Here is a 225,028-nt window from a genome sequence, read left to right on the forward strand (position 1 = left end):
TTTAACTACAGTCTCAGGAGAGATTCTGAGCCAGAATCACTCAGATAAGCCACTCCTGAATTCTTGACCAGCAGAAACTATGTTAAGATAATATTTATTGTCGTTTTAAGTCACAGTGCTTGGAGTAATTTGTTACCCAACAAGAGATAACTAATACATTCACTGTAGTCAGTTATCTATGTAGCTCTGTCTCTATCTGTCATCTGTCTGTCTGTCTGTATATCTTTCTGTGTGTACAGTCTTTCCCAATAAAATTCTCATATCTAAGATCAATTGAAAGGAATTAAAAAGCAGAGAATAAAACTCTCTCATTTGAGAAAGCATTCCAATAGTTCCAGACAAGCATGAAGCATGCAGATCTAAGATAAGAAATGTTAGCTGGGGGAACATTTCCTCCCCTTCTGCCCTTGGGTTTCCATAGAAGGAATGGATGAACCACCCTATTTCCCAGGAGAAGAGAAAAAAAAAAAAAAAAGTTTGTGAGTTTCTCTTCCAGGAGCTTTTTTTTGTCCCTCACTCTCTCCTCCTTCGGCTTAACAGACTTACCAGAAACAGTACATTTAGGAGAAGGAATTGAACATACTCAGCCCAGTGCTCCCGGCTACTGCGGGAGGCTCACCCAGCAACCGCACCCGTGAACTTAGAGAAGCGGGTCCCTGTGGGGATGGCCTGCGGTGGCGGTGCAGCCCGTCCGGGGAAACCGTGCAGAGTCTTAAATAAGGTGGGGTGTCAGGATCCATGAGCGACACACTTAAGCTATGTCCTCCAAGCCAACTTTCTAAGTAGCAAAATATCACTTTGATCTCCAACGTGTGTGACTTCGCATCTACCTCTCAGTTGGTTTGGAAGAGGAAGGAAGGGGTGTTATAAGCCCCCTAAACCTCAGTAAGAAGCATACATTCAACATAGGGATGTTATTCTACATGACTTTTTTTTTTTTGGTGCCAATTTTAAATACAGTTTTACTTAAGACATTGCAATTTCCACTTACAATACAGTGCTCATAAAGTGCAATGTTACTTCCTTTCCCTGTGCACATATTCCATGTTTAAGTATCAAGAATGCCCAGTTATTTACTACAGCAGCTCAACTTTAAAACTGCCATGGGATTTGCTACAAGAATCAACATAGTTGCTTATCGTCAACAAGCAATCAACATAATTGCTTATCTTCGAAATGCAAGTAGTGTGTAGTAGAGTGAGAATGCTGGTGTTTGAGGAAGTCGGACCCTCTCACTAATCAGGATAACCATCATGACATCTACTATGCACCACTGTGCTATTTAAGTAGTCTCTCCTTTAATCCTCACAATAGCTCGACACTGTAACTATCACTTATTCCCATTTTACAGAGGAGAAACCTGAGGCTCAAAGGGATGGTTCCCATGGGAAGTGGCAGAACATCCTAGGATCTATATGTATGTTTGGCTGGCTCTTAAGGCTCTGCTGTTTCTAATACACAATATTTATGCCCTACTTCGGAGCTCAGTCCTTAATTTAAGAAACATGATTTTAGATGGCTTGGAAATTTTTCTTTAAGTTTTATACCTCATTAATGGTAATGTCAGGTATATTTTTAGGATTGTTATCAAATTTGGGAAATTCTCTCCTGAGTTTCTTTCATATATTAGCTATAAAATTTCAGAGCATTTCAAGTTTTCTTGGGTAGTGACTAATCTTAAATACTCCTTAATGACCCCCATTAATAGTTGGTTGCTGACACTCAAGTTGTAGTGGCATATTATTAGTTTTTGTTATTCTTCAACATGGATGGACCTAGAGATTATGATATTAAGTGAAGTATATTAGAGAGAGAAAGACAAGTATCATATGATGTTGCTTATATGTGGAATCTAAAAAAAAAAAAAAAAAAAATACAAACCAGAAATAGACTCATGGACATAGAAAGCAAACTGTGGTTATGAGGGGTGAAAGGGCAGGGAGGATAGATTAGGAGTTTGGGATTAACAGATACACATTACTGTGTATAAAATGGATAAACAACATGGACATACTGTATAGCACAGGGAAATGTAACTTCTTATAATGAGCTGTAATGGAAAAGAATCTGAATATATACATAAATATATATATATATCTGAACTCCTTTGCTGCACACCTGAAACACATTGTAAATTGACTACACTTCAATGCAAAATAAGAATTAAAAAAAAATCATTTACCTCTCTTAGTATCATCTAAACTTTTTTTTTTTGCTGCTATTTGCTTCTTTTTTAAAAAATAAATTTCTATCACCCATGCTAGAGTAGAGACTAAATTATCTTTATGAGCCCTACATAGACAGATACATTATAAAATCATTGTCATATAAAGAGGCTATCAAAGTAGTCCCAAAAACAGGGGAAATAATTCTATTAAACCAGGCTTTTAATAAATAAAAATAACTTATTTTTCTGAAAAAACAACAACATTATTTTAAATTCTGACCTAAAGAGTCAATTCAATCAATAGTTTCAGAGAAGCATGGAATTCTGTGCTGCATATCATCAAGTCCCACCCCCACCCCCTTTCATTTATAGATGAGGAAACTCTCAGAGAGATTAGAGCACTTCCCAATAATTTAATGGTAATTTTAAAAAAACATGGGTAGTCCATACTGCTCATACGATTATTAAGTTAACTGTGCAGAGATTTTATTTCCCGAGGTCTAGATATTTGACTGTCCAATTGTTGAAATATGCCTTGGCCGACCAATTCAGTGTGTGGCTTGGGCCCAGGAGAACCAAACAAACCGAATTTGTAGCCCAAAAAAGTGCTATTTCCCCACCCACTGCCCCCAATCACTTTTGAATGTTGTTTTAAGGGGGAAAAATATGATTCTCTTATAGATGAACAAAAACATTGGGTTTGTTGCCATCCAAGCTTTGGGTTTCAAGTTTTATAGTTAGTTATGGGATAGCAGTGTTCATAGTGAAAATTCAGTCTCTAGACCCACAGAGAATTGAGTCCATGTCACAATAACAGATGTGTAAGAGGGCTGGTTTGTCTTGGATGCAAACTCTGACATTTTGTGAGCATTCTGGATTTGGTTCACTTAGGGAGCTGTCATTTACTGCCACAAGACCAATCTTTCTTAGCTAGAAATACAGTTAGATACTCCATTTCTGACACTTTCAGAAATTTCCTTGGCATTTTACCAAGAAATATCATTTATTTTGAAAGGAAAACAGCTCCCACATTTTTGGCTATAAATGACCCATTGACACTCTCCAACCTTGCTGGGCTCTGCCCTTAAGCAGAGGCCAGCGAGCCCTCCGCAAGCCCAGCCTCAGCCCAACGCGGGACCAGTGAGAAACGATGTGGGCCACTCAGGACCTCAGCTCCCCATTCTGGCAACACTGCTATGCCTTATCCCCATGACCAGACTTCAGCTGGTCCCTGGGCCTTCCCATGTCTCCTTCCCCGTGGCCTAATGCCCTCTTCTGATACCCTTCTTAAAGGTTCCATCCAGAGGTAGTGCAAAGCAGCGAAAAGAGTGCTAGCTTCAAAGTCAGATGGCCCTGGGTAAGGTTTCCATGCTAGGACCCTCACGCTGGTTTGTGACGTTGGAGATTTTCTTTAGTCTCTGATCCTTTATTTCCTCACCTGTAAAATGGGGATAAAATATCTAATACGTAGTGTTGTTGTGAAGACTAAAGGAGATGGTATTTGTCTGACATCTAACACAAAACTTGGCTTGCAGTAGGTGCCCATAAGTCAGAGTTCTCCCTCTCAGTTACACATTAGAATCACAGGAAGCAGTTAAAAAAAATACATGTGCTCAAGACCCCTGACCCAATTTCTAGAAGCTCCCCATGTGAATCTAATATACAGCCAGGCTCATGCACCCACCATCATGTTTTTCTCTCCCTTGGTTTTGCAGTTTCTTATAGAAATGAAAATTCAATCTCGAATAATCTAGAACAGTTCTTTTTCTGGAGTCTGACTCAGGACATGCTACTCCAGGTTCAAAACCTTTGTAATGTCTTCAAATTATTTCCTGGTATATGGTTGTTACTACTACATATAATGAATTCCTTCTTTTGTGCCAGACCTTTTAAAATATTCGTTAAAATATTTAACTCTCAATTCATCTTAATTTATCCCTATGAGGTAAATTATATTATTGTCCCCATTATACAGAGCAAGTAAGTCATAAATGTACATTCATTCTTTTAACAAATACTACATACCATAAATATTATGTGTCAGCCACTGCTCTTGGTGATGCATCAAAGAGATAACTCTAGTTGAAAGAAGTTGCCTGAGTCACAAAATTTTCAGTAAGAAAGGGACCCCAGACTCAACCCCAGACTGCCTGACTCAAAGTGCACTTTCCACCCTGTAGCAGGCACCGGGAAAGGGGGTTCTTGTTTAATCATTCATTCAACCCTCACCCTCCAGGGGGCACTACTCACACCATACTCTGCCTGAATGGTGCTCCCTGGAGTTGTGCAAACCAGGGGCCCCGCCTTTTCTATCACTACCATACTACAGATGGGGAACCAAGGCACATGGAGAGTCTTAGGGTCACAATGCTAGTAAGTGCCTCCCAAGACTCAGGCTGGTTTGCAGGTTTCCAACGGACAAGTTGTCCATCTTCCATGTGGGCCATTGCCTAATAGGCTGTAAGTGTTTGAGCCACATTGAACAATGGCTGAGCGGTGCCTGGCAGGGCCCTTCTGAGGGAGTCAGTGCCCTAAGGGACTAGGGCAGGTAGCGAGTCTCATGGCTGTGGATTCCAAGCAGATGCCAACCCTAAGCATGTGGTGATTGTGCGTCTCCATGATTATATTTAGCTTGTATTGCATCACATACTCAACCAAACATTGAAACACAGTGCCTGCGTCCAAAGAACTAAATATACAAAAAGAGAGAGCAGGGGATGTGCCAGGAGGAAGAGAGTGAGCCTCCTCTTTCCATGCTGTCTGGGGGTTCTGGTTTGTACTGAGAACTGTTATCAGATACTGAATCAATACTTAATGCCTTTTGTTTTCTTACCGGTGGGTCCGGTGGAAAGCCATGGCCTTGAGAGCCTGATAATGTGGCTCTCTGTCCACTGATTCCTCAGGTACATTGACCTGTAAGCAGCCAGAAGTCTTGATCAGTTGAAGCCAGCCTCATTCAGAAAGCCTAGAACTCTGGTTCTCGAAATGTAGTGGGCATCAGAATGATCCACAGAGCGTGTTAAGACACACATTGCTGGGCCTTATTCCCAGAGTTTCTAATTTATTTGCATTTCTAACAAGTTCCCTGGTGATGTCATTGCTGCCTGTCTGGAGACCACGCTTTTAGAACTTCTGGTCTCCAAAAACAAGGTAGTTCCATGGTTACTAGAGGGGCCCAAATCTAAGACTAAAAAGCTAGGGGAAGAGTTCAGTACTACTTATGCAGAAATGAGTTGGCATGTACATTTGCAGCTTGTACATGCATAGGCTATTTCTGGATGGTTATTTAAAAAAAGCACGAACAATTGTTGTCAGGGAGGTGGGGTTGGGGATCGGGTGCTTTGTTGATTGTTCTCTGGGTCTATACCCAACCCCAACACCTCCTTAGATCATTTTCCTTCTCTGCTCTGTTCCTTTCAGAGAGTCTGTCCTCCACAGCCTCCATCATCCAGTTTCCCTTGATGGTTGATTTCCTCTTAGATTTGGCCAATGCGGAGGCACCAGCAGCTGACCTGGGGGTGGGAAGAGAGGCAGATTGAGAGATTTCCTGCATACTCTCTCCCCGGTTTGGTACAGCATCTGGAACACGGATAACCCCAGTTCTCACTGGGCCCACTAACACCATTCCCCCACGTCCCTTTTTTATCCCCTTAACCTACCCACACCTCTGTGACTGGTCCTTTTATTAACATCTCTGAACGTGAACCTTCTGGAGGTGAATTTTGTTTTCTGCCAGGATCCTGACTGAGAAAGATGGGAAACTTACTAATCACTGTATATCCTTTTGTATCCTTCAAATATTTTGCCATGTGCCTGTAATACCTGTTCAGAAAATGCAAAGATTAAAAAAATAAATCATAGAAATGAATATTCGATCTTGAATAATCTAGATCAAAGTTTCAAAAAGAATTGCTGGTGAATTGGTCTACTTCAGCACTTAATGTCCTGTCATCTTGTTTGGCTTTAATCAGATGCCAACAAGGAATCATTATTTATACTCATATATTCCAGCCCTGTCAGTACAGCTATGGTGAAAGCTTCTGGAGGGCCAGGTTTACAGCTGATGTCTCTGCAGTGCACCCGGTGTCTGGGTAGCCAGGGTATAATATGGTGGAAAGGACATTTTAGCTTGGGAATCACACTAAATTCAAATCACATCTGCCACTTGGTTGCTTTGATTGCATGAATCTCCTGACCCTCCTGAGTTCTTAAAGGGGACTCATCACATCACACAAAGGATCTATACTGTTTGGACATGGCCTCTTGGACACCATGAACATTAATTAGCACTTTTACATTTTTTCATGAGCCTAAGAAGCAAACCATGAAACCCTTAGCTGTTTCATTCCAACGTATGTACACAACATACCCTCACCCCATGCCCGAGCCACACTGGCTGGAGGAGGGTGGCCCAGGGGTCAAGCATGGGAAAAGGCTTGGATCTAAGACACTGAGATTTAGAGGACACAAAAATTGTAAATAATGACTTTGAAAGCTTAACATCTATTTAGCAAGAGTAACGGTGTAAAGCGGGAAGCCGCCAGATGGTGTGCGCTGTTAATAATGCCCATCTGTGAGCCTTATCATGATTATAAAGTCGATTTGGAGGAGAACATCTCCTGCTGTTTGCCCCAGGTGCCAACATGTCTCCTTACAGCTCTGGGGGCCAGGTAGGGGGTGAGACAGGCTGAAGTGCGTGTTGCTTCAAAATAATATTATATACTATTTTTGCATAACAATATAAAAACCCTGAATGCTTTTTTTTTAAGTTGCAAAGTATCTGTGGCATCCAGAGGGCCATGTCAGAACACCCTGCTTCATGCCTAAGCCTGCCTCCAGGAGCACAGAAATGGCTGGCTGTAGGAAGGGCTGCCTGTCTCTGGTGCTATCTTAGGTCAGTTCCTGACCTTTTGCCCTCGTTCTTGTGGCCCTGGCTTCTGAGCCTCTTCACCTTGACCTGGGTTCCTGACAAGGGCCCCAGATTCTCTGGCATTAAAGGCCAGTTTGATCCTGCTTCTCCACCTTGACCCTGCAGACTCTCCCTGCCTGGTGTCACAGCTGCAGGTAACAGGTGTTTCCCCGCTTCCTCCTTGGTCTCTCAGGACCAGGTCACCTGGATGCGTAGCCTGAAGGCTCTGGCAGGAGAGGAGACTAGATACGGAGCAGGTTCCTTAAATCTCAGAGGCCCAGTTTCTTCATCTGAATCAATACTTCTCTGAGGAGGGACAGTAAAGGCTGATATAAAGCACATGGTGGAGGGTGGTGATGGGGGCAGAGCAGGGCACTCCTCATTGCAGCCCTGGGACAGTCTGCGGGCTATTTACACACCACAAGCATACTCCTTCCCTTGCTTTCTGTCTCACCTGCAGCGAAGCAATAACTCAGTACTTCCCCTGCAAAACCCCTTCACTATCCGCACACATAGGGGTCTTCCTTTCCAGAATCCTTGTGGGTATAGCACCCGCCTGACTCTGCTTTGCCTTATGCTGCTCTATTATCTTCACTTGTGTTTCTCAGAGGTTAGAAAAGCTCTGGAGAGCCATGCCTTCTATGTCTTGCATCTTCTCCCGTGCTGTGTCTGACCCAGAGTTGGGAAGGCAGAGAGAACTTAGTGATTCCTGTTCACCGTGCATCTTGTCCTAGTATGCAGTGGTTCTCCACCCTCACAATGACCAGAATCACCTGGGAAACTTTAAAATATGCAGAATTCTCAGGCCGTTCTGGAATGGAGCCTGCCTGTGGGTGTTTGTTTAAAATCTCCCCCAGTGAGTCTAAGGCACAGCTAAGAGCACTCTGAACCAGGATGACTTTTGTCCTCAGCTGTGCTTAGCTCCCCTGCCACTTCAATTTGTCTGCTGGCTGTGCTTTCTCCATTTTAATATTTCACATTGTATCTTACAAGGGAAATTGCAACCCTCAGCTCCTTGCTGCTAGAATATGCAAGGAATCGTCTCTTAGGCAAGCGAAAACTTTCTACCATTACCTCATTGGACGGAGAGTCAAGCTGTAAAAAGCCAGCTGAGTAATTCCCTTCAAAATGAGACTCTCATTAATCAATGAGCCGCCCTCCAGGCACCTGTGTGAAGCCTTGCACTCACCATGTGTGACATTCTGCTTCCTTCCCTCATATAAATCAGACAGAAGAGCTAGCAAACAACAAAGACCAAAGGTACTTTTGCATATTGGGGTCGCCAATAAGTAATGATAAAAGAATAGGGAAAGGGGGAAAAATAAGAATGATGAATTAATGAGGTCATTATGACAAAATTACTTAATGGCAAATATGTGAAAGTGAATTAATGAGGCTTTGATGGCATTTATCTCAGTGAATTCCATATCTCCTGGAAAACTTTTAAGAATATTCCATTTGGAAGACTTTCTGCTAACAAGACAGGGAAAACAGCCTTGAGGAATATTTTTCTCATTCTCTTCTTGGTTTACTGCAGTTTTAATTACTGGTAAAATGAAACCATGAGGTTGAAAAAAAAAAACTCAATAACCCACAGAACTCTTAAGGAGCCAAAGTGCTTTTAAATGAACACTTTTGTAAGATAGCTAAAACAAAGGAAAAAAAGGAAACTGTGAGGAAGTGTACACTATATTCATAGAACTCTCTCTAAATTATGTTTTTCAAAATTTTCCATCAGGCACCAATAAGTTTTAAAATGTTCTGTCAAATTCATTTTGTTAACAATTGCTTTAAAAGGAGTTCTGTTTATCTGTTCAGAGCCAAGAGAGCTCATTTACTTTGTTATAAACTGTGGAGCTGTTTCACTCAGGATTTATTATGTCAACTTTTTCTCTGCAGTGTACAGTTCTCTAGAATTAAATAATTTCCTTCTGTGCCTACCCACTTATTTTTTTCATGAGCAAAATGTTCGTTGTTGATGAATCTTTGATATTGAATGAGTTGCATTTTTCCTTGGAAATCATTTCAGGACATTGTTTTTATTAGTTTGCCAATTTTCTTCTACAGAGAAGCCCACTAGGTGCCACACACTGCTCACACACCCAGAGCTTTCACACATCTTAATTCCTCCCTCTGAAATATGAACAGAGGCCAAGGATCAACGACATTGAGAAAATTCTCCAATATGAAAGAAAGTGACCCCAAAACAAATATACAGGCTAAAGGAATGTAGACCAGTGAGAGATAATAAAGAAAGCAGAAGAAAATATTGAAACAATTACAATTCATTTCCCCCAGGAGAAAAGAAGCTATTGTATTCATTAAAAAAAAAATCAAACCCGGGAAAAAGGATATAATGAAATAACAAGGAGGAGCTCACCGAGATTAAAACTGTAATAGCCAAACAGGAAGTTTTCAGTAAAGAGTGAGATGGTAAAGGCAAGGCAGTCAACTCCAAGTAGAACGAAAAGAAGCAAACAAATAAGCAATAAAAGAGAAAAAATAAGAGATGACTTAGGAGGTCTAATAGCCACATCTAATTCAGAAACAGAAAACAAAATATGTATATATATAGAGAAGAGGGAAATTATACAAAAATATTTCAGAATTGAAGGATGTGAGTTTTAGATGGAAAGAGCTGGTCCTCAGGAAGTTCATCATGGTGGGGTTGGTAAGGGATGGGAGGAACTAAGACAAATCATCTGAAAATTCTAGAACACCCAGGGATAAGAAAAGATCTTAAAGCTTCTGCTGGTTATTTCTTTCAAGTTTACATTTAATGGACCAAGAATCAAAATGACTTCAGCTTTATCAAGAGCAATGCTAGATACTAGAAGGCAATGGAGAGATGCCATCAAAATTCTAAGAGGATTCAAAAATTTAACTCTTATCAACCCTTTCTTGGGAAAGTATTGAAGGACATATATACCAGCAAAAATAGGAGATGAGCTAAGAAATAAGAAGCCATTGAATCAAAGAAACAAGGAATCCATCGTGAGGGAATGGTGATGGGAAGTCCCAGAAAGAGGGGGAGGGGAAGTCCAAGGCCAACATCTGTGGCCAGATTGGAGCAGGTCACAGATCTCTGAAAGTTCTCCAGACAAATAAATAAGTAAATAAAAAGGAATTTACGATGGAATGGAATGATGGTTCCAATATAGTACTGGTTAGCAGTTTCAGTTGCTCCATATCTTTGCAAATACTTGATATTATCAGTTCTTCTCCTTTTTTTTTTTTTATTTTTTTTTTATTTTAGCCATCTAGTGTGTGTGTACTGGTATCTCATTGCGGTAATTTTTATTTGCATTTCACTGACGACTAATGATGTTAGGTACCTTTTCATTTTTTTTTAATGGGTATTTGGATATCTTCTTCTTGCCTGTTCAAGCCTTTTGCCCATCTTTTAAATGGTGTTGTCTTGCTTTTTGTAGGAATTCTTTATATATTCTGGATTGAGTGTTCTGTCAGGCTTGCCTATATACTCTGTTAAAGGTGTCTTTTCATAAATAGAAGGTCTTTGTAAAGTCCCATTTATCAGTCTTCTCCTTTATGGTTCATGCTTTTTAATATCCTGTTGATGGTGGGGTTTTCATTCTCAAATTAGGATTATTCCATGCATTTTTTAACAACATTTTTTAACTTACCAACACACTGCAAAACAACTTAACATCATATTTCTTCAAGAAGTATTTTAGATGGCTGCATAATATTCCATTGTATGTATGTATCATTCCTTACATAACTCAACACTTACTTTTGTACATTCAGATTGCTTTAAACATTACTTAAACGAGATTATAAAGTTAATAAATGTATTACAAATTAGAAACCCAAGATTTTTCGATCTAAGTTGACTAATTCCAATCTTCATTACTTGAGTATATATGGAGCACCCAATGTTTCCTCAGCATTGTGCTGAATACTCTAGAGAATACAAGAGAAAGCATAAGGTAAGAACTGTCCCCCAAGGAGCTGACAATATATTTGGTGGCCCCAAACTTCACCTGTTAGCAATTAAGGGATCACTGATTGCTCAACTGTTAATAACTATATGTGGAATAGGAATAAGATAGGGGGAAGCAATGTGGGCTGGAGGAGTTGGCATCAAGGAAGAAATGGGTCTTAAAGCTTCTTCCCATGTTGGGGGTGAGCACTCCACAGTGTGGGGGCCGCATAATCAAAGGTGCGGAGTCAGGAAGAAGCACTGTGTGTCTCAAAGACAGAGGAGTTGCTCTGAGTTGAGTGTAAGGATAAATGTTGATGAGTTGTGGGAAATAAGACTGAATAAGTAAGACAAAGCCACACTGATGAGGGCTTTGGCATGAGGATTTTTGGATTTGGTTCCACAGGAAATAGGTAGACTGTAGCTGGAGGTGAGGAGATGGGGTGGGTGTGAGGTTGGGAGCTGGGCCATTAAATGGCAATTTCTGTAAGCTTCTTAAGGTTACCAGTGGGGTGAAGAGAGAGGAGTCAGAAAGACATTACAGTTTATAGAAATAATCCAAAGGCTAGGTCATATTATCTTGAAATAAAAATTTGCATCTAATACAATTTTTCAAAGAAACAGAAAACTGGATATTTGCCTCCATACTCTCTTGTTTGATTCTGATACCTGGAGATATTTTTAATGGCATTTCAAAAAAATAATAAAGCATCATGACAATAATTACTGAGAGATCAGTGATGAGCGTTGTCTCTAAAAAACTTCTCTATACATGGGAAAGGTTATGATTCTTGGGAAAAAAATCAAACAGAGCTTTTATACTTTACTTATATAGAGAAGTACTAGAACATAGTGGTCTGGGTTCAAATTCTAGCTATGTCATGTAGAGAAGTCATTTAACCTTCCTAAACCTCAGTTTCCTCATCTGTAAAATGGGGATAGAGATAATGCGAAAAATACCTGTCACATAATAAATGTTTATTTTTATCCCGTGAGGTAAATGTTAGTATGTTCATAGATTCATTAATTAAAATATTGGCTGCATAGAGCTAATTTATATTAGAAAGAATACCATCATTTATTGTAGTGGTAAATGAGGAGTTAAAGGATGTTAAGAGTAATAATAAGGAATGAATGATGGGAAATTTAATCAAGGCACCATCTAAGGACAAAGCACCATTCTTTGGTTTTGCTTCTATTATAACTGTAGCATTATTAATAGTAATAAAGTGCTTGGTTTCTATAGAGCTCAGGACTTGGAAACAAAGCCAAGTGACATATGTATATATTTATTTAATGGTGGGAGACCTGGCACATTTGGTGACAGGCACGGTGTTCCACTCAGTGGGATGAGATGCGTGCCTCACGCCAGCTTCTTTAGAGGGACTGTTATTCATCACAGCTGTAATGTTCCCTTGAGAGAGCTCCCACCAGAATGGAAAAGGTGCACTGGCAATTTATATACAAAAGCCAACCCACGTTTGGCTTTGAAAATTCACTGGGAAAACTGTATGCAGTCTGTTAGTTATTCACGGACATGCTCTGGTTTCTGATGGAAGTGCTGCGGTTTCGTCTGTTATCATCACAGTAAAATTAGAAAGCAGCAAAGAAAAATTAAAGGACTGGCATGTAGACATCTTCTAGCCAACAAATCGTTATGTGTAAGTTTTCATGATTCAGTGGCTATGTAAAAATAGTCATAATTCACGCAGCCATGTGTTTGGAGTGTGCAAACTGGCCTTTGCCCGGATTGTCCAGCCTTGCCCCCACCTGACTTTAGTAAAATTATATAGTCATCTCTGCCCTAGGAACACTCAACATGCCCTGCAGAGCCACTAAGGGTATGGGATGGGCTAACACCCTGCCTCCACAGCAGCGCCATTTATGTCAACTTTATTGGAACATCACTTAACATCTAATGTAGTGGCGTAACTGAAAATATAAATGTGCAAATTGCTTCACAGTTGAACTTTGATTCAAAAGGAATATTATCTCCAACTAACCTTTCAGCCAGAATAGTCTCCCACCGCTTAGTTAGACAGGTGCCTAAATATGGACACCAAGGTTTCTCCCCAAATAACATATTATCTCACATCTGCAGAGGGACGATATGCTATTCTAAAAGCACATTCACGTCTACCGGCACGACTGATGGTCACAAGATATGTGAGAGGGAGACAAGGCGAGCATCACAATGCCCGTTTTACAGATGCAAACACCAAAGTCCAGGAAGGTGAATTACTTTGCCTCAAATTTCACAACTTGGAGGGGCAGAAGTGGGGTTTGAATCTAGGGCCCACTGAAGGGTACTGTCCGACACTTACGCCACTTTCCCGAAATGCATTTTGTAAGGAAAATAGGACTTTGTCTCCTATTATGATGAGTTAAATCTTTATTTAAATGATAAGGAATAAGAACACATAGTTTCTTTTAGTCCCAGCCAGAAAAGCAAGCCTGATACTGGGATGCTTAGTATGATGCAGTCATTTTGTTGGTTGATTTTTGCCTGTCGGATAAGTTCTGTACTCATTTTGGTTCAAATGAGCTTGAACTGGGCAGCCACTAGATAGCAAGCAATATGCTAGACACTGAAGACACAAAGGGTCAAGTTCCAGCCTTTGTCTCAACAGTCCTTTGTGGAGACGGACAAGCAAACAGATAATATCTCGCAGTGTTCTAAATGCTGTGATAGAGAGGTGCACACAGGCTGCTGGAGGAGCCCAGGGGAGGGGCTGGGTGTGGCCATTAAGAAAGATTTTCTGCAGAAGGAAACATCTAAGATTAGTTTTGAAGGATGAATAGGAGTTCTCCAAGCAATGAAGAGGGGAAGGGAATTCTAGTAATGTTCAGAGACTCAGAGATATAAGACAACAGGAATAAAGGAGTTTCTGCTGAGAAATACAGGGAAGGGAGAGGGGCACTTTAAAGGGGAATAGCATCTAGTTCTAACCATAAAGTTCACATAGTGCTTGCTATGTGCCAGGCTCTTGTTCGAAGCACTTTACGTACATAAACACATTTAATCCTCACACCTACCCTGGGAGGTAGATGAATGTATCATTCCCAATTTTTTGCAAATGGGCAGCTGAGGCACAAAAATACTAAACAACTTGGCCAATAGTCCATGGCCTGTGCTTTTAACACTATGTTGCATTGCTCTTCAGAAATGTGTGTGTCGCCAAGTGAATTACTGTTTATTCATTAACTTAGATGATTGATTTCTTGAAGATATGTAAGCACATTTGACTGTCCTTTATAATTGGATTACCGCATTCTGTTGATTCTTATTTTGTGGTTGGTTTTATTCCTTTGGTAACTATAAATTTAAAAAGCTAAAGCTCTAATCTGTTCTTAGAAACAATGATCAGTACATACACATAAACTAAAATTGTACAGTGTATTGTACACGTGTAATTACATGCAATATAATGTATATGTGCAGTCAAACTGTAATAATTCTACCTAATAAAACTGAAAAAGAAAAAAGTGCCAATTGAAAAAGCAAAAAACAAAAAACAAACAAACAAACAAAAACTGTGTGTAGCAGAAGAGAGGGAGAAAGGGAGAGGGGAACATAGAAAGCTACCAGAGAGAGAAACAGAGATGAGCATAATTTTAGAAAATCTGTAAATTTTAGAATAAAGAAACCAACAGAGGGGCTTTATCCTGGAAAAGTGGGCCAAGAAGGCAGGAAGAAAATGAACCTCAGTATTATTAAGGAGCCTATAAATTAAACTCAGGTAAGAATTTTCTACTGGTTAGAAGTAAGCCATGTCAGAGCTACGTCACCTAGGGGGCTTGTCCAGCAAATCTTCCTTCCTTCAGGCGCTGCTGCCATAAATGTTTTGAGAAGTCAGAATCCTGCCAGGTCATTAGGGAAGCATATGAGGAAGGCACGTGAGTTCATTGGAATGTATGACCCCTGTGAGTGCAGGTGTTCAATAAATATTGATTAACAACAAATCATTTTACGCTCTAACTAAAGTTAGTAAAATTAATTGGAAACACATTTAACGTTAGCCGAGTTGTTATGACTCGTGGCTAACAAGTAAAAAAATTCAATAAGTAAAGTTTTACAATTTTTCTCTTCTCTTCTTTAAGGACTCTAGTGTAGGTAAGCTGTCTCTAGCCAATAAAAGCTCAAAGTCAACTTTCAGTCCACTTCTGGCAAGGAAGAAAGAACTTTGTGATGTGTATTCTAATCGCTAATCTTGCCATCATTTTATCTTATTTTTTCAATGCTTGTTTCCTCTCCATATTTACTATTTTTAAAAACTTTTTACTGCACTCCATGTATCTTTGAAAATGCCCACACATTCTTTTGCAATGAAGTAAGGTATAATTAAAAATATACATAAACCAGATGTTAGTTGAAGACCCCTTGGAGGGTTAGTTGAAATTAGTTTACCCCCAATCCAAGAATCTCAAAGAATTCACGTGGTTTCCACATTCCTGTGAGCCATGTCAGTTCAGGCCCATTTATTCATTTTTTTACTCATTCTTTCCACTGGCATTTCCTGACAACCTACTGCATCCCAGCCATCATTATAGACCAGAGCAACACAGCCACAATGGGCAAGTCCCGTCCTGGAGAGACTTTCATCCTGGTAAATAGGAGGCAGGCAAACAAGCAAACAAAGTAAAAGAATAATGTGCATGAAAAGTAGTTTCAGGGAGTGAAAAGTTTGATGAAGAAGATGAAACAGGGTGGTGTGAGGCCATGTGATGCAGAGGCTGGGGTCAGGGAAGTCCTCCCTCAATGGGCACCTCTGGCCAGGACCTGAATGGCCAGTTTGGGGGCCTGCAGACTTGGGCAGAGACTGTGGCCAAAGGTAACCACTAGGGCCAAGGCTTTGAGGTCAGGCTGAGTTGGACATGGAGGCTGTGTGGCTGGAGTCAGTTGCGCTGGGAGAGGAGGCTGGTGATGAAGATGAGCGGCTGTGGGAGCCAGATCACAAAGGGCTTCATGAAAAGCAAGGGGAAATCAGAGTTTATTCTTAGTGGGGGGTCTGAAGGGATCTGCTTTATGGTTTTTAAAGACCACTGTTTCTGTTTTGTGGAGAGAAAATTGAACGGAATCAGGAGACTTGGTGGGACGCTCTTGGGACAGATAGTGGCCCTGGAACTACGAGGTGTCAGACACGCTGGTGTAGGTACAGGGCACCCTTGAACAACGTGGATTTGAACTTTGCATGTCCTCTTATACATGGATTATTTTCAGTAGCAAATACACTACTACACAATCCATGGTTGACTGAATCCATGGATGCAGAACCCTGGATACAGAAGAACCTTGCATACAAAGGGTTAGCTGTCAATTATATGCAAATTTTCTGCCACTGGAGGGTGGGTGCCCCCAACCTGGGTGCTGTCAACTGTACAAGGAGTTTTCGTAGATTCAGTTTTAGAGATGCTGAGAAAGAGGCAAACCTCCCTCCTCAGTCCCCCACCTAATCGCCTTGCTGACTTCTGCAAAAAATTCAGTTGCACCCAAACTGCAATTTTCAGAATTTTACTTAAGATTGGTAAGGAAATCTCTGCTTGGTGGAAAATTCGCAAATAATTTATAGTCAGCCCTTTGCATGCAAGGTTCCTCCGCATCAGCGGATTCAACTAAGTGCGGCTTGTGCAGTACTGTATTTACAGTTCAAAGCCATGTCACTTTGGGGAACGTGTGGGCATCTTTGATAGGACCGCCTTTGCCTCACTCTGTCCCCTTTTAGGTTCTGTCTGTGGTGCCCACCCGTGACCGTTCCTCTCTGTGCAAATCCTCTAGCACTTGTAATCCTGCCCTCACTGCCAGCTGCCTCAGACGGAGCAAGCTCCTTTGCCTCCGTGTTGGTTTAAGAACATTGCAAACACATTAAATCAGATGGAAATCCACCCACATTCCATATTACATACTACTTACATGTTAGTCGATTTGTGGCCAATGTAACGATGGGCTGTTACGGTTTGTAGGCATTTAATTAGGCATGTATTTTTATTTTATGACTCGTTTTTCAGTTGCTGTAATCAATTTTCTTTTTTCCAGGCCGCAAACATTTTGCAGGCCATTACAAAGCTTGCGTCCCCTGTGCCCGTGGAGCTCCGTGATTCAGACGGCCGTGAGCAAGCCTGTCTGGGTGGCCAGGCTCGCTGGCACTGCGGTGAGGGACACGGGCTCCACGTGACTGCGCATGCGCACATAAGTGCGTGGCAGTGTCAGCAGATTCCCACGTGGTGTAAATACCCCTCTCCCCGCACTCTCCTGTGACAGCGGGCCTTCCCAGGCCGTCTGCCCTGTTCTTACTTACAGGTTCCCCTCCTCTCCACATGCCTCCACTCCCTGGACCTTGGGCCTAGAAGGGTCAACCCAGAGCTTACGGTAGTAGAAATTCTGGGCCCCGGGTCTTCCACGGCTGTCCAGGTACCGTGGCAGGGCCTCCACACGGGAGCCTGAGGCCCGAGATGGGAGCTGAGGGTGGGGCGCAGGCTGGGCAGAGAAAGAACCTCCGGGAGAAAGGAATCGGGACCACGTGCGGCAGTCTTGAGGCAAAGAGATGGACAAAGCCAGGAGGAGAGGGAGAAGGAGGGAGCAGGAACAGAGTGAAGGGCTGAGGCCTGGAAGCCGCCGGGTTGACAGGCCTGTGCCTGGTGCATTCGGCAAAGGCAGCCTCAGCCCCTCGGCTCCAGCCAGCGCGGCAATTCGTGCTTCAGCACCTGCACAGCCCACCCCGACCCACCACCCTTCCTGGCCTGGTTCCCCTGCCTGTCCTCCCCACCTTCTCCTCCCAGTACCTCGTGGAGATACATGGGGTCCTCCCCACAGGGGGAGACTTGCGAAACTGACAATAGATCTGGGGCTTGAACCCTTTAGCTCTGGAGCCACACTGCTTGGCCTCAAATCCAGCCCTGTGCTCCGTCACCCGTGAACACTGGGCAGACTTCTTAGCAAGCCTGTGCCTCAGTTTCCTCAGCTGTAAAATGGGATGGTGATAGTTCCTCCTTCACCAGGTGGTTGTGACATCTGTGAAGTGCCTAGCATATGATAAGGACTCCACAAGTCTTCACTATTGCTGTTGTCAAGAATTGTCAAAACAGGATCACAAAATTGTGGTATATTTTAAAGTTTACATTAATAAGTTATAGTTTTAACTCAAAAACCATAATAGTGCATAACTGTGCTATTCTCAAGTAATTACAAGAGTTTGTTTTCCTTTAATTACTTCGCAGCATCCAGAAGATAGTATGGTCCAGTCATGGGACAAGCTTAGAGATGAATGAGAAGCATCTGTGTCTATGACTATGAGTATATATATATAAAACCTCCTTTAGAAATAATGTCAAAAATCTAAATTTGAGGTCCTTTGTGAATGTTTGTCTCCAGGCAAAATGTTTTCCCTGGTCCTGCTCCGAACCCCCACGCCCAACCCCAGTCATGTCTGAAAATGACTACCGCAGATAAACCTGGGAGTCGGAATAGACTCCATTTCCTATCTCTCTTGATTTCAAAATTATATTATATTTCTCTGACTTCAAAACTAGGTTAACTAGGTAGGCCTTTGATTCTATAGTTGGGAGAGATAGATAGATTGATTGATCGATCTTAAGATGCAAATGTAAGGCTAGAATCATATATCCTGTAAACACCTAAAGTCAGACCAGTCTTTGAGGAGATGAAGGCCTGCAGGCCTGGTCTAACTGTGGGAGGAAAGGCAAGCTCTCTCTACCGCACAGTTTTAACTCATCTTGTTTGTATGCCCAGTAGAAGCTAAGTGTAAGACCAGCAAGGAGTGGATGCTTTTCAACCACATGCCACTTCAGGGCTACAAACATGACCCTAAATTATAGCAGCCCACAATATAGGAGCTTGAGGGGGACACAAAGGTAACGCCGCCCCATGGTTTCCCATAGAGACACCAATGCTGTGCGGAAGAGGCTTTGTGCAGCTACCCAGGGATTGCTGTTTGCAGATCTTTAAAACAGGAGCCTTGGCAGCAACCTGGGAAGCTGAGATGAAAGCCTGCCTAGACTGGAGCCGACTGGCTGACCTTTCAAAGGCCTTTTATCCTTGAGCATCTTCAGTTCTGATGTAGTGTTGAGTATTTTTCAACTTCCTGTCAAGAGGAGGCAGGGAGCATTTGAAAAATAAGGTTGGGTTCTGCACTCATTCCCTCATGCATTTTTAAAAGGTTTAAAAAAATGGATAAACATTATAGTTACTCAATAAATAATAATTCCAACAAGATGAGAAATTTAAATTTGTCTACTTTGCAAGTCTAAGAGTTAAAAATTCCTGTGAAGGAACACTTGAAGGGGGAAATACCATTTCTTTTTTTTAATGGGAGTCAAGTCATTGTTGATCTGCCCATAGGAGGAACACAGCACGTTTTTATTGAGTGACTGATGTATTGAGGAACACAGTTTTCCCTCTCTTAATGTTTATGATTTTGGAGGAAATAAAGTCAAAGCATAATGATGGCAACTTAAAAATTGCTGACATTTACTGAATGCACTTTACCTCAGTTACCTATTGCTGTGTGACAAACCACTACAAAATGAATGTTTTATCATTTCTTAGGAGCCTATGGGTTGATTGGGTTCAGCTGGGTGGCCCTTCTGCTCCACATGAGGTCTTCTGAGGCTGGAATGTCCAAGATGGCTGTCTGGAGCCTGGGCTGGAATGGCTGGAACAGAACAGGTAGGGTTTGAGTGGGCATTTATCTCTCTCTCCAGGGGGGCCTCTCCAAAAGGATAGCCTAACTTTTTTCTTGGCTCAGGGTTCCAAGAGCAAGTGTCCAAAGAGGACAAACCTCTATGTGCAAGCCCTTATCAAGACTCTGCTTCCATACCACTTTGTAAGTTATCCAGCCAAGTCCAGAGTCAGTGTGGGAGGACATTACACAAGGGCCTAGTACTGAGAGGCATGGTTCATTTGGGGCCACCAGTGTAAGTCAGCCACACAACCCACTTGCCACTCCTGTATCGGACATTTTACATTAATTTATCCTCTTTAAAAATTAAAACACCTGGGAGGAGGGTAGCTCAGTGGTAGAGTACATGCTTAGCATGTGCAAGGTCCTGGGTTCAATCCCCAGAACCTCCATTAAAAATTAAATAAATAAACCTAACTACCTCCTCCCTTCCCCCCAAAATTTAAAAAAAAACCCCACCCTATAAAGTATATACTACTTAGAGTCTTCATTCTAAGATGAGAAAACTGAGGCAAAGAGAGGTTATTGACTTTATTACCCAAAGTCACACTGGTAAGAAGTGACAGCTGGGACTGACTTCAAGCCATTCAACCCTAGGACCTGAACTCACAAGCCTAAAGGCATAAGCCTAAGAATAGGAAAGTATTAACTTCTAAAAGTAAATGACATCTCAGAAATATTTAGGTACTATTTGATTTAGAGGTTCATACATTCAGTAGCATCTATGAGAATTTTGTCCTCCTTTTTCTAATGGAGGACATAGACATCTTAGCTTCTAAAAGAACTGTGAACCAGGTGTGGAAAGAGCATTGGCTTGATGAGTTCCATTGACCTCGGTTAGAAGTTTTCTTCTGCTTAATCTCTGAGTCACTTGATGACTTAATTTCCTCAGCTACAAAGTGGGAATGATAATCTCTAACTTAGGGTCATGGTGAGGATTGAATGAGATAATATAGTGAGCACAAAGTATCTAGAATGTTCCAGATGCATAAGCTGTGCTCGTACCCACGTATAAGTATGCATATTGGACAGAGCTGCTGTGGTAGGACATGTGGGGAGCAGACGTTAGGGGATTCATGCTCTCCTACATGAGCTCACTAGAGAATGATTAGGGCAGTGAGTTTTTGTTTTTTATTGACAAATAGTTGATTTACAATGTTGTGTTGCTTTCTGGAATGCAGCATAGTGATTCAGGCATACATATATATATTGTTTTTCATTATAGGTAATTGTAAGATATTAAACATGGTTCCCTGTGCTATACAGTAGGGCCTTGTTGTTTATCTATTAGAGTAGTGAGTTTTAACCATAGCATAGGCTGTTATGCTTAACCACTGCTGGAAAGCATGGATCACAACAGGGTAGGAGAAATTACTGGTCTGGAACATCCCACCCTAGAAACAAAAGAAAAATAGACACCATGGTCCCCAGAAGACTCATGGCCGGTATCCTCACATAACTAGTCTAACTACCCCAACTCAGCTTGACCAGGCTTCGTTACCTGCACATTTAATCCAGTTCTAAGAATCTTTTAGGGCATCCCCCAAACTTGGAGAGTCATGTACTAGCCCAGTATGGATCTAGTCCTGGTCACCTTCCAATAACAGAAAACTATTTTAATTCTAGTGAAGATGTGGAAAAAGTGAGGGGAAAAAAAAAAAAAAAACAATTCGTCATGGATAACTGTCCAAACCTTAGTTTCCATTGTCTGGTTATACCCGCAGCTGTCTGTGGGTTTTGAGGCAATTTACAGCTGAAAGAAACAGGACTCTACATTTCTTCCTTTGGGGTTTGAATGATGGCTTTTTCCATGGTATTATGGTCACAGTTCTATACATGAGTTATGGCAGCTTTAAATTATAGCCACAATATTATGGGGAAAAGGATAAATCTCTCACTGCCTTCTTTTATCTCCGAAGCAGTTGGGAAATGGGGAGGAGGCCACTTACCCAAAAGGGATAAAATGATGTTGGGGGATGTGTCTGTGTCAGAAAAGGCAGCTGGCAGCAGGCTTTGCTGAAATGCTCTCAAATGCTCTCATGTTATTATACAAATCTGTCTTTCCCAGATGCAAGAGGAAGGACAAAGCAAAAGAGGATGAGTGAGGAGAATGAGAACTGGGCAAACCCACTAAAAATCTGCTCATTCCACTGAGGTCTCTGGTGGTAAGTGCTCAAACACTGCTCTTCAAAGACTCAAGGATACTCTTCCCAAAGCAAGTTTCTTATTTTTTTAAAGGCTGTTTCCCATAATCCCTTAAATGCGTTTCTCACTATCTCACATGCCTGAGTGCAGTAATGGGATGATTTCCATCCTGTTAGCTGTGTAAACTCATATAAGTTAATTTAACCTCATTAAGCTCAGTTTTGTCATCTGCAAAATGGACATAATGACACCTATAGTCTCAGTGTTACTAGAGTAGCTAAAAGATGTTCACACCTTCCTTTCTCTCACCCTTCTTCCAGACTCTTGTCAATTCTGCATCCCACATGTCTCTGAGATGGATTCTTTCTTCTCCATCGTCTTGCTGACACCTGATCTCTCTCCTGACCCCTGGCAGAACCCTCTGACAGGTTTCCCTAGCTTGGATAGTAGAGGAATCTCCAGAATGCACACTGAACCTCCTCTACCTGAAGCCCTTTGCTTGTTCCCATTGACTAGAATGTAAGGTCTAAACTCCAGAGCAGAACACCCAAGTCTTTGAGATGGTAGGCAAGAGGTGTGGTCTTTGAGAGAGGACCAAAAGCTATTTGTTAATTGGAATGATACAAAGAAGATTAGCATGCCCCTGTGTGAGGATGACACCCAAACTCGTGAGGAGTTCCATATTTTGGGGGGAGGGATAAAATGGGAATTCGGGATTTGCAGATACTAACTACTGTGTATAAAATAAACAACAAGTGCAGGGAACTATAGTCAATATCTTATAATAGCCTATAATGAAAAATAATAGGAAAAGGAATATACATGCATACATACGTACATACATACATACATACATACATACATACATATGTATAACTGAATCACTGTGCTCTACACCAGAAACTAACACAACTTTGGTAATTGACTACACTTCAATTAAAAAAAAATTTCTTTTTTAAAAAAGCTATTTATTAGATGGCAGGATTGAAAATCCAAAAGATTCTTGCAACTGTGTGGTCAAATGATCAGTGGCCAAAGTCGAAGTTTTTGGGTTGCAGTTTTTGTGTGGATTTGTCTTTGGGCCACATAGCTTTGTCCTGAAGACCTTTAGCAGCCAATGTTGCTTTCTGAACAAATATATTCCCTTGTATTCTTTCCCTGGCTTAAGAATTTGTCTGCTAATTATAATTTAAGTGGAAAAAAAAAGGAAAAAACGAGGCAAGCAGTATTCCCTGGCTTTGATTTAAAAATTCCAAGGAATTCTTGTCCTGGGGAGAGTCAGAGGTACTCTGGAAACTAAGAGAGCCAGCTTGGTGAGTGACAGGTCTCACGTAGCAGTGTGGCACACTGATGACACTTCTGGGTTCAAACAGCCCCACTCTGCACGTGTTCCCTCCATGCTGTTACCAGGGTTTCAATCTCAGTATTTTAAGGAAGAAAGAAAATTATTTGAATGGAAGACTTTACATGCTATGCAGAAAAGAGTCAGAAGGACAGCCCTGAAAACCAGGCAAGAACAATAGACTTCTCCTTGGCGATAAAGGAGAGCAAATTACTGATACGATGACCCTCAAAAGCATTAGGCTGAGTGGGAGAAGCCCGACACCAAAGGGCACATACTGCAGGACTCCATCTGTATGACATTCTGGAAAAGCAAAGCTTCAGGGACAGAAATCAGATCAGTGGTTGCAGGGAATGGGGGAGAGGCGAAGGGATGGACTACAAAGGGGCAAGAGGGAGCTGGGGGCGTGATGGAGCTGTCCTGTGTCTGGATTGTGGTGCTATTACAAGACTGTATCAAAACTCAACTGTACCCCTTAAAAGGATGAAGTTTACTGTATGCAGATTATACCTCAATAATCCTCACTTCCACACACATGCCTAGTTGGGAAGATCGCGCTCAGCTGGCTGGAAATCAGGGCTGTGGGCGTGTCTCGGCAATGGCCACTAGGATGTTGTCTGTGTTTTACATTAAGATTCTGTGGCAGATTTTGTTTGCAAAAGAATTGTGCTGCTAAAAACATTTGGAAACCACTGGATAAGATTAATATCAGTGGGAGGCAGCCGAGACTTCTTAAGAGGGCAATGCCCTCTTTGTTGTTTTTTTCCAGCTGTACCTTACCATGAAACAGAAACCAGAAGAGGGGATATTTACTTTCTCCGAGTAACCCCCAAAGTGTTTTTTTTTTCCCTAGAATTGAGTCTCACTTAGAACTCCATGTTTCTCTACACTTCGGAGCAGAGGGTGGGAAGCCATCTCTTTTTGCCGGCCTGGACCAGCCAGCTAATGCATGCCCCTCAGCGTGAGCAGGTGCAAGGCAGTGAGGCCTTTGTTCAGCCCAAATAGGCACCTGATGGGCTTTCCTGGCCCCCATGCCACCGTGGGAGTGCAACAATAAAAGGACTTGGGAAAGTTTTGCATGCCTGGGAAGCTGACCGAATAAATCATCCTGGAAACTGCGGGCTGGCTCCAGGTCCCAGACAGCTCTCCTGCGTTCAGGCTGTCCATCGGCAGCCCTTCTGTGGGCTGGCAGCCCCCTTTACCTCAGTCCCCACATCTTGCTCTTGCCTTCCCCCAAACCTCCCAGTTGCCTGGTGGAGCCCTGGAGGTGTTCATGTTGATGAAAACCGTTAGGATTTGCTGACACACGTTGGGACTGGGGTCATCAGTGGAAGAGGAAATTCCTTCTTCCCAGCTTCTCTACTTCACATCAGATGTGCAGGTGGCTGAGTGCTCAGTCGTCCTGCTAAGTCAGAACTCCTGTGTCATCCACCCTCCTCTGACGTGCCTCCTTCTCCACCCTCCAAACCTTCCTAACGGCCTCTGGAAGTCACCGACTGATACAGCTCCTGGCCGTGGCCCCTCTTTCCTGGCTCCTTCACTTCCCAGACGCCAGTGACAGCTCCTTGTCCCCTTCAGGCGTGGGGCTGCTAACAGCTTCTCTCTGTTGCTAGTTCCCACAAGCTTCCCTTTAATCGTTCCCTAACCCCACCCATACCTATGTGAATGTCCTTTCATCGTGTTCTCTTAAGCTAAACCTGTGCACGGTTTAATCTGATTTCTGTAAGGACAGTGGCCATTACAACTCCCCTGCCCCAAATTCTATCATGACTTCTCATTGCCCTGAGGATAAAACCCAGACTCCCTTATGCCCTCCCTCCCTGACCTCATCTCCTACTACTCTCCTCTGGTCTGCCAGGTTCTATTCTATTCAAACTCTTTTCCATTTCGGGCCCTTTGCATCTGCTCTTCTGGAATGTTCTTTCTCCATGTAGGCGCAGTTGCCTCATTCTCATCTTTATGGTGTTTGTCAGAGGTCACCTCTTCAGAAAGGCCTTTCCAGGCCACTCTAGGAAGTACATTCCTCCCCAGGCCCTCTTCATCCCATTACCCAATTTTCCTCTTTTTTTTTTTTTTTTTTTTTAGCCCTTATCACTACCTGAAATTATATGCATTATATTTACAAACATGCTGGTCGCCTGTCTCTTCTTCACTGTTAAGCTCTGTCTTCCTTACCACTCTATGGGTCAGGATTACAGCAATAAATCAGTAATGGCACGCTTGAACTGAGTCAAATTAAAAGAGTTTAATAGAGGGACCATTCAGAAAGATGAGGGCAGCAAGGGAGAGCATGGTACCCTGGGGCCAGAGACGTGGGGCAATCAGAGTGCTCGCTGGAACTCAGAAGGGAGCTGAGTAGAGAGGGCTGGGCTGCCTGATGGGGGGCTGCAGCCTTTGTGCAAACTCACAGCAACCTGGCAGGGAGGCAGGTTTGCTGTCACTCCCCTCCTCCTAATCCCCTGCCAGTGGGAAGTTGGAGGGCAAGAGAGTTGATGCCAGGCATACTGGCCTGCTTCCTGGGACACAGAGCAGGGGAGAGGGGCGGTGGATGGAGGATGCATCTGAAGGAACAAAGGCGAGCAGCACAGCCAGTGGCCTTGCTATGTTCAAGACAGTGCTTGGCACTGGGTCCCCACATTTGACAACCCCAGGGAGCGCCGTATGTAGAGTTGTGTAAGATGGCCGCCCTGCCCGGCAGTTGGCTCTCAGAGAAGGAGACATGGAGTGAATCCATGAATCCCTATGGGTCTGGCTCCAGGTTCTGGGGACTGATTAGGGAACGTTTCCTCCCTCCTTCACCCGGGCAATCAGGACAGGCAGAGTCACTCCACTGTGGGCTTCCCGAACACGGTCACCAAGATCTCGGCCGTGGCCCTGTAAGATGGAGAGAGAGGACTCCCATGACTGGTCGGCTCGTATGTTCTGTGCCAAGGACATTTCTGAAGTTGAAGAGCAATCTCTATTAATATGCAGCCTAGAAACAGGAGCTTGTTTTGCATTGTGTTTGGAGGCAGAGAGGAATCAGGTAGCAAGCTGGCAACACTTCTGATTTTCCACGGCGTGCAGAGCTCTCCAGGCTTAGTGGGGGCAAGAACAAAATTATCCATCTACAGGATTAGTGGCTGAACGGAGAAGAAGCCATGTCATTACACAGTGCTGCCATCAACTTTTAGCAAGGGGGTGGGGGGGAGCTACATTTGTGACCTGTGTGGAGTAGGTACATTTTTAATCAGAAATCCCCTACCAGTGCCTACTAGGTATGGGAAGTGGCGGGAATTCACAACAAAGTGAAGACAGATGGTTTGCATTTAACAGCATTCAGTGAGAGGAGCTGTAGGTGCGCGATGGAGAACCAATTACAGGAGGATGTGTTCCATTACTAAGGGTGGAGTGGGAGATGCTTATCAAAAGAGTTTGAACGTTAAGCTAGAGAATAATATGATGGGATGAAAATTGCTGCCAGAATAGTTTCCCCTAGTTCCTCAGTACAGGACAGCTTGTAAGAGGAGGCGACCTGGGATGGCTGTGACAATGGAGAAGCCTGGACCCACAGGAGAGCTGCCGGGGTCTGCAACTCTGTCATCCTGCTCCTGCCCTTATGGCTGCACTGTCATTCCGTAAACACAACCGAGTTGCAGACAGCTGTGAGCTCTGTGTTGCTGCCTTTACCTGGTGCATTTCCCAGCACACCTTTCTGTTTGATCCGTCCTATACCATTTGCATGAAATAATGTTGTCACCGCTTTCAGCTGCTTTGCGTTAGCTTTGTTACAAAAAGAAAATGAATCACCGACGCGTGTTCATTTCAGGTAGGAATTCTGCCTCCCGCCAGGGGAGGCTGCTGTGTGCTTGTTGACTGGCGACACACTGATCCACCAAGGCAAGAATAAAACGAGGAAGCACATGTCCTCTGGGGACATTAACTTCAAACTTCTAATGCTGAAACGTGTCCCTTCTTGTCATAAACCACCCTGAGGCGTCTGAGCTGATAATAGATTAAGAAATTTACTTTCTATATGAAACTGGCATTTGATAAGGTGGATCCTTATTTATTCAATATTTATGGAGCCCTTACTCTGTGCCAGGCTCCGTGCGAGGCCTGAAAGATACCAAGATGGATAAGATGTGGCAGGTGTCCCCCAAGAAGCTCACTGTCTAGTGTGTGTGGGGATGGGGGGCCTGAGTAGTGCTGTGATGGCGAGGATCGCAGGGTGTCGCAGGAGATAACGGGAGAGGCTGCTGACCGAGACTGGGGCTGGGGGTGGTCAGGGGCAGCGCTGTGGGTGTCTTCACACACTGGTCCACTCTCCACCCTCTCTGTGCCCTGCGGCTGGCTCACAGAGACCACATCAATGGGACCCCATGCCTGCTGCTTCCAGGTGGATTTGGCCAATGGGGAGCCTTGGTGAAAGATGAGCAGAAGGGAAAGAAGAAGGCTCGGGTGTTAAGTCTCTCTGGGAGTTGTCCTCTCGGGATCACTGCAGACTGGCTATATCCACCCCTCTGAAGGATGCAGCTCTTGCCAGGTAGCCCTGGCCACACAACTCTTTCCTTGGGGTTCTAGAAACCTTCTCTTCCCTGGCCCTGTCTAACCTCTGGGATGGTAACAGTACTACTAGCCATGGGTGCTGCTCCATCACCTGCTGGTTTTCTTAAACTCTGCTCACACCTTTGTAACTGGTCCCTTCTCTTATTCCCCTAATTGCTTAATGATGACATGCCATCTCCTTCCTGCTGGATCCTGACAGTTATGGAAGGCTTCCAGGGAGAGGTGACACCTGAGCTGAGTGGCAGTGGTGAGCAGACTTATTTGGGGGGAACAGTCCAATCAGAAGCAATAAGCAGCCGATGCAAAGACATGGGGGAAGAGAGGTCACAGGGAATGATGTCTGCACTCTCCTTCTCCTTCGCCCCAACATCCATTTGGACACTGAGCCCTGTTCTTTCTACTCCCTTATCATCTCTCCAACCTGCCCACTTCTCTCCATCTCCGCCACCTTCATAATTTCTCGCCTCCATTACTATACCAGCTTTGCTATCATTCTCATATCTGTGCTAACAACCCTCCCCATAACCTTCAGGGTAAGTGCAGACTCCTGGACCTCACAGGTCCCGAGGATCTGGCCCTGCCTACTTGTCATCTGCTCCAGCCAGACTGAACCTGGTGCTCCCAGTCGGGGCTCCCCCCCGACTGTCCCTCACGGAGCTCCCTCTGCCTTCATCACTCCACCTCCCCCACTTTGTTCTCTAGGCTCGCCCTCATCCTCCCAAGGGAAGCTTTTGACTTTACCCACCTGCTCGCAGGGACCAGCTCTCCTCTCTCTGGGGTGAGGTGTCATCGCTGTGTCCAGGACTCCCATAGTACCCCGTCCTCTTCTGCAGTTTCATCCCACTCACAGAAGGCACAGCGGTTCAGGCTCCAGGCTTCTAAAGATCAAGGGCTGGGTCTTATTCTTTATCCTCAGGCATGCTGCACAAAGCAGGGCACATAGTAGGTGCTCAATTAGAGTTTGTTGACTAATGAGAGAATGGCAGTTAATTAATTCACTAGGGATGGAAGGTGGTGAGCAGGGGAGGAAAAAAGAAGGGAAATGAGGTGAGGCTGGAGGCAGCAGGAGCCACATGAGAATAGGTCTGACGGGCCAGGTTGGAGAATAGAGTCTTTATCCTGAGGGCAGCTGGGAGCTATGGAGGGTCTTAAACAGGGATAAGGACCTGACCCAGATGTGCGTCTCATGGAGCTCTCTCTGGCAGCACCGGTGAGACAGACAACTGTGGAAGACTAAGCTGGCACTGACGGGGACAGGAGTCAGGCTAGTCTTAGCCAAGGCAGGGTAGGGTCCATGGAGAAAAGGGAGGGATTCCCAGTGGAAGAGCCTTTGAGTCCATGGGAATGAGTAGCTGCCACATAATGTCAGATGCAGAGGCAGAGAGGCAGGTGAAATTCTGGCCAGGGTTTTGACTGTCCATCCACAAGACACAGAGCTTCTCACCACTTATAAAACCTCAGCCACCAGAATGGAAGAAGCTTCCACACACGCCTTGTGGCCCAGGAGTTAAGTGCAAAGGCCTTGGAATCACACTGAGAATGAAGCTTTACAAAAGCAGGGACTTCGCTTTGCTCACTGCAATTCCCCAGTGTCCGGGATGGTGCCTGGCACACAGCAGATGCTCAAGAAATGTTTGTGCAATCCCAGTCCCACCACTTATTAACCATATGACTTTACCTTTAATTTCGTCCCGGTATACCCTGGTTACTTTTTCTGTAAAATGAGAAATAACTGCAGAAATTAACACAGAGGGCTGGTGGATGATTATATAAGCATAAAATACATAAGCAGACTCCTCTGACCATAGCAGACTCTCAGTAACCAGCACGAAAGTGGAAAACCCGGCCAATCCCAGAAGGAGAATTTCCCCTCTAGAATCACATCATTTTGCCCTTAACTTCCAAAACACAGATGGGCACCTTATCCATCAAGCGCAATGCCGATGAAAATGTTTTCTTTATTTTAAAGTCAGAAGAAAAAAGAATAAAATAATAATAAATAGGTAATAATAAAACCAGCCTGGATTAAATTAATTTTTATACCAAGGCAATTGGAAAATATAATTTTAAATCCTTTTTTTAAGTGGAGGAAAGACCCCAGGAAGGCAAAAGTGCCTAAGGCCCAGGAAAGTCATCCTTTCCAATTTCTCTCATTGTCCTACTCTTAATATTCTGGTGGATAATTTGATTCAAAATTTGATTATTTAAGCAGCTGCTATAAGGCAGACACTGTGCTATGCAGAGTGAAATCTAAAGAAGAGGGAGAGAGGCTGCTTGAACTCGAGGTGCTCCCTAATACAGTCCTGGGTGATGGGGAGGCATTGAATGAGAACAGGAAAGAGATGGAATAACCCAGAGAGAAGTCATTTGCTCAAAAAGCTGATGATGTGGGCAGATGGGAAGTTCCTAACACAAGATCGCAGTGTGCTGAACTCTGTGTGTCTGGAGGAAGGTGACACAGCCCTGTGGCACCATACCCAGTTTCCAAGGCAGGAGCCTGAAGCTGAAAAAAAAAAAGAAAAGAAAAAAAAAAGTTTTAAATATATAGATCACAAGACTAGAGCAGCAGAGGTATGGCTTTCCCTCTCAGTCCTTTCTTACATATCATGTCAGATTAACCTTGATTTTGCTGGGACACCTAATATATAAGCTGGAAAGAAAAACAGTAATAATGAATAAAGTGTAAAGGCATCTAGTGAGGATAAAATTTCAACCACTTGGGCAAACAGGAAAATAGAAAGAAATGATCGGAATGCTACAATGAGTGTTCTGTCAACTCCAGGAGGGAATGCCATGGAAACCTACCTGTAGTTTATCTCTGGGGGGTGGAATTGTGAGTTAGTTTACCTTCGTTTTGCTTATCACTCTATTTTCTTCTGTTTTCACAATGAACACCTGCAGATTTTGTCTCTAAAAATCAATACAATTTTCCAGACCCAACTATACAAACTATAATGTCACACATTGAGGAATTTCTTTTAAGAAAATAATTAGAGGTACACGATGGGGTTGTGTACAAAACTGAAAAATGGAAAGAAGTTAAATATTTGTCAACAGGACTGATTAGATACATTTTAGTCTACCCTTAAATGGTCATTAAAAGTTATTATTTAGATCTATATATGTTGATGTGGAAGATAGTCTCATTATATTGCTGAATATAATGTATAAAATATATATAAAAGAGTACATGTGACATAATTTCCTTTTTAAAAAAATTTTAAATGCCCCTTTAAAGACCAGGAGGATTAAAGACCTATTTATAAGACTAGATACTCTAAAACTCCTAAAGGAAAACACAAGCAGAACACTCTTTGGCTTAAATCACAACAGTATTTTTTTCGAACCAGCTCCTAGAGTAATGGAAATAAAAGCAAAAATAAACAAATGCAGTCTAATTAAACTTAAAAGCTTTGCACAGCTAAGGTACCATCAACAAAACAAAAAGACAACCTACAGAATGGGAGGAAATATTTGCAAATATTGCAACCAACAAGAGACTAATTTCCAAAATATACAAACAGCTAATATATCTTAATATCAAAAAAACAAGCAACCAATCAGAAAGTGGGCAGAAGACCTAAAAAGACATCTCTTCAAGGAAGACATCCAGATGGCCAACAGGCACATGAAAGGATGCTTGACATTGCTAGTTACAAGAGAACTGCAAATCAAAACTACAATGAGACATCACCTCACACCAGTCAGAATGGCCATTATTAAAAAGTCTACAAATAATAAATTCTGGAGAGGGTGTGGAGAAAAAGGAACCCTCCTACAGTGATGGTGGGAATGTAAATTGATGCAGCCACTATGGAGGACAGTATGGAGGTTCCTTAAAAAACTAAAAATAGACTTAGCATATGATCCAGCAATCCCACTTCTAGGCATATATCCAGAAAAAACTATAATTCAAAGATGCATGCACCCCAATGTTCACAGCAGCACAATTTACAATAGCCAAGACATGGAAACAACCTAAATGCCCAATAGATGACTGGATAAAGAAGATGTGGTATACATATATACAACGGAATACTACTCAGCCACAACAAGAATAAAATAATGTCATTTGCTTCAATATGGATGGACATGGAGGTCGTCATTTTAAGTGAAGTAAGCCAGAAAGAGAAAGAAAAACTATATTGAAATTCAAAGAGTTTCTTGTAGTTACATAAAAAAATTGTTAACATTATTAAGCAATTTGAAAACTTCCACTTTTAAAAAGAACCAAGCACACACACACAAAAAAGACCAGAAGGGATATACATGAAAATATCAGCTTTAATTTTAGAGTATTAGAAATACAGGTAATTGTTATTTCTTCTCTATATATTTTTTCTAGTCTTCTTAAACTTTATGCTTTTATTCTTTATTCTTTTCTAACTAGAAAAACCAATCAAACTATTTCAACTTTTAAAATTAGAATTCAATCACTTATATGTGGAAAGTAAAAACATGACACAAACGAACTTATTTACAAAACAGAAACAGACTCACAGACATAGAAAACAAACTTAAGGTTATCAGGGTCGGGAAAGGGGTTGGAGGGATAAAGTGGGAGTTTGGAATTTGCAGATGCTAACTACTATATGTAAAACAAATAAACAACAAGGTCCTACTGTATAGCACAGGGAACTATATTCAATACCTCGTAATAGAATACAATGAAAAAGAATATATATGTGTGTAACTGAATCACTATGCTGTACACCCAAAATTAACACTACATTGCAAGCTGACTATACTTCAATAAAAAATAAATAAATAAATAAATAAAAATGCTTAGGATGGTAAAAAAAAAAAAAGAAAGAAAAAGGAAAAAAGAATTCAAGAAGATTGTCAGGTGCCCGTGGGACAAAAAGTTTCAAGAAACATTTCCCCTAAACAACATTTCTCTCATTGAAGTCCAACATGATTTTGAAAGGAGAAACTCCCCACCCCCACCAAAAATTCCATTGCCATAAGTCTCCAAGTGTTTAAAAAATCATTTCCCCAACAAACCTGCTTCCCCTCCCTGCTTCACTTGTGACCATTCCTGAGCTGAGAAACTCAGGCACTTGTTTCCTAAGCCAAGTTGCAATGGGCTGCAATGACTATAACAGCTCATGGCAAAAATGAGGTTATGTTTAGGATGGGCTGAAAGGAAAGGCATTCTGGGTAGGAGGAAGGGCATGGACCACGGCTAGGAGTTTAGAATATACACATCTTTTTTGGAAAATAGTGATGAGAGTTTCGTGAATGAGTGGAGAGTGTGTGAGCAAAAAGGTGGGAACTAAGATAAAGTGAACCAGATAGGTGGGTCTTGCAGATCAGACTGAGGGGTCCTCAGTTTATCTAGGTGATGGGGCCGTTGAATTTTTGAGTAGGAAAAAGACGGGAGGTAATTGGAATTTTAGGAAGACTCATCTGAGGGCTGAAAGCAAAAAAATCAGTTTTGCTGCTCATATTCTGGGATGAGAAACCTCTGGATTAAGACAGACACTGTGCGAGAGCAAAGAGTGACAAATGACTTTCCGTATTAAGATTCTCCAGAGGAATAGGACCAGTAAGAGAGTTAGATGATTGAATGGATAGATAGACAGATTTATTATAAAAAATTGGCATACATGGTTATGGAGGCTGAGAAGTTCCAAGATCAGCAGGCTGGAGACCCAGGAGAGCAGGTGGGGTGAGTTCCAGTCTGAAGACCAGTAGGAATCAAGACCCACAGAGAGATGTTTCAGCTAATGTCCAAAGGCAAGAAAAGACCAGTGTCCCAGCTCAGAGGCAGTAAGGCAAGAGGAATCCCCTCTTACCCTCATGAGGGTTGGTCTTTTGGTTCAGTTTAGATCATTCACTGATTAGGTGTGGCCCACCACATTTGGGCAGGGCAATCTCCTTTACTCAGTCTACCCATTCAGATGTTAATCTCATCCAGAAACACTCTCATAGACAGCTTAGAATAGTGTTTGACCATATGTCTGTGCCTCCTGTGGCCCAGTCAAGTTGACACATAAAAATTAACCATCATACTTTGTGAAGGAAAAACAATTTCTTATTTACATTTAGGATATCCACTTGCAAGAAGCATGCCTGCAGGCTTGTCCCACTTCTGGGAGACACACCCCTTGACCTCTCAGACATAAGCCACACACTCTTCTATTCCACAAGGGCAGTGCCAGTGAAGTTGACCACTGAGCCATCAGGCAGGTCTCATAGTGGTGGCATCACCCACAGACACAGGCACGTGTGTCCAGACACCTCAGAACATCCCAGTGAGCAGGAGTTGTGTCTCCAATTTAAAGATAAGGAAAACTGAGGCCAGAAATATTTAAATGACTTGCTAAAAGTCTCCCAGCTATTATGTGGCAAAGCTGAGATCAGAAAGGGAAATAATCTCTTGAGCACCTGCAATGGATTAGGCAGTGGGCCAGCTACTCAGTATAATTTATTGTGGTTAATCCTCATGGTCACCCTGTATGTGATGATTATCCCCATTTTACAGATGAAGAAACTGAGGCTTAGAAAGATTAGGATCTCACCCAAAGTAGGCAAGGAGACTCAGGATTGCAGTGCCTGTTTGATTCTAAAGCCCTGTGCTGTAGTTCACTGGTACATGACAAGTCACATGAGAATAGAGGAAAGTTAAAGATGTCCAAGGGCAATGAGCCAACCCAGCCCCAAATGACTGGAGTAAATGAGCCAAGAGATTATGATTCACTCTTCAGTGTCTATAAGGGTAAAGCCCTTTCTCCCACTACTCAGCCCTGCAGTTTAGCCCAGACCTGTTGCCTAGCGAGTCTCCTCTTCCATCCCACACACAGGCCTGTGATCAAACACTCAGTGCTGTTCAAAACCACAGACGGCTGGACTTTTTTGATCACACCAGAGAAGAACTCAGTGTCAGCAAATTGAAAGCAGAAATCCCAACTGTCAGAGATGCTTACACTTTGTACAATGCCTATTCCCTTAAAAGCCAAGCAGCTCTAACTCACCGGCTGTCTGACTAATTAGCAGAATGTTCTTTGGACAGACAGAGCTCAGAAGCCTCCAACAGAAAAGTGAGATCAGCATTTTGGAATTACTTTTTTCTCCCTTACAGGACAAAAGGTCTGAATGGAATGCTTTGTGGCCAAGTTCCACCAGAGTCTTAAATACAGTTTCTTCAAGGTGGAGAGATGAGTGGATGAAGAAAAACAATAGAGCTCAAAGCTCCTCCCCTGAGAATTCTGTTCATCTTTTCTGCTAGTTTCTCTCCTGTGTCACTTTGCAGGGGAGAGACGAGAAACTAAACATCAGTAGGGTTTGTTGGAACCATATTCTGATTTACATTGAAGTCAGGCATCTGTCCCATCCTCACCTGCATGTACCTAGTTTTCTGGAGGTCCCACTTATGATCCTAGGGTCTTAAAAACAAAACAAAATAAAACAAACAAACAAACAAAAAACACAGCTAACGTTTGTTTGATGTAAAAATGAATCTAATGGACCATAATGAAAGGTATCCTAGCCCAGTATATGAAGCTTTCCTATTCGCTCTAGGCCCAGCCATTATCCACACCACAAAAATGTGAACAGAAGGTTCTCTATGACCCCCAAGAAGAAATTTTTTATTTTCTCGCTTGGTACCTCTGAATCGGCACTTACATCCACTCAGGCACCAGGAGAAGGCCTCTCTGTGAGGCCAGAGGACATGGAATTGTGTGCCTGAAGTGGGGGTTGCTATTTGTGCACATTCCTTTCTTTCCAGCTGACTTGCCAGTCCCTGAGGGGAGGCACCAGGCCCTGGGCATCTCAGAGCCCCCACATAGAATCCAGTTTATAGCAGGAATCCGATGGACAGGCTAGGAGTTAGAGCCTGAGAGGACAGGTCAGGGAGAAGGCGAGGACGGCAGCAGGGAAGGAGCAGCCAAATGCGGAGGAACACCGAAAACCCGAGAACGGGCTGCTTCTGCAGTTCCCGTGATAACGCTGACTTGGATCTGATTTTTGCCACCGAGTTCCAGTGGTGCGGGAACAAAGCCCAAAGCGGTGTCAGGTGGCAGCAGCGGGCAGCCGGGGCCGCAGCCTGTTGGCAGCTAATGAACTGGCCAGCGCGAAAGGAGAGAGGCTTCAAAGGAAGCAGAGACTGGCGCCCGCCGCGACCTGCCAAGGCCTGATACGCCCGGGAAACAGTGAGTGAAGTTTCAACAATTACCAGAAGTCCTCGGCCCCTGGGTGGCGGGTGACACTGATCTATGACACAGCCTCTGCGCCCTGGCAGGCTTCGAGAGGGCAGAAGAGACACTTGCGTTTCCACAGGGATTTCCACGTTTAAGATGGTTTCTCAGCTGCTATTTTGGAAACAGTCTGTCATAACCAAGCTCTGAGCGCTTCTCCACCATGCTGTTCCTTTGTAGTTGACACTCCACATTGTCAAAGACACTTTTTTGTTCTCTGCTTCAAGAAGTGACCCATCTGGATATTGCTCCATGTTTGTGGTAATGATGATAAAGCAGAAAGATTATTCAGTAGGTATGGAAGCAAGAAGCCAGGGTACTGACCTTCATTTTGAAGAGGACCATGTTTGTTGCAAAAACCAGGCAGCAGTTTATAGAATGCTTCATGCTAAGAGCAGCTCCAGAATGTTCCTATGGGAAGGGCCCGGGGTGCCAGTATGTTTGGAGGCAGAGGAGGAGGCTGGAAACCACATCTGTATGGCACCTGTCACCAGACTGAGCAAACCTCAGTTGTCCATATCAGAGTGACCTTTAGTCCTAATGACGATCCCCATCTCCCATGCTCTCTTCTCCATCCCCTGCCATCCCAGCCGAAAATCCGGTGCCCATCGTGTCTCTCCTAGACTACCATCAAATCCTCCCACCTCCCTCCTGTCCATCCTGATGCCTGAAGGGACTTTCTTAATGTATGTTTGAGCGAGTCACTCCCCTTCTGACACAGTTCTCTGCAGTTTCCAATCGGACCCCCTTAGCATGACATCTCCAGGCTTTTATGATGGGACCCCTGTCTAGCATTCTCAGAAAAATGAAAATAGTTCTTTCCATTGTTGTGGAGGTTAACCATGTACTGAAGGCCTTTGTGAAGGGCTCTGTGATGACGGCCTGCTGAATCCTCTTCTGCATTTTGCAGCTGCCCCAGATGAGTTCTGTTTCCAGGGTGCGATCTCCACCCAAGAAATAATGACCATCATTTGATTCTGTTCAAGAATGAACTCTGTCAGGCTCTTCTCACGGCCAGTCCTACAAGGATGTATGGCTTCACATCAGGGCAGGTCACGTAGGCATTCCTTTCCCGTGTAAATACCTTTACCTTGGCAGCAGGCAAAGATTTATGAATACCTTTTAGCTTTCTGAAAGCTTTGAAGAACTAAAATAAAAATAGCTAATCTCATTACCAGCACTATTCAGAAGCTCTTGACTCAAGGACAAACCTATTAAACAACACGAGAAAAAACTTGTCCACGAGGGCCCACTGAGGTCGGGACTGTCAGGCTGTTGATTTGTCCTAAAAGATGATTTGTGTTCTTTGTACTTGGCAGCTAGGGCCTGGGGGGGATACTTTCTCTTTGGACTTTGAGACCCATATTGATTTGCTTATTGAAGATGCGTGCAGGTGATGGCAGGCGAACTCTAACACTGAGGGAGAGACCACACTGGCCTCAGAACATGCTAAGCTGGAAGGGGCCAGTCCTTGGCAAAATGTTCCAGGAGGTGAGGTTCGTCTCCTGTGCCCCAGCCTCCCATTTGGGGCCCTCCATGACACCTGACCAGGTGACGCGTGGGGACAGGATTGACATCGTAAAGTCAGCAGACTTGACTTCAAATCCCTTTAGGTATAGAGCTTAGAGCAGAGGTTGTCAAACTGCACGTGGCCTGTGGACCAAATCCGGCCCACCACTTGATTTTGTAAATAAAGGTTTATTGGAACTTACAGCTCATTTGTTGATGAATTGTCTGTGGCTGCTTTTGTGCTGCAACAATGGAGTTTTGCAGCCACAACAGAGACCAAAGGGCTCTCAAAGTTAAAACATTTACTATCTGACCCTTCAGAGAAAGAGGTTGTAGACCCCTGGCCTAGAGCAAGTGACTTAACTTCAGTTTCTTTATCTGTAGAATGCCAATAATGACACTATTCCAAAAGTTTTTATGGTAATGCTAACAGGTGTTAAATAAAAATAAACACGTATATTTGGAAAACAAGGATGTGTTTCTTTATTGCAGGCCTTCTCAGAGCCTTTAAGAAGTGGGTAAGAGAATCTGGCATGCATTTCCCAAATCAGCTTAACCTTGGAGCCCTGTTGTCATGGAGCAATCTACAAGAGTTGCCTTGATGATGGGGTTCATGTACCTCAGGGGCACATGAATTTTTCCAAGAGACACAGGTAGTTTAAAAGGACTCAGTTTCCAGATTTCATTCATATGTGCTCTTTCATAAAACTAATCCACCTGAGAATAACTGCCGTCCCAATACCGTGGCCTTGTCCCCCCTTTTTAAGAGATGCTGGCTTCTCATTCACCCCAAATCTTATCATGGGGCCTTGCCCTGGGGTCCAAGTACCCTGAATTGCCTGCTCCTTTAATATTAAATCATGAAACTAGTAGGGTCCTCTGTCTCATCCAGACTTTTTTGTTTAATCCTGAAGCTTTGAATTAAACGTGATGTTCAGTTCATGCCGAGACGCCCTGAATTCAGAATAGCTGAAGTCATACAGCTTCATGATACATATTCTTTAGCCTGTAACTGGAATGTTTTCTGAGACCACCAAATGTTTTGAGATACATCAAAGAAAGCTCTTAGGTAAAAATTTCACATCATTGCTTTCAGATTTGATACTCTCCATGCAATAAGCCAGTCAGAATTTATTTTATCAAGTCTTATTATGAAAAATGTATGCCAATTGTGATTAAGCCTCACCTGATTTCATGCTATCAAATGTGTAATATTTTCTACTCTTATTAATTTAAAAAAATCTTTAAAGTTACAGTGAATAGTTTTCTTAATGTTAAACAGGTACAAAAGTGTACGTAATTATTCAAAATTTTCTTAGTAAGTAGGTGAGCAAAAAAGTTTAGAGACCTATCTCCTGCAGGACTAGCTTTCTCAGCACTCTCTTTGGGAAACACTACATGTATATGAAGGGTCCATCAAGAGACCCAACTTGCAGCAACTCCTCAATAGTTATCAGTTCTCTCCTCCTGGTCTCCTTCCACATTCATGCTCTCTCCCCTCTCCAGAAGTCCAAACTTGCCCTCCGGAAAGGGTCTGAGGAGTTAGTTCATATTAAGAGATGATCAATATCATTTAGGGCACATGCTCACAAGTCACTCAGCACTTGCATTTTAATATTGGAGACAATGCGAGAAACAGAAGAGAAGTAGCGGTACTGGGGAGCTTCCCTTGCTCTGTGACGTCAGGCCACTGAAAGGGACTGCCTATCTGTGCAGCTTTCCTCTGCAGGTGACTTTTTCCTGGGATGAGTGAGTGAACCCCAACTAAAGAGTGCTTTGGAAGAGCAGCCTCAGCACATGGTGCTGGCCCCTGGGGAGTGGGAGGGTGAGGCTGTAGGGTGGATCCCGGACCCAGGAGCACAGTTCTTCCAGGAAGATCACACTGGGGGGCCTTCTACCAGGAACACTTCTGCGCCTTCTCCTGCCACCACCCACGCTCAGCCAGCTTGTGGTATTTGGGGCTGTCTTACTTTCTCAGAACTTAGAGAGCAATCTGGAAGGGCCAATTTTGTGAGTTTTTTCCTACCTCATAGACGAATTCAACAAAACATTTAGCAGAGTGCAAGAAATCCTGACCCACCTCCCACCCTTTTAGGAAAGCCCAAAAAGCAAATCAAATACAAAGTGATGGCATTCTCACCATTCACCTTCTGAACATCGTTACTGGCCTTGTACAGTCTGTGTTCCGTTTTTGGTAGAGGATCCCACCCTGGGGGACTGCTCTCAAGTAATATTCAAAATCACCATCCCTTGAGATTCCAGGAGGATTTGTTTCCTTTCAGACCTGATTCCTGAAATTAGAGGCATTTACAGAGCATTATAACTCCTCCTGTAGGCTTTGTTCCCTTCACCCATCCATAATGCATCAATTAAGACTATATTGAAAAATAAAAACAGAATATCTCATTCAAAGTGGTAATAATAATAATAATAATAATAATAATAATAATAGGTGTATTTGTTCATATATCTGAAGTTCAGAGGTAACTGGTGTTTCAGGTCAGGTTTGATCCAGCAGCTCAGACAATGCCATTAAAGTCAGCACTCCTGCCCTGCCACACATAGGCTCCACATGACATGGGCCTGCAGCCCACCTGGCCCCACATCCTCTACCCCATGGCTACAGTAGCTGTAGGTCTCACATATTCACACTCCACGCCCAGGAATAAAATATCTTACCAAATTGGAAAGGAAAAATTTTCTTTCCCTGAAACCCTAGCAAGTATCTTATTTCTTACAGTCTCAGGTTGGGTTTTGTGTCCACGAACCAATCACAGGATTAAGTCAACCAAGACTCACCCCGACTCAAACCATAGATATACCCAGTTCTTTCCCCACAGTGAGACCATCTTCTTGCTAAATATGACCAGCCTGGTCATGAGTGCTATTCTGGCTGGCCTTCTGAACTCTTGTCCTTAGCCTTGCCATGACCTTTAAAGTGGATCCCCTCCTTTGTGCCCCCTGACACATACCCAGGCTTCTAAATTTCTATCTCTTCTGGACCTAATCTAGGTCACTGACCCCAGACTAGCGCCTCAATTGCCTGCCCCACTGGACCGGAACTTAGTTTTGAGGTGAACGTCTTTCTAGTTTTTTCTTCTTACTTCTTCTAAAGAGCTTTTCTCTGTAACACAGCGTCAGAGCCAGCCATCTGTAGTGCAGTGAGGGAGAGTGGTAAGGTGAGGAATGGGTTCACAGCCTCAGTTACGTTGATAACTCAGCATAAACATAAACCATCCCAGTCTGTTCCAGACCATCCCCCACTTTAGCCATCTCGCTTCCAGCTCCAGCCCTTGATGAAGGGAAACACTGGTGAGGAACATTATCTCTGCTCTTCCACTAAGGGTATCTCCATCAAGTCAGCTTTTGCATTCCTCTCTAGGAAGCCCCTGCAGAGATGAGCTGTAACCAGGACAGGATGGCAATAAGCCCTTGAAAGTATGGCAAAGACCTGTTTTCCTGTTCAAGTTTACCGGAGGTGCATGCAGACTCCCTTCCTTCTTTGTAGGCATCTGGGTTCATGAGCCTCTGCATGCCCCTTTTGGGGCCCACTGCCCATCCCTGTGTGGTGCACCCTAGCCTGGGCACCATCTCACCCAGACTTCACTCCTTGGCCACATCAGAGATCAGCCTGACATGCCCACAGCTAAGGCCTCCTCTGACCCTTAGTAACGGCTCAGGAAACCCTGGCAACAGCTCCCTGTGTTTGTGCTACCTCTGTGAGCCGCATGACTGATCCTTCACCCAAGGTGCAGGTGCTCTCTGTACCCACCTGAAAATCTGCACATGCTCCCTAGCTCCGTTGCTGGAAAATCTTGGTTAGCATACCTGAGTCCTTTCCTATCAGAGTCCCATGTCTACCCCTTGACTTTGAAGCATGGGCAGCCTCCCCCGGCACAGTGGTACCCCAGGATTCTGGAAGATGAAATCCCTAAACCAGCCTCCTTTCTATTTTAATCCTAAAATCTCTCCTCTTAGATGAACCTCCAGTCCCTTTCAGTATATCCTGCTTTCTTTCCATGCCTCTTCATTTGTTTTTCCTCCTAAAAGCCACAACAGGTCATTAAAATTTCACACTCTACTCTCTTCTCCCATATTCCCATCCTGAAGTTGCTGAAGAAAAATGTACCACTTCTCTTATCTCATGTTTAATGTGCAAGTAGTATTCTTTCCTCTCATCATTAACATATTTAAAAATCCAGCTTTATGTTTTCACTGCACCTCATTGCTCTGTGGTGCCCCCGCAGTCTACAGAGTATAAGGCCAGCTTGTGATCTGCCACCTTCTGCTTTGCACAAAAGATGATCGAGACTTTAGAAAGGCCTAAAAATTAATTTTCCTTCCTTTGCATTGAGTCCTCAGGTACCCTTGTTACATATCTGTGTTGCTATAGGTAAGCATCAAGCAGGGATTTGCCAAAGGAGATATTTGGATACAAATAAATATAGCGGACACGACCCATTCTGAAGCTCCTCCAGTCATGGACGTGGGCTCTTGCAAAATAGACCTCTAGGTTGGGGAAGAGACTCTTAGTACAGGGCACTTACGGAGACAGGCTAGCAGGAAGGGATGGTGTAAAGGACCATGGAGTCGAGGTGGGAGAGGAAAGAGAATGGGTGTAAGGCAGGGAGCCCGTGGGGGATGCTGGCTGCCCACCAGGGCAGGGGTGGGGCAGTCATGAATGTGCCTGGCAGTCTGCGCTGGATGCCTGTGACCACAGCCAGGTCACGGAGGCAGCTGATTCGATCCGAGTCACCACTCCTGAACCTTCTCCCCTTGGTGCTCTCAGGGTGGACTGGACACATCCTTGAATCGAACAACTGTTTTGATCCTCCTCAGAGTCCGACCTCCCTTCACTATTAAGGGCCAGGATATGAGAATCAAGGCTGAAAAGAGTCAGAAAAGCCTGCCAGCCCAAAGTGATGTCCTGTTATCTCTCAACCTGTCATTGGACATTTACACAACTCTCCACATTCACAGCTTGGGGGGCTGAGGGCACTCAGCGATTAGCAGTCAGAGCAGGGAACAAGACTAGGGCTGTAGGTCCTGTTTGCAGTTTTTCTGAAGATCCTGATTCATAGTCTGAGTGAAGCAGCCCCACCCCCATTTCCTGGAGGCGGAGGCTCCTGCACAGTTGCAGGGCTGGACCCTGGGTATCAGCTCCTCCGCGCCAGTCAGCCCTGAGTCAGCCGCTCTCCTCTCAACGGAAACGATTTCTCCTTTTCTCTCAGGAGCCCAGCAGACACAACAAACAAATCAAGACCTAAACAAACGAGAATGCCAAAGCTTACTTGAACATGCAAAGATCAATGCGATTATAAACATCGCTGTACTTTCAATGGACTGCTTCATTATTAATGTGAAATTCAAACCCGTTCTGAGCTCTCACAATCTGTAATCGCATTGACTGATATGGCCCTGATATTGAACCCTTGGGAACAGATATAATAAATAAGGCATGTCACAAGTATGCTTACCTTAGATTTGATGACTTTCAAGTCAGACAAGCATGGGTTTGAATGATGATTTGCCACTTGTTTGAGCCACTTAAATTCTGAGTCTCAGCTTTTGCATCCGTTAAACAAGGATAATTACTCCTCCCACCTACGGTCTTTGTGAAGAGTAAATGTAATAAGATTTGAAAAAGGCCTAACGTAACATTTGAAAATATACCACATCCTCAATAAATCGTAGCTATTATTTATGCTACATTAAGTAAAAGTTGCAGCATAATGTAGTCAGGAGATCCTGATAAATAGAGTGGCTCTTAGAAAGCTCTTATTTCGTTTTTGCAGTCAGCAGTGTCCATCGAGCACCTACGCTGTGCCGGACAACACTCTAGAAGCAGGAACAACAAGGGTAAGACCCCAGCTCTCCTGGGGGTTACCTGAGAATGGCAGAGAGACAACAACAACAAAAAGAAATAATTAATAAAGAAGATAATTTCAGATATTCATGTGCCGGAGACACAATTCAACAGTGTGATACAATAAACAGATTGTGATGGGTTATCAGGGAATAATTAGGGAATAAAGATCACAGCTGAGGTGACATTCAAGCAAAGGAGGAGACACAGGAATGAGTATATGAGGGGAAAGACAGAGGAAGTGATACAGGAAAGATGTGGGGCGAGAGAGGATGGCCATGTCCCAGGTCCCAGGCAAGTCCCTGGCATGTGCCCTACCAAGTGAGGGTCCTTGGCTTCGTGCAGGAAAGAACTCAAGGGTGAGCCATAGCTGAGTGAAAGTAGATTTATTCAGAGAGATGCACAGCCATAGACCCAGTGAGAGCCACTTCAGAAGGCGAGAGAACGGCCAAGGCCCAGGAGATGCACCCTCCTAGGCAGAATGCGGGCCATCTGACACAGAAGGGAGAGCGGTGGCCTCAGGGCATGGGGTCAGCTGGGAAAAGTGAGATCGGCCACGAGGTGTGGGGGTTGTTAGTTTTTATGCGCTCAGTAACGTCATATGCTAACAAGTGGGAGGATTATTCCAACTACTTTTGGGAAGGGGCTGGGATTCCCAGGAACTGGGCTGTCACCTACTTTTTGACCTTTTATGGTCAGCCTTGAAACTGTCATGGCACCAGTGGGAGGGCCATTTAGGATGCTTTTGTATTTCAGTGAGCATATATTGAAGCTCAAGGTCTACTGGGAGTTGGATTTTCCACCTTTTTGGTGCTAACTGCTGTGACATTCTTTCCATGCTTGTGCCCTGCCCCCCTCCCTCCTGTCTCGGAAGTAGCAAGTGCATCTGAAATGGGATCAAGCCCAGCCTGGTAGAAGAGAACGGAGACGGTTTTTCCTAAAGTGTAATGAGGGAGGAGAGCAGTGAAAGATGAAGTTGGAGGGCCAGGCAGGGTTCCTATCTCAGCTCTGCCACCAGCAAGCTGTTATGCCTTGGATAAAGCTCTTGAGCTCTCAGAGCCTCAGTTTTGCCACCTGTAAAATGGGGGTGGAGCTCATGGGTGGACCATGACATTGTTAAGGTCCTTTCAACTCTATGATTTACATAGACTATAGATTGAATGCTATGTTTCTCTTTCTGTGATGGCAACACTGGGGTCAAATATAACTCTTGCAGACTGCCTGGTTTTGATTGTTTGTCGGTGTGTTGATCTTTAGGAAAGAGTTACCCATAAAGCCAACTGGGCCCCAAGATGTGGGATGCTTTACTCCCCTTATCTCAAGGCAGCCTTTGAATTCATCGTGACCAAAAGATGAACTGATCACAGATTGTTTTGGGTTCCTGGCTGTGTTTTTGGCAAACCACTAGCAGCTCACAGACAGTCCCAGGAACCTAGTTTTAAATTATTTTTAATTTTAATTGCTCTGTTCTGTGTCTTCTTGACAGTTTTTCAAACAATGGAGAGCCTGTAACAAGACACACAGCTGGGTTTAGGAAAACTTTAAGACACTTTCTATTCCGTTCAATAGCATTAACTCACATGGAAAATCACCCTGCATGGTCACAGTGAGTGTTGAAATGCTCTTTGTCAATCTTCATCATCTGAAACATGAAGACAACTTTCACCATATTCTAGTAGCAGTCTCTTCTCTAGGGTTTTAGCAGGCAGTTTGTCCGCCGCCAGGGCAAATGTACCTTTCGGAAATGACAAACCACTCACCATCATCACCAGTGCCATCACTAATTTAAAGTCAGGAGAGATCTTGACGACTACATGAAATTCCAAGCCATCCAGATCAAGATGGTTGGCGCTCATCGTGAGATGCCTCTAGGATAACAGATTTACACCCAAACTATCCTGATCAAATAAGTAACTAACTGCCCTACTTTTAAAGGCATCTATTTTCCAAGCCCTTATAACTTCTTTGGTGTACTATTCCAGGACTTAAAAAAACAACAAAAACTCTCCAAGTTCTTCATGCCTAACCTAAATCCCTTATGTTGATTTCCAGGTTGCTCCCTCAAACTCTGCTTATGTCGTGAAGAGTAAGCGGTCACTCTCAGTTTTTGTTAGCCTTTTAAAATAAATACCAGTAACAAGGAAAACACTTCGTGCTTACTACTCTAGGTTCTCTACAGATTACTCATTTAATCCTCACAACAATCCCATAAGGTAAATTCTGTTATAAACCTCACTTTACAAGGAGGAACACTGAGGCGGAGGGCCAAACTGAGGCAGAGATGGGATTTGAACCCACACCCTCTGACTCCGGGGTCCATGCTTTCAGCCACTCTGCCATTTCGCCTGGGTTGCTATTCACAAGTCTACCTCTTTTTTGGTTTAAGTGATTTATGAAACCAGAAACGTTTTTCTTTTTCCTCACATTACTCACTGAATAATTGTAATCATTTCCTTCTTCCTGAAAATGGAAGGCCACGATGTGCTTTGTCTCAAAACTTTCAGAGAGGGAGTTTGATTTACTGATGCTTTGTCGTTAATAGAGAAGCCGAAGCCTTGCTGGGCCAAACTAAGCCCATGGGTCTCCCACCACTTAATTGTTTCAAAAAGCCCGATCAAGTGCTCGCTGGAGCTACAGCAGGATCTCTGCCCGTCCGCTGGGAAAGCACAGAAGGCCACAAGATTAAATGCATAGTTGAGGCTGGCAAAGTGGATTGGAGAACCCAGGAGACGTGTTGTTCAGGTTTATACAAAAGCTTTAGAGGCAATCTGGCTTTTTCTCTTCGTTAAAATAACTGTTCTAGGCAGAGAGGTGGTGACTTAATAGCTCTGTCTGTCTGTCTGTCTATCCGTCCATCCATCCATCCACATGTATACACCTCACACACACAATTCTTTTTTTGTTTTCCTTATCACAACCACTGTGATAATTTTGTTATTCTCTCGAGTCTCCATCATAGATAAGAAGAAAAAAAAGAGTCCACTCTCCTAATTGTCTACTTTTCCAGAAAACTTCCAAACCAGAAACATAGAGAATGCATATAATTTAAATATATTAAAATTATTATACCCAATATCTACCTATCATCTGTCTATTTTTCTGTCTATCATCTATATATAATGGATATGTGTTTCAGACCAAAAACTTAGTGGCATAAAAATAGATAACTTCGTTTAGTTTCCAAATAACCAAACTTAGTGTGTCTTATGTGGAAACAATCTCGGTCAAAAGTGATTTCTTCCTCCCTTCTAAGTTGCTGAGGGAGAGCTGTGGGCCAGGCATTGGGTGGGATGGGGCATCTGGTCTGAGTCATTACCCATCCAACAGTGGATATCCACCCAGTGAATGAAATGTCCCCTTTTCCTGCCTGGTGTCCCACTGTCCCCGCAGGGAGGCTGCAAGGCTCCCGGAATTGGGCTCTGTCAGAGACCATTCTGGGGCTCCCAAGCTGCCCAGTGAGCATACAGATATTTCAGGGCACCCCACTTCTGGCCACTTCCCCAGCCTTCGAGTGGGTTGGAAGGGCAAGGGAGTACAGATGCTCTCTGAGCCTGTGACCTCAAGTATATGTATTTAATAGATAAGAAATATACTTATACACATGGAGATGACTCATCCATGTGGTTTTAGTCTATGGATGACTGCTTTAGGGAAAAATTCACGCATAGATGAATATTTCTTTTCAGTTCTTAAATATTGAAGTCATAAGCATTTTTGATTTATGTTTTGAATTTAGGGTTTGTAGAATGTTGGAAGAAATGGACAACCAGAAGAGAATTGATAGATAGGTAGATAGATAGATAGATAGGTAGATAATGAATAGATGAATTTCTCATCACCAATTGCAGAAGCAAAAATTTCTGACTGAAGCATGCTATAATAATCAATGTATATAACCCCAATCATGTCATTTAGCTTAACAATCTCATTTTTATCATTAAGAGTTTAAAAAGTGCTCAAATACATGGCAAATATAAGGTCACAAATTTCAAATGAGGAAGTTGATTGTGCTTGAAGTTGAAAACATTGGCTTATTCACGAATAAGACATTTTAGAACACTACTCAGACATAAAGAATTCCTAGTCCTTGCACCAGATGCCACAATTCAGTATGTTTTTCTTGGTATGAAATTGCCTTCAAGCTCGACTCAGACACACTGAGCAAAAAGTCAGATTAGATAAGATCTTTCTACACAAACTGTATGTGAAAGGAGTTGTTGAAAAAGAAGCAGATGAGTCTTTGATTGGATTGGTCACATCTTTAACTTGTTGCCACTAGTCTACGACAAGAATTTAATTTTTATTTCTCCCTAAACATGCAAAGAGAAATATATTCCTCCCGTAGGTAAGGAGAGTCAACGTGGCAGTTTTTGGTTACCTGTGTGGAGGAGACAGCACTTTAGAGAAAAGAGATCCCCATTTTTCTGACTAGCCTGAACCCTGAAGGGACACTATTCCTCTTCCAGACTGTTGGACAGGAGCGGGTTTTTGTCCCTGGATGTGTAAATATATTGTCACTGTGACCTAAGTGATAAGATTCAGGGAAAACATTCTCAAGGATTACCTGGGACGGACAGTAGGCGGAATCCTAGGGGAAGTGGCCTGAGGTAAGGGTTGCCAAATTTAGCAAGTAAAAATACAGGATGCCCAGGTAAATTTAAAGTTCAGATAAATAGTGTAAGTCTCAAATATTGTACGGGACATCCCTTCCCATACAAAATGGGAAAAGGCCCCTGGGTGAGTGCTCAGTGGGAATACAGGATCAGCAACCAAGAGTAAACAAGTGATCACTGGGGCCATCCCAGTCTCAGAAAGTAGCTTAGAACCAAATACCACCGAATTCCCCCTCAGGGGGCCCTAAAAATGCAACTGCTAAACTAAAGCAGTAATGCTAACATGATCCTACCTTAGAATCAGCCTGAGCAGCTTGGCACAGCATCCAAGCAAGACCAAAGAGGGACAGAAAAGGAACAAGGGGCCTGTGTACCCAGGTTGCTGTGTCTGTCGTGACAATCTGTGGCTTGTCTTTGAGTTCTCTTAGGACACAAAATCTGTGCTCAAGCAGCTCATCTGCTTCTGTGCTTTTGTGTTTTCCTGTTCTGGTCTTCTTGTTCTTTGGCCTTATTTCTCAGTCAAGTTTCTTTTTGAAAATCCTAGCTTTTGTCTCTGAATCGTTAACATCTAGGTCTTCAGTCTTAATCACACTCACCAGTCCATCCTCTTTGGGGCAACTGGAGGGCTCTCTCTCTCTCTTTAAATTTACTTTATTGAGGTATATTCTACATGTAACTTCACCAATCTTATGTGTACAGTTCTGTGTGTTTTGATAAATATAAACAGTTATATTACCACCACCACAGTCAAGATTATTGGACATTTCCATCACACCAGAAAGTTCCCTCGGAACACCTGGACCCTGGCAACCACTAATCTGCTTTCTGTCTCTACGGTTCTGCTTTGTCTTTTAAATTGTTTATTTCATATAATTGGAATCACATTGTATGTACTCTCTGTGTCCAGCTTTTTTCACTTAGCATAATGCTTTTGAGGTCCATCTATGCTGTAGTATCAGTTGTTAATTACTTTATGCAGATCTTCCTTATATTTTGTTAGATTTATGACTGTTTCATGATTTTAGATGCTAATGCAAATGTTAATTTTTATTTCAATTTCTATTTATTGATAGCATATAGAAACTTGTTTTTCATATTGACATATTTGCAAAGTTACTAACTTACTAGTTTGAGCAGCTTTTTTATAGATTCTTTGATATTTTTAATGTAGACAATCATAATATCTATGAATAAACACAGTTTTATTTTCTCTGTCCAATCTGTTTGCATGTTATTTCTTTTCCTTGCCTTATTCTAGCTGGGATCTCTAGTACAACATAAAATAGAAGTAGCGTGGACTCCTTTGCTTTGTTACTGATCTTAGGAGGAAAATATCCAATCTTTCACCATTAAGTATGATGGTAGCTGTAGATATGTGCTAGTTGTAGTGAATGCCACATGTGCACTTGGCAAAAATATGTATTCTGCTATTAGGTCAAATGTTCTAGAAATGTCAGTTAAGTCAAAAGGGCAAAGATGCCTTTTATCAAATTGAGGACTTTCCCTTCTAATTCTAGTTTGCTAAGAGTTTGTATTATAAATCTAAATTGATTTTTGTCAAATGCTTTTGCTATGCCTGTTGAAATGATCTTGTGCTTTTTCTTTCCTAGTCTTTTGATGTGGTGAGTTATATTGATTAATTTCCAAATGTTGAACCGCCTTGCATTTCTATGATAAACCCTACTTGGTTATGATATATTATCTTTCTATTATCACTGGATTCCATTTGCTAGCTTTTGTTGAAAATGTCTGTATCTAGGAAAATTGTTCTGTAGTTTTTCCTTTCTTATAATTTCTTTCTCTGATTTTGGTGTCAGGGTAATACTGGCTTTACAAAATGAGTTGTGAAGTGTCCCTTACTCTTCTATTTTATGGAACACATTGTGTAGAATTGGTCATATTTCTTCCTTTAAGGTCTGGTAGAATTAAGGGTAGCCATCTGGGACTGGAGCATTCTTTGTTGAATGGTTGTAACCATGAATTCAATTTCTTTAATAGTTAATAGGGCTATCTAAATTATCTGTTTCATATTGGATGACTTGTAGCAGTTTGTGCTTTTCAAGAAATTGGTTTATTTCATCTAAGGTGTCAAATTTATGTGTGTAGAATTGTTCATAGCATTCCCTCATGGATCCTTGTGATGTCTGCAGGATCTGTAGTGGTATCTCCTGTTTCATTCTTGATGTTGATGATTTTTTTTTCTCTTTTTTTCTTTGTCAATTTTGCTGGAGGTTTGTCAATATTATTGCTTTTTTCCAAAAAAACTGATTTTTTGTTTCAATGATTTTCTGTATTGTTTTTTCATTTTAAATTTCATTGATTTTTGCTCTTCTCATATTTTTTACTTTCTGCTTGCTTTGAGTTTAATTTATTCTTATTTTCCTAGTTTCTTAAGCTGAAAGCTTAAAGCCATTTCTTCTTTGCTAATATATATCTAATTCTATAAATTTCCCTCTAAGCACTATTTTAGCCAATATGCTGTGTTTTCATTTTCAATCCATTAAAACTATTTTGTAATTTACCTTGTAACTTCCTCTTTGACTGGTGGGTTGTTTAGCACTGTGCTGTTGAATTTCCAAATATTTAAGAATTTTCCAGATAGCTTTTTGTTATTGAGTTTTAGTTGAATTCAGTTATGGACAGAGAATATACTTTGAATGATTTTAATACTTTTTAATTTGTTAAGGTTTGCTTTATGGCCCAGGATTTTGTCTATATTAGTGAATGTTTCGTGTATACCTGACAAGAATGTGTATTCTGCTGTTATATCAAATGTTCTATAAATATCAATTAGGTAAATTTTGTTGATAGTGTTCTGAGGCCTTTTATATTCTATTTTAGAATTTTATTTATTTTATTTTTAATTGAAATATAATTTAATGCCATAAAATTCACCCTTTTAATGTCTTTAATTCAGCAGTTATTAATATATTCACAAAGTTGTACCACAATCATCACTATCTAATTCTAGAACATTTTAATCACCCCAAAAGAAATCTCATACCTTTAATAGTGTTATTTCCCATTTGCCCTACCCCCAACCCCTGACAACCACTAATCTACCTTCTGCCTGTATCACTTTGCCTATTCTGGACATTTTGTGTAAGTGGAATCATTCAATATGTGGCCTTTTGTGTTTAGCTCCTTTCACTTAGCATGATGTTTTCAAGGTTTATTCATATTATAGCAAGTATCAGAACTGCTTTCTCATTTATTACCAAATAATATTCCATTGTATGAGATACAGTCAATCCTCATTATTCACAGATTCCACACCTACTAATTCACTTACTCACTAAAATGTATTTGTAACCCCAAAATCAATACTCACCGTGCTTTTGTGGTTATTTGCAGACACGTACAGAGTAACAAAAAATTGTAAGCACCCTATGCACATGTTCCCAGCTGAGGTGGAGCAAGGCGATGTTCAGGGTTCTTGTTTCAGCTCTCACATTAAAAACAAGTGTGTTTTTCACAGTCTATTTACTGCCGTGTTTTTTTTGCTTTTTTGCTTTTTGTTGATGATTTTGCTGTTTAAAATGGTGCCACCCCCACTCCTAGCAACAGTGCTACGGTCCTCTCTATTGTGCCTAAGCACAAGAAGGCCATGATGTGCCTTACAGAGAAAGGACCCAACCAGTTGTGTCCCCTCAACATTCATATATTGAAACCCTAAACCCCAATGTGACTGTATTTGAAGATAGAGTTTTAGAGGGTAATTAAGGTTAAATGAGGTCATAAGGGTGGGTCCTAATCTAATAGGTGGTTTTCTAAGAAGTTCCCCACATGCACAAACCAAGGAAAAGCTGTGTGTACAAACAGTGAGAAGATGGCCACCTGAAAGCCAGGAAGAGAGCCCGCATCAGATTCTGACCATTCTGGCACGCTGATCTCAGACTTTCAGCCTCCAGAACAATGAGAAAATTACTCTCTGCTATTTAAGCCACCCAGTCTATGGTATTTTTTTATGGCTGCCCAAGCTGACTAAGACACTCTCTGAGAACCAAGTAGGTTCAGGAGGGGGTCCCATAGGAAAGAAGTCATCTTCTGCTTCTGGGTGAGTCTTGGGGCTGACAGAGTCATTTAAGTCACAATCAGAGAAGGAGAGGGACTCTTTGGGCTGGTTGCTTTTTGCTAAGACTGTTGACTTGCCAGGGAGGCACACTTATGGGTCTAATCTTTTTGACTTCTACCTTGGGTTCTGGGAGAGATCTAGGGCGTCCTTGGGTAACTGGGAGGATAGTGTCTAAGGCAAGATACCAACCTTTGTTGAGGGTTACTATGTGAGGTGTTCATCTCATGTAATCTTAACAGCAATCCTCACTTTGCAGATAATGAAACTGATGAAGCTGGGTACGGTGACATGCCTGCCTTCAAGCTGGGGCTCTGTCAGAAAATTAGATTCTCAGCTTTTACAGTGAACGCTCAAGTCCGGTTGGAAGCTTGACCCCTGTGTAAGGCAGCCACGTGTGTGACGTACCCTGTACGTGTCATAGTAAATTATAAACAGAATGATTTCCTTTGGAGATTTTAATGTACTGTCACAGTATAATTTTCCAAAAGTGAAAAACATAACTCTTGTACAAATATAAGATGAACACATGTCCAAGCTTTTATTCAAATCCTTAATGAGGAAACCAGTAAGACAGTAAACCTGGTGAAAGAGCATTGGAGGAACTGAGTAGTCACAAGCAATGAAAAAATAAGAGATTGCTAGATTAGATATAAAACTGGTCATAAAACCTTATCTTTTCTACCAGGCATCTCCACTAGGCCTAAAAAAAAAAAACTGCATGTTAACACGCAATTTCACAAAACCTAGGACCTTTAAACATTAGCAAAAACGGAGTCAGATGAAGACAGGTTCCCCTAGATAATTAAGTATTCATTGGTTGTGTTTGTAAAGTAACACCTCAGTGTGACATTGAACGGCCGTTTGTTCTCTCAGTCTTATTTCCAAGTTGAGGTGATTATTTTTCTTAATAATACCCTACGAAACCTGTTGCAATTGGCCTCTGATAGAGGGTGGGTCCAGGTTTTATGAGACCTTTAGGTCATGTAATATTGAGGTTCCTCTTTTTCAAAAAAAAGAATGCAAAAATAGTTTCCTTTTGTAAATCTTACAAAAATATATGAACATGTGGTTTATACCGTTCCAGGGCCTTGGAAGGGGCCATGCACCAAAGGGTCCTGAGGTTTAAGCTGCATTAGCTTCGTGGCTGATTGCCTCTACCTTTGACCACAGCATTATCTTAGTATAAAAACGAAAAAGAAGCTAGTGGAAAAGAATTTCTTTTTCTATTTTTTTTTTTTTTTTAACATTTTTAAAAATTGAAGGAGAGTTGATTTACAATGTGTTAGTTTCTGGTGTATAGCATAGTGACTCAGTTATATATTCTTTTTCATATTCTTTTTCATTAAGGTTACTTACTACAAGCCATTGAATATAGTTCCCTGTACTTTACCTTCATACACTAAATATTAAATATTCTGTAATTACACACCTTTAACTCTGAATTAAATTGTGTATCACTAACCTAAATACCTATGATTTTTTTCAAGTGACCTAATACTGTGTATCATGTTAGGATCATTTAGTTCATGGTTCCACGTTAATAACATAGGCAGTTGAGCTCTGCAAACTATCTTTAAACTCTTATGCCAGGAAACATGTGCAGGCATTGAATGTTCACTGGCCTCAAAGACAGGAAGGGCTACTGTGAATAAAAGGACTCATTTGTGTTTAGTCCACATGTGACAGATAACTTTTTCAATGAATGCATGTTCTTACCAGACTCTTTCTTATCCCCATTGACTAAAGAGGCTTCTGCCTTCACTAGCTCAGCTACTTCCCAGCTCCAAGGTCTGCCTTTACCAAACTGGTTCCACCACCTTTTGATGGAGACTCAGGGTGGGAGAGGGAGGGTAAGAAAGAGAAAAGGGAGATGAGAGGAGAGTATAACAGTGCAAGTACAAATGTACCGAGCTCTTCCTACGTGCCACGCACCAGTCTAAGAGTTCTGTGCAGAGTAACCTACCTGAGGCAGGCATTACTAGTATTCTTATACCACAAAAGAGGAAACAAAATGATTAAATAGATTTCCCAGGGAAAACCAAACCGACATGCTTTCATCCCAGAGAAAAGTCACATTCAAAGAAACACAAAAGACTTTATGTCTGTTCTGTAGGTCCTTTGAAAAACTTAGACTCTAAACACAGAGTTTGTATCTACTTTTATTAAAATCCATCGGTCCTTCCTACTCTCTAATTCCCTGTGCCTTTGGTTTTAAATGACAAAAATCCAAACTTTACAAAATTCAGCCTTTCTCAAGCCAGAAAGGTTCTATTGAGGCTCTTGTAATCAGGAGTGTTTCCTTCAGGCGTGGCTGGATCCAGCACTTTTTAGCAATGCCATCAGGACTGTGAGTGTTTCTCTCTTCACTTCTTCGTGCTGTTTCCTCTGTGTGATAGCTTTGTTCTATAGGCAGTTTTTCCCACACTGCTGGGGAAATTACCTCTAACAGCTCCAGGCTTACATAATCCCTACAAAGCAATCCTAGAATAAAATAAACACCTTCTCTCTCCCAGCCCCACTACATCATGTCACAGGGAAGGCCAGTGCCTTGAAGGATTAAGACCTCTGATTGGTCAGATAGGATCATAGGGTGATGGGAAAGGTCGTGGGAGAACTTAGTCCTTCCAGGACCACGTGGAGTGTGAGAGGCATAGTGCCCCAAAGGGAAGGGAGAAAGAATACCAGTCAGGTGAAATCAACCAACATCCATAACATCCTGAAATGCTCTCTTCTCCCTCCTCTGCTGACCCAGAAACCCCTCCCATTCATGCCATTCAGAAACTACTGTCTCACACCCCAACAGCCCTTCCTCAGTCCACCCAGAGTTCTGCACATATTGCATATCTGCTTTGCTATTTCCCTCTTCCATGGCCTCCTTCTGATTTTAGAAGACCACGTCAACCATTTACATTTTAATGTGATTTTTTCACTAATGCACTGTCTCCCAATAATATTTGGATTTAAAGCCTGAGCAAGCTATTCAAGCCTTTATTCCCAGCTTAAATTAATTTTAGCACAGGCAGACTGGGGAAGGCCTTCCTTGTAACACACAAAAGTCCAGCCGATGTTCATTTCCCGTTATGCAAGCCATTGTCACACAGAGCCACCAATGTCAAAGCCCTTCCACTGACCATGCACCAGGTCATCGAGGTAGGAGAACAGAATCTGACTGCACCCTATGCGCAGAGAATTCCTTCCATAAACAGTCAGAGGGTTTCTTTTAGGCCTGAGACACGTGGGCAGCCACTTTCCCTCAAAGGGATTTACCAGGACTCAGAATTATCTTACCTTCTCTGGTTACCCAAACCCAAACCCAAACCCAAATAGTTGGCCCGACCACATTTCATCCCATGTCACCATATCTGAGCAGCTCTCTTAAATATCCTTGCACAATTCTTTTGTTTTTTAATCCTTCTTCTCTCAGTCTTAGCAAAAACAGTTTACAGTCCCTCCCTTCTGTCATTTTTGACCACTGAATGCCTCTTCTTTTATCTGCAAAGTAAATTTTTTGGGCGAGGGCTGCCTACAGCAAGGAAGGAGGGGGGAGTCGTACTGGCAGGTTGAGGAGCAGCATCCCAGATGCTACAAACAGCGGGAGAAAATGGAACACGACATTCCTTTCCCAGCACTGGGTGGAGGAGGCTATTATTAAATCAACTAAGAATTCACGCCTAGAGCAGCAGCGGTGAGATCTCCACTGCGGGGCCAACCTTTGGTTTTTAAATACATTCTGCCCACCGGTGGCCCAATGTTTCCTCCAAATTGTTTCTTGTCAACAAATGAGCTCACCCCTCACACCACCCCCTACCCCACTTTCCACCCCAAAGTGTTGCAAGCTCTACCTCCACCCTGCAAGCAAAACAAAAGTGTGGTTTTTCTAGCAGAGGGAGATGCATTATATAGTCCTTTGTTTCTTCCACATTCTGCTGGTTGGATTTGCATGGATTCGTGTAGCAAACTTACTCCCCAGGGAAAAGGCTTCGCTAATATAGGAATGCTAAACAATACATGACTCCCCAGAGTTTCTTTTCTTCATTCTGTTGGTGACGTTGGTCCCTTCAGGCCCATAACCAGTAAGAGCTTGCTGTTTCCGTGCTGCAAAACACTTTATTACAGCATATCGCCCCCTCTCCTGTCTTCCTGAGGGCAGTTTCTCTGTCAGCCAATACAAGTGTAGCTGGGGTCCCAAGGACAGCTTAAGCTGTGTTTCCAGGAAAATTCAGGCCGTTCTGGAGACCTCTGGAACACTGTGCACCAGTAAGAGAAACCCATCTGTAGGTCTGTTTGCCTGAGGGTCCAAGAAGCAAACAGGAGGGGACTCCTAAAAGGAGGAGTGTTGGTGTGTGCACGCTTGTGGGTGATGGGGAGGGTGTGATTTTGAGTAGAGTGGAGGGCGCAGGGCTCATATAGCCCTCCGAGTTGGGCTTCCTGCTGCCCCCCCACTCCTAGCTCTCCCCTGGACCTCCTCTCCCCAGGTCTCTGGCTAGAGCTGGGGAGGCTGAAGTACAAAAATAAAGGAGAGTTTGTGTGGTCGGGTCACTCAGGATGGCTGTTCTGCTCTCTGTACGGCCCCTGCTCGACCAGGCCCCACTTCACTCACACGACTATCCAGTCCTCTTAATTACAAGGCTTAACTATCCCTGCTAACTAATGTGCCCACCTGACATCAATTCCCTTATAAATGGTAGCCGCCTCCCCTGAGTAGGAAGACTGCCACCGTGGTCTGCCTGCTGTCTGCTGCACAAGGTAGGGTTTCGCTCCAGGGCCCTTTGTGTAAGATCCCCACCTCCTCGTCCAATAGACCATTGACATCTCTGTCCCTGTCTCTGGGCTTTTCCTTCTGTCTCAAGGCTGAGCAACTACAAGACTTGCAGGCCCGCAGGGTGCAGGGCAAGAGAGGTGTTTCACTAAAGCCTCTGGAAGGCTTTGGGAGCAGAAAAGTGTATTCCCTTGTGGTCCACAGTACAAAGTGTAATACAAATTGACGACAGTGTATCTTCCCCACTTCACAGGGGGCAACCGGGGAGCCCCACATTGCCATCCAGAGCAGCAGAGAGCCAAGGCCACCGGCATAGCCCAGTGCTACCTGGAGGGAGAAGGCTAGGAGGGTGTCACAGGGAACACGTGTGAAGCCATGGAGACAAGTCATGATCACACCTCACTGAGGATGCCATGATCCTGTACTATTTGGGAGTAATTCAGTGGGGAGTAGGGGAAGGGAAGGATGTGTCTCTACAGTTCCTGTAATTCTGTGATTAGAAGGCTGAGTAGATAGAAAATAACTATTACTAATTCTGTGACCCTGTTTTCCCCCACTTTGGTATGAGGAGATATGAGATTCACAGTTACAGCAGAAATGCATGTGTTCGATCGTTTGTACTTTTTCCCCACCCAAAGATAATTTTGACTCCAAGTTACTTCATTTTCTGGTTCCTAAATGAACTGACATTTGGAATTGGTCTGGTTTTTCATTGGTCCTGTAACGTACATCATTTCCAAGAGGCACCTAGAGGTGTGGAAAGTCAAGGTAGGTTTGGAGATTACGATATTGATTTTCAAATATTAACAGACACTTCCAGTGGGAAAAAGAGAGCAGCCAAATCTTTAGCCAAGCTTCTCCTGGGTGCCCCTTTTTTAAGACAGCAATTTGGATGCCTGCAATTATTTGCATTTTTGTTACTAATTGCTCCTACCATTGGTGCAACCAGCCACTTTTGGGTGCAATTACACCCTTGTGGGAGCAATTACAGATGAAAACAGTTTCGCACGTGCAGCTAATTGTGACAGAACAAAAGGTGTCTGGGGAGGACAATTTGGCTCATCAAGTCATAACTCCAAACACTTTCCAGCTACAAAAAGGCAGAACAGTGGGACAGGGTACGAACACTTACTCTGGGTGTTAGGAGCTGGAGCGTCCCTTCCACTGTTTACTAATGTATTGGGGACGGTTGGATTGTGGACCTATTTAATTAGAAATGAATAACTCAGCTTGGCTACTCATTGGCCTTTCGCAAAAGCAGGTTCTGGCTACCAAATCAAGCCAGAGAGCCCTCTAATTAAGCACCCAGATTCTCAGATAATGCCAGATTATAGTGAAATTCTTTTTTTTTTAAACAAAGAACACTGACATAACCATCCCATTGAACTATAATATACACCCAGGTCTCCCTCCTCTTGTATCTATGAGACACACGAACATAACTGCTTCAGCCTTAAGATTGGGAGTGATGGTTTAATGAGCTGACACTGGAGGCCTGATTACCAGGAGCAGAGGCTCTGATTGGCAAAATTATCGAGTATTCTACACAAACCATCTTAGGGTTTCCAGGCAGCCTACATAGCAATTGTCACATCTCATCGCCTGATTCAAATTTTAGATTAGAAATGAAGAATGGGACTGTATCTCGGTTCACCATCACCCTGTCTCCCTATTTCTGCCAGATATACAAACGTGCACACACACAGGTATCCTACTGTACCCTCAGCTGTATTTCATGGGAGGCAGTTAAGCTTACAGACCCTGGAGCCAAACTGCCTCAATTTCCTCCTCTGTGAAATGAGGACAGTAATAGCTCCGGCCTCACAGGGTAAGACAGTGACTAAAAGAGCTAATACAAGAAAATGCAGAGACCAGTGGCGAGCACCCCGTACATGTCAGCTGTTTTTATCATTCCCTGTGCTGTTTTATTGCACTTATTGATTTCTCGATCTGCCTCCTCTCTGAATTTTTAAGAAAAAAATCTCCAAAACTTAAAAAAAACATCTAGCTTTTCAAGCAATACTCAAGAATTATCTAACACGCAGGCCTAAGGGGTAAGCAACTCTTTTTGACTTATTACTTACTATTGACTAGAGGCCAGATTCAGGAAAGTTAGATGTTAATTGTAGACGGCTGATAAATTGCAAATGATTTGTATCCAGTAAAGAGTCAAACTATTTGTTTCCAATCAAAAAATAAATCCACAGGGGTATGGGATTAAGAGACACAAACTATTGTGTATAAAATAGAAAAACAAGGATATATTGTACAAAAAAGGGGGAAATATAGCCATTATTTTATAATAATTTTAAATGGAATATAATCTATAAAAATAGTGAATCACTACCTGAAATGAATGTAATATTGTAAATCAACTATATTTCAGTATAAATAAATAATAAAAAATAAACCAAAAGGTTAAGGCTTTTAGGTTCCTGTAGGACATTAACAAGTTTTGTACTGAACTTTGCGATCTTATTCTAGCATTTTCTTTTTTTTTTTTTTTTTTCAGTTGACTAAATTTAGCAGTTTTTTCTATCCTCTTTTGAACCAGTTTTGCCATTTGGTCAACCCTCTCCTCTTAAATCTTTGACACAGTCTCACTATATATTTTTCTGAGATCATGTTTTTACCTTTTTTTATTCAGATGAAAGATTCTTCAAATTCCATACTGCTTTACAATTTTCAAAAGTTTCACACACATGATTTCGTATAACCCCATAGTAACCCTTTTTTCCTACTCTTGTACTGCCACTCACCCCCACCCAGCCTCGCTGGTAACCACGTGTTTGTTCTCTGTATCTGTCAGTCAGCTTCTTTGTTAAATATTCAGTAGTTTTTTGTATTTTTTAGATTCCACATACAAGTGATATCATACAGTATTTGTTCTCTGACTTATTTCACTTAGCACAATGCCAAGTCCATCCATGTTGCTGCAAATGGCAAAAGATAAATATATATACACCACATCTTTATCCATTCATCTGGTGATGGACACCTAGGTTGCTTCCATACCTTGGCAATTGTAAATAGTGCTATGAACATTGGGGTGCATGAATCTTTTCAAATTAGATCATGTTTTTACCTTTAAAGAAAAAAAGTATTCTTTGCTGGAAGCTAGGAGCTCTTTACAGCCATCTTTGTGTCCTCATTCTGTGTTTCTCAAACTTTAATGTGCATCTAAATTAACTGAGGATTCTATGGGTCTGAGGATGGGGGGAGCTGATTATTTAGATTTTCTGGCAGATGCTGCTGCCCTTAGTCCTGAGCACAATGCCTGGGCTTGGAAAACGCAGGCTGCTTATAGAATGTTAGTGTAAACATCCACCTGTGTGAGCAAAGGACGCGTCTTACTACTTACACCTCCCTCCAATACCCGTCCTTTCTCCAGTACCCATTTTTTATTTTCACAACTTATATGTGGTAATACAGAGGATCTAATTTGGGTGGGGACACAATTAGTAAACCTAGATTATCACAATGACCCTGTTAAATGAGAGGTTAATATGAGGGTGAGAAAAGATGGAAGAGGACTCACCAGTAATAGGAAAACGCAATCGGTTCAGTTGTCAAAACTAAGGCACCTAGGATGATTATGGTGCTCCGTCCCAACAGAGGGCCCTGCCGCGGGACTGTCAGGGAGAGGGTGACACCAGCGGCACTGCCCAGCCTCGTTCCCCACAGACAGCTGGGGAGCGAAGTGAATCACGGTGGCCTCACCGAGCCCGCGGGGACTTCTGACCTAGGGAGTGGACCGGCTCCTGCAGTCTCGGGGCCTCCCACTTTCACGTGCCTTCATGTGTAAACAGTTAGCAGGCCGTAAAATCTCCACTATGAGAAAAGTAAAATTATCAAGTGCCTCAGATGGATTTAGGAAGGATTATGAATGTCTACCTCAGTGGTTCTCAACCCTGGAGGCACAGTAGAATTGGGAACTTGCATAAAAACATGCCTGTGCCTGGGTCTCAGCTCCAGAGAGTCTGCATCAATCATTCTGGGTGGGACCTGAGCAGGAGTGTTTGCAATATCAAGCTGTGTCTTTAGGGGAAGTGACAGCCACATCGGCTGTCCTGTCATTGCAGTAACTGGGGAGTTGTTGGCCCTGGACTCCTTTAGTCATTCCAGGACGCTAAGTCCAAGTATCTCCAGTCATCTAAAGAGCATTGCAAGATTTCAAAGAAAGTAGTTTTACTTCTCTGTGCTTTATAACATGAGTGTGTTCAAACTGCTTTTGAGAAGAAAGTAGTAGACGCTACCAGAGGTCTGATGTAGGTGGCATGAGAATCCTGACCATAAGCTGTGACTTCCCCCGGCACCTGGAAATAGGCTGAACCTAATAAAATCCACACATCATGAATATAATTAAGCAACCAAGAAACTGTAAGATAGGTGATTATGAAGTTTCCTTTGGTATTCTTTTTTTGTAAAATAGTGTTATTATTGAAATAAAATATTTCTAAAAATAAAAGAAATTCCTTTGGAGAAAGTTATGTGATGTAAGAACCTAAGTCTCCCACTTCTGCACCTTTGTTCACTCCCCATCACTGCTTCTGATCCATTACCTGGAATCCTACTGCTGGCTTAGAAAGGAACGAAGAGGAATTCAGCCTGCAAACTGACCCGCATCAGTACCTCTGTTCATGAAGAGGATGCCTTTGGACTATGCCCATCCTTATCCAAAAGGTTTCTTCCAGAGGACAAAACAACTGAGAAGGCGCAGATGAGGTGAGGAACATTAGGAAAAATAAGATCCAACACAATGGAAGATGTCATTAAATACTAACAAAAATTCTAGTTAAATGCAGGTGCCTATTTATAAAGACTAGCAGGAGAACAGCTAAAATACAGAAGACAAACGTAAACACACCATGACAGATGAACAGTGGCTGCTGTGTGGTGGTACTGTGTGCTGGGTACTGTGTATGTGCTGTTTTATGTAATTCTCAGAAGAGCCCGAGGAGGTGGGGTCATTATCTACATCTCTCAGATAACGTCTCTTTTGTGTAGGGGTGGCTGAATCAAGATCTTTCCCCAGCTGACCAATTTTAAATCATTTCCAATTTGGATGTCGGGATGGGGAGGGCACACCAGGGGCCTGAGGTTGGTTGCTACTAAGGGGAGGGGGAGGACCCTAAGCATCTCAAGGAGAGTGGAGCCTCAAGAAGAAAGGAGACTGGGAGTCTGAATGATGCCAAGGAAAACCAATAGACCAGGAACCCTGACACTGGACTATGAGTGAGCAGGAGTCACATTTTTATTCATTCATTCATTCATTCATTCATTCACTAACAACCACTTACATAGGTTACTATGTGTCAGGCACTGTTCTAACGGCTTTATAAATATTAGCTCATTTAATACACAGAACATTATGAGGCATGTGCTTTGACTCTCAATTTAAAGGTGAGGAAGTTGAGACACAAGCTAAATAGCTTCCCAACAGCACAAGTATTGTGTCACAGCACTGAGGTTACCTTGACTAATACAATATCACTATGTAGATATTTGCTGTTCAGAGTTAAAGGACTAATTTTGCCAAGAAGTTTACAAAGCCCAGAATAGTGACTTCAAAGACACTGGAAATGAGGTTCAAAACACATCTCTCATTTTAATGTAGCTTGGTTCAAAACACTGATGACAAGGAAGACTTTATTTGGATGGTGTGGCGGGGGATAATACATTGACTACTAATGATCTTTTTGGAAGTATACAATTTTATCTACAAAATCTCTTGTGAGAAGCACTGTCTTTTAAATAAAATGAGTAAGTTCATCTCAGATCCTGGTGCCTGTGTGTTCTCATCTGTTAAATGAAGGGTAGGGATGGATAAGCTTAGAAGTACCTTCCAGCAACAACACTCAGCATCAACGTTAAATTTCCCGTGTTGAGGCCGTCTCAACAAGGGAAATTTAACTTGAGGGAGGAATAATTGCTTTTCATAAAAAGTTTACAGACTCAAGGCTGAATCCAAGCTTCTGATCCCAGTCTTAACTCTGAGCCAGGAGCAGAAGGCACAACAAGTCTGTGTAAGGATGTGAGCATTTACAGACACGGCTGTTACAAAAGGATTGTAACCACACGCTAATTTGGCTATCAGTTTTTTTTTTTAAATCACACAGTATATGTTTCTACTATAAATAAAGTAAGTGGAGCATTTTCCTTGCAAGGAAACAGTACTACATCCTGGAAAGGTTTTCAAGAGAAAACATCAGATCAACGGAGATGATTTGACCTCCCCTCCCTTCCATCATTTTCTGCTCCCTTTTGTTCTCAGTCCTTTGAGTTCCTCCTCATTAGAGCCTCTGGTTCCCTCATTTTGCAGTTCCGTCATTTGACACTGAGTTCACCTTTCCTTTTGACAGGATCTGCTGCTTTGTATTTCCTTTTTCCGAATCTGCAAAGATAAAATCTCATTTCTCCACGAAAACTCAGATTCAGATACAAAGTATACCTGGGAATTGGCTCAATTGGCAAAGAAAAAAAGAAAATTCTTGAATAAGCCAGATAACTGACCCCAGCCCAAACTCAACTTTAAATTTGGCATAACTAGTATCTTTTTTCAAACTCGGAACTGAACCAAAATCACTCCATTTTGAAGGTTTTGTGAAACTTATTCAAGCACTGCCGTGGGGTAGGTGAATGGTGACTTTTATACAGAGAATCAGCAGGAACAGCCTGCATTGTCACTGGGCTGAGCCTGAACCAAACTGGAATGCCCTGGTGTGTACCTAGAATCTAAAACCCAAGCAGGACGTTCTGCTCCATGTAGGGCTAAAGCAGCTATCACTATTAATTTTAACAAGCTGACTTAGTCTCTAAAAATAAACAGATTTGAGAATTTGATTTTACCCTTCAGGTAGATGGGTTCCTGTTTATGCCACAAGCTACAGTTAGGTATCAAATCCCCATTCTCCCTCCCTCCATCCCTCCATCCCTCTCTCTCTCTCTCTCTCTCCCCCGACCCCGCTCCTTCCCTCGGATCCTTCCCCCTTCCTCTTTACCTCTCTTGCTCCCAGGACTTCTCCCCCATCCCTCTCTCTTCTTTACCTTTGACTGAATTGCAGGGGTAGGGGATGGACAGGGGTGTCCTCAAAGCCTCAGCCTTCTTACAATTTCTCCCTTTAGGGGTCCAGTCCATCTTATGAATTTAACTCCTTATCTCTATGATTTTGACTTTCTGTCTCTATACTTTCACTCAAATTCCAGGTCTCCAGGACACATTCACATGGGTGTTGTTATAGCTTGTCTCCAAAGAAGCTGCATCAATTCCTTCCCCCGAGAGGTGGAACCTATTCCTTCACCTCCTTGAGTCTGGGGGACCTGTGATTACTTTGACTAACAGAATATAACAGATATGATGCTGCAAGATTTCAAAGGCTAGGTTTTAAGTAGCCTTACAGCTTCCACCTGGGTCTGTTGGAATACTAGTTCTAGGTGAAGCCAGCCCTGGGGGAAGCCAGACACTATGAAGGAATCCAACTACCCTGAGACCACCATACTGTGAGGAAGCCCATGCTAGCAACAAGAAGAAGCCACATGGAGAGACTGATGCCCAACCAGTCCCCAAATCACCCAGATATCACAGCCCAAGCACCAGACATGTGGATAAATAAACCTTAAGATAATTCCAACCTTAGCTGCCATCTGAGTGCAACCCTATAAGGAATCAATCCCATGTGAAAACTACTTAGTTGTTACAATATCACCTCACACCAGTCAGAACAGCCATCATTAAAAATTCCACAAACAATAAGTGCTGGAGAGAGCATGGAGAAAGGGGAATTCTTCTATACTGTTGGTGGGAATGTAGTTTTGGTGCAGCCATTCATGGGAAACACTACGGAGATTCCTTAAAAAACTAAAAATAGACTTATCATATGATCCAGCAATCCCACTTCTGGACATATATCCAGAGAAAACTCTAATTTGAAAAGATTCATGCACCCCAGCGTTCATAACAGCACTATTTACAATAGCCAAGGCATGGAAACAACCTAAACATCCGACAGATGACTGGATAAAGATGATGTGGTATATATACACAATGGAATATTACTCAGCCATAAAAAATGAATGAAATAAGGCCATTTGCAGCAACTTCAATGGACCTGGAGATTGTCATACTAAGTGAAGTAAACAGAAAGAGAAAGAAAAATACCATATGATATTTACATGTGGAATCTAAAAAAAAAAATGACACAAATGAACTTATTTGCAAAACAGAAACAGACTCATAGAAAACAAACTTATGATTACCAGGGGGCAAAGTGGCTGAAGATGGATAAATTGAGAGTTCAAGATTTGCAGATACAAACTACTATATATAAAATAGACAACAAGATCCTACTGTATAGCACAGGGAACTATATTCAATATCTTGTAATAGCCTATAATTTAAAAATATGAGGAATATATATATATATGCATAAATGAATCACTATGCTGTACATCAGAAATTAACATAAAATTGTAAATCGAATTTCTATTAAAAAAAAAAAAACTACCCAGTTGAGCTTATCAGGACCGCAGAATGGTGAGCGATAATAATAAATGGCTGCTTTAAGCCACAAAGTTTCAAGGTGGTTTGTTCTGCAGTAGTAAGTATCTGTAAGAGACATCTAACTTTCATTCAATTACTGATTTTTTTCATTCATCAGCAGCTGTTTGTTGAACCCTTACTACACGTGCAGCAACTTGCCAGGTACTAGGAATAAGCAGTGAATAAGACAGACCCAATTCTTGCTTCCGTGGAACTGACGGTCTTTCCGAAGGAAAGATATTGAATAAAACAACTGATCAACCATTTCAAACTTCTAATACCCCCTCCTCTGCTCTAATGCTTAGCTGGTTAACTCTTCTCATTTTTCCTTGAGATAATAGAAATAATCAGGGAGAGACTCCTTCACCTAGGGACCTTCACCCAGGATGTAGACTCCTAACCTACCAGCATCTCTGTGGAATTCTCCAGCCACCTTCTCTCTTGTTTGTCTGAAAGACATGTCCCCGAATGTCACCCTGTCCACTTGAGCCCTGGTCCCATCTCCTTCGCAATGTCTTCTCCATCACTTTTGTCAGAAAGCAAACAAGCTCCAGGATGATCTTGACCAGGCCCTTCGCTTGAAATACCATCTTAGGCTGATGGCCCAGGAATCCTTAACTCCAGCCTTGATCCCTGCCCAGAACCACAGCCTGGTGTATATCCAATAGATACCCCACCTGCTCAGCCCCTCTACTTAGATATCACCTGAGATACCTTAATAACCTTCTCATACTTAACAAGACCCAGACAGAACTCTAGATGCTCCACCTGCTTCCCCGCCCCTCCCATTCTTCCCTGTTCCAATAAATGGCTTCCTCACAATTCCATGCCTAGAAGAGATGACTGATCTGTTCTCCTCCTCTCTCTCCCACATCCAATCCAGCAGGCAGCCCTACTGACTCTACCTCCAAAATACATGCTAATCTATTCACTCCTCTTCAACTTCGTCCTCTCCATCCTGGTCCAGGCCACCATCCTCTCAGCAGATTGCTGAAATTTCAAGCCTCCTTATTTCCACTTTTGTCCCTCTACAACCCATTTTCCTTACAGCATCCAGAGCATCTTTTAGGAACACAAATTATATCCTGTGACTCTTCTGTTTAACAGCTTCCCAATGGCTTCCACTGCACTTAGAAAGCTTTGTGTCTTTGTTTTCAAACTCTGGGTCCTTGTTTCCATGATCTGGCCTCTCAGACTTCATTTCACATGACCCTTGCCTTCATCCACCGCATTCTAGCCATAAAGTCTTCTTTCACCCCTGGGACAGGCCAAGCTTACTCCCTCTCAGGGCCTTTGCACCAGCTGTTGCCCCTGGTCTTGGCTTGGCTGACTCTCATTCTTCTACCTTCAGCTTCAACCTCTCATTTTCAGACCCAGCCTAGTGTGATGGCACCAGGTTCCACACCTCCCATCCAATCTGATTTCCTAGCACCCCTTCTGAAGACTCCTTCTTCACAGGGCAGTGAACACACCAAAGTCTTCCCCTCTTGCATTTTCGCACATGCCCCAGAATGACCTCCTTTCTCCTCAGCAATTCGAGTCCTCCTCCTTCATAAAACATCTGCCCATCACTCAGTATGCAGCTGTGGTAAAAAGCTCAGAGTCTGGAAACAGATTGCTCAGCTCTACCCAACACCTGCAGTGGAACCGTGAACAAGCAAACCACCTCATCTCTCTGTGACTTGTTTTCCTCATCTGCAAAATGGGAACAATAATAGTATTCAATTCACTGGGCTCTTATAAAGATTATGAGTAAATATTTGTAAAGTACTTAGAACAGTGCCCAGTACGTTGAAAGCACTAATAAGCATTACTATTATTGCTGTCATTGTTGTTATCATCACTCCATCTTTTCTGTTCTGAACTCATAAACACGTAGGATGGTCCATATTGCAAATTAATGTTTAATTTTATTCCCAATTATATTTTCCCCTATTGTTTCCAGAGACCCCCCAGTTGGATCCTCATTTCCTTGAAGTCAGAGAAACAAGAAAGGCGGAGTTATGTGCTCGCAGCCCCCGGGAAGGCTGAGATGAATCATAGTCCTGGCTATCAAGCTGCTCCCGGGGTTGGAAGATGGAGGCCAGCCTACAACCATCATTCAATCCCACGGGGTATGGAAAGTGTGGTAACAAGGCAGGCACGGGGCTCTGGAACCATCTAGAAGGGGCTTTCTGGAAGCAAGGCTGCCCGAGTTGTAAACTGAACAAGCAAGAATCAGAGCTGTAAAGTAGGGGGTGGAGGAGACAGTAAATGTCTCACGGGGACCCACACCACCTGAGCCTCCTTCCCTAGAGGGGCGCTCAGGTGGAAGCACTCGCTCAACACCCAGAAAGCACTGAAAAGGAGTCCAAACTCTACTGAAGTTTTAAAAACAGGGTCTAAAGCAAGTGACACTGCATGACTCACAGCACAGTTGTCCTAAAATCCCTCCTCAGCCCTCCACACCCATCCCCACGGCAGCCACTCAGAAAGCTCCCCTGCCTCCTTTCCCCACTCTCTTCGCAAACTCTCCCCCTGAGCTCCTCCAGGGCTGGCCGTTTCCCTCTCCCCTCCCCACTTCTGCTCAGCTCTTCACTAAGGAGATACATTTAGCTTTTCTAGGCCTCCTTCAATTCATCTTTTATCCTTGGCAACAACAGAAAGCCAGGCTCAAAGGCCTCCTCAGAAAGGAAGGGGAAGGCTGAAAACGTGTATTTCACTATGTACTTTCTCTTCTGCCCCATCACATGTCCTCCCCAGTGAGAGGTGTGCTGTTCTCTCAAAAGAGGACATGACGCCCTCCAGGTCACCCCCAAACTCATAACCCACCCAGCAACTTCCCCTAGCCCTTACCTCCTTTTGCCCTTAGCCAGGTTCTCCCCTGACATTGACAAGGGGGTGAGGGGGCAGGGGGATGCTCAGGCTGCCTGTGAGGGCTGCATTCTTCAGAGTTTCTTCTAGACTTCTGACAGTGACTTTTGAACTTTTTTGAGACCCACTGTAAGAAATACATTTTACATCGTAGCCGAGTGCACACACACGCACACACACGCACAAACGAAATAAAAGTTTAATATGACTGATGTTACTTACCTTCATGTTCTATTTTCTATTCTATGGTATGTCATTTAAAAATGGGAATAAGCATCATCTTTTAGGGATACAAAGTATTTACAGCCAAATGATACAAGATCTGTAACTTCAAAATAATTGAGACAGAAGGCTGGGGTGCAGATGAAGCGGGATTGGCCATGAGCTGCTCACTGTTAGAACTTGGTGAGAGGCACATCCTGGTTCATTACATTGTGCTCTCTAATATTTTATATATTTGCTATCTTCCATAGTAAAAAATTTTAAAACAAAACAAAGATATTGGTCATGCCCCACTAAATTAATTCAACAATCCATGAACAGGCCAAGAACTAGTTTGTAAAATCCCTTCTAGAAAATCCGGGAGATGGGAAATTTGGAACTTGATAGAAGAGAAGCATGGTAGCACCTACATTTCTCTTAATGTGCATGCACACCCCACCCCCCGAACAGGGTCTGTTTCTTCTTCCAGGAGTGGGAGGTGGGGCGTTTGCTAAGTTCTGTTTCACCTCAGGGCACAGTTGCTTTCAGATGTTTCTCTTTTCCAAACCTGAAGCCTACACAGCAGTTATTTCCACCCACCAAGATGCAAGTCAGTTTCTCATTAACTGAGATCTCCTAGACATGGGAGAATTTGTGCCCGGGGCCCACAGCAATCCTGCCTACGACCAACCCAGCCATATTGGAAGCAAATTAGTTAAGGGACACTGTCTGTGAGCAAAGCCCTGCAGAGTCTCAGAGAGAGTCCTGGACAGAGCATGGAAACCTGCCCAACCCGCCTCCACAACCGACTGGTCACCACGTCTGGCTCCTTGGGTGCACCTTGGTGCCTCCCTGATATTCTCTGAGGAATTGTGTGGTCGCTCTATTCTCTTCTTCCTTTCTAACTAGTTTATTAAGGTGAGATTTCAGATGGCCCTTTGGTTTGTGGCCAAGTGGAAAGTGGTTTAGCATCTCTTGGTCACGAGCTGCTCTGAACAAGCTTTAGCTCTGCTTCCCCGGAACTCTCCATCGCACTGTGCCAAGCGGATGCTGCAGCCACCCCTTGTGTCCTAAAGCACACCGTGTCCCTGTTCCCTTTGGTGTGCAGCTGTGAACTCTCTATGTTACTGAACCAAACTTGGCTCTGCTCACACATGCACAATAAAGCCATCCTACTGCATCGGGTTGTAGTGAAGGAAAGTGCACTTATTTATTGTAAGGTACTAGACAAGGAGGCCAGGACAGCTCATGCTCAAAAAATCCAAACTCCCTGGTGGTTTTGGGGGAGCTGCTTTTTTAGGCAAAATATGGAGGGAGAGCTGAAGGTGTGTGACTTTCCCCTCATTGGCTGGTGATGAAGTAACAGGGTGGTGGTCTAGGAATCTCAATGATCAGCCTTCTGGTTCCAACTAGTCTGGGGTCCACGTGCTTGTGCTCAGCCTGAAGTTACCATCCTCCACCTGGCTGGGGGCCATAGTTCCTGCAGAAGAACTCAGAGGTGTGTATCAGACTGTTAGGTATACTCCTGCAGGATCCAGGACCTGGCCCCATCGCTGCACTATTGTTTTTGACTGCCTTTCCTTTGTTTCTGCATTCCCTCACTCCTCTAACTAGTAACTCTTTGAATCTGCCCATTGGAACTGAAGGAAGGTCTAGGAGGCTGAAACTTTTTCCTACAGGCCTTTTCACTTGGGAGGGCCCCACAAGGTCCTGCTTGGTTTCATATACAGAAACCCCGCTTTGGTGAAAAATCTTTCCATAGCTGAAGCAATTCTGCCACAAAAATAGAAGCTTTTGGGGTTTAAATCCACTATGCTGACCCTGTAAACCCAGATTTCTCTCCACTGGAGGCCTCTCATCTTTATAACTGAAGGTTCTCTACTCCCATCCTGCCCACAATTTCTCAGGTTTTTGACAGCAAATAATCCTTACTAGTGGTTTCCAAACACTTACCACTCAAATCACCACAGGTGCCCAACGCTATTACCATCTGAATAGATAAAAATTTAATATGGTGGGGTGGACACCTGTTCAAGGGCTAAGGCACAGGTCAGCATGCATGAGGTCCTGGGTTCAATCCCCACTACCTCCTCTAAAACAAAATAAATAAACCTAATTACCTCCCCACCCCAGAAAAAAGTAAATAAAATAAAAAGAGAGAAGTCCTTAAAAAAAAAAAAAAAACCCCACTAATATGGCAGGGAAGGGAAGTCACGTCCAAAAGTGGTAGAAACAACCAAAGCAGTCCTGTATGGAGTCTGTTTCAAGGAAACAGAAAGGGAGGTGATCATTACATCCAGCCCAGACATGACTGTGAGCTTTACCAGAAATACTTAGCTGTGCGCATCGGTTGGTCCTCCCAGAAGGCTGTATAATGCTGTATTTGATGTTGAGTTGCCAGCCTCTTGTGTTGTGATCTCCATTGTGGAGGTTACTGCCTTTATGAGAGCTCCCGGTTGAGGAAGGGTGGAGGGTGCCTATTGCCTATAAGGTGGAGAGAGTGCTCCCACGTCCTGTCTGGACCAGATGGCTATTGTGCTTGTCCTGAGGCTGACACTATCCCTGCCCCCCTACTCTCCGTTAGGAGCAATGGCAATCTCCCTGTGACAGATTGTAGAAGTACCTTCCTGAGTGTGTGTGATTTTTTTTTTTTTTGACTGGAGTGTGGAGTGTTAATCCTCAGAGTCATCATGAATGGGTCAGTTCTCCATTAGTCCAGCCTTGTTGGGTCGGTTGCTAGGGCTCAGGGGCCTCTGTACCCCACAGGCGGGGGAAGAGGTCTGATCAGGACCAGGTCACAGTACAGTCCCTTGGCTTCAGGAAACCCCGCTGTCCAAGTGTCTCAGCACCACGGTGCACACCTGCCAAGGGGCATTGCTGGGTGACTGCATGGAATGGGGAGAGCAGCTTTCTGAGCAGCTGGGTGCAGGGCCCTCTGCACGATGCACACCACTCGCACCACCATCCCATCCCTGATAACTACCTCTGACGGCCTTCCTTTTCTGGAATGCATTGGCATTTCAGAAACTGTGTTCATGGAGGCTCAGCTAAAAACCAAACAAAGCAAAACAAAAAACTGCAGGCAGCTTATCAGCCAATGAGACAGTGGACCCTCTCAGTCTCGGGTGGCACCCAGAGGCCCTGGGCAAGTCGGACTCTTTATCTATGCACTCTGCATTGGGTCAGACAGTCCCCCGAAGGTGGGCTCCACAGTCCATGTGGTTTGGAGTGGGTTCCACCATTTGCCTAGGATTCTGAGGAGTTGCTGCACGGAGAAAGGCTGCTGTGTGAGTCCCCGCCATCTACTTTGCACAGTAAGTCCGTCATCAGGCACTCCTGGTGAAGGTGCTCTTGATGTTAAGTCTGGGGGATATTTAACTCAGTGGGTTGCTGGGACCTCAGTTGCCTCCTTCTTTTGCTGGGGTGGCCACACGGAGTGGCTAAAACCAAAGGAGTAAGGCTGGGAAGGGCTAAGAGATTGCAATTTACATTTTCTCCTTTTCCTTGGCAGCTCATGACACAGAGTTGAGGACCCAAGAAGCAGGACCACAACTTTATCTTCATGGGCCTCTTCCTCCATAAAAAATATTTAAAATTCTATTTTGCTGTTAGATTGCTATAAAGGACAAACAGTTAATATTACATACGAAAACATTTTCTTCAGCCTAAAAGTTAATGTTTACTTCTGATTTTAAAAGAAATTAAAACATTTTAACGGACCCTTAAAAATACTGTGGATGCTGGCTACTGTGCCCATCGGGCCTAACAGATGTCAGAGTGTTAAGAGGCGCCATTCAGTGCTGGTAGATGGAGAGGTAGGTTAAGGTCAAGAAAGTGATATTCAGGATGGAGATTTGCAGAAGATCCTTCACTGTTTCCTTCCCTCTGTCCACCCTGCCCCGAGCTTCGTGCTCTCAGCTGTGATGATTTCAAATTCTCCAATTCACTCTGAAGGGTGGGAGAGGCGTGCATGCGGAAGGAAGAAGCATCATTTCCCACACACAAGGCCCCACAACACTGTAGTAACAGACGATTACAGTTTCCAATTTTAAAGGAAAATTTATTCAAGCATACTAACAGAAATATCAAGAATAAATTTTGTCCTTCCCGGCAATCCTCCCTGCAGATGTCCTAGCATTAGTCATGAGTCACCATTTTAAAAGATGTTTACAAAGCTACCTTCAGAATCTTGGGCTTTATTATCACAATATTTTTCAGCTGTTGATTAACTGAGTCCCAGTCTTACGATCCACTGAGTCACAAATATAAAGACATAAGATTGGCAATGGTTCCTAGAGCATTTTACGTTTGTCATTTTTAGAACTTACCACCAAGAGACAATTACAATTTTCTTAGCCAGTGTGGTTCTAATTCCCTTTTTCCTACCTTATCCTACGGGTCTACAGATGGCCAGAATCTCAGATGGAATCCTGAGAATTTCCTATTCTCTTCAAAAGATATTTTTAGTTCACTTTCCCCAACACAGAGATGCCAGGCAGCACATTTAGCAAAAGACAGTGTGCATCCTTGAATAGAATGGAGCATTACAAAACTAGAGATTGGGAAGTGCTCTTAATATTGTCAGAACCAAGTGAATTGAATTATTATTGTTGGGGAGGAAAAGCAATTTTCCTTCTACCCTTCTAAGTTATTGGCCGAGACCTCACCACCCTCACCCTCCCATAATGAAAAGGCAGATTAACAGGAGAAAAACAAATTTAATTATGTACCTACAGGAGCACCACAAGGATATAAGACCCAAAGCCACCCATGCCATTGAGGCTTATATACCATCCTGAGCTAAGGAATGGAATTGGAGCCTTGGGCTTCAAAGGGGAGGAGGGCAGTTCACAGGAGGAGGATGAGAAGAGCAGATGTTTGGTAAATAAAATTTGCCCAGCCCTGCAGACGTGTTTCTTAGATGATAAGGTTCTCTCTCAGAATAGCTGTCTTCCTGGTCCAGGCTCCCTTTTGAATTTCCTTTAGGCAGTTAAGGGGAGGTCAGAAGCTCTTCCTGAGTCTGCTGGGTCTTGATTGTCTTCAGCTTAAAATAATCCACATGCCAAAGGAGCACCTTCTGGGGTGACTTATTCTGCACTCTCTGCTTATCTTAGCGCAGCAGTAGACAAACCACAACCTGTGGACCAAATCAGCCCACAACCTGTTTTCGTAAAGCCCAGGAGATAAGCATGGTTTTCACATGTTTAAATGGTTGAACAAAAGACAGAAGAATAATAATATTTAATGACATGTGAAAATTATGTGAAATTCACATTCCAGTGTCCATCAATAAAGTTGAATTGGAATGCAAGAATGTCAGTTCATTTACAGATTGTCTATGGCTGCTTTCATGCTAAAGGACAGAATTGAATATTTCAGACAGAGACCACATGTGCCACAAAGCCTAAAATGTTTACTATCTGGATCTTTGCAGAAAATGCTTGTATATCTCTGTACTGGAACATAAGGATTCCTACATAGGCTCAGAGCAACCACATTACCTCCAGTGATCACATTGCAAGTCTTAGCTGGGACTCATATTACTAGTTAACCTCTATTGACCTATTACTATGTGCTGGGCCCCATGCTAGGTGTTTTTAATCCATTATCTCATTTAATCCTCACAACAACCCAGTGACGTAGACAATGTCATGACCTCTGTTTAGTAGATAAGAAATATGAAACTCAGGGAGACTAACATCTAAAGTCACTCTTAGCAAATCCCCTAACTGGGATCCAAACCCGAGACCATCTAGCACCAAAGTTCATACCCTTTCATCTGGTGTCATTGTCACACCCAAACCTTTCCTGGTTTATGGATGTTTGCTACTCGTACTCCATCTTGGTGGGGGACACAGGGTCCAGTGTCAAGGGCAGTAAAAGAATTTACCAAAGACAAAGGAAAGTTTATGAAACAAAGGAAAAGTTTAATAGATTCGCTTCTGCAGGCAACAGTGGGCCACACAGATGAGAGGTGCCTGTGTGTGCGCTGGGGCGAACGTGTAGGGTTTTTTCTTAGGAAGGGGTTGTGCACACAGGGGATAGGGGAACATATTTTCGCTTGGCTATCAGTGAGGTAAGGGGCTTTGGTATATGGGAGGGTGGTGGGATTTATGACTCTGATAAGGAGGAAGCGTGGGCTGAGACAAGTCAGCCTGAGCTTTTGTGAGGTTAACCATTTCCCAGGGCTGTTAATTCTGCTAAGGCAAACACACGTCAGGAAAAGGGTGTACTTTTTTTTTTTTCGAGGGGTCACAGGCAGACATCCGAGAGCCCAGGAATGGGGGTCACCAGGCCTCAGCAGGCACTGGCTGGCACCGCACATCTCTGAGTGAAGCCTTGCATAAAACTTCCTCACTGCTCAGTGCACAGAAAGGCCTTCTTTCATTTGTCCTAATTTGCACCCTTTGTAACTTCACAAGGGGGCTCTGGGTCTGGTAAACGTGCTCTTGGTGAGTCTGTGTTGATCCAGCCACAGCCTCTCCCGTTGTATGTTTTTGAGTCCCATCTTCCTCTAAACCTTTTTTGTCGGGTTTGGGGAGTATTTAATTTCTGCATATGGAATTCTCCTCTATCCGTCTACAAGCCTGCTCCAGTTTTGTTTTGTTTTGTTTCTCCAAATGCAACAACCAGAACAACATGTGACATTCCCAGTTTTGATACCCCTGGCAGGATAGTGCTAGTTTTCATTTCCCATGACTTTCTCAATGATTCTTAGCATCCTATTGTTGTTTTGTTTCATCTTCTTGGGGCCACCGAAGCAAAACAGGGCAAGTTTTCAGCTTACAGTGACCTCTCACCCACATTCCTGGACCATAACTTTGTTAGCCCTGCACTAAGGATCCTATTAGATTGTTCACATTAGTTTTCTCTGAATTGTTTGAATATCATTTTCCTGCATAGTTCACATTCTTTTAGTTCTCATTCTAAAGGGAAAGAAGGGCATAGCACAAGCTCTGTGTGTGTGTCTGCACCAGGGAGGGCTGCTCAGTGAGGCGGAAGGCCTACATTCCTTTACAAGAACTAGAGCTTCCAAACATCTTTCCAAGAATACCAGATATGATCTAATCTCTAAATTGGAAGTCAGCAGACTGTTCCCATGACTCATGACTCTAGACACATCTTTCAACAATCAGGCCTTCACTTCATGGGGTGGGGGGAGCATCTATACCTGAGCAATGAGGATAAAGGAGATCTTTTTTAAAGGCTCCCATTTATTCCAAAGAAGAAAAACAATATTTTGATGTAGATATATTTTAATCCTGTCTTACTCAATATGTTTTCCAAAACATGTATTTTTGCCAGGTTTACAGGTAAATTATAAGCATATAATGCTTATAAATGTAAGCATTATTTCAAATGCCTCTGCAAAATTGCCAATTGGCAATGGGGGGCTTGCCCCCGACATAGCTCCTGGTAGTAGATTTCCAGGTCCTCTGTGGTGATCAGTTTCACAGACTGTGTGACTTGAGATCACTCATTCATCAAGCTGGATGAGACAGTGTATCATTCCTGCCTGGCGATTTATCTCAAGCAGGAAAGTTTCTTTCTCGACACTCCTGCAACTTTTTCAAAGTTTGCTTAAATATTTTCTTTATTACTTCTCTATGAAACTCATGCTTATTCTGTCTAATCAGCTAGTGCCTTATGTACTAACTCCTCTCAGTTCCTTTTTGGAAGACCTAACAAAAATTCCATCCCCCTTCACTGTTCAACACATTTATCCTACAGTTGTTTCTGTTTTCTCAGTTCTTTCTTTCCTTTTTTTTTTCTTTTGAGAAAACTAAGGTCAGAAATACATAGAATTGAAGGCAAGAAAATGCTTTTGTGATAAGCTTCCCTGAGTATCTGGTATCTCTTACCTGTGCTGGGCACACATCCCAGGTGAACATCACCACTGTCCTAAGTTCTCCAGGTTCCCAACACCTCAAGGCAACTAATAAAGAAGGGTGGCCCCCTTTAGCCCCCATGAAATAAATATAAATTGAAAAAATTAATAGCACATCACCTCAGGGTTTATTTTTATAACTATTAAAATAAATATATATAATACACGCATGTCTGAAGATAAACAAAATACAAACAGAACACATTTTAATTGCTTATCAAGAACCCTAAAGAGTAGACTCTTGTCTTACCCAGAACAAAGATTCTAAAATCAATATGTAATTAAAAAAAAAACCACATAAAATCTAATATAGTCTTGAAAACAAAGTTTGTATCTTATAAAATACACAGTATACATAGCTTTGCATCTACACTCTTTGCAATGTGTGAAGGGCTGTAGAGAATATCATACAGAATACATATGCCAAAAACAGTATTTTAACTCCATGAGAAGGAGATAGTTGAATTGGACTCAAAAATGCACATATATTATCACTCCACTCTCTCTCCTCTGAGTAAAATTAATAATGATAATGATAATCATAATGCTAAAAATCTGCATATGGCCACTGGTAGACATCAAAGTCACTGAGATCATCACAGCCCTGCTCAGATCTTCTGCTGCATAGACTCAACCTTAACCAAGGAAAAAATGCTGCCAGCTAAGTTCACTGGTATAGTTTAAGCATATTTCAAATGTCTCAAGATAATAGCCAACTCAAACACTTGGTACCTTAGTCCATTTATTTTCTTGTTTTCCATATATTTTTCTGAGATTGGCCAGCCCTTTTAGTCATGTCCATGTCTCATCAATGATGGGACTTGAGCACAGATCCTGAGAAGTCGCTTCCTTGGGCATTTCTTCCTGTAGCCTCCCCTTCCCAGCGCGCACTCCTGTTGGCAGGGATAGAATCCTGACCTGCTTCTCTCTCACTGCCTTCAGGTTTAACTCTGCCAGCTCAGCTGGCCCTGTGCTTTGTGAGTGGGGATTCCTCATCCCACCACACCTACAAGAGATTAGTTAATGTGGGGATTATTAACTCATTTTCTTTACTCTTTATTAGATCAGCCAGAAAGAGCAAAACTAGCATTAGGTCTATCTATCTATCTATCTATCTATCTATCTATCCATCTATCTATATTTATCCGTATCTATATCTATATACCTATATATAGGAATATATATATATATTCCTAATTCACACATAAAAGTTACTGGATTCGATTATCTGGGAGACATAATTAAAATCTGGATTGCTGAGGACCATCTTGCCATCTCTCAGGTGGTCAGGATTCCACAAACAGGGGCTTGCCTTATCTGCCTATTTAGAACTGATACAATTTCATCAATAAAATGGCACACATTTACAATCAGTTTACAAACTCGGTGCAGATATTGTGTCGCAGAACCAGCCAATAACCTCAGAGGAGACTCCAAAGCATTTCTTGACAGTCAAAGTCCAGGGACAGTGGATCAAGGTGATGGCAAGATCAGATTCAACCTAAAGCCCACAAGCTGACTGGGAGCCCGAAGTGAAAAGCGGGCTGCCATTCCCAGGCTCAAAACGGGTCCTACAGGAGGTAGCCTGAAACCCGATTAAAGGCTGGTGAAATAAGAACAACCAGCCACATTTGAAACTTGAGTCAGGGCAGAGAGGCCATCAGCCTGGCCAAACTGGAAAAGACAAATTAATACTTTTAGCCATGTCAAAATAACTGAGTAAGGTGAGTCTCTAATCTTGGAATTACCTAGATTGAATAAAACGGTCTAGAAGTGGATAAATAGTAGTATACGGTTTTGAGCTTTCTGTGCAAGCAGAATGTGTAGTGAAATGACTGTGAGAGGTAAGAAAGGATGAAAGGTTATGAATCTAAAGGTTATGTCTTTTAGAGACCTTTCTGTCCCTTTTAAGAATCACAGACTATTAGCTGTCACCTAGAGACACCACCCTGGTTGGGGAGCTCCTAGCATATTGAGAACCCAAGGAACCAGAGACAGTCTTACATTAGGAGAGCCGTTGCTTTGCAGAGAGCTCTTGAAACACAGGAGTTCTGCAATCAATGTTGGTAGCTCCCTGTTTTATTAAAACACAGTATACATTTGAACATTTATCAGTTTAAAAAATTCTCAACTACAAAATATCACAATAAAAAAGATAGAAGAGGGAAAACATGCAACTCTGTGTTTTGTCATGTAGTCATTCTTGTTTCTACAATCAACTGGATAAGAAATAAACTGAAATTTATCAAAGCTTCTTACACATTTCCAAAATTTCTATTTCTTATAAAAATGTCTTTATATCCTCATTAACTGATTTCCTAGATCAACTTCATTGTTGACAGTACTATGGTATACACACTGGGAAATGCAATCATAAATATGTAATATTTGTACCTTAAAACCTTGTCTGAACCATAACATTTTCATATACTATGCTCATCAAAATACAGTATCACATGCCAAATTCTTCCCATTTTGGATAAAAAGACTGTCAAATTGCAACAAGCTTTTTTTCCTAGCTGAAATCTTATTTTTAAAATATTTAATACTTAACATATTTCACGCAATCTGTTGATTGTTCAGTAAGGCACTTCAAGGGCAAACTTAATATGCAGAATTCAGTGTTGTATAATATAATCAAAATTAGTTGTTTTCTTTAAAAATACCTTAATCCAAGATTAACTTGCTACTTTAATATCAAAAATTGACTCAGAGATATAATTTCTCTGATTTTTGTTTAGTAAAATCCTTTTCAATATTAATATTGCTAATACCTCTATCAGTGATTTATTTGAATGATGTCTTAATACAATGCAGTTTAGAGTCCTGGTCCTGATAATAGCAGAAAACTTCTATCAGACTAATCTTTCAGCATACAGCAATGGTAAACTTTAGACAAAATACAAAAAAAATTACTATTATAAGGCACCAGAGAGCAGCCAAACTCTGGCAGACACTGAAGAGAAGAAGGAAAGATGAGATGTGCATTTTTATACAGTTTTCCCTGAAAGCAAACCCCAGCCAAAACTATAGGGAATGGCTAGAGTTCAAATAGAAAACTGCAATTTTGTTGGATTGGAATGTCAAAGAATGGAGTTCAAAGCTGCTAAAATATCTGGAAATTAAGGGAGGAAATCTCAGAAAAGAGGGGAACAGAGAGGAGGAATCTTAAAGTCTGTATATAAACTTTCCTCAAATCCTTGGCTGAATTTTGAACTGTGCATGTATGGGAGAGACTTCAAGAAGCCCAGTGAAAAGCGACAGCTAGAAAGCCATGGAGCTACACAGTATAGGAAGGTTGAATTTAAAGTTTGAGTCCTGCAAAATTAGAAGGGCTTGGTAAATATCTCAATATTCCTATTGAAATTCCAGAATAGCCACACTTTATGAAAAATGACTGTCTCAATACTGGGGGATTTACCCTAGGAATAAAGGCAAAACTAAAACAGAATTTTCCCCTCACAAAATGTGAAACTAAGTTTATATAAATTCAAGATGATAAGTCAATAATTAAAATGGTGACTAGAACAAAAATCAATACTATTCAGAGGAAAATAACACAATCCAGAGTCTCTATAACATATTAATAATAATGTCCAATATATAATTAAAAAAAATACTAGATAGGTTGTATCAGTCTGGGTATAATCAGGATAGAAACCACACAGTAGTTTCAACCAAAAAAAGTTTAATACAAAGAATTATTAAATTATGATAGAAGAGTCATAAAGATGGAAAGAGAATTCAAAAGGGTACTCTGGGGCTGAGGAAGAGTACTCCAGGAAGAAAAAACTTGGACAGGTTTTTCCTACCTAAGACTAGGGTTCAGACCTCGTTAGAGAAGGAGTTTCAGTACAACAGAGGGCAGAGAATTTTACTGGTTGCTAAAGCCAGAACTTGTCCATATCAGCATGGAGCAGGAAGCAAACTCCAGTACACAGGCAAGCTGATACTGGCAGGTGGGTACACATAGGGAGTCAGAGTGTTAGAAGCCTGCTTACTGGCAGAGGGGGTGTACCGAGTCCCTGTTTAGAGTATCTTAGGAAACAACTCTGAGGTGCAGGCAATCCAAGGCAGTCAGAGCACCATTGCTAGCACAAGGTCTCAAGCATGGTGCTGCGTGCATCAGGAAGACAACAGGAACCAATTCTCTGGGATGCAAGCAAGCTAAGACTAGTGGGCAGCTGCACAAAGGGAATTGAAGCACCTTTCCCAGTACAAGGCCTGAAGTGTTCTATTGTCCACATCAGGAAGGCTGCAACATGTGGTCACCAGGCCTAGGATAGGACTGCCAGGTCACCAAAGGACTATGTGCTCTAGGCACACACTGGAGGTAGTGCACCACTGGATACTCCCCACCCCCCACCCCCTACACACATACTGTTGGACTCCGCAGCAGGAGCAAGTGAGAACAACGCAGCATATCAGAACCAGGAAGAGAAGTGCTCTTTATCTGGCAACGTACCTCTAGTCTCCTTCACTAATGAAGCTTAACCTCATATTAACTACATAGAAGAAATGCTTGAAGAGTCAATCCACTTTCACAGAGCAGGTACTAAGAGCGAATTTGGAATTAAGAGACCATAAATTGATAGGCATGCATGCAAAGGGACAGGAAAATGTGATCTAAAGCTAAGAGGAAAAACCAGCAATAGAAATCAACCCTAGGATTAAATGTTGGAATTAGCAGATAAGAACTTTGCTGCAGGTATTATAAATGTGTTAGAGGTCTTAAAGGAAAAAAATCACAATGGTTGAATATGTGGGAAATACCAGCAAAGAAATGGACACTATAAAGAACTAAATTGAAATTCTAGATATAGAAATTAAATGTCAGAAATGGAAAAATTATGTAACAGCATGTTGGAAGTAGGAGAAGAAAGGGTCAATTAACTTAAAGACAGGCTAATAGAAATCATCAAATCTGAAGAATAGAGGGAAAAAAGTTGAAAACACTTAAAAAAATGACAGTGACCAATGGGAAATATCAAGATGTCTAATAAATGTGTAATGAGTCTCAGAAAAAAAGGAGATAGAAAATGGGGTAGAAAAAATACTTTTAAAGAAATAACAGTGAAAAACATCCTGTTCCTTCTATGCATATTAATATATGAGACTCTTGGGTCTCTAAATTGATGAAACATTATGCTGCACAACAGGAACTGATGCAATATTGTAAACTGGCTATATTTCAATTAAAAAAAAGTCATATTTAAAATTCAGACATGATCTAATATCTAAAACCACTTTTTAAGCATATATAGCTATGGCTTGAAATTCTAATTGTTTTTAATGAAGACAGAATTGATCAGTTAAATATACATATCAAATGATCTGAGATCATATTTATTCAGTGAGAATTAAATGTTCCATAGTGGCAGTTTTTGCTAAGTTAGAGAGGCAATGTGGAATAAGCAGAGACAATGGGTCATGGGGAGGCCAATAGACCTTGCTTTTGACCCTTGTCCCCTCCTCTTAGTGGCCGTGAGACAAGTTCCTAAGTTTTGATTTTCTCACCTGTCTCCTCCATTGCTTAGGAGGATGACTGACTGAGAGCCAGACTGCCTAGGTTCTAATCAAATCACTTTCTTCTCACTAAGTGACTTTGGGCAAGTTGCCTAACATCACTAGGCCTCAGCTTTCTCATCTGTAAAATGTGTATGAGAATAGCTTTATACAGTTTATGATGATTGACTGAATATTTGAAGAGCATGTAGAACAATGCTTGGCACATAGAAAGCATTACATAACTGCTAAACAAAATAAATACCTATTCATTGGGTTCTTATAACAATTAATTAAGATGAATTAAATAAATCACTTATACCACTGTGTGACAAATAGCGTCAATCAGCAGTAGTTACCACCACTATTACTGGAGGTGCTGCTGGTGACAGTTGTTAAACACTAGCAATTGTCTCACTAGTACACTTCCTCCCAGGCACTGGGGAGAAGCCTTGGTTTGCTAATTAATAATGAGTTGATGACCTTTACACATTGTTTATAGACTATATAATCAAGTATAAAAAGGGTGATAAGGGAAAATTTGTTTACAAAGAGACCCCCTAAGGAGTTAAAAAATAAAACTTGGGGAAGAGGGTAGATAATGTTAATAGACATAAAATTGTAATGGTGAAGACTGTTCAAAGCTGCTGAAAATGTTAGTGAAGAATTAAAGCTTTAGAAATTGTTACCTTTGGAGTGGGTATAATTAATGAAGGGGGAAATCAAGCTTTCAAAGACCTTGGTCTATAGACTGGCAGCAACAATATCCCCTGAGAGCTTGCTAGAAATGCAGAATCTTGGTCCCTTATCAGAATTGGAATTTATAAGATCCCTAGTTGATTCTTATGCAAATTAAAATTTGAGAAGTATAGTAGAATATTTTCATTTTCCAGTTTTCCCCTGGAGTTTATTTTAAATATACTGTATTATTAATATTGAGATTTGGATAATACTAAGTCTCTTTAGAGTGATACATTTTTCTCTGAAGATACGACTTTAAAATTTGGCTATATGCATGATTTTATTACATCCTGGGGACAAATTTTTCTAATCAAAAGCCACTTCTGGTTTTATAATGCAAATCTATGTGAAAGGAGTCACCAAGCAGGTTTTACAGTTAATGTCACTGGCATTTCTCAATTTCATTACATCAGGGATGCATGTTTTTGAAAAATCATCTCTGAATCACCAGAGTTCAGAATTTCATCACTTTTCACAGTTCACCCTTGCTCAGCCTGAAGATGAGAAATGAAGGATGAAAACAGCTCCCTCATTCATGCTTTTTCTGTTGTAATGAAGTTACAACTCACTGACTTTTAAAATAGAATGTTTCAAAACCAAATATTTTATTTGGATGTATCTGGAGAGCTAAAATATTTCTATTGAAACTCTCTGTGAGAAAACATTCTAGATATGAAACATCTGGTTTTGGTCATTTCAGTTAAAGACTAATATTTGCACAGGTCAGGGGGGTCCATGGTGATACTGTGTTGTTCTAAGTACAGTATTTCCATGATGTAGTATTCCTGAAGGAGTGGGTAGCAGTATTCACCCCATTAACATGGTTCAAACGTTCCCAACGCATTTGGAAATATATGTATCTGAAAATATTCAAAACTAGCCTTCTCACTTCCTCCTTCTTTCTTCTTGAGAACAGACAGTGGGGAGGGTTGGGGGGGTTGGACACAGCCATGGAAACACACTGGGGGCTCAATATCGGGGGCAAAGTGCCTGGGAAGAGTCAAGGAAGACCCGAGTATTGGCCTTTTTAATTGTCAGGAGGAGCCATTTCCGCCAGTGGCCCTTTCTCATGATCCCCTGGCCCAGAGTGAAGATGACCAAAGGATCTGCCACTGACTTTGATGTGGGGGTGGGGGCTGTCCAGTCTGAAGGTTATATCCTCTAGTCTAACTTGCCTTGCGTGAGTACTGAAGCTCAAGAACTCATGATCAAAGCTTTGGGCTTTCAACCTGGGCTACACAATTAGAATCACCTGGGAAGCTTTCAAAGTTATTGATACTCGAGTCTCACCCCCAGACATTCTGATTCAATGGTTCTGATAAATGACCTTGGCACTGAGACGTTTTAAAGCACCCTGGTGACCAGTGTGCAGTGAGGGGGATCTCTGTGCCACAACCCTTAGGACTCACTCCTCTGTCTCTCCCACAAGACATCCCCTTCTGCCCAATTCCAGCTCCTCTGATCACTCAATTCCTTCTCTCCCTCCCCTATAGTTGCCACCTCAGCAACCTTCCAAGGCTGAGTCCTTCTGCCTGCAGTGAACAAGCCTCAGACTCTTGGGTTTTAGATATTGTTATGGGCTGCGTCGTGTCCCTCCAAAATTCATATGTTGAAGTACCACAGAATGTGACTGTATTTGGAGACATGGCCTTTAAAGAGGCAATCATGTGGGTGAACCTTCAACCAATATGGGAGTATTCAAGGAGAAGGTTAGGATTCAGGTGTAGAGGGAAAACCACGTGACGGCAGAGGGAGCCAGATGCCATCTAGCAGCCAAGGAGAGAGCCCTCAGAAGAAATCAATGCTGCTGACACCTTGATCTCTGGCTTCTCGCCTCCAGAACTGTGAGGAAGCAAATTTCTGTTGTTTAAGCCCCACTTCCTCGCCCCAGCCTGCGGTACGTCTTATGGCGGCAGCAAGAGCTGATGCAGACGGATCTCCCAGGGCACAGGGTACCTGGTGAGTCGTGGTCCTTCTCTCCCCAGAGGTTGGTTGTGCTGGGTGCATGGATTAGTCCCTAATATCTGAGACGCTTTTTGCACAGAGAGGAACACCTACAATGATTGGAACTTTGCTTAATGCTCAATAGATTGAGCATTTAAACAATGATATTAAATTTGATTAAATTACTGTAATTTAAATTGAAATTGCAGATTCAATATGATCGATTCTTTTTAACACTTCAACACCTGAAATAGCAGGCAAAACACACACATGTGATAACAAAACTTACTACAATATTTAAATTATTCTAAATATCAAATACCATATGTTGAATTTATTTCTTCATTAAGGTTGCTTTATATCTCCCTAGGATTATGGATGAATTTATTTGGACATTTTCCTAATGTTTCAGTTTGATACTAGGTTACAATTATCACCACATCCCAAAATTCACTGAGGTTCTGTATTTTTTAACCATTTTTTGGCTGGGGCACAAAATTGTTTTCTCCCCCCAAGTGATTCAAATCCAAGCCTCTTTTTTCTTATTGTAAAACTTAGTTTTCTTAGTCTTTTTAAGTCTACTCCTTTCTCTAGATTTAATTTTGTCACCAGAATTTGGTGTTTGTCTCTGCAAATACTGTATTTTAAGACTCCTCTGGCCAAGATTATATAATGCTTTGCCCTGTGTTGGGATAGGCTGATTAGGTCTATTAGGTTTATAAATGACATATGTGCCTTTATTGTTGTTTTATCACCATTAGTGGAACCGCTGGGATTTCTTTCCCTGGAAGTTGAGACTGTGCTTGGTAACCCCTTGCAGGATATTTGGGAAATTTATCAGCTTGGAATATATCACCGAGCCATCTTTTTATTTGGCTATTGTGACTGACCTCTGGTGCTGATTAACTGTAGGGCCCCCTTTCCAGCTAATTATTCTACAATTTCTGTTAACTCATTAATTAGAAGCTCATACCCCTTCATAGACTCAGCTTGCTTCAATTAACGTTAATATTATGTTTTCATGCTGAAATACCACATCATGACCAGTGCCTGAGCTTGAGTCACATGAAAATTATCTTCAGTTTAGTTAACATTGGAAGGTGCCTTGTTCAAAGGCTCCAACCAATCCAGGGCTTCTTTCCATCCTCACTCAAACCATGGGGAACAGGGAGAAGGGCGGGCCTGGCCAGAGGCATGGGATCTTTTGTAGTGAGCAGATGAATAGATCTTTTGTGATGAGCAGACAGGATGACGTCTCTTCTCCCTTGGCTGATTTTGGAACACTCCAGAGAGGCTAAAAGCAAATACAGGTAGTCACGCGGGACTTTGTGAGACCTGACCCAAGCTGGGATGCTCTGGGGGCTTATGCAATAAAGTACGGCCCAGAACTGGGGAGAAGGCTCCCCTTGCCCATGGTAACGGTGAGGGTGATGACAGCAGTATTGATGACAGCCTTTTATTATCTATTTACCTGTACCTGACCCTGTGCTCTTACAACACACACACACACACACACACACATATATGTATAAAATCTCATTTAATAGTTCTCAAGTTAATAGTTCTCTTTTGAGCAAGTATTGTATATCTTTATTGCATCAGTCAGGAAACGGCAGCTCGGTGAGATTAAGTAATGTCCAGCAAGTGGTATGGCAGAGATTTTATCTAATTGCCAAAATTTTTCTTTTAATTTGAACTTTGTCATTAAAGTAAAATGCACACACCAAAAACTGTTATTTAATTTTTGAGTATTTCCACACCCCTCCACCCTCCAAAGAAACCTCATGTCCATTTGCAGTCATCCTCCACCACTCTCAGCACTGGGCAATCACTAATCTACTTTTTGTCTCCATAGATTTGTCTTTTCTGGATACTTCCTTACCTTCTGGCCCTGTAAGTTGCTCCAGGCTCATATCATACTCTCCCTGCCCTAACCCTAGAGATAATCCTTTCTTCAAGAAGCTCTGTTTGTTGGAGAACAGTAACCAAGATCTGGGTTCTCAGTGTGCTTGTTGCTACTTGAGAAACATTGCTTTCAGCTTCTCTCAGTGGACAGAGATAGGAAATATATGTCTGTCTTTCTCTTTCTCTCTCTCTTTCTCTCTCTCTTTCTTTCTCTTTCTTTCTTTCTTTCTTTTTCTTTCTTTCTTTCTACATATTAATATAAATATAAGTTCATGCTGATACCTGTCACTCTAATCTAGCACCACTAGGTTCATTCTTACCTCTCCCCCTTGCTTATTTATAATTTCTTTATCTGACAGTGAGAAACCTGGCTGTCATTACTTCTAATATATTTTCTTACTTACTCAGTTTTTATGTATGTGAATATTGGGTTGATTGGTGCCCTCAAAAAGACATGTCCATGTTCCAACCACTGGAAGTTGTGAATGTCACCTTATTTGAAAAAAGGATTTTTGCAGATGTTGTTAAGTTAACCATCTCAAGACCCTTATCCTGGATTATCCTAGTGGGCCTTAAATCCAATAACAAGTGTGCATGTAAGAGAAACATAGAGGTGAGACACAGAGAGAAAAGAAGAGAAAGCCATGTAAAGACAGAGGCAGAATTTGCAGCAACATGGATGGACCTGGAGATTGTCATTCTAAATGAAGTAAGCCAGAAAGAGAAAGAAAACTATCATATGATATCACTTATATATGAAATCTAAAAAATAAGGCAAACTTATTTACAAAACGGAAACAGACTCACAGACATAGAAAACAAATTTATGGTTACCAGGAACAGACTCACAGACATAGAAAACAAATTTATGGTTACCGGAAGAGTGTGGGAACAGATAAATTGGGAGTTCAAGATTTGCAGATACTAAATAATATATATAAAATAGATAAACAACAAGTTCATACTGTGTAGCACAGGGAACTATATTTAATGTCTTGTAGTAGCTTATGGTGAAAAAGAATATAAAAACAAATATATGTATGTTCTTGTACGACTGAAGCATTGTGCTATACACCAGAAATTGACACAACATTGTCAACTGACTATACTTCAATAAATATATACATATGTATATATACAAAAAAAGTGGGACCAACCAAAAAAAAAAAAAAAAAGACAGAGGCAGAGATTAGAGTGATGAATCTATCAGCCAAAGAACACCCAGAGCCACCAGAAACTTGAAGGGCCAGGGAAGGATTCTCCTCTAGAGACTTCAGAGACTCGTGGCCTTGACAACACCTTGATTTTGGATTCCTACTCTCCAGAATAGTGAGAGAATAAATTTCTATTGTTTTAAGCCACCAAGTCTGTGGTAATTTGCAATAACAGCCCTAGCAAATATAACGTATAAAATAGTTTCCTAACTATTAACCATACCCCTATGAGAAACAAATTTACCAAATAAAGCATAGTGTTTGTACATAGTTTTCTTTGTTGGCCTTACAGTATCCAATGAAAACATTGTTTTTCTAAGCTACTTAGGTCAACTCAATTAGCATGCACACTTTTTTGGGTCTGGCTTCTTCCGTTTGCCATGATTTCAGATTCATTGTTGAATATATAAAAAACGTGTTTCCTTTTATTGCTGAATAGTATTCCATTATATGGCTATATCACAATTTGCTAGTCCAAACACCTGCTGATGGACATTTGGGGCTTTTGTTTATTGGTTTTTTTGTTGGTTTTTTTTTTTTTTTTTGGTTGATTTTGTTTTTTGGTTTTTTAGTTTTTGGCTATTACAAATAAAGTTTGCATTCTTATGCAAGTCTTTGTATAGATATATATTTAAAATTTAATTCTCTTGGTTAAATACCTAGTAGTGTAACAGTTGGGTCATGTGGCAGATGTATGTTTAAGTTTTTAAGAAATGTCCAAGTTGTTTTCCAAAGTGGTTATACTATTTTACATTTCCATCATCAGTGTATGAGAGTTCCAGTTATAAAGAGCAGAAATTTTAAACTTTTTGATAAACCCAGTTTATCAATTTTTTTCTTTTATATAGTTCATGCTTTCATGTTTTAAGAATTATTTGCCTAATTCAAAGTCATGAAGATTTTCTGTTTTGTTTTCTTCTAGAAGGTTTTTGGGGTTTTGTTGTTGTTGTTGTTGTTGTTGTTGTTGTTGTTGTTGTTGTTGTTTTTACTTTTAGTTCTTACATTTCAGGTTAGGGTCCATTTCAAGTTAATTTTTGCAAGAGATTGAAATGTAAGGGCAGAGATTCATTTTTCTGCATATAGATACTCAATCATTCCAGCAATATTTGTTGAAAAGACACACTTCTCCCCCACCCATTCACTGAATTACCTTGACATGTGTTGAAAAATTGACTATTTCTGGAGTCTCTATTCTGTCCTGTTGACCTTTATGTATATTCCTGTGCCAGTATCACACACATGGCCAATAGAAAGCATTCTCTAGTCTTGTTCTTCAAGATTATCTTGATTATTTTTGTTCTTTGCATTTCTATATAAATCCTATAATCTTTTCATCAAATTCCACCCCCCCCCCCGACACACACAAAACTGCTGGGTTAAAAAAATTTTTTTTCTTTTAAGGTATAACAAAAATACAGAAAAGGGCTCCAATCGTAGGTGTATAGCTTGTTGAATTTTTGGAATTAAAATATCCATACAACCAGTGCACAGATCAAGAAACTGGTCTACAACAGCACCCCAGGGCAACCTTCAAATAATCCACCCTCAAAAGACATACTTTGTGTGGCTTCTTTTGCTTAACTGTATGTTTGTGCGGTTTATCCATACTGCTGAAAATAGTTTTAGTTTTGTTCGTTCTCACTGCTGTACAATATTCCATTGTGCAAATGTAACACAGTTGATTCATCCATTCTATGACTGATAGGCATTTGAGTACTTTCCAGTTTGTAGCTGTTATGAATTCTGCTGTGCACATTCTTGTAATCTTTTGGAAAAGGCATGTAAGCATTTTCACTTGGTTATATACAAGAGAGTGGAATTGTGGGGTGTTAAGTTTTGTATATATTCAGTTTTAGCAGACACTGCAAACAGCATTCTGAAATGATTGTACTGTTTTACACCCTTAATAACAGTGTATGTATAGTTCTGGTTGGATTACCAGTAGTTTCTACCAATAGTTGGTAGTTCCTATCTTTTTTTTATTTTTGCCATCTGACAGGTATGCAGTAGTACTGCAAGTTTAAACAATTTTTAAAATTGTGGTAAAATACACGTAACATAAAATTTGCTATCTTAACCATTTTTAAGTGTACAGTTCAGTGGTATTAAGTGCATTCACAGTGTTGTGCACCATTGCCACCACCCTTCCACAGGTCTCTTCATCTTGCAAAACTGAAACTCCATACCCATTAAACAGTAGCTTCCAATTTCTTCCCCTACCCTAACCCCAGTCAACCACTATCTTGTTTTCTGCCTCTGTGAACTGGACTACTCTATGTACCTGATATAAGAGAAATCATACAGTATTTGTCCTTTTATAACTGGTTGATTTCACTTAGCATAATACCCTCAAGGTCTATCTGTGGTATAGGATGTGTCAGAATTTCCTCCCTTTTAAGGCTGAATAATATTCCATTGTATGTATATACCACATTTTGTTTATCCACTCAATCAGTAATGAGCATTTGGGATGTTTCCACCTTTTAGTTATTGTGAATACTGCAACTATGAACATGAGTGTACAAATACATGAGTTCTTGCTTTCAGTTCTTTTGGGTATATACTCAGAAGTGGAATTCCTAGATTCTACTGTTAATTTTTTGAGGAACTACCATACTGCTTTCCATAGCTACCCCATTTTACATTTTCAGCAATAGTTCACAACGGTTCCAATTTCTCCATATTTTTACTAACACTTGGTTTCTATTTTTTTTTTTTTTTTTTACTAGTAACCATCCTAAATGGGTATAAGATGGCACACAGTAGTTTTAATCTGATGTTTCCTGGTGATTAAAGCAGTTGAGCACCTTCTCCTATGGTTATTGGCTTTGGGAACCCCTTCTCTAAAGTGCACATTCAAATCTTTGCCCTATTTTCTTACAGGTTGTTACTCTTTTTATTGGTTTATAGTTTACTTATATATTCTGAATTAATACTTCACTTGATGTGTCCTTTCTTTAAAATATCTTCTCTTATTCTGTGGGTTGTTTTTCTAGTCGGCAGGGAAACCTGTAGCTCATATTCGCTCCATGATCTTGAAAATCAAAGTCCCACACATTCTTTAAGATTTAACAGTAGTTGAACCTTCTCTATGAAACACCCTTTTACTATTTTCCTATAATTCCAACCTCCATTAATTTTCTCCATCTCTGCCCTTCTGGAGAACTGACTATCTGATTCTGTGATCTAATGGTATATAATCCTACCCTTGTTTGTCTCTTGTATCTTCCAGACAGACCGTATTACTTAACTTCTTTCTGTGTGTTACTTCCCTGCCTAGACTTTAAATCAGAAGACAGGAGCTTTTTAAAAATATTATCTTTAGCCCATACCAATATGTACAACTATAGCAAGAGCTCAATACTTGTTACATGATTTGAAAAATATCAATAATACAAGGAATATCTATTACCTACTAAGAAGAATGGATAGCAAATACATTGTTCAGCTTACGTGTATCATGTTAAAGAGGTTTTGAAAACAGCACCACATTCATCAATGGGTTTGATCTCTGCAACATAAAGGAAAAGTATTGGGAGTGTTTCCTTTTAACTGACCTAGACATTATTTTGAATTCTAGCCATTAACAGTTCTGAATACCACCTTCATTATCTATCTGGTCTTATTTACCTCTTCACTTCTGAAAACATTTACTTTTCATCTAAAGATAGTATCATTATCCTACTCTCAACTCATGTGTTTCTTTATGTTTTTGTCTTGCTGTTGGTCTCCTTGGTCAATGTACATCCTTTCATATCACAAGTCTGAATAAGCCTGAAATGGTAAAGCAATACAGGATCTTTGAGAGTCTTGCTACGTTCACAACTAGCTGCCAACTATTTGTTTCTCAACAAAGATGAGGGCGCTGTAGGTGGTGGTGGTGATGTTCATTTTCTTCAAATATCAAATATTTTAAAAACAGCTATGTTTTAATATTCACTTTAAAAGTTACTTTTAAATGTAACAATCATTATTCAATTTATACTTTTAGTTCTCTAATCATCAGTATGTTTGTGGACCAGAAATATTTTTCCTAGAAGTGAAATCTTTACTAGAGAAAAACAAACAAAAAACCCTTAAAGCCTCATTTTAATAGTTTTATGGAAGGTTCCTTAATTAAATTAAATTTCCTTGCTTGCCTTCTGGGACTGAGATCAAGCAAAATTAGATGTTATCTCTTTGGGGAGTATTGTGCCTGCATTTCTCTCACATATCAGATAACAAGACTGGCCGATATTTTTACAGGCTTTGTGCTCTTCCCCGCGGAATTCTACAACAAGCCCCTCAACCTCAAGCACAACTTTCTGGGACTGGAACGCTTCACATATGATTCGAGAATCCTCTTTCTGCACATGGTAAATCAGAGAAAAATGAGTTAAAACTCATAGGGAATTCTCCATCAGCTAGTGTGACATTTAGGAATGGACATTAAATCCTTGAATCCTCTAGGGAACAATTTAATGTATTAGTGCAACAAAACTGGTGGAGCAATTTTCCACGATGCGGCCAGTTCAGCCGCTGTTACAGTAGGCATACAATAACTATCAAGCGCTTCCTCAAGCGCTTAACTCATTAGGGAAAAGCAACACTGGATAAACCAGAATGCTTAGGGACCCAAGGTTGGGTAGGAAAATGGATGTTGTGGTTGCATTTAACAGAAGCTGATTCATAGTAGCTTAAGCAAATAAGGAGTTTATTTATCCAACATAACACAAGCCGGAGTGGGAAGTGCAAGGCTGGCAAAGCACTTGAGAAAGCAGGTCCCTTCTCCCCTCTAGTCCCAACATCCTCAGCAGAGTCCCAAATGGCTGCCCCATCTCAACGCCGCATCATAACAATCTGGACAAGAGGGAGGACAGGTTAAAAGTACAAAGCTTATTCTGGCTGTCTTTTTTTTTTTTTTAATATTGGGGAAAATAGCTTTCTATGAAGTAACTAGATGCTCACCATAGCTTTTGGAAGTATTTTAAATTGATTTTGTTACTGCCTGCTCCACTCACCCCAAGTAAATTTCTGATTCTGTTAGCAAGGAAGAACAGATACTGGGAGGCAAACCGATAATGTCTAGCCCATTTGATTAACTAAGTGCCATACTCTATATTTTAAGTTTTGCTGTTACACATTTTTCTAAACATGTGTTTATTCATTTCCAAGTCTTTGAAAGCTCACTGCCACACAAATCATAGCTAAGTTGTCTTTTACTGTTTCTCAACTTACCTGATTTTTCAAAAAGAAAGGACAACTCAAGATACATCCACTTAGGGGGCCGGGGGGTGTGAAGGGACTGGGATTTCAGAATGTAGAATAGATAAACAAGATTGGACTGTGTAGCACAGGGAAATAGTTACAGGATCTTGTGGTGGCTCACAGCGAAAGAGAATGTGACAATGAATGTATGTATGTTCATGTATAACTGAAAAATTGTGCTCTATACTGGAATTTGACACAACATTGTAAAATGACTATAACTCAATAAAAAATGTTTAAAAAATTAAATAAAACAAAACAAAAAAGATACATCCACTTGATGAACTCCTGCATTGTCAACACTACTGCCAGCACTTCACCAAAAAAGTGTCCAAACATGTAACAAACATGTGAAAAGCACACTCACAAATAGAGATTTGCCACTGGGAATATGCAAATTAAAGCCATAATAAACTACCATCATGTACCCAGCAAAATGTTTACAATTAAAAAGAGATAATACCAAATGTCATGTTAGATGTGGAGTAACTGAAATTTTCCTCTGCTGCTAGTGCCACGGTAAAATCTCTTTGGAATGTTATTTTATAGTATATACTGACCCTGAGCAATCCCATTCCTAGGAACCTGCTTACCAACATACAGGTACAAAAGTATTTATATTCATAATAGCAAAAACATAGAAACTAAACCAAGTATGTACCAATAGTGGGACGAATAAATACACTATGGTGTGGTCACGTAATGGAATACAATACAGCAACTACAATTGAGCAAACTACAATTACAGGCAAAAACATGAATGATTCTCACAAACATCTGAGGGAAAGAAGCCAGAAAGTTTCAAAAAAGGACCTACTCTGTCAGTAGAACTTTATGTACATAAAGTACATAGGCAAAATGTTCTCCTACGACTTTGGAGGAGTCAGAAAAGTAGTTAAAATTCTGAGAAGAGAGTAATGACTTAAAATGGGCAAGATAAAGAGAACTCTTGCCTCCTGAGATTGTTCTTGATCTGGGTGCTGTAACTGGGTGAGGTCACTTTGTGAAAATTCATCATGGTATATAGATTTATGATTGGTTCTCTTTTCTGTATGTCTCTTATACTGTGGTGAAAAGGTCAAAAATCTACAATTAGATACTGCTGTAACAGTGAAGGTGTCCCATCGTTCGTCTAAGGCCAATTCTAGCCAACTCACTTTGGATCCCAGACTTTTTTTTTCCTTTTTCAGATGAGCCCTGAGGTATCATTATATTATTTATCTGCCTTCTCTTCTGTATTTTTAACATCTCCATCTCTACTAGTGCCATCCCATCGGCATTTAACCATGTTCAGGCCTCTCCAATTAAAATGACAATCCTCTCCTTACCCATTATGTTCTCTTGGGCTATTTTCTCTTTATTCTCTACTTTACTGCCAAAATACTTGAAGGAAGAAAGTCTCAGCCCCTTTGCTTTCCATCTTTTTTCCTTAACCCATTGCAATATGGTTTACTTCCCTACCATCCACCTTAAATCTGCATTTGCCAATTTCTAAAACAGCCTCTCTGTTGCAAATCCAATGAGCATCTTTCAATTCTCCTACTTGACTTCTCAGCATCATTTGCTACTCTTGACCATTCCTACCATTTGGAGAAATTCTCTTCCTTGGGCATTTATGATTTACTGGCTCCCGGTTCCCCATCTGACTTCTCTGGCCACTCATTCTGTTTTCATTGCAAATGTCTCTTACTCATTTTTGAAGTGTTCTCTTGGGTCTGAGTGTCTCTTCTGAACTACAGAGCTCTGTATCTAACTGCCATGCAACATCTTCACCAGGTATCTCCCAAGTGCTGAAAAGTCAACTAAGCTTAACATCTCTTTCCTTAGTGTTGTTCATCTTCCCTATTCCTTCTGTCATTAAATAGCATCAACCAGTACCCAAGCCTGAAACCTAGGTTCAATTCATAGTTATTGAATGAAAGACAGAAGATGCAAAATTGTGGAAGTATTTTAAATTAAATTTGCTTCTGGCGTCATGGTGGACTAGATAATGTGGGAGAGTCATCCTGCTGCAAAACAACTAGATCTGGATCAGAAACATTTTTCAATGTTTTGCTTGGCTCTCAGAATTAGAAAAATCTTCAAAGAGTCCTCTTCCCACCAAATAAAGAGAAGTAAGTTTTGAGCAGAAACTTGAGCAGGTTATTAGTGCAAGCTGGTGAGATGAGAGTTGGTCTAAATGCAAATGCCAATGCAGCTCTGAATGAGGGGGGTACATCGGATACTCCTACATTTAGGGGACATCACAGAAAGGGTTGAAGTAACCCCAGATTGCTAGCACTCCTGGGCACATGGCAGAAGCAGGTGCAGACCATCTTCAAAAGGAAGTGTCCTCAATTTAAGCCATTAGAATTCCCACTTACTTAAGATCAAGGAAATATAAATTCACAATCTAAGATCGTCAAGTACACAAGGAGGCAAGACACTATGGGTGAGAGCGATGGAAAAAACCACACAAGTTATGTAGATATTGGGATTGTCACATACAGGGTAGAGAGTAAGTAGGTAAGAAAGGTCTAAAGAAATAAAATATGAAACTACAAAGACAGGCAAGCAATAAGAGACTATCGGGACTCATGAGAAAGATCTGTGTAATAATAAAATGGGATTTCTAAAAATAAAAAAAAAAAACTAGATTTTTAGAAATTAAAAAACTCAGTGTAGAAGTTTAACAACAGGTGAAACACAGTCAAAGAGTGAATTCAAACGTTAGGCTGAAGAAACTGCCCAGAATGCAGCAGAGTTAAGAAGATAGAAAACAGGAAACAAGCTAAGAGATATGGAGAACAGAAGAGGACAAGGAAACATTAATTCTGAACCCGAAAAGAAAAGAGTAGAGAGAATTGAGGAAAAGGAATAATTAAAGAGATGATGATTGAGAATTTTCCAGAAGTGACAGGTATAACTCTATTTTTCCAAGGAGAATAAAAGAAACACAGGTATAGATACATAATAGTGGAACTGCAGAACATCAAAGACAAAAAGATTCCCGAAGTAGCCAGAGAAAAAGAACAGCTCATCCATAAAGGTACAGCAGCAATGATGAAAACCACAATGAGTGCAAAGTGTCAATCTAGCATTGTAGATCAACCTATTTTTTTTAAGAATGAAAGTGATGCAAAGACATTTTTGATAAGCAAAAATAGTTTACCACCAAGAGACTTCCCTAAATGAACTTCTAAATATTCACGTTAGAAAGAAGAAAAGGACCATAGAAAGATGGTTTGAGATATGAGAAATGGTAAGTAAATAAAATAGGAAATATATAAATATATGTGTATAAATAAACATCTATGGAAAATAGTCTGGAGAGGTGTGACCAGACTCAACTGTTCTAAGGTCCTTGGATTGTCCGGTTGGAGGGTTTAAGATATTATTTAATTTAAAAACTTGTCCTATTAAATATGCATAATAAAATTTCAAGGGTAACACTAAAAGAATAGAAGTTGAACATATAAATTCCACATGAATGAAAAATTAAAGGATAGATTGCATATTAGACAAACAGCCAAAATCCAACTAAGTGAGATTACAAGAGATGTAAAATTTAAGGACAGGAAAGCAAGAGTGAAAGTGTGAGCTGGAAGGGGAAGGAGGAAGAGAAGGAAACGGACAGGAGGGGGAGGAGAAGGGGAGGGAGACAGGAAAGTTATATCTGAAAAATATTTCTAAAAAGAGAGCTGGGATAGTTACCTTAATATTTGACAAAATAGATTTTAAGACAAAAAACAGTACTGGTGATAAAGAGGGCCACTATTCAATGTAAAAGTTAAATTCATCAGAAAGAAAATATAACAATTTTAACTTGTATTAATTAAATAACTTTAAGCTATAAAAAGCAAAAATTCATAGTTTCAGGGTAAAACAGACAAATCCAGAATTGTAGGTACTCCTTGTTCTTTACTGTAAAAATAATAAATAAGACAATGAGTGAATACATTCAAAAGATAACATTGTATCACTGGTGGCATTAAGGGTGATTTTTCTCCATTTTCTAAACTTTCTTAATTGTTGTGACAGTTACTTTGTAATTAAAACACTTTTTTTTTCAAAAACTGAAGTATGGAAGTGGAAAATTTAGTTAATTGAAGGCTTGAGGTAGGCTTAGTTAATTATGGGTTTTACTGTGTTTGGGGTAATTACATTCTGTAGTTTTAGTTCCTACCCCAGTGTTTATCAGGTTGAATACATCTTAACAATTACATCTTGTTTCTGTGTATTTTGCTAAAATGTCAAATGATTTGCTCATGGACTTAAATGGCTCAGGCATTCCTTGACTGATACATTAAAGAATCTGATATACCACATAGTTACTGTTTTCCTAAATAATAAAGAAAAGATTTTGGAAAGAATGCATAACCACACATTCCACATTTAAATATGTTACAACTTATTGTTATTAGCTACATCTGGATATCTGTATGAGCAACAGAGCTTTGATTTTTCTCTGCTTCTGCTCAGACATCATTATTATCACTGTAGGGATCAATTACCCTGAAAAAAGGAGAGAAAGATACAAATCAGTACTCATTTTTCTCATATTGATACTCTCTTGGACTTACATTGCTATTAAAACTCAGTGTTCTACTGTGCCTTTTGAAACACATTGTGGTAAGCGATAGTTACATGAAATAGGAACAGATCATTGTATGAAAATAGGCAGCAAGCTTGGAAGCTGGTTCTAAAGAAAACAAGCACAAACTTCTTTTATTATAGTACTGAGATAGTAAATAGACAGTAAATAGACTCTGAATATATTACCTCAAAATCTCAACTGCAAAACCTAGTTAGTCTCGTATACAGATATATTTTTCATAATTGATTAAATTTTACAGTATGCAATTCTTGGAAAGAAATAACTATCTTGGAAAAGTAAAACAGTAATTTAAAAATATTGTTATATTTTGAAAAATAGTGACAAGGATTCTAAATTCTTATGTTTTACCCAATCAGTGTGTTTTAGAATCTTTTGAGATCTGAATATCCAGAATATTCAGTTGGTGTAATCCTTTTGCTCTTTAAAAACGATAAAAGAATAAGAATGGAATACAGTTATTTGTATCTCTTTGCTAAATCAAGATAATCTAAAAATTAAGTCTTAAAAACGTAAGAGTAGATTAACAAAATTCAATTTCAATTTCAAACTATCATCATTTTATTATTTTTCTTTTCTCTCACTACCTTTGTTTACCGTTAAGATTTGCTGAATTATAATGTGTACAAGGAGCACAAATCATATGTGTACAGCTCAATGAATTCTTAGAATGACACTTGGTGTTGTCAGCACACTATCATTAATTTTTAAATTAATGAACTAGTAAGATTGGAGGATTAAAACCACCAACAACCACCGCAAAAAAGCAAAGTAGTCAACAACGAGTAAGTATAACTAAATCACGTAGGAGTCACACTTGCGAAAATGAAACAATTTTTGGCACACATTTTATATCACATAGGTTTTCTGTATCATTAGAACATGAGAGAATACACTGTCTCAATCTGATAGGTGTCTGACTTGGAGGTTCTCTTAGCTCACCCCCACCCCTTGCCTGCGGTAGTTGTACATTTCAAGGCAAACAGCAGAAAAATTACAAAACTTCAGCTTGCTTAGCAACGTTTTTCTCTTCTTTAACTGAGCTACTTTTGTGTAATCCTCCTGTCACAAATTATGACTTTACATGGTAACTTTAAAGTTGAAAGTCAACTTTTCAAAGTTTTGAGACTCTCTTCCCTTGACTGAGAGATCTTTTTGGTCACTTAAAATTCAAATTGTTGTACGATGTGTCCTAATTCCTTGTCTAGTCACCGCGCCTAGAGATTATTAAAGACGACGCGAGATTCACAGGGACGCTACCCATGGTTTACCTGTAAATAAAAGCCATTCTCAAATCTAGGTCCCGAAATTGTTTTACCCTTCGAGAGCAGAACTATTATTACTGTGTTCAATACAGTGAACCCTTTCTTAGATTTTTAATTTCTTCGTATATTCAGCGATTTCTTGCCCCACCTATAACTTTTCCAGACCAACCAATAGTTTACATGGGTAGCTATTTGTTCGCAATTCACGAGCAATTTTGCTACACGTGATTAGCAACATTAAGGAGGGTTCTTCCTGTCAAAGAATCCACAGAATGAGAGGCCGCCGGTACCCAAATGAAGCAACAATGAAAGCTCGGCAAAGCTCAGAAACCTGCCTGAAAGCCACTAATGCCTGCTTTGATTTCAGGTTGCCAGAGAGCGCCCGCTCGGCAGCCTTTGCGGTCGAAAGGCAGAGAGGTCCAAGGAAGAGAGCCCCACTGGCGACACCTAAGATAAGCGTGGGCGACCCTGCCAGCAGCTGCCCCCACCACAAAGAGGAGTAAATTCTCCGCATCCCGTCACCAGGGCAACTCTGCAACCCGACACCGAGACGCAAGAATCCGCATCCCGAGTCGCCGGACGCAGAACAGAAACGTTTTATGGCCGGGACGCGGGGACTCCGAGGCGTGTGAGACGCCGCCGTCCCCGGGGTGCTCGTTGCCACGGGAGAAACACCCTCTCCGCAGGCCCCGGGTCCGAGGCTCAGCCGCCCCCAGCGGCCGTGCCGCACCTGGACTTCGCTGCCCGCACGTGGCGGCCGTGATTGTCCCGGGCAATATCCCTCCGCGCCCCCTTCAGCCTCCCCCTCCCTTCCCGGGACCCTCCGAGTCGGGGAGCCGCGGAAGGATCGCACGCACGCGCGCGCACGCGCGCGCACGCCCGCCCGCCCCGCCGGGGCCGCGAGAGCTGAGGGAGCTGTGGTGAGGAGCAGTCGCTCCCCCGGCCGCTGGCACAGCCGCTCCGCAGCCTCCCGCCGGTGGTTAGTCAGCCCCGCGGTTGCGGGCTGGCGGGCGGCCGGTCCGGGCCGGGCGCACTTCGCGGCTTGTCCCTCACCGCCGACCCCGCGTCCTCCCTTCGCAGCTCCTCGGGGAAGGGGGCGGTCGGTGCCTGCGCAGAGCCGCCTCCTCCCCGCCCCCGCCCCGCCTCCCCCCGCGCCGCCCGCGACCGCCGCCGCCGCTGCGCCTGCTGCTCCTCGCCGTCCCCGCTGCAGTGCGAAGGGCTCGAAGATGGCCGGTTGGCAGAGCTACGTGGATAACCTGATGTGCGATGGCTGCTGCCAGGAGGCCGCCATTGTCGGCTACTGCGACGCCAAATACGTCTGGGCAGCCACGGCCGGGGGCGTCTTCCAGAGCATTACGGTGAGGACCGGTGGCGGCCCGGGTGCCCATGCCCGGACCCGAGCGGGGTCGGCCGTGGGGGCGCCGCAGCGCGGGGCCCGGCCACGGGGAGGGCCGAGCTGGCAGGTGTGCGAGGCGGCCGGCGCCGTGGATGCGGCTGCTGGGCGTGTGGAGAGGCCGAGGCTTGGGGACGCCCCCTCGCCGGGGCTGCACTGACCGGCGGGGGCGGCGGCCGGGCTCTCTGGCGTTCCCAGAGCCTGTCCGGGTGATGCCGGGGGACGGGGCACGCACCGGCTACTGTTGGGGGGGCTCCCCCCATCATTCGGTCCCGGAGGTTTGCTTTTATGTCCCCAGGTGGAAGCGGGGGCCGGAGGTGCGGGGCCAGGGAGCGCCAGGCCCGGGCGGGGGTCCGGGCCGCCCTTGCGCCGTGGACAGCGCGCCGCCCGCGCCAAGAGCTGTGGGAGGCGGCGGCTGCCCGGCCCCCGGGATCCTCGCAACGACTTGGCGTAGGTTTGCCGGTGTCCAGGCCCCTGGGGCTTGCGAGAAATGTACGCCGACAACGTAGGTGGATTCGTGAATCTCGACTTCAGCTCTGGCTCCATAGGATTTTTTTTTTTAATTCTCCAAGATGGCGAACTGCCATTGATTTCTCTCCTCCTATGGAGATTCATCGATACACCGTTATCCCCAATTACGCAACATAGCTCTAAAAAGCGGGTGCTTGAAGCGGTTTTCAGTAATCTGCCAAGACCGAGGGGACACTTCAGTTCCCCAAGTCCCTCTTCCCTCTTTAATGATGGTAGTAAAGGAGCTAATGCAGATTTATGCTTCACCGTGCCTGATTTTCTTGTGACTTCATGGTTTGACTCGGTTGCCACATGTTTGGGGAATAATTGTCATTAAGCCTCCAGTGCTGCTCTATAGTTTTGCCGCTTTCTGTACCAAGGCTCTAAAATTGTGATGATTATGTCAAAGACAACACCATTCCCTTAATTTCTTGAGCTTCGCGCCCCTTTCCCATCAAACGCCAAAATTCAGGCCCCCTGTTATGGGTGCTACCAATTATTCTTGTAATACATAGCATGGTTTAAGGTCTAACTGTGTAGAACTCAGTCCTTGATACAAGTACTATAAGGTTTCCTCTAACCGCAGTGGACTACAATTCTTGTAGAGAATTGGCATCTGGTGATCAACTTTTTTTCTGCAGTCCTCTCGTCTTTGTGTGTGAGTTCCCGCTGTCTGGCTGGGAAGATTGCGGGAGTGTGCTTGGAAATGGCTGGGGCCTGCTATGACTCTGCAGTTCTGATGGGGGCGACGCCTTCCTTCTTATTCATGGAATGTTAGAATGCACGTTTTCTCCTTTCCGGTTCTAGTCGCTACCTCAGTTTCTTTCCCAATCTCCCTCCATTTTCTCTGTTCTTTTACCATTGCCTACTGTAGTGCTATGGACAGAATCCTCCTTGCATTTGCCCTGAAAGAAGACTGATTACTGAGATAGGAGGGTAAGGGAAGTTGGAGAGAAAAAGGAGTAGCGGCTAGAATAATAGGAGGGAAGTATGAATTTGGGAATGTGCTGAGATCTAGGGCTTGAAGCTCACGCTGTGGGGGCTATTTCAAGTTTTTGAAGCAAAGTGGAAATGAACTGTCAAGTATGGGCTTTATTTCAGGAGACTTTCAGACAACTTTAATTTTGTTGCAAAATGACTGTATTAGAACCGATTATAATAGGCAAGCTTTTGTTGAAAGTTTATAGGTGAATCTTTACCATTACATAAGCACTTCAGGTACCACCTGACTTGAAACAGTTTATGAATAAGTGTTAAGTTTGCAGTTTATCTAGTGTCAACTACCAACTAGAGATTCTTTGCATTGACTGGTCTTTCCTTACCAGGCTGCACTCTTGACTGTGAAATCTAATTAACTGATATAAAACATGTAATCACGTAGGATTAACTAATTTTTTAGAAAAGACCTAAACTTGATTTTACATTAGTGAAATGTGGATGTCTTGTAGTGGTAGTACAAACTTGGCAGAATCTTTCCTGTTATATATACCAGGGCCTGAAAGGAATTAACTACAATTTCTTTTTCTTTCCTTTTTCTTTTTTTTGGGGGGTGGTGGGGAGCAGCCAGTAGAAATAGATATGATTGTAGGAAAAGACCGGGAAGGTTTCTTTACCAACGGTTTGACTCTTGGCGCAAAGAAGTGCTCAGTGATCAGAGATAGCCTATACGTGGATGGTGACTGCACAATGGACATCCGGACAAAGAGTCAAGGTGGGGAGCCAACATACAACGTTGCCGTCGGCAGAGCTGGTAGAGGTAAGCAAGGTACCTTTTGATTAAAAGTTGCATGCCACATTACAACTTATTAAGCATTTTCTTTAACATTTTGAATGAAGTGGTAGTCCATAATGGCTATTAAGGTGGTTTTTGTGAACTGCTGAGCACTGAAGGAGGCACTGCTTTAAATTCACTTACTCTACAGCAGCTGCATATACAGCCTAACTGCTGAGATCCTGACTTTATTCTAAAATAGAACATTCGTATCAGCTCTTTAGTCTCAGCTTTAGGAAACCGAAAATCTAAATTTGTCTCGTCAACTGCTTGACATGTTGAATGATAATCTTACGGTGTTAAATTGTTCAGATTGGTTTCTTTAGTCTTTTTTTGGGTCTTTGACCCTTGGATCTTTTCCTTTTCTTGATCACGTTTTAGTCATTCACTATTCAGCATTAAAAAAGGAAAAATTAACATTGCCTCATTTTTCTAATAGAAACATTTCTAGGGGAGAGAGAAATAATTAGAATGAAGGTTTTGGAATTTTTCATTTGCTAAAATATTTTCAAGGACTAAGTGTGTCTGTAATTTACTTGAAAAGTAGAAAATTATATTTTGCTTGTACACTGGTCCAGAAATGTTGTTTTTCCTATTGTCAACTACTGAAATTTTAAATATACTAAGTAAGTCTCGTTACTTTTTTGAAAGAAACTTAAAATCAAGGTTTAATAATGACATCTAATTGATTTACAAATACATTTAAATGTGTTAATCTGTGTAAATATTTTGTAAATAAAGAGGCTTGTGGAGCCAAAAATAGCAGACTTGGCACATCTAATTTTAAGACCAAATCTACCATGTGAAGAAACTTGAAGCTACTCTGAGCCATAACTTACTGCAGTGGTCTTACCAACTCCTTGTGACTTCCTCAAAGTTACTCTTGTTCTAGTATGACTTGATACTTAACAAATATTTCTCTGTGGGAAAATTAGATAACGGTGAAGTAGTGGACAAATCTCTAAAACATTAGCCGAGCTCAGATAAATATGTTAAAAAGAAGCATCAACCATGTGACATAAAAACCAGAATATTTTGATACCATACAGCACTGCTGACATCTAGTGGCAGTGAATATAAAATCTGACATGTTCATATATTCTGGGGATAGACCTTTGAACTGCCTCATAGAAGAAAGAAACTTATTGAAAATAGTAAACCTATTTTAGGATTTTAGACTCAATTAAAAACAAAGCACAATGATGACATCAGTAAGCACAGGACTCAGGCATTTTTAATTTGGCCTTTTCTCAATGGCACTCAAAATTTGGTCTTGATTTTCCTCTGGAAGTAACAGATGCATTTAGTCTCACTGGTGAAACTTAATAGTTTGTACTTAGGCAGTTAAATTTGGGGAGAATTTTTTAAGTTATTAAGTAATTACCTGAAACTTTTTTTAAGTTTATTTTGAGGGACCAGTCTAATAGTGTTTCTCACAGCAACCAGAAGTTTTTTGCCCTGTGTGCGATAAGTGATCACATCTTTTTTCCCTAACTAGTGTAGATATTTTTATAGAGCACTGCAGCTGCATCGATTGAACTTCCATGATGCAGTTAATAGTCAAAATGTTTTCAGCATATTACTAGTTTGAAAGTTCTCCTTTTGGAGACCTGGTTGTCTTCAGTGCTTGATTGTTCATGGAAAACTAACTTAATGTTAACTTATTAATCGGGGTTCTGTCTGCTAAAACTTAATGTGACTTTCTTGATTAACACTTCTTTTGAAACACTTTTCTTCTTTCTCTTTCAGTCTTGGTCTTTGTAATGGGAAAAGAAGGGGTCCATGGAGGCGGATTGAATAAGAAGGCATACTCAATGGCAAAATACTTGAGAGACTCTGGGTTCTAGCTGCTAGGCAGACTGTTAAGTATTAGGGGAAAATTGCTCTTAAACTTTCCTAGCTGTAAGCTTGAGTCTTAATTCTGGAAATTTTATTAGCAATGCAGGGTGATGGGGTATGAACCTGTGTCTCCTTTGTATCCCTCTGTTGGTGGGGAAAGGTGTCTTTCTTTCTGCCCCCCCCCCTTAAATAATTCTATTCACTTTTGTTTTGTTTCCTTGTGTACTCCAGCATTGGTTATAGTCATGGGAAAGGAAGGTGTCCACGGAGGCACACTTAACAAGAAAGCATATGAACTCGCTTTATACCTGAGGAGGTCTGATGTGTAAGCAGCCTCTCCCCATCTACCTAGCAACTGTCTTCATCACCACCCCAATTACGGTCACACTGCTACCAGACTATAGATGGTAGCTAATTTTTCTTTACCTATTTTCTAATGTCATGATTCCTGTTTGCTCAATGGATCATTTGTATGTTAACCACTGTATGTAACCAACCTTATCTGGCAACATAATTGCAGCACAATAATGATTTGCATGATACCTTGAAATTTGGGGGGAGGGGGCATGCCAAGTTGGGCATCACTTTGTCTTAGCAATTAATGGGATATTGATTACTAAAATAAGTTAATATTAAGCAAGGTGCCGGTTGTACAATCTCTAATTTGATCAATGTCTTTCAGCACTTTGAGCGTTTACTTAGCTCATTTAGTCTTCCTTTTGTAGCGCATGGTTGGGAGGAAAAAGTGCATGCATCTTTCCTTCACTCCTCTCTTCCCACCCCCTCCCTTCGCACATAGGTATTTGATTTGCTTCCATCTTCTTTTATGCAGTGCCTGGTTTATTTAACCAATTAATATCCCTTTTGTTGAGCTATTGAGAGCTGCAGTAGTTTGCTTTTAGTATTGTTGTTGCACTTGAGTAGAGACAAACCTCTTTTCGTAGTGTCTACAGGACATATGACAAGTGCAACTGCAAAACAAGAGCAAAAGGCACTTCCTCCCATGACCTTACAGTAACCATACTGATTGAATCCCCAGGGACATTCCATCATTGCAATGGCTCAGATTTTTGTTCCTGTCTTTTTCTTTGCACACCAGCTCTATTCTTTAGTAAAATTGTAAAAGGCTGCCATTATGGACATTAGGTATCCCAACATAACCATCTGGAGTGTGTCCAGTTTGTTCTTCATAGGACCAATTTTTATTTGCAGCTTGAGTTTTTATATGAAGTTGCATTATTGTGGACTTGGCTGTCTTGTGATGAATTTTTTTCATATGTATTCTGTGCCATACTATTGTTAAAATGAACTGTTGCTATTGTGAGATGGATTTTAACTGACCTATTAAAGGTTTCTTTCGAATGGCACTACTTTAGGGACGTTCTAGTATTTGCTTCTATTGTTTGGGCCTTGTGGATAATGTACAGATTTAAAAACAGATCTTGTTGCTGATTTGTCCATTTCTTTCCCTGCACTTTGTTACATCTGGGATACAGTCTAACTCATCTGATTTAATATGCATTTAAAAAAATGCCATAACTATTAAACACCTTGTTTACAGACAGATGAAATAAATTTATTCCAACCAAATACTCTAGACTCCTGTTGTTTATATAAATTGTTGTCTTACTGTTACAGTTGATTTTTGACACAGTGGGAATATAGTCTGCTGCAAGCATAAAATCTTAGAAAATTCAGTTGGTGGCCTACTCTGTTTCTTATAGTATTTATTATAAATAAAATGAGTGTCTGAGAATTTCTTTTTAATGGGCTTTTTGCTCTATTAAAAAATGGCTTTTAGTCATTTCAGGCTTATGAGGCGAAAATTGACTTACCCATTAGAAACTAAGTATTTTTCTCTTGTTGCTGTCTGTAGGTATGCAATCTAGTGAGCGATAAGGAGCCTAGTACCAAGAAGGGTGTCTGCATTGTGGATTCTTCTGTGTTGAACTGTCATGTGACTTCTTTAGATTTGGAGGCTGTGCTGACAGGGTGAAGTGAGCTAGTTGGAATTCTGTCATGTAAGAAAAGACATTCCTTAGGCAGCATATAAGATAATTGGGATGTCTTGCAGTTTCTGGCTTCGCAGTGACATGTTAACTATGACCATGTAATAGCCAAGTTTAATACCAGAGGTCTTAAGTTCTCTGAGATGTACTGAAGTTTAGTAAATGTTTTTAATACTATTTAGATAAATCATTATCATGAACCGTCAAGTAGAAGCTCTGAGCTCAAAAGTTGGTGGGTCTAAGCAAAACCGAGAAGCTGGTTATAATGCAGATTCTGGGTTCTGGTGTTCCACCTTAGAGATGAAGGTTCCAAAAGCCCCAGAAGTCCCTTTTAGAAGTAATCACCAGGTCAGTCTGATTCATTTTAAGTGGACTGTATGCTACCCTTTGAGAAAGAGTGGGATAGGGAATAGGAGTTAATCTCTTTGCCTTACTTAAAATATACTGTGTATAACTAAAGATTTTTTTTCTTTGGCAGTGTTGTCAGGCATTAGTTCTGAATTTGTACATAGATGAAAGATACGAGGCTTGGGGCTACTCTGATAGCTAGACATGCCTTGGAACTGTAAAACAAAAACTTCTTGACCTGTTAAAAATGATCGTTAGGAACAAAAGATTGGTCAAATGAAATTTGGTGGCTGGGTTGTGATGTATGATTTTATGTTAATATATGTTTACACTTTACTTGTAAAGAACCATTAGGGTAACTGATCAGAAAGCAGTGACCAGAATTGTGAAACCTTTATTGAATGAACCTTGTAAGTAGGTGAGGGGATGTTTGTATGTTGTGGGTGGGGGAGAAGAAGACAGTAGAGAGCAACTGTCTTTACTGAAATTATGAATGAAACTAGTTATTGGCCCCCTTACCACAATTTTATTAGAAAAACACCTGTGAAAAATATATACATGTATCTTTGCTTTGTACTTAGTTCTAGGAATTTAATAGCTCTATTTCCTTAGGTTAAATTCATATAGCCGAATGTCCCTCAGACAGCATTACTTAAAATAACTAAACTTGGGAAAACTACAAGATACAACTTTCAGGGTTATGGGTTGAATAAATGATTCTATGTCCAGAAGATAAAGTCATTGAAGAATGACACAAGAAAATGCTCGCCAATGAATGTTACATTATAAGAGGAAATAAAGTAGATGTTACAGTGTAAATACATACAGTATATATTGTATTTAACATGTAATTCTGCAGGCAAAATATAAATTTTTCTCTAGGGTAAGTTTCCAGGTGACTATACTTTCATAATCAGAAAAATTTTAAATTAGGAAGGTATTTTTCGAATAGAAACAGATTTTTATTTTATTCAACATCCTATTAGAAAAAATGTATAGTTATACCATAGAGAAATTAAAAAAGATTTCAAATGATTTAGCTAACTAGTAACAATCCTAGACAGTGCTGTTAAGTAAGACACTTCATTTTTTTAGCAACTAAAAGTAAGTTTGGAGTTTCAAAAAAAATTTTTTTTTGCCTCAGAAAAACTCCTGACTTAAATTTGAAGGAACCAAGTCCTTGACCTGAACTTGCGGATTAAGGATTGAGGGAATACAGCATCTAAGTGACTTCCAACTTTCTCTCTTAAAAAAACCCGTATATTTTAGTTATGTTTTTATTATTTAATACTTAACTAAACTACTGCTTATCGTGTATTTACTTCTGCACCAGGCACTGAGCTCACTGCTTTGTCCTCACACTCTACCTTAGGTTAAATGGAATTACACAAATGACTGAACAGGTTTAGAGACATCAGGCCCATACAAGTGTGTCAAATTCCATGGCTGTGGTTAACTACCTACCGTGGTAGACTGACGTTCTGTTTCACAGGAATATGTTTTATTTTGGGGGGGTGGGGCAGAGATGATGAAAAATTCAAGCTTTTTATTTTCTTAAGTGGAAATTTTACCAATTTTTTTTCTTGTGGCTTGTTAAGAATTTTTTAAAAGCAATTCAGAAAGTGAAATTTCCCCTAAAATAGTATTAGTATTTCTTGTAAAATGTATTAAAATTTTTCTTTTTACAACAAAAGGGTTGTATACCTAGTGTGCTTACTGTCCTCTGCTCTGCTTTTGTTTGCTGACCGTCCCCCGTGTCACTGCAGGAACACCTAGCTAGTTACCCTTTGGAGGCCATACAGCAGTCTGCTATAAGGATGTGCCGTAATTACAAGAAGGTACCATAATGGACACTGTTATTGGAATGATTTTGGCTGCAGTTTTAACTTTGGGGGGATTACCTAATTGTGAGCAGTTACTTTGTATAAAATTCTAAGGTGATGTGTGTTTATCTGATCTAAATTAACATTATACCCCTCTAAATGATTGTGCATATAAATAAGATTAATGTGGGTAATAACTACAGTAGAACAAATATTTGCCAGTTTTTAAAGTGAAAAAACGTGTTTATTAACATTCAAACTCCCTTCATACAAGGCCATATAAAAATTCTTAGCATTTTGATTATACATAAATCTATTTTCTACATAGTTACAATAATGTATAATTTACCATTTCATAATACATTGTTTAAATACATCATTAGTTCTGTTAGACATAAGCAATATTTTCAAATCCAATACTTGAACAATTTCCTCTGTACATAGTTTAGCAGGGCTAATTAGCATAAGATGCTCTTTATTAAGAGGTATATGATCTCAGTATTAACAGTTGCTGAAGTTTGGTACTTTTATACAGCATTTTCTTGCTTTGATCACAACACAAAACCCTTAAGGATACTGAAATTCAGCAAGTAAAATCCAGAGACATTACTTTTAGCTGATGAATCAAATTCATACATAACACTATAGTATTAAAAGTTAAAAAAAACCCCAAAAAACAAAAAAACGAAATCTGCGCTAGTATAGACTGTTCCTACCAGGATAAGACTACTTGGGAATAGAAAGGAAAAAGACAGCTTTGAGTGTCTTTGTGGTGCTGATAGGAGGACAAATGCTAAATTACCTTGTTGCCTCTCACTAATGATGGCAATTTGGGGAAATACCAGAATAAACATTCCAGTTCAACAACTATAGGTAACTTTATGGAGATAGGAGCTGGCTTATTAGCTCATGCTAGGTGGCCACAGCACTGATGTGTGTGTAACAAAAAAAATTAAACATTTGCATAATGTGATCTAGGTCTTAATTGCAAGCCATACTGAGGATTTTTTTTTAATGTTTTGGCTATATTTCATTCCAAAAGAAGAGCTGATTTGATGCTTGAGTTACAGCACCAGTCTATTAGTTATTAGTGAATGAAGGTATACTCCTACAGATAAATGCCAGATCAAAAAAACCTGTTTCAGTAATCTGATTAAACTGTAGAATACTGAAAAATAAGTTATTTCTACAGAAATCTCTGAAGGGAGTAAAAAAAAAAAAAATCAAACTGTGTGCCTAAATAAACATCTTAAAGGGAATAACCCAATTACCCTCTGAAGGTCAAACAGTATTTGCTATGTTGTAATCCTGTTCACCATTCGGCTGCAGTTGGACCACAACACTATGTTCATTAATTTCGTTTTCTACCTCACTACTGTCAGTATCTTCATTGTCATCTTCCTCATAGTCTGAAGATTCTGTCATGTTCTGATGTGAGCGGGATTCCGATAAAGCCCCAAATGACTGGGTGCTGACAGAAGCCAAAGGTCTGAGCAGAGGGGTGTGTTCTGATACTTCGTTCTCTTCTTGACTGCTGTCTGTGTCAGAGTCTGAATCACCTTGAGAAGGAACAACTTTCTGCTTGCAGACTGGACAGGTTTTTTTAGTTTTAGTTAGCCAAGGATCTACACACTTGCAGTGATAAGCTGTTGAAGCAAAATATGTATCTTTTAGGTAGTATACTGCGGTTAAGAACATTATTTTTAATCTCTTGCCATGTTCATGTTCTTCTGATATATATGTATCATAATAGGGACAACAGAAGAGAAATTTGTAAATTTTTATAAACACATTTCTGTCCTTTAATGAGACCACTAATCAGTACAAGGCCTGGCTTACAGTGTGCTAATAGTAACTATTTTCTGTCTCTCCCTCAAATACTGACCTAAGTGTAAATCACACACGTAAATTCAAAGCAGTGTTATTACTCATACCATGAGAACAGGGAAGGATTCTGAGCTTGTCTCCATCTTCATATTCATCCAAACAAATGGCACATACGTCATACTCATCTCCTGTGATAGAAAATAGTGAATAAAATTAATCAAAAGATGGGGGTGTAGGGTAAAGCTCACTGGTAGAGCACATTCTTAGCATGCACAAGGTGCTGGGTTCAATCCCAGTACCTCCATTTAAAACAATCAAATAACTAATTACCTCCCCTAAAGAAATAAATTTTACAAAAAATAAAAATAAATGTTCTTTAACAAGTGTAGAGAAAGTATCCCTAACTTCTCAAACTTCTCAAGTTCTTCCTCAGTTGATTCTTTTAAATGCCTTCTGATCTATCTATGGTTAAATGATACCTTTTGTTTTCTGTCAGATCAGGGAGCTGCTTCAAGTTCAGGAACTTGAAGTTTTAATTTAAATAATAAGCCTTTTACCTAAAATAAAAATGTGTGTCAAATTTGTTTACCTTGATTACTTTTGCAAAAGATTTTTATAAAATCAAAATTCCATTGTGTTTTATATAACACATATGCAGTGAGACATACTGAGCTTCAAATCTCTTCCAGCATTTACTAGTTCTATCATGCTTGGCAGGTTACTTAGCCTTTGACATCCAGTTCTTTTATTGGTAGAATGAGTCTACTCTGCAGAGTTCTAAGGATGAAATGAGATTAAGGGGCAAGCACACAGGTACTCACTAAATGGTGTTTATTATTAATATCACTTTACTTACTGTTGAACTTACCACCTTTATTATCATAAATTTATTAATTCATGGATCTTTCTGGAATTCAAATGTAGTTAGAAGTTTTTAAAGGAACTAGCAGTCTTACACACAGCACCTTTTTAAACTCGGTCAGTAGTGACTTTCTGTGTAGTGGTAGCAACCATAGTGGCCGCTTCAAATTCAGTGTTTTCCGTTACGTGTATATGTTATGTAAAAACTTACCAGAATGCCAGGGAACAGAAGACTGGTAAATTCATTACCTGTCCCACACCCAGGGCAACCACCTCAGGAGGCATGTCAGAAATAAAGCCACTGTCTGGATAGATAGGCTGGATAAGCTAACACATAAAGAAGGCAGTGATAGTTCTATCAAAACAATCCCTTTAACAACCCATGGACATTTAGAATGGCACATTCAGAAGGAGTCCTAAATAGAAAGCTTTAATGAAAATTAGTAATTTTTGTTCAGTATCTTGAATTTGGTTTCCTATACTTTCACCTATCAAATATATTCTATAACAAATACAAGGTTCTATGTTAGAAACTCCCGTGTGGAATTTGGTGAGACTGATTGATTACACTTATCTCAAACTATTAAAATACTAAAGGACTCCAATGTATCTTAAATTATCTGTAATTACACAGTTGATCCATTTATTTACTTGGGCTCTGAGGACAGGTTCAACATATCAAGCAATTCAGTCATGCTGATTTTCTCATACAAATCAAACTTGGTCTTAAGACTTTCTGAAAATGTCCACTAAAAAAACATTTAGTTAATGTAATTGAACAGGACAAAACCCGTCCGGAGCTGTGCCACAGCTCTAAGCCTCATTTTATTCAGGTTGGGGAGGTTATCCTGTGTTATCCAAGCGGGTCCAGTGTCATCACAAGGGCCCTTAAAATTGTAAGAAAGAGGCAGAAAAGTCCAGAGTCAGAGGAAGATGTGACTGTGAATGAATAGTCAGGGAGATACAGTGCTACTGGCTTTGACACTAAGAGGGAGGAGGGTTACAGGCCAGAGAATATGGTGGCCTCCAGAAGCTGGAAGACAGATTCTTCCCCCTAAAGCCTCCAGAAAAGAATGCAACCCTGCTGACATCTTAATTTTAGCTCAGTGAGACCCATCAGACTTCTAACTTACAGAACTGTAAGATAATAAATTTGTGTTGTTTTAAGCCACTATATTTGTGGTAACTTGTCACCACAGCAATAGGAAATAAATAACATAGTATTTGGGTTAGCCCAAAGGTATGGAGTTGATGCCTAAGTCACTGAGCTTTACTATCAATCCTTTGAACTGTTCCAAGTGGTCAATTTATATTGATCTCTCATATTTTCTCGCCACAGTACTTACTTTGAAGATAACAGATGAAGATTCAAAGGTGTAATTTGTGATCATGACTGGAGCCTAGTGCTCTGTGGGGCCTTGGACTTGTGATGAAACGGTAAACCGTATGTTAGAATGCCTAGGATTCTCATCCTGATCATTTTATTACCTACGTTACCTTGTGCAAGACACATCTTTATGTTTCAGTATTCTCGAAGGCAAAACAAAAAGTAACATATCTATGTTTTAGGATTGTTGTGGATTAAAAGAGAATGCAAGTAGAGTACTTTCCCTGGTGTTTGGCACATACAGTACCTCTTAGCCAATCTCCGCCTGATAAAACTGGCCTGACAGGCACCGTGGTTTATGACACAGTACACTTGAGGCTGTGGCTAGGAGGCTGCTCTCAACACCCCACGTGCTTCTGTCAGCGCTGAAGATCTAGTGGCAATGGTCAGTGAACCTGTTGGTTGTACTTAGGGTAATTACGTAATTTAAATATTTAGCAGCCCTTTAACTGTGAGTGTAAAAGACTGATTTTATTTGAAAGCTAGGTTGACAGACACTTAATAAATTAAGCTAGTTGTGCCCCCAACCCCTCTCCAGCCAAAATGTGATTAAATGAGTGATAAGTCCAAAAGACTGGACAAACTTATGTATCAATTAAAAGGCAAGAATGAATCAAATTTTGTCCCATTTAAAAATACATGGCAGAAAATGCATCACGTAACATGACAACTTGGAAATCCAGTCAGCGGATTCATACTCAAGACAACGGTCCAACATCAAACAACTGTTGAGTGGTTTTTATATTTAAGTTAAATTTCAGGCATTTATGTATTTTTAAAATAAGCTACAACTTTAGCAGATTTTTTTTTTAATTAACCAATTTGTCCAATAGTTCTGGTAGCATAAGATAAAAGTGCTGTAGCAAGTGCCCTTTTATCTTATACTTCCAGAACTACTGGACAAACAAGTAAATGTTAGTTTTATTGTTTTCAGCACCATGCTAGAAAGTTTTGTTGCTTATTATAAACCAGTGACGCTCACGTGGGGATGATTCCTCCCCCCCCACCAGGAACATTTGGTGGTATCTGGAGACATTTTTGGTTTTCACAGCTGGGAGTAGGTGCTGCTGGCATCTAGTAGGTCAGGGATACTACTGAATGTCCTGCAATGCTCTAGACAGCCCCTCAAAGAAAGAATTTTCCCACCTAAAATGCCAGTAGTGCATCAAGGTTGAAAGACCCTGACGTAAAACCCCTCCAGGCTTTATCAGACAACGGCTTTGCTAATTTAAAAGTTGCAGGAGGGGTGAGATTCATGTCTGTTTTGTAAAACAATATTGGAATGCTTCTATCTGGAATGTGATTCATATTGTTATTTGAATAATGTTTGAGAAAATTTTCATGAAGGCACTTTTAAAGTCTTACCAATCTAGGAATGTTATAATATGTATGTAGATAGAACTTTGATTTTTCCCCTCTAAACCTGTTCCTCCCTAGTTTTTTCCCCAAACCTTGGGTCATCAGGTACAGCCAAGGCCTTGACCCATCAGAATAGAAATCACACAAGACTTAAGGCAGCCACTGCAGTGCATAAACTGAGTATCAGGCCTGGGCACATCCTTGATGCTTCTTTCCCTTATAGCTTATATTCAGTGTCACCAAGTCCCGTAAACTTTTATCTGTGAAACATATCCTCAGTCTGTCCCCTTCTCTGTTTCCTCAATTTATGATGGTCCAATAGCCTGGATTACTATAAAAGCCTCTTCTATTCCTGCCTCATGTGGTTTTTCTCCATAGCAGCCTGGGTGATTTTTTAAAAACATCAATCGCATCACATCAGTCCCATTTAAATGGTTCCCCACGTCACCCAGAATAAAATCTGAGCTCCTTGTCATGGCCTTCATAGAGCTGAAAAGGATCCAATACACAGATCACCCATCTCACCAGTCTGCCCCTTTCACTCATGCTTTAGTCACACTGGCCTTCTTTCAGTCTTGAACAAAATAAAATGAAAAGTTAGGTGGGGACCTGTATTTAGCCACATTATAACTAAAACACTTGGACATAAAATTAAATATAGAAAGAGAAATCACTGTTTTTAAAGATGACTCAAAAATGAGTTAGTCATCAGCAAATTGAAAAGACAACCTACCGAATGGGAGAAAATATTTGCAAGTGATATGACCGATAGGGGTCAATACCCAAAAATACATAAATAGCTCATACAACTCAACACACAATTAAATAATGGGCAGAAGACCTGAATAGACATTTTCCCAAAAAAGACATACTGGCGGCCAATAGGCACATGAAAAGATGCTCAACATCACTAATCAGAGAAATGCAAAGCCAAACCAGAGCGCGGTACCACTTTACACCCGGCCATCATCAAAAAGACCACAGATAACCACTGTTGGTGAGGATGTGGAGAAAAGGGGACTCTTGTACATGGTGGGAATGTAAATTGGTGCAGCCACTGTGGAAAACTGTATGGAGGTTCCTCAAAAAACTAGAAACAGATCTACCATATAATCCAGCAGTTCTACTCCTGGGTATATAACTGAAGGAAGCAAAAACACTAATTTGAAAAGATTCATGTACCCCAACGTTCATAGCAGAATTATGTACAACTGCTAAGATATGGAAGCAACCTCAGTGTCCCTCAGCAGATGAATAAAGACGTGTTGTGTACACACACACACACACACACACAATGGAATACTGCTCATCTACTGAGTGAAATTCTGCTATTTGCAATAACATGGATGGACGTAGAGGATATTACGCTTACTGAAGTAAGTCCAACAGAGAAAGACAAATATTGTATGGTATCACTTATGTGGAATCTAAGAAACAAAACAAACTATGAATATAATTAAAAAAGAAACAGACTGATGGATATAGAGAACAAACTAGTGGTTTACCAGTGGCGAGAGGGAAGAAGGGAGGGCCAAGATATGGGTGGGGGTACAAACTATTATAAAATAAATAAGCTACAAGGATATGTTGTACAACAAGGGGAATATAACCAATATTTTATAATAACTAAATGGAGTATAACCTTTAAAAATTGTGAATCACTATATTGTACACCTGAAACTTACATAATATTATAAATCAACTATACCTCAATTTAAAAAAAAATGAGCTAGTTTAAAATAACCTAGTCATAGTGTATACAAATTGATGCAGAGCTTAACTTAACTGTTCAGTTTTATAACAGACTAGTCCAGGCCTTACATCAACCAGAATGGGCTTCCTCAAAGTAAAAGATAAAGACAGTGAACATTCAGGGCTAAACGCATACTATTTTCATGAGAGAAAATGACTTAATATACATTTAAAATAATCTGCCCAGGGAAGATAGAGCATTGGATTCAGGAGCTTCAAAGCAAAAATGACTCTTCTTGTAGAGACAGTGCCTTGCACTTACTCCCTGCTCTGCCAGTAAAGAAAACAATGGCAGCTCTTTTTAGCAAGTAAAGATAAATGAATCTTATCTTTTGTTCTGCCCTCCTTCATACCAGCCCCCAAGAAATCAGAACAAGAGACAACAGGATAAAATATTTTATAAGCCAGATTTGCTTGAGAATTCTTCCTGATTATTTTTAAGCCCTGAGCAAAGGAACATTTACTTTTAAGGTTAGATGAAAGGCAGTTAAAAGAAGTTATAAAAATTAAGCATGTCTTAATAAATAAAGAAATAAAAATGATAAGAATTAAGTATCACCCCATGTTATGTACTCTGCTATAAAATGCTATGTTGCTTTTTTCCAGTCTCTGAAATAAAATCTCCTTCTACATATATTATCTTGGAAAATCTCAATGATTAAGCTATAAAAGAAAAATGCCTGGTAACTTAAACTTTAAAATATAAAACCCATTTTAAAAAAATTATTTACATCTCAAGGATCTGGCTCCCTCACACACTGACAAAGCGGGAGAGACCACTCCCACTGAGACTGCCGTAAATGCTCAGTAGAGGGACTACTTAGTGAAAACACAAGGGTTTTTCATTTGCTGTGAAACATGGTATGTGGTAACCAGTCTTGGGTTACAAGCCTGGAGAAACGCATTAGTTGAATGATGCGGGAAACTCAGGAAACCACAATTTCAATTGAAAAGCTATTTCTGAGGATAATACGAGTAATGAAGAAATTTTAAGGAAGCTGGCTGCTTCAGAAGCAAGGAAATAACTAAAAGGCTATTACTATTTTATATGTGCTAGAAATGGCTAAATCAATGTTTAAAACACTTAAGTATTAATCAGCAGAAACATTTCTGAAGTAGTTGCAAAGGTAAAGATCAACAAACAGGAAGATTTAAAATGATCACGTCCCCAAGTATGGTAAGCAAAAGAGAGGGCTGACTAGCCTTCACAGATACTCTTCTTGGGCCAGGGCCTCAAGTTGCTGGTTTTTGTGGGTTTGATTACAGGCTATGCTATGGAAGATTTCCAAATGCCAAAATCTTTTTCGTTTGTTGGCAAATATTTCCAAAATGTTACCGATTCCCCTAACATAAATATTAACATTTCCACTATATTCTAAACCTACAAGAGTTCTTTTACGACCTCCTTAGTTTGGTGCTGACTCACTGGAGTGATGAGCACTCACAGAGGTGTTCTATACTTCCCTTCACGTTTTCAATCATTTAATAGTTGCATGCACAACTGTGAAAAAATTGCAACACTACTGGGAGAGTAAACAGTTGAAAAACTTTTGCAGAAAAGAAAGAAACATAGCAAAATCAAGGTCTAATTTAATCAAAGTCGAATTAGTCTAAAAAAATGTAATTTATGCAAAATTAGAAAATAAAGAGCAGTGGAAAGTAAGGCTGGATGAGTTTGTGGAGCCAAATTATGAAAAGCTTTGCATGCCAAGATGAAGACTCTGATCTTGGCATCTCTTAAGAAGTAGAGGCCAACTGAAAGCTTTCAGGCAGAGGAATGATTGATATATGAAAATAACATCTTAAAATTTTTTCATCAACTCAGGGTGTTGAAGGGACCTGGGCCTGGGATGTAGAGATGAGCCTAGAGACAGTAAAACTGACCTAATGTTTGGTACTCCCAAGATTCAAGTAATAAACTGATGTGGGCTCACATGATAAAGTGACCACAAGAATGGAAAGAAATGATCAGATCCAATCATCATTTTGAAAGAACCGACTACATTTGGAGACTAGATAGAGGCAATAAAAGAGAAGGGGTGAATCAGAGATAATGCAGGTAATCTTAAGTGATGGCTATTTTCATTTAACAAAAGTTTAAAAACTTTTAAGTGTTTTATTTGACTTTTATTAACATGTAAAAGGAGCAGGAGAGGGAATGGGAGCAAATTAACTATATACAAACTGGTAATATTTTTTAAACTAAAAATCGGTAAGTTAATTCTGAATGTTGAAGAGATGGTTAGTGTTTTGAGTATGTTTTATCCTGAAATAATGTAACTACTATTAAACATTAATTATATCCTGAACAGTATGTGCAGCTTGTTCAGACTACAGGATGTAGTATCTCTGCAGAGATGGAGTATCTACTTTTCCTCACTGGACCACATGCTTTACTGTAATATAAGAACTACAGTACAGGTTTCCCCAGCTACCTGAAAGTAGAGTATTTTGAAACCTTTAATAAGCCAAAATGGCGTAAAGTGGACAAGCAGTTACCTTAGGACACATCTTGCTAACGGATGCACGTAAATTGAGATTAAAGCACAGATGCTCACAGACACAGTTCGAAGCTATGGCGGCTTGATGCTGAGGTGCCGAGTGTAGTTCCCAGGGAAGGAGCTGGGGTGCCACTCTCACTGCCTGTGGCATGTCCTGCCTTCTATGACGACTTGCTGCAAAACAAATGCTGAACACTATTTGCTTTTCGCCCTTTTTTTGTAGAAACAAAAATCCTCTTCAGATTTCTTTCAGTTAGCAAAAACAGGTACTAATGTAGGTCTTTCATAAAAGTGAAGTGGGCGTAAAGCGAACTTTCAGAAAGTGGGGGATACCTGTATTGTGATGGAAAGTCTTATTTTTCCGTGGAAACATACATAAATTACATTTGCCCTATCTCCACTGGATTGGAAATTCCTTGTGAATGAAGGTCACGTCTCTTTATAAGTTTTCTAAAATTTCCATTATAATAATAGACATACATTGACATTTATTTGGCAAATACAGACGAAGTGCCTGCTAGGTACCACGAACTGTACTAAAGCAGAGCTTAATGGAAGAACTGAGACTTCAGTATCTAAGCTGGCCTGCAAGACTGCATAGATTCAAGGCTAGCATGATACTAAACTTGCTTAGTTTGGGTCTGTAATAATTTGTACTTGAAGAGACACGGTTTTGCATTATTTTCTTCTCATGTCTTAGTGAGGTACTTACAGCAGGTATTATCAGAAAGGTAGGTTAAGGGTTTGCTCAAGGTCACACATCTAATCATTACTAGCACCAGGTCTTTTGGTTCCATATCCTGTGTTCTTTCCACTGTATCATTCTGCTGATCTTCTAAAAATTAACTGCTAACGTCCTCATTGCTATGGGGTTCATTAGAACTACTTACATTCCTTACATACCTCCACCCCTCCAACTAATGCAGCTTTGATACCAATTACTAAAGTTTATCTGTGGTAGAAGGGAGCTTAGGAACCAGCTATAGGAAAGGAAATGATTTGTGGTTCCCGTGGAGTTTTAGAGCTCTCTGTAATTCCTAAAATGGAATGATTCCTGCAGGGAGGAGAGGTAAAATAATTAACATTCCTCACTGACTTCTACTGGATTTCCCTTTGGACATAAGATCCAGTGAGAGTAGGTAATTTCTTTCTTTGCTCCTTTTATTTTTTAAATTAGAAAAAAAAAATCCAAACATAAAAGTATAATGCTATACCATTATACCACCTCGTACTATCACTCGGTTTCAACAATTTTCAATATTCTGCTACTCTTGTTAGATTTACCCTCCTTTACTTTTTTTCATGAAGTATTTATAGCAAATTCTGAGACATATTTTATCAACACATATTTAGTATTTCTAAAAGATAAGGACTTCTAAAAGATGTAATCACAGTACTATTATCACACCTAACAAAATGAACAGTGATTTCTTAATAGCATCCAATACCCTAGGTGTATTCAAAAATCCTCAATTGTCTCAGAACTTTCCGTTCACAGATGATTTATTCAAACTAGGATCCAAGCAAGGTCTAAATATTACGTCTGGCTGATGATTTTTAATCTAAAAGAGATCTGCCCTCTTTCTACACCTTATTCGTTAAAGAAACGGGAGTATCTGTCCTGTAAAGTTTGTCTGCATTCGGAGCTGAGTGATCGCACAGCTGACTGTTTTTATGCAGGCTACAGCACTACATTAATCATTCACGGTCTAGGACAAACATTCTACTGGCTCAGTGGCACCCTTAAGCAAACTAGAAGAAAAGCAACACTTCCTCAAGGTGCTCTTTGCTCTTCAAATAACTGTTATCACAAATATAAAAATCTCTGATAATGAAGAATGAATGAAAACCTCTGAGCTGTACAACATTCAACCTGCATGATCGTATGTTGCAGCCTGGTCAGAGTTCTTGGTGAGATAACTTCCCTCAGGTAAGAAAAAGCAGATGGGATTTCTTTTGGATAAAGTGACTACTTCAGTCCTTAAACTTGAAAGACACAGAGAACACCAATTTTCAACACTATCATTATCCTATGACAGTGGTGAACCTGACAGGCTTTTCACACTCTCAAACTGTGTAGCCTCAAGTATCTGGACTAACAAAAAAAAAAAATCAAGATTAAAGCTTTTGGCAAAAGAATAACTTCTTTAATTTAAAAAAATGGTCTCCAATTTTATGTTCATGTGGAACCATTTTGAATTTATCCTTTTCATAATTATGACAAAAAGGTTTGACTTTTTCACAGAAAATAACAACTATGAGAAGGTGTTTAGTTTGCCATTTAAAAAAAAATTCATCCAGTGATTCGTTCTAAATTTCTCATAATTCGGCTTACAATGGAATGATCAGGTTCACTGAGAACAGCTTTACACTGTCAGCCTTTTGTGCAGATTAAAAACTACTGTCAATCGATACATTGGCGGGCATGTTAGCAAAGATTTGGAACTCTGACAGCTGCTGTTTATTTTAGTATTTTTAGAACCAGGATAACTGAATTAAAATGGTTTGTGATTTAATTATAACTTGGAACAATTAGCAAATATTTGAGTTCCTACTAAGTAAATGTCATGCTAAGTATGAATGCTTCTTAGAATTAAAAAATACAACCCATGCAAAGAAAAATATCTTCAAGATACAGACTAATAAATAATTTTAAACTGTGAGGCCTATCTCAATTATATATTAGGAATTCACAAAAAGATGCATTAAGTCAAAATGTTTTCTGAACTATTAATTCAATAGTTAAACCAGTATGAAATCTTTTGGTAAATTTTGGAATGACAATTCCGTTTTGATTTATGCTCAAGCTAGCATCCCCAGTGTGTAGATAGAACAGTGGGTCTAGAACACAACAAGTGCCCAGTATATATTTATTGAGTGCATGAATAGATATTTAAATCTGGAATTTACCATTTAAGTTAATGTGTAAGTTACTTAAGGTCAGTATTTTTAAAAGCAGTCTGTATAAATCAGTAATGTTAACAAATAATTTTATTGGTACTAAAATACTAAATGAAGACCTCATGTTAAGACAGGTGAATTTGATGAGAACTAAAACTTTCTAAGAATACTGGACTGACCGGGAAATGTGTACAGTAACAGGAATTCTCATATACCTCTTGTAGGAGGGTAAACTGGTATAAACACTTCGGAGAGTAATTTGGCACCATGCAGTAAATTTGATGATATGCATACTCTATGACTTAGCAGTTTCACTCCTAGGTAAATCATTGACCTAGAGAAACACATCTAAGCAAGGTGGCATGAAGCAGAAGTCCAAGCAGGAGCAGGACTTGAAGTGCAGGGGATAGACTTCTAGTTTCCAATCTGGCATGCAAGGATCTTGGAAGTTGTCACTCCTGTGCCCACAGCAAGGGAAAAACTAAACAAAACGAAAATCAACAACTCTTTTTAGATCCACTGAAGGACTGAGGTCACAGAGAAAACTGCTGGCCCCAAAACTGAACAGACAGATTGGAAAACAGAAAGAATCATAACTTACTGGAGCAGAAGCCCAGGAGCAAAAGACTCTGTGGGAAATAGCACCGGATAGGGAATCATAAACTGTACCTGATAAATTGCTGGAGGCTCAGTGTGGATCAGTTTGAGAATTAAAAACTCTAGGGGAGGTTTTCTAGTCCAGCATATAAGAAGCTTAGAAGTCACCTCTCTGTCATAACAACAAGTTAAAAGCTCAGCAAACTCAAAATTCAATGAGTCTTCTTCAACAGAGAAATGAACTCACAGGGCGAACTGTTGCCCCTAAAATTGGATATTCAGACAGATAGATACAGAGAATCACAGCTTATCAGAGCAGAAACCCCCTGAGCAAAGACTTCCACAGGAACCAGTACCAGGGTAGGAAAACTGAACAACTGTAATTGATGAATTGCTCAGTGTGTTACAAGTCTGAGAGTTTAAAACTCCAGAGGAGCCTGAACATTGTGAGTTTTATCTTGTGAAGCTCTACCAGGTTCTCACAGTGAATACTGGAGAAAAATCCTCTTGGGCTTCTGGCAGGAGAGGGGAAAAGTAGCCACTTTAAAATATGCCAGAGCATTCTGTTCCCAAGCCCTCAAGGATAAACAATCTAACCATATTATAACCTACTGGGGTTTTTATCAGAATCTAACTGACATGGAGGAATGAAAATACCCAACTCCAATGTCTCTAGCCATCAGTTTCCACTAATGGCTGAGAAAAAACTAAGAGGCGCTTGTGAAGTTCACAGCCCAAAGCCACAGGCTCACTAAAAGACCGAGACATAATCAAAGAGCTACAGAATGCTTCCTATCCCCCTAAATCTTACCTCCACAGGACTAAAGGCCTATTAAATGGAGTTCCTTTCACTAGAATATTATGTCCAGATTTTTCAACAAAAAAATTACAAGGGATATTAAAAGGCAAAAAACACAGTTTGAAAAGAAAGAGCAAACATCAGAACCAGACTCAGAGATGGCAGTGATGTTGGAATTACCAGATCATGAACTTAAAACAACTGTGATAAATATGCTAAGGGCTCTAATGAATAAAGTAGACAATATGCAAGAACAATGTAATAAGCAGAGAGATGGAAATTCTAAGAAAGAATTAAAAAGAAATGCTAAAGATAAAAATATGAACAGAAATGAAAGATGCCTTTGATGGGCTCATTAGCAGACTGGACACAGCTGAGGAAAGAATCTCTATGCTTGAGGATATGCCAATAGAAACCTCCAAAATTGAAAAGCAAAAGACTCAAAAAAAAAAAAATTAGAATACCCAAGAACTGCAGAACAACTAAGAAAGGTGTAGCATATGTGAAGAGTGAGAAGAAAAAGAGAAAAGAGTAATGATTAAGAATTCCCCCATGTTAATGAAAGACAACAAACCACAAATCCAGGAAGATTAGAGAACACCAAGCAGGAAAATGCCAAAAAACATGAAACCTAAGCATGTCATGTTCAAACTTAGAAGACCAAAGATTTAAAAAAAAAAAAAGATCTTGAAGGAAGCCAGAGGAAAAAAATACCTTTACCTATACAGAAACAAAGATAAGAATCATACCTGACCCTCCTCAGAAACCAGGCAAGCAAGAAGAGAATGGAGTAAAATATTTAAAGCATTGAGGGGGAAAAAAATCCACCAACCTAGAATTCTTCAAAAGTGAAGGAGAGGACTGATGTCAACAAGACGGCAGAACAAGAAGCCTGCCCTTGATCTGCCTGCCACAATGGAGACTTGACATTAACAAACAGATCAAATGCCTCTGTGAGAAATCCAAAAAACAGTTAAAAGGTTCCTGCACCCTAGGCAAGGATGAAGCCAACAGCATCAAAGCCCAATAAGAAAACTCTCTTGCACCAGAACCCCTCTCCCCGGGAGGAAACCCCCAACCCCTGTTTTCTACCCGGGAAGGGAAAAGTGTAGAATGTACATCCAATGGCAGAATTGTAGAGGGGCTGCCCAAGGGAACAGTTTCTGTCTTGATGAATCCAAGTACTGACAAGAACGCAGTGCCAGGTTGAGGATCTCTAAGAACAAAGATGATAAACCATGCACTAGGGTCTGCATTACCACAGACACACACTAAGTAAGAGCGCCAGTATCACAATTTACTGCAGCTCCAGAGAGGCTGCAGTCTTGTACGCAGACACCTGGGGAGCTCCTGAGTAGGCACTACCTCCACTTAAAGACTTACTATAAGGCTACAACAATCATAACAGTATGGAATTAGTGAAAGAGCAGTTATATAGGTATATGGGGCAGAACAGACAGCCCATAAATAGATCCAAACAAATATACTCAACTGCTCTTTGACAAGACAGCAAGGCAGACAGGATAGTCCTTTCTAAAATGGTACCAGAACAACTAGACATGCCCCCAAATTAATCTAAATAAGAGTCCTTTATCAACATGATAAATGGCATTTTTTCTTTTTTAATACTGAACATTGTTCCCTGTGTTATACAGCAAATCCTTGTTATATATTTTATATATAGTATATGTGCTGCTGAAGTGAGTACTATTTTCCCCTACCTTCACTCCCTTTCCCCTTTAAACATAAGTTTGTTTCTATGTCTGTGAGTCTATTTCTGTTTTGTATATAGATTCATTTGTATTATTTTTAGATTCCACATATAAGTGATATCATAATATTTGTCTTTCTCTGCCTGACTTACTTCACTTAATATGATAATCTCTAGGTCCATCCATGTTGCTGCAAATGGCAATATTTTGTTCTTTTTTATGGCTGGGTAATATTCCATTGTACCTATACATCATATCTTCTTTATCCATTCATCTGTTGATGGACATTTAGGTTACTTCTATGTCTTAGCTATTGTAAATAGTGTTGCCAGGAACACTGAGGTGCATGTATCTTTTCAAATTAGATTTTCTGTCTTTTCTGGATGTATGCCAGAGTAGGGTTGCTACATCATATGGTAGCTCTATTTTTAGTGTTTTAAGGAATCTCCATACTGTTTTCTGTAGTGGTTGCACCAATTTACATTACTACCAATGGTGTAGGAGGGTTCCTTATTCTCCACACCCTTTCCAGAATTTATTGTTTGTAGACTTTTTGATGAAAGCCATTCTGACTGGTGTGAGGTGGTATCTCATTGTAGTTTTGATTTGCATTCCTCTAATAATTAGTGATGATGAGCATTTTTCCATGTGCCCATTGGTCATCTGTATGTCTTCTTTTGGAGAATTGTCTATTAGGTCTTCTGCCCATTTTTCATTGGATACATGGCATTAAAAAAAAAATCACACAACTAACATAATACTCAATGGTAAAAGACTAAAAGCTTTCCTCCCAAGATCAGGAACGAGATAAGCGTGCATACTTTCACTACTGCTATTCAACACTGTACTGGAGCCTCTACCCAGAGCAACTAGCACAAGAAAAGGAAATAAAAGGATCAAGCCACAAAAAGTCATGGAAGAAACTTAAGTGCATATTTACTATTCCAACTGTATGACAGTCTGCAACTGGTAATACTACAGAGAGAGTAAAAGATCAGTAGTTTGTGAGAGGGAAGGAGAAAGGGATGAATAGATGGGGCACAGGGGATTTTTAGAGCAGTGAAACTATTCTGTATGATATAATGGTGGACACATGACATTACACATTTGTCAAAATACATACAATCGTACCATGCAAAGAGTAGACTCTAATGCAAACTATGTACTTAGGTTAATAATATATCAGTATTCATTCATCATTTGTAACAAATGTACCACACTAATGAAAGATGATAATATTAGGGGTAATTTAAGAGGGGAGGGGCATATGAGCACTCTCTGTACTTTGTACTCAATTTTTCTGTAAATCTAAAATTGCTCTAAAAATAAAAATCTATTAATTAAAAACAAAAATGTTTTTAACAAAGGACAGGGGGCACTGTGTTATTCTAAATGTCAGTGTCATAAAAGATAAAGGCTGAAGAACAAATCCAGATTAAAAAAACCTAAAGAAGTATCTTAACTACATGCAAGAGGTGATTCTAGACTGGATACTATACTGGAAGAAAAAATAATATAAAGAAACCTATTGGAATAAATGGCAAAACTAGAAAAAGGCCAATTAATTAGATTAAAATAGTCTATCAACAAATTTCTGGAAGTTGACGATTTAATGAAGTACCACAAAAGAATCTCCTTATTCTTAAGAAATAAACATGAAAATATTTAGACATAAAGAATCGTGATGTACATAACTTAGTCTTAAATTATTCAGGTGAAAAATTTTATATAGATACATAAAGAGGGAAAGCAAAAATGATAAAGCAATAGGTTGCCTCCAAAAATTCATGTCCACTCGGAACCTGTGAATGTTAATGTGTTTGGATATAGGTTCCTTCCAGATGTGACCAAGTTAAGATGAGGTTATAATGGATTTGGGTGTCATTATAAGAAATGGAAATTTGAATAATGGGACAATGTGACACCAAGTGCTTCCTGCTGTGATGCAACACGAAGGGATCACCAACCTCAGGGAACAGCAAACTATTTCTGTGAAGGCCAGTAATAAATATTTTAGTTTTTTGTGAGCCATACAGTCTCTCTGCCACAGCCATGTGACTGCCACCGAAACACAAAAGCAGTGCCTATCTATGAAAACAAACGGGTGTGGCCGTGTTTCAGTGAACCTTGTTTATAAAAGCAGGTGGCAGGTTGGACACCCACAGGTCGTGGTTTGTCGACCTGCAACATACATGGCAATCCCACCAAAAATGTTTAACCTGAATCTAATCATGAGAAAACAATCAGACAAATCCAAATTGTGGGGCATTCTATAAACACAGACCTGGAGTTTTCTTTAAAGAAGTCAATACAATGACAGACAAATGGAGAAGGGGCTGTGCCAGATTAAAGGAGATTAAGAAGACATGATTTGCCTTAGAAACAATGAACAGTGCATATATGTAAATTTTTAAAAATATGTGCAGTATATTGTGTATATGTATTTACATGTAATATATTGTATATGTGCAGTCAAATTGTAACAATTCTACCTAATAACACTGAGAAATGAAAAAAAAATAAAAGAGATGGAAATCTGGACACATGCGCGCACACACACGCACATGGGAGAAAGCCATATGAAGATGGAGGCAGAGATTGGAGTTATGCTGCCACAAGTCAAGGAAAGCCAAGGATTGCCAGAAACCACCAGAAACAAGGAAGAGGCAAGGAAGAATCCTTCCCTAGATTAGAAAGGAAACAACCTTCCCAACACCCTGATTTTGGAATTCCAGCTCCTAGAACTGTGAGAAAATAAATTCCAATTGTTTTAAGCCATCTCGTTTGAGGTACTTTTGCTATGGCAGCCCTGTGGAAACTAATACAGTAAGTAACAGGTGAATCTGAGTAAAGGGTGTTTTGGGACAATTTATGCAAGAATTTTTTTTTTGCCGTCTTGACAGTCTTTCTCAGAACAGAAGTTTTTAAACTTTGAAGCAAAGTTTTCTAAGTTTGAAATTACATCCTGAAAGGTTAAAGACAAATACAACAAGGCCAAGGACTTGAGTAGACATTTCTCCAAAGACAGACAGATGGCCAACAGGCACATGAAAACATGCTCAACATCACTAATCTGGAAATGCAAATCAAAACCACATTAACGAGATACCATGTCACATCCATTAGGGATATACCAAAGGCAGAAAACGACAAGTGTTGGCAAGGATGTAGAAAAACTGGAAACTTGTGCACTGCTGGTGGGAATATAAAATGATGCAGCCACTGTGGAAAATGGTATGGCATTCCTCAAAAAATTAAACAGAGAATTACCATTTAATCCACTAATCCCACTTTTGGATATATACCCAAAAGAACTGAAAGCAGAGACTCAGGTATTTGTAACTCCATGTTTATAGCAGCATTATTCACAACAGCACCCAGGTATCCATTGAAACATGAATGGATAAACAGTACGTGGTATGTACAAAGAATATCATGAATATTATTCAGGCTTAAAAAGGAAATAAATTCTGACACATGCTACAACATGTATGACCCTACAACACAGATGAACCTTGAGGACATTATGCTAAGTGAAATAAGCGAGTCACTTATTATTCTACTTATACGAGGTAACTAGAGTAGTCAGATTCATAGAGATAGGAAGCAGAATGGTAGGTGCCATGTGCTGGTGGGAGGGGGAAGTGGAGAGTTACTGTTTATTGGGTACAGAGTTTCAGTTTGGGACGGTGGAAAAGTTCTGGAGATGGATGGTGGTGATGACTGCACAACAAGGTGAATACAGGAAATGTCACTGAACTTTTCATTTAAAAATTGTTAAAATGGCACATTTTATGTTATGGATAGTTTACTACAAAAAATACAATAATTGTATGTGTATGTTTGGAGGCAGGGTGGCCTTGACAAGTTGATTTTAAATTGACATGGAAATACAAAGTGTCAAGAATAGCTAAAAATTGTTGAAGAGGAGCAAGGTGGGAGGACTAACTCTATCAGATATCAAGACTTACCATAAACCTAGATAGTAACTGAGATAGAATGATATCCCTGTAAGGATAAACAGTAAGACCAACAGAAGTCCAGAAATAAATTCACACATACGTGGACACTTTGTTATGTTAGAAGTGAACTGACACTGCCAACAGTGTATTTTTAATAATTAGCTCTGGGACACTGGATATCCTTATATAAAATATCAAATTGGCAACAACTTATACTGGGCCCCCTACTTTACAGGATCAGTTTAAGTAGACTAAACACACAAATATGAAAGGCAAAACTATAAAGCTTTCAGAAGATAACACAGTATCTTAGATCTTAGAGTATGGAAGAAGTTGTTTTAAAACATGCCATACACATGTTTAAAAACACTATCATAAAAGAACTTTAGTCATATGAAAAAATAAGTCATAAACTAGAATACAGTTAAGACACACAAAATCAGTGAAGAACTGATTCAACACACACCACAACTCCAGGACAAGGTTGCAAGAACATACAAAGAATTTCTCTTACATGTGAAAAGTGGGGAGGACAACCCAACAGGAAAATGACATGAAAAGTGCTTCATCGAAGAGAAAATCTAACTAGTAAATAAATCTATAAACAGGCACTTAACCTCACTGACACGGAGGGAAACATAAATTAAAACCACTGCGAGTTATCTTTATAAACCCATTGGATTGGCTAAATTAAAAGTCAATCAGTACAAAATATTGGTTCATATGTGGGACAACAGGAACTCCTATACACTGTTGATGGGCATATAAACCGGTACTATCATCACTTTGAAAAAGACTTGGCATTGTCCAATAAAACTGAAGGTAGGTATATCCTACGAGCCACCAATAACCTACTTCTAGAGAAGAATACTCTAAAGAAATTCATGTTCATATACATCAGATATACGTACAAGAATGTTCCTAAAAGCATAGTCTGTAATGGCCCTAAACTGGGAAAACAAAACACTATACATCAATTATACTTCAGTAAAAAAATAAAAAAATAAAACAAAAACTCAAATTTCTATCAATAGTAAAATGGATAAATATTTATAAAATGGAACGGAAGTGAATGAACTACATATACATGCAATAAAGGCTAATTTCACCAAAAAATGTTAATAAAAAGGGTAAGACCAAAAAATACACCTTAAAAAATGGGAAAAATTAAATCATATAGTTTTGGAATGTATACATAAGTGATAAAACTTAAAAGAAAGGCAATGAAATGATTATCATAAACCAGCACAGTGATTACTTCCAGTGGGGAGGAAAGGATTACAAACTAGAAGGGGACACAGTAGTTTCTGCAATGCTAGTGATGTTCTATGTCTTAAATGGTAAAGATAAACACCACTCCAAACAGATAAACATGGCTAGAGAAAAACACACAGTTGTGCTGTTGGTTCATAACTTTGAACCTGAAAGGGTTCAGGCCCCCAGGAAATCATATTATATTTCCCTAGTCCATTTGCCCATCTGCTCTCTTAGAATAATATTTTATAACTTTCTGTTTTTAAAACTAGAGCATCTCCTCTCTTATCCTCAACTTTCAGTAGATGATGGTGTTTCCTACTTCACTGAGAAAATGAAGTAAAGAACACTTCTACAGGCTCACCACCATAACCACTACCAGGATTTTGCACCCACAGATTCTATCTTCCCTTAGCTCAGCGCTCCATGCTACCATCTAAGGCCAACCCACCTATTTGTACACCAGATCCCATGCCTTCTTGCCTTCTCAAAAATATTATTACAGCAATTCTCCCACCTATCACCTACATCACCAATTTCCTTCAGCAAATAGGCTGTTATTTCTTAGCCAAACTTCCCCTACCAGCTACTGCACCATTTCTTTGCTCCCCTTTGCAGTTAGAGTTCTTGGAAAAGTTGTCTTAAGTTGCTATCCCTCTCCTTCCATTCTCAAGCCCACCGCAATTGGGTTTTTGGCTTGACCATTTTGTTGAAACTGCTCATTAAGACAGTCAATAACCTCTAATAGTCAATTGTCATCTTACATAGCTCTCAGGAGCGTTTGACACAGGTGAGCCCTCCTTGCTCCTTAGAGATTTGCATCACTTGTTTTCTGTAAACTACTCTCTTCTGATTTTCCCCTATATAACTGGTCACTCCTTCTCAGTTTCCACTGCTGATTCCTCTTCTTCCTTAACGCTGGTATGTCCCCATGTCTTTGGTATTCTTCCATCCATTTATACTCATTCTCTTGGTAATCTAATCCAGTCTCGTGATTTAAATACATCTTTATACTTATGCTCCCAGTGCAGACCCCTCTCTTGAACTCCAGACTCATTTAAATGTCTAGCAGACATCTGAAATTCAGCATATCCAAAACTGATTTCCCAAATTTTCTCCTAAAACCTGCTCCACCATTTATTAAACATCCTTATTTCCATTTAAGGCAATGCTATCCTGCCAGTTGCTGAAACAAAAAAATCTGGAGTCATCCTTGTTTCCTCTCCCCACATCTAGTCCATCAGTAAATCCAGTACATTCCATCTTGCAAATATATCTAGAATTTAAGATTTCTTTACCTCCTCTACTGCTACCACTCTAGTCCAAGCCACATTCATCTCTCACTTGGGTTACTGCAGTAGCCTAACTTTTCATTTAGATCTGATCTTTTCTCTGCTCAAAATCCTACAATGGCTACTCATCTTACTCAGAACAAAAGCAAACTATGCATGCCCCTTTTAGCCCAGCACAATATCAACATTACTTTTTTTTTTTTTAACATTTTTTCCTGGTTTTAGGAAACACAAAAACAAACACACAAAATGGAGTTTAAAAAAGTGATTCCTAAAGCCAGTCCTCAAATTGGTCTATAAATAACTTTTACTTAATCCACACTGCATGATGACAGTGCACTGCATTTTTATGTCACTATTTATTTCTTTTAACATGTGAGTTAACCTATTTTTTGTTGTTAAATTTTACATTTTTCATAAAATAATGGTTATTATAAATGGTAGGTTTTTTTAAACAGTTTGTTACTTGGAAAAATAAAAATTTTGCAGAACTAAGTTTTTTTTAATTGAAGTATATTTGATTGAATTAAGTTTTAATGCTATACTTACAGACACAGAAAACAAACTCATGATTACCAAAGGGAAACAGGTCAGGGGAGGGATAAATTAGGAGTTTGGGATTACCAGATAAAAACTATACATAAAATAAATAAACAACAAAGTCCTACTGTATCGCACAGGGAACTATAGTAAACATCCTGTAATAAACTATAATGGAAAAGAATATGAAAAGTAATATATGTATATGTATAACTGAATCACTTTGCTGTATAGCAGAAACACTCACTGTAAATTAACTATACTTCAATTAAAAAAAACAGAACATTTTTACTGGTATAAGAAATCGAAAAGGCTGGGAACTGGCCCAAAAGATTTAACAAGCATGCACCTGCACTAAATGCTCACTAAAGCATAGGTAGGGGAAACCACATTTGCTAGAATTTTAGACCCATGCCCCTCTCCAGCTCTGTCAGTACTGGCAGTGTGACGTTAAATATTTTGCCTTTTTGACCTGACCCTCTATTTCTTCACCTATAAAATACCCATTGTAGTACCCATTTCATAAAAATATGAAAGTTAAATGAGATGATTCACCTAAAATATACTGACACATAATAGCTACCTATAGTGTTCAGTTAACACAACACTATAAACAATGTGTTTAGTTAATGCAATGTTAATACAGTGGCGTATGGTGGGAGAGAGAGTGGAAGGAAGCTCAGTGGGAGCAGACAGACCACCCTGGTGCAGAGAAGTCTTTTATCCACTGATGTTTACAACTTCCGGCATGTAGTGATAATAAAACACATTTTGGTCAGTTTCACAATGATTTTTCAATCTTTGAAGACCAAGTACCCTCTTCTTGCCTCCACCAAGGTATACCAAAGGAAAAGACCATCTCCCACATTCATTCATTCACTATTAACTGAGTGTTAGGAACAAGTAGTATGGTAAGGACTTAGAAGGTAGCATTAGAATATGATCACCATGTATTTTTCAATAAACTAAGGGTGGTTACTTAGCAAATAAAAATATTCACTTACCTTTCTTGAATTTATGGACAGGGAGTTTCTTAAGTTGATCTTTACGAAGTCTGTTTCTTCTAGCTCTATGTCTATCCTGGACAAATTTTGTGATCTAAATATAAAAGAGAAAAAAAAAGGGAATCAGATATTCAATATGCAAATGGAAAATGGCCATTAAAATAATAAATGTCTTTTAAGTTTCTAGATAGCTGCTATAAATCAATTCAATTTATTTAAATTCTAATCACAATATTATTAATTAAAACGTTAATGATAAGTTATCATTAGTGATTAGTTACCCCATAAATTATCCTAGAATTTTTATTTATTGACCTAAATTATCTTTAATTTACTCTGACAGAAACATTATAAATAACATATAACAGTTTGTTTGTGAAAATACAAATGGTAGGCTTTAGGTTACAAAGACCACTGGATCAAGAATGAGAGGGTTGGAATTTTTCTAAGTTACAAACTAATAAAATTTTCAAACAACTATTAGTCATTGCACTTGCAGTGGTTCTAGCAGCAAAATGGGCAGAACTAATACAGCACAGCTGTACTATAAATATTCAGAAACACCAGATAAAATAGACAAAATATTTTGAACTACTAATTACTATGCTCGCAAAAATAAAAATGAAGTCCATGGGGCCAGAACCAAATACTAAAAGCAACACCATAAAAGAAAATTTTGACAAATTTGACTCCATCATTGTTAAGGACTTCTGTCCTCAAAAGACACTGTTAAAAGATGAAAGACAAGCCACAGACTGGGAGAAAATACTTATAAATTGCATATCTCATAAGGGATTTCTATCCAAAATATATGAACAATTCAAAACTTAATAAGAAAACAAGCAGCTAACAGAAAAAAAATGGACAAAATATATGAATAAACATTTTGCTACTGAAGATAAGCAGATGGCAAGTAAGTAGTTGAAGAGATGCTTAATATAGTCAAGAGGAAAATTAAAATTCAAATCACAAATACCATTATATACCTATTAGAATGATTAAAATGAAAAAGACTGACTATACCGAGTGTCGGCATGGAAGTAGAGGAACTGGCACTCTGATACACTACTGAAAGGACTGTAAAATGGTACAACCACTTTGAAAAGTAGTTCGGTGGTTTCTTATAAATTCAAATACATATAAACCAAATGACCTAATCATACCACTCCTACTTATATTTACTCAATAGAAATGAAAGCGTAAGTCTATATAACAGCTTATACACAAAAAGTCTATGTCAGCTTTATCTGTAATAGCCAAAAACTAGAAACAAGCCAAATTTCATCAACAAGGTAAATGGATAAACAAAACTGTGGTATAGTCATACAGTGGAATACAACTTGACAATAAAAAGTAATGAATATCAACATACTCAATAACATATATGAATCTCAAAATAATTCTTCTGAGAGAAAGAAGGCAGACACAAAAGAGTACATAGTTTATGATTCCCTGTATATAAAGTTGTAGAAAACGCAAACTAATCTATATGACTAAAAGCAGATCTGTGGTTACCTAGGGATGTTGGGGAGGGGGAGAGGTACATGAAGAAGAAATTTGGAAGGGGTGAAAGGGATAGATTACCATAGAGCATGAGGAAACTTTTTGAGCTGATCAATATTTCATTATCTTGATTGTGGTGGTGGTTTGAAAGATGTGTGTATGTGTGTGTGTGTGTGTGTGTGTGTGTGTGTGTGTATATATATATGTCAAAACTTAACTAAATTGTACAATTTAAATATGTGCAGTTTGTTAATATGTTAATCATACTTCAATAAATGTTTATTTTAAAAATTTAAGGATAACAACAATACAATGTAAGCTTTCAAACTAGTAGGAGAGAGAGGTGGAGAGAAAGAGAAAAAAAGTTGAGTAATCCGAATCTGCATAGTTAAAAAAAAAAAAAAAAGAGTAAACAACAGAAATTAGTCCAAATCACAAAAAATGTAAATGGACTAAATTCACCAGTTTTTTTTTTTTAACAGAGTGTATTATGTTGGGTAACTAAAAAATTCCAACCATATGCAATTTACAAGATACAAGATTAAAACTTAATGACACATTAAGATAAAAATAAAGGTTAAAAAATACAGGGATGGATAAAGATATACCATGACAATACTAAGCAAAAGCTGATATATCAAGTAAAATAGGATATAAGACAAAAATCATCATTAGGAGATATTTATCACAATGTTAAAAAGGACACTTCACCCAGAAAATGACAAAATTATGTGAGAAATACACAAGATCACAAGCTCAGTAATTTCTAGCTCAGGCAGACCAAAAAAAAAAGTATATATAAACAGCTCATATGACTTAATAAGAAAAAAACAAACAACCCAATCCAAAAATGGGCAGAAGACCTAAACAAGCAATTATCCAATGAAGACATATGAATGACCAATAGGCATATGAAAAATTGCTCAATATCACTATCATAGAAATGCAAATCAAAACTACAATGAGGTATCACCTCACACCAGTCATAATGGCCATCATTCTAAAGTCCACAAATGATAAATGCTGGAGAGGGTGTGGAGAAAAGGGAAACCCCCTACACTGTTGATAGGAATGCAGTTTGGTGAAGCCATTGTGGAAAACAGTATGGAGATTCCTCAAAAGACTAAAAACAGATTTATCATATGATCCAGCCATCCCACTCCTGGGCATATAGCCAGAAGGAACACTAATTCAAAAAGACACCTGCACCCCAATGTTCATAGCAGCATTATTTACAATAGCCAAGACATGGAAATACCTAAATGTGCACTGACAGATGACTGGATAAAGAAGTTGTGGTATATTTATATAATGGAATACTATTCAGCCATAAAATGACAACATAATGCCATTTGCAGCAACATGGATGTTCCTGAAGAATGTCATTCTAACTGAAGTAAGCCAGAAAGAGAAAGAAAAATACCATATGTTATCAGTCATATGTGGAATTTAAAAAAAAAGACAAATGAACTTATATATAAAACAGAAACAGACTCACAGACATAGAATACAAACTTGTGGTTGCCATGGGGGAGGGACATGGGACGGGATAAACTGGGAGTTCAAGATCTGCAGATACTGACAGGTATATATAAAATAGATAAAGAAGTTTATACTGTATAGCACAGGGAAACATATTCAATATCTTGTTGTAGCTCACGGTGAAAAAGAATATGAAAATGAATATATGTATATTCATGTATGACTGAAAAATTGTGCTGTACACAACACTGTAAACTAACTATAATTCAATAAAAAAAAATGTAAAGACTACAGACCTATGATACCCAATACGGTAGTCACTATACATATATGTGCACTTGAAATGTGGCTAGTCTCAATTGAGATTTGCTGTAAAAGTATAAAGTACACACTAGATTGCAACGATTTAGTACAAAAAGAATGGAAAACATATTTTATATTTATATTAACTGAATGTTGAAATACATTTTAGATTATTAGGTTAAATAAATATAGTCTTTAAGTTAATTTCACCTGTTTCTTTTTACCTTTTCAAATTTGGCTACCAGAAAATTTTAAATTACAAGAAATATCATTCTGCTGCCTAGCACTGATTTAGAAAACAGAAGAGAACAAAAAACTATAGACAATTGCAATGATTGCACATTTCTGTGAATATACTAAAAACCACTAAGTTATATAATTTAAATGGGTCAGTTTTGCATTATGTGAATTATACCTCAATAAAGCTGCCTTTAAAAAAAATTGGACAAAACAAATACACAAGCTCAAACTAATGGACATATATATAAACCTCTGCATTCCACAATTCTTTTCACACACATGGGGAATGTTTTCAAAATTTAACCACAATCACCATGCCTCTTTGCCACCAGGATTCTAAATAACTTGAGAAATAAGATCACAAATGGCAGATGGAGGCAGGTGGAGTACCTAACTCAGTGGAGAAAGAGAATCTTTTCCTAAACCACAGAATTAGATTGCCTCACCCACCCACGTACAGACAAAGACAACTCCAGAATGGAGCAGGCCTTCCCTTCACAGCAGAACCAGTCCTGGAGGAGATGAAGACAGGCTGGTCCCAAGAGAAAGGTAAAGCTAAGCCAAACATGCCCTAATTTATTCTTCCCAAATGTACCGCACAGGTAAGATACTTCATTGCCTCCAAGACCAAATGAGTAAAAGCGCAGGGAAGGGCAAAGGAGTATTAGTAATTGACTTCCCCGTTCACATGGATGGAAACGTCAAGAGTGGTAAAGAAATGTCCTATATAACAGTGAAAAAAAATTTTTTTTTATTTAAACCAAATAAAAATAAAAATATTCCTTATCAAAAGTAATGAATTATATACAACTAAAGCGACTGTGAAAGAGAAATTTATAACCCAAAGGCATAAACTAGAAAGAAAAAAAAAAGAGTAAGTATTCAGCTGATCAAGCTAGAAAAAGAAAAGCAACGTATCCAAACAAAATAGAAGAAAGAAAATAATGCTAAGAGAAAAAATTCATGAGACAGATTAAAAAAGTAAAGACGTTAGAATATAAGTCCCATGGGAATTTAAGCTGCTTGATATCAGGAATTTTTACCTATTTTCCTCAGAGGAAACTTCAGACCCTAGAGCAATGCCTAGGTTTATCACGGGTGCAGAATAAGTATTTGTTGAATGAAAGAAAAAAAAGAAAATCTCAAAGTCCACTTCTTTCAAGACAAACTTCTGACAACACTGTGCAAGGCACAGATGGATATGAATAAACAGAACTCATTCCACATATGTGGAATGAAAGTCTCTTTAAATTGTTATATGAGTATGTAAATATCATAAGTCACTTTATACAACAATACTTGAAAACAGACAAAACAGACAATTTCCTAGAAATATAATTCAGTTCGAAGAAGTAGACAAAATATGTCCAAGCAATTATGAAAAAGGTCAGCAGACCCAGCTGATTTTATAGACAACCTTCACCAAAAATTCAAGTAAAGGATAATTTTGATTTTATTTTTAAAAAACTCTTTTAGAAAACAGAAAATAAGAGAAAGCTTTAATTTTATGGGGCTAGTTTTATCTTGTCTAATTATTTAAACTATGGTAAAATACACGTAACAAAATTTTCTATCTTAACCACTTTTTAAATACACAGTTCTGTGGCATCAAGTACATTCACACTGTTGTGCTACCATCACCAACATCCATCCACCAAATTCTTTTCATCTCCCAGAACTGAAACTCTGTACCCATTAAACAGTAATCCTGCAACCTCCCCTCCCTACAGCCCCTAGCAACCACTATTCTACTTTCTGTCTCTGAATCTGACTACTCTATGTACCACATATAAATAGAATCATACAGTATTTGGCCTTTGGTGACTGACCAATTACCCTTAGCACAATGTCTTCAAAGTTCATCCATGTTGTAGCATGTGCCAGAATTTTCTTTCTTTTTAAGGCTACATAATATTCCATTGCATATATATATCACATTTTGTTTATCTATTCATCCATCAACGGACAACTGAGTTGCTTCCACCTTTGACTACTGCAAATAATGCTGTTATGAACGTAAGTGTACAAATACCTGCCTACTCTCTGCTTTCAATTCTTTTGGGTATACCCAGAAGTGCTATTGCCTGATCATATGGTAAATTAATGTCTTTTTTTTTTTTTTTTGAAGAACTGCTATACTGTTTTCTATACTGGCTGCTTCACTTAACATCCCTACCAACAGTGCTCAAGAAGACTGACTTGATGTCAAAATTATTCTAGCTCCATAAAACTAAAATTTCCCCTTACCTGGACATTCAGATTGCTAATATTTTATTTAGGATTTTTGCACCTTTGTCCAAGTGTAAAACTGGCTGACCCATATTAGAAATCTTAATAACCCATCATGCAAAGACATAATTTATACATCATAATCAAATAAATTTTATACCAAAAATACAAAGATTTTTTTAATTTACAAAACAAATTAATCCAACATAAGAACAGAGTAGGAGAAAAAGTAATGATTATTACAACAGATAGAAAAACATATATATAATTCAGCACCATTCATTATTTAAAAAGAAAAAAGCAAATAAAAATTTGTTTCCTTTTTTTCTAATCCTTACACTTTTTTTTCTTGTTTTACCAGAAAATATAGCACAATTTTAAACAGGCATTCTCTTTTTTGTTCCTGACCTTCAAGGGAAGGTTTCTAATAATTCACCATTTAATGATGTTCACTTTAAGTTTTTAGTCAATAATCTTTATTAATTTAAGGGTAATTTACTTTTGGCTTGCCAAGGTTTGTTGTTCTACCCTTGTATACTTCTTTGCTTCTACACTGAAAACCCAAGAGAATCAACAAATTCAAATAACTAGAATAGGAGAATTCAGCAAGTTTGCAGAGACAAGATTAATATACAAAAATCAATAATGTCCAGTATCCAAATGTTGGTTACTAAATACTACTCTGCAATTTAAAAAAACCAGGGCTCCTTTGAGAAATATCTTATTCTAGGGCTGAGGCAAGAAAAACAAAAGATGAGCCTGGAGCTTCTTATGGTACCAAACACTGAAGAAGTACTTACAAAACAAAAGGATGGGTCGAATTGAAGGGATGCAAGACCCAGGCTAACAGAGCTCCCAAAGCCAAAGCTCGAACAATTTAAACAACAAAAATATATAGCGTAGTACTGGATTATTACCCAAAGTATAAAATAAATATACAGAGTACAAACCAATATAAATAAATGATTGAATAAATAAATAAATAAATGCCAAGAAGAAATAAATATTTCTTACAAAAGAATTCCAAATAATATATACAGATACTTCCTCCTTCCAGTAAGTGGAGCTTAATTCCTGGCCCTCCCCACCTTTAGGGCACACCTCAGTTCCAAAGAAAGAAGAGAAAAGAGAAAGAGAAAAACATTAACTTCATGGTGGAGAAACCTGGCAATCATTACCTCAACCAAGGGATGAAGGTTAATATTATCATTGACATTGTGCAGATATCATATAGCCCCTGACAGGATATGATGAGAAGGGCACTTCACTTCAGTAATACTCTTTTTAAAATCCTATAACCCAGTCTAACTGTAAGAAAAGTGTCAGATTAAGGGACATTCTATGGGATACCTCGCCAGGATCCTCAAGACTGCCAAGGTCATGAAAAACGGGGAGAGACTAAGAAACTGTCATAGATCAGAGGAGACTGGGAATACATGACAATTAAAAACAGTGTGGTAACCTGGGCTGGGTCTTCTTGGGACAGAAAGGAAACATTAAAGGAAAAACTGGTAAAATCTATACAAAATCTAGAGTTACTAACAGTAATGTACCAATGTCCATTTCTCAGTTTTGACAAGTGTACCATGGTAAAGTAAAATGTTAACAATAGGGGAAACTAAATGAGGAATGTACAGGAACTCTTTTCTTTGCAACTTTTCTGTAAATCTTAACATTATTCCAAAATTAAAAGTTTATTTTAAAAAATCAATAATGTTTTTATACCTTAATAATAACCAATTAGAAAATGCAATTCCAAAAAAGTCTAACAAAAGAGATGCAAAATGTTTACAGAAAAAAAGATTATTAAGCTGATGGATACGAAAGGCCTAAATAAATTAAAAGAAATAGCACAGCATCATAGGAAGATTGAACATTTCAAAGACAGTGTTTAATCTTTAAATTAATCTATGAATTCAGTACAATAATAAACTCATTAGATGTTAATATAAATACTTTTTGAAAATAAAAAAGTTAGAGACAATAGTGGAATTGTTTTATATCTTTGTAAATCTCTTTTAAAATTTATCTTAACAGAAACAGAGAGATTCTCATATCTGCTTCTGCCTTCAATTTGTTTTGATATCACACACCACGTAGCCTCGCCACTATAAACCCTGAGGGAATGAGAGTGACAAAGGCAAATCATATCTTAATATCAGTATTAAAATAATTTTGACCTTGCAGATCCACTAAGAGTCCTGAGACCATGCCTTGGTAACCACTGTTCTGGAGAAACAATGTGTCACTCTCCCTTAATCTCAAGCCCTCAAACTATTCCTTATTTACATTTTAATATAAAAATTTTCAAACACAGAGAAAAGTTGTAAGAATTTTACAATAAAAACCCATATACTCACTACCTAGATCCTACAATCAGCATTTTACTATACTTTTTAATCACATATTTATCCATCCTGCTATCTACCCATCAATATATCTTTTTTCTCTTAATTTTATACAATGCATTTCAAAGTAAGTTGCAAATATCAGTATATTTCCCCCCAAATACATCAGCATATAAACTCATTACTTAGAGTTTAATACTTTTTATAGTTCTTTTTTTTTTCCTTTTTGGGTTAACTTTACTTCCAATGAAATGCACAAAATTTAAGTATGCAATTTGGTGATTCAGACATTGCAGCCCAGAGCTCTCTCAAGATATAGAACATGACTCTCCCTCCCCAGGAAATTCCCTCATACCCTTCTGAGTGAATCATTCACTCCTCCCTAGCCCCCTAGAAGCAATCACTGTTCTGACTTTTTTCCTACCCAGATTATCTTTGCCTTTTCCAGAACCAGCCATATAAATGGACTCATACAATATGTACTCTTTGATGTATGGTTTCTTTCACTCAATACAATGTCTTTTAGAGCCATTCATACTATTTTTTTTTAGGTTTTTTTGTTTATTTGTTTGTTTGTTTTAGAGGAGGTACTGGGGATTGAATCCAGAACCTCATGCATGCTAAGCATGCACTCTATCACTTGAGCTATACCCTCCCCCCCATTCAATACAACGTGTTTTAGAGCCATTCATACTATTTTTTAAAAAGTATTTAAAATTAATTTACCTACCATAAAAATGACTATCAAGATGAGACAGATGCCCACTATGATAAGGAAGGGGATTAGGTAGTACTCCAGAGGAAGACTAAATTCTGGAACTAAGATGATGTGGCCCCTGGAAGAAAACAAAATTTAGTAATTGGGAAATATTAATAGTTGCCAAATTATGGTGTTAATTAAGAACAAAGAAAATGTTTTTAAAAGGCATTTAGACACTACAATTCAATCCATCAGACACATCTCATTTTATAACATATGATTTCCAATAACTTAAGGGATGCTTTTTTCATCTTTAAGTCCATTTTACATATTTGCCAAAATAACTTGCCTATATAATTAAAAGGAAGCTTTTAGACTGAGTAGAGGAAATCAGCCAATTAATACTTACCACATTACCGTGTCCATCCTAGAAACATGCATTTACTGAATTCAGTAACCTAGGCAAAAGTTAGCATATTTTGCATACAAAATCAACATTTAAAAATGGCATTACTGGGGGGAGGGTATAGCTCAGTGGTAGAGCGCGTGCTTAGCGTGCACAAGGTCCTGGATTCAATCCCAGTGCCTCCTTTTAAAAAAATAAATAAATAACCTAATTACCTCCCCCCCAAATAAATACATTTCTAAAAAATGGCAGTATCTTGGGTGGTATGTCAACAAGAACCTCCACCCCAACCAAATTACTATTCATCAGTTCCTTGTATGAAAAAACTCTGGAGCCACTATTGACAAAAATATAGTCCCTACTCCCTTTATGCTTTACATAAACTTGTACCAAGTACAACATATACAGCCCTGCACTCCACATTCATTTGTGAGATATGTAATGGAAAACTGGCAAAGCAATGCACCAGAGTTGTAGCTTCTTCTCTATTCTCAACTTTTTACATTGCTTGACTGAAATAAAAAAACAAAACAAAATCTTTATGTTGTGTGGGAGGGTAGAGAATACCACATGCCTTACTCTTCTTTGTTATTTACCATGTTATTAGTTACTGTGATACTACTATTATAAAAATAGACAGGGACTGATGAAGTGAAACTGATCAGAATAAGCACACTATTTGTGTTACATGAGCAAATTTTACAAGGCAGCAAAATCCTGCAATAGAAAATATCCTCCGTCTAGGGAGTCTGTTCAGAAAGATGACTGATTTCTCCATTGTACTCTGTGTTACTCGACTGGTATGGTGCCAGCAACACTACTTTGTTGCCTACTACTGGGTGATTTTTCAGATAGCAACTCCAGGTATTCACAACAGAAGGGTTAGATACAAAACAAAAATTCTCAATATACAAGGAAATAAAAACAGGCTGACTCCTTCCCCTATGTTAGGATATGCTTAGGATATCAGGGTACTTTAAAAAGTAACATGAAAGCCAATTACTTCTATTCCAAAGTGATTTTTAAGTCTTTATGCTATAAATAATCCTATTCACATCCAAAGAGCTCTATCAATCTTCAACAAAAATAAAAACAAAAAAGATAACACCAGGAATTTCCCTCAATAATTTACATATTTTCCAAAAACTACTAAGATTGCTAAAAAGCAGTTTTTTACTTCACTTTCTAGCAGAATAGAAGATGACAAAGATTTATATGCATTTTTGTAACTTTACATAAAATACTGAAGTGACTGATACATCATCAGAGTAAAAGAGAGAAAAGCTGTCTGGGATGTTCTATTTGCTACCATTTCTTCCAGCCTAAGACCAGCTCTGTACATAATGTCCCTGTTCTTGGCACAAACCCTCTGAAACTGCCTCAGGGCTAGGGCTGAGATATAGTTAACACGTGGTGCCACTTTTAAATAGATAAGCCTTTCCAGGAGGTGCTGATCCTCTGCAACCTCCCTACCGCACTCCCACCAACCAGCTATAAAGTAACATTGTGAGGGTTTAGAAGCCAGACTAAATGATTGATCGGTCACTCTATCTATCTATCTATCTATCTATCTATCTATCTATCTATCTATCTATCTATCTATCTATCTATCTATCTATCCATCCATCCATCCATCTATACAGTTTAGTCAGTCTGCTATCTCAGACCATTTTAGTTTACTGTCAAGATATATTGTGAAGATTTTTAAAGGCTCTACAATTGACAGGTTTTAAGTATCTTAAATCAAAAGCTCAATTTTACATTCAAGATACTGCTTTTTTCTTAACTAAATTGCTAACGGTGGAGGTGGTGACAGCAATGATATATGGTGGAGAACTGCAACAGAACATCAGTCCTCCATCTTTATCTCTGTTTCCTCTGTCCAGGCTCCTACAGCTTAGGCTGCAGACTCATCCCTGTCCTGTCCTAACACCAGATCAATTTGTATTTGAAGGAGGAGATATTTAAATAGCTTTAGTATCTTCCCACACTACCTCCATGTCCACCCCACAATACAGTATATTCCACGTGCTCTGTAGCCAAGAACTGCTCAGTGAAGCAGAGTCCTAAGCAACCTAGGAAACAGTGTCTTATTTTCCTTTGCATGAGGTCCGAGGGTAATTTTAAACCAGGTGTCCCCGCCCAAACTTTACAGCAATAATCTCTAATTTCCCAATTCCTCTGTTGACATGAGGTCTTGCCTGTTGTCTGTTTTGTTATCCAATCCCCGCCATCTTGGATCAAAGAACTGGAGCCAAACTACTGAGCCCCAGTGGATATACAACCATACACCAGAGTCTTCTTTCCTATAAACAAGTTTCCAGACAGTGACCTGTGATCAGTCCAACCGTTGGACACCCTCACTATTTCAGCTATTAGTCTGAACGTGCTCCCTTCAGATGAAACTCATGACTGCCTCATCAAACAGCCTACGTCCCCTGCTAGGTGTCCCATTTGTGACACATCCTGTTTTGGTGCCCCAGTACCCTGTTCTGTCTTGTTGAAGAATGCTGAGGTAGCATAACAACAGTTTGATTTCACCGGCTTTTACTGAATATCTACTTGATACAGTCATTGTACCTGGTGCTACGGATGAAACATGAAAAAATAGAGTACTTAAACATGAGAAAGAAGATTTTAGAGTTAAAAGGAATTTTGAGAACTTTTTATTCTAATTCTTCATTTTCAAAAGAGAAAAAAATAGGTCCATGAAGATTAAATGACCCTCTAGTGGCCACAGCCTAGCAATCTCTCCAGTGCACCTTGCTACTTACTATGAGCAAACACAATCCTTTCCTCTGCCCACAATTGTTAAAACTTACATGCCATCAATATGTTTTCTCTCCTACTAAAAAGTTACAAAATGCTTTTAGAGTTCAATTTTTTAAAGACCAAAACAAATAAAAAATACCAAACGGTTTACAGAAAAGTTCTCTATGAATAGAAAATGCTAACTTAACCAATGAGTTTCCTTATCAGAGTGGCAAGCACTTAAAAACACTGATAATACATATTATTGGCAAGAGCAGAGGAAAACACTGGCTCTCCTAAAAAACCAATGAGTTTTCTTATCAGAGAAGCAAGTAATTTAAAAGACTGATAGTACATATTATTGGCAAAAATAAAAGAAAACATTGGCTTTCCATAATTGATTCACTTTTTGTGGAGGGCAGTATGACAGCTGTTTACTTAAATTTAAAACTGTTGTACTCCAGCGGGTCCACTTTCAGGTGCTTTCGATAAAGACACATTTGTGCAACCGCACGTGATGTATGATCAAGGATATTTTCATAGCACTTTCTGAAGCAGACGAAAGTTGGGAGAGGAGATTAATGGCTAACATTTATGAACCATTTACTATGTAGCAGGTATTCCTCCAAGAATTTGATTAACGTGTTAAATCTTCATAGCAGTGTTGTATGCTGTAGGCACTACATCATTTTTAAAGATGAGAGAGGTTAAGGCCCAGAGATGACAAGTTTTTATTGTTGTTGAAGGTCACACAGCTAAGAAGTGATGGAAGCCAGAATTAGAATGAACAGTAGTTAAAAGGAATAAAGTACAATAAAACAGAAATGGATGGATACTTTCTTAATATGATAAAAAGCCAGACCCTTAAAGACAAAACAAGAAGCTTTCTCACTAAAGTGAGGAACAAGGTAAAAATGCCTGCTATCTCCATTACTATTTAACATGGTATTGAAGGTACTAGCCAACGCAATTAGATAAGAGAAAACAATTATAAGCATAAGAACTAGGAAGGAAAAGATAAAACTATTTCTATTGGCAATGGAAAAACTCTGCCAACAGTAAGAGAATTCAGTCAAATTGCAGGTTATAAAAACCAATGTACAAAAATACACTTTTATAAATACAATAAAAACCAGTTAGTAGATATAGTAGAAGAGTAGACCTCACTTACAATAGCAAAGAATAAAATATCTAGGCATAAATTTAATGAGAAATGTTTTTCTCACATTGGTTTTGAGCTAGAATAAACTTCCTGAGTACATAAAAAAGAGAGTTGAACACATGGAAGGACATACCATGTTCTTGGATAAGGAGATGTAACATCCTAAAAGTGTTAATTCTCCCTGAATTAATTTAGTTATATAATGAAATTCTAATAAAAATATCATCAGGTTTTTCCAGAGCTAGACAAGTTGATTATCAAATTCCTTTGGAAGGAGAAATCAAAATCCTCATACATTGCTGGCAGGAATTTAAATGGTACAGGTACTTTGAAAAACAGTCTGGCAGTTCCTAAAAAGTTAAGCATATGATGAGCACTCTAAAGTGCATATAGATATTGAACTATAGTGCTGTACACCTCAGACTTACATAATCAAAAAAAATTTTTTAAGATAAACACAGAGTTACTACATAACAATCCATTCTAGGTATACATCCAAGAGAAATGAAAGTATAAGTACACACAAAACTTGTATGTGAATGTTCACAGCACTATTATTCATAATAACCAACATGTGGAATTTAGCTAAATGTCCATCAATTGATGAATGGGTAAACAAAACGTGGTATGTCTAAACAATGGAAATTATTCAGCAATAAAAAAGAATAAAACTACAACATGGCCAAACCTTGAAAACATTATGCCGAGTGAAAAACACCAATCACCAAAGATCACTTATTGTATGATTCCATCTATGTACAATGACCAGAAGAGACAAACTCAAAGAGACAGAAAATAGATTAGCAGTTGCCTGGGGCTGGTGTTGGGGAAGAGAACGTAGGGACTAGAGAATGACTGCAAATACATACATGGTTTCTATTTGGAGTGTTGGAAAGTTGTAAAAGTAGAATGTAGTGACAGCTGCTTCCTCTCTCGCTTGCTCTCTCTCACCCTCCACCTCTCTCTCTCTCTCTATATATATATATATAAAACTCTATAACTATACAGACATCACTGAATTTTGTATTTTAAATTGATAAATTTTATAGTATGTGAAACATATCTTAATAAAGATATAAAAAATTTGAAAGAACAAACAAGAACAGCTAAGAAAAATCTGAGAAAGAGGAGTAGGAGTGGGGGAGGGTATGCTCTAGCAGATACTAATGTATATAATAAAGCCCTGTAATGAAAAACAGTGTGGTATTGGCAGACAAAAGATAAAGAACAGAAAATTCAATTATGCATGGAAATATGGCAGTATCTCAAATGGGGTTAAGGATGAACATTTTAGGAGCACTGTTGGGATAACTGGATGATTATTTGGAAAAAGATATAATTGGATACATTCTTCAAAGTATATATAGGATAAATTACAGACGAGCCAGAAATTTAATGTTAAAAATGAAACCATATAAGTATAAATGCAGGTAAATTCCACTATAACCTAGAAGCAGGGGAAACTTTCCTAAGACTGAAAATGAGCAGCCCAAAGGAAAAGATTACTACATTTGATTGCATTAAAAACCAATACCATTGGAGTACAAAAAATACCTGTAACATATAATGAACAAATGGTTAACATATCTAACAAATAAAGAGCTTCTAAAAAGAGAAGAAAATTACCAACAAGCTAATAGGGAAAATGGGCTAAAGATAGACAGTTCATTGAAAATGGCATGCAAATAGCTCTTAAGCATTTCTTAAGCATAAAAAAGGACACTCAAATTTGCTTATAATAAGAGGAATACACATTAAAACTGCAACAACATACCATTTCTCACCTATCTGATTAGTAAAAATCTAAAAATCTGACAATATATTTTGTTGGTGACTCTGGGGGAAAAGAGACACTTACATACTGTTGACACAACTATTATGGATGGGAATTTGGCAGTACGTAGCAAAAATACAGATATGTTTAGCCTCTGACCTAGCAATTCCACTTCGAGGAATCGATTCCAAAGGTATACTAGCAAAAACATGGAAAGATTTCTATGTAAGGTTATTCATTATAGCACTATTTATAATAGCAAAAGACTGTAAAATTCTGATGTTCATCAACAGACAACTGGCTGATTAAACTGTAGCCTACAAAAGGAGTTCTAGGCAGCTGTTAAAAGAATGAAGAATATCTCTATTTACTTATACGGTATGATTTCCATGATATATTGTTAAGTGAAAAAAAACAAGATAGGAAATAATGTTTATGTACTGAGGGTGGAAGATGGAGAAGACGAGATAGATATTGGCTTATAATTTTAAAAAATTAAAGAATAAACTAAACACTTAAAAAAATTATTACTTATAAGGTAAGTAATATAAGGTGAGGATGGAAAGGAATAGGGTGGACAGGATGGATGACACTCAGAAGGTGACCTTTCCTGAGTATATATTGTTTTGTTGATTCTGACTTTAAGCTTATACATAATTATAGAAGTCACAATGCGGGGGTGGTAAAAGCAATCCTTAAAATTTTAAAGCAAAATGAATCAATTAGACCTGTGTTTCCAGTTGATAGAATCAGATCACAGAAGAATTATCTCAAAGTCTTTAAAATGTGATAATCTGATTCTGTGTCCATATGATATCTTAAGAAGAGAAAGAACTCTTTTTTTTTTAATATTGGTAATAGTTTTGGTATTGTTCTTCTGAGTCTGCTGTATGTGTATTGTGTAATTAAAGAAGAAAATAAATAATTATGATGGTGTCTTCGAGCATCAAAAAATAAACTACAGATGTAAGGTCAATGAAATAGAGTAAAAATCCTATAGTCCTGAATTTAAATTGGAAGCAACAGTATCATGATTTATTGTATCTTTAAAACCATATATATTTCTTAGCTCTATTCACTGAAAAGCCCTAGAAAGAATGACAAACCCAGGAGTAATGATCACCCCCTCAGTCTCTAAATACCATGTTCAATTAAGAGGAACCAGAGCTCCTTGGAGAAATGACTGGTTCCATGTCAGGAAAAGAATGGAACAAAATGGGCCTGGAACATCTTATCAGACAGAAAACTAAGAGCAATCAAAACCTCCTAGATTCATGTAGAAAGAAATCAGGATTAAACCTGAGAAAGTTTGAAATGAGACAATGTGAACATCTATAAAGATGATAACTGCAGTGGACTGAAGCATATTAAATAGGTTTTCACTCATGAGTTCGTTATACTTTAAATATATGTGTTAAATCATCTTTGGAAGATACTAGCAAGCCAAATCATTTTAAAAACAGTAAATAAAGGGGAAGAATCAAGTGTTTATCCTATCTTTCCTAAACAGACTGTACATCAAAGTAATCATTTATAAGATGTGAGTTCTCTGTATAGAAGTATTTTAGCTAATAAATTAAGAAGGAATTATAAAATTAGATTAGCTGCAAATCCTAAAGAACTAATGGATCCCGACTGATCATTAATGATTGATCACATTACAAAGAGGGAACCAAATATTATGCCTCCTGATGGAAATACATAATAACACATAAATTATTCTTGCCTTACCTATCCTCCTGGACCTCCAACTGCACTTGAATTTGAACAAACCTCTAGATCTAATTAGCTATTTACAGGGAAAACAAGTAACAAAGGAATATTCTAGGCAATACACCAAGGATGCAGTCAGGAATGTCCAGACTGTGGTAAATTTTACAGGACAAATGATCCTGCTTCTTCAAAAAATAAATGATTAGGAAAAAAGAAAAAAGAGGCATAGCAAACTTACAGATTAAAAATAGGGTGATCACATGTCCTTATTTGCTCTGAAGTGACAATAAAGACAAACGTGTTGATATTAATGTTTACTTAAAAACAAAAGGTGAAACAATGATAATGTAGTTATATATTTTGTATATAACCGTAACCTTATCTTCTAGTGATATATTCTGAGATATTTACAGGTGGGATGACAGGATACCTAGGACTTGCTTTGAAATAATCATGGTGTGGGGAAGGAAGAGTTGGGGGAACACCTGAGGCTGGACAGTCCAAACAAAACTGGCCATGAATTGATAATTTTGAAACTGAATGATCAGATTCATCATATTCATCTCTCTACTTTTAAATATGTTTGTAAGTTTCCATAATAAAAAGTAGAGTAAATTAAAGTGTAGGTAGGCAGGCAGGCAGACAGACTGACCAACAAGCCAGCCAGCAGATAGATGAAGCAGACAGTATGCGCAGGTCTACAATCCCTCATGCACAGGTCTGAAACCTAAAAAGCTTTAAAAAGTAATGTTTGCAATTCCTTTGATGGTCAACCTGAACTGAACTGACATGATAAAATACTCATACATTCATTGCAGAGAGATATATATAATTTGTTCAATTATGGGATGCTGCCTCAAATCCTATTGGGACTGTTACTTAACTTTTAAAAATCTGAAAGTGTTTCAATTCCATAATACATCTGTCCCCAAGAGTTGGGATAGCGATTTTGTGGACTTGTATTAACATGGAAAGGGTCTAAATATTAAGTAAATAAAGTATGTTACAAAAGTACTAGGTATTCTATGGTACTATTTTAATGAGCACATTATCACTAATTAATGTCAGCATTCAAATACAGAGGAAAAAATTAAAAACTTTTTAAAAACAGTAGCTGTTGTTAGAGAATAGCATCATAGGGACTTTCATTTAAACATTTTATATTTCTGGAATTTTCCATATTTTACCAGCAAGTATATATTACTTTTTAATTTAAAAAGTGTGACTTTATAATTAAAAACAAAAAAAAAATACTCTTTAAAACACATACTAAAATACATAGAATTTTTCTAAATGATGGAATATCAAGGTAAAAGCAAGTGGTAGTTCTCCCTTCCTATCAATTACACAAATCTGGCTGATAAAATAGCACCCTGCTTAACTATTCTTCATATAACATCCAAAATTAATTCCCTAACTTAGTAAAAATGTTCTGAGCATAAAATATGTGAACAGTATTTTAAATATCAAAACCATATAGGGAAAAATGACAAAAACCATTTAAACAGAAAACCTCTCCCCGTCCTTTTTATTCATATTCAGCCTCAAATATTTGTGGATATTTTCCCCTCCTAAATATTAGAACTGAATTTCATTGTGCCAATTTCCCCTTTTGGCAAATGTAAATAGTAAGAGATAATAGTAACGTCTAGAGGGTTGTTGTGAGAATTAAATGTAACAAATGTAAAAGCATTGCTTTCATGAGTGCCTGGCACTTGCTAAATCCTTCATAAATACTACTGCTTTATTATTAATATTGTTACTGTTCTTCTTAGTCAGAAGTCTGTTCCTGTCCACTGTTTTGGGGATCTGTTTCATGGAAGAAGCTCTGAAGTGTGAATTGCACTGTTTTCTATATTAGATGAGACAGTTGTGCCTTAAGTTATAGTTTATATGTTACTTTAGTAATGAGATTTGGGGGCGAATTCCATATAAAAGTTTTAAATTCCAAGTGAAACTTTTTAAACTTAAAAACAATTTTTTTGTCTTTGTAGAAGTTAGTTACTTACCATACTGTGTTTTGAATTCTTTATTTATAAAATATTTCTTTTAATAAAATACAAATACGTCAATGAAAAGTATCATATAAATATAAATCACAATGCTTCTAAATACCAATGATTTAATTAAACTATAAATGGGAAAGTTTGGTTATCTTTTAGCAACATGGGTGCCTTAATCTCTCTAGCATAAATTTATTTTCAATATGTAATTATACACAGGAAATACTATAATAAGTATTAAAACCATAACTTAAGAAGAGATAATTTAGTACAAGAGAATACAGTCTGAAACAACTAATATTACACGATTTTACTCTACTACAAAGAATAATTTTAAGCTACATGATTTTTTTTTGTATCTATTACTTACCCTTTTTCATATGTGAATTCATCTTTCAGGGAATTAGCTGATGATTCGCCAATAAAGACAGATGGAATGTCAATTTTCTTTAGCACCTCAACTGTATAAAACAATAATAAAATTATTCTTTAAAGCCCATACTTAGTGTACAATCAACTTTCTTCATAATAGCAGCAAATGCAACTGGAAACAATTACAATCAACTTGAATTTTCTTCTGGTTGATTTCCAGATTGCAGATTTATACCACCATCAATATAGTTGAGAAACATTATTACATTTACAATAATGAAAGCTAACATTTTGCATTATATGTATTACTGCAGTATCTCAATAATCCTATGAAACTGAAATATAATTCTTATTTTGAATAGTTCCATTTGATTTATTCCTCTACAGGCATGATTGACTATTAGTAAAAGAAAAATGTAAAGTTTTCTTTCCACTCATAACTTAATTCCTAAACAAAAAAGTGAAAAAGCTTTTTTTACATACCCAATCCCAGGAAAGGTGTAAGCCAAAGAATGTAAGAAAAGACCATTTTACAACAGTCTGAAAAATAACACCACACATCTAAGACTTTTCAGAGTGAAGAGCTGAGAGGAGTTCAGGAAGGGTATAGGATAGGGAAGCTGGGTAAATTTCTACTTCCTCCTGAGCCTGAAATTCATGGTGAAGCTTTGTGTTTTGATTGCTGTCTTAAGAAATTTGACTTTTACATCTATATTAAAAAAAACAAAATCAAATGCCAACAAAAAAAGACCTTTGTAAAAATTACCCACTACTCATGAAGTAAAATAAAAACAATCCTCTTGCTGTTACTATTTTAAAAAGCAGCCATATTTTTATAGCTTGAGTTAACTGAACAGATTTGGCTTTAGAGAAAGTCTATTTGTTTTCTTTTGTTATGCTTTTCACAATAACTCTGTTTTACATTTCTTTAAAAAACACATATTTATTATTTATTTAAAAGGGGGGTAGATACAAGTAAACAGGAAGAAAACTGAACACAACCATAATTCTTCCTAACCAAAGACAAAGCTTTTATTTGAAGTAACATAAACAGTTCTAGAAGCTTCAACAAATACATACAACAATAATGTAACCACCATGACAAGATATAAAATGGTTTATCATTCCTCCAAATTCTCTCAAGCCTCTTTACAATCAACCCCTCCCCCAGCCTCAGCAACCACTGATGTATTTTTCTTTCTTATAAAGACAAGTTTTAAAGTCTTAAAATCTTGGTATCCTTAGCAGAGTAAATTTTTTTCACTTTCAGATTGTTTTGATTTATGCAAACGTAATCATTTGTTCCACACGTTCTGTTTTTCTCTCTCTCAAACACACACACAGACACATAGACGCAGAACACACACACACACAGAGCCCATATCATATAAGCCCCAGGAAGGAAGGAACCAAAATGGTTAGTTAAGGAATATTTAACCACTATTTTTATATTAATGAGATCAATAAATATTTAAATTTTTATATTAATGGGATCATCAAATAATGGGAGAAAGTGTAGGCTTTTTTCCCAATCAATAGGATAACTCAGATATCCTGTCATGTCAATGAATAAAAATCCAATCTCATCATTTCTAATAGCTGCAGAGGTACTGTTATATAACCATGTATATTTCAGGGAGATATTTTCTATCATGCTAAGAGATCTTTCTCTTTCATATATCAGTTTAAAATTTAGTTTATTTAATAATTAAAACTTGGAATTGTATACCCTTTGTAAAATATTTTACTCTTCCATGAAGATACTCCCATAAACTCAAAGAGGAACTTTTTGCATGTAACTACTGGCTTGTAATTATTGGAAGTAATATAACTTCCTTGAGTTATGGTATCTAAAGAGATGTAAAAAGCTCCTCACTTTAGTCAGAAGATTAAGAAGGGAGAAAAGGATGCATGCAGCCCCTATAAAATCACCAATCGCATTTTTCACAGAACTCAAACAAAAAAATTAAAATTTGTATGGAAACACAAGAGACTCTGAATAGCCAAAACAATCTTGAGAAAGGAAGTGAAGGAATCATGCTCCTGACCTAAGACTATACTATAAAACTATAGTAATCAAAACAGCATGGTACGGACACAAAAACAAACTCATGGATCAATGGAACAGGACAGAAAGCCCAGAAATAAATCCACACACTTATGGTCAATTAATCTATAACAAAGGAGGCAAGAATATACAATGGGGAAAAGACAGTCTCTTCAGTAAGTGGTGCTGGGAAAACTGGACAGCTACATGTAGAAGAATGAAATTAGAAAATTCTCTAACACCATATTAAAAATAAACTCAAAGAATTAAAAGCCTAAATATAAGATCAGATACTATAAAATTCCTAGAGGAAAATATGGGCAGAACACTCTTTGACATAAACTTGCAGTAATTTTTTTTGGATCTATCTCCTACAGTAATGTAAACAAAAGCAAAAATAAATGAATGGGACCTAATTAAACTTAAAAGCTTTTGCACAGCAAAGGATACCATAAACAAAATAAAAAGACAACTTACAGAATGGGAGAAAATATTTGCAAATGATGAGACCGACAAGGGCTTAATTTCCAAAATATACAAACAATTTACATAGCTCAATATCAAAAAAACAAACAACCCAATCAAACCTAAATAGACTATTTCTCCAAATAAGAAATATAGATGGCCAATAGGCACATGAAAAGATGCTTAATATAGTTAATTATTAGAGAAATGCAAATAGGAACTATAATGAGGTACCACCTCACACAGGTCAGAATGGACATCATCAAAAAACCTACAAATCATGAACACTGGAGAGGGTGTGGAGATAAGGGAACCTTCTTACACTGCTGGTGGGAATGTAAATTGGTGCAGCCACTATGAAGAACAGTATGGAAGCTCCTTAAAAAACTAAAAGTAGAGTTACAATCCCACTCCTGGGTATATACTGGAAGAATACTCTAATTCAAAAAGATACATGCACCCCAATGTTCAGAGTAGCACTATTTACAACAGCCAAGACATGGAAGCAATCTAAATGTCCACATTTAGATAAATGGATAAAGTTATGTGGGATGTGTGTGTGTCTACACACACAACGGAATATTACTCAGTCATAAAAAATGAAATAATACCATTTGAAGCAACATAGATAGACCTAGAGATTATCATACTAAGTGAAGTAAGTCAGACAGAGAAAGACAAATAGCATATGATACCCCTTAGATGTGGAATCTAAAATATGATATAAATGAGCCTATTTACAAAACAGGAAGTAGACTTACAGACATAGATAACAAACTCGTGGTTACCAAAGGGGAAATGGAGGGGGCAGGGGTTTGGGAATTGGGGATTAACAGACATACAACTACTATATATAAAACAGATAAACAACAAGAATCTACTGTATAGCACGAGGAACTATATTTAATATTTTATAATAACCTTCAATGAAAAAGAATCTGAAAAAGAATATAAAGAATATATTTATGTATAATTGAATCACTTTGCTGTACACGTAAAACACTGTAAATCAACTATACTTCAATTAAAAATTAAAAATAAATTAAAAAAAGAAAATAATGTAGGCAAATATGCATATCCATCTTGGAGATTTTATAATATCATTTATCTACTGAAAATAAAACCAAATATGTTTTAGTTCACTAAATACTTTAAAAACACTAAATTGTAATTCTGATCCATAAAACAGCTCTGTGAAGTATATTCTGCCAAGTAGTATTATCACATCACAGACAGATTATAATTTAAATGGCCAGCCCCAACCTCTCCAGATTTATGTACCTAATTGCCTATTCAATATCTCCATCATTTGATCGACTAATAGATGTTTCAAACATTATTTCTCAAACAGAACTCTCAATGTCTCTTTCCCTAATCAACTCTACTCCTACTCTTTCTCATCTTTGTAAAAAGCATAACTATTCACCTAGTTTCTCAGGTTAAAAATCTTGGAGTTCTTGACTCTCCTTCCTTTATTCCTTATATCAAACCCTATCAACTTCAAAATACATCCATAATTCTATCACTTCTCATTACAGTCACTACTAACACTCCAAATTACCATCACCTCTTGCCCAGCTGCTGCAGCTACATTCTAACTGGTCTCTCAGTTGGCACTCTTGCCCATCTTTCACCTTCAGTCTATTTTTAAAGAACAACCAAAGTGATCCTTTTAAAATGTGTCACCTCACACCTCTGTTTAAAACCTACATAAAACAAATTCCAAAGTCCTACGAGACCCAACATGATCTAGCCAGTGGCTCCCTTTCTAATCCTCATTACCTGCAACTCTATCTCACTCCCTTGTTCACTCTATTCCAGCCACTGTGGTTTTCTGCCACACCTTGAAAACACCAAGTATGCTTTATCTTTGAGCCTTTGCATTTGCTTGCTGTTCCCTTTCCTTGGAATATCCTCTTCCAGAAATCTGTGTGGCTCAGCCTCTCACTTTAGACCTATGCTCAAATGTCAGAGCTTCAGAGAAATGTTCTCTGCCCCAATGTTCACAGCAGCACTATTTACAATAGCCGAGATATGGAAGCAACCTACATGTCCACCAACAGATGACTGGATAAAGAAGATGTGGTATGTGTGTATGTATATGTATATGTATATGTATATGTATATGTATGTGTGGTATATGTGTGTGTGTGTGTGTGTGTGTGTGTGTGTATAGGAATACTACACGGCATAAAAAATAAAATAATGCCATTTGCAGCAGTATGGACAGACCTGGAGATTGTCATTTTAAGTGAAGTAAGTCAGAAAGAGAAAGAAAAATACCATATCATATCACTTATATGTGGAATCTAAAAAAAGGACACAAACAAACTTACCTACAAAACAAACAGACTCACAGACAGAAACACAAACTTATGGTTACCAGTGGGCAAATGGGGTGGGAAGGGATAAACTGGGAACTTGAAATGTGCACCTTTTGGGAAGTGACGGAAATGTTAGCTATCTTTATTGTGGTGGTGGTTTCATTGGTGTATATATCTATCAAAATTCATCAACTTGTACAACTGAAATATGTGTAGTTTACTGTACAGGAATTATACCACAATAAAGGTGTTTAAAAAAAAGAAATATTCTCTGATCATTCTATCAAAAACAGCCATCCTCCTCTCACTCCTGTCACTCTGTATCCCTTTAACCTGGCATGTTTTTCTCCACAGCACTTACCACTACTTGACGTATAACATACCTCTTTGCTTATGTGTTCATTTTCTCTCCCACAACAGAATGCAATAATAATAATGACAGCAGTAATAATACTAGCAGCTAAATAACCCTCGAATGACTACTAAGAACGAGGCAGTCTTCTAGATGTTTTATATGTCGTCAACAACAACGTAATGAATGAAGTACTATTATCATCCCCATCTTACAGATCAGAAAAACTGAGGCACTGAGATGTTAGGTAACATTCCCAAAGTCACACAGGTAGTAGGTGGTCGAGCTGGGATTCAAATCTTGTAAGGCACTACCCAGAAGCCACACTTTTAACCACTGCCATTCTGCTACCTCAATGAAAAGTATGAGCAAAGCCTTAAAGCTGTATTATTTTCTGCTGTAGTCATGATGCCTAAAACAGAACTTAATGCAGAGCAGGCTGTCAAAAAATATTTGCGGAAGGAAGAAAGTAAGGAAAAAGGGAGAAGAAACAAATCCAGACATATTGATAACTTACTCTGATCATACAGTTAGGAATTTGCACAGCCTAGACTCAAACCTGAGGCTCTGATTCCTAATGTTGGCTCTTCCCACTCTGCCGTGGAAGGGTTTCCTCATTCCACTGCCTTTCATATGATCTTTACGATCTTGTCAAGTCAAATAAAAATTAAAATCATTCACCCTTTTACAGATGAAAATAAAGGGCCAGGAAAGGTTAGTAAATTTTCCAGCAGCACAGGTTAGTTCATATATATCATCTAGCCTGGAATAAACCACATTTCCTGGTCTTGGAGTTTGTGTTTTCCCCACCACATTATTCTGCCCCTGAAGATGACAAATGTGACTGGCTCACTGTCCTAGCTGAAATGAAAACAGACACATTCCTGTGTGAAATGTTGGCAACAAGGGGCCTTTAAAACTTTCTTTTGTTTCCATATATTAGATCCTCTGCTCTGTTCCTTGTGGCTATGATCTAAGTCTAAAAAAGAGGGATAGATATATACTTCTTTTAATAAATCCACGCTTTCTTTTCCTCTACCAAGTAACAGCAAAGATAAAAATGGTAAAGATCTTTACAACATGTGCTGGAAATATGAAATGTTCCAACTTACACATACTCAAGGATGGAGTAAAATGTTACAGAAAGTAATCCAAGTAATAAAGTCAGGAACCAAAATTCTAAGCAATCTTTGAAATATAGTAACTCAGCTGGAATATTTCCATAGCAACAACAGAATTATATGGTATGTGCCACTTTTAATATTTTCTCTACTTTCTTTAGGAACTGACATGATTATCACAGAAAAGGTTTTATTACAAAAACAAAACTGGTGTTAAAGGGAACTGACACTTCCAGCTTGCAAAATTTTTATTAAAAGCATGTCAAAAGAGTAAACAGTTTACAAAAACTAATCAGTTTATCCAACCCAAACCCCTTGAGAAGTCTTGAGGGTTGCTAAACCCTGGGCCCAGGCCTTCAGCAAAACACACAAAGAGTAAGTAACTTGCTCAAAATCATACAGCCAATACAAGTAGGAGCTTAGGTTTGAATTCAGGCCTATTTTTAGAGTATGTATGCTTTCCATTTTGCCAAGTATTGTATACAGGTCACATAAGTGACTCACATGGGAGGTATCACGTGGGCTAGTAAATTTTTCTTTAAAGGAGATGATTAAAGGAGAAGAAGGAAAATGTGTCAAATCTGCACTACCAAAAGTACTAGTCTACTGGGTAAGTAACATCCCTTCATCGGTTCCTCTGATTCCTAAGCAGTGGTTGTCAAACTTTTTGAGAAATGCCAGAACTTCTTAAGGGTACTTCATGAATTCTGCAATTACGAATTAGTTAGCTGGAAAATTAAAATGATAATTTAAAATATAAAGAAATTAACTAAGGAATTTATTACTTAGTTTTATTCTTTATATATATTTTTGTAATTTTGCCCCAGATTATACTAAGGGTAAGAAGGAAAAAAGTTCAACTCAACAACAACAAAAAATACTGTCTCATGTTATAAAAAGATTTTTTTTGGTCAAGGAATCCAAAATACTTCACATTGAGGATGTAGCTATTTAAAGTCCTAAATACATTCCAGTGGAGTATATCAGTACATAGCTTTATATCTGTTCTTTGCTCCAAGATCTTTCTTGCATGTATGACTCAATACAACTTAAAACAAGAGGTATTACGGTTATATACTAAAAGAAAAACAAAAATAAAATAATCATGAATGTTGGCAGTGTATTTAGTGTATTTTGGGTTCTGAACCCAATTGCCAGTATGTGTGGGGATCTTCCCTGCACCATCAAGCAACTCAGCTCAATTCTGATATTATTTCCCAGGAGACAGCATCAGATTCCACAGGTTAACGGTTTAGTCTCACAAGAATCCCCAACCCCCACTTCAGACACCAGTGGCCAGTCCAAGTTGTCACCTGTGTTTCTGACTCACCAACTATAGACTGAAGGGTCCAACAACCCTTACCCCATGGGTTCAATAAATCTGTGAGAGCAGCTCACAGAACTCAGAGAAACATTTTACTTACTAGATTACCAGCTCATTATGAAAAGATGTAACTCAGGAACAACCAAATGAAAGAGACGTATAGGGCAAAGTAAACGGGAAGGGATATGGAGGTTCCATGTCCTCTTCAGGAGCTCAGTGCTCCTAGCACCTCTATGCTTCCACCAACTCTGAAGCTCTCTGAGCCTATCCTTCTGGGTTTTTAATTAGGCTTCATTATATATGCATGATTGATTAAACCACTGGACACTGGAGATCACTCAACCTCCAGTCCCTTGCCCCTTCTCTGAGATCAGGGTGTGGGACGGAAAATTCCAACCCTCTAATCACATGGTTAGTTCTAACAAACAGCCCCCAGCCTTTGGTGTGGTCCTAAAGTAGCCTTATTAACCCAACAAAAGACACTTTTGTCACTCTCACTAAATTGAGTGAAAGCACCTATCTTAAAAGTCACTATCTGATTAAAGCCAGTTATTTCATTAAAATTGGCACATTTTCCCTTCAAGCTAATATTTAGTAAAGAATAAGGAAAGATATTCCCATTTTGAATGAAAAGCTATAGGCATGCCAATGTATGTTAAGGGGCTAACAATAATCAACTGGTGGTATAAGAAAGCACAAGTATGGGCTTTGAAATTCTACAAGAATACAGTAGCTACTCAGTACATCTGCATATCCTAAAATTAATGTTGTGAATCCCTAAATAAACCACAAAAATTCTCCTATGGCATTCCTAACTCAATATGATTATCTCTATTTAAAGCCTGGTTTTCCTTTGATTTTTACCAAAATATCAACGGATCCTATAAAATGAAACACATAGGTTAAAACAACAACAATGACAACTAACTGTTCCAGAAAGAACAAGTCAATTCCACTTCTGTTGTGAACAAAGTTGTCCTAAGAGGATTAAGAATTGGGAATTATCTTTCTGACAGAGAAGAAATCTTGCTTTTTAAACAGAAAATGAAAGAAGAGAAATTCTGTCAAGTTTTAGTTTCGAATGATCAGTCAAACAGGAGAGAAGAAAAGTGATACCTGTACTTACTGTCGTTGGATCCCATGCTAATGAGGTCATCAGAATCAACATTGTGAACTATGGCTGCTTTGTATCCTGCTCTCTGTGCATTTAAAACCTGCAAATTAGAAAACAGTCATGATATGAGGAATAAAGTCTTTGTCATAAGGTCCCTCAAATTCACAAACACAAATCAACAAGTCCATAGCATATAACTAGGATGAGATTATGCATGCGTATATATATATAAACAGATCTTAAGTGTGTTCCCGAAACATAATCAATGATTTACAATTGATTATCAAGGACTTCTTTAGATAGCTTCTTGATTTCCTTCATGGCATTAAGTGAAATGAGAAGCAAATAAAGGAAAGACATACAAACTACCATACTAAAAGGATCCAAAGCAATAAACCTGTCTAGCTCTAGAGAGGTAGAGATTTGTGATCAGGCTCAAGAGTCATCAGCCCTTGAAAACTCAACTCTACCTCCACTACTTATTAGTGAGATAAACTTGGGCAAACTCTTTCTTCCTTAATCCTCAGCTTCCCAACTTTAAAATGAGAATGACAATATTTTTCTCATATGTAATGTAATTTTAAATGCTTAATACCATGCCTAATGCATAAAAATGAGTCAAATAAAAGTTATTCTTATTATTAGCTTCATCATCGACCATTTTCTTTAAAATTCCTTTCTAAGGCTTTGAAAGAATTAAAAATACCTCTAGCCTGAAGTTGTTTATTTCGGTTCTATCTAGCCATACAATCTTTCTTAAAGCTAGTCTCCAAATTAGTAAGCTTCACATCATAAGAATATGGCTAGATGTGTGGCAGAATTTTCTTACATAAAAGATTTGAAAAGTATCCAAACATGTTACCACACCTCACTTTTAAAACAATAATCTGTTTTAAATAAAAATAAACCCAGACCTAACCTCCTTTTTATACCATCATTGGACCATTTGGGAAAAATAAAAAATCAGATCATTATTTGTATACTTGTTAAATAAAATGAAAACTGGATACTCAAAAAATATATACATATATATATAATATAGTTTTGAACACTTGAAATACTTCTGAATACTTTAAAACTATACATATAGTTTTAAATACTTAATATGGTAAGAAATTCTTGAAATATATTACCTCATAATCAGTACATAATGGTGTCTCTCAAAGTGCCTCTTTATAATACTTCTAAAATTAATTTTTAAAAGAATTTCCAGAAGGTCTAATATTAGTTCTGTTTTAGTTATTAGCATATAATGATTCAAAATTCTACTATAATTCAATAAAGATAAGACCTGAATCAAACTCAAAGAGTGAAGGAAAGCTTAAGAGTTGAGTTTTTGAGAAAAATGAATGCCCAAGTATTCTGTAGGCTCTAGATTTGAATACTAGGTAAGAGAAATGAGGCTCATGCAACCAATCCCATCTGGCAAGAGTAAAATTCTCTTCTACATTACCCCTGCCTTCTCTGAAACTACCATACCCCACAATGCAAGGTGGAATTCTGAGAGACAATAATGTGAATCAATCAGAATAATTTTATCCTATTACCACAAAACTCTGAATCTGCAGTACCTCAAAGAATTAATATTTTGTTCATCTTTACAGGTTCTATAGCCCCTATGAAATAGCCTGACACAGAGTAAGCACTCATTAAATATTACTTGAATGAGAAAATATATAAAATGTGTGCTTAAAATAATAGCTCACATTATAACATTATAAACACAAGAGATAAAATTAGGCAGAGTTTTTTAAAAAATCAATTAAAATGGCATAAATAGTTCACCAACATAGGACCTACTGCTTTAATGTTGGGAATAGTAGCAAGAAAATCAACCAGCAAACAAAACTATTACTAGGAACGTTTTGCAGTCATGCAAGTAAACGTCAATAATCAAAAAAGTAAGTTTACTATTTTTTGCCTATGTGTGCATGTTTTATTTTAGGTAGATTTTCTTATCTAATTAAAATTGAGAAAATGCTAGCCCCCACAGCTTCTTCCCCATAGATTTTACTGCCTTCCAAGGAGAGGGAAAAAAATTTCTTAAGTTTTATATTATTATATAGTCATTATATTATACAGTCATTATATTATATAGTCATTATATAATCATACATAGTCATCATATAGTCATTATATTATCATAGCAGTATAGAATTCACTTAGCTTTTATTTAAACAAAAGTAAACTTGGCTGGAGTTTCTACCAGTTTATCTGATGCTTTAATGACCATTTAACTGTTCCCAAAAAGCTAACCAAGTAACTAAGAAATGTTTCTTTCACAAATCCGAAACACAACTGTTCCCTGAGATACAATTTAAGAAATACATAATTTATGTCAAAAGCTGTTCTTTGCTAATATAAAACTTAAGTTTTACACTTCTTTTTAAAGCCAACTAATACACAGTCATTGAAATTACATGATTTAACTGCTTCACTGTAAAATATATATTTGTGAGCAGATACATTCTAGGATACAGAGAAAGGTAGTCTCAGGAACTATGATAAAGTATCAGAAATGTGGTTCAATTCAATAAGCATTTGCTGAATTTACGTAACAAGTAAGGTACTGTGTGTTGGGCACAATGCAGAACTCAAGGCAGATCAGAAACAATCATTTTCCTCAAGGAGATCCAAACAGGTCAGGTGCTCTCTGGTCTCTTCTTGCTCACACTATCACCTCTGCTTGGAACAGGCCTCGTCTTCTGAACGCCTAATCTGGCCTTCAGATTCCATTATCTCCGTGAAATCTGCCCTGTCCCATGCCCTGTTGCACATGATGCCCCAAGTGCAGTATAACTGCTTCCTGCTTTGAGTTTTTATATCAATTTGTTATATTTTTCTTAAATATTTTACATACTGCCTTATATTATACTTGTGCATACATGTACTACCTCATTTACAGAACAAGCCTTCCTGGGGTTCTTAAATCTCTGACAGCTGTCTATGTGTGAACTTTCCTGGTAAGAAGGGACAAAATAATCATCAGTTTTACAAGAGGCTTTCTGAAGTGCAAATTAAGAATCATCAATATAAATTAATGGGTTTACAACAATCTACTATATGTGTAACTATACTGGTCATTAGATTCTTAAAACTGCACCAAGGAACTGAGGAAAACTTTCTTATACATCCAAAATGCAATTGGTTCCATTAACACAATACAAAATTATATCAATACCAAAAGCTGTTCTCTAATAATAAAATTTCTAAATTAGAAAACCACTAATTGTCACATGTGACAATGAATATATATATGTTCATGTATAACTGAAAAATTGTGCTCTACACTAGAATTGGACACAACATTGTAAAATGAATATAAATCAATAAAAAAAGTTAAAAAAATTAAAAAAAAAAAGAAAACCACTAAAAATGGAAGGAATTCTGTAATCACAAATGTGAGTTCCAAAAAAAGAGAAATGTTTTCAAAAAATGAAACAAGGCTTTCCCAAGGTTTTTGTTGTTATTTTTATTGATTTTTAAAATAAACTAATGAAATTAAATCAAGAAACATTAACATATGGACCAACAGGCTTATGAATACAAACAAGGACAGTATATCTGTGTTTATGAACTATGTCAGTCAAATTAAATTACATCTTTAACTAAGCAGCAGCTGGTATTGTCAAAAACACACGAGGCAGAAATAAGACCTAAATCATTCAGTAAGCATGTGCCTGGTTTCACATTCATAAAATGCAATTTCAAACACATGTTGTCACATGGAGGCAACAAACTCAAAGGTTCATAAATAAAAAGCATGCTCAGTAACCAAACCTAAATTCCAAAAGAGCCATCAAAGCTGAAAATTACATGAAAAAGTCTTCCGAGCTGTATATTGCCAATCTGCCCTTTAAAGGAAACTGATCAGAGCTATTGGCCCAAATTGTGGTATCAAAAATAGTTTATATTGAATCAACATATTAGCAGCAACTCAATTATATAGATCAGGTTGCACCTTACCAAGAGTTTTAAGGAAGTATGGGACTGCTGGCTTATAAATAGCCAATATACCAGAAGACAGCAGACTGCTAAGGGAAGAGACTTCAGTAAGACAGGTTCTAAAAGGAACCCTGGAAATGACACAGTAGCTCATCTTATTTCCAGATTAGACAAATTATTAGTACTGACACTAATAAAACAGGCCTTGGAAGAAGAAAGAATTAATTGCACTGTCAAGATGATCATGAGTAGAGATCTTTTAAGGGACACACAGGCATGAGGAGCTGTGGGGGAACTGTTGATAAAGCATACATAACAAGGCTCCAGACCAAAGGCTATATGCATGAGTAAAAGAAGCCTCTATGTGCCATTGCTTTACGTATATTATCTCTAATACCTAACACATCTCTACAATATAGATATTCTTTTCTATATTTTAGAAACGAGGAAAGATGAGTAAACGAAACTGCCCCATAAGGTCACATTTAGGCAGAGCTGAGATTTGAACACAACTTTATCTGATTAGATAGAGAGGCCTGGGGTTTCCCAATGAATGGAGATGAGAAACAGGATTATTAACCTTACTTAACATTTTGCAAATGTCTGGGAAGAGAAACTGAACTGAGAAAGCATCAAGACTTAGACAACATTAATCTCAAAATCTTATGGGCAAAATAAAACTTACATACAAAACAGAGTATAAGCCAAGAAGCAAAGTACTAAAATAGTGTGATGGAGTTTAAAGAAACTTAGAGAGGGAAAAAGCTCTAGGCTGAAATACAGCAGATTTTATTGGACGTGGATTACACTTTAACAAAAAGAGGAAATTTGGGCTAACAGTGGAAAGAGTTGAGGGGAAATTTCTCACATGAGAGGAATGGAGAAATAACAAGACAAAAGGCAGGACCTAACAAGGCATATTAAAAACAAAACAAAACAAAACAAAAAATTTTTAAATGACCTTACTAAGTAAAGAAGAGTGGTACTGAAAGGAAGAAAAGCAGAGGAGATAAAAGTATACTCTTGGAAGGAGATTACTTGGATTCAGATTCTGTCATATACAAGCTGTATAAACTCAGGCAAATAACTTAGTTTCTATAAAATGGGCATGATAATACATTCAATTTTTAACATTATCCTGAGGATTAAATGATTTGTTATATGTAAAGCACTTAAAATAGAACTTAGGTACTGCCTGGCACACATTAAATAAAGCTAGTTATTATCACTGCTACTGGTTTTTATAGTTGCTGTTGGAGACAGAGGTGAGGAGAGGGGGAAAAAAGGGACAGGTAGTGCCATACCTTGAAGGCCATTCAGAAAAGTAGACGTGGGATCGCCTCTGCCAAGGCACTTGAATGAGGGGTTGACATGGCTAAAGAAATCCTTTAGAACAATCTGCAAATACTTAGACTGACATGTAGAGGACATACTGAAAATCTGAAAGTTGTTATGACAAGGCAAGATGATGGCAATGAAGTGAAAGACCATTATTTTTTATTCCTTTTCATAATCAGTTTTTGATTCTAAGAAACTCAGGGAATATCCTTAACCAAAAATGGGAAAGCTGACAAATGAAGCTTATTATCATAAGGAAGAAGAAGGAACGGTTCTGAGCACACTAAATTTGAGAGGTAGCAAGGTTTATACACACAGATATTCTAGGTAGGTAGAATTTAAAGTATCAGGACTTGAGATTAAAATTTACAGATTTTCAGCACATTAATTCATTTATTCACTCAACAAATATTTGGAATAAATATAGCCACCTGGTTGTTAAAAATAATTAAATAAGCCTCTAATAAAACATAATTCATTCACATTTTTACATATCGTAGAGTCTTCAATCCCCTTTAACATCTATACATGAACTGAATTAAGTGGACTTTGCTTTTCCCCTGGAAGAAGACACTACAAATAAGCAGACCTGTGTATTTTTCTAGGTTATACACCTGCAAGAAAGGTAAAAATCCAAGAGGTGACTTTCCTTGATGGAAAAAAACCTTGAAAAGAATTTAATTATTTTATCAGTCTGTCTGCTCATGTAAAATGAGTACACTTGGAACAAGAACATTTTTAATGTAAAATGTGTTTCAAGTTCTAAAGACTTTATCTGAATTATAGTGCTATTTTTTCCATGCATGGAGAATAATTTGTAACGTTTGAACAGTAGTGAAAGGCAAGCTTGAAACGAGAATTACTTCAGACAGACGGATGATATTCCATGAACACCATACATGCATCTCCTGTAGATGTCCACAGTTTCAGAGGATACCCATCTTTTTCTTTTAACTTTTTTTATTGAGTTATAGTCAATGTCAACATTTTACAATGTTGTGTCAAAGAACATCCATCTTTAGGTGATAGGCAAAAGAAGTTTGATTTAGAATAGAAGCCATTTTAAATACTTTCTCCTCCAATTTTAATGAGAATACAACCTTAAGTTTAGATCATTATTTCCACATTTTTATTACAAGTGTAAAAAGGTGATTGATTTTAATTGGGAAGCTGAAAGAGAATATTATATTGAAATATTTCAGATTGTAATTCATGCAGAATAAAAAATATATGATTTAGAGGAAAATTTCAGTGACAAGTTATAGTTTTATTTACTTAAACAAGTAAAGTAGTAAGAACAGAAGTAGAAGAAGACATACTGAATATCAGGGAAATTTAACTATCCTGGTTTATCTATAAATGTAAAAATTACATCTATCTGAAGATGTATTTTGAGTGCTTAACCACTAGGAAGAGAATGACTAAACTTTCTTGAACTCCCTTTAATCATGTGATTTATTTTCTTTTTGCTCTCAATCTGCTTTCCGGCAGAAGGACATTCTGAGGACAATCAGAAAATTTAAACACCTATTCTAATAATTAGATAGAATATACTTTCTAAAAAAAAAAAATATATATATATATATATATCACATATATATTTTAAATATATATATATAAAATATATATATAAATACTCTGTATTATTAGATATAGTACTTATCAATAGTAAATTTCCTGAGTGTGGTAACTGTACTTTGTGAACATGTAGGAGAACACTGCTGTGTGAGAGAGAGAGAGTAATGAGGCACAAAAGACCAGGCTATTCCAAAACAGTTTAGGCAATTATGATATAAACTACAAGCTTTTGTCTTAAGGGCATTATTTTTCTAATACCCATCTGAGTACTTTGACAACCTGATACATTTAAATCAAGGCAATATCACAATAATTAACTGTAAATAGAGTAATTTTCAACTGCTATAGTTCATTAATAAAGGACATAAATGTGAACTAATCTAACCATGTTCTCAAAAAAGATAAAACCAAAATCCTGCTGCTTTAAAGATAAATGGAAATCACAACACTAGAAATCTAAATTTGTGATATTTTGTATTTTAAAGTATTACCTGAAAAATTAACAAAAGATAATGTTTTTATGGTTCTTGGTAAAAACATTATTAGAAAACTAAGCCTGATATTACCTTGAAAAACAGAGATCAGATAAAATAACATTTAGAGCATTCTGAATGCCAGACGTTGTTTGTTAAGGAAAGAACTATGTTGTTTATTGGTATGTATCTCAAGCCTAGAAGAATCTCTCTCACAAAAATACTTGTTTAATTAAACTAAATCACAAGTAAGATAATTATCTATCCAGCCCTATCCAGCATGATATATGCTACAAAAATGAAATTGCCTTTTATTTGTTGCTTAGTTCCCCCTTAAAAACATGCCAAAAATTTTACTTCAGTCATTGTGGATAAAAATTTTTCTAAAATATTTTGCATTTCCCCAGCTGTTTCAAGGAAGACACCAAACATAATGTGACCTTTTCTAGTGACATGGGGATCATCATGAACGTGCTTCACTGGACCCTAGATGGGTTTTCTCCTTAATGTTAAGTGTCAAATGTCACTTCCCTTCTCTCTGTGCTTACTACCTTTAGTGGTCATTACAGCCTCGCTCCACCCTTATATTCTTTTCTGTAGTAGTGAAATAAAGAAGTACACTTGATAAGAATTCTATTCTTAAAAAAAAAAGTTAAGTACATAAAAGTTCCAAGAAAAACTGTCAGGAAGAGTATATGGTTCTAAAGCTGAAGTTTTGTGACATTTATTATGGTGGTACAATGGCATGTTTCCTTCTCTTGTTTTAGGTTATGTTCTGAGACCGCTGCCCTTTTGATAAATGGCATATTACAAATGTATATGTTTGTTTAGTATTTAGACTTAGAGATAAAGTTGAATTTGTTTCATTAGATTTTGGTAAGGCTGGTAAAATCTGTGTTTGGATGAAGAGCGATATTCAAGTAGAGCAGAAAAAGCCAGAACCCTTGGAACTTTAACCCTTAATTAAAGATTTTATGTTATGTCCCAGTGGCAGCATTTTAAAGTCAATCTTTGTATATGGGAAAGCAATTTTTAAATACTGAGGGTAGTGCAAATTGTAGGTAAAGATAATTTAGTGGACCGGGGTGAACTTTTTTTTTAATAAAAGGAAATTTCATATATCAGAGTATTTTAGCTAATACAGGTAAATACTATTTCATAAGACCTTATTATAGGCTGTGTGTTGTATATGTATTGGGGCATGAGTAAAAATAAATTTCTTAGCGTGGGTTGAAGTCAAAAAAGTTTGAAACTCATTCATATGGTGAGTTTTTAATGTTCTGTAGGTTGTCTGCAATCAGAAAAGAGATTTGTGCATTTCCACTCATTGCAACAGTATTATTCTGTAACATGCCATCACAAAATCAAAGTCATTAACTTGTATGTGAATGCAGTTGTTTCAAATGAAGTTTTAATATTACATCTGGTGTTCAGTACATGATTAGTACTAAAGATTAAAAATAAATCTTTAAGCACAGCTATTTCTGATGCTTGCTATTAGTTTAAGGATGCTTTTCTTTAAAAAAAAACCTTTTACTTTTATATAATGAACTATATCAGTTAAACCACATTAGTTAAAAACTATGTAAGTATTTAATTTTGAGAATTGCAATTTAAAGTTAACAAACGTATCCATAAAATACTCTCTAGTTACCTATGTATATTAAAGTGCATATTAAAATGAAGGCTCTGACCTAAGTTCATATTTTTTGGATACTAATAGGATTCATAGTCCCATCAAATCTTAATTATTTCTCATCCTAACTCAGCAGAAGTTCCATTTTAACCCACACACCACTGTTAATAAAGCTTTTTGGAAGAAATTTGTGTGCAACAAAAGGACAATATAAACTTGCTATCAACCTACTAGGAATTTCCAAATAATGCCAGGGACTCATACTGCACTTGCAAAATAACTGATAGAGCTATTACAGTGAGAATTTTGATGCTCAGCGCCACCCAGTGACAGATCTCTGACTACATTCCTCTCTTTACTGCCTCTTCATTTTGGTGTTGCAGGCACTAAACTATAAGCTCAGCACACAGAACTGCATAAAACGTTAAGTCCTACTACCAGGAAGCTGAAGTGAGAAAAGATATACCCATGGGGCTTTTTAGGCTGGAATCAAATGAGAAGGAAAAAAAAAAATAGTATGGAGCAAAAAGTAATCCACAATAAAGAAACAGGAAACGAATACTACTGCTGGCTGGAATTTGCTCTGACCTCAGCAAGAATCTTTCCCATCACAAGCTTTTTCAAACACAAGACAGAAAATGAGCAGCTTTAATAAGCAAACACTTTGTGGTATACTTAACATCATTTTATTAAAACATTCGAAATTACTGCAAAAATATTCCAAAGAGGAAGCTCCTTCCTGAAAATAAGATATTAATACTAGTTTAATATGATCTGGAGATGAATTAAATATAAAAGACAAAGAATTTACCTAACAAAGTCTTTAATGAAGTCTAGTTAAGTTAATTAATAACATTAACTAATTAACATTAGTAAGTAACAGGTCTCTCTTAAGCTGAGTAATGAGTACTCAGATACTTATTTTACTATTTAAATTGTACATACAAATACTTTTTCTGTGTATGATGTGTTTTAAAATACAGAAAGGAAAAAGGTCAGAAAAAAAGAAAACAGCATAACACAGACCCTGGGTGGTTTTGGAGCCTGACCTCTTCCACTACCCACTCCGGGCTCTCTACTGGGTTTTGGCACTTCCAGCAACCTAAGAACTGGAGCTTCATTTTACTTACCAAACTGTATGGGACCTCTGTGGATCCTCTGCAGAAAATGTGGCATAACTCTGCTTCTAAATCTTTCCAAATGCCAACTGAAAAAAAATTCTCTAGAAAACTGATTTTCTTTTCTTTCAGAATTGCCAAGACAAAGCAACAGTAATTCAGTCATCAGCCTGGGCACAAACTACCCATTTTTCCCCAACCTGAATTTCTAACACAGGATAAAAAAGCTATTTTCTCTACAAAGAAAAGAAATGAAGTAAAGAAATTAATGGGGGACTTAGAGAATAGAGATAGTTCTCAAAACTTAGTTATGATCTTCTATTAACTGAAGAAGAAGGAAGAAATTAAAAACTAAAATCTCTTTCTCAAGTGACCAAAGCAAAGCAAATGAGAATGGAACAACAGTAGAAGTTTCAGATGTGAATGTAAAAACTATTAATTCTATCTATAGAATAAAAATTTCTGGGAATACTACAGGACAGTAGGAAATAAACAATTGTTGAAATAAGATCCAAAACTGCAGCAAGTAATCCTGCCAAGATTAAATCCCTTTCCCACATCATTCTTTCCTGTACGATATTTTAGGGTCACTACCCGCCACACTGGGGAGAGCTACTCCACGGAAAACAGTACTAGACCCTAATGACAGTACTAGACCGTAATGACATTTTAACTCTCATTAACAGTTCAATGACATAAGCCATCTTTCCCTCTTTCTTTAGATTCCATCTTTCTTCCTTAACTAGACATTCTTCATTTAATGTGTATCTGAGTAATCTGAATACCCTAATTTTGAAATAAAAGAATTGTGTGGAATCTGTAACAAAGGAGTCAAGAATAAACAGTAGAGATAAGACAGTCTCTTCAATAAGTGGTGCTGGGAAAACTGGACAGCTACGTGTAAAACAATGAGATTAGAACATTCCCTCACACCACAAACAAAAATAAACTCAAAATGGATTAGACACCTAAATGTAAGACCTGAAACCATAAAACTCCTATAAGAGAACATAGGCAGAACACTCTTTGACATAAATTGCACAAATATTTTTTTGAATCGGTCTCCTAAGGCAAAAGAAATAAAAGCAAAAATAAACAAATGGAACTGAATTAAACTTAAAAGCTTCTGCACAGCAAAGGAAATCACTGACAAAACGAAGAGACACCCAATGAATCGAAGAAAATATTTGCAAATGACATGACTGATAAGGGGCTAATATCCAAAATACATAAACAGCTTATTCCACTCAATATCAAAATACAAACAACCCAATTAAAAATGGGTAGAAGACCTGAATAGACATTTTTTGCAGAGAAGAGATACAGATGGTTAACACATACATGAAAAGATGCTCAATATCACTAATCGTAAGAGAAATGTAAATCAAAACTACAATGAGATATCACTACTCCTGTCAGAATGGCTATCATCAAACAGTCTACAAATAATAAATGTTGGTAAGGATACAGAAAAAGGAAACCCTTGGACACTGTTGGTGGGGATGTAAATTGGTACAGCCACTATGTAAAACAGCATGGAGGATCTTCAAAACCTAAAAACAGAACTACCATAGGATCTAGCAATTCCACTCCTGGGTATAAAGGTGAGGAAAACAAAAACACTAATTTAGAAAGATACATGCACCACAGTGTTCACAGCAGCATTATTTACAATAGCCAAGGTATGGAAGCAACCTAAATGTCCATCAATAGATGAATGGCTAAAGAAGATGTGGTATACAATGAAATATTACTCAGCCACAGAAAAGAATGAAATTTTACCATCTGCAACAATATGGATGGACCTAGAGAGAATTATGCTTAGTGAAATAAGTCAGAGAAAGACAGATACTCCATATTGTCACTTATATGTGGAATCTAAAAAATAAAACAAATGTGTGTAGCAAAACATAAAACAGACTCACATGTATAGAAAACAAACTAGTGGTTACCAGCGGGGAGAGGAAAGAGGGGAGGGGCAAGATAGGGATATGGGATTAAGAGATACAAACTACTATGTATAAAATAGATAAACAACAAGGATATATTATACAGCACAGGGAAATAGTCATTGTTTGTAATAATGTTAAATGGCGAATAATCTATAAAAATATTGAATCACTATGTTGCACACCTGAAATTAATATAACATTGTAAACCAACTATAATTCAATTTTTTTAAAGTATATGTATGGAAGAGATATATAAATAAAGTTACTGGCATTACATTGCTTCATTAGGTTAAGGTAAAGTACATGTAATTTACTATTTTTCAGCTTTGTTCTTTCATTGAATATTACTTTCCTCGTAAAAGAAGAGAACTTTGCTTTGTTGTTTTAATATTGAATAAATTTGTATGTAAAGAAACCTAATTATTAAAATACAGATATTTTTATCAAAGGGTGGAAGAAAAGAATAAATTAATAAATTAACAAACTAGTAGCAGAACGCTGTTTGAATCATATATGGGTAGAAATATTTCTCTCCACCGAGTATCATTTAACACATTCCTTTACTGGAATCTTGCATATGAGATTCTGAAATAGATTAATAACAAATGTTACAAATTACTTTGTAGCAATACAGAAAAGAGTAGGAAATTTTAAATAATGATATTAGATGACTTTGAGATATTACAGAGTTTAATTTCTACTTACGTTCATATTCCCTAGCTTAATACTACTGAAATAAAAGTGCAATTTTGAGACTACTACAAAATGTATCAGCCTGGAGATCTTGAGAGAGGATGATGAAAGCTAACCTAGAAAGGAAAAATGGAGGACTATTTTGTAAGATGATGAAATTTCACTCCAGAATTTTTATTATTTATTTATGATGATTATAAGGTCATCTAAATAATCCAAAAATGTTTATGTTAATTTTTTAAATTCTCATAAATATTTGGACCTAGAGAAAAATGTGGGATAAATGACTACCTAGATTTAGAAATACTTCCAAGAGCGTTGAGTGAAATGAACATGAAGCCAATAGAAGGTTCCAATAATGTTGTTTATTCCCTAATCTAGTTAAATTTAATGGTAAGCCCTTTGGATTTTCTGAATTAGTTCATTCAGCAAATATTTATTAGTAATTTACCAGTGTCATACAATGCATTAAGCACTTAAGCTATGGAATCTAAAACATTATCTTTTCCCTCACAGAGACTGGCATGGGATTAAATAAGAAATACATAAAAAGAAGTGATCTATTCTGCCTTGAAGAAAATCAGGAAAGGTTTCAGATAAATGATACTTAATCTTAGACCAAAAACAAAGTCAGATTTGCTGGGCAGACAAGCAGAGGGAAGATATTCCAGATAAAGGACATGGTAGAAACCAAGATAGAGGGGGAGAGACCACTTCACATATACGGGGCCTTGTAAGTTCCTGAAGGTTACGGCGAGAGGACAAAGTACAGACGAGACTTGAGACAGACAGAAGTCAGGTAAAGCAGGGCTTTGTATCCCAGCTAACTTTTGTAAAAGTCATACACCAACATAAAGTAAGAACCAAAATATTTCTTATCATCTACAATCCAAATGTAACTCCATCATGCCCCTCACACCCCACAAAAAACTGTGGAGGGAATAAAATCTAAGTCCTTTCAGCCTCTTGCAGCTACAATTTTTAAAACAATCACTACAGCATAAAGTGGCAACAAAATTTAGCAGAAGTACATGCCTTGTACCATTTCGGTTTACTAAGCTTCCCTAGAGTTCAGTTAAAATAAAGAAAATTGACTATTTGAAGAAATTGTTGATTTAGCATTAAAACCATATGGTAGAAATATAGTGGACTGCAATGACAGAGGACAGATTTCTGAAAACTAATCTTTATTTGGCTATAAACACAGAAGTTGGTGTGGTTCTGAAAGTTCTATTTTAAGTGACTATTTTAATGTTCTTGAACTAACCAGGTAATTTTACAAAATTTTTTAAAATGTTATTCCCCACTGGGATGTCAATTCAAGTCTTTTAAGAACTCTCTGCCTTAGAATGCTACAAAGTCATTTTTTCTAACTGAAAGATTTAATATAGCATTAATTTTTTCACCAAAGAGCCAGCAATGTTTTCTTAATTTCAAATACTCAGAAAAAATTAACATTTCCAAACAATTATATTTTGTCACAGTAAAGAACAGCATTGTACAAAGATAAACAAAATAACGTTGTTTGGCTTTTCCTATACAGAGCTGTATTTTTCAGAGGATACAGTTTTTGTCAGTGTGAGTCAAAGTGATTGTTTTCTAATTAAGCAGCTGGCATGTAATCAATAGTTCTTCTTACTGGCCTTCTGGATAGTACACATACCCAAACACTGACTCTGGGTATGGCTTTTGCTGCATCTCTCCAGGGCAGATTGAAAGGCTCAAGTGTGCTTTTCTTGATAAAAGATTAAAAAATTAAGACAGTGCTCTCTTTATTTTAAAATGTTACACACAACTCAGTTTCCTTCCCTCCAAAAATTGTTAATTGCATTTCTGCTGTCTTATTGGCTATCTCTGGGTCACAAACCACTTGGAATAGTTTGTATACAGAAAATCTGCTGTTTCCTTTATTGTAACACACAACTTTCACTTCATCATTTACTTTTGAGGAAGGATAAGAGAAATCTTAGATTCTTTTATTGTAGCATAATATTCATGTTTTAAAAAATCTAAAGAATTATAAAAAGCAAACCCTGAAATACCCACCACCTTTAATCATTTGTAATATCTTGATACTATTTTATTTATTTACTTACTTATTTTCTTCTCTCTTATGATGTCTACAATGGAAAAGGTTCCCTTCTCCAAGGAACGCTCTGTAAGACAGAGCCAACTCTCTTTTTTCTGAGATTTGGGTGTCACTTTGGATAGGAGGCATGACAAAAAAATAACCTTGCAACTACTCTCAACTGTAGCATACTGTATTAATTAAGCTTTTCTCAGTACTCAATCCCAGGATGCTACATCAGGAATAAGGAAATTAGCTATTTTTCTAACTATTCTCTTAACTCACTGCATTCATACAAAATTACACATATACATGAATGAACCACTACTGATTATCTACAAAAGATATTTATTTGCAATTCAGAAAAGAAGTACCATACATATATTATAAATGATTAGGTTCTACAACATACCTAATATAAAACCATACATAATCATCAATTTGGAAGCCCAGAAAATACAGACATAGGTTTCTGATCTAAGGATTATAGCTAAAAAACCTAATAGCCTGTCCACCAGTGACCACCCTTAGAAAGGAAATTTCCTCTGGGATGATATTCCAGTTGTTTTTCCAGTAACTATGATGAATTTATCCCTATCCATTCATCCAACCTTGATAGGTGATCCATAATTCTTATCCTTGTGTATTTATGAAACTTATTTTTTATACATTACACACTGGCATGACTAAACTGCCCTTTAGAAGCCAAATTAGAAATTTTACACATCAATTGACATGAGTTACTATATCTCAGTGTGACTAACCAGCCAATGATTTAGTTTATGAAAGGTCAGAACTAAATTTATGTGTCAATTTGACTGGGCTAAGAGATGCCCAGATAACTGGTAAAATGCAATTTGGGAGTGTGGGGGGTTTTTGGAAGCTACTGGCATTGGATTCCATAGACTGAGTAGAGAAGATCCACCCTCACCAACGTGGGTGGGCACCATCAAATTCCTTGAGGTTCCAAACAGAACAAAAGCCGAAGAGAGGGCGAATTCCCTCTCTCTCTTCTTGACATTCACCTCCTCCTGCCCTTCAGACATCAGAGCACTTGGTTCTTAGGCCTCTGGGCTCCAGGATTTACACCATTGGCTCCCCTTGTTCTCAGGCCTTCAGATTTGAAATGAATTATACCACCGGCTTTCCTGGTTCTCCAGCTTGCGAATGATAAATTGTGGGACTTCTCAGCCTAATATAGTCCACATCTTTGCCATCTTCAGCTTTATTCTATTTCACACCAATGGTGAAAAGCATAAAACATCAATGGCTGACACCTACTGCCTACTTATTGTGGGCAAGGCACTGTTTGATAAGCATTTAACATTTATTTCATTTGATCCTTGTAACAATCCTATGATGTAGGGAACATTTGTAATTCCCATTTTACAGATAAAGAAATTGAGGCACACAGAGAAAAAACAACTTGCCTAAGACCACATTGCTAATAAATGATAAATATGGGATTCAAATGTATGCAGCCTGTTTCCATAACTTGATTGAAGCCAACGTGTCTCCCTTGTAAACTAATGTCTTGTAAATTTAACACAACTGAGACTAAGGCAGAAATCATTACAAGCAACATGAGTAAGGAATCTTTAGCATTAAATGGCTATGATATACCATTGTATATTTGTGATATAAAAATAACCAAGTTAAAGAACATGTATAGACTAGAGCCTTATCCATTAAGACTATGTCTACATGGTGAGTTACAGTAAGAAATTTTCTAATATTCTTTCTGATGAGAATTTTCAATTTAAACATTTTAAACATATTTTTACATGTACATGTTTTTACAGAATACATTATACACAGAAGTAGAAGGCTTACTATATAACATAGCTTGATTTAACAAACCTTTATTGCTCTCCTACTATGCACTATGACACAAATTAGATATTTAATAATTAAAATGTGAACCCTAAACATAGCATGCATATACATGAAACACATGAAATAAAACTCTTAATAATGTCATAAAGAGATATAAAGGAGGTAGCTATAAAGTGGAAGGGTGGCACATTGAGCTGGAATGATTCATTCTGTCAGAGAGAGGGTAGAAAGAAAAGTAAGGCTTCCAGAAGAGGTAACATCCTCAGTTAGCTCTTAAATGATGAAACAGTCAGAAATATAGGTGATAAGATCATCTCGGAAAAGAACTTGAAGAGAGAAGGCGGTAAGTGCAAAGGCACAAAGATACAGCAAGTTGAGGCTTCAGTAGGTAGTATGGCTACAGCATAAAATTCAAGTCAGGAAGAGGAAAGTGATGAGCTGGTGTAATAGCTAAATCATGAAACCCCATTAGAAGTACTCAGACCCATAATGAGGATCCACTAAAGGGACAGGACTAACAAGCCCTCCTATTCATTCCTGAGTTGGGTTTTCACCCTCAATAATAAATATTCAATGGCAGTATTTCCCTAAATTTTGCAGTGAACCACGTCTCATCTCTACCTAAAAAAGAAAATGATTTGGAAAAAAAAAAAAAAAAAGAGGTATTCTAGCTTTTGGTTATCAAAGACTAGACTGAGACAAAAACTATATAGCTTGAAAGTGCAATTAACCTTGAAACCAGCAGAATTGGTTTACTTTTAATTTCTTAGTGGCATGAAATTAATGAAATATTACAAATATATTTCATTTTTGTTGGAAAAATCTATAATTACTATAGTTTAGTTCTGGATCAAATCTTAAAATGGTTTAAATTCAAACTACTATAAAAGACAGTAACTCTGAAGAGCAGGAAATCTGCAACATTTGACTTCAAGCTCTGATTTATTTCCCATTAAAGGCAATTGAGAGTTTAGATTTAGAACTAATACACAATAGTAACCATAACTGTTATTTACAAAGCGCTGTACATTTTCAAACCCTTTTACAGTTATTATTTTATTCCTTTAATAAGTTTATTATGGAGCTGTCATTTCTTTCATGAAATGAATGGAGCAGAGACAAAAATCCAGGCACAGCAGGAGTCAGGGCAGCCTTTCCTACTAAACAGACAAATCATCTAAGATCAAGCTATGGAAAGTACATGAAATAGTATCTTATAGTCTGTTCTCTAAGATACATGCAAGACACTGGGATCTCAGAAAGTCCAATAAAAGTAACATCAAGGCTTATTTTTACAGGCTTCAATCTGGCTCTTCTGACAAGGCCAATCCAGAGACAAATTTGTAAAGACCGTATTAAGAGTATCAAAAAACCAAAGCTCTAGAGCAGCACTGATGATAGTGAGGGAAGTCCTATGGCAAACTTAGTTTTATTATTTGAAATGCCAGCTTAACCCACTCCATCAAGATAAACTTTATACAGGTGACAGAGTCAGCTTATTACAAGAGAAATCCCAACATCCACACAGATACAGATACAGATGTAGCAATTATACTGGAAGGGTGAAGGCATAAAACTAAAGGTTAACATTTCCATCCCTGGATTAGAGCAAGTGAGACCACTAATAAACGACAATTCAAGATGCCCAACAACAACCTGAAAATTCTTAGAACCAACAGAAGTTACTGATATCTTAGTCAATGTTTATTTTCAATCTTACTAACACTGTGAATCATAAAACTGATGGGGTCATCTTCTTTCTACTGGCTGCTAAAGGTTTAGCGTAAATTTTATAGCAAATAAAAAAGAATTAAGTAAACTCACAAACCTGTCTTTCTTGTGTTTAACTTTTGTCCTCACTCCTTTATATTTTTTAATCTGCATGAATGGTGTAAACTTTCTTAAAGCCTTTCTGAAACGGGAGAATTTAAGCCAGCTAACTAAACAAACAGTAACAAAAAAGTGAAAAAAGCAAACATTACCTTTATATCAAAATTACAATCAAGTCTTCTAATTAACACGATGAAAGTGCCAGATGAATTGTCTTTTACTGGTGGAGGCACTATGGGTTCACAGGCATTCTCTGGTTTTGAGTTAATCAAAAAACCCTGAAAAAGAATCAGCAGTTTTTTCTCTGTTAAACTCGAAGAAATGAATTAAACTTACTTCTACAAATACCTTTTGAATTTGTTCCATGTGTTTTTTGCATTATGCTACATGAATTATCCGGCAACTACAACAGATCCTAACTTCCAACTGCTTACAACCCCACAATTTCTAAAGTAGTACTTAGGTTCCTAAGCATTTCATTTTTTTTTTTTTAAGTAAGTTCTGTTTTCAACTCTTAAAGTTAAAAAAAAAAGCCACACACACATAAGCCCATCACCCCAGAGATAACCACTGTTAGCATGTTGGTATATTTTCCAACAATGATTGACATTCCTAAACCAAGCAAATATTTTTTAAAAATTAATTTTTAAATTTATTTCATCACGCAATGAAAATGCATAGCATTTCTAGGGATTTATCCTATGGAAACACTATCCCAAGTATATAAAGGTATATAAAGAAAGATATTCCCTGCTACATTGTTTTTAATAGCAAAAACTGGAAATTATGTGCATCAATAAGGCAACCATTTAAAAAATTAAAGTATATTCATACAACAGAAAAATAAAAGAATCACTCTTGTGTGTACAGACACAAAAAAGGGTCTAAGTTGAATAATAGAGCCATACAGTAGAAAATAATAGAGCTTGTGGAAAGATGTCCACAAGATAACTACTAATTTAAAAAGAAAATAGTAAGATGCTTTCCCAGAAATACAGGATGATTTGACAACAGAAAATGTATTAATATAAAATGTTACACTAATAGATTAAAACAGAAAAACCAAATGACTATCTGAATACATTAAAACACTGAAAAAATACATAAAAAGATGATCAAATTTATTAAATTCATTTATAAGAAGAAACGAGCAATTAAAACTATGACACAGTGCCTTAACAACAGCTCTGTATGGCATGAGAATTGACCACACCAACCATCTAGTCCACAGGATTTCTCAATTTTTCCTGCTTTAAGTTGCATTGCTTGGCTTGTGATAGGGAATGTTTTTGCACATGGTTCAAGAATAAAATGCAGCATACCTTCATTTACTCATAGAATAGCTCCTCTTACTGATTCCATAAAGCACAGAAACAGAACTGTGGTTATCCTTCAAACAAGGAAGAGTTGCTTCACTCATATTAAATTTACACCTGCTGCCTTTTCTGTTCCTTTTGCACACACGTTTATTAACTTTTTTGCTCCAATGTCAAATCACATAGTGCAGTTCTTTTTAAGAGACTTATAACAGCAACTAAACTCAACCCATGTATTACCACAAGGCATAAAAGTTCAACTGAAGTGAAGACAAAATCAACAGCTATGCTGGGCCAAATTTCCCATATCCATCATGACTGCCACCTGGAGGACAGCAACCAAGAGACATATCCCAATTTTATTATGAAGTAATAAATACATCTTAGGATCAATAAATTTATGGTATGTACAGACACCAAAAAGGGTCTACAAGTGGAACCAAAAAAAGGTTTTGGCTTTTTAATCATTTCTGTATTGATAAATCTGTTATGACAAGCATGTGCAAATTTTAAACGTAAGAAAACTTATAAAGATTAAATACACATAAGTTAAAAGTAAAAAAAAATCTATTTGCATTAATGGAAATTGACTGAAGACATTAAAAAATAAAACAGGCCTTAAATTATTAAATATTACATTTCCTTTGGACTATTCTAAAAAGAATAACTTGCCAAAATAGCTTACTAATTCCCATCCTTTCCTCAGATGTAAGTCACTTAAAGCAGTGCAAATTTACTTTGTTTCATCCACAAAGTCTGTGAGGCAGAGTAGTGGGCTTTCCCAATTAATGTGGCAGAACTCTGTGCCCTTAAATATGAGTGGCCAAGAAAGTGCTGCCTTAAGCCATAGCCACATGCCTCGTGTCATCCTTCAGGGCCAATCCCTTTTTATGAAAAGGATCCTTGTTCTGCAATAAAGGATCCTCCTCAACCTTCTTTTCTGACAGGGGCACTTATTTTATGCCAATATGTTGGAAACCCAAGAAAATTACCACTGTCTAGGAAACTCAGAAAGCAGATGTCCACCTTTCTTTTCTTTGTTGTTTTAGTTTTCTTATGACTAAACAAGGATGATGGACAAAATTAGTGCATGCAGACTGGCACCTCAATATCACCAAATAAATAATGCAGTAGGTTTGTTGTACATAAATATGTTGACTCTTTAAACAGCTTTTATGATTATACATAAAGCAAAGTGCACAAAATATAACTTCTCAGCTTGATGAGTTTTCCCAAACTAAACACACCTGTATAAGGAAACAGACAGCACTCCAGAAGTTCCCTGCATCCTCTCTGCCAGTCACTACTCCACAACCCCACCCCCAATGTTACTATAAAGACTTCTAACAGCTTAGATTAGATTTTGCCTAATTTTATAATTGACACAACAAAAACAGACACAGTAAGTTCTCTTTTAGACTTCTTTCTCTCCATATTGTATTTGAGATCCATCTCTACTATTCAGCAACCATACTGTTGAGATATACTTGGTAGAGCCTTCATTTTCATTTCCCTATAGTATTACAACGTGTGAACACACCAAAATTTATTCTATTGTTCATGACCACTTGAGTAATTTCTAGTAGGGACTATTAGAAATAGTGCTGCTATGAACATTCCAACACTAGTCTTTTCAGGAACACATGTACGTGATATTAAGCATGTACAAAGAAGGAGAACCATAATATATTAAGCTGGATCATGGAGTATCAAGCTTCAGTAAATGCCACCAAGCAGTTTTCTAAAGTGCTTTGTGTTGCCACTTTCTGACTAGAATATTCAAATAACCTAAACATAAAAAAAATACTGAATATAATTTTGCCTTAATGCTTCAGAAGCATTTGAAATTGTGATGTTTCAGAGTAAATGTTATGGCAAAATTACTTTTGATGACAAATTACACTGGTTAATAAAGTCGTAAAGAGATAGATAATTTGATAAAGTGGTTTTGTTTGAAAGATTCTTTTAGGCTGAAAAAAGCCTTAGACTTTCCTTCTCTTCAGTTTGCACTGAATGGCAAATTATACACGGTAAAATTAAGAAGACTATAAGCAGCGACAATGTCAACAAAAATGCTGAAGGCAAGGCAGCAGTGCAGCTTTCCCTTTGTAAGAGTACAAAAGTAGAAGCAGGAAGAGAGGGAGAGAAGCGGCAAGTTATTTAGTTAGTGAATACCTGAAGTTATTAATTAATAATTAACAACTGCAGTAACAGCAAGCAGTTAACATTTGCTGAGCCATGGCATTGAGGGCTGTGCGTCAGGCACCGTGCCCTTTAAAAGTTCTAATTCAGTTAATCTTTGCAATAAGCCTACAAAGTAACCACCATTGTTATTCTTATTTTAAAGATGAGAAAACTAAGTCTCAAAAAGGTTAGGTAACTTGCCTGAGGTTATTCACAGCACACATGCCATCCCAGGAAGTCTGCCTCCACACCCTGTGTTCTTAACCACTATGCTATACTGCCTTCACAAGATCCACAAGACAAAAAAACTAGGTGAAGAACAAAACGGGTAACAAGACAAAAAGATATCTACAAAAATGAACAAATCAAAGTGTTGGTCTAACAGGCACTTAAGGCTGATTCCAAAATTTGATACAAACACCTCAAATAATGAAGATGTCAGTGGAATCTTTCTATCATAATTTTTATATTCAAACATGGACCAAAAAGAGTTACACTGATCAATCAGACTTTATCAGCTAACATTTTCCTAATGTGAGACAGCTTAATTCGTTGATATCAACAACTTTCTAGAATGTTACAAAATACCCACTGCCTGTACACGCACTCAAGGGCAATGGAGCCTGATCAAACCCAACCCTCAGGGCTTCTACTCCAACAGCTGGGGAGAAGACCCACTCCCAACAGGATGGTAACAGCCACAGAGTAAAGAGGAAGCCCCACCTCACATCCAGCACAAGCTATAGACACAATGCCAATAACACCCCTTAATAAGACAGTAACAGTCAGCACGCTCTGAGGAAAGACATGGCTGCCATCCATACAAAACCAGCCCTCATACCAAAAATACTGGACACACACAGTCTACACAGAGACACTTCCACATAAAAACATCCCTTTAAAGGTAACTATTTCTCCTAAATTCAGAGACAGAGAAAATTAAGTAAAATGAAAAAGCACTGAGGAACTACTCCCAATTAGAAGAACAAGAGAAATTCCCTGAAAGAATAAATAATGAAACAGATTTCCCCAGTCTACTAGATCCCAAGTTCAAAAAGCAGGTAATAAAAATGCTAAAGGAATTAAGACAGATTACTGATAGAAATGCAGATCACTGTAACAAGAAACTAGAATCCATAAAGATGAATTAATCAAATTAATCAAAATCGAACAATTCAATTTCTGAGATAAAAACCAACCTAGAAGCAAATGAAGGGCTGACTAAATGACACAGAAGAATGAATATGTAATTTGGAAGACAGAATGATGGAAATCACCCAATCAGAACAGCAGACAGAAAGACAAATTTTAAAAAAAATGAAAGTAACATATGAGATCTATAGGATAATATAAAGCATGCCAACCAACTCATAATAAGGGTTGCAGAAGGAGGAGAGAGAGAAGGGGATCGAAAATGTATTCGAAGAAATTATGGCTGAAAATGCCCCAAACCTAAAAAAGAAAACCGATATCCAAGTATAGGAAACACAGAGGATTGCAAACAAGATAAACCCTAACGGACCTACACCAAGACAACTACAACTGAACAGCAACAAAAACAAAAACAGGCAACCTGATTTAAAAATGCACATAGGACATGAATAATCATTTCTCTAAAGAAGATAAGCAATGGTCAATAAGCACATGAAAAGGTGTTCAACATCATTTATCATTAGGGAAACGCAAATAAAAACCATAATGAGATGCCACTTCACACCCATTAGGATGACTATAATCAAAAAAACAGAAAATAAGTGTGAGCAAGAATGTGGAGAAATTAGAACCCTTGTGCCGGTGGGAACATAAAATGCAGGAGCCACTCTGCCAAAAACAGTATGATGATCCCTCAAGAAGTTAAATATAGAATTACCATATAGTCTAGCAATTACACTTATGGACAAATACTCAAAAGAAATGAAAGTAAGAGCTTGAACAGATTATTTGTACACCCATGATCATAGTGGCATTATTCACAATAGCCAAAACATAGAAGCACCAGAAGTATTCAACAGCAGTTAAATGGATAAACAAAATGTGGTAGTCATCCCTCAGTATTTGATTCCAGGATCCCCTGTAGATACCAAAATCCATTGATGCTCAAGTCCCTTATATTAAAGGGCATAGTATTTACATATAACCTACACACATCCTGCCATATACTTTATTTTTGTGTCACTACAGGGAATAATACCATTTTCTTTCTTTCCTTTCTTTTCTTTTTTTTTCAGGGAAGGTAATTAGGTGTGTTTGTTTGTTTATTATTTTTTAATGGAGGTACTGTGGATTGAACCCAGGACTTCGTGCATGCTATGCACACACTCTACCACTGAACTATATCCTTCCCCTTCTATACTTTAAATCATCTCTCATTTACTTACAATACCTAATACCTATACCAATACCTAATACGATGTAAATGCTATGTAAATAGTTTAAATACAATGTAAACAGTTGCTGACAAGTAGTAAATTAAAGTTTGGATTTGGGGAACTTCCTGGAACTTTTTTCAAATATTTTTGATCAATGGTTGGTTGAATCTGTGGGTGCAGAACCCATAGATATGGAGTGCCAACTGTATACACATACAATGGTTTATCATTTTGCCTTAAAAAGGAAAGAAATTCTAATACATGTCACAACATGGATGAACTCGAAGACATTATGCAAATTGAAATAAGCCCGACACAAAAGGACTGTATGATTCCACTTATATGAGATCCTTAAAGTAACCAAATTCATAGAGACAGAAAGTAGAATGGTGGCTGCTAAGAAGTAGGAAGAAGGGTAAATGAGGGCTTATTGTTTAAGGGTACAGAGTTTCAGTCTGCAAAGATGAAAAAGTTCTAGAGACGGATTGTGGTGGTGATGGATATCAAATCCATAGGAATAAATGAAGAGAACCATAGTGATAAATAGGAAGGTTAATATAACAACTTTAGAAATACATACTTCTTTTCTTCTCTTAGGTTCATTAATAAATACAAATTATATAAAGTAATAATTAAAACAATAAACAAAAACAAACAACCCAATCAAAAAATAGGCAGAAGATCTAAACAGACATTTCTCCAAAGAAATACAGAGACCAGCAAGCACATGGAAAGATGTTCAATGTAGCTAATTATTTTAAAAATGCAAATCAAAACTATAACAAGGTATCACCAGTCAGATTGGTCATTATCAAAAAATCTACAAACAATAAATGCTGGAGAGGGTGTGGAGAAAAGGGAACCTTCCCCTGTACTGTTGGTGGGAATGTAAACTGGTGCAACCACTATGAAGAATAGTAAGAGGTTCCTCAAAAAACTAAAAACAGAGTTACCAAATGATCCTGCAATCCTACTCTTGGGCATATACCTGGAGAAAACTCTTAATTTGAAAAGATACATGCACTCCAATGTTCATGGCAGCACTATTTATAATAGCTAAGACATGGAAGTAACCTAAACGTCCATCGACAAATGAATGGAATGAATGGATAAAGAAGATGTGATATATATACATATATACATATATATATATATATGTACATATATATATGTACATATATAATGGAATATTATTCAGCCATAGAAAAGAATGAAATAATGCCATTTGCAGCAACATAGCTGGATCTAGAGATTATTATCCTAAGTCAAGTAAGTCAGAGAAAAACAAATAAATATCACATGATATCAGTTATATGTGGGATCTTAAAAAACGATACCAGTAAACTTATTTACAAAACAGAAACAGAATCACAGACATAGGAGAAAGGTGGAGGGGGATAAATTAGGAGTTTGGGTTTAACAGATACACACTACTATATATAAGAGAGATAAACAACAAAGACCTATTGTATAGCACAGGGAACTATATTCAATATCTTGTAATAACCTATAATGGAAGAGAATCTGGAAAAGAATATATATACACGTATAACTGAATCACTTTGCTGTATACCTGAAACAAACACAACATTGTAAATCAACTATACTCTAATTTAAAATATATATATATATATATATATCAAATCTGCACACTATGACCTTCATCTTCTATGTTCTCCTCATCAACGTAAAGTATCATCATCAGCTCCTCATCAACACAGGCAGAGTACCAGATTACAAAACACTGTATACAGTGATAATGGTAAATCTAGCCCAAAGGGTATTTTGCTGAAGACAAGATCTGCCACTGATAGGAACACTCAGGAAATCCGATGCTAGGCTCCTTTATCAGAGGTAAATCCGATACGTCCGGTTTGAATTTTTAGTAATCACTATTTTCCCCTCTACATGTTAAGGCAGCTCTTAAAAGTATAGAAACAAGAAATCTAGAAAAGATTGATCCTTCTAAGACTGGCCTTCAATATATAACTGAATTATTCCAATGATATTGATAATAAACAGAGTCTAGCAAGAGATCTTGCTAGCATTACAAACCCCCATGTAAAATCTTGCCTATGCAATAATGATGCTTTAGTAGTTGGTTATTCATTTCAAAAAGGTAAAAACAGAGGCCTATTTTACACTGTAAAATAAAATAATTCTGGGTAGATTAAAGACTTTCTGATCATGGAATTGGGGTGGGGGCATGGGAAAAATTTATAAATTTTGGATTACTTAAGACACAGAAAATGCCAAACATCAAAAAAGATATCTATATTAAAATTTAAAATTAAGCATAATTTTAAAAGGCAATTTAAAGTTAAAAAGCCAAAATAAGAAAATATTTATAGGGCAATATAACTGAAGGATTAGTGTCTAGATTCCTACAAAACAGTATTTTAAAAACTAACAAACCAATACAAAAATAGATTTTAAAAGACAATTCAAACCAGAATAAACCTGCTTGACCAATAACCCCATAAAAAGATGCTTGATCTCACTAATAATCCAGGAAATATCCAGTAAAAGCAACAAAATACCACTTTATATCTATTAGGTTGGCCAACATTTAATTCTGACAAGAACAAGTCTTGGTAAGGATGTAGCAAAAAAGCAACACTTTCAATTAAGTTTCCTTCAGTGAGAGAGGGAAGGGAATGGGGGCTACAATACAAAACCTAGAAGTTAAAGACTTTCTGAAAAATGTCTACCAGGGATTCTCAGTAACAAACTCTTTGTGAGTGTCTAACTCTGGATAACGACCACACAATACCATATTTCATTGGCAGATCTCTTGTAAGGTATTCAGATTTCAGGGAACATATTGATGTCATACATCTTTCCTTTTGTTCTGAGGCACAGCCACAGGGTCTCCACCAAAAGGTGGGGGGGGAGATTTCTGGAGAAGATATCTGACAAAACAGCCAATTAAAATCTATAACTAAAAACAAAGAGCTTCCCTTAGTTAAAAATATCAAGCCCTTTTAAAAAAAACTTTCACACATTAACATGCTATATTTTAATCCATGCAAGATTCACATTTTTCCATTACAGCTCAAAAAGCTAAAATTTTCTTTGGCTTTCTGATTTTCCCATACTCAAATATTTTTTAAATTGATGGAGGATAATAGGAAAAGCCTTTAAATACTATTAGCTTAATACTGGAGCATATGTAAATGGAATGTAAACACAGAATTCCAAATGATATGGGTTATACTATATATAACCGATCTCTTAGAAACAGTAGAATCCAGTGATACTATAAAATCTACAAAATTAAGAGCATATGTCTACAAAAGATATCCCAACTAAAAATCCAGGCAAAGTTTACAACTAAAATATTTCTCAGCTATGTCTTAATAACCATATTATACTTTTTAATTAACTAGGTTATATTTTAACACATTCATTTAATTAGTTTCCTTGACATTACACTATAGTGAGCCATCCTCACTTCAAGTCTTCTTTGTAAACAATGACAAAAAGCTTTTGCACAGCTAAGGATACCATCAACAAAACGAAAAGACAATCTACAGAATGGGAGAAAATATTTGCAAATGGTATGACCAACAAGGGACTAATTTCCAAAATATACAAATAGCTCATACACCTTAATATCAAAAAAAACAAGCAACCCAATCAAAAATTGGGCAGAATACCTAAATAGGCAACTCTCCAAAGAAGACATACAGATGGCCAACAAGCACATGAAAAGATGCTCAACATCACTAATTGCTGGAGAAATGCAAATCAAAACCACAATGAGGTATTACCTCACACCAGTCAGACTGGCCATCATTAAAAAGTCTTCAAACAATAAATGCTAGAAAAGATATGGAGAAAAAGGAACCCTCCTACACTGTGGGAATGTAAAGTGGTGCAGCCACTATGGAGGTCACTATGGAGGTTCCTTAAAAAACTAAAAATAGACTTACCATATGATCTAGCAATCCAACTCCTGGGTATATATCTAGAGAAAACTGTAATTCAAAAAGACACATGCACCCCAATGTTCACAGCAGCACTATTTACAATAGTCAAGATATGGAAACTACCCAAATGTCCATTGACAGATGACTGGATAAAGAAGATGTGTTTTATACACACACACACACACACACACACACACACACACACACACTCTCGACTACTACTCAGCCATAAAAAAGAATAAGATAATGCCACTTGCAGCAACTTGGATGGAACTGGAGATTGTCATTCTAAGTGAAGAAAGCCAGAAAGAGAACGAAAAATGTCCTATGATATCACTTATATGTGGAATCAAAAAAAAAAAAAAAAAAAGACACAAATGAACTTATCTACAAAACAGAAGCAGACTGACAGACATAGAGAACAAACTTACGGTTACCAGAAGTTAAAGGGGGAAGGAAGGGATATGTTGGGGATTTCAAAACTGCATCTCTTGGGGAGTGATGGAAATGTTAGCTATCTTGATTGTGGTAGTGGTTTCACAGTGTATACATGTATCAAAATGCATCAAAGTGTATATCTGAAATATGTGTAGTTTACTGTACAGAAACCATACCACAATAAAGGTATTTTTAAAAAAATGAGTAGGCTAGCACTTGTGAATTCTGATTCTGGGCAATGGCAAGCCAGTCATGCAAATATAAAAGCCATCCATAAAGATTCAATAATTTGTTAGAATACGCCCTTTACTATCTCACTATATTTCATCTCTGGGGCTTGCCCTATGTTGTCACTGTGCAAAAGTAGGCAGATATTTAACATTATTTTTTCTCAGGCAGTGACAAAACAAATTTGTCAAAATACCTTTTAAATGTAAACTGAATTCACTTAACAATAACATAGTAATACAGGAGCACCAATAAGACTATGGTTGTATCAGGAGTTAGTGGAACTCTTTAAAATCAGCTTACTAAGCAGAAAAGTTCTTTAGTGAAAAGGGATGGTCTTACTCCTTATGCTGAATGGAAGAAAGATTGCCAGCTCAAAATTGCTAGTAATCTGAGAAATGCAAATTAAAACAAGATTAATATTTTTGCCCATCAGATAGGCAAAAGTTAGAAAAGAAATGGTATCCAGTGTTGGCAAGGGTGGAGGAATGGGTATTCCCATACACCACTAATGGGAATAAATTAGTACAGACTTTTGGAAAGGTAATTTAATTTTAATTTTAGATATACATGCCCATAGATTCATCAGTTATACTTCCAAACATCTATCCTAGAGAAATAAGTGGACTTTGGATAGGAAATCAAAATATCTGTTAATAGAAAATGACTAATAAATTATGGTCATTCTTCTAAGTGAAGTAAGCCAGAAAGAGAAAGAAAAATACCATATGAGATCGCTCATATGTGGAATCTTTAAAAAAAAAAAAAAAAACTAAGCATAAATACAAAACAGAAATAGACTCATAGACATAAAATACAAACTTGTGGTTGCCAAGGGGGCAGGGGGTGGGAAGAGATAGACTGGGATTTCAAAATTGTAGAATAGATAAACAAGATTATACCGTACAGCACAGGGAAATATATACAAGATCTTGTGGTAACTCACAGAGAAAAAAATGTGACAATGAATATATCTATTTTTATGTATAACTGAAAAATTGTGCTCTACACTGGAATTTGACACAACATTGTAAAATGATTATAAATCAATAAAAAATGTTAAAAAAATAATAAATTATGGTCATTCATATTACAAAACACCATGCAGTACCTAATAGAAACATGCTGGATCTATAGCTATAGCTGTGGAAAGATCTCTAAGACATAATGCTAAGTGTGGGGAGCTGGGGAAGTCAAATTACGGAATACTATAGTGGTTATCGTTCATTCACAATGCTCAAATTTTCTGCAACCACTCTCTCATACTATGAATCACACCTTTCCAAAGTAGACTAAAACAACAAAAATAACAATAAAAACTACATTACCCAGACTCCCTCATAGCTAGGCATCTCACTAAAGTATATGGCTAATAACTACATGGCCTAGAGTCTGTCAACCAGAAAACCCAGGTGTTAGAGCTGAAGAAACAGTCTGGCAAAGGGTATCTCTGATTAGCTTGGGTGGCAATAGAGGCAGACTGAGGTGAGTCCACGGAGGCTTCTGGATCAGAGACAAGGTGATGTGCTTTTCTCTAGGGGTCAGTGGCTGCACCAATCTTGCATCAAGCCAGCTCTCCAAGGGGCTTCTGGGTTTTATTCCTGAAATAGTTTGGAAGCTGCTTCTCCAGACTATGATACTCTGAATATCTTTATCCCTTCATAAATCCCTTTCTGGGTAAGTTAGCTAGAATGGATTCCACTGTAAAAAATTAGAAAATGTTCATATATACAAATGGTAACCATTTATGAACTTTATGAGTTCATAAATTTATGAACTAAATAGCACTACATATTCAGAAAAGGGTCTGAGGGCCTGTAAGAGCACATAATACCCTAATGCTGAACTCTGAAGAGGGAAGTGGGATTGATATGTACATGAGAGGAAGGGGTACAGGAAGGCTCTTCCTTTTTCCTCTGTATATTTCTTTTTTGTTTAAATATTTTTATAATAACAAATAGTTATACAATGTAGGGAATTTTTTAATAATTTAGAATCTTAAAAAAATTAAAAACTGATACATCCCTCCCAGAGATGCCTGCCATCCTAATTAAGAATAATAGTTTTATGGTACTTAAATAAGGAATTTTAAGAAAGGACAAACTGAAAACATTCTGTGGTACATACATACATACACAATTTCATGTATTCTAACTTACATAACATAAAAACCTTGCATTATCTTGGAATAGGGAAGGACTTTCTAAGCATAACTCCAAAGGGAAAGATAACAATATTTAACTACATAAACAAAACTTCTGAAACCTTAAAGATGAAGGACAAATTGGAAAAAACAATCTGAAGCATATATGGCAAACAACAGACTGATATTTTCAATATATAAAGCATTCTTACAAATTAATATGAATATCTTAATTTAAAAATGGGCAAAGAGCATTAGCAGGCAATACATGCACATTCACACACACACACACAAAATGGGCAAAAAACAGTAGGATGTTGAATCTCACTGAATTTGTTTATCAATTAACAAAATTTGGTAATATCTAGTACTGAAGAGAATGTGGAAAAAAGGACAGTCTCAGACACTAGATGAAATTCTAAATTGTCACAAACTTTCAAAGGGTAGCCTGGAATATATAACATTTTAAACATGTGTTCTATAAACAAAGCAACTCTACTTTTGGAAATGTATCTTACACAAATAAATAGAAAAATACACAAGAATGAAGACATTCGCTGAAGCACTGTTTATAATAGCAAAAACTGGACAACCTAAATATCTACTGTAAAAAAATTAAACAATCTAATGTTCAAAAATCCACAGTATTTCATGATATTGCAAAACCATGCAGCCACTGTAAATAAAAATGCAGATCCTTACCTATTAGCATGAAAAGATATTCTTTTCATGAAATTCATGAAAATTTTATAATTAAGTAAAAGGCAGGTAATGAAGTAGCATGTTTCTATCAGTATTAAATACAAATTCATTGTATATGTGAATATTTACATAAGTATATATGCATATATATATTATACATGCATATATACGCACATGTATATCTACAAACACATACGGCACATATTCTAGAAAACAGGTTTGAAATATTATATACCAAACATGACAGCTAGTTCAGAATAATACAATCATTTGGTGATTTTTCACTTTTTTCTTCATACTTTTTTGAACAGTCTGAACTCTTTACATATGACTATGTATATGTTTTATAATAAGTAATAGTAAGAAATAGTTTCATTTTTTAAACAATACAGAGCAATAAAAATTACCTTACTAAATACCCATGCCTTTACCATATATTTCTATTTTTCTTACCTTTAAACCTTCAGTTGGAAGTCTATAACCAAATCTTGCTGGAAGGTCATCAAATGTCTGAGATGCATTTTCAAAATTATACTAAATATAAAATTAAAAACAAGTTACAACCAATGTACACATAACATTAAAATTAAAAACTTTATTAAATTATTTAAGTTGTCATGTCTGTAATTCTCATTTACTGTCACAGCTTATCACCATAAAATCAATTTTGTAAGTGCACATCCACTAAAGTAGAAAAGAATATATGCAATTTACTAGATATACAACTGCTTAAATTGGATTCTGATTTCATATAATTATTATTAAACAACAGCAATAACTCTGTAATATTAAACCACATATTGTTTTTCTCAGTTTTTCCCCTCAGACAAATTCCCAAAGAATTTCTAGATAGATTGTTTTCCAGCAAGAGTTCCACTTAATTTTTTCCATATTACAAGGGTCTAATTTAATAGAGATTTACAGGATTTCTGGCTCTACCTATGAAAGATGCCTTTTCCCCAGAGAAAGGAAGAACATCAAATCATATTTTTAAGGCACTGCCATTTTTAAAGTAATCTGAACATTTTTATCTAGAGCTGAATAATGAAAGGACCAAATCCAGTGAAATACATACATATAGAGAGTTAAAGGTATTCAAATTCCAACAACTTTTCCTTCCTTATATAGATTCCTATGCTACAATATTTATCAGTCCTTTACCAAAATAGAGCAAAACAAAACAAGAATCTGTTGTGCTTATAGAAGACAACAGTAATGATAATTGTGAAATGAGGTTGCTGTATTATTTAAGATGCTATAGTCAATCTGCTTTATGGAAAACAAGAAAAACAAGTTAGATAGATGAAATTAAGAAAAGATAGTAAACAAGTAACTTCTGAAACACAAGAGAAATTTATATGATACATCAGAAGTTAAGATAGTTGTCCGTAAACTGTAAGCCAAATTCAGAAAAAATAGAACACCTTGGTTTGAATACAGATTAAAAGGATGGAACAAAGCAAGAGTGTTACATATAGAGAGCAAAAGATGGAAGAATCATGCAAACCTTAAATATTCACAAAGCATGAATTAGGTCACACATCCAGATTGATACCTATGTTGTCCCTAAATCAAACACCTACTGGTGATCCCCACTGCAGCCTCTTGTGTCATCTGCCAGAAACACGCAGATAAATAGCTCTGCAGGTTAACAGCAAATTACAGCTGTGTTCAAATGTAAATACCTCGAGTCTCTTCAACAGAGCAAGCAAACATTGGATCCAGACACCTTCCATCTGTCAAGTTCCTCTGTTCACTCTCAACTCAGGTCCCGGTAACCACATAGTTACCAGGGAAAGCTGATGGAGCATAGAGACTGCACAAACTAATAACAGGTAACATAGGGTTCAGATAGTGTGGTTCTTGCATCCCACCTGCATCTTATCCTAAGCGTCTTAACATACCCATCTTTTACCTATGCTTCTTACCGTATGTTTGCAATTAATTCAATGCATTGTGTGATTCAAGCATCCGAATTTGATCACTGTACCTATCCATTCTGTTACCTCAGGATAACCAGCCTGGCAGTATACCTGGAGGCCAGCACTGCTTCAGAGTAATTTCCTACTTCAGAAATAATCACATTTACAGAATGCTCTACGGTTTACAAAGTGCTTTAAGAGTCATAAAATGCTTTTATGTGCATTACCACAATGTATCATTTAACCCCTTAATTAAAACATCTTTCTTTAATTGATTTAATTAATTTTCATCAGCTTTGTGTTGAACTTGAGAAAGTCATTTAACTCTTCCAAGGCCAAAGACACTACTATAAAATAAAGAAACTGATCTAGATCAACACAGACAAACCAAAAAATATACATATATAAAAGTGTACAGGCAGTACTTTTTTAAAATGTTCTTTTAAAATCAGGAAATGGAAAATCTACAACTGTACTAAAGTATTTTATCACTTCCTGATAGTGAGGAGTTTCACTTTTTGGCTAGAATTTCAGAAATAAAATATCTAGCTTGAACTATAGTACCTTTAACACTGGGACTTGGAATAAGTTGTGTTATTGAGTGAGACTCATTTTGAAACTGCTTTGTCTTTCCCTAAGAAAACAATCATTACTTTGCTCATGTTGCCTCTTACAATCACATTGTTTTAAAACAAAACATGTTCCTATCATATACAAGACAAACAGAAACATCTTTAGTACAAAAGTGGTTTACTTTTTCAATATGAGGGAGTTGCTATTCATGAAATTAAAGCATACTCACTGTTAAAATTTTTAAAGTAGAAAATAAAATTACTCCTCTCTGGAATTTTACACTCAGTGATTACCATGTAACAGTTTTAATCTATTTATTTTGAAAAGGTCTTTTCTTTGACTGAAAATCTTACAGGCCAGAGAGAACAACTGATTCTTACAGCTGACTTAGGCAACACTTGGCTTTCAATTATAGAAATAAAGAAATATGAAAGAAAAAAAATGGTCTTTTCTTAACCAATTCTACTCTTTGACAGCAGCCTTAACAGAAGGTTTAATACAATTTAGAAAGTATAAATAGCTAACAATTATGAACATTTATGACATCATTCTAAACACTTGATAGGTATTCACTTATTAAATCCTTACAACAACCCTATAAAGTCAGCCACTGTTATCATCATCCTCATTTACAGATTGACCACAGAATGTTGAAAATAACTTAAGCTAGTAAATAAGAAGAACCAGGATTCTAACCCAGGCAGTCTGGCTCCAGAGCCCAGGCTCTTAACCCAGTGCTCTACACTGTCTCTTCTACAATTGCATTTTCATAAATAAACTGAGACTCAAGAGATGTTAGGTAACTGCCCAAGGTCATGGAGCTACAGAGTGGTAGAAATGGAATTCAATTCAGATTGTAATTCTCATTGTGGGAACTCTTAACTACCAAGCCATATAATCCAATCCATTCACACTACCGACCACTGGGTGCCTCTCTCCTAACTCTGCCCACTGAACCCACAACCAACTACCAAGCAATGATATCTCTCTGACAAATCTCTACAACAGAATCAAAAGGTAGATTTGGAGTAAACCAATATTGGGTTGTTTGACTCTGAAACTAAATAAGATGGATATTACTTCTCAATAAGATCATGGCACAGCTCAACCCTAACAAATCGCTTGTAGTCTATGGACCTTGGAACATTCAACATTGTTCAGATTGTAATACCTCTGCCAATTCTAAAGTTCCATGTTTCTAGACAGAAACCTATATAATTAAAAACTTCACATTTCCTTTTGGGTCAAAGGAAAGAGAAACAATGAAATAAGAGGTGAAAAGAGAATAAACTGCTAACAGAAATAACAATAATCTAAAGTTCCAAGGAATAAATAATATTAAAAGAAAATATGAAAGAACTAAAATTCCAAAGAAAAACTATTAATCAGTTCAAATATTACTGAATTCCTACTGTGTAACCCTCACTAGGTACCAGAACCATCAAGTTTAGTAAGACACAGCCCTGCCTTCCAGGTACTCATGATCTAGAGATACTTACTGACTAGTCAGCAACACACTCAATAGTAGCATCTCCACAGCCTCTTAGAACTCACCAACTAGAGGACAAATATTGTTGTCAGGGAATTAATAGTTAAGTGGGGGAATGCAAGTGCCAAAAATACAATCATCAGGCATACAAACAGTATGACTAAAACTGACTTTATCTTTTCAAAAGCAGCATCCTAATACCCATCTAAATGAAACTAGAATCAACCTGATGTCCAATTTATTTAAATTTTATTACTACAAACTCAGATTTCAGGGGTATTCTTATTCAATTAAAAGGAGCTAATATTTTCTACCTCTTGACTCAGCCCCTTTGAATGACTGTTACCACATCCAGTTCCTCTGCCTCAGTATTTAGTTCTCCTTTTTACCAGTTACATAACTTCACAACCCATCCCCCCACCAGCTCTCCCTGCATTCCTGTCAGCCTCTATCTTTAGCGTCAGCATAAAGACCAGATTTAAGCAGCTCCCATGCTAATAATTCCTTCGCTAGATGACATCACCACACATTCCATACCCACCTGCCTGAAGCACAAGGCACACTGCTGGTAAGAACTGACTGTTCTCTAACATTTTGTTTTACCTCTACATTAAATAATACAACTTGGGCAGTCTCATACACTGCTTGAGGGAGTGAGTGAAGGATGATGAGAATAATTATAATGAAGACAAAACAGATAAAACATTTACCATGTGTCAGATACCATTCTAAGCAGTTTTTATTTAATCATCACTACAATAATCCAGTTTATAAATTTTTAAAAAAGAGGCATTTATAGTGGGTAAGTAATTTGATCCACATCACACAGCTAGTTAAATTCCTAGAGCTGCCCACTGAAACATTATTTAACTTATCACACAGCTGAACCATAGAATAACAGTTCACTTCAGGTAAAAAAGAAAGAAAGAAACAAGGAGTGGCAGGTGTTATAAACAACTGAGGGAAAGACAGAGAGAGAGAGAATGAAAGAAAGTAAAGGAGAAAAGAGACACAAGGAGAACTTCATTCCCTGATCAGTCCACAAATCCTCTACCTCATTTCAAAGTCAACCTAAGACTATTCCAAGGATTTGGGGGACCAATTTAGAGAAGAGATTTGAATAGCAATGGACTCAGTCCTTAAAGGTTCTACTTTCACTCCATCTCAAAAAGATCCAGACTATTCTATAAAAATCTAATTAACCAGTTCTTTACCAAAGAGAGTGACAGAGGGTAAGAAATCTCATAGGGATGGGATTTACTATGCCTTCAAAAAGTTATGGGATAGAACCCAGCCTGGCTCTCCCAAGTTCTACAATGACTCTAGAGCCTTCCACAAGTACTGCAGTATGCAGAAGCATGGCTAAGGACCACATTAAGCTTTGGTCAGCCACAATTCTGGCCCTTCTATTTCTCACCTAATATTATTAAGCAAATCGCCTACAAGCCACCCCCAAACCGAATAAATCCTTAGCAAAATAAAATACCTAGAGTATAGGCGTACACACATACACACACCACACACTTACAGATATAGTTAACTCTTCTTCTAACTTCACAGAAATGAGAAATAGGAAACATATACACTTCCCAGTGTAGAGGACAATAAGACAGTAGCCTAGAAAGGACTATAAGGTTTTGAAGAGCAACCTTCTTCTTTAAAAACTTTTCTATCCACCATCAAAGATAAGACCATTATGGTTCTCTTCTGACTCACTGACGTTAATTTTAGGTTGAAATTTTCTATGGACTTATTGCACAATTTTTTAAAATATCACTGTCAAGTCATTACAGATATACTAATTACCAACAAAAACAGTAAGATTCTACATTAAACACACAGCATGCAGATACATACGTGCGTGAGCACTCAAGAGTACACACACACACTCAAGAGCAACAACATTTATCAGGAACTTATTGTACATGAGGTCTTAAGAATCAAGGCAATAAAAAAATGGGCAAGGTCTCCTACTTTCAAGTAACAACTATGTGTATATATGCCTCTATGTTTGTACATAAACACCTTATAAGATTCTATTATTTTGTTATTGTATAACACCCATCATTTAAGACTTCTTTTAAAGCTTTTCTTTAAGGGATGTTTTTAGACATGAACAAATTTTACTGTTTAAATTTAAAATTAAATTAATTTAAATTTAAACTTTACTTACAGCTAAAATGTCCGCTTCTACAGGCAGTAGGTTTAAGAATGCGAAGAGCTGGACAGTCAAGATGGTATAGACTTGTGTGGCCGACAGCATGAGCATCCCTATAGAGAGCAGCATCTTGATGCAGAATCACCTGGGAGACAAGCAGATAAGTAACAGTAAGTTCTGGTGCTTTGTCCCTGTAAATAAGATATTTGATATATTACTTCCTGTTGTCCAGAAATGTCTCTTTTAATTACAAACATGGATTAACACTAAAATGAAACTAGTATTTCAAAAGCATAAGAGTTTACACAGATTTGGACATTTAGGTAAACACCCAATGTTAGTCAGTACCTACATAACTCATGGTGACTAAGTTCTGTGTTTTAACCACAAAAGAAAGAGCCTCCCACAGTTTTCAGTTTGTCTATTAACTCAATTATGGGAAAAACTAGATTTTAATCAAAATAATAATTAAAAAACACACAAGCACTTTTGAAATAATTTTTTTTTCACAATCTTGGGGGGAGTGGGTATAGTTCAGTGGTAAAGCACATGCTTAGCACACACAAGGTCCTGGGTTCAATTCCCAGCACTTCTATTAAAAAAAGAGTGCTTACCAAAGGAAGAAGGGATAAATTAGGAGTTTGCAAACTCCTAATACTAACTACTCCAGATACAAACTACAATATATAAAATACATAAACAACAAGGTCCTACTATGTATATTCCATATTTTGCAATAACCTATATTGAAAAACAATATATATATGTATAACTGAATCACTATGCTGTACACCAGAAACTAACATACTGTAAATCAACTGTACTTCAATAAAAATTTTTAAATAAATTTTAAATGTTATAACCTTAAGGAATTTTGATAATTCTTTAAATATAATTCATAAATTTACATGTAAATTTACTTTTTATTTATTCTTGAATATTATACCCCCTCCAAAATAGCCACTTATTATAAAGTAATCCTTTTTGTCCTTTCCCTTCTAACAATATATACATCTTAATGGCAATAGTGCAGCCACCTCTCCCAACCTCATCCAATTTTCTGCATGAGTCCCTGTCTATCTTACAGCAAAAAGATACAGTGAAAAGATTAAATGTTAAGCAAGTAAGTATCAAAATTCCCATTGGTAAGCCTCAATCAATTGTATAACATACTTTTTAAATGATGAGAATGACATTTGCAAAGACAAGGGCCTTTATAATGAATTATTTCATTAAATCCCACTAACTCATGTAATAACAATTTTGATGATGATTGCTGTTGCTAAGGCTGTGGATTTAAAGACTACCATACAGACTCAAACTCTGACATGTACGGAAAGAGAAATTCCCTTGAACAATTTTTGAACTACCATCTTACAAAGTCATTTACATCAGAGGTTAAATAAAGGTGGAAAGTATGTTAAATGTATAGATTTGTTCCACAGAGACAGAAAGTAAATTAGTGGTCGCCTAGGGGTGGGGGTAAGAGTAAGGGAGAGAGGAGGGACAGACAGGAATGAGGGATGACTGCTCACAGATACGGGGTTTCTTTTCTGGATGATGAAAATGTTCTAAAATTAGATTGTGGTAATGATTGCACAGATCTATAAATATACTAAAAATCACTGCTCTTTTTACTTCAAATGGGTAAATTTTATGGTTTGTGTATTATTATATCTCAACAAAACTCTTTTAAAATGCATAATTTGTTGATATTAGTTTCTCAGGTAAAATACATTTAAAATATACCTCTGTGGAGAAAAGAGGTAACATAGCAGGCCTGAGACTGCTATCCTTAGAAAGACTGCTTGCAAGGTTGGCTCTTCACTGACATCTGAGAACTTAGATTTCAGGATCATTCCCATCATTCCCTGATAAGAAGACTAAATTCTGCAAACAATGTGGTTTATGTTGAACACCTACTTTCTTTCTGGGAGTCTGAAATTTTGGTACATGCTAGTTGGAGAGTGCCTACCTGAATAGCCCTCAATGTAAACCCCGGACCCTGAATCTCTAATGAGTGTCCCTGGTAGACATGTCACATGTGTTGTCATAACTCACTGCTGAGAAATTAAGCATATCCCCTGTGACTCCACTGAGAGAGGACTATTAAAAGCTTACACCTGGTTTCCTCTCGACTTTACCCCATGTACCTTTTCCTGTTGCTGATTTTGCTTTGTAGCTTTTCACTGTAATAAATCAGTGTATACTGAGTACTGTAAGTTCTCTAGTGAATCACTGAATCTTGGGGTTAGTCTTGGGGACCACATTAGACAATTTCTGGGCAGAAGTAATACCATAAAAACATGGAAATCCTTATAAAATACAGTATAGCTGCTACTAAATTTTGCTAGGAAGAATAAATATGCAGTATATTGACCACTGACCTGTTTGGGAAACTTAATAAATTAAGACTATGACTCTCCTTGTAAAGTTTTGGAATCCCTAGCTATTTTTGGAAGGAGAGGAAGAGAGGGTTATAGGGAAAATAACTCTAAGGATATGAATAACAATAATCATAACTATAACTGATCACTTACTAAGTGTCAGGCTTTGCTCTAAGCATGTTATTGAATTTAACTCATCTAACTCTAACAATACCCTATAAGGTATCACTTCATAGATGGAGAAAACTTAGGCCCTTTTAAGTAACTTATCCAAGGTCAAACAATGAATAATAGCAGAGCCAGTATTTGAACCCAAGCAGGCTGCTTCTGTAGTCCACATTCTAAAGCCCAACTGAAAACAGCATCAATTTCCAAGGTTGATGCTCAAAAGGCAGAGTAATGGACCTATGCTTACACACGTACTGAAGGGCTTCAAGCCAACACTCATGGCACAACAGTCACTGGATTATTTACTTCTTTTGCTCTGTGTGTGTGTGTGTGTGTGTGTGTGTGTGTGTGTGTGTGTGTGTGTGTGTGTGTGTGTATTTAATAATTGTAGTGGGTTTTGGTTATACTTTTTGCTTTTATTGTCTTTTTTAAAATAACACATTCAGGAGTTCTTATAATCTCTATTTGTAAAATTAATTTTTGTTCATTGTAGAAAATGTGAGAGAAATTAAAATCACTCATAATCGTCAAATAAAAGAATAACCAATATCCCTATTTTGATATATATATATCCTCCCATTCTTTTAGTTATATGTACATTCAATTATTTATTTAGTAAAACTGAGAATGTACTATACACGCTGTTTTGTTAACTATTCTTTTCACTTATTGCATTGTGAATATTTTCCTGATTCATTAACTATACTTGAAAAAAATCAAAAATTTCAAACCCTGTACCTTAACCTCCCCTCAAGAACCATTACAGACAGTAGTCCATGAGACTCTCTCGGGCTTCCATCCCTTTCAAACAGTATTTTTTAACTCTATTTAAAACACTGGGTTCCCATTTATGACTCTGTTAATACAAAATGAAAACTACTGGTCTAAAACATGATGTATAATGACCACATGATATTCCATATAAATGTTCTATAATGGATTTAACGGAATCCCTATTGTTGGAGATTGAATCTCCTTCTATTTTTTCTACTGTTATAAATTCTGCAATAAATACTCTTATAGTTAAACCTTACAGGTACATCCTTAATTTTTTTTTAGATTAAAGTCATAGAATTGAGTGGTAGTATCGTAACTGTGGTAAGAAATACGAGATCTAGTATTAGGCAGAACTATGTCTATATCTTGGCACTGCCACATGCTAACAGTGTGATTTTGAGGCAAAATGATTAAACTGCTTCAACTGCAAAAGGAGATTATTTAGGATTTAAAAGATAAGTCTGTGGAATAAATTTAAAAATGCATGTAAGGGCTTAAAGCACCACTGGAATATAGGAGGAAAATAGTTTGGATGGTGATGTCAATAGATGAGACAGAAAATATAGGAGAACCACAGTTAGTGGAAGTGAGAACAATTTGGGAATTTCTTCACTTGATGTTTGTAAAACATTCCAGTGGACATGTAAATAGTGATAAATAGAGGTCAGGAGCTCTGCCCAGGATATAGGGAGATTTAGGAATTATCAACAGAAGATGTAACTAAAGTGATCTTAATATAAAAGTAAAAATTAAAAAGAGAAGAGGACTAAAGAAAACTCTGAAGAGTATCTAAATTTAAGACTAGAAAGAGAAAGCAGAGAAAAGAAAGACAAAGACTAATTTCATAAAAGTCAAGAAAGAAAAGAACTTTGAAATGAATGTGGGGGAAGGAAGGCAGTTAGTCAACAGAAGCAAATGTTGGAGAAGAGGCAAAAGGGCCTACAATTTTCACATTTCAGAGTCTGTCCAAACTAAACAGTTTTATTTTCCAGTAGCCCAGCAGGTGCCCTTGCTCTCGCTCTGATCAACTCACTGTTTCCAAGAATGCATCCTATTGTTGCCAGCTCTAACCTTCATTCATGTGTTATCCAGAAACTACTCCACCTTCAAAGGAAAATTTAGGTGGATACTATGAATCCTATAAAATTATATGCAAAATTTTATGTATGTATAGATATATGCAGTTTCTGTGAAAAACGTCTATGGCTGTTAATACATTCTCCAAAAAAATACAATAGGGGTTTTTTGTTGTTAAATCTTCCCTTCTCCAAGAAGTCTTCTGGAAAGAAAGGTTAACAAGCTTAAATCCTTTGATACTTTCTTCTAGCACTTACACTACTGGGTTGAGATAAATATAGACTGTCAACTGTACTGCTAGACAACATTATTTATTATAAAAATGACTTCCTAATTGGTGGAAAACATTAAAACTGGAAAACATTGTGTAGGTTAACTGTAAAAATCCTTGAGAACTACCAAGCAGGTTTCTAGAGATGCCTCCATTACCACCATCTCTGATCATACTTATTTGTGCCTACTATTTGACAGAATTCCACTACTAATTATAAACAAGTATTTTATCCGAAATTAGCCTCCTGACTCTGTCTAAAAGGTTTTTCAACTGGCAAATTCTCATTCTATTTTCTGTTCAGCCTGTACCACCTGAGATGTATTCCTGCCAAAATTGTTTTCACCAAATTCTAACAAGCCTTAGCTCTAATTTCAAGTTTATAAGAAATACTAGAACTAAGTAAGTAAGATAAGGTGGTGTGTTACTTGAGGGCATTGCACGAATTTCAATAAAATTAAATAGGATAAACAAAACAGTGCAGGGGAATGGAATGGGAGAACAGCAAGAGACTGTTGTACATTAAAAGAGATAAGAAACATTAAATCCAAATACAAAACACAAGGCTCAAGCAAACCAATAATAAAAATATAACTGACAAACAAGAGTGACAATGTGACCATTCAGGCTAGATATCAGATGCATTTTTTAAAATGTTAATTTTCTTAGGCATGACAACAGTATTGTGGTCATATGAGAAATTCCTTATTTCTGGAGATGCCTACTGAAATGCTTAGGAATGAAATGTCACGATACCTGTAATTTACTTTAAAATTCTCCAGCCAAAAATAAATAAATAAATAAATAAACCAAAAGACTAATAAATGTTAAATCTAGGAGAAGATTATTCTGAGGTTCATTACCCTATTTCTCCACTTTTCTATAATAAAAATATAATTTGATAATTTGATAATTTGTATACTAAAAAGTTTTAACAGTGAATAAACAATTGTTTTAACTCTTCAGTGATCTTCTAGAAGGACTTCAGCTTCATTTTTTTCATTGTGGTATAATACACAACATAAAATTCACCATTTTAAACATTTTTAAGTGTAAAGTTTAGCAACATTAATTATACTCACATTGTTGTGCACAACCATCACCACCATCTACCTCCACAACTTTTTCATCTTCCCAAACTGAAACTCTGTACTCATTAAATACTAATATCCCATTCCTCCTGCCCCTAGCCCCAAGAAACCACTATTCTACTTTCTGTCTCTATAAATTTGACTACTTGAGTATCTGATATAAGTGGAATCATTTTTTGTCCATTTATGCTGAGCTTATTTCACTTAGCATGTCTTCAAGATTCATCCACATTGTAGCATATGTCAGAATTTTCTTCTTTTTTAAGGCTATATAATATCCCATTATTTGTTTTTACCATATTTGGCTTATCCATTTATCCATTAATGGATGCTTTGATTGCTTCTACCTTTTGGCTACTGTGAACAATGCTGCTTTGAACATGGGTGTACAAATATCTATTTGAGTACCTGCTTTCACTTCTTTGGAGTATATACCCAGAAGTGGAATTGCTGGATCATATGGTAATTCTATGTTTAATTTTTTTTGAGGATTCACCATACCATTATCCACAACAGATGCACCATTTTACATTCCCAGCAGCAACACACAAGTGTTCCAATTTTTTCACATCCTTGCCAATATTTCTTTTTTTCTGTTTGTTTGATAATAGTCATCCTAATAGGTATAAAGTGACAGCTCGTTGTGGTTTTGATTTGCATTTTTCTAATAATTCATGGTGTTGATCATCTTTTCATATGCTTATTAACTTTTGTATATCTTCACTGGAGAAATGATTATTCAAGTCCTTTCCTCATTTCAATCAGGTGGTGGTAGTCATTGAGTTGTAAAAGTTCTTTATATATTCTGCACATATTTCCCTTATCAGATACATTATTGAAAAACATTTTCTCAAATTCCATGAGTTGTCTTTTCACTCTGTATAGTGTCCCTTGATACACAAGTTTTTAATTTTGATGAAGTCCAACTCATCTTTTCTTTTCTTTTGTTCCCTGTGTTTGTAATGTCATATCTAAGATATTACTGCCACATCCAATGTCATGAAACTTCCCCCTCTATGTTTTTGTCTAAAAGTTTTGTATGTTAGCTCTTATGTTTAGGTCTTTCAACCTTTTTAAGTTAGTTTTGTATAGGGTTATAAGATGTGTCCAACTTTATTCTTTGTATGTGGATATCCAGTTTTCCCAATACTATTTGTTGAAAAGATTGTCCCTTCCCATTGAATGATCCTGGCACTCTGGTCAAAAATCATTAGAGCATATACATGAGGATTTTTCTCTAAGGTCTCTATGATATTTCATTGGCCCTTACTGTATCTTTCTTTATGCCAGAACCATACTGGTTTTGGGGGGTTTTTTAATGGAGGTACTGGGGAATTGAACCCAGGACTTTGTGCATGCTAAGCATGTGCTCTACCACTGAGCTATACCCACAACCCCAGCACCATACTGTTTTGATTACTATAATGTTATAGTAAGTTTTGAAATCAGCAAATATAAGACCTCTGACTTTGTTCTTTATCAATATTTCTTTGACTATTCAGAGACTCTTGAGATTCCATATAAATTTTAGGATGGATTTTCCTATTTCCACAAAAATTTTCATTGGGATTTTGATACAGATAGCACTGAATCTATACATTGCTTTGGACAGTACTGACACCTTAACAATATTAAGCCTATCAATCCATGAACATGGGATGTTTATCCATTTATTTGTGTCTTCTTTAATTTCTTTTGGCAACATTTTGTAGTTTTCAGTGTACAAGTCTTTTGCCATTTCAGTAAGTTTATTCCTAAGCATTTTATTCTTTTTGATACTATTGTAAATGGAACTGTTTTATTACTTTCCTTTTGGGATTGTTCACTGCGGCATATAGGAATGCAACTATTTTTGCACAGTGGATTGTATGTGCTTCAACTTTGCTGAATTCATTTATTAGTTCTAGTAAGTTTCTTGTGGAATTCTTATTTTATGCATGTAAGAACATGTCTTCAAACAGATAATTTTACTTTTTCTTTTCCAATTTGGATGCCTTTTATTTCTTTTTTCTTGCCTAATTTCTCTGGCTAGGACTTCCAACACTAAGCTGAATAGAAGTGGTGAAAGCGGGTATCCTTTTCTTTGTTCTGATCTTAAAGGGAAAGTTATGTCTTTTATCACTGAGTATAATGTTAAGTGTGGGTGATTCATATATGGCCTTTATTATATTGAAGAAATTGCTTCTATAGTTTATTCAGTGTTTTCTATCATGAAAGGGTGTTGGATTTTGTCAAATGCTTTTTCCTGCATTAAATGAAATGGCCATGTGTTTTTTTCTCTTTGTGCTGTTAATGTAGTGTGTCATACTGATTTCTTTTTATACATTGAACCATCTTTGCATTCTAGGAACTAGTTCCACTTGGCATGGTGTAGTTAAATTTGGTTTGCTTGTACTTTGTTGAGGATTTCTGCATCAATATTCAAAAGAAATGGTGATCAGCAGTTTTTGTTTTTATTGTAGTGTGTTTGTCTGGCTTTGATATCAGGGTAAAGGTGACCTTACAGAAATAGTTAGTAATTGTTCCCTCCTCTTCAACTTTTTGGAAGATTTCAGAAGGACTGGTATTAATTCTTCTTTAAATACTTGGTACACTTGGCCAATAAAGCAATCTACTCATCAGCTTTTCTTTCTTAGAAGGTTTTTGATTATCAATTGAATCTCTTTCTAGTCATAGGTCTATTGAAATTTTCTATTTCTTCATGATCAATCTTGGTAGATTATGTGCTTCTTGGCACTTGTCCAGTACATCTAGATTATCCATTTTTTTTTTACTCTATCATTGTTCGTAGTATTCTTTTATCATCCTCTTTATTTCTGTAACATCAGTAGTAATGTTCCCTCTTTCATGACCAGTTTTAGCTGAGTCTTCTTTCTTTTTCCTTAGTAAATATAGCTAAAGGTTTACTAATTTTGATCTTTTCAAAGAACCAATTCTTGATTTTGTTAATTTTCTCTTAGTGTTGTTTTTAAGGATTTGAGCACCATGGCTAGCACATGTGATTATCTGTATGTCTTAAGAGCACAGATGTCAGTTAGTCATCCAATGCAGCTCTGGTAATTGTAAAATTTTAAAATTTCCCCAAGCAGCACAGTAAATCCTAACCTCACATTTAAATCTGTGACACTATCATGCAACTCATCTATACAAAATTATATTCTAAACTTCATTTTATAGATGGGGATGCATTTAGTAAGTGTTTAAGACCAATATTACTTTCAAGAAATTCCTTTCCAAATAACTTTCAATTCTAAAGATGACTCACATTTTGACATCAACTAGTTCAGTGCCAAATAACACTCATAAAACAGCTAACAATCTCCGTAAGAAAAGCTCTCAGTAAGCTCATATTCCATTGGTTCTCCAGCTAGATTCTTGTGTATCACTGGATGTATCACTGGGATTTCAAAAGCTTGACCAAAATACTCCACTGCTAAAATAATGGTTATCTTTTCCTAATTTGAAAAAAGATTTAATAGATAGTAATTTCAATTTATTTTTCTCCATAAATGTATCTTATACTACTAAACACATCGAAAGAATATATGCTATGGCAAGCACTAACAGAAAATATGCCTAAACAGCTAGTTAACTATTTTAGTGTAAAATTTATAATAGCCAAATACATTTCACTAAATAGGTTGATCCAGCTATTCTATTTCTGGGTATTTATCCAAAGAATATGAAACACTAATTCAGAAAGATATATCCATCTCTGTTTACTGCAGCATTATTCACAATAGCCAAGATACGAAACAACCTAAGTGCCTTTCAACTGATGAACAAATTAAAAAAGATGTGGTAAATATATAGAATACTGCTCAACTATAAAGAAAAAAAAAAAGATGAAATCTTGCTATTTACGACAACATGGACAGATCTAGAGGGTATTAATGCTGAGTGAAATAAGTCAGATGGAGAAAGACAAATACCATATGATTTCATTCATATGCAGATTATAAAAAAACAAATGAAATAAATAAATAAATAAATGAGAAACCAAACCAAACAAAAACAAACACACAGCTGCAGAGAACAGATGAGTGGTTACCAGACGGGAAAGGGGTTGGGAAAGGTAAAATGGGTAAAGGAGTCAAATATATAGTGACAGATGGAAACCAAACTTTTGGTGGTAAGCATGCTATAGTGCATACAGAGATCAAAATATCATGTTGTACACATGAAACTTATATAATGTTATAAACCAATGTTAGCTCAATTAAAAAATATATGTATCAATATAACCAAGAATATTTCTTCCGTTAAGTGACAAAAATCATGTCCTATTCTTCTCCAAAACATAGCCTCCCTTTTCCTTATGCAGATATAGGCAATGAGTTGTCCTTTTTGATACTAAACATTATTGAGCAATATGCATTAAAGTAAAATTAATAAATTTTGGCATGTACATATAATGTAATTCTCTACAACAATGAAAACAAGTGACAGCTATATGACCAACACAGATGAGTTTCACAAGAATAACCCTAAGCAAAAAAAGCAAGTCACAAAGAATGCAAAAACTATGATCTCACTCATATGAAGTCCTTTAAAAGGCAAAATGGACGATATTACTTAGAAATTCACAGTTAAGAGGTAAAAATATCAAGAAAATGAGGACATTATCATTATAAAAATCTAGATAATGGTCACCTCAAGGGTAAGAAAAGGGAGTGTGATCAGGGAAAAGGTGCTTCTGGGATGCCAGCAACATTCCATATCTTGACCTGGGTTGTGGTAAGATAGGGAATTTCGATTATAATTGCTTTTAAGCCATATACAAATGTTTTACGCACTTTCCTGTATCAGTGATATCTAACCATTTTTAAAAGGAAAAAAAATAAAGCAGTCTGCCATTCAAAACAAGATTTTTTTGTTTTGTTCTTCTGACTACATGGAAATATTATGAAACCTAGCAATCAGCAGCCTACTGAGCTCTCACACACACTAAGCGAGCCAACAAATAAGCCAACTATTAAAACTAGACTCATGTCCAATCCAAAGTTATATCTTCTCTTCAGTGGACATGGGATCTAGTCATCTGTATTACTCATATTATTAATATGTACTCTAATGATTCTTACCACCAGAGAAGTTTAGAAAATATGCTTTAGTCTAGTAAAAGCACCTATCACCCAGGAGCCTGTGATAAAAATAAATGTTCTCAGGCCCCTACCCTGGAGATTCAGATAGAAAGTATATAATTTTATTTTTAAAAAATGTCCCCTCGTGAATCCATATGATCAAGACAAATTTAGAAAACAGTTCTCAAGCACAGATTGCCAAATGGCATACAAAGTCATTATTCATAAACTTCTTGCAAGTCAATGAGGGATGGGGTAGAGGGTCAAAAATTAGAAAAAGGTTAAAAAAAAAAAAAGATAGAGAAATAGGAATGCTAATAAAAATACACTTCATAGTTCTCTCAACTACCACTGTTGTCACCAATGCCATAGGTGCCAACTCCAGCAATAAGCTATGCAGCAAACAAGAAAAAGGCAATTGACAATTGGTTTCATAGATATAAGAATCTTAAACATCATTTAGGAAAATACGCCAGAAAATTCTGGTTTTCTAGGTTAGTCAAAAATATGCCCAGTATACTTCAAAGTATCAATCTCCTGAACCAGAAGAGTTTTTGTTTTGTTTTGTTCTTATGATACTTCACACAATTATCAGCACCATCACTGTAGACAAATCAATAGAGAACTTTTTAACTTTGTGCCAGGCACTCTGTTAAACATCTGACGTGCATGCTTTTCCATCTAATCCTCAGAACAACCTTGTCAAGTAAAACAAAAACAAAAACAATGCAGGGAAAAAAGTAACTTGCATTATCATTCCAGTTTCCCTATTTTAGGGGTCTCAATTTCTATGTGTAAGTACTAGAGATGGACTGAACAAATGAACCAATTCCCTCACCCTTTACCCCTACCTGCATTCCTCTTTAATTTGTGCATAATTTCTGAACAAGAAGTTGAGCATGCCCAATGCCCCACACACTTTGGGTGTTAAGCACGAAATTTAGCCTACTGTGTTAATAGTAGAAGAGTATGGGGCACCAGATCAAGCCATTCCCACTGATGATAACAATTATTTCTTTAAAATATCACCCTAGAGCTCCGTTCTTGGCCTTTTCTGTGCACCACACTGTTCCTTGGCAAATGTCTGCAACCTGCCTACGTATCTACCATGCCTCATTCCTCTTAATCCCCTCTATGTTTTTTATTTCTCATAATAGTCGTTACTTTCTATCAGATTATAATTTGCTTAAATGTTATGTTTATTGTTTAGTGTCTATCTTTGCTGCAAGAATATAAACTCCTCCAAGATAGTCATCTTTATTTAATGGATATATCACAAGTATCTAAACAGTGCCTGGCACTTATTAGGTGCATAGTATTTGTAGAATGAATACACACATGGCTTTTCCTCATTATTATCTTCGCAGAACCTCTTAATATGGCTACCTCAACTACGGTTAAAAATATTTTTTTCTAAGACCTTAACATTAAAAATATTTCATGTATACATTAAAAATATGCATAAATACTATGAAACAAACATTAGTTAATATGTACACGTAAACTCCGGGTAGTGGGACTCTATGATTTTTATTTTCTTTATATTTATCTGCATATTTCAGAATAAACAATTAAAACTTTCTAAAGGCTATTTCATTTCATATAATATATACCAAATAAAACCCTAGAAGAAAATACACAGAAATCTTAACAGAAATCTGTTCCATCTATTCAAGTTCTCCAACCATTTTATATCCCTCTCCAGCCAATTTTTTTTTAATGAGCAACAAGGTTTTATAATTCACAAGTCCATTCACAATCTGGAGAAGATGAAATGATTTCTTCTTAAGTGAAACGTGTAATCAAAAAAGAGTGAACAAAAGGCAGATCTTGAGCTGTACGTTAACAAACCCAAGCTGTCATTTTCTCTCTCTAAGCACTCAATTACATTCAAAAGATTTCATCCTACACTACAGTCCTTATAGTTATCATTTTTGCATAAAGGTCAAATGTAGCAGCCATTTGGGCTCCCAGGCATATGTGTCACTTAGCAACACCTCACAGCCAATCACAGATTATAGCTGGATTAATTGTGAGGACATGGATTACCAGCATCCCCTTTCCATTAGTAAGGAGCCCAAAGGCACAACCAAACCAATACCAAAACTTCAAATTTTTAGTTCTATTTCCTAGAACCACTCCAGCCACCAATTCTGAATCAACAGTTCAGTCAGGAGAGAGAAACTATACAGTAAGTTAAACAGAGGATGTATATCATAGATAATAACTGAACTATGATAGGATCATAACAATAAAGACATAATGAGGGATTCCAAGGGGCAGGAGAGAGGGATTCCCAAGGGCCATGAGGGAGCCTCTGGGAGTAACAGATATGTTCATTAACCCCATTATGGTGATGGTTTCACAGTTACATAAATATGTCAAAGCTGATTAAATTGTGCACTTTAGATATGTACAGTTTACTGTATGTCAGTAATAAGTCAATAAAGCTGCTTTTAATTTTTTTACAAAAAATAATGATTAAACTATGATGGCAAAGTGACGTTGCCAGGCAAGAAGGAAACAACCCTCTGGAGTACAGGCAAGTTGAGGCTGGTGGGCAGGCGTGCAGAGGTAGTCAGGACACGGCCGTAGGCACAAGGCCTGAAATGCACAGTATCCATGTCAAGAGAACTGCAGGAGACAACTCTCCAGGCCACAGGCAGGCCAAGGTTAGCGGGCAAGAGCGCAGAGGTAGTCAAGGCACTGTAGGCATGAGGCCTGAGGTGTACACCATCCACTTCAGAAGGGCCGTAGCAAGGTGGTCACGAGGTCTGGACTGGGGCTGCAGGATCAGTAACAGCCTGTGTACTCTGGGCACATGGCTGAGGCAGACCACCCCCAGATGTATCTACTGTGACAGACCATGCAGCAGGAGCGGGGTAGGGGCCCGGAGGCGGGGTGAGGGGAACACAGCTCACAGAAAATAGGAGGGAAAAATCCCCTCCTCCAGTAAGTTCCCTCTGGCACTCTGTGCCCTCCAGCACCGAGTAAAGCTTAACATCATGCTCTTTGTGAAGGAGAAATGCTTAAAGTCTAGTCCATTACTACAGAGTAGGTACCGAAGAGTGAGTTTGGAGCAGGAAAAAGAATAAATTGATAATTTACACAATTATCTTTCCGTTCTTAATGGTATTTAGATAAGGCAGTTTTCCTCTCACTTAACAATAGGGAAAAGAGGAAAGTGAATATATGGCCACTGGAGTGTTACCATGGTGCAGAATCTGAAAGAGGACCCATAGTCTCTGAAGTATCATTTACTTTTAGAAGTCACACAAATCTAGTCTAGGCTATTACCCATGTACGTTTTAAAATAAAAAAAAAAAGTTTTGAATTATACAACAATTGATTGTTATGCTTATCAGTTTCCAGAGGCTGCCCACATTCCATGGCTCAAGGGCCCCTTGCTCCATCTTCAAAGCCAGCAATGCTACATTGATTCCTTCTCACATCACATTATCCCAAACTTCTTTTCTGCCTTTCTTCCACTTTTATGATATCTCGTGATTACACTGGGCATATTTGGATAACCCAGGGTAACATTACCACCCCAAAGTCCTTAACTTAACTATATCTGCACAATTACTTTTGCATATAAGGTTATCATATTCATAGGTTGCAGGTATTAGGATCTTTAAGGGTCATTATTCTGTCTGCAATAGATTATACCATTTCTCATCAAATTTTCAGTTTATTCATTTATATTAGTATGGAAATATGGATTACTGTTTTATTCAATGGACTAGAATACATTATAGTAATTATTATTTTGATGTCCAATTGTCCCTAATTTAGTCTAAAGGAGGCTCATTCCAATGGGTTTTTGTGTCCACAGAAACAGACTCACAGACTTAGTAAACAATCTTTTGGTTACCAGGGAAAGCAGGTGGGAAGGGATAAATTTGGGAGTTTGAGATTTACAAATGTTAGCCACTATATATAAAAATAGATTTTTTTTTTAAGTTTCTTTCGTATGGTACAGGGAACAATGTTCAACATCTTGTAATAACCTTTAATGGAAAAAAATATGAAATGAATATACGTATGTATATGCATGACTGTGACATTGTACTGGACACCAGAGACTGACACATTGTAAAGGACTGTATTTCATTAAAAAATAAATAAATAAATAACATGTGCCCATCTTTCTTGAGCACTTCTTTGTTTTCTGGCACAAGATTCTCCAGTCCCATCTCGTACTTTCCTTACTATAACCCTAAAATCACCCATTTCTCCAAGACTATCCTTGTTTGTAGGAATCTTACACAAAAGTATTTGGTGGGTATAGAGCATCAGGTCAACAACTTACTCTAAATGATTAAGGGGAAAAAAAAGTCTTCATACAATTCTTACAACTTTTCTGGACACTTGTGATTATTTCAAAATAAAAAACATGATTATATTAATCAACATAATGTCTTCCAAAGCATATCTAAATGTTAGTAGTGCAGATGATTGAAAATTCACCAGCCATAAAAATCCCTGCGGTTTCTCTCAGAACCTGATAAATTGAATGTGATTTTAAAGTATACCTGTAAAGACTGTAAGAAGAGCTGTAATATAGGGATTGAAGTTCTAATCCTGGGTCCATCATTTACTGACTTAAGTTAATATCACTGTAGTTAGCTTCTAATCCTCATACATCATTCATTATATTGCTATTTAATAAAGTGTTTGATTTTTTTCTAATACTAAAAATAATGTTCACTGGAAGGTATAAAGAAAATATCAATTACCCATAATGTTAACATTCACAGATAACGTGAGTGTTTGTCCTCATGTGTTGTAGTTCATTCTCACAGGTTATAACATTATCCTTACTCTCCCAACCTCACTTTCAGCTCTCTTCCTCACTGCCATCCATCTGACCCATAGTGGCCCAGCTCACCCAACATACAAGGCACAAACAGCATTGTAATATAGAATTTCTTAATCTCTAATATCCTATTCAGTATCACTCATATCATTCACACTGGTTCTGCTTCTCTGATTCCAACCACTAGTAACAGTCTTTTTTCCATGTATATTTTATATTATTTGTATATTGTACTATAATTTGTATGCTTTTTAAAGTTGTATCATTTTTCCTTGTTATTAAAACTCTTCACAAACTACTTTGTTAATAGCTGCTTAATGTGACATCATATGGCTAAATCATGACTTAGTCTAACTACTCCCCTACTATCTTCAATACTAAGTTGAATCCAACTCCTGCAATTACAAATAATTCTATGATAAATATAAATCTCTTTCCACATTTCTGATTATTTTCTTAGGATAGATTCCTATATATGGAATCACCACACCAAAGGAACATTTTAAGACTTTATACAGGTTGAGCTAGTCAAGATGGCAGAATAGTAGGACCACAAGCTCACCTCTCCTCACGACTACAACAAAACCACAATTGACTGCTAAACAATCATCGGGAAAAAAAGATTGGAACCTAGCAAAAAAAAGATCTTCTTAAACTGGAAACATAGAGAGGAAACCACAGCGGGACATTAGGAGGGGCAGGCTCTCAATACAATTGGGCCCCACTGCCCCCCAGGTGGGCGACCCACAAGCTGAAGAATAAATAAGTGGCAGAGACCCCCTCCCCCTACAGGAGTGAGAGCTCTAAGCCCCACGTCAGGCTCCCCAGCCCAGGGGTTCTGGCACTGGAAAGAGAAGGAGACCCCAGGTTTTGAAGGCCAGTGGGACTTAACTCCAGGAGCCCCAGGGGACTGGGGGAAACAGAGACCTCATTCTCTTGGGAAGTGTGCTCCAGGTCCAAGGGAAGAGGCGGTTATTTCATAGGAACATGGGCCAGACCTGCCTGCTGGTTTTGGAAGGTCTCCTAGGGAGATAGGGGACAGCTGCAGCTGACCCTGGAGACATAAAAGCTGGTGGAGGACATTCCAGGAAGTGTTCATCTACATGAGGTTTTCTGGAGGCTGACATCTTGATTGGATCATCAGCACCAAGACCTAACCCCACCCAGCAGCCTGTAGACTTAACTGCTGGGAAGCCTCAGGCCAAACAACACACTGGGTAGGAACGCAGCCCCACCCATCAGCAGACTTCCTGAGCCACAAATGCCTCTAGACACACCCCTAGACATGGCCCTACCCACCAGAGGACCAGGACCAAGCTCCACCCAGCAGTGAGCAGGCACCAACTCCTCTTGCCAGGAAACCTGCAGAAGCCTCTAGCCCAGCCTCATCCACCACAAATAAGGCCACTAGGCCAAGACACAGGATAAAATTCTAGAAGAAGAAATAAGTGATGAAGAGATAGGCAATCTATCTGAGAAAGAGTTTAGAGTAATGATGGTGAAGATGTTCAGAGAACTCAAGAGGAGTATGGATGCACAGGGGGAAGTTTTTAGCAAAGAGTTAGAAAATATAACGAATACCCAAACAGAGTTGAAGAATAAAACTACTGAAATGAATAACAAATTAGGAGGAACCAAGAATAGCCTAATGAGGCAAAAAAAAATAGATCAGTGAGCTGGAAATCACTATTGCAGAACAGAAAGAAGAAAAAAGAATGAAAAGAAATGAGGATAGTTTAAGAGAACTCTGGGACAACACATGAAGCACACTAATATTCACATTATAGGGGCCTTCAATAGTGAAAACAATTTTGAAAAAGAACAAAGCTGAAAGACTCACACCTCAATTTCAAAATCTTACTATAAAGCTACAGTAATCAAAACAACGTGATGTGGGCATAAGGATAGAAATTATAGACCAAAGGAACAGAATTGAGAATCCAGAACTAACCCCATAACCTATGGCCAACTGATTTTCAGTAAAGGTGCCAAGATCATTCAAAGGGGAAATAATACTTTTTTCAACAATTGGTACTGGAACAATTGGATATTTACATGCAAAACTATGACTTTGTACCCTAACTCACACTATATGTAAAAATTAACTCAAAATAGTTCAATGACCTAAATATAAGAGCTAAAATGATAAAACTCTTAGGAGTAAATCTTCATAACCTTGGATTCAGCAATAGATTCTTAGATATGACACCACAAGCATAAGCGACAAAAATAAATAGAGCTTGATCAAAATTTAAAACTTTTATGCATCAAAGGATATTATTAAGAAGCTGAAAAGGCAACCCACGGAATGGAAGAAAATATCTGCAAATCATATATCTAATAAGGATCTAGTATTCAGGATACATAAAAACATTTAGAACTCAATAATAAAAAGACAAATATCCCAACTTAAAAAATGGGCGAAGAACATGAATAGACATTTCTTCAAAGATATACAAGTGGCCAAACAGGAACATAAAAACATGTTCAACATCATTAGTTATAATGGAAAAAATGCAAATCAAACCACAGTGAGATATCATCTCATACCCACATGGATAGCAACAGCATAATTTTTTTTACTAGAAAAGAACAAATGTTGGTGACAATGTAGAGAAATGGAACCTTCATATATTGCCAGTAGGAATGTAAAATTGTTCAGCCACTGTGGAAAAGTCTGGCAAGTCCTCAGAAAGCTAAAGATAGGATTACCATATGATCCAGCAATTCCACTCCTTATACATATCCAAAAATGATCCAGCAATTCCACTCTTTATGTATTCCCCAAAGAAATGAAAACTGGTACTCAAACACATCCTTGTAAGTGAATGGTCACAGCAACAATATTCACAACAGCCAAAGGATAGAAGGAACTAAAATGTCCATCAGTGGATGAATGAATGAAGTGTGGTTTCTACATACCGTAAAATTAGCTATAAAAAGGAAAGAAGTACTCATACATACAACAGTGTAGCTTGCAACAACACTGCAGAACCTTGAAAACATTATGCTAAGTGAAAGAAGCCAGACACAAAGGGTCACACATTGCATGATTTCATTGATACGAAATTTCCAGAATAAATAAGATATCCAGTAAGTCTATAGAAACAGAAAGGAAACTGGTGGCTGCCAGAGGCTGAAGGCAGCAGGGAATGGGGGATAACTTTAATGAGTATGGGGTTTTAGTTTGGAGTGATAAAAATGTTTCAGAACTTGACAGAGTGGTGGCTGCACAACACTGTGATGTACTAAGTGCCACTCAATTATTCATTTTAAAATGGTTAGTTTTATGTGATGTGAATTTCGCCTCAAAAAATGTTAAGCAATTAATATTTATAATACATGTTACGTAAATGTATAAATTACAAGCACAGTTCTTCCTTTTTGAGGTCAAACATGTAAATTACAAGCACAGTAATTAGGCAAATAAAGTACTCTTTAATATTTAATGAGGTGTTTCTTATCTAAGCAAAGTAGAAATTCAACTCCTACTATCTTATAAACTTGATTTAGAAATATCTACTTATCACCAAGTGGGATTATTTCCCCTGGCGATTCATTCCCTCTAAAAGCTTAACTGGATAGCTTGATCATCAGAAAATAAGCTTGAACTAGAGTCATATTCAATCAATCAAGCTTCAACAAATTTCTAGCTCCCTAGAAATGATTCTAAATCAAATTCATGTAGCTGACCAGAAGCTCAATCATTTCAATGAGCAGAGTATACCAAAATTTCAGTTGTCTTTTCAATTTACATCAATGTAGCTATGAATATATAAATGTTTTAATGTCCAAATACTTCATGGTTACTGATATTCTAAAACCACAAAATTAACAGTGCTCCTCAGACTTTATTTCAGAGTTAAAAGACAGCCTCAAGCAGGACCACACCATTGAAATAACTAAAATGACATAAATATCTTCCCTGTGGATCATTCTCTTAAGAGGAATGTGAAGGTAGATACAAAAATGCCTGATCATGCTACTCCCTGCAGAAAATTCCTTAACAGATTAAACAACTTCCAGAATAAAGTTCAAAACTAAACTGTGATTTAGCACAGAAAGTTCATACACTGGCTCCGCCTATGTCTCCAGCTTTGTCCCTTGCCATTCCTCCTCAATCTGTCTTCTCTAACCACTTGAACTTTCTCTTCTCTCAGCCTCTCACTATGTGCCTTCTCTGTGTCACCACAGTGTAATGAAACATTTAAATTGTTCATCACTCCTTGAAGTTAGGAACTACACATTTTCAGATCGGTATGCTGAGCACTAGCACAATAATCAAAGGCTGCTGTATGAAAGTACGAATAACTATTAAGACTCATTACTGGGGCCTGAAATACTACGGCTTATTTTTCCTTCATAATAACAAAGCAGAAACTATATACTAGGCTGTATTTTTGCCTTATTTTTTAAAATTATAATGCAGTCTTATTAATAAATAACATCAAATAGCATTAATTTTATAGACATCTTTTTAAAACATCTAGTTTGTTAACTAAAAGCATAAATTGTCTGATTATTATTATTCAATGGAAGCTCATGATCAGCTCTATTTGATCTATATTAGTAAAGTGAAACTGCAATACACATTTTGTAAGTCTTAAAAGCAGATTTTAAACTGGAAAATTCCAACTACCTCATTTTACAAACGAGGAAATGAACTGAGAGGTCAAGTTATTTATGCAAAGTCACCCAGCTAACGTGGGCAAGTTAGGGACACCCAGATTCCCTTAATGTTGATGCTTTCAGCTACAATATAACCTAATTTCCATTTCAGCCTCACAGGTAAGCCAGGCAAGGCAATTCATAGCACCTCTTCTCTTTCTCCCTACCCTCAATCAAATGAGTACATGGGTCCTTAACACTTGTTACATTTAACTGACTCCTTTATCATTAAGATCTGGCCCTTGCCCTAACACAACTTCCTTCTCCTTATCATAAGCATTTAATGTGTACTTAACATCTTCTGAGTATTAAATACGTCTAAGTCATTTCATTGGGAAAAGAGGAAATGGGGAGACATATATGAGTAAGAATGATACAGTCCCTTCCTTCAAAGTGCTCTACAAAATTAGTTACAATCTGGTATAGTACGTACTCTTATTGTTATCTGTTTAGAATTGTGGTTTTATAAATACATAGTACAAGAAAAAAATCCAATTACTTAAAAGAAACCTTATTTCTCTCACTAGAAAATAAACTCCATGAGGGCAAGGATTTTTTTTTTTTTTTGGTTCACTAATGTACTCTGCATTAGAACAGTGCCTGACATAGAAAATACTTAGCAAATTGTTGAGTGAATGAATGCTATAGAAAAACCCGAGTAGCAGAATCCAAGTCATGTTTCCAACAATGGTGTGACAGAATATGTAAACCTTCCTTGTCTTAATGCTTGTGCCTAATGTTTGATTTTTCATTTGATTGGCCAGTTACTCGACCTTACATTACAGGAAACAAAAAATAGTTCAGAGATAGATAAATTACTATACAGCTTAATCTAACATCATGCCCTACCCAACTGTATCCAAACTCCAGAAAATCTGCCAAGAAAGAAAACTACAGGCCCTTCTTCTACTTAGACCTGAGCCCTTTTTCAAGTATAAAGGGCCTCCAGATATTTTTCTTTCCTACAAAAGGTCAGAATTCGTTTTATCATCACCATCATTTTACAGAACAAGGAAATTGAAGCCAGAGAATGGTTAACACAGAGACTTACAGAATCTCTGTTCTTCCTAGCACACCATGCAGCCTTCTACTCTTATCCTTTCAGGTCCTTCTCCCACAATCTTGGCTGTAAGTGGAACACAATCTCTTTAGGTCCCCTCTTTGTAGCCATCCCATAACAGGCATACAGGCTCTCTAATTTTAAAGGTTTTGCTATTAATCAACTCAGGGTAACAAAGAAAGGATGACAAAAATAAGAAATCAGATGTTAAAACAATTCAACATGCAACATGTGTGTATAAATGCTTGGTACTGTATAAAAATCACAGCGTCTTTCCAAGTTCTTAGTGTGAGAATCCCTAGCTTCCAACTGATTGGCTCTCTTTTGAAATAATAAGTGGGAGCCTTGCTAGGTTTCCACAAGTTTCCCTCCCCACTACCTTACTCCTGTTCTCCCAGGACACAAAATATGTTACAGGGAAAAACGGTGGGTACAACTCTACCAAGTGAGAAATCTGCATTTCTGAGGACCTTCAGGAGTCACATCCCTGCTTGTGAAAATTTGAACCACAGTGGGATGATTGCTATAGGCCATTTCCTCATGATGTAAGCAAGTGGTCTCTTCCCTTTTTACAGAATACACAGAGCATCCAGCTCCCATTTCACATCTCTAAACATCTGAAGAAATCCTCAGCTCCAAATCCAAAATCTGTATCATAAATTCTAATTCTCCTCCTAAATCCTCTTCCACCAAAACCTGTTCTTCATCATAATATCCTCCCCAAACTAAGGCCCATACTTAACATCGGTTCCCCATGTTAACATTTCTCAAATCTATACCCTTCACTACAATTCCACCTTTGTCACTCTTGCCTCAACCACTGTAATTAAACTCCATGGTATTTCTACCTCCAGGCTTCTACTGGACTTCTGTTCCAGATTAATATCTATAGTAGGGGTTCTTCTCAACTAAGAATCACGTATAAAATCCTTAACCTGGTTCATTTGAGGATTTCCATAATCTGTGTCCATCTCTATTTACCAGCCTGTAACTTTTTAAATTTTTATACAATTTTAAAGGTCATTTTCTATTTACAGCTATTACAAAATATTGGCTACATTCCCCATGTTGCACAATACATTCTTGAGCTTATCTTACACCCAAAAGTTTGTACCTCCCACTTCCCCGCCCCAAAATGCCCCTCCCCACCAGTAACCACAAGCTTGTTTTCTGTATATTTGTGAGTCTGCTTCTTTTTTGTTGTATTTACTAGTTTGTTGTATTTTTTAGATTCTACATATAAGTGATATCATACAGTATTTGATTTTCTCTCTGACTCATTTCACTTAACATAATGCCCTCCAAGTCCATCCATGCTGCTGCAAATGGCAAAAGTTTGTTCTTTTTTATGGCTAAGTAGTATTCCTCTGTGTGTGTGTGTACACATACACAAATCACATCTTCTTTATCCATTCATCTGTTGATGGACACTTAGGTTGCTTTCATATCTTTATCAACCTGTTCCTTAAACATACTACCTTGGTAAATGTTCTCTGCTTTCTTACTTCTATATTTTTGCTTAGGCAGTGTTCTTAGGCAAAACTTTCTCCTACCATCCTCCTCCAGTTGCTTTCAATCTTTCAAATGCCCATATCCTCAATGTGAAAAGAAAAAGGCTGAGGCATATCATTTATTGGACACATATTCTGTATAAGGCTTTACAAATTATCCTATGTCCACAAACATAATGGCTTAATATTATATTTTTGAGGAAGGAGTTGAGGAAACCAAGGGCCAAAGGAGCTTACCCAAGGTCATCCAAACCAATAAGTAAAGAATCCGAAATAGTCCCACAGTATTCTGTATTTTTTTAATAAAACATGATACAGGACAGGCAGGCTTTATAGCCAGGATGCCAAGGTTCAAATTCCAGTTACTCCACTAACAACCTAATGTGAACTCAGAAAAATATGTATTCTGGATGCTTCCACTTCACCATCTATAAAAAGAGGATAACTGTACTACTACCACATTGATAATAGTGAGAATTACAAGAAAAATATAAATAATTATTACAAGAAATAATAGAACTGTTTGGTCTATAGTAAACAATCAATGTTAGCTACACTGTTATTGTCATTTATGTACTATGATATGTAAACTAACAATATCAATTATATGTTATCATTGTTCCTAAATCAATTTCTGCATAATGTAAAAGGATTATAAAAACATATAATTTTTTGATATATGCTCAATAAATATTTGCATGAATACATAAATTTTAAAAGAATACTGTCCACCATGATTTATTAAAATTCACTTGTCTATTAATTCTGTTTCTTCTTTTGAGAAAACTAACACTTACTTCTTTCCCCTTTTTTAAGTAATGTGAAACTACCATATGCAATGCCATATGGCAGTAATATGTCAAATGGTGCAAAACACTATTTTGATCCAAACTCATTCTGCCTTCTGCTAGACATTCCCAGATTTTAACATGTCCAAAATCATACTTTTTACTTAAATTGTCAACCGTTTTTAGGTCCTACGAACATGAAGTAAGCATACCACGATATTCGACCAAGCCATTTCATTTCATACATCTTTATGGCAAAAACTATAAAACATTAATGCCTTCCCATCCAATTTAGCTCAAAGGCATAAACTTACCATCCCCTTCACCCTGCCCTTATTTTGCTAAAATTAGGGCCTGAAAAACATCTGATAAATCTGTTACTCTGGGATGCAGAAAAATATCAAAGGAAGGGTGCTGAATGCCGGTAACAATTCAAGGTCCCCACAAAATGCTTGAGAAAAATGAGCTTTAAACAAAGATAGATGAGAACTTACTCCAAACTCTTCAGTATTAAACCCTGCAAATCAAGCTTTTGTCCACATGCTTTATTATTACACATGGAGACATCAAGCTACTGGCTTCATGTAAGGCAGAGGTAAAAAATACATTAATAAATAAATAAATACATACATACAAACATATTAATAAAATAGCTGTCATTTCTGACACAGAGGAAATAACGGTTTCTAGCCAAACATTTCCAAAAAAACAAAAACAGAGTAAAAAACACTTTGAGGCTTAACTATGTAACAGACATATTTTATTTCAATTAACTCTTACAATTCTTCCTCATTTACAGATAATGTCACAGAGTTAGGAAGTGGCAGAGCTGAAGGCTAAACACAGCCTGACTCCCAAATTTGGGAGCCAGTGTTTTGCCATAATCCACAATAATATGGTATACATTTACATCTTCCTCTTCACACTCATACACTCTTTGTAAAAACCTGAAACAAAAGCTTCATGAGATAATGTTTACCCTTCTTCCACAGGATGTCCTCTGATAAGTTTTTCTTTCTTTCTAATGTTATGTCAATGCATTAAATTTATTCCAAAATCCATTAATAAGTCTCCACTGGGCCCTGCACTACACTTCTTATCTCCTTTTTCAAGTTCTTTCAAACAGCTACCATAGTTCAGTTTTGTTACTCTGAAGTGGAGCTAATCTCCTCGTCCCATTAAAATTTGTCCTTAAATAGATAAAACAAAAACAAAAACACCTTGAAAGCCCTTCCTTAAACCTTGAATCGCTCTGTTTCTCTAACTAGAACTCTTCGGCGGCACACCCATCTTATTTATACTGTATCAAAAACTGCAGATGTTCTCCTCGGAGAACAACAGATCTTTGTTGAAAGGAATGCATTAGTTCTCATCACTGCCCCTGCTGCATCACTGACGAACAGTTAACCGTCTGGCAAGTTTGGGGCAACAACAAAGGACCTGAGCAGCTGCCCACGGTGCTGAAACTGAAGATGAAACGATAGTTTTTGAAATTTACTATTGCGAGATTAAGACAAAATAGAGAAACTTGCCAAACGCTGGCAGAGAACAGTTAGTGGCTGCCACCAAATATGCGTGAGTGTTTCTGGGATCGCTTGGCTTCGATGTCGGCCCACACCCTCTCTGGGACAGAGTTCTCCATCAGTGCTGGACAACTCAATAAGCGTCCTGCAGAGCTGCCAACTTTAAGAGGGCAGGGACGTGGTAATCTGCCCCTAGCAGTCACGTCCCACCTTCAGTCTAGCTTCCGGGGTGGGGGTGGGGGTGGGAGGAAGCTTAGAAAGGAAGGAGGCGACTGTCCTCTTTTTCCCAAAGACTACAGAGTTTCCACAACTAAAGTCAAGAGACTTCGCCCGGGGACTCTGCGGCAAGCGCTTGACCAAGAAAAGCCTTCCGAACATCTTCCCAGACTCCAGCCACCTCAAGATGAGAATCTGAGAAGAAAACTGATAACCCAACAACTTTGGATAATATACAAACTCACGGGATAGGAAAGCAAGTACTCGGCCCTCCAAAGGCAAGGCTTCTTTTTTTTTTTTTTTTTTTTTTAAATAAAATGTTTGCAACTACCTAGCTTCCTCCGCGGCCAGCCTAGGGAGGAGCAGCAAAGACCTCAGCTGCGGGGCTGCCCCGGAGCTTCAGGCCGGCGAAGGGGTGTGTTCTCCCCGCCAGGCCCCGCGGGGGACAACCCGCCGCCCGACCGCCGCGACGCGGGAGAGGCTCTTACCTGGAAGCCTGACCTCGCAATACGAAAAGGCTCGCCCGCCGTGTCTTTGCGGGAGAAGTCCCTACCCTGACTTCATGACTGAATCTCCGCACCGACCCCCACCGCCCAGAGTCGGAGCGCGAACGACAACACCAAGGCGAGGCGGAAGTCCCACCCTACGCATCTCATTGGCCCGCACCAGAAGGTAGAGGAACGCTATTGGGCCACAGAGCTGCCCGCTACGGAGCCTTCCCACTCCCACGCTGGGTCTCGATGCCTGCTCCAGTCTGGCTCGGAGAGATGCCCAGTCCGCGGAGTCGCGTTCTTGGCCTCGTGATCTGTCCTCTTTCCAAGGGAAGGGAAGGGAAGGGCAGGGTGGGGCGAGCTTCTGGGGAGAGGCTGAAAGATCTCCTTTTGGCGAGGTAAGGAGCAGGCTGGCTAAGGAGATTGGCTGTAGAATCCTGCTGCCTGCCGTGTGACCCCAGAAGTGGAGGCAGTGGGGTCGGGGGGAACTAGACCGAGTGGCCAGAGCTGGACGGTCTAGTTTGTTCGGGCTGTTGGGCTGAAACAGCCCGAGACCCAGCTGGCGGGCTGTCCATGGGCGGGCCTTGCTTTGGCGCCAGCGCGCCTCTTTCCTACACCGCACTCACCCGACCGGCTGAAGAGGCTAGGACGAGGCCTCATTGCCTCTGCACCGTCTCCAGGCTGAGATCGGGATGGATGGGACCGAGGCTAACGCCCTTACAGTCCGGGTCGCGTTGTTAGAGGTGCGAGCAGCGGAGGGCTGAACACTAGTCCCCTGACGCTTGACTGGGAGCCGTGCTGACGTCAGCACTGTGGGCCTGACACGCGCCATCCCTGAGACTCAGCAAAAGTCCAGCCATATGATTAAACCCTAAGTCAGCTTTTTAAACTCTTGCCTTCGTTGAAGAACCAACAAAAACTCCTCCCCCACCGCCCTTCTGATAAACCTCAGGATTACAATTTCAAACCAAGGTACTTTGAAATTTAAATTACCCGGATTGGAACATCCACACTGATTAACCAGTTGCCAACTAGACACTGTAAGGAAGCAATGTGGCTTACTGCAAAGATTGCAAAAAATTAAGAATGCCAAGAAACCGAGATTCTGGCCCTGCTTCTATTTCAAAATAAGGCACCTTTAAAAGCCCATTACCGGCTTCACATCTTTCAACCTCATCTTTTAGGAGGGGCTAGAGGGAGCTAGCACTTAGAACACCTGTAGAATACCCTTGGCTGTAACTTGTAGCCCTGATTACTTCGGGGAAAGCTGAGAAATGGGAAGACTCCCTGTTGTATATCCTCTTGTGCCTTTCTAATTTTGAACCTTGTCAAT

The 225,028-nt window shown here is 38.1% G+C and overlaps 2 protein-coding genes, 1 long non-coding RNA gene and 1 other non-coding gene across 7 annotated transcripts; 3 read left to right on the forward strand and 1 right to left on the reverse strand.

Annotated features, from left to right (window-relative positions):
- The first annotated feature begins 19,581 nt into the window (after positions 1-19,581).
- On the forward strand, positions 19,582-21,881 carry LOC116665781. Its single transcript, XR_004322453.1, has 2 exons — positions 19,582-19,702; positions 21,784-21,881. It is a non-coding gene; the product is annotated as an uncharacterized LOC116665781 (long non-coding RNA).
- Positions 21,882-22,441: 560 nt separating this feature from the next.
- Positions 22,442-22,548, forward strand: LOC116666855. Its single transcript, XR_004323679.1, has one exon. It is a non-coding gene; the product is annotated as a U6 spliceosomal RNA (small nuclear RNA).
- Positions 22,549-99,532: 76,984 nt separating this feature from the next.
- On the forward strand, positions 99,533-105,772 carry PFN2 (profilin 2). 3 transcript variants are annotated; one of them, XM_032486516.1, is made up of 4 exons: positions 99,757-100,027; positions 102,136-102,328; positions 104,414-104,498; positions 105,329-105,772. In XM_032486516.1, the coding sequence occupies exons 1-4, from the start codon at positions 99,896-99,898 to the stop codon at positions 105,483-105,485; spliced, it is 567 nt and encodes a 188-aa protein (XP_032342407.1). In that variant the 5' UTR covers positions 99,757-99,895; the 3' UTR covers positions 105,486-105,772. The 3 variants fall into 3 exon arrangements, with proteins under 3 accessions (XP_032342402.1, XP_032342407.1, XP_032342394.1); XM_032486511.1 differs by having other exon boundaries at positions 99,533-100,027; positions 104,093-105,772; XM_032486503.1 differs by having other exon boundaries at positions 99,767-100,027; positions 104,414-105,772.
- A 2,804-nt stretch (positions 105,773-108,576) lies between these two features.
- RNF13 (ring finger protein 13) lies at positions 108,577-223,953 on the reverse strand. Of its 2 annotated transcripts, none has more exons than XM_032486491.1 (10): positions 223,693-223,953; positions 197,780-197,909; positions 192,076-192,156; positions 178,463-178,588; positions 159,846-159,943; positions 151,095-151,185; positions 140,946-141,051; positions 132,111-132,204; positions 110,297-110,377; positions 108,577-110,008 (listed from the first exon to the last, which is right to left on the reverse strand). In XM_032486491.1, exons 5-10 carry the CDS (start codon positions 159,895-159,897, stop codon positions 109,644-109,646), a joined length of 789 nt encoding a protein of 262 aa, XP_032342382.1. In that variant the 5' UTR covers positions 159,898-159,943; positions 178,463-178,588; positions 192,076-192,156; positions 197,780-197,909; positions 223,693-223,953; the 3' UTR covers positions 108,577-109,643. The 2 variants fall into 2 exon arrangements, with proteins under 2 accessions (XP_032342382.1, XP_006187308.1); XM_006187246.3 differs by having other exon boundaries at positions 159,856-159,943; positions 223,693-223,816.
- Positions 223,954-225,028: the final 1,075 nt, after the last annotated feature.

Source organism: Camelus ferus, chromosome 1, assembly GCF_009834535.1.
Source record: "Camelus ferus isolate YT-003-E chromosome 1, BCGSAC_Cfer_1.0, whole genome shotgun sequence".
NCBI lineage: Eukaryota > Metazoa > Chordata > Mammalia > Artiodactyla > Camelidae > Camelus > Camelus ferus.

Coding starts and splice junctions, on each gene's coding strand:
- PFN2 (XM_032486516.1), top strand. CDS start 99,896: ATGGCCGGTTGGCAGAGCTACGTGGATAACCTGATGTGCGATGGCTGC. Junction 100,028..102,135: donor GCGTCTTCCAGAGCATTACG/GTGAGGACCGGT, acceptor GGTGGGGAGCAG/CCAGTAGAAATAGATATGAT. Junction 102,329..104,413: donor CGTCGGCAGAGCTGGTAGAG/GTAAGCAAGGTA, acceptor TGTGTACTCCAG/CATTGGTTATAGTCATGGGA.
- RNF13 (XM_006187246.3), bottom strand. CDS start 197,893: ATGCTGCTCTCTATAGGGATGCTCATGCTGTCGGCCACACAAGTCTAT. Junction 159,944..178,462: donor ATTGTAATTTTGATATAAAG/GTAATGTTTGCT, acceptor TCTAATTTGCAG/GTTTTAAATGCACAGAGAGC. Junction 110,009..110,296: donor AATCCTTCCCTGTTCTCATG/GTATGAGTAATA, acceptor TTGCTTCAACAG/CTTATCACTGCAAGTGTGTA.